The following is a 246,678-nucleotide window of genomic DNA, read 5'->3' as shown; positions in this document are numbered from 1 at the left end:
TCCAAGGTTAAAAGTCAGAAAAGGACATATCATCACCCTGACTGCAGCAATGCAAGTGAATAATGAAAAGGGGTCACAGAATGATCAATGTTCATGAGAATAACGGGCAGCAGAAAGACCGGAGGAACTCAAACGGTTTCGAGATGCAGCGTCTTACCGGCAACGCCCACAGCAGCAAGTAGAGGATAATAAATTCTCGCAATGTTGTCGATAGTTAGATATGGCATTTCCCTTGTGAATCTGTGAGCAGTGGTGCAGAACCTTTCAACTTCCCTCTGAACCGGCAATGCGATGAAGATTCTTTTATACAGGAAAGAGATGACCCATTGGGAACACTCACAGTGTAAGGAATTTCACAACTGGACTGATATTGCAACTATGTTTCTGCAACTTGTCAGAGTGACATTGCACGTTTGACCTTTTGGTGGCTTGAACCACTGCTTCTTGCCCTCAGTAACATTTTGAACACAGGCACTCTCCTCCAAGCGAATGCCAATATTTACTACAGGCATGAACTCGTACAATAAGGGAACGGCTTTCATTTGTAAAGTTGTGCACAGGCTGCGTTTTCCCAGTTGCGGGCAGGTTTCCCCGCCACTAGCTTCCACTCGACTGCTGGAAATAATGAGATGTACATTAGAGATGACTGCATTCATCTCCAGTCATTTTGGTGTATCTGAGCAATCATTTGAAGGGTTTGTGATGGTAGGGACTGTTTGTTGATAGGAAACGCGTCGGGGTTCGTACAATATGGACCACAATATGTGAACTCCCGGTTGAGGCGGGTGGTGATGGACAGGAGTTATAGAGAGAAAATTTTGGATTTTAAATTTGAGATTTTAATTGTTGATAGTGGGAAAAAAAGGTTTATTTCAGAAATGTACGCTTTGTTGCAAGAGAAGATAATTAAATTAGACATAAAGCGAAGAATAAGTGGGAGGAGGATTTATCTATTTTACTATCTCAGGAGGAATGGATGACTATGTGTGCAGATGTGTAAACTAAATTAATTAATGTGAGATATAGTTTAGTCAATTATAACTTTTTGCATCAGCTATACTTAACTCCGGAGAAGTTAAAAAGATATGGTTTTAGTTCTTCAGATTTGTGCTTTCATTGTGGAATACAGACAGGTACTTTTTTAAATTCAGTATAGATTTGTGAAAAAGATGAACCCTTTTGGGAAAGAATTATGAAGTTTTTGGAAGATTTATTCAAGATCAAATTAACACTTGATCCTTTACTTTTTTTAATGGGTTATGCAACAATATTAACAACCGGTTTAAGATTGGATAAATTTCAAATTGCATTTATTCGTCTAGAGTTAGCTGTAGCTAAGAAATGTATTGCTATTACATGGAAGAATGACATGGAATTGAACATATATGGCATAATGAATTGAGATCATGTATTTACTTAGAGAAGATAATATATAATTTACGGAATATTATTCCTTTTTTGTTAAAATGTGGACTCCATATTCGAAATGTATGGGCTCAGATATATTGGAAATGTCTTTTTATTAAGATGTTAAGGGTTGGCACAATCCACAGCAACAGATAATTAACTGATATGTTTTTGGCTCTTGTATAGGGATAGTTTGGGGAAGGATGTAGGGAGAAGGGTGGGAATGGGGAGTCGGGGTATTCATAATTAGTAAAGAATTAGTATTATTTTTTGAATGTACTTTAAATTCTATAAATAAAGTTTTCAAAAAAAGGTGTTATAGAGAGGCAGTCACGCTGAGGAGGCAAGAGGAAGGTAGCTGGATGGCAGCCAGGAAAAGGAAAGGGAACAGGCAGTCAGTGCAGGGTACTACACCTGCGGCTGTTCCCCTCAGTAACGCATACACTGTTCGGATAGAGTTGTACGGGAATAACGGCAAAGGGACAAGCCACTCCAGTCAGGGCTCGAGCATGAAATCTGGCCCTATGTCTCAGAAGGGAAGGGAGGAGATGTGATGGCAGAGGATTTGATAGTTCGGGGAAAAAGAGCAGAGGCTTTATTGACGAGATCTGTTATTGGGGAATTGGACAGGACAGGTGACTGAAACGTGTGTAGGGGAACATTTTGGGGCCAGTGATCATAATACCATTAGTTTCAAGATGGTATGGAGAAGAATCGTTCTGGTTTTGAGATTCTAAATTGGAGAAAGGGCAATTTTGTGGAAATGAGAATGGATCTAGGAAGTGTGGATTGGGACAGGTTGTTTTCTGGCAAGGGGCAAATGGGAGACCTTCGAAGGTGAAATTTTGAGAGTATAGAGTTTATACATTCCTGTTGGTATTAAAGGCAGAATCAGCAGGCGTTCCTTAGGAGATCGAGGATCTGTTTAAGCAGGTGCAGACAAGAAGGAGCAAATGAGGCAACTTGAGGAGCATTAGCAGGGCTCGAAAAAAGACATGAGATGGCTTTGGTGAAGGGAAGGCTAAGGGCTTCTGCAGATGCAGGTTGTCCCCGACTTACGACCGTCATGGGGACCGGGGGATAGGTCGCAACTCAGATTGGGCGCAAGTCAGATTCACCCATCGCGCATGGCTTAACGAGGTCTTAAGCAATTTTTTAAAAAGATTTTCAGCAAATGAACCTTTCATGAAGAATCTCAACCTATGTACAAACACCTTTAACACAGTGATTCTCAACCTTTTTCTTTCCACTCACATCCCACTTTCAGTAATCCCTGTGCCATCGGTGCTCTGTGATTAGTAAGGGATTGGGAAAGTTGAGAACCACTACTCTAGACCCAATTGTTACTGAAATATTTTCCTTGAGAAAAATTATTATTGGGTCATTTCCTTTGGAGTTATGAAACCATGCACATAACGAGTAAATTAGGGACAATTAAAACAGAGGTTTTCAAACTTTTTCTTTCCACCCACATTGGGTAGGACAAATAATATAATCTTCCTTTGGTTCAAAGGCAAGAGGCGTGATGATTCTAATTAATAAAAATACACCATTGTTGATAGAAGATATCTCGATTGATCAGGCTGGAAGGTATGTAATGGCACATTGAAAAATTTATAGAAAAGCATGGACATTTATGAATATTTATGCCCAGAATTATGAAAATGAAGCCTTTATGAAGAACATCTTCTTAAAAACAGCACAGGGAAGACAAAATATATTATTTGGAGGAGACTAATTTCTTCTTGGACCCACTAAATTGGCAAGAACAATAACGAGGTCAAAAGCAGCAAAAACCACAATTTCATATATGAAAGATCTAAATCTTATCAAAGTATGGAGGCAATTAATTCCCACAAAGAGATTACTCTTTTTTATTTAAGGGCACACATTCAAGGATTGACTTATTTTTAGTGCCTACCCAGTTAAAAAGTAGAATGAAAATATTACGAGCCCAGAGGACCCCAATACCCAGCAGCAATAGATATTCACCAAGACATATGGTTACTTAAACAGAAGTTGCTTTTAATTATCTTTAAGCATAAAAACAGTATCACACTTTAAATTATCACTATTGACTTAACTAACCTAACAACCCTCTTCTAATTCTAAGTGCACGTGTATGTAATGTGTGTGTAAGTTTAGAAATGTTCTTTGATTCACAGTCCAATCTCACTTCTCATTCCTCCAAGTTTACTGGTTGCAGTCAATTCTTATACTGTGCACAGAATTTAACATTTATAAAGTTCACCAGCTTTGGTGTTTGAAAGGTAAATGGTTACCGCTCAGGAAGGTTCTTGTCAGTTTTCAGAGAGAAATTTGTTGTTCGCTGGACACCCACAAATGATTCCTTTTTAATCAGCCACTTCAGTGCCTTGTCAAAGAAACTTGCCCCCTCAGGGTTCTCCAAATGATAACCTCTTTCTTTCCGGTCACTACAGATTTCCTTCTTGTTTCTCTTATTCCAAGTAAAACATTAGCCAGCCAGTCCTCTCCTCTTGCATGAACCACCAGGACTGACCAGTTGAACTAAGCACTCACGACCCATCTTCCAAATGGGGTTTTCCACAAGCTTGTCATGTTCCAGTTCCAGCTGCTATTGCTGACTGTAACATTGTAGAAATGATCTCTCTCTCTCTATCTCTCTCTCACTCTCTCTGAGAGAAAGCCTGTTTGACTCTCTCTTCTTGCAAAACCACATGACCCTCCTAGAACAGCAAGTTCCCCTCCAATCTGCGGCTCCGACAAGCTCTTTCATCTGTTGCCTTTTTGTAAACAACAATCCATTAGTGAAGTCTCTTGTGGACTCTCCAAAGTTTTTGCCAAAGCCCTGGGACCGACACGTCTAGCATTAGCAGAGCTCCAGTATTTTAAATAAGATCTGTTTTAAAGTGTTTGTATGTGACCTACTCTTACAAACCTTTCCCAATTTATCTCCCAAAAACATATCTATATACTCTATCACAATAAAAACAGAATATCTAGTGAGGCTTCTATTAGACCATTCTCCATTAATATTAACTATAGCAAAAATGGAAAAGCAAGAGAACATATTCAGATGGAACCTCAGTACTACATTGATTAAAAGAACAGATGTGGGCAAATTTATGAAGAGACAAGAAATATTTTGTGAAACAAACCTGCTGTCCACTAATAATAGTTTTCTGATATGGGACACGCTTAAAGCATATTTAAGGGGACAAATTATATACTATATGAAGAATCTTAAGAGGGAACATATGACAGAAGTAAACAACTTGGAGAAGGATATTAAAGAATTAGAAAAAAAAAATCAAAGAACAGAACTACAAGAAGAATACAGATTACTGGAGAATAAAAAGCTAAGATATAATACAATACAAATATATAGGACAGAAACAATACTATGAGTTGGGTGATTGGCAGATTAAAACAAAGAAGTCATCAAGAATGATAAATGCTATAAAAACAGAAACACTTTGGTATATAAACAAAAAGAAATTAACAACACTTTTAGACAATATTACACAAAACTATACAAATCAGAAATGACGAGGAGATGAGAACGAAAAGTTCGTATAGAGGTGCTATTCGCTGCCCGTGGGGGGAACAACACTTATTTCAGCATCTGTCCATGAGGAACCACCTTCCCAATGTGGAGGAGGCTGTCATGTGAGCCAACCGCCACAGCTATTAATGACGGTTGGGCATGGCATTTCCCAGAAATGCGCAGGGTGGGCGGCATCAACAGGCACCCCATCGTTGAAGATAATAGCCATATGGCTGGGTAGGGGGGTCCATTTGCCTCTCTGTCTGCTGCAGCCTTGTTGTCAGCTGGAGTCGGGCCTTGGCGATCTGTTCCACCGAGGCAAAGCTTTCTTTCTTCACTCTCCAGAACATGTCCACCTGGGTCTCGACTTTCGTTGGGTCATTGAAGTCCTCATCGGTGAATAAGAGTTGGATATCCTCAGGCAACTGCTCCAGGAAAAACTGCTCAACGACTGGGCAAGGCCTATGCCCTTCAACGAGTGCGAGGATCTCGCTCATGAGGGGTGATAGGGTCCTGTCCCCCAAATAGTCCATGTGCTTGCACTGTGATAGCCTGAAAGTGCGGGTTAATAGCTCTTTGAGGGCATTGTATTTGTCTTGCTCCAGAAGCTGCCATAGGAAATCAACAGCCCTCACTGCCATGTCCCTGTTGAGTGAGCTCACTATGTAGTAGTGGTGAGTATTGTTACCGGCAATCTGTCGAAGGTGGATCTGGGTCTCAGCCTGATTGAACCACACGTGTAGCTGCGACACCCAGAACGTTGGCCGCTTTAGCGAGACCACATGGAGAGCTGCTTGGTTTGTCATCTTGTCTTTTATTTTTATCCCTTTTATTTTATTTTCTGTTCTTATCAATTCTGCTAGTTGTTCTATAGCTAACGCGAACAATAAGGGCGATAGTGGGCACCCCTGCCTTGTTGATCTGCTTAAGTTAAATTGCTTTGATATATATCCATTTACTGTCACTTTCGCCAATGGCCCCTTATATAATGCTTTAACCCAATTAATATATTTCTCTGGCAAACTGAATTTTTGTAGTACTTTGAATAAATAATCCCATTCTACTCTGTCAAAGGCCTTCTCTGCGTCTGTTGGAGCTTTATTTCCTTCTACTGCATGAATTAAGTTAATAAATTTACAAATATTGTCTGTTGTTCGTCTTTTTTTAATAAATCCAGTTTGGTCTAGATTTACTATTTTTGGTACATAGTCGGCTAATCTGTGTTAAGTAAAGATATTGGTCTATATGACACTGGTGCGAATGGATCTTTCCCTGTCTTTGGTATTACTGTAATTATTGCTGTTTTGCATGAATCTGGTAAGCTTTGTGTTTTATCAATCTGGTTGATTACTTCCAGGAAGGGAGGAGTTAATAAATATTTAAATGTTTTATAAAATTCTATTGGGAATCCATCCTCTCTTGGTGTTTTATTATTCGGTAGTTTTTTTATTATCTCTTGTATTTCTACTATTTCAAATGGTTCTGTTAATTTATTTTGTTCCTCTATTTATAATTTTGGTAGTTCAATTTTAGTTAAAAATTCATCTATTTTGTCTTCTTTCCCTTCATTTTCAGTTTGGTATAATTGTTCGTAGAATTCTCTGAAGTTTTCATTGATCTCTGTTGGATTATATGTGATTTGTTCGTATTTTTTCCTTGATGCCAATACCATTCTCTTAGTTTGTTCTGTCTTAAGCTGCCATGCTAGAATTTTGTGCGTTTTTCCCCTAGTTCATAATATTTCTGTTTTGTCTTCATTATGTTCTTCTCCACCTTATATGTTTGTAGTGTTTCATATTTTATTTTTTTATCTGCCAGTTCTCTTCTTTTAGTTGTGTCTTCCTTCATTGCTAATTCTTTTTCTATATTTGCTATTTCCTTTTCCAACTGCTCTATTTCCTGATTGTAGTCCTTCTTCATCTTGGTTACATAACTTATTATTTGCCCTCTGATGAACGCTTTCATTGCGTCCCATAGTATAAACTTATCTTTCACTGATTCCGTATTTATTTCAAAGTACATTTTAATTTGTCTTTCAATTAATTCTCTAAAATCCTCCTTCTAAGTAGCATGGCATTTAATCTCCATCTATACATTCTTGGAGGGATGTCCTCTAACTCTATTGTCAATATCAGGGGTGAGTGGTCCGATAATATTCTAGCTTTATATTCTGTTTTTCTTAATCTGTCTTGCATACGAGCTGATAACAGGAATAGGTCTATTCTTGAGTATGTTTTATGTTTACCCGAATAATATGAATATTCCTTTTCCTTTGGGTGTTGTTTCCTCCATATATCCAAAAGTTGCATTTCTTGCATCGATTTAATTATAAATTTGGTTGCTTTGTTCTTTCTGTTAATTTTTTTCCCAGTTTTATCCATGTTTGAATCCAAATTAAGGTTGAAATCCCCTCCTATTAGTATGTTCCCTTGTGTGTCTGCTATCTTCAAAAAAATATCTTGCATAAATTTTCGATCTTCTTTGTTAGGTGAATATACATTGAGTAAATTCCAAAACTCCGAATATATCTGACATTTTATCATTACATATCTCCCTGCTGGATCTATTATTTCCTCTTCTATTTTAATTGGTACATTTTTACTGATTAATATAGCTACTCCTCTAGCTTTTGAATTATATGACGCTGCTGTTACATGTCCTACCCAATCTCTCTTTAATTTCTTGTGCTCCATTTCAGTAAAATGTGTTTCTTGCACGAATGCTATATCAAATTTTTCTTTTTTCAGTAAATTTAGCAGTTTCTTCCTTTTGATTTGGTTATGTATTCCATTAATATTTAAAGTTATATAGTTCAACGTAGCCATTTCATACTTTGTTTATCTTTCCTTTCCGTTTCCTCATCATCACCTTTCTTTCTTATCCATTTCTGCTTTCTTGTTTTGAACACTTTATAAGACAACATTTCTAAAACATAAAACATTTCCCTTATTCTCCTATCTAAAATTTCTTTAACCCCGTTCTCCCCTCCCCCTCCTGAGTTGCCCTTTATCCCTTGTCGGGCAACCACATCTCCCCTCTCCATTTGGATTTGCGAATTCACTCGCAAGCGTCAACTGATTTTGCAGTGACCGTAACTCCTCCCCACCCAGCCACCCCGGAAAGATAGGTAAACTGGTTGACCGTTTTGAGTTTTGTGTGCCCGATGGAGATGTGGGGGGGCTGGTAGTCATGGTGGGGAGTTGGCTGATGGAGGACCTCAGTTTTCTTCGGGCTGACTTCCAGGCCAAACATTTTGGCAGTTTCCGCAAAGCAGGACGTCAAGCGCTGAAGAGCTGGCTCTGAATGGGCAACTAAAGCGGCATCATCTGCAAAGAGTAGTTCACGGACAAGTTTCTCTTGTGTCTTGGTGTGAGCTTGCAGGCGCCTCAGATTGAAGAGACTGCCATCCGTGCGGTACCAGATGTAAACAGCGTCTTCATTGTTGGGGTCTTTCATGGCTTGGTTCAGCATCATGCTGAAGAAGATTGAAAAGAGGGTTGGTGCGAGAACACAGCCTTGCTTCACACCATTGTTAATGGAGAAGGGTTCAGAGAGCTCATTGCTGTATCTGACCCGACCTTGTTGGTTTTCGTGCAGTTGGATAATCATGTTGAGGAACTTTGGGGGACATCCGATGCGGAAACTGCCAAAATGTTTGGCCTGGAAGTCAGCCTGAAGAAAACTGAGGTCCTCCATCAGCCAGCTCCCCACCATGACTACCAGCCCCCCCACATCTCCATCGGGCACACAAAACTCAAAACGGTCAACCAGTTTACCTATCTCGGCTGCACCATTTCATCAGATGCAAGGATCGACAATGAGATAGACAACAGACTCGCCAAGGCAAATAGCGCCTTTGGAAGACTACACAAAAGAGACTGGAAAAACAACCAACTGAAAAACCTCACAAAGATAAGCGTATACAGAGCCGTTGTCATACCCACACTCCTGTTCGGCTCCGAATCATGGGTCCTCTACCGGCACTACCTACGGCTCCTAGAACGCTTCCACCAGCATTGTCTCCGCTCCATCCTCAACATCCATTGGAGCGCTTACACCCCTAACGTCAAAGTACTCGAGATGGCAGAGGTCGACAGCATCGAGTCCACGCAGCTGAAGATCCAGCTGCGCTGGATGGGTCACGTCTCCAGAATGGAGGACCATCGCCTTCCCAAGATCGTGTTATATGGCGAGCTCTCCACTGGCCACCGTGACAGAGGTGCACCAAAGAAAAGGTACAAGGACTGCCTAAAGAAATCTCTTGGTGCCTGCCACATTGACCACCGCCAGTGGGCTGAAAACGCCTCAAACCGTGCATCTTGGCGCCTCACAGTTTGGCGGGCAGCAACCTCCTTTGAAGAAGACCGCAGAGCCCACCTCACTGACAAAAGGCAAAGGAGGAAAAACCCAACACCCAACCCCAACCAACCAATTTTCCCTTGCAACCGCTGCAATCGTGTCTGCCTGTCCCGCATCGGACTTGTCAGCCACAAACGAGCCTGCAGCTGACGTGGACTTTTTACCCCCTCCATAAATCTTCGTCCGCGAATATATATATATACCCATATACACACATACATATAGTTCATGGTTATTTTTACTCTTGTTACATGTCTTCATCTCTCTGTCTGTTTTGTAGTTGTTCTGCAAATTTTTGTGCTTCCTCCGGATCCGAGAATAGTCTGTTTTGTTGCCCTGGAATAACAATTTTAAGTACCGCTGTGTACTTTTACATAAATTTATATCCTTTTTTCCATAGGATCGCTTTTGCTGTATTAAACTCCTTTCTCTTCTTCAGGAGTTCAAAACTTATGTCTGGATAGAAAAATATTTTTTGACCTTTGTATTCCAGTGGCTTTTTGTCTTCTCTTATTTTCTTCATTGCTTTCTCCAATATATTTTCTCTTGTTGTATATCTTAGGAATTTTACTAAAATGGATCTTGGTTTTTGTTGTGGCTGTGGTTTCGGGGCTAATGTTCTATGTGGCCTTTCTATTTCCATTTCTTCCTGTAATTCTGGTCTTCCTAGGACCCTGGGGATCCAATCTTTTATAAATTCTCTCATATTCTTGCCTTCTTCATCTTCCTTAAGGCCCACTATCTTTATATTATTTCTTTTATTATAATTTTCCATTATATCTATCTTCTGAGCTAACAGCTCTTGTGTCTCTTTAAATTTTTTATTAGATTCTTCTACTTTCTTTTTTAAGTCCTCTACTTCCATTTCTACGGCTGCTTCTCGTTCTTCCACCTTGTCCACTCTTTTTCCTATATCTGACATGACCATCTCTAATCTATTCATTTTTTCTTCTGTACTTTTAATTCTTCTTTTTATTTCACTAAATTCTTGTGATTGCCATTCTTTTACTGATTCCATATATTCTTTAAAAAATATATATCCATTGTCTTGCCTTTCCCTTCTTCTTCCATTTCTCTATGTTCTTCTTCTTCTTCTTCCTCTGGGTTGGTCATCTGTTGTTTCCTTGTTTTTTTTTACTCTCTTCTTTCTTGTTCTCGTTGTTTTCTATGTTCTCTTCCTGTTGTTGTGTTGTAGCTGTCATTCTCAGCTGTGGAGATCGACTCCTCAGCTGGTCCCTCCTCCCGTCAGTGTTTTTTTTTGTCATGCGCATGCGCGGTTGCGCACTTTTGCTTGGCTCCGCGAGCCATTTTTGTAGTCCCGAGCTCGGGACTTCGACTGACCTTAGGGAGCGGGCTTCTCTCTCCGCGGCTGGCCTCCTCGGACAGGTAAGGCCTTCACCTTCTTCTTCCGACGTCCTTTCTTCTTCTCTTCTTCCCATTTCTTTCGACTTTTCTTTCTTCACTGCCATTTTCTTTCCACCTTTACTTTCACTTTATTTTAATTTTTGTGTTTGTGACTTTGTTTTCTGTGTTTTTTTTTAAACTTTTCCGGAGAGGGCTGGAGTTCCCCGACCGGCCACTACTCCATCACGTGACTCCTCCCCCTTTATTCGTCATCTTCAAGTCCAACTGCCAGGGTCACCAATGTAGCATGCAAGCTACGAAGTGTGGAGCAAGAACGAGACACACACAGTCAAGTCGCAGTCGAAGACTGATTTATTGCACTGCCAGCTCTGTTTATATTCACTCCTTGCCTCTGACAACAGGAGTGATGTCATCACAGTGCCGGCCTCCGACAGGCCAGTGTTCCCGCCATTGCCTGTGGTTTCCTGACTTGCGAGAGGTCACGCGGGATGACAGCCATTGGTCCTTGCAGGGCCCTGCCGATCGCAGCGTTCACTGCCCATTTTGTGAGCTGGATTGCGACTCAGTTCGCGGGCTGTTACCAAGTAATGTTTGAAAAGATTTAACATCAGAAAGTAGGGGGATTCAGGAGAGCCATGGGGGAGGTATTTTGAAGGGTGAAAGAGAGGGTTAATAGAATGGAGGACGGTGTAGAACAATTAGAGAATGATAGAGACAGGGGAGTAAAGGACAGGGAAAAGATTTGGGATGAACTAAATAGGTTAGAAAACCTGAATAGGAGAAATAATATAAAAATTGTCAGACAAAGAGGGGAAGGAGGAGAAAAAAAACCCAACTGTATTTTTTAAAAGGTGAGATATTGGGAATGGAAAGGGGAGGAGGAACCTCAGGTGGAAGGGGGCTATCGAACCTCTTCCCCAAACCAGGACCAAGACAGAGACCCCGTTCGGTCCTCATAAGACTCCAGGGATACCAAGACAGAGAACAAATCCAGTGCACCGCCGCGGCAGTGGGCCAACATCAAAGAGGTGGCCCATTAGATGTTGAGGGGGGAAAGGTTCTATTTTCTCCCCGGATGTAAGTGCAGAATTGGTAAAGAGATGGAAGGAATTCAATACAGCAAAAAAAAATTTACAAAATAAAGGTACTGGGGGCCAGATACAGTAATAAAAAGGAACAAGAAAGGGTATATGAGTTAACTAATAATATATCTAGTTTCCCCAACTGTACTCTATAAACTTAAAACATATGTTAACTGTGACGGTGAACGGATCTGTATGTATGGAAGGGGAAGGGAGGAGGAAGGGACTGTTTTGTTTTTGTGAGAAAAAGTTTAATATATGTATATTTAAAATGTTACTATGTATATGTTTTGGGAGAAAAAAAAGATTCAAAAAACCTAAAGGTATTGGGTTTGCATTATATCCAGTGATTTGAACAGTATTCCTGCGCAGGTGGGTTTTCCCAGAAGCTAAAGAGGTGGCAAGGTTCACTATGGGCCTATTCGCAGCCCAGCAGGATCCCCGAGGATGATAAAGAGATGGTGGGTCAATGACAGGAAGGGAATCTGGCTGTACATAATGTACATATAATTATACTGTTTTAAAAATGAGAGGAAATGGCTGTAATTTTAAAGAGGAAAGGTACGTGGGGAGCTTTGAGGTGGTGGGGAGGTTTGATGGGCATGCTCCAGATTGGAGGGGAGTTGGCACCTCTGTTGGGGACTGGGCCAAATGTTTATTAATTGGGTGTGGACATTGTATTATAAACCCCGAGGATAAAATCATCACACACAGGTGGATGTCTCCAGTGTTCCTGCTGAGTAGATCTAGTAGGCAGGGCTGTCCCCCAGCTCTCTTCATACTGCCTATTGAATCACTGGCGGAAACCATTCGATGGGATCGAGACATAAAAGGATTTAAGAGGCGACAGGTGGAACACAAAATCAACCCATTTGCTGATGATGTGTTAGTGTTTTTGACGGAACCTGGGTTGGAGGGGGGGTGCGGTTTGTTGGCCAGACTGAGGACTATTCTGGATGATTATGGGAAGGTCTCCTGGTATAAGGTTAATCTAGATAAAAGTTAAATCATGCCTTTGTCGAAAGGCGATTATAGACCCTATCAATAGGAAACCAATTCACCTGGCCGCAGGAAGACATCAAATACAGAGGGAAAAGAGCTGATAAAGGCCTATGCAATATTTATATATAGATTAAATTATTTCTCTTTGCCCTGGAAGATTGAGGAGGACAGGGCTAGATGGAAAACTCTGCCCATAACATAGGGGCAGAGTTAACTGTGTAACAATGAAGGCAATGCCAAGACTACAATGTCGTTTTCAAACGTTGTCATTTCGCTGTCCCAGTGATTTTTTTAAAAAGCCTAATGGATGTGTCAGAAAGGTAAGTTGTCTAAAGTCTCCATAGCATATGTAATATTCATTGATTATTTTTGTAGCTTCGAATTGAAAGGGGCGGGTAAAGTGGATGGAATTTTATTCATAAAATCCATTTATGGTTTCCAAATGTTATAAAAGTTGTCAACTCGATTCCTTAAACTATATGTAATTTTTTCTAAAGGTATTCAATTTTGCATTTCAATATACCATCTGCCTATTTTTACCACATTTTCAGTTTTCCAAGTTACTGCTATACATTTCTTTCCAGTCGCTACTGCAATATTTTTTTTAAAATTTGATATATTTCCATTTTCAGTTTTATATCTTTTTCATATATATTCCCAAGTAAAAATATTCTTGGATCTTTCTGTATATTTATCTTCATAATTTGTCTTAGTAATACACTCAAATCATTCCAAAATCTTTCCATTTTTTCAGAGGACCTTACCAAATGTGAAAAAGTCCCTGTTTCCTTGGTATATCGAAAACACATTCAAATAATTAGAATTAAGTCCATTTAATTTATGTGGAGTATAGTATAATTGATGAAGGAAATTATACTGAACCATTTAATGTCTAGCATTATCTCTATTTGTAACACTCTCTTGACCATATTTTGACCATATTGCCTCCTGAATATTTATATTTAAATATTTCTCCCATCGTAATTTTGATTTGTATTAATCTTTTTTCCTTGTAATTTTATATACATATTAGTAATAAACTTGTTAATAATAAATGCATGTTATTATACCTTCAAATTGATTTTGGTCTGGGAGTCTCAAATCTTTTCCCAATTTCTTTTTAAGTACAATTTTAATTGGTGATATGCAAAAATTGTATTATTTTGTATATTAAATTTATCTTCTAATTGCTCAAAAGTTTTTAAAAATCCCCCCCAAAAAATATTTTATCCTCTATATACCTTTACTGTACCAATTATCAAATAAAGAATTATTCAAAGTGAAAGGAATAAGTTGATTTTGTTTTAAAAATATTTTAGGTATTGATAATTTTTAATTCCTCTCTCCAGATGAATTCTATTCCATATTTTCAATATATGTTTTAAAATTGGTAATGTGACGCTCTGAGGAGCTGAAGTAAATCACTGCCACCAGATTGATGGATGTTAATGACTGCTTTTATTCAAATTCAGCACCCCCCTATAAGGGCAGCATGAGCTCAGTCACCTGGTGCATTGTGACATCATAATCGCTGCCCAGGCTGCGTGCTGGAAGGGATGCTGGAGTCAGAGAGAAACCTCTGATGATGCCATTTCCCCATGGCTGACCGGTTGAGATAAGTCTAGGTGGGCGGCTTTCAAGCGGTCCATGGAAAACAATTCCTCCCTGCCCCCCACATCCAAAGTAAAAGTTCCACCCAACCGCTGGAGCACCTTGTATGGCCCCTCGTAAGGCCACTGCAGCGGTGCTCTCTGTGATCCCCTTCTGACAAAGATGAATTGCGCCACATCGAGTTCTTTGGGCCGATGAGATGGTCGGGTGCCATGGTGCAATGGGGATGGTGGGGTCAGGTTGCCTCACCAGCTGCAACCATAGGGCGGAGGTAAATTGAGCACCCCTATAGCTCATAACATGCGCGGACACACCAAAACGAGCAATCCATTGGCTGACCAGGGCTCTAGCGCACATCTCTGCCGATGCTTCACAGACCAGGATGGCTTCCAGCCACCTGGTAGCTCTGTCCACTATGGTGAATAGGTACCATGACTCCCTGGACACCGACAAGGTGCCCGCGACGTCTACGTGGATATGTTGGAACCTTCGCGGTGCTGGGTCAAAATGTTGGACAGGGGCCTGCGTGTGCCTGTGGACTTTGGAGGTCTAGCATCGGATGCAGTTGTGAACTAATGCTGCAACCTGCTTCTTGAGGCCGGGCCAGACGAATCGCTGAGCCACCTTGTGGACGGTAGTCTTTACTGAAGGGTGGGCAAAATCATGGATGGAACTGATGACCCTAGCCCTCCAGTCCTGTGGAACTACCAGGCACGGTGAGCCAGTGGAGATATCGCAGAGCAGCAGCTGGGTGGAATCAGGGAAGCGGATATCCTCAAGTTGGAGCCCTAGGAGTCATGTGATGGAGTAGTGGCTGGTCGGGAAAACCAGCCGTCTCCAGGAAAATAGGAAAAAAGTTAGGAAAAAGCAAAGCGTAACAAAAATAAAATATAAGAAATTAAAGATAAAGATACAGAGAAGAGAAAGAAGATGGCTTCCAAGAAGGAGAAAGTAAAAACAACTGGAAAAAAAGAAGTAGAAAAGTCACTGGAGAAGAAAGAAGAAGGCCTTACCTGCATGAAAGAACAGGACACTGTGGTGGCAAGGACCGGCTGACCCTCAAGGTCAGTACCTGCCCTGCGGAGTCGCGACCCACCAGCCAGTGAACTACAAAAATGGCTTTCGGAGCCAAACAAAAGTGCGCTATCAAAGGAGAAAGAGGACACTGGCAGGAGGGGGGCTCAGCAGAGGAGCGGGCTGCCACAGAGCAAACATCTGAGGGATGCCCGACACCAGGGCGCTCAGCTGGAGGACGAGGAAGGCAGCAGAAGAGGGAGCGATGAAACAGACGAGGGAGATAGACGGAGGGATGACCGACAAGAAGATCAACGTCAGTAAGCACAACAGATGAGCAGCCCAGGAGGGGAGGACCAGTAATAAGAGGCCCACCAAGAAGAGGCCTGACAAAGAGATACAAGCAGCTCATCAGGAAAAACAGAAGAGACACAGACACAAAGAGAAGAAGAAGACACAAACAGGTACAGACACAGAAGAAGAGCAAGATCTTCACAGAGAAATAGAAGGTAAAACAGATGGACAAAGAGAAATAAAAGGTAAAACTGAAGAAGTCTTTTTTGAAGAACAAATGAGATCACTCAAAGAATGTTTATCATTCGAGTTTAATGCAATTAAAAGGAAAATGAAAAGAACAGAAGATAAAATGCAAAGGTTAGAACTGGTAATGACTGAAATAGGGAAAAGAGTAGAGAATTTGGAAGAGAGGGAAGCGGCTGTAGAAATGGAAGTGACTGACTTAAGAGAAAAATTGGAAGAAAGTGACAAAAAAATTAAAGAGACACAAGAGTTGTTATTTCAGAAAATTGATATGTTGGAAAATTATAGTAGGCGAAACAACATAAAAATAGTGGGCCTGAAGGAGGGTGAAGAAGGCATAGACATGAAGGAATTTATAAAAGGATGGATCCCGAAGGTCCTGGGAATGACAGAAATGCAGGAAGAAATGGAAATAGAAAGGGCACACAGAGCATTAGCATAGGTACATCAAAAACCAAGATCCATCTTAGTAAAATTTTTGAGATACACAACAAGAGAAAATATACTGGAGCGGGCAAGGAACAAAATTAGAGAAGATAATAAACCATTGGAATACAAGGGACAAAAAATATTTTTTTACCCAGACATAAGTTTTGAACTCTTAAAGAGGAGGAAGGAGTTTAATACAGCAAAACTGATTTTATGGAAAAAAGGTTACAAATTCATGTTAAGACATCCAGCCGTGCTTAAAATATTTATATCCAGGGAGCAAAACAAACTTTTCTTGGATCCAGAGAAAGCGCAAGAATTCGCAGAGCGTTTGCAGGATAGGAGAAGAGATGAAGAGATGTAACAAGAATGAAGAACGGTGATAAAGTATATATAAAGTATATATAAAGGTGTAAAAACAATGTATATGTAAAGAACTAAAGAGGGAAAAGAGAAGGGAAGGAAGGGAGTAAGGGGGAAAAAAGAAGAGAGAGAGCTTTGTTATATGTGTGAAAAAAATGTTTTCTGGAGAGGGCTGGGTAGAGGGGGAATAACCGTCACTGCAAAATTAGTTGACACTGCAAACAAGATTGCAATCCAAATGAAAAGGGGAGTTGTGGTTGCCCAGCAAGGGATATGGGGCAACTCAGAGAGTGGGGGGGGATCTTTTGGGGTTAAGGTATTAGTGGATGTGGGAACTGCGGGGGTACTTTATGTCTTAAATGTGTTGTCGTACATTAAGTGAAATAAGAGAAAACTAAGTGATGAAAATGGGGAAAAGGGGGATGGTGGTGGCAAAGAGGTGCAAAATATAAGATGGCCATGTTGAACTATATGAGTATAAACATTAATGGAATACATAACCAAATTAAAAGGAAGAGGCTACTAAATTTATTGAAGAAGGAAAAAATAGATATAGCATTTGTGCAGGAAACGCATCTAACTGAAGTGGAACATAACAAACTAAAGAGAGACTGGGTAGGACATGTAACGGCAGCATCCTATAATTCAAGGATAGTAACAAAAATGTACCATTCAAAATAGAGGAGGAAATAATAGATCTGGAAGGGAGGTATGCAATGATAAAGTGTCAGATATACTCAGAATTTTGGAATTTGCTCAGTATATCTGCGCCTAACAAGGAGGATCAAACGTTTATGCAGGATATTTTTTTGAAGATTGCAGACACACAAGGAAATATATTGATAGGAAGGGATTTTAACCTTAATTTGGACCCAATGTTGGATAAAACTGGACAAAAGATAAGTAAAAAGAATAAAGTAGCCAAATGTATGGTTAAGTCAATGCAGGAAATGAAACTTATGTGGAGGAGGCAACACTCAAGAGAGAAGAAATTTTCATATTATTCGAGTAGGCACAAAACTTATTCAAGGATTGATTTGTTTTTGTTGTCAGCCCATATTCAAGGGAGAGTTAGGAAAACTGAATATAAAGCTAGATTGCTATCTGTTCATTTACCCCTGTTATTAGCAATAGAAGTGGAGGATATCCCACCAAGAACATATAGATGGAGTTTAAACTTCATGCTACTTAAAAGACAGGAATTTAGGGAGTTTATTGAACACTAAATTAAAACATAGTTTGGAATAAATACAGGATCAGTGAAAGACAAATTTATATTATGGGACGCAATGAAAGCCTTCATTAGAGGGCAGATAATAAGTTATGTGACTAAGATGAAAAAGGATTACAATCGGGAAATAGAGCAGTTGGAAAGGGAGATAGTAAGTAGAGAAAAGGGACTAGTAAAAAGGGATGATATATCGAAAAGGAGAGAATTGGTGGACAAAAAAATTAAATATGAAACATTACAAACGTACAAGGTGGAGAAAAACAATGAAAACAAAGAAAAAGTATTATGTACTAGGAAAAAAAACAAATAAAATATTAGCCTGGCAACTTAAAACAGAACAAGCTAAAAGAACGATACTGGCATCAAGGAAAAAGGACAAACAAAATACATATAATCCAACAGAGATTAATGAAATTTTTAAGGAATTTTATGAACAATTGTATTAAACTGAGAATGAGGGGAAAGATGATAAAATAGAGCAATTTTTAGCTAAAATTGAACTGCTGAAATTGCAAGAAGAGGAACAAAACAAACTAATAAAACCATTTGAAATAGAGGAAGTACAGGATATATTTTTAAAAACTGCCGAACAATAAAACACCAGGAGACGATGGATTTCCAATAGAATTCTATAAAACATTTAAAGAGTTATTAATTCCTACTCTCCTGGAAGTAATGAATCAGATAGAAGAAACACAAAACTTGCCAGATTCATGTAAGACAGCAATAATTACAGTAATACCAAAGATGGGGAAGGATCCATTAACACCAGCATCATATAGACCAATATCTCTACTTAACTCAGACTATAAGATAATAGCAAAATTATTAGCAAACAGATTGGCCGATTGTGTACCAAAAATAGTAAAAGATTGTTAGAAATTAAAGTAACTTTAAAGAAATTGCTCGAGACAAAAATTGAGAACAAAGAACATTTATTACTACAACAATGCAAAGTTGGGTGCTTCCCCTTACCCTGGGAATACACACATACACTGGGGCTCACCCAACTTTTATACAGTAGATTTCAGTATCAGAATACCCTCCCCCTTACATTCTTCTGCCCCCTGAATGGGTTTGGCATAGGTAATCCTTCCTGCCTACGTGCAGTTTCAGTACACTTGGAGGACCAGGGGGTATCCTGTGGGTGTCCCATCATGTCATTGTCCTTATTCACACCTTCCTGATTCTCGGGGCTACAATCTCTTGGTATGTAGAGTTGGCTCATCCTGTCTAGGGTTGACTAATTTAATATGTATAAATCTGTGTGAGGTTAGCTAATTAGATATGTAGGACTTGGTACTTCTGTCCAGGGCTAGGAGACCCTTATCTGATCCAGACTACCTCAACTTCCTACATTCAATTGTTCCTTACCACTCCTTATCTTATGGTGTTGGCTCTTGTCACAAAGACTAGAAGATTCTTATGTTAATCGTGCTGACTCTGCTTTCCTGCATCCTAACCCCCAAGCTTATCCTGTTTGTACTGGTTACAGCCATTAACTGATGAATTTTAGTTTCTTCCATGTTCATAATTTTAGATCAATTTTCCCATCTCTCACAATCCTCACTTTTCTTTTAGATCAGTAATACTGATCTTTCACCATGATCAGTGTTACTGATCTTTGGTTACTAGTGTCAGTGTGACTGATCCCCCCCCACCCCCCTTCCTCACTTTTCTTTTAGATCAGTAATACTGATCTTTCAAGTGTAAGGTGTTGTTTTACCCAGCTGGTCAATAACCGAATTGTAATACCTGCGTAAAGTCTTTAGGTAGGGGAGCACCATGAAGGTCAGAGTAGCGAGTCCAGCTGCTTATTAGGGTTGCGAGTATCAGGCTCCAGTTCTCAGTAAAGAGTCTAGTCCATCCCACATCAGTCCGAAGTTGCCATGTCTGAATATGGGCATGGGCAGATTCACGTTGAAACATTGAAGCAGTGTCTTTTAACCACCCGACTTTTGTAAGCATTGTCCTGACGAAGTCTGTGAGAGACGCTGCCTTCAGCAGCGAATAAGTAGCAGTCTGTGAGAAACGAACGAGTAGCAGTCTGTGAGAAACGCTGCCTTCAGCAGCGAACGAGTAGCAGTCTGTGAGAAACGCTGCCTTCAGCAGCGAACGAGTAGCGAGAGTCAGGCAGTTCTGTTGAATTGTGGCTAGTATCTGATGTCCTCTTCAGCCCCGAACCCTAGGGCCACCGATCTCCGAAGGCTGTCTGGAGCCTGATATTAAAGTGTCAAGCAGCTCACGTTGTTGGTAACTGGTGCTCCCCTTCACGGGGTGATGAAAAGAGACCAAGCTGGAGGGGGATTGTTTCTCGTGAATTTCAGCTTGCCTGTGAGTCTCTCCCTGTGTGTGGAATGTACATTGATTAATCACTATGTAGGCTGTTAACTGACTATCGCTACTGTGTTCCCCTGGTCCGTATTAAAATTGTCCTAAATCTATGCCCTGTCTACACTGTAAAGTATCACAATTGTAACCTCTGCTGCCCCTATTCCAGGAGGACTTAAAACATAACATAACATAACAATTACAGCACGGAAACAGGCCATTAGGCCCTTCTAGTCCGCACCGAACCAAACACCCCTTTCTAATCCCACCTCCCTGCACAATGCCCATAACCCTCCATCTTCCTCTCATCCATATACCTGTCCAACCTTTTCTTAAATAATACAATTGACTCCGCCGCCACTATTTCTCCCGGAAGATCATTCCACACAGCTACCACTCTCTGAGTAAAGAAGTTCCCCCTCATGTTACCTCTAAACCTCTGCCCCTTAATTCTTAACTCATGTCCTCTTGTTTTAAACTTTCCTCCTCTTAACGGAAATAGTCTATCCACATCCATTCTGTCTATCCCTTTCATAATCTTAAATACTTCTATCAAATCCCCTCTCAACCTTCTACGCTCCAAAGAATAAAGACCCAATCTGTCCAATCTCTCCCCATACTCCAGATGCTTAAACCCAGGCAACATTCTGGTAAACCTTCTCTGCACTCTCTCCACTCTGTTTATATCCTTCCTATAATTAGGCGACCAGAACTGCACACAGAACTCCAAATTAGGCCGCACCAACGTCTTATACAATCTCAACATCACCTCCCAACTCCTATATTCCATGCAATGATTGATAAAGGCCAGCATACTAAAAGCCTTCTTCACCACCCTATTCACGTGAGTTTCTACCTTCAGGGAACGATGTACCGTCACTCCTAAATCTTTCTGCTCTTCTGTATTCCTCAATGCTCTCCCATTTACCACATATGTCCTATTCTGATTCTTCTTACCAAAATGAAGCACCTCACACTTATCAGCATTAAATTCCATCTGCCATTTTTCAGCCCACTTTTCTAAGCAGCCCAAATCCCTCTGCACTCCTTGAAAACCTTCTTCATTATCCACTATTCCACCTATCTTAGTATCGTCTGCATATTTACTAATCCAATTCACCACCCCATCATCTAGATCATTAATGTATATAACGAACAACAATGGGCCCAATACAGATCCTTGAGGCACACCACTGGTCACCGGCCTCCAACCTGACAGACAATTATCCACTACCACTCTCTGGCCTCTCCCCTTCAGCCAATGTTCAATCCATTTGACTATCTCAAAATTTATACCCAAAGACTGCACCTTCCTAACCAACCTTCCATGTGGTACCTTATCGAAGGCCTTACTGAAGTCCATATAGACAACATCCACTGCGCTACCCTCATCCACATTCCTAGTCACCTCTTCAAAAAATTCAATCAGATTGGTCAAACATGACCTTCCTCCCACAAATCCATGTTGAGTGCTCCTGATCAGACCCTGTCTATCCAGATGTTTATAAGTACTATCTCTAAGAATTTTCTCCATTAATTTACCTACCACAGACGTCAAACTTACAGGCCGATAGTTGCCAGGCTTCCTCCTTGAACCCTTTTTAAATAACGGAACCACATGCGCAATGCGCCAATCCTCCGGCACTATCCCCATATCTAATGACATTTGAAAAATTACCGCCAGAGCCTCTGCTATTTCCTCCTTCACTTCTCTCAATGTCCTGGGGAAGATCCCGTCTGGTCCCGGAGACTTATCCACCTTTATATTCTTCAAAAGCCTTAAAACTACACCTTTTGTAATCTCTATATTCCCCATATTTACCCAATTTGCTTTTTTTATCCCACATCTCCCAATATCCTTCTCCTTAGTGAATACCGAAGAAAAGAAACTGTTCAATATCTCCCCCATTTCTCTAGGTTCCACACACAGTTTTCCACTCTGATTTTCTAAGGGACCAATTTTGTCTCTAGCTTTCCTCTTACCATTAACATATTTGTAGAACTCTTTTGGATTAGTTTTCACCCTGCTTGCCATAGTTTTCTCGTACCTTCTTTTAGCTTTCCTAATTCCTCTCTTAAGATTCCTCTTACATTCAATGTATCTTTCAAACATCTCCTTAACTCCATGCTTCTTATATCTAATGTACGCCTCCCTTTTTCTTCGAACCAAGTTTCCAATATTCCTTGAAAACCACGGCTCTCTCAAACCTTTTGCCCCTCCTTTTAACCTAACAGGAACATAAAGCTTTTGCACTCTCAAAATCTGATCTTTAAAATACTTCCATCTCTCTACTACATCCTGCCCATAAAACAAATTGTCCCAATGCACACCCTGCAAGTCCTTTCGCATCTCCTCAAATCTAGCTTTTCCCCAATCAAAAACCTCAATCCTTGGCCCTGATTTCTCTCTTTCCATAATGACATTGAAGCTGATGGCATTATGATCACTGGACCCGAAGTGCTTGCCAACACTAACCTCCGTCACTTGACCCATCCCATTTGCCAACAGTAGATCTAACACTGCTCCTTCTCTGGTCGGCACCTCTACATATTGTTGTAGCGAGTACTGAAGTGACATATCCATTTAACGAACAATACTCCAATAAATGAATAAACAGTTAAAATACAACAATAAATGTATAAACCATTAAAATACGACAATAAAAAATACAACAATAAATGTATAAACCGTTAAAATACGACAATAAAAAATACAACAATAAATGTATAAACCGTTAAAATACGACAATAAATGTATAAACCGTTAAAATACGACAATAAAAAATACAACAATAAATGTATAAACTGTTAAAATACGACAATAAATGTATAAACCGTTAAAATACGACAATAAAAAATACAACAATAAATGTAACATTACGGCACTCTATCACGGCGCAGTGTAAGTTTCAGGTCTGAAGGATGAGGAACTGCATGCCAGGTTGAGGGTTGAATCTGTGTGTCATGATGTTGTGGTTCAGAGCTGGTTTAATTCTTTGAATGTGGGTCCAGCCTTTCTCTCTTGTTCTTACTGCGGTGTCTGTAATTAAAAGTACACAGAAGGGACCATCCCAGGCAGGTTTTAGTTGATCCTCTTGCCATGCTTTTACATAAACCCAATCACCAGGTTTAATAGAATGTATAGGAAAGTCTAAGGGTGGTGTTTGGGCTAATAGTCCCTTTTGTTTCAAATCTTGAATGGAAGTAGAAAGCCCTCGTAAAAATTTGGAAATGTATTGGTCATTAGCCTCAGGAATGGGAGAATCAGTGTGGAACCCCATAAATGGGAGCCCAAACATCATCTCGTACGGTGAGACTGCAAGATCTTTACGAGGGGCTGTCCGAATTCTAATCAGGGCTAATGGTAACGATTTAATCCAGGAAAGACCAGTCTCTTCATTAAGTCGGGTGAGTTGGAGTTTCAATGTTTGATTCATACGTTCGACTCGACCCGAACTTTGGGGATGCCATGGGGTATGTAGTTGCCAGTCTATTCCTAGGTTCTTGCAGACACCCTGGAGAATCTGAGAGGTGAAATGCGTACCTCTATCTGAATCAATGGTCTGCATCATACCGTATCGTGGAATGACACATTCAATGAGTATTCTGATGACAGTGTTGGCACGATCATTCGGGGTAGGAAAAGCTTCAACCCATCTTGTAAAATGATCGACCATGACAAGGAGAAATTTGTAAATACCAATCTTAGGAAGTTCAGTAAAGTCTATTTGTATGCGCTGGAACGGGCGAACAGCAATGTCGCGACCGCCAGGTATTACTTGGCGCATCGATTTCTTATTAACTCTCTGACAAATGGGACAAGATCTAGTAGCAAGTTTAGTAATATTGTATATGCCAGGGCAGTGAAGGAAATGTCCAAAGGTATCAACAAGGGACTGGGTTCCCCAATGCGTTTGTTGATGTAACTGATCTATGACTTGGCGGGCTATGGCTTTGTTAAGGACTTGCCGACCGTCTACTGTCCACCACAACCCGTCGGCAGTCTGGCAAAATCCCTTATCTCTCATTGAGACCTCCTCTTCCCGTGAAAAGATGGGGGTCTTTTTAATCTCTATCGGCGTGGGCAGTAGCTGGTACATGTGAATCTTTTCTGCTAATGCTGCCTGTTTGGCAGCTGCATCAGCCTGCCTGTTTCCTCTAGCTTCAGGACTGTTACCAATCTGGTGTCCCCGCACATGTACAATGGCAATTTCGGACGGGAGTGTTAAAGCCTCTAGGGATTGGGTAATTAACTGTTCATGGGCTAACTTTTGTCCTTTGCCAGTTATCATCCCTCTTTCTTTCCATATCTTACCGAAGGTATGGACTACACCAAAAGCATATTCAGAATCAGTGTAGATCGTTCCTACCTTGTTCTCTAGTTTGTGGAGTGCTCTACAGAGGGCATATAGCTCACAGGATTGTGCTGACCAATGACCAGGGAGGCGACCAGCTTCGATCACCAGTTCCTGTTTACCGTCCACTATACTATACCCACTATAGTGGGTTCCTGCAATACAACGTGAAGAACCGTCAATAAACAATCTTTCTCCTTCAGTTAAAGGGACATCGGTTAGGTCTTCCCTAATTTTTGTTTGTAAGTCGATAACCTCTAAGCACACATGTTCTAAATCGTTTGAGGGCTGGTCATTAGTTGGAGAGATGAGGAAGGCTGCTGGGTTGAGAGTTTTGGTCGTGAGTAAGGTCAAATCATTGCTGTCCATTAGTATCGTTTCATATTTTAAGATTCTCGAATCCGTGAGCCACCTTCCAGCCCGCTGCAATAGAATATTGCGGACTGTATGAGGGGTATGAACTATCATAGGGGCGCCGAAAGTAATCTTTCGTCCTTCTTCAACCAAAATTGCAGTGGCTGCTATGGCTTGTATACACTCTGGCCAGCCGCGACAAACGGGGTCTAAAAGCTTTGACAGGAAAGCCACTGGTTGTCTATAGCCAGCCCTGCTTTGGGTGAGCACTCCGGTGGCTGCCCCAGCTTTGGTATTAGTGCATAAATCAAAAGGTTTGTTTAGGTCGGGTAGCGCTAAAACTGGGGCACGCGTAAGGCACTGTTTAACAAAGTTAAAATTTTCAATCTCTTCATCCGTCCAGTCAAGGGTTTCGGTTCCTATACTGGGAATCTTATCATAAAGGAATTTGACCAGGTTCGAATAATTTTCTATCCATATTCTACAGAATCCCACTAACCCAAGGAATTTCCTGAGTTCCTGGGCATTTTTGGGAGGGGGGATCTGTATAATACCAGTTATTCTCTCTGGGCTAATTTTCCTGGTTCCTTGACTAACTAGATGTCCTAAGTATTTGACCTCGGATTGCACAAATTGTAGTTTGGACTCGCTGACTCTCAGACCTTTCTTCTCCAAAAAATTTAAAAGTGCTACCGTAAAATCTTTAGCTAATTCATAAGTTCTTGCTGTAATTAGCAAGTCATCCACGTACTGCATGAGTTGGCAATTTTCTCTCCGAGGAGCTTCATCTAATACCCGCTCTAGGACTTGACCAAATAAATTGGGCGATTCTGGCAGTCCACCGGTATTGGTTTTTACGGCCAGTAAAGGGGTTCTCCCATTCAAAGGCGAACATGTCTCTGCTCTCTGTGGCTAATGGACAAGTCCAAAATGCATCCTTGAGATCAATGACACTAAACCATTGATTATGGGGATCAATTTTACTCATGATGGTATAGGGGTTGGGTACAACCGGGTGACGGGCAAGAATGAATTTGTTAAGCTCCCTCAAGTCCTGTACTAGGCGGTAGGTGCCGTCTGGTTTTTGAACAGGTAAAATCGGGGTATTAAAGGGAGACATACAGGGTTCGAGTATACCGTCCTGAATCAACTGGTCAATTACGGGCTGTAAACCTTTTCGGCCAGCCATCGGAATCGGGTACTGTTTCTGTTTAACAATTCATTGAGTATCTTTTAAAGTGACTTGTAGCGGAGAAATATCGAGGATTCCTCTATTTCCCTTTCCTGCCCATACTCTTGGATTTATTAGTTTGCGATCTTCCTCGTTTAAAACATAGAATTGTACTCCAATGCCTGATTGTAGAGGTCGAGTACCGATAGCCAATTGGTCCTGTAAATCCCTTCCTAGCAAGCATACTCCGGCTTGGGGAAGTAATAGAAGATCCTCAATTATGATCTTATCTCCCATTTGAATTCTGACTTCTCGCAATACCGGGACTGGAAAGTCTCGTCCTCCTACCCCAGAAACTGTAACTGTCCCTTCTATTTTCACCCCCTGGGGTTGGTGTAGAACGCTAGATCGGGCGGCTCCAGAATCGACCAAAAATGTCATCTTATCACTGTGGGGTCCTATGCATAAATTAACTAACGGTTCTCCTTGCAGCCCCACGGTGTGTATTAATTGAGAACCGTGACCCCCCCATTCGTGATCAGCTTCCATCAGGGCATAGGAACGTGTGTCCATTGCTCGCAGTGGGCATTCCTTTTTAAAGTGCCCTTCCTTTTTACAATGAAAACAAATAAGGGGTCCTGTTTCCCAATCTTTCCCAAAATTTCTAGGGGGCATACGTCGTCCCCGGAATTCTCCTCTACTCCTCCACCTGCTGGGGTCTCCATCTCCCCACCCGTGGCTCCCCTCACCTCGTATAGAAGTTGGCCAGTAATCCTTATCTTTTTCGTGATGGTCAGCTACTATTCCTTTGACTGTTTGTAATAAAATTTTAGCTTTCCCTTTTTGTTTATCCTCTGCCCTCTGGACAAATGCTCTCTGAGCAATCTGCAGTAGCTGGGTAATTCCTTGCTCGTGCCAATTTTCTGTCTTTTGTAGCTTTCTTCTGATGTCTGGGGCTGAGTTGGTAACAAAACCCGTTAGAACCAATTGTTCCCCTGCTGGGGATTCTATGTCGAGACCCCCATATTGTTGAATTGCCGTGCGCAATCTATTGAGAAATGCAGAGGGGGTCTCCTCGGGACCTTGGGGAACCTCAAAGGCTTTTTTGAAATTCTGTCCTTTGGGGACAGATTCCCTGATTCCTTTGATCAAATTAATCCTGTATTCCTCCATCAGTGTGCGGCCACCACTGGTATTTTTGTCCCAATTAGGTTTTGTGAGAGGGAATTTGACTTCTCCAGGGGTCGCCTCGTGTCCCCCTTGGTGTTCCTTATCCCATACTCTAATGCCTGCCTGTCAGATCATTCCCCGCTCATCTAAGGTAAACAGAGTCTTAAAGATGGATGTTAATTCCTCCCAAGTATACAGATTTGGTCCCAAAAATTGGTCTAACTGTTCGGCACATCCCTGGGGATCTTCTATCAGGGAGATTAATTCTTTCTTAAAATTACGTACTTCAGTACTGGTCAGGGGCACATTTACGAACCCAAGACCTTCTCCCACAGGAACCTCCTGCAGGGGTCGCATCCAGCTGATTTCTGGTTTCTTAGATTTGTGTTCCTGTTCCCTGAGAAGTGAATCGCAGGGTTCTGCCACTTCTTCCTGAGGGATCTCACGCTGTTCTGAATTACAATGTTCTACCTCTACTGTCAACGGAGGTGGTAATCGAGCGCTTTGTGAGCGAGTCACCATACCACTCCGGTTCTCCTCTTTCTTCTCTAGTGGTGGGGGAGGAGGGGGAGGTTTAGAAGGGTAGATAGGAGCCGGCATAGGAGGAACATAAGGTGGAGGGAGGGAATGTAACACATCCCACCCCTGTGATTCAGGGACAAAAGGTTCCTCCTCTCTCTTATCCCTGAATTCTTTCTCATTCAAAACCAGTTGTTCAATGGGTCCCTTGACCCAGCAGGCTGCATATTCCCTGCTCTCAACATTGTCTCTCTGGTTTTGATAGAGCCAGATGTTCAAAGCTTGACACATCCATTCATCCTCGGATCCGAACTTTGGTCAGTACACGGAGCTCCCTTTAACCAGGTATTTAACCCATTCAATACAACAATACCTGACCATTGTCAGTTTGTCTTTCCCACGGGTCTTTCCCGTGCCCCACTCAGATAACATCAACCCAAGCGGGCTGTACATAGCTATCTGGTGTTCACATCCTGAACCAGGACTCTCTTCCTTGCTACTCATTATTCCCATACTTATAAACAAGTAAAATTACTCTTACCGAGTTCCAGTAGCAATGCTCTAGCGCGCTTCCTTCCATCATTTGTTCTCAATGCCTCTTCTCGGATATCACTCGCTTCTTCCACTGACCAGCCACCCATCGCCCGTGAGTCCAGCTGAATCAGCCGGGGTGCACCTACTCTCGTCGTCGGGGCACTCTGTCAGTGGAGGGAGTGTGATCCCGGACGAGCCCCCATTTGTTAGAAATTAAAGTACCTTTAAAGAAATTGCTCGAGACAAAAATTGAGAACAAAGAACATTTATTACTACAACAATGCAAAGTTGGGTGCTTCCCCTTACCCTGGGAATACACACATACACTGGGGCTCACCCAACTTTTATACAGTAGATTTCAGTATCAGAATACCCTCCCCCTTACATTCTTCTGCCCCCTGGATGGGTTTGGCATAGGTAATCCTTCCTGCCTACGTGCAGTTTCAGTACACTTGGAGGACCAGGGGGTATCCTGTGGGTGTCCCATCATGTCATTGTCCTTATTCACACCTTCCTGATTCTCGGGGCTACAATCTCTTGGTATGTAGAGTTGGCTCATTCTGTCTAGGGTTGACTAATTTAATATGTATAAATCTGTGTAAGGTTAGCTAATTAGATATGTAGGACTTGGTACTTCTGTCCAGGGCTAGGAGACCCTTATCTGATCCAGACTACCTCAACTTCCTACATTCAATTGTTCCTTACCACTCCTTATCTTATGGTGCTGGCTCTTGTCACAAAGACTAGAAGATTCTTATGTTAATCGTGCTGACTCTGCTTTCCTGCATCCTAACCCCCAAGCTTATCCTGTTTGTACTGGTTACAGCCATTAACTGATGAATTTTAGTTTCTTCCATGTTCATAATTTTAGATCAATTTTCCCATCTCTCACAAGATCAAACTGGATTTAGTAAGAAAAGACGAACAGCGGACAATGTCTGCAAACTTATTAATCTAATCCACGCAGTTCAAGGAAATAGAAAACCAACAGTGGCTGTTGCTCTAGACGCAGAAAAAGTCTTTGACAGAGTAGAGTGGAATTACTTATTTAAAGTATTACAGAAGTTCAATCTACCAGAAAAATATATAAATTGGATTAAAGCATTGTATAATGGACCATTGGCGAAGGTAACAGTAAATGGATATGTATCGAGTCACTTTAAATAAAGTAGGTCAACTAGACAGGGATGTCCACTATCCCCCTCATTGTTCACCTTAGCAATAGAACCTTTGGCAGAACTGTTAAGAATAGAAAATAAAATAAAAGGTATAAAAATAAAGGAGGAGTATAAAATCAGCTTATTTGCAGATGACATCATAGTATACCTAACAGAATCGTAAAAGAACTACATAAGAAATTGAAGGAACATGGAGAAATATCAGGGTACAAGATCAACGTAAATAAAAGTGAAGTGATGCCAATGAGTAATGTGGATTATACAGAATTTAAAAAAGAATCACCATTTAAATGGCAAGCACAAGCAATCCGATACCTAGGGATCAGGTTAGATCATAACTTAAGCCACTTGTACAAACTAAATTATCAGCCACTAATAAAGAAATTGCAGGAAGACTTAGAACAATGGAAAGAATTACCGCTAATGTTGATAGGGAGGGTAAACTGCATTAAAATGAATGTGTTCCCAAGGATACAATACTTATTTCAAACATTACCAATTCCTTTAACAGAAAAAGTCTTTAAGGAACTAAAGAGAATAATAAGGAAATTCTTGTGGAAAGGGAGGAAACCGTTAGATAAATTAGCAGAGAGCTCTCCACTGGCCACCGTAACAGAGGTGCACCAAAGAAAAGGTACAAGGACTGCCTAAAGAAATCTCTTTGTGCCTGCCACATTGACCACCGCCAGTGAGCTGATATCGCCTCAAACCGTGCATCTTGGCGCCTCACAGTTCGGCGGGCAGCAACCTCCTTTGAAGAAGACCGCAGAGCCCACCTCACTGACAAAAGGCAAAGGAGGAAAAACCCAACACCCAACCCCAACCAACCAATTTTCCCCTGCAACCGCTGCAACCGTGTCTGCCTGTCCCGCATCGGACTTGTCAGCCACAAACGAGCCTGCAGCTGACATGGACATTTACCCCCTCCATAAATCTTCGTCCGCGAAGCCAAGCCAAAGAATAATCAAGATGGTTTGCAGTTACCAAATTTTAGAAATTATTATAGAGCTGCACAATTAAGATATTTATCAGATTTTTTACCAGACAAGGGAAAAATCAGACTGGACTAAGATAGAACTAGATAAAATAGGGGAAAAGGTACTGGAACATATACTTTATAAGTGGGATGAAAAGCTGGTGCAATATAAAAACTCACCAGTATTGCATGATTTACTTAATATATGGAAGAAGATCCACTTAGAAAGGAAAAAAATGAATGATCCAATACCAAAATGACTATTGACGCAAAATAGACAATAGACAACCTTTCCTTTAGAGAATAGGAGAGAAAATGAATCAAAAGAATAGAAAATTGTTTTTTGGGAAATAATTTATTAACATTTGAACAGCTGAAGTACAAATATGGAATAACTCATGGTACAATGTTTGCATATCATCAATTGAAAGCTTATTTAAAGGATAAATTGGGAAACAGCTTGAGATTAGTTGAATGAAGCAGCTTTGAATACGTGATTACAGACACAATGATAATTAAAAGATTTATAACCAACATATATATTAAGCCTCAAGATAAGGAAAATGAAATAAACTATAAACCTAAGCAGAAGTGGGAAAAGGATCTAAACATAAAGATAAAAAATGAAGTATGGGAAAAGTTATGTTCTGGAACTATGAAGAATACAGTATAATTGGTTACACAGGTTATGTATCACTCCTCAAAAATTTAAAAAATGGGATTCAACATTATCAGATAAATGTTTTCACTGTAAGAAGGAAATGGGAACAACATTACGTGCAACTTGGGCATGTACGAAAGTAAATACGTTTTGGGAAGAATTAAATCAGATTGTAAATAAAATTACAAAAAAATAACACCACAAAATCTAGAGATATTTCTTTTAAGTAACATAAGAAGTATAGAATTAGGCCTCAAATTGGATAAAGTGCAAGAAAAATTCATTATGATAGCCTTAGTGATAGCAAAAAAAATGTATAATGTCATTTTGGAAAATGGAAGAGAGCATGAGTATACAGCAATGGTACATGGAAATGAATAAATGTATTCCATTGGAAAAAATAACATATAATTTAAAAAATAAAGTCACAATGTTTGAACAAATTTGGGAACCATATATGGAACATAACAGAGAGAGTTTGCCTACGACCTCCATCCCCTAAAATGAGAATGAAAATGATAAGAAGACAAAACGACTAGATTCAGTGTGTAATAAATAGATGACGCATTTTCCTTTGTGTGAAGATTCTGTTTTATGGTTTTATTGTATTGTACATGTTGAATATTTATGGGTTTTGGAGGGGCGTGGGTTGAGGGGAGAGAGAGAAAGGGGTAAAAAAGGGGGAGAAAAGACTAGTGTGTAAATTTAATGAGAAATGTTTGTACATATTTTGGTTGATATGGTGTGAAAAATAAAAAATAATTTAAAAAAAGCTGGAGCCCTGATACTGCGGTGCGGAAAGCCTGGGTTTTGGTGTTGTGCTGTTGGGCCTGTGCGAGTTGTGCGTAGTCGAGTTAGGGAGCTAGTGTGCTGATGGCCGGGCGGGAGAGTGTGTCAGCGACTACATTGTCCTTACCTGCCCTGTACCGGATGTCCATTGTGAATTCCGAGACGTAGGACAGGTGGCACTGTTGCCTGGCTGACCATGGGTCCTTGGCCATCGATAGTGCTTGGGTGAGGGGCTTGTGGTCAGTAAAGATGGTAAAAGTCCTGCCCTCTAGGAAGTACCAAAAATGGCAGATGGCCAGGTACACCGCCAAGAACTCCTGGTCAAATGCACTATATTTGGGTTCGGGAGGCCGCAACTGCCTGCTGAAAAGGGCTAGCGGGTGCCACTGTCCGTCCAGCCACTGCTTGAGCACCCCTCCAATTGCTGTTGCGGAAGCATCGACTGATAGCACTGTGTGTGCATCCGGGCATGGGTGCACTAACAAAGTTGCCTCAGCGAGGGCCCACTTTGTTGCTGCAAAAGCCTCGTCTGCCTCCCCCGACCAGGTCAAGATCTTCTCCTTTGTCGCTATCAGCGCAAACAGAGGGCGCATGATGCAGGCAGCATTGGGGATGAATTGATGGTAAAAGTTCACCATCCCCACAAATTACTGTAGCCCTTTGAGGGAGGAGGGCTTGGGGAAACGTTGGACGGCTACCACCTTCTCCAGTTTGTTTCCCGAACTGGCCTCGGGGAGCACGGCGCTGTTGGGGGCTGACTTATTAATGGCTCATGGCCTGCTGGTGGACATGAGGGGCAGGAGGCTGTTCAACGCCCCTTTCAAGGCAGACAACGCCAGGTCGGAGATCGCCACAGTCTAATGAAGACTAATTTGCTGGGATCCCGAACTGGCATTTGGCCTTGTTGACCATGAGGCCGAATTCTGCCAGCCGGGCGAACAGGGTACGGAGATGGGCCTCGTGCTCTTCATGAGTGTGACTAGCTACCAGGATGTCGTCTAGGTAGATAAAGACAAAGTCCAAATCCCTACCCACTGCATCCATGAGGCACTGGAATGTCTGGGTGGCGTTCTTCAGTCCAAGTGGCATGCAGAGAAACTTGAACAGGCTGAAGGGGGTTATAATGGCAGTCTTTCCAACATCATCGGGGTGGACCAGGATCTGGTGGTATCCACGCACCAGATCAACCTTTGAAAAGAACTGCACGCCGTGGAGGTTGGCCATGAAGTCTTGGATATAGGGGACCGGGTACCTGCCTGGAGTCATGGCATCATTCAGCCATCTGTAGTCTCCACAGGGCCTCCAACCTCCCGATGACTTTGGGTCCATGTGTAGCGGCGCCGACCAAGCGCTGTTCAATCGCCGAACGATGCCCAACTCCTGGAGTATGGAGAATTCCTCCTTGGCTTACTTCAGTTTCTCTGGCGGAAGCCGTCTAGCCCTGGTGTAGATCGGGGGGCCTTGTGTGGAGACATGATGGAATACTCTGTGTCGGGAGGAGGCGATGTCAAAGCGAGGCTCCAAGATGGCAGGGAACTCATTGAGGATCCCAGCGAATTCGTCTTCAGTGGAGGTGACTGTGACGATCTCCGACCTGGCATCGTCTGCCATGCCCAGGTGCACCGAATGAAAGATGTGGGCGTTGAGCAGCCTCCTGCCCCTCACATCAACCAGCAGGCCATAAGCCATTAAGAAATCAGCCCCCAACAGCGCCGTGCTCAGCAAGGCCAGGACAAATCTCCAAGTGAACTTCTCTTCCCTAATCTGTATCTGTGCCCTACGAGTGCCAAAGGTTTTGAATGTAGAGCCATTGGCAGCCCGCAGGGTTGGACTAGGGGTTCGAGTCCATGTTTCCAGCACTGTAAGGGGAAGGATGCTTAGCTCAGCCCCTGTGTCAACTAGGAACTGGTGGCCTGTGGATCTGTCTTGGATGTAGAGGAGGATGTTCACGTGGCCAACTGTCGCAGCTATCAATGGCGGTTGGCCTGGCTGTTTCCCTAGTAATAGCAGGGCTGGTGGCACTTGCGGGCTTTAGTCCCCCCCAGCGCTGATGGTAGAAGCATCACAATGACTGGGCTTCTTTGGGCTTGCCCTTGGGGGAAATCTTGCTGACTATGGGGCGCTGGCTTGGAGACCTGGCTGAGTGCTAGCTCGTTCTCCTGCTGAGCTCGCCAGAGGGCATCAGCCCGAGTTGCTGCCTTGCAGGGGTTAGAGAAGTCCTCTTCAGACAGATGGAGCCAAATGTCCTCTGCCATCTGTTCTAGAAAGATCTGTCTGAAGAGGAAGTATGGCTCATGATCCTCTATCAGGGCCTGCATCTCGTCCATGAGGGCTGCGGTCCCCCAACCTTTCTAGATGTAAGAGTCTGGACGCATGCTGCTGGGGTGAGAGGCAAAACTTCCCCAGGAGTAGATTCTTGAGGGCTGTGTACTTTTCGGTCGCTGGTAGCCAATGGACGATATCGTCTACCCTCGCCGCCGTGTCAAACTCCCTTTGACCCCTGATCTTATTTAGTTGGGACGAAACCTCATCCACCTACCACTTCCCTATAGATGCCTGCCAGACTTGATGTTCAATGCCCTTCTATCACCTCCAGAGCAGCTGTTTTCAGTGAGGGTGATCAAAGCTATTTTCTTTTCTCTCAGAATCAGAGTTTATTGCCATGATCAAGTCACAAAATTTGTTGTTTTTGGCAACATCACAGAGCAAACATTCATATAAACCACCTTACAACAATAAATTAAAATAGTACATGAAAATCAAAGTGAGGCAGTGCCTGTGGTTCATTGACTATTCAGGAATCTAATGGCTGTGGGGAAGAAGCTGTCCTTGTGCTGCTGAGGGCTCGTCTTTAGGCTCCTGTACCTTTTCCCTGATGGTAGCAGAGTGAAGAGGGCATGGCCTGGGTGCTGGGGGTCTTTGAGGACAGAGGCTGCAGACACCGTGGTTGAAGTAAAAACATGATGCTGGAGAAACTCAGCAGGTCAAACAGTGTCCTTTATAGAGCAAAGGTAAAGGTGTTTCAGGCGAGCCCTTCATCAAGTTGTGGAAAAATGTCAGCGAATGCTCAAGCCCAAAACATCTATAGAGGTTTGGATGGGGCCATGGTCTAACCACATCTGGAGGAGCCCCGTGTTACTGCCCAGTCTGGGCTTTTAGGCTCCAGTCACGGAGAGGCTGGAACCCACAGCCTCAAGGCCTATGCGGAGCCACAGGAAGCACCGCCTGCTCCAAGGAATGCATCGGACTGATGTGGATCCAACAGCAATCTCTTCGACAGGCAGCTGGAGAATGGAGAATGGGAGGAGTCGGCCTTGGTCGAGTTGCCCTCCCTTCCTTTCCCAGCCTTGAGCCAGCACAGGACGGGCAACCCGCTCTGAGCTGGGACCAGCAAAGGAAGCGGGATCCAAAATCTGACAGAGGACTGCGATGTCCTCTCAAAACTGTTTGCTCTGTTCTTAACTGCAATGACTGAAAGGGAACAAGTGATGTATTCCCCCCACCCCCACCTTCCATTAGAATAATGAATGTCTGCGTCTACTCGAGGGCAGCGAACACACCTAATAAAAGTCCCCTTGGCTGGCGAATGCAATTAGATTGAAAATTCATGTTTTTGTTTCTGCAAAGCTCAATCACAGCACTGGACGCCATTGTCAAATCGGAGACAGTTAATTTAAACTTTTTTTTGGATTCATCTGTGGAAACGGGACGTTTCACTGTGCGGATTGAACCTGATCAGGATGGAGCAGCACAACTTCATGGCTGTAAATTGTGTTTCTCATTACTTGGTTCCCTGTGCCAAACAAAGCCTTTCTGGGAACATTCCCTTTTTAATTAAAGGGAGAGAAAAGCTGGCAAAGCTGAAATGATCCCTTTCTGAAGAAACGCATTGGAAGAATGCTTGCATTAATGAAAACACCGGACATTGGCATTAATTTCAAATAGGATATAAGTGATGTGGAGGCTCTGTAAGGCACTGGAGAGGCCTCATTTGGAATATGGGCTATAGTTCTGGGCTCTTTATTCAAGAAAGAATGTGCTGGCACTGGAGACAGTCAGAGAAGATTCTCAAGAATGAAACATATAACATAGAAAACTTACAGCACAATGTTGTTGTTGCTCGTCCTTCGTTGTCGAACGTGACCATAGCTTCAAAGTCATGCATTGGGTTTGAAGTCATGAGTTGGATTAAAGTGAGGGAGAGTTGCGCAGGCCGTCAGCATCACTCTCTCGCCCTGGCCTATCTGGACCCAGTGGCAAGACATAGTCGAGACGGCTGGAGACAGGTCAGGATGGCCAACAGCGTTCTGTATGTGTGTCTCGCCGTGCCCTCTTAGCGTTCCATGGTGCGCTGCTGAGAATTGTCTTTCTGCCCGTCAAACCAGTGATGGTTTCTTCTGCGCAGTCCACCGAATCCAGGCTTCAAATGCTGGGTAGACAGGCCCTGGGTGTTGTGGGTCCACGGCGGATCTTGCCGCGTGCTCGCAAGCCTCCCCACCCATTGTTGGGCATCCTTGTCTGCCTTTGCAGCCGTTGAGAGATGTCTCCTCTCTGCCTGCTCCACCTTTGGGATGATCACCTAGTGGTATATTACTACTACAGCACAATACAGGCCCTTCGGCCCACAAAGTTGTGCCGTACATGTTCCTCCCTTTAGAAATGACCAGGCTTACCCATAGCCCTCTATTTTTCTAAGTTCCATGCACCCATCCAAAAGTCTCTTAAAGGACCCTAATGTATCCACCTCCGCTACCATTGCTGGTGGCCCATTCCGCGCACCCACCACTCCCTGCGCAGAAAACGTATTCCTGGTCTCTCCTCCAATTCCTGGAATGAGGAGATTAGCATCTGAGGAAGGTTTGACAGCTCTTGGACTGTTCTCCTTGGTGTTCGGAAGAATAAGGAAGCAGCTCATAGAAGCATTTGGAATGTTGAAAGGGCTGGGTGGATGCAGCAACGTTGTTTCCCATGGGAGGAGAGTCTTGGATAAAAGGGCATAGCTTCTGGATTGGAGGGCACCTGTTTTAAACAGAGATGCAGAGGAATTTCTTCACCCAGAAAGCTGTGAACCCCTGGAATTTGCTCCCATGGGCGGCTGGTGGAGGCCAAATCATTGGGTGCATTCAAGGCAGGGATTGATAAGTATCTGAATAGTCAGGGTGTCTCCAAGGCAGGGGTGTGGGGCTGAGTGGGAGAATGGATCAGCTCATGGCGGAATGGTGAAGCAGACTCGATGGGCTGAATGGCCTATTTCTTCTCCTATGTCTTACGGGTTTTGAGGTCACAGTCTTCAGAAGGATTGTGGCAGGCTTCCACTTCCAAGTGAAATTTTATTGCAGATGTAAAAGAATCTTTAAACCCTGTCTGGAATTTACACCTGCTCCAAGTTCGATGATTTGTATGGGACTGGTGTGGTCTATCAAGTGGGGAATGAAGGGTAGATGCCAGATGTCTCCCCCCCCCCCCCATCCCACCCACCCCCACCCACACGGGACATGGTTTCCCTGCCACATATAAAAAGCAAAACATTTCAGACATTGGAAATCCAACAGAAAATGGCAGAAACCCTCAGCAGGTCAGGCAGCATCTGTGGAGAGAGAAGCCAAGTTAACATTTTTGGTTAAAGGTGCTGCTCCTCTCTCCATGCCTGAGATCCGCCTGACCTGCTGGATGTTTCCAGTATCCTCTGCTCTGCTGGGCCTTGCTGAGAGACAGTGATTATCTGATGACGTGGAAGGAGGGGTGGGGGGGGTTGAAGGGAAGGGCTGGGCTGGACTGGAAGACCTCATCTTGGAGCACAGAGGCTGGTAGAGGCAACTAGACAAGAATTTGATGTGGAGGAATCTAGGGTCCAGATTCATTTGAAAGTGGCCACGCAAGTAGATCAGGTGGGAGAGAAGGTGCGTGTGGTTATACTTGGCTTCATTGTGTGGGAAATGCCGGAGGAACTCAGCTGGTTTCTCAGGGCCCACAGGAGGTAAAGATAAATTACCAACGTTTCAGTGCTGCCCTCTCAAGGTGGCACGGTTAACATAGCAAAGACACAATGCTGGAGAAACTCAGCAAGTCAAACAGTGTCCTTTATGTAGCAAAGGTAAAGATACATCACCGACGTTTCGGGCTTGAGACCTTCATCAAGGTGTGAGAAAATGTCAGCAGGCGTCCGAACAAAGGAGTAGAGGGGAGGGAGGAATGGTCACAAAGGCAGGAGGTGGCAGGTGGAGAAGGGAGAGAGGGGACAGCAGCAAGCGAGGGGGAGGAGGTATGGCTGGGTCAATGGGGGAGGAGAACTGGAAAGGGGGAGGGGAAGAGGAGAACAGGTTAGCAGACACTGGAGAAGTCGATGTTACTGCCATCAGGCTGGAGAGAGCCCAGATGGAAAATCAGGTGTTGTTCCTCCAATTTGCGGGTGGTCTTGGCGGGACAGTACACAAGAGTGTACACAGCTCAGCGATGCAATCTCCCCATCTGCGCCCAGTCTCTCTGATGTCTGTCAGGAATTTGTACCTTCTCCCCCGGGGTAAAACACAGGATTCTGTTGACACCAGCTGTTAAGTGAAAAAAAACAAATGCTGGAGAAACTCAGCAGGTCAAACAATGCCTTTATGTAGCAAAGGTACAGATAATTACCAGCGTTTCAGGCTGGAGACCTTCATCAAGATGTGGGGGAACATGAGAGATGCCTGAACAAAAGGGGGAAGAGGGGGAGATGATAGGTGGAGAGGGGGGGACCGCAGGAAGGGGGGGTAAGGAGTTGAGGCTAGGTGGAGAGAGAAAGGAAGTAGGAACTGGAATAACCTGTTAAAGTGGGGGGAGGGGGGGAGGGGAAAGGGAAAAAAAGCAAGCTGATTAGTGGAGTGCAGTAAATGTTCTCCCCATGTCGGCATGGGCTTCCTCCAGGTGCTCGTGTTTCCTCCCACCATTCAAAAAAATGTACCGGGATTGTAGGTCCATTGGGTGTAATTGGGTGGCACGGACTTGTGGGCCGAAAGGGCTGTATGTCTAAATTTAAACATTTTAAATAAATCTAAATTTTTTAAAAATTGAACTTAATTTGGCATTGTGGCCAGCACAGACAGGTGGGCTGAAGGGCCTGTCCCTGCACTTCTGACTTATTGAAGTCTGCTCCAAAAAAATTCTCATTGCCTCAGGCAGCATCTGTGGAGGAAGAATTCAGAGAATGAGAGGAGATCTTACAGAAACATAAGATTATGAAAGGGAGTGATAAGATAGAGGCAGGAAAATTGTTTTCACCGGTGGGTGAGACCAGAATTAAGGGTCACCACCTCAAGTTTCAGGGGAGTAAATTTTAGTCGGAGATGAGGGAAAACTGTTTTTCCAGAGAGTCGAGAATCTGTGGAATTCTCTGCCCAGGGAAGCAGTTGAGGCAACTTCATTAAAATTATTTAAGATTAATTTAGATAGATTTTTACTAAAAAAGGAATGAAGGGATATGGGGAAAAGGCAGGTAGGTGGAATTGGATCAGCCATGATCATATTGAATGGCAGAGCAGGCTCGACAGGCCGGATGGCCAACTCCTGCTCCTATTTCTTACGTTATGTGCCAGTCAACGTTTCAGTTGAGATCCGGCTTCAGGACCAAGATTTGCCTTCCTCACCCCTGCGTGGTCCCACTTTGGTGGAAGTGCCTGACGCAAACACCAGGGCAGTCCCACCTTGAAGTGTGGCCCGATGAATAACACCATCGTGCTCATCAATCTGAAAGAGTACGTACCACCCTAATCACACTGCAGGATGCAAAACAGGCCCTGCAGTCTTATTATCCTTTCAGATAGACCATTACTGGAGCACAGTGTTCCAACTCGCCACAGCTCTGCAAAGAATCTCCTCTTCAAATACACTGGACAATGAGGATTTTGCCTCCTGAACACTTTTGGGTGTATTTTATGGATTTTGGGCTGCTGATCATGAAAATCACTTTAAAAATTTCCTATCACATAGATACTTTTTTTGTGATTTCCTGTCATATCTTAAGTCTACTAGTAGATTGCCCACAAAGCAAGCTGTTTTGGTCAGTCCAACCATGCGTCGCCATGCACTCAGTGCAGGTCCTATGCAAATATTTTAGGCCTGGGTATGCTGAGACAGGATAGAGGCAGACCGGGTATAAAAGCAGCTCACATCTACAGATGCTGTGCATTACATTGTTGTCGATTGATGCACATGTTCTTCAGGCAATCGCAGAGTGAGTGTACTTAACAATAGTGTTTATTGTCTCCAGGAGGATTCAATACAGCAGAAATGTCTCATCAATGTCACAGTAGGATGAAAATGTTTCACCAGGACATTGCGACCATGGCAACGCAGTATCAGGGCAACAGGAGTCCATCAGTGCTGGCCGACTATTGTTGGACACTGACATGAGAGGCATCAGATGCTGAGTACAAACAAAATTCAGCAGCAAAACATTTTTAGGTTACTTGAAACAAACCTTTTGAAAGAATTTGCCCTGTGGTAACAGTGTAAGTGTTGTAAATCTCAATTTATGCTCACTGTCAAGTTCATTGAGAAGGTTACCCAAACAAGGTAATCAGCAAACAATCAATGACACAGGGCTTTGAACAATGTCTGAGTCTCAGTTTGCAACACTAGCATGGGAAAAAAAAAGCATATTAAGCGTCAAATTTGCAATTAAGCCTTCCCTTTGACAAATTGACTGCACAGTCAATGTAAATAATGTCCACTTACAACTAATGAACTGATTTCAAGAGATTTGCTTTTGCAAGGTAACACGAATGTAGAAGAATGACTGGAATTACTGTCAAATGCACAATAAATAAACAGGTCCTTCAGCTGTAATGATAGTGATCATGGTTGCAATGCAACTAGCAATACCTTACTGTTTGATTAGACTTGGCTACCAGCAGGGGGCTGAGACACAGTATGCAGGATCTGTAATGGAGGCTGCAGCCTCATGGCCTGCTTCATGGTGGTGCTTACAACAACTTTGAAGTAAAGAACCTTTTCCTTCATTCGTATGTTATCTAAGAACTCACACATATGAATACAAGATGAAACATGGTATCAGAAGTGGGATGAAAGAAATTAGAAGGGAATACTTTAAAAAGTAAAATCTAAAGTCTTCAACTGTTCAGTGAAGAAAAGTAAACACAGTGAAAAATGGAAGGATTACATCCACCAATGAAACTTCAGCTGACAGGTAATGTGGCTGAAAATTAGAACAGATTTAAACTGCATTTTGGATTGTACTTAGTGGCAGTCGGAGCTGACGAGAAAAGCGATGAAGTGAAAGTGTCAGTTTTCTTACATGTCATGGGTGATAAAGCACTGGAGGTATATAATAACTTCACATTTGCTGCTGAAGAAGACAAAATGAAATTGGAAAAAATAATAGAACAGCTTGAGATCATATGGCATTCCTAAATGTAATGTGATGTTTGAGAGGTACAGATTATTCATGCGTGTACAGAAAATGGAAGAAAATATTGATCAGTATGTGACTGAATTGAGAAACAGAAGCAAAACGTGTGAAATGGGTGGACTGACCAACTTTCTAATAAAATACAGACTTATATGTGGTATTCCAGATAACAGACAAAGGGAAAAACTACTAAGACCTGGAAAAAGCCATAGTACTCTGTTGGGCTACAGAAATTGTAAAAACACAGGCAATAGAGCTGTTCAGTGAAACTAGCTGAAACATGGATGCAGGGAGCAAGAACAGACATAAACTGTTTAACAAAAGGCACACTAAAGTGGAAAGAGACGTGGCCAGCGAACAAAAATGAAAAGGACAATTGAAAGCTATGTCGTCGATGCGGTACACAACACCTATCAAAAAAGTGTCCAGCATATGGTAAAACATGCTCGATGTGCAACAAAAGCAACCATTATGCCTGTTGCTGTAGGAACCAAGTACAACAAAGCAAGATTCATGCAGTAAATGAAAAGGAGACAAAGGAATTCTATGTACATGTAGTGACTGAAAACAAGAAAGAAAACAGAGATTGGATGTTGAGATTAAAAGTAAATGACATATACATTTCAATTAAATTGGATACTGGAGCACAAATTAATGTAATATCAGAGACTCATTTTAAGAAGATTAGACCCAGACCAAAGGTGTATGGAACTAAACTGAAGGTGACAGAATATTCAGGTATTGATGTACAGAGCAAGGAGAATGCACGGTCAAAGTGAAACACAAGGACAGAGAGCATATGCTTATATTCATTATGGTACAAAGGATGTACAGGCCATACTAGATTTAACAGCTTGTGAGAAACTAAACCTGGTAAAAAGAGTCCTCGCTGTAGAAAGTGAAGGAGAGATAGTCTATGATGAATTAATGAAAGAGTACAATGACCTATTTCAGGGTCTAGGCTGCCTTCCAGGAGAACACACGATTAGAGTGGATAAACGTGTGCCACCAATGCATAAAAGTTCCATTTACACTTCAAAAGGAACTAAAGGCAGAGTTGGACAGGATGGAAAGGCTGAATATGATTCAGAAGATAGATGAGCCAATGGAGTGGGTTCGTCCACTCGTTGTTGTGGACAAAAGGAATGGAAAGCTTAGAATTTGCCTAGATCCAAGAGATCTAAACAGAGCAATAAAAAGAGAACACTTTAAGCTTCCAATGCATGAAGAAATTATGTCACAGTTTGCAAATGCAAAGTTTTTCAGGAAGTTAGATGTATCATTAGGATTTTGGCAGTTAAAATTAGATGAAGCAAGTTCAAGACTGTGCACATTCACTAGTCCATTTGGCAGATACAGATTCCTAAAGTTACCATTCGGAATCGCCTCGGCTCCTGAAGTGGATCACAAAACTATCCATATGATCTATGAGCACCTGGACGGAGTTGATACCTCAATGGATGACATCATCATCTGGGGAACCACGAGAATGGAGCATGATGAGAGACTAAGGAAAGTGATGGAAGCAACAAGGAAGGTAAACCTGCAGCTGAATGGAGAGGAATGCTAGCTTGGGGTAAGAGAACTAACATTTGTAGGAGATATTATTGGCAGTGAGGGCATCAGACCAGATCCCAGAAAGGTGTCCTCCACTGGGAACATGCCAAGGCTACAATGCAAAAAGGATGTACAGAGGTTTAATGGAATGATCAACTCTATGGGTAAATTCATATCCAACCACTCAGAAAAGATGGTTCCATTGAGACGAACAGAAAATAAATTGAATGGGAGTAGAATCATGAGCATGAAAAGTCCCGGAGGGAACTAAAGAAACTGCTCACAGAGGAACCAGTTCTGAGGTTTTACAACCCAGCGAGACCTGTCAAGATATCATCAGACGCATCACTTAGTGGGCTTGGTGCAGTTCCCCTGCAAAAATATGATGACTGGCATCCCATTGGCATCACGCTCAATGACAGACGTGGAGACGCGATACACTCAAATTGAAAAGGAGCTGCTTAAAAGTCACTGTATATGTGTGAAAAAGAAAAAGTGTATATCATGGCTAACGTGATTTATGGTGTGAAAAATAAAAAATTTAAAAAAAAAAGAAAAGGAGCTGCTCACCATCACATAAGCCTGTTGTTAGGAATTAAAGTACCTTTAAAGAAATTGCTCGAGACAAAAATTGAGAACAAAGAACATTTATTACTACAACAATGCAAAGTTGGGTGCTTCCCCTTACCCTGGGAATACACACACATACTGGGGCTCACCCAACTTTTATACAGTCAATTTCAGTATCAGAGTGCCCTCCCCCTTACATTCTTCTGCCCCCTGGATGGGTTTGGCATAGGTAATTCTTCCTGCCTACGTGCAGTTTCAGTACACTTGGAGGACCAGGGGGTATCCTGTGGGTGCCCCATCATGTCATTGTCCTTATTCACACCTTCCTGATTCTCTGGGCTACAGTCTCTTGATATGCAGAGTTGACTCATTCTATCTAGGGTTGGCTAATTTCATATGTATAAATCTGTGTATGGTTAGCTAATTAGAAATGTATGACTTGGTACTTCTGTCCAGGGCTAGGAGACCCTTATCTGATCCAGACTACCTCAACTTCCTACATTCTATTGTACCTTACCATTCCTTACCTTAGTCCTATGGTCTTGTCACAAAGGATAGAAGATTCTTATGTTAATCGTGCTGACTCTGCTTTCCTGCATCCTAAGCCCCAAACTTATCCTGTTTGAACTGGTTTCAGCCATTTTACTGATGAACTTTAGTTTCTTCCATGTTCATAATTTTAGGTCAATTTTCCCATCTCTCACAATCCTCACTTTTCTTTTAGATCAGTAATACTGATCTTTCACCATGATCAGTGTTACTGATCTTTGGTTACTAGTGTCAGTGTGACTGATCCCCCCCCCCCCCCTTTCCTCACTTTTCTTTTAGATCAGTAACACTGATCTTTCAAGTGTAAGGTGTAGTTTTACCCAGCTGGTCAATAACCGAATTGTAATGTCTGTGTAAAGTCTTTAGGTAGGGGAGCACCATGAAGGTCAGGGGAGTGAGTCCAGCTGCTTATTAGGGTTTGGAGTATCAGGCTCCAGTTCTCAGTAAAGAGTCTAGTCCATCCCATACGTTGAAATATTGAAGCAGTGTCTTTGAAGCACACGACCTTTGTAAGTGTTGTCCCGACGAAGTCTGTGAGAGACGCTGCCTTCAGCAGCGAACAAGTAGCAGTCTATGAGAAGCGCTGCCTTCAGCAGCGAACGAGTAGCAGTCTATGAGAAGCGCTGCCTTCAGCAGCGAACGAGTAGCAGTAGTCAGGCGGTTCCGTTTGATTGTGGCTCGTATCTGATGTCCTCTTCAGCCCCGAACCCTAGGGCCACCGATCTCCGAAGGCTGTTTGGAGCCTGATATTAAAGTGTCAAGCAGCTCACGTTGTTGGAAACTGGTGCTCCCTTTCATGGGGTGATGAAAAGTGACCAAGCTGGGGGGGGTTGTTTCTTGTGATTTAACTGTGTGTTGCAGCTTGTCTGCTAACATTAGCATATGTATCATTGAACTTGTGAGTTGCAGCCTGTCTGTGTACATTAGCATATGTATTAACTCTCTCTCTCTCTGTTACATGTACAATCCTGACTACCATTCTGTCTGTCTTTGTCCCACCATGTCCTTTGTGCTATCGCCTCAAAACTCTTGTCTCTAATACCTGTGTAGGCTTGTCTCTAATACCTGTGTAGGCTATGATACAAATTAGATGTACTCCACTAAAGCTGTTTAATTCCCCTGGTCCGTATTGGGATCCTTTATATCCCATTATGACTATACATGAAATCTATGCCCTGTCTACATTCTAAAGGAGCTGAATTGTAACCTCTGCTGCCCCTATTCCAGGTGTGAGAGATGGGAAAATTGACCTAAAAATTATGAACATGGAAGAAACTAAAGTTCATCAGTAAAATGGCTGAAACCAGTTCAAACAGGATAAGTTTGGGGCTTAGGATGCAGGAAAGCAGAGTCAGCACGATTAACATAAGAATCTTCTATCCTTTGTGACAAGACCATAGGACTAAGATAAGGAATGGTAAGGTACAATAGAATGTAGGAAGTTGAGGTAGTCTGGATCAGATAAGGGTCTCCTAGCCCTGGACAGAAGTACCAAGTCATACATTTCTAATTAGCTAACCATACACAGATTTATACATATGAAATTAGCCAACCCTAGATAGAATGAGTCAACTCTGCATATTAAGAGACTGTAGCCCAGAGAATCAGGAAGGTGTGAATAAGGACAATGACATGATGGGGCACCCACAGGATACCCCCTGGTCCTCCAAGTGTACTGAAACTGCACGTAGGCAGGAAGGATTACCTATGCCAAACCCATCCAGGGGGCAGAAGAATGTAAGGGGGAGGGCATTCTGATACTGAAATTGACTGTATAAAAGTTGGGTGAGCCCCAGTATGTGTGTGTATTCCCAGGGTAAGGGGAAGCACCCAACTTTGCATTGTTGTAGTAATAAATGTTCTTTGTTCTCAATTTTTGTCTCGAGCAATTTCTTTAAAGGTACTTTAATTTCTAACAAATGGGGGCTCGTCCGGGATCACACTCCCTCCACTGACAGAGTACCCCGACGACGAGAGTAGGTGCACCCCGGCTGATTCAGCTGGACTCACGGGCGACGGGTGGCTGGTCAGTGGAAGAAGCGAGTGATATCCGAGAAGAGGCATTGAGAACAAACGGCGGAAGGACGCGCGCTAGAGCAGTACTGCCAGAACTCGGTAAGAGTATTTTACTTGTTCCTAAGTATGGGAATAGCGGGCAGTAGAGATGAGAGTCTTGACACAGGACGTGACCACCAGATAGCTACGTACAGCCCGCTTGGGATGATGTTATCTGAGTGGGGCACAGGAAAGACCCGCGGTAAAGACAAACTGACGACGGTCAGGTATTGTTGTAATGAATGGGTGAGATACCCGGTTAAAGGGAGCTCCGTGTACTGGCCAAAATTCGGATCCGAGGATGAATGGATGTGTGAAGCTTTGAACTTATGGCTCTATCAAAACCAGCCAGACAATGTTGAGAGCGGGGAATATGCAGCCTGCTGGCTCAAGGGATCCATTGAACAGCTGGTTTTGAATGAGAAAGAATCCAGGGATAAGAGAGAGGAGGAACCTCTTGTCCCTGAATCACAGGGTTGGGATGTGTTACATTCCCTCCCTCCACCCTATGTTCCTCCTATGCCGGCTCCTATCTTTCCTTCCCCTCCTATGACCTACCCTTCTGCACCTTCCCCACCTCCCCCACCACTAGAGAAGAGAGCAGGAGTGGTATGATAACTTGCTCACAAAGCGCTCGATTACCACCCCCGTTAACAGTAGAGGTAGAGCATTGTTACTCCGAACAGCGTGAGACCCCTCAGGAAGAAGTGGCAGAACCTTGCGATGTATTCCTCAGGGAACAGGAAAACAAATCAAAGAAACCAGAAATTAGCTGGATGCGACCCCTACGGGAGGTTCCCGTAGGAGAAGGTCTTGGGTTCGTAAATGTGCCCCTGACCAGTACTGAAGTGTGTAACTTTAAGAAAGAACTGACCTCCCTGATAGAAGATCCCCAGGGATGTGCCGAACAGTTAGACCAATTTTTGGGCCCAAATATATATACAATATGGGGGTCTCGACATAGAATCCCCAGCAGGGGAACAATTGGTACTAACAGGTTTTGTTACCAACTCAGCCCCAGACATTAAGAGAAAATTACAAAAGACAGAAAATTGGCATGAGCAGGGAATAACCCAGCTTCTACAGATCACACAAAAAGCATTTGTCCAGACATCTGAGGATAAGCAGAAAGCAAAGGCTAACATTTTGATGCAAGCAGTTAAAGTAATAGTAGATGAGTAACATGGAAAAGGCAGGGACTGTGTGCCAGCTCCTGAATGTTGGGAGAAGCGTCGGGAGTGGGAGAGTAGAGACCAGAGATAATTTCATAAATCACGACTTCCCACTTCAGTCACTGACCAATATTGATTAAAATTCATGCTAAAATTTAAATATCATAAAGGATTGTTTATCAATACTGTAGAATGAGCGAATTGAACTACCAGTTAATTCCAATTTATGAAATAAATTGTATTCAAATGTGATTTTGCACAGGGAGTACCTGAGAGTTGTGATGTTATAACATTTGCAGGGAGAAATGTTTGCGCAAATAGGGTGAGTTCTACACGTCTTATTTTAAGTGTATGTAAGATAAAGAAAGGATCTGATGTGTAAAGTGGCTGGTTCAGCCAGTTGAAGCAGGAGTGTGCATGTCCCTTTAAGTGCACTGTGGCACTTGAAATTGAGGCTTCAGGCTCTTGTCTTGCAGTTAGAGGTATGGAGCCCTATCAACACATTTAATACATTTCTTCTACACATTCAGCAGTCAAGGTCCGTGAGTTTAAAGATCACCCACCTCTGGAGAATAAAGATACCTCTGGGGATTCCTATGGGGATTCCTATAAGTTTAATCATTCATTTCTCTGGTGCATTTTCCTCCGGAGTGAAATTAATGCCTCAGCACAATTTCTCTGTATTGCCGCTGTTATTTAATTCATGATAACTTTCCCCCATTCATCAGGTTTATATTTAAATCCGGTAGTGCGGAAGTTACATTGTAAATAATCACGGAGGTAAATCCTGCGCAACTGGATTCAGCTTAATGGAGAAATAAACCTGCGAACTGGTCTATGGTGGTGTGTGAGTACTGCAATAGGTGGAATATGATTTAAATTGGTGGCATTGTTCAGAACAATTGGGTGCATAAGAATAATAATATCATTAAGAACTCACAGATCTTGTACCAGATGCTATTCAGTACATCTTGACTTAAGGACTGGAGAAATTGGCATGTTAGAATGAGATTGGCATGGTACCAATATTTCTTGATTCAATAATGACTCCACAAGCTCCAGGATTCATGCAGCAGAACTTTTAAGTGGAATATAATAGAAACTAGCCTGTACTTAAATTATTGTGTGTGCAATCTTCATAAGAACATCTTTTAACTTTTTTTGGTGCCTGTTTTACAGACTGTTTTAAATAAGGCCAGCTCCTGTGAGCTGTGGCACAAGGCATTTTACTTAAGGCAGAACTAAAGGTTGAATATGTTTCAAGTTCTCTTGCAGGGGCTCTTGTGCTGCAATGTCTGTTATGTACTCACTCTAACAAATTGGAGGGTTGTGCCCCATACAGACAAGCAGCTCCAACTGCATTTTAATAAGGTCTAACATATTCAAAACCCATGCAAATATGGTTTGTGTTTCATTTTACAATTTTTACACTAACACAAAGGAAAGTCAGATTGTTATTCATTTTATTAAAATCTAGTGATTGGTTATATGTAAAAGCATGGCAAGAGGATCAACTAAAACCTGCCTGGGATGGTCCCTTCTGTGTACTTTTAATTACAGACACCGCAGTAAGAACAAGAGAGAAAGGCTGGACCCACATTCAAAGAATTAATGACAAAGTGCCATAATGTTACAATTTTATTCGTTTTTTTAATGGTTTATTCAGTTTTGTGTATTTTATTGCTGTTTTCAATGAGCTTTACATTTATTGTTGTTTATTCAGTTATTGTTATATTTTATTGCTGCTTTCAATGGGTTTTACTTTCATTGTTGTTTTACTCATTTTTTGGAATATTGTTCGTTAATGTTTTAAGTCCCCCTGGAATAGGGGCAGCAGAGGTTACAATTGTGCTCCTTTAGAATGTAGACAGGGCATAGATTTAATGTATAGTCATAGTGGGATATGGGTTAACAAGGGATTCCAATACGGACCAGGGGAACTGAACAGCTTTAGTGGAGTACATCTAATTTGTATCTTAGCCTACACAGGTATTAAAGACAGGAGTTTTGAAGCGATAGCACAAAGGACATGGTGGGACAAAGACAGACAGAATGGTAGTCAGGATTGTACATGTAACAGAGAGAGAGAGTTAATACATATGCTAATGTACACAGACAGGCTGCAACTCACAAGTTCAATGATACATATGCTAATGTTAGCAGACAAGCTGCAACACACAGTTAAATCACAAGAAACAATCCCCCCCCAGCTTGGTCTCTTTTCATCACCCCATGAAAGGGAGCACCAGTTTCCAACAACGTGAGCTGCTTGACACTTTAATATCAGGCTCCAAACAGCCTTCGGAGATCGGTGGCCCTAGGGTTCGGGGCTGAAGAGGACATCAGATACGAGCCACAATCAAACGGAACCGCCTGACTACTGCTACTCATTCGCTGCTGAAGGCAGCGTTTCTCACAGACTGCTACTCGTTCGCTGCTGAAGGCAGCGCTTCTCATAGACTGCTACTCGTTCGCTGCTGAAGGCAGCGCTTCTCATAGACTGCTACTCGTTCGCTGCTGAAGGCAGCGCTTCTCATAGACTGCTACTCGTTCGCTGCTGAAGGCAGCGCTTCTCAGAGACTTCGTCGGGACAACACTTACAAAGGTCGTGTGCTTCAAAGACACTGCTTCAATATTTCAACGTATGGGATGGACTAGACTCTTTACTGAGAACTGGAGCCTGATACTCCAAACCCTAATAAGCAGCTGGACTCACTCCCCTGACCTTCATGGTGCTCCCCTACCTAAAGACTTTACACAGGTGTTACAATTCGGTTATTGACCAGCTGGGTAAAACTACACCTTACACTTGAAAGATCAGTGTTACTGATCTAAAAGAAAAGTGAGGAAAGGGGGGGGGGGGGGGATCAGTCACACTGACACTAGTAACCAAAGATCAGTAACACTGATCATGGTGAAAGATCAGTATTACTGATCTAAAAGAAAAGTGAGGATTGTGAGAGATGGGAAAATTGACCTAAAAATTATGAACATGGAAGAAACTAAAGTTCATCAGTAAAATGGCTGAAACCAGTTCAAACAGGATAAGTTTGGGGCTTAGGATGCAGGAAAGCAGAGTCAGCACGATTAACATAAGAATCTTCTATCCTTTGTGACAAGACCATAGGACTAAGATAAGGAATGGTAAGGTACAATAGAATGTAGGAAGTTGAGGTAGTCTGGATCAGATAAGGGTCTCCTAGCCCTGGACAGAAGTACCAAGTCATACATTTCTAATTAGCTAACCATACACAGATTTATACATATGAAATTAGCCAACCCTAGATAGAATGAGTCAACTCTGCATATTAAGAGACTGTAGCCCAGAGAATCAGGAAGGTGTGAATAAGGACAATGACATGATGGGGCACCCACAGGATACCCCCTGGTCCTCCAAGTGTACTGAAACTGCACGTAGGCAGGAAGGATTACCTATGCCAAACCCATCCAGGGGGCAGAAGAATGTAAGGGGGAGGGCATTCTGATACTGAAATTGACTGTATAAAAGTTGGGTGAGCCCCAGTATGTGTGTGTATTCCCAGGGTAAGGGGAAGCACCCAACTTTGCATTGTTGTAGTAATAAATGTTCTTTGTTCTCAATTTTTGTCTCGAGCAATTTCTTTAAAGGTACTTTAATTTCTAACACAGGGGGGCTTAAAACATTAACGAACAATATTCCAAAGAAATTAGTAAACAACAATGAACAATACATGTAAAGCTCATTAAAAAAAACAGCAATAAAAGACAACAAGAACTGAATTAACCACAATAAATGTAAAGCTCATTGAAAACTGCAATAAAATACAATAAGAACTGAATAAAACCACAATAAATGTCAAGCTCATTGAAAACTGCAATAAAATACAACAATAACTGAATAATCAAAAGACAAGTAAAATACAACAATAACTGAATAATCATAAAAAAACAAGTAACATTACGGCACTTTGTCACGGCGCAGTGTAAGTTTCAGGTCTGATGGATGAGGAACTGCACGCCAGGTTGGGGTTTGAATCTGTGTGTCGTGGTGTTGTGGTTCAGAAGCTAGTTTAACCCTTTGAATGTGGGTCCAGCCTTTTTCTCTTGTTCTTACTGCGGTGTCTGTAATTAAAAGTACACAGAAGGGACCATCCCAGGCAGGTTTTAGTTGATCTTCTTGCCGTGCTTTTACATAAACCCAATCACCAGGTTTAATAGAATGTATAGGAAAGTCTAAGGGTGGTGTTTGGGCTAAGAGTCCTTTTTGCTTTAAATCTTGGATGGAAGTAGAAAGTCCTCGTAAAAATTTAGAAATGTATTGGTCATTAGCTTCAGGAATGGGAGAATCAGTGTGATATCCCATAAATGGGAGTCCAAACATCATCTCATACGGTGAGACTGCGAGGTCTTTACGAGGTGCTGTCCTAATTCTGATCAGCGCTAACGGCAATGATTTAATCCAGGACAGACCAGTTTCTTCATGAAGTCGAGTGAGTTGGAGTTTCAATGTTTGATTCATACGCTCGACTCGCCCCGAGCTTTGGGGATGCCATGGGGTATGTAGTTGCCATTCTATTCCTAAGCTCTTGCAGACAACCTGTAGAATCTTAGAGGTGAAATGCGTACCTCTATCTGAATCAATGGTCTGCATCATACCGTATCGTGGAATGATACCTTCAATAAGTATTCGGATGACAGTGTTGGCACGATCATTCGGGGTAGGAAAAGCTTCAACCCATCTTGTGAAATGATCAACCATGACAAGGAGGAATTTGTAAATGCCAATCTTAGGAAGTTCAGTAAAGTCTATTTGTATGCGCTGGAACGGGCGAACGGCAATGTCGCGACCGCCAGGTATTACTTGGCGCATCGATTTCTTATTAACCCTTTGACAAATGGGACAAGATCGAGTAGCAGATTTAGTAATATTGTATATGCCAAGGCAGTGAAGGGAACGTGTAAAAGCATCTATAAGGGACTGGGTTCCCCAATGTGTTTGTTGATGTAACTGATCTATGATTTGGCGGGCTATGGCTTTGTTAATAACTTGCCGTCCGTCTACTGTCCACCACAACCCGTCGGCAGTCTGGCAAAATCCCTGATCTCTCATTGCAACCTCTTCTTCCCGTGTAAAGATGGGATTCTTTTTAATCTCTATTGGCGTGGGTAGTAGCTGGTATAAATGAATCTTTTCTGCTAATGCCGCCTGTTTGGCAGCTGCATCAGCCTGCCTGTATCCTCTAGCTTCAGGACTGTTACCAGTCTGATGTCCACGCACATGTACAATGGCAATATCGGACGGGAGTGCTAAAGCCTCCAGGGATTGGGTGATTAACTGTTCGTGAGCTAACTTTTGTCCTTTGCCAGTTATCATCCCTCTTTCCTTCCATATCTTACCGAAGGTGTGGACTACCCCAAAAGCATATTTAGAATCAGTGTAGATCGTTCCTACCTTGTTTTCTAGTTCGTGGAGTGCTCTACAGAGGGCATATAACTCACAGGATTGTGCTGACCAATGGCCGGGGAGGCGACCAGCTTCGATCACAAGTTCCTGTTTACCGTCCACTACGCTATACCCGCTATAGCGGGTACCTGCAATACAACGTGAAGAACCATCAATAAACAGTTTTTCCCCTTCAGTTAAAGGGACATCGGTTAGGTCTTCCCTAATTTTTGTTTGTAAGTCGATAACCTCTGAGCACGAATGTTCTAAACTGTCCAAAGGCTGGTCACTAGCTGGGGAGATGAGGAAGGTTGCTGGGTTGAGAGTTTTGGTTGTAATTAAGGTCAAATCATTGCTGTCCATTAATATCGTTTCGTATTTTAGGATTCTCGAATCCGTGAGCCACCTTCCAGCCCGCTGTAATAGAATATTGCGGACTGTATGAGGGGTATGCACTGTCATAGGGGCACCGAAAGTAATCTTTCGTCCTTCCTCTACCAAAATTGCAGTGGCTGCGACGGCTTGTATACATTCTGGCCAGCCGCGACAAACGGGGTCTAAAAGCTTTGACAGGAAAGCCACTGGTTGTCTATAGCCAGCCTTGCTCTGTGTGAGCACGCCGGTGGCTGTTCCAGCTTTGGTATTAGTGTACAAATCAAAGGTTTTGTTTAGATCTGGCAACGCTAAAACTGGGGCACTCGTTAGGCATCGTTTAACAAAGTTGAATTTTTCAATCTCTTCATCCGTCCAGTCAAGGGTTTGGGATGTTATACTGGAAATCTTATCATAAAGAAATTTGACCAGAATCGAATAATTCTCTATCCATATTCTACAGAATCCCACTAACCCAAGGAATTTCCTGAGTTCTTGAGTATTTTTGGGAGGGGGGATCTGTATAATACCAGTTATTCTTTCTGGGCTAATTTTCCTGGTTCCTTGACTAACTAGATGACCTAAGTATTTGACCTCAGTTTGCACAAATTGTAATTTAGACTCACTGACTCTCAGACCTTTCTTCTCCAGAAAGTTTAAAAGTGCCACTGTAAAATCTTTAGCTAATTCCTGTGTTCTTGCAGTAATTAGCAAGTCATCCACATACTGTATGAGTTGGCAATTTTCTATCTTAGGAGCTTCATCTAATACCCGCTCTAAGACTTGACCAAATAAATTGGGTGATTCGGTAAAGCCTTGGGGAAGGACTGTCCACCGGTATTGGTTTTTACGGCCAGTAAAGGGGTTCTCCCATTCAAAGGCGAACATGTCTCTGCTTTCTGTGGCCAATGGACAAGTCCAGAATGCATCCTTTAAATCAATGACACTAAACCATTGATTATGGGGGTCAATTTTACTCATGATGGTATACGGGTTGGGTACAACCGGGTGACGGGCAAGAATGAATTTGTTAAGCTCCCTCATGTCCTGTACTAGGCGGTAAGTGCCGTCTGGCTTTTGAACAGGTAAAATCGGGGTATTAAAGGGAGACATACAGGGTTCGAGTATACCGTCTTGAATCAACTGGTCAATTACGGGCTGTAAGCTTTTCCGGCCAGCCATCGGAATTGGGTACTGTTTCTGTCTAACAATTCGTTGAGGATCTTTTAGCGTGACTTGTAGCGGAGGAATATCAAGGATTCCTCTATTTCCCTTCCCTGCCCATACTCTTGGATTTATTAGTTTGCGATCTTCTTCGTTTAAAACATAGAATTGAACTCCAATGCCTGATTGTAGAGGTCGAGTACCGATAGCCAATTGGTCCTGTAGATCCCTCCCTAGCAAGCATACTCCGGCTTGGGGAAGTAATAGAAGATCCTCAGTTATGATCTTATCTCCCATTTGAATACTGACTTCTCGCAATACTGGGACTGGAAAGTCTCTACCTCCTACCCCAGAAACTGTGACTGTCCCTTCTATTTTCACCCCCTTCGGTTGGTATAGAACGCTAGATCGGGCAGCTCCAGAATCGACCAGAAATGTCATCTTATCCCCGTGAGGTCCTATGCATAAATTAACTAACGGTTCTCCTTGCAGCCCCACGGTATGTATTAATTGAGAACCGTGACCCCCCTATTCGTGATCAGCTTCCATCAAGGCATAGGAACGTGTGTCCATTGCTCGCAGTGGGCATTCCTTTTTAAAGTGCCCTTCCTTTTTACAATGAAAACAAATGAGGGGTCCCGTTTCCCAATCTTTCCCAAAATTTCTAGGGGGTATACGTCGTCCCCGGAATCCTCCTCTACTCCTCCATCTGCTGGGGTCTCCACCTCCCCACCCTTGGCTCCCCTCTTTTTGGTGGTGGTCAGCTACTATTCCTTTAACTGTCTGTAATAGAATTTTAGCTTTCCCTTTTTGTTTATCCTCTGCCCTCTGTACAAATGCTCTCTGAGCAATCTGTAGTAACTGAGTAATTCCTTGCTCATGCCAATTTTCTGTCTTTTGTAACTTTCTTCGGATGTCTGGGGCTGAGTTGGTAACGAAACCAGTTAGAACCAATTGTTCCCCTGCTGGGGATTCTATGTCGAGACCCCCGTATTGTTGAATTGCCGTGCGCAGTCGATTGAGAAATGCAGAGGGGGTCTCCTCAGGACCTTGGGGAACCTCAAAGGCTTTTTTAAAGTTTTGTCCTTTGGGGACAGAATCCTTGATTCCTCTGATCAAATTTATCCTATACTCCTCCATCAGTGTGCGGCCAGCACTGGTATTTTTGTCCCAATTAGGTTTTGTGAGAGGGAATTTGGCTTCTCCAGGGATCGCCTCGTGTCCCCCTTGGTGTTCCTTATCCCATGCTTTAATGCCTGCCTGTCGGATCATTCCCCGCTCATCTAAGGTAAACAAGGTTTTAAAAATGGCTGTTAATTCCTCCCAAGTATACAAATTTGGTCCCAAAAATTGGTCTAACTGTTCGGCACATCCCTGGGGATCTTCTATCAGGGAGATTAATTCTTTCTTAAAATTACGTACTTCAGTGCTGGTCAGGGGCACATTTACGAACCCAAGACCTTCTCCTACGGGAACCACCCGTAGGGGTCGCATCCAGCTAATTTCTGGTTTCTTTGATTTGTTTTCCTGTTCCCTGAGGAATACATCGCAAGGTTCTGCCACTTCTTCCTGAGGGGTCTCACGCTGTTCGGAGTAACAATGCTCTACCTCTACTGTTAACGGGGGTGGTAATCGAGCGCTTTGTGAGCGAGTCACCATACCACTCCGGTTCTCCTCTCTCTTCTCTAGTGGTATGGGAGGAGGAGGGGGAGGTGCAGAAGGGTAGGCAATAGGAGGGGAAGGAAAGATAGGAGCCGGCATAGGAGGAACATAAGGTGGAGGGAGGGAATGTAACACATCCCAACCCTGTGGTTCAGGGACAAGAGGTTCCTCCTCTCTCTTATTCCTGAATTCTTTCTCATTCAAAACCAGCTGTTCAATGGATCCCTTGAGCCAGCAGGCTGCATATTCCCTGCTCTCAACATTGTCTGGCTGGTTTTGATAGAGCCATAAGTTCAAAGCTTCACACATCCATTCATCCTCGGATCCGAATTTTGGCCAGTACACGGAGCTCCCTTTAACCGGGTATCTCACCCATTCATTACAACAATACCTGACCATCGTCAGTTTGTCTTTACCGCGGGTCTTTCCTGTGCCCCACTCAGATAACATCAACCCAAGCGGGCTGTACGTAGCTATCTGGTGGTCACGTCCTGTGTCAGGACTCTCATCTCTACTGCCCGCTATTCCCATACTTAGGAACAATTAAAATACTCTTACCGAGTTCTGGCAGTACTGCTCTAGCGCGCGTCCTTCCGCCGTTTGTTCTCAATGCCTCTTCTCGGATATCACTCGCTTCTTCCACTGACCAGCCTCCCGTCGCCCGTGAGTCCAGCTGAATCAGCCGGGGTGCACCTACTCTCGTCGTCGGGGCACTCTGTCAGTGGAGGGAGTGTGATCCCGGACGAGCCCCCATTTGTTAGGAATTAAAATACCTTTAAAGAAATTGCTCGAGACAAAAATTGAGAACAAAGAACATTTATTACTACAACAATGCAAAGTTGGGTGCTTCCCCTTACCCTGGGAATACACACACATACTGGGGCTCACCCAACTTTTATACAGTCAATTTCAGTATCAGAGTGCCCTCCCCCTTACATTCTTCTGCCCCCTGGATGGGTTTGGCATAGGTAATTCTTCCTGCCTACGTGCAGTTTCAGTACACTTGGAGGACCAGGGGGTATCCTGTGGGTGCCCCATCATGTCATTGTCCTTATTCACACCTTCCTGATTCTCTGGGCTACAGTCTCTTGATATGCAGAGTTGACTCATTCTATCTAGGGTTGGCTAATTTCATATGTATAAATCTGTGTATGGTTAGCTAATTAGAAATGTATGACTTGGTACTTCTGTCCAGGGCTAGGAGACCCTTATCTGATCCAGACTACCTCAACTTCCTACATTCTATTGTACCTTACCATTCCTTATCTTAGTCCTATGGTCTTGTCACAAAGGATAGAAGATTCTTATGTTAATCGTGCTGACTCTGCTTTCCTGCATCCTAAGCCCCAAACTTATCCTGTTTGAACTGGTTTCAGCCATTTTACTGATGAACTTTAGTTTCTTCCATGTTCATAATTTTAGGTCAATTTTCCCATCTCTCACACTGTGAAAGATTTCATCAGTTTGTGTCAGGACAAGCAATCAGTGTAGAGACTGACCATAAGCCCTTGATTGCATTGTTCCAAAAGCCATTAAATGAATGTTCACTGAGAATACAAAGAATGATGATTGGGGGTGGCGAGGTGTGATGGCATAGGGTCAAGACGTGGGAAGACACCTCCCCCTGACAGAACTATTCACAACCCTTTAAAAAAATTTTTAATTATTTTTAATGTTTTAAATATACTGTTGAAGTAACCTAGAAAGAGCTACGAAGGAAACAAAATCTCAACCAGCAAAAAAAATGACTACTAAACAGTTAACAAATGCTGAAGAATTTGGGCCTACCTTACAAATGGAGCCTCCTCACCCTCGTCCACAGCACCAGTCCTCTGGTAGGATCCAGTCTACACCAGCGGCGACTTCATGCAGTGCTGCGGAAGATGGCACCAGCACCTGATGTCATCCCCCTCTGGATCAAGAACAATTGCGCATGCACGTTATGTTGTGGGGACCCAACCTCACTCGGTCCAGCGATCTTGGGCTGACGGGAGGGGGGGGTCCCACACCCATAGTACGCTGAAGCCACTTCAGTATAAATGGAGGAGGAGGAAGCAGACACAGGAGGACTGGAAGAAGAAGATGGCCAAGGTATGGAGGAGGAGGAAATTGCTATGGTTAAGCAGGCTCTAAGTTTAAGTCTGATTCTCATCATTCAGATCCAACTTTAAATATTGACTTATCTAAGCAGATGGAGAATTTGGGAATACAGATGGGTCAAGGGTTTTCATCTGTGAAGGAACAGCTTGCTGACATGAAGGGGGAAATAACTTCGATTAAGTTGGACATGGAAAAGTGACTGAAAGTGATGGATAAGGTCCAGGATAAATTTAAGAAGATTGAAGAAGAATTTATTGATTGTAAAGGTGATGCGGAACAATGTAAAGAAAACATGGGACAGATGGAAGTTTTATTTACTGGCTGGGAAATTCAGAAAAGTGACTTAATGAAGGAGATTGATGTCTTGGAGAATCAAAGTCAAAGAAACAATGTTAAAATAGTTGGTCTTCCGGAAGAATTTGAAGGTCCGGACCTGGTTCAGTTTTTCCGGGTGGATTATCGAGGTTTTGGGAACAGAATATTTTCTGAATGGTCTGGAACTGGACAGAGCTCAACAAGCAATTGTCATGATAATGAATATGCATGAGATGTATGCAGATAGAGGTTGAGCTATTAACCTGACTGGAGGTCAGAGGGCATGCGCGCGAAGTATGCAGGAGCGGAATGGTGGAATAATGGAAGCAGAGAAATAAATACACGCCGATGTTCAACGGGTAAATCATGTGTTGATGGTGCTATCAATTTCACATTTCGGGCCACAAATGTGACATTGGCGATGAGGAGAAACATTTTGGATTTTGAATCCGTGCCTTTGAGCTGAAACGCTTCATCATGGCAGTCATTGGAGCTGAATTTCTAGCATTTCGAGGTGTTCCTCATTTTGACCCGACGGGGGATGCAAACACTGTGAGCGTGAAGTGGAAGGCATGGCTTGAAGAGTTCGAAGCTTACGCCGACAGTCGTGGCCTATTTCTCGATGGGAGCACAGCGGAGCAGAAAGTGCAGCAGAGGGCGTTACTTCTCTTCACCGCAGGACCTGCAGTTCGGGAAACTTTTAAGACGCTTTCGAATACTGGAAGGAAGGAGGAATACCAGAAAGCTGTAGATGCATTGAATGCACACTATGTGGTGACACCTAATGCCACATTTCAACGCCATTTGTTTCGCAAAACAAAACAGGAAGGTGGGGAAACGGTCGCCCAGTACGTGACGAGATTGCGACAATTGGCTGTTGGATGCAATTACGTGGCAGCTGATTTGGACAACCAGTTATTGGATCAAGTCGTGCAGCACTGCAGATCAGACAAACTCAGAAGGCGACTGCTGGAAAAAGGGGGTGAGTTGAAACTTACCGATGCTTTAGCAATTGCTGCTGCATTAGAGGCTGTTGAGGGGCAATTTCATACCATGAATCTGAAAGACAACTCAAGCCAGCCCAGTAAAGACAAAGTTGGTCAACAAGTAAATAGGCTCTCGCATAGCCATAGCCAGCCAAGAAATATGCCGACACGTGACTTGGAGTGTTACAGATGTGGAGACAGAGGTCATTTTGGAAAAGACCCATGCTGCCCAGCAAAAGGCAAAGTTTGTAGAAAGTATGGAGGTAAAGACCACTTTGCAAAGAAGTGCAAAAGCAAGTCAAATGCAAACCAGAATGGGAAGAGTACAGCTTCTAAGGGCAAAGCTTGGGGGAAAGGAAAGTCTCCTGGAAAGAAAGGCAATTATGGACAGAGAAAGGAAGGCACTATTCGCCATATAGAAGCTGACCCAGAAAGTGATGATGATGACGACAACCAGGATGGGCAGAAATACTATCGGTTTACATTGAATGATGACCATCATGAGAAAGTCCCAGTGATAATTGGTGGTGTGACAGTTCCAGTCATTGTAGACTCAGGCAGTGACAGTAATGTAATTGACCGACACTTATGGGAGAAATTGAAAAAAAAAGATAATTTGTACATCAAAGTGTTCAAAGAAACTGTATCCATACACAGCGATCAAGCCATTGCAGACCATTGGATGTTTCACTGCGACTGTTGAAGTTGGTGACAAGCACACCGAAGATGTTGTCATAGATGAGAGGGGAGAACCATTGCTGAGTAGACGCACGGCGCAAGATCTGGCAATACTTCATGTTGGAGCTCGTGTCAATTCAGTTCAGTCATATGAGGATATGAAGCAAGAATTCCTTGCAGTTTTCCAGGGAGTAGGAAAGTAGGAAAGCTGAAAGGTCGACAACTAAAGCTAGCAGTGGACAAAACGGTCAAACCCAAGGCGCAACCAGTGCGCAGAACCCCATTTGGACTTCGTGGGAAAGTTGAGGCCAAAATCAAAGAGTTGATTGAGCAAGACATTATTGAACCTGTAGAACATTCAATGCAATGGGTCAGCCCAGTAGTGATCATGCCCAAACCAAATGGTGACATGAGACTGTGTGTTGATATGAGGATGGCCAATGAAGCTATAATTCAAGAACGACACCCCATACCAACAGTAGAAGAAGTACTCCAGGAGTTAACAACCAGTCAGGTGTTCTCAAAAATCGATTTAAAATGGGGCTATCATCAACTAGAGCTGGACCCAGAATTCAGGGACGTGACAACATTTGTGACTCACTGTGGATTGTATCGGTACAAGAGGCTATCGTTCGGCATCAATATAGCTCCTGAGATCTACCAGTATGAAATCCATCGAGTGATTCAAGGCATTCCTGGAGTCGCCAACATTTCTGATGACATTATAGTCCATGCGGCTACACAGGAAGAGCATGACAGATGGTTGAGGCTTGTGCTATCCAGACTACAGGGGGCAGGCCTTACTGTGAATGGAGACAAGTGCCAGTTCAGTGTCTCAGAGATGGACTACATGGGACACAGGCTTACACGGGAAGGACTGAACCCAGCTAACGCCAAGGTGAAAGCTGTTGCAGATGCACGTGAACCCCAGAATGCAACGGAGATGAAGCTTTTCTTGGGATTGGTCAATTCTTGCTAAACGTTCATCCCTAACTTTGCTACACTGGCAGAAACACTGAGGAAACTAACCAGGAAAGGTGTACCATTCCATTTTGGCCCTGAGTAGAAGGAAGCATTCACAGCTCTGAAACAAAGTCTGACGAATGCCGATACCCTTGGGTATTATGATCCGGATGCACTAATCAAAGTCATAGCGGATGCTAGCCCTGTTGGTTTAGGAGCCGTGTTGGTCCAGATGCATGATGAGGGACCAAGAATCATTGCCTATGCCAGCAGATCTTTGACAGATGTTGAAAGGAGATATTCTCAGACAGAGAAAGAAGCATTTGGACTTGTATGGGTCTACGAGAGATTCCATGCATATTTGTAATGGCATTGAAACGCTGCTAAAGATCCAACTGCGCTGGGTAGGTCACGTCTCCAGAATGGAGGACCATCGCCTTCCCAAGATCGTGTTATATGGCGAGCTCTCCACTGGCCACCGTGACAGAGGTGCACCAAAGAAGAGGTACAAGGACTGCCTAAAGAAATCTCTTGGTGCCTGCCACATTGACCACCACCAGTGGGCTGATATCGCCTCAAACCATGCATCTTGGCGCCTCACAGTTCGGCGGGGAGCAATCTCCTTTGAAGAAGACCGCAGAGCCCACCTCACTGACAAAAGGCAAAGGAGGAAAAACCCAACACCCAACCCCAACCAACCAATTTTCCCCTGCAACTGCTGCAACCGTGTCTGCCTGTCCCGCATCGGACTTGTCAGCCACAAACAAGTCTGCAGCTGACGTGGACATTTTCCCCCTCCATAAATCTTCGTCCGCGAAGCCAAGCCAAAGAAAAGGAAGAATTTGAACTCATCACAGACCATAAACCATTAGAGGTGATCTACGCCGCCAGGTCCAAACCGTGTGCCAGGATAGAACGATGGGTGCTCAGACTCCAACCGTACAAGTACAGAGTAGTCCACATTGCTGGGAAAGCAAACATTGCTGATCCGCTGTCCAGATTGTTGAAAGATGGATGCCCACAATCCAAGTCAGAACTGGGGACAGAAGCAGAGAGCTTTGTATGCTTCGTAGCTATCCAGTCGACACCGGGAACTGTGACAACGAGGGAAGTCGAGAGAGAGTCTGAACATGACCCAGAACTCATGGAAGTTAGAAAATGTATCCAAAGTGGACAATGGGACAAGTGCACTCACAAGGCATATGTTCCCATTAGAGACGAACTTTGTTGCATCGGGCAGTGTGTGTTGAGGGGTTGTAGATTGGTGATACCACAGAGGTTGAGACCGAAGATCGTATCATTAGCTCATGAAGGACACCTAGGTATTGTTGGTACCAAGCAAAACCTCAGGAGTAAAGTATGGTGGCCAGGTTGTGATAAAGACGCGGAGAAATTCGTCAAAACCTGCCATGGGTGTCAACTCACAAGTAGGAGTAATCCCCCAGAGTCGATCCGGAGTACGCAACTCCCGACAGGACCATGGATCGATGTAGCTGTTGACTTTCTCAGACTGGCAAGTCAATCATGGTAGTGGTGGACTACTGCAGCAGATACTATGAGTACTCTGTGACGAGGTCAACGACCACTGAAAAAACGATACAAGCATTAGCAGAGATCTTCGCGAGACATGGATTGCCTGTTACACTATACTCTGACAATGGTCCACAGTTCATCTCAGAGACATTTGCTGAATATATGAGGACCACAGGCATCCACCATCACAAAGTAACTCCTAAATGGCCGCAAGCCAACGGAGAAGTAGAGAGACAAAAACAGTCCATCGAAAAACAACTACGGTTCGCTCATGCAGAAGGACAGAACTGGAAAGAAGCATTGCTATCCTATATAGCTGTCTATCGGGCAACCGCTCATGCAACCACAGGAAAAAGTCCAGCAGACGTACTCTTCGGGAGGAAAATCCACACAAAAATGCCCGAACTGCAGGAAATCAGGGACGACCAGGAGATGAGGGACCACGATGCTGAAAAGAAGGGGGCAGCAAAGCTGGATGCTGACTCGAAATGTGGGGCCAGGAACTCAGACATCATGCCTGGAGATAATGTTCTTGTGAGGCAAGAGAGTGGTGGTAAGCTAGACACACCTTATTACCATCAACCCTACACTGTTGTATCCAGAAGCGGCAGTATGGTGACAGTCAGGTCTCCAGCTGGAGTCCTCTACAAAAGAAACATGTCTGGTGTCAAAAAGTACCAATCCAGAGCTGCACCGAGTGAAGTGGTTGGAAATCCAGTACGAGTTGCCCAACCTGAGGGACCAGACGACGTTCCAGAGGTAGTTACCAGTTTTCCCGATGAAGTGGCCAGAATACCAGAAATACCAGAGGCTGTAGCGAGCAGTGTTTCCGGTGCTGAGGGTGAGCAACAAAGTTGCGACAATAGCATTGCAGGAAGGCTGAGACGGGACAGGAAACCACCTAAGCGATATGAAGATTTTGTGCCATATTTCTAATCGTGCCTGCATTATCATGAAAGTGAAAGTTTGTGATAGTTGGAATGAGTTTCAATGAAGAAAAAAAAAGTGCATTGATTCAGTGGAAGCACAGTAATGATACACACCAAGGAAAAGTGGAAATGTGAGGTGATTGTGAAAAAAAATAAGAGAAATAATGTAAAGGGAGTACGCCGAACGCTGCCCTTGTGAAACACACAGTGAATGCGTATATGTAGATGTCAGGAAGGAAACCATCACGAACTCCGAGAAAGAGACCTTTGCGAAGTTGTGCTATGATTACCTGGATCATCGCTGTTTTGTTGTGTTTAGCGTTATTAGAAAAAGAAAACTGTGCGCCGAACATTTATTTTATACTTGATGTGGTTTGACTTTGGAACATCAGTAGCAGTAACCAACAATCAGAAGTAGTTTGATGCAGGAAGAGGAATGATAATAGGAACATTTGGACAGTGATTTTGATAAATACATCATAAAGTACATGTATGAGTGCTGTAAGAATTGCATTTTTGTTTTGGTCAACTATTTGATATTAAATGAAAAAAAAAGCGTATAATTTTAAAGGTTTACATTTTGCATATGAGGTGACCATTGTATTAGTATCACTACAGAAGAAATGTTGAGCCATTATATTACATTTGGTTATAACATGGTTACGTTACATTTTGTGAAGAGGGAATTTGATGTTGCTTTAGTTGGTTTGGAAGGCAGAAAAATGCTATTGATAGTATTAAAGTGTTTGCATTTCAACAGAAAGAAACACAGCAATGTATTATGTTCAGTGATATTCATACAAGATATACACTTAGATTGAAAGGTTAAGACACATAAAGATATAAAGTTTATTTCCAGTGAAAGGAGGGATGTCATGATAATGAATATGCATGAGATGTATGCAGATAGAGGTTGAGCTATTAACCTGACCGGAGGTCAGAGGGCATGCGCGCGAGGTATGCAGGAGCGGAATGGTGGAATAATGGAAGCAGAGAAATAAATACATGCCGATGTTCAATGGGTAAATCATGTGTTGATGATGCTATCAATTTCACATTTCAGGCCACAAATGTGACAGCAATAAGAAGGAAACCTGGTCAAGCTCCACATTCTATTTCGATTAAATGTCTGCGTTATCAAGAATGCAAGAAGTAATCAGGGCCCTTTAGTAGTTAAAAATTATAGTCTTTTTTATGCTGATTTGAGTCAAGCTGTTATTATTAAATGCCGTAAAGAATTTAATTCAGCTAAAGCTGTTTTGTGGAAGAAAGGATACAAATTTGCTTTTCGGTATCCAGCTGTACTTAAAGTTTTTTATGTGTTTATCAATCTCAGTTTTTTAGTGATGACGCTGAAGCTCTTACATTTGCTAATTTTTTAAGCAGGTGAAAAGTCAAGAAAGGTTTCCTCAGCAGCCTGTTCTGGTTCCAAAGAGGAAGAATGGAAGGCGAGAGATGGAATCTCAACAGTTGATTGATTATTGACTTGATCATCATTAATATCAATGAGATTTAGAGGAAGCATTTCATAATTGAAATGATTTTTTATATTTTTTTGTTGTTTTGTTCAGGGGAGGTGGTCCAACTACTGATCCTTCCGAAGTCAATGGCCACTTTGTGGCATTAGTCACTCCCGTATATTTGAGGGGGGTAATACTGCTTACAGTATTTTTTTTTGTTTGGGCTTTCTTTTCTTTCTTTCTTCTTTAAGGAGATCTTCTGGCCCTGATTGTGTTGTTGCCATGGGGATCTGCTTCACCATGTTTGGTGAGGTGACTATTGTTATGTTTTTTAATGATGGCTGATTTAAAATTTGATACTTTTAATGTTAACGGGCTTAATAATCCGATTAAGAGAAAAAGGGTATTGGCATATATTAAAAAATTGAAGGTTGATGTTGACTTTTTGCAAGAGACACATTTGACTGAAAAGAAACATCAGAAATTAAAAAGAGATTGGGTTGGACAAGCTTTAGCGTCTTCTTTTAATTCAAAGGCAAGAGGTGTGGCTATTTTAATTAATAAAAAGCTTTTAAATTTGAATCAGTTTTTGAGTCAGCTGGTAGGCTTTTGATTGTTAATTGTAAAAAAATTTCTGAGTGTTGGACTTTAGTGAATACGCTCCTAACATAGATGATGAGGAATTTATGTTGGATTCTTTTCTTAATTTAAATCAGGCATGTGATAAAAATTATGGTAGGAGGTGATTTTAATTGTTGTTTAGATCCATTATTAGATAAATCTCCAAAATCAGTAATTAGGACCAAAATGGCTAAACAGCTAATGGCGTTAATGAAAGATATGAATTTGGTAGATATATGGAGAAAGTTAAATCCTAAGGAGAAATATTTTTCATTTTATTCATTCCCTCATGACTCTTATTCTAGAATAGATTTATTTTTAGTATCAGCACAATTACAAGGTCGAGTTTTGAAGGCTGAATATTAGAATAGGGTTTTGTCTGATCATTCTTTGTTATTAATAATGTGTTCTCATTCAGAGAGAATTGATAATGTTTATCGTTGGAGACTTAATTCTTTATTGTTGAAAAATGCTGAATTTTGTAAATTTATAAGAGATCAAATACAGATTTTTCAGAAAATAAATATAGGTTCAGTTGAAAGTAAATTTATTTTATGAGATGTTTTAAAAGGTTATTTAAGGGGACAAAACATTAGTTACACTGTTAAAATTAAGAAACAACATATGGCTGAGGTTAGTAGATTGGAGGAGGAGATAGAGATTTTGGAAAAGGATTTACAACAAAATTCTACGGAAGTTAAGAAAGCATGTTTAGTTAATATGAAATTACAGTATAATTCGTTACAAACATAAATTTGAGAAATTATTACAAACAGCGATATTATGAGTTGGGTTAGAGAGCTCATAAAGTCTTAGCTTAGCAGTTAAAAAGGGAACAAGCTTCTGGACCAATAAATGCTATTAGACATGATTCAATGATTACATATAAACCTCAGGAAATTAAAGATGAGTTTGTAAATTTAATGAAAAATTGTATACTTCTGAAGTGTTGGAAGATGAAGACAAAATTAATAATTTTGAATCTGATTTAGGTTTACCTTTTTTGAATGATAAGGATATCAAGGATTTAGATGCTTCCTTTACTGTTAAAGAAGTGATGGATACACTTCGATCTATGCCTAGTGGGAAGTCTCCAGGAGATGATGGTTTCACCTGAATTTTATAAAGAATTTCAGGACTTATTAATTCCTTTATTGATAGATGTTTTGAAACAGGCGACAGAGGTTCATTCTTTTCCAGATTCTTTTTCTAAAGCAATTATTACATTTATTCTTAAGAAAGATAGGGATCCATTGAAACCAGGTGTTTATTAAATATTGATTATAAAATTGTGGCAAAGGTTCTAGCTAACAGGTTAGTTCAATATTTACCAGATTTAATTCATGTAGATCAAGCAGGTTTTATTAAAAATCAATATTCAGCAGATAATATTGTAAAGTTGATTTCTTTAATTAATGTTTCCTGGGAGAAATCTAACCAACCAATGGTTATTTCTCTCGATGCAGAAAAGGCCTTTAATAGAATAAAATGGAGTTTTTGTTTAAAGTTTTGGAGAAATTTAATTTTGGGCTTTTTTTTTACTGGTTGGATTAAGGCCCACAAGGATAGGTAAAATGGGAAGGGTCTCATTACAGAAATCAACTTGGAAGGATGCATTAAGAGGGTTACAACTTTCTCATTTTCAGATTATTGTGAATCAGCACAGTTGAAATTTATAACAGGATGTTTGAGGTGGATAAACCTCCGATATGGGCTGATATTGAATTCTCTCAGATTGGTGAGAAGAAGATGGATCAGTTTATTTATCGATGGAACTCTCAGTTAAGTAATTATAATTTACCTATGTTGAAACATCTAATGGATTTATGGAGTAAAAAAAATAAAGTTATAGGGATTCAAGGTAAGATTTCGGGTAAAACACCTTTTTCCTTTCACACTTAATAATCAACTTTTGAAGTTGTGGGATCAGAGGGTATTACATTTGTAGATTGTTATGAAGCAGGATATTTTTCATTTCAAAGAATGAAAGAGAAATATGAAATATCTTCAAATACTCTTTTTTCTTATTATCAAATTAAAGCGTTATTGTTGGATAATTTTGGGCATAAGCTACGGTTACCTAGACAGTCTAAATTTGAAATTTTACTTACTGATGGTGGTAAGAAGGGATTTATATCTGAGATGTCTGCTTCATTGCAGAATAAAATGCTGAAGACAGATGTTCATAAATCTAGGGTAACAGTGTAAATCTCAATTTATGCTCACTGTCAAGTTCACTGACCTTAATCTGCTTTTTTTCCACGTTAATGTTGCAAACTGAGACTCAGACCTTGTTCAAAGCCCCGTGTCATTGATTGTTTTCTGATCTCCTTGGAGATTAAAGAAAACATGGCAGAGCTGCCGCCAATACAGCCACGGAAGAGTGGAAAGTGAAGACAATGCATTGCTCTGCTCATTCCTGCCACCTGGTCCTAATGTTTACTGCTTCGTACAGGCATTAAACTCCAGTGACCGTGGGATCTGAGACTGAGAATGTGTGGTGGTACACCACCAACCTATTGCAGGGGGGCAACCTCTATACCTGCAGGAGTGTACTGCCGGCCTACTGCAGGGGGGAACCTCTGTACCTGCAGGAGTGTAAGGGGACAGGACAACATCTGGCCAGCTGTCAATCAGTCGGCCTGAATAGATCAAGCCCCACCCGGTCAGGTGTCAATCACCCTCCGGGATATAAGCCTGCGCCGGCCTCCCAAAGTCTCACTCAGAGTTACTGCAGCTACAGCCAGCCTGGCTCTGTGGAAGTCTTTGTGGATTAAAGCCTGTTGTACAGTCTTTGCCTTGTGTGTGTCTGATTCTGGCTAACAGTGCACCACAGAATGCAACATCAGAGCCGAAGCATACCATAAGGGGTTTCAGATTCCGGGGGAGCAACGGACTGGTGCAGGGCAACGGACTGGTGCAGGGCACCAGAAATGGGGAGAAATACCAAACCAACCCCCCCCCCCCACCACCAGTTGAGAAGAAGCAGGGAATACAACCCAATGGGAAGGTGACCAGGGCGAGGGGCTCAGCGGCTGAGGACCCCGCACAGACTACAGGCTCCTGGAGATGGGCTCCTAGGAACCAGGATTCAAGAGGGCACCAGGGGGCAGGAAGGTTTTCTGGAGGCCCTTGGGCGCCGAAGGCTTCCTGATCGTGTCGGAGGTTCGGATCTGGGTCTCGGGCGGCTGATGGCTTGAATCATGGTCTGTGTGGCTGAAGAGGCTGCGGGAGAGCTGGAGGCGAATCCACGGACACTCAGTGTCTATGAAGGGACTTGCTTTTGCCTCTCTTTCCTATTGGCGATACTTTGTTTGCCTTACAGCAGACAAACATTGAAGTATATCATGTATAATACATTTTTAATGTACTATTATGTGACAATAAAAGGAACTTTGGATCCTTTGACATTTGTTTATCTCCTCCTATCATTATTTCTGGCCAAGCATAGAGTAAACATCTTTGTAAATGAGTAATTAGAGCGATCGGAGAGTTCCTCTAAGTCAGGGGTCCCCAAACATTTTAGACCATCGACCCCTTCAGGGACTGTGTCCCTTCATAGACACCTGGACATGGAATTCTAGTGTGGATGGCTGGACAGTGGGAGAACTGGACAGATGGCTGGGTAGGGTGGACAGATGTCCAGTTTTAGGCCAGACTGTCTGGCTTTTGAGCCCTATGCCCTCCGACTGGTGCCACCTTGAGTCGGACTTTAATTTGTCCTCCATTTGGGGGTTTAGGCTCTGCACCCCCAAATAGAGGACAAATTAAGGGGCAGAAATGACCCTTCCCCATCAAATGGAGTGCCCCGGGGTTGGCTGGCGCAGGCACGACAAGAGAGGAAGGGTGATGGCGACGCTCGAAATGCCAGCTGGAGCACACGTGATGAGGGGGAAGGGTGTTGACAGCGCAGGAAGATTCATGGCAGGTAAGCCTCCCTCCCAACCATGCTGGACGGGGGTGGGTGGTGGGGCTATTTTAAATCGACCTCCCTCCTTTTGACTTCCTGGCACTTATTGAACCCCTGGGTGCTGATATCGACCACATGGGAGACACCTACTCTAAATAATAGAGAACTGACAAGCAGGTTGATGAAATGAGGAAGGCAAAGGTCTTGCAGTCTTTTCCCAAGAGAGTGAGTAATTGAGTCATTGCCTGGGATAATTGTCAAATCACTCATGCTCAGAGGTTATCAGGGGAAAAAAAAAAGATGAACAAAAGACTCTGAAACATTCAGACTTGGAAAAAAACTCGTGGTTGGCAAGCTAGCATTTTCCATCCTCACCCTGAAAAGTAACAGAGCGGCTCAAGGACATTTCGTGGGATTGCCACACAGGAGAGGTTAAGCGACCAGGCCTGCACTCAGGAGGAATGGGAGGGTTCTCCTGGGGAGGGTGGAGAAATGCAGGTTCTTTGCCAGCAAACCAAGAGACCAGAGTTTCCTAACCAGAGGTGCTAGCATCACTTGGGGGAGCAAGATAGCATTCCAGGGGATGTGAGATAACATTTCAGTTTTTTTTGTTTATATTAAGGGTACTGTCCTATATATTCAAGATAAAAATATCAATTTTTTTAAAGTCCAAATTTAAGATGGGGATGTCCTCTTTTTTCTCTATTCAATAGAATGAGATTCTCTATGAATGTTAGCGCGTTTCGATGCACTGTTTCCTTTTAAAAGGCATCGCCCTATAACTTTTTTTAAAATCAGGGCATTTAAAATAGGGGCCAAACTTATTGTTTCGTGTTTTGTAGTGAATTACATTCGATTTTTATTTCTTATTATTTATTTGTGTTATGTAAATTATTAATGAACCCTTTATATGTCAAAGAAAAGGAAATGGGATGATGATGATGTGCAGTTTGGTTTCACTTGCACCAGAACAACTGAGGATCTGCAAAAACCCCAGTGCATGCTTTGTGATGCTGTCTTTTCAAACGCAAATTTGAAGCCATCTAAACTGCAAGAACACTTCAACAACCGGCATGGTGGACCAGATGTTGCAGGCCATGATGTTGAATAATTGCTAAAAGGGCCCGCTTTGATTCTCGAGCAACCCTTCCAAAATTAGGTTTTATATCTGCTGACAAACCACTGCTGATGGCATCATACCACGTGGCGTATAAAGTAGCCAAATCCAAGAAGCCCCATACAATTGTAGAAGAGGTGATAAAACATTGTGCATTAGAAATGGCAACAATTGTTCTGGAAAAAGAAGCTTCAAACAAGCTTAAATTAGTGCCGTTATCAAATCATGTTATTCAGAGCCAAATTGGTGATTTGAGTTTGGACATTTTGGACGAAATTATCGCAGATATCAGGGCTAGTCCCTTGCAAATCTCTCTCCAGTTGGACAAAACAACTGATGTGCAAATTGCAGTCAACTCATCGCATTAGTGAGGTATGTCTATGATGGTGTCATAATGGAAGATTTCCTGTTTTGTGAAGATCTGAAAACAACCACAAAAGGAAAAGATATCTTCCAGTGCGTGAAGGACTTCCTTGCAAAATATGACTTAGATATCCAAATTATTGGTTCTGTGTGTACCGACGGTGCCCCTGCTATGCTAGGAAATAAATCAAGATTTTTTGCACTGATGAAACAAGAGATTCTGCACTTGCAAGGTACCCAATGTTTTCTTCATCGACATGCTTTGGCATCAAAAACATTGCCTCCAAAGTTGAAAAAGGTCCTTGACACTTCTGTGAAGACCATCAACTGGATTAGGGATCATGCTCTGAACCACCGCCTCTTCAAGCCGCTTTGTCAAGATTTTGGAAGTGAGCATTCAGTTTTGGTTTTCCACACGGAAGTCCGCTGGCTGTCACATGGGAGAGCTTTAACGCGCTTCTTCGAACTGCGAAAAGAAGTCAAAGCTTTTCTGAAGGAACCTGACTATGATCTGCCCGGAGAAATGGAATCACAAGAATTCAACCAAATGCTAGCCTATTTGAGTGATATTTTCACTCGTATGAATGACCTGAGTGTATCTATTCAAGGGAAAAACATAAACATATTGAAATGCTGCAAAAAAAATGCTTTCAAAGAAAAGTTGCATCTTTGGTGTCGACAAGTTAAAAGAGGGAATCTTTCAAATTTTCCATCACTCAAAGAAATGGTTGATGACGATGAGTCACTCATTCCAAGTGTGTGTGAAGAAATTGTGGATCATTTGGAAATACTATTAAAGTCATTTGATGGATACTTTGGAGGAGAACTGGAAACTTCTGAAGAATGGATTATAAATCCATACTCCCTCAATTTGGATAATATGTCGGATGATTAAGAGCTGAAGGAAGATCTTATTGAATTGCGCACAAATCGTGTTCTTGAAATGCAGTTTGAAAGCAAAACTTTGGAACAATATTGGAGTTTGGCAATGGACAGGTTTCCAAGACTTTGTGAAAAAGCACTAACTGCGCTCATCCCATTCACGACGACATACTTATGTGAGTCTGGATTTAGTGCCCTTTTGTCAATCAAGACAAAATCTAGAAATCGCTTGGGTGCACAAGCAGACGTGCGGATTGGTATCAGCAACAAAGTGCCACGTTTTGAAAAACTCTTAAGCAATAAACAGGAACAAAAGAGTCATTAAATTTAAATTTAAATTTAAATTTAAATTTTTTTAAGAAATTTCATGCACGGGTGAAAATGTTATTTTTTTGTAGGGTTTATGCAACTTTTAATTAGTTGTAATATTTTTTTCTTTCCATATTTTCATTTTTGTTTATATATTAAAAATTGATTATACATATTTTTTTTGGTCACCTTCACCTTTATTCTTAAATAAATTATTACTTTAAGGGGTGCGAGAACAGACTAAATTTTTTTAGGTGTGCAGGCCATAAAAAAGGTTGGGAACCATTGCAATAGACCTTCTCATGCACAGTGCAAGAAGACTCGGGAGAGTTGCAGAGTTGCAGAGAGATCAGAGTCCAAAGTCCACATCACTTTAATATTCTGACGTCCATCGAAGAGTCTGATAATGGCAGGAAAGAAAATGTCCTTGAATCTAATGGCGTAAAATGCTGAAGTCTGCAGACACCGTGGTTGACGTCAAAACCACAATGCTGGAGAAACTCAGCAGGTCAAACTGAGAACTTCATCCAGCAAAGATACATCACCGATGTGTCGGGCTTGAGCCCTTCAACCATCAAGGTGCGAGCAAAACGTCGGCAGGCACGCCGAACAGAATGGTGGTGGGGGAGGGACAGGGGGAGGAGCATGGTTGCACAGGCAGGAGGAGGATGAGGGAGGGAGGGCACAGCCACAAGCAGGGGAGGGGGGATGGCTCTACGAAAGGGTGGAGAGCTGGAGGAAAGAAGACAGAGGGATGGGGAAGAGAGGTTCCTGCTTGTCCACTCTCCATTCTCCCTCCCGCCTGCGGAACCGCACCCCTCCCCCTGCTCCCCCCACCATTTTATTCATTCATACCCTGATGAAGGCTCAAGCCCGAAATGTCAGTGATGTATTGTGATCTAAAGTGCACTGTTCAACCTGCTGAGTTTTGCTGGCATTTTACTTGAATCTAATGGCACGCGATCTTCTTCCTGACGGGAATGGCCAGAAAGTGTGTGGCCAAGGTAGGATGAACTTTAGTTGTGGATGGAGTTAAAGATGGAGTCGATGGAGGGGAGGGAGGTTTAATGACTCCTGGTAGGGATTTAGCCCAGCAGCAAGGATCGTTTTGGGTGAAGAACGAGGCCTGGTGAGAGGGAAGGACATCAACACTGGCGCATATGGTGACCAGACAGCTGCTCAGAGAGGTGGTTTGAAGGTGTGCCTGTGACCGACGGTCACCTCCGCAACTCCAGTGACCCGACCAGGACTCGCACACTGACGCAATGGCCAAGAGAGAAAGGGAAGGCTAAAATCTCCCCCTTCCCTCGACAACCTCAGCAGCCACACCATCGAGGGCAGACTTGCTGGATCCATCACTGCGTGGGGTGGGCCACGAACAGGAGCTCCATCCTCTTGGGATTGGGAGAATGCAGCATAGAGACAGGCCCTTCAGCCCTCAGAATCCATACTGGCCCACTTGCATTTATCCTATTTTATCCTATTTTATTTTATTGTCCCCACATTCTCATCAATTCAGAATCAGAATTGGGAGGAGTCACGTGATGGAGTAGTGGCCGGTCAGGGAATTCCAGCCCTCTCCGGAAAAGTTGAAAAAAAAACACACAAAACGCAAAGGTACAAGAATAAAAATTAAAACAAAGTAAAAGTAAAGGTGAGAAGAAAATGGCAGCGAAGAGAGAAAAGTCGAAAGCAACGGGAAGAAGAGAAGAAGAAAGAACGTCGGAAGAAGAAGGTGAAGGCCTTACCTGTCTGAGGAGGCCCGCCGCGGAGAGAGAAGCCCGCTCCCAAAGGTCGGTGGAAGTCCCGAGCTCGGGACTACAAAAATGGCTCGCGGAGCCGATTAAAAGTGCGCAACCGCGCATGAAAAAAAACACACTGATGGGAGGGGGGAACAGCTGAGGAGTCGATCTCCACAGCTGAGAGTGACAGCTACAACACAGCAACAGGAAGAGAACACAGAAAACAACGAGAACAAGAAAGAAGAGAGCAAAAAGAAAACAAGGAAACAACAGATGGCCAACCCAGAGGAAGAAGAAGAAGAAGAACATAGAGAAATGGAAGAAGAAGGGAAAGGCAGGACAATGGATATATATTTTTTTAAAGAATATATGGAATCAGTAAAAGAATGGCAATTACAAGAATTTAATGAAATAAAAAGAATTAAGAGTGCAGAAGAAAAAATGAATAAAATAGAGATGGTCATATCAGAGATAGGAAAAAGAGTGGACAATGTGGAAGAACGAGAAATAATCGTAGAGATGGAAGTAGAGGACTTAAAAGAGAAATTAGAAGAATCTAATAAAAAAGTTAAAGAGTCACAAGAGCTGTTAGCTCGGAAGATAGATATAATGGAAAACTATAATAGAAGAAATAATATAAAGATAGTGGGCCTTAAGGAAGATGAAGAAGGCAAGAATATGAGAGAATTTATAAAAGATTGGATCCCCAGGGTCCTAGGAAGACCAGAATTACAGGAAGAAATGGAAATAGAGAGGGCACATAGAACACTAGCCCCGAAACCACAGCCTCAGCAAAAACCAAGATCCATTTTAGTAAAATTCTTAAGATATACAACAAGAGAAAATACATTGGAGAAAGCAATGAAGAAAATAAGAGATGACAAAAAGCCACTGGAATACAAAGGTCAAAAAATTTTTTTCTATCCAGACATAAGTTTTGAACTCCTGAAGAAGAGGAAGGAGTTCAATACAGCAAAAACGATCCTATGGAAAAAAGAATACAAGTTTATGTTAAAGTATCCAGCAGTACTTAAAATAGTTATTCCAGGGCAACAAAACAGAATATTCTCGGATCCAGAGGAAGCACGAAAATTTGCAGAACAACTACAAAACAAGCAGAGAGATGAAGACATGTAATGAGTGTAAAAATGACCACGAACTATATGTATGTGTGTATATGGGTATATATATATATATATATATAGATTGTATGTATATATGTGTGTACTTGAGTCTATTTGTATTTAGAGGAAAATATAGAGTATAGATAAGAATTAATAAGGGAATGAAAGGGAACAAAGGAAATAAGGAGGGAATTAAAAGAGTGACCTTTGTTATATATGAAAATTGAAAGCTTTTCCGGGGTGGCTGGGTGGGGAGGAGTTATGGTCACTGCAAAATCAGTTGACGCTTGCGAGTGAATTCGCAAATCCAAATGGAGAGGGGAGATGTGGTTGCCCGACAAGGGATAAAGGGCAACTCAGGAGGGGGAGGGGAGAACGGGGTTAAAGAAATTTTAGATAGGAGAATAAGGGAAATGTTTGATGTTTTAGAAATGTTTGCTTATAAAGTGTTCAAAACAAGAAAGCAGAAATGGATAAGAAGGAAAGGTGACGATGAGGAAAGGGAAGATAAACAAAGTATGAAATGGCTACGTTGAACTATATGATTTTAAATATTAACGGAATACATAACCAAATCAAAAGGAAGAAACTGCTAAATTTACTGAAAAAAGAAAAAATTAATATAGCATTCGTGCAAGAAACACATGTAACTGAAATGGAGCATAGGAAATTAAAGAGAGATTGGGTAGGACATGTAACAGCAGCGTCATATAATTCAAAAGCTAGAGGAGTAGCTATAATAATCAGTAAAAATGTACCAATTAAAATAGAAGAGGAAATAATAGATCCAGCAGGGAGATATGTAATGATAAAATGTCAGATATATTCGGAGTTTTGGAATTTACTCAATGTATATTCACCTAACGAAGAAGATCAAAAATTTATGCAAGATATTTTTTTGAAGATAGCAGACACGCAAGGGAACATATTAATAGGAGGGGATTTCAACCTTAATTTGGATTCAAATATGGATAATACAGGGAAAAAAATTAACAGAAAGAACAAAGTAACCAAATTTATAATTAAATCGATGCAAGAAATGCAACTTCTGGATATATGGAGGAAACATCACCCAAAGGAAAAGGAATATTCATATTATTCGGGTAGACATAAAACATACTCAAGAATAGACCTATTCCTGTTATTAGCTCGTATGCAAGACAGATTAAGAAAAACAGAATATAAAGCTAGAATATTATCGGACCATTCACCCTTGATATTGACAATAGAGTTAGAGGGCATCCCACCAAGAATGTATAGATGGAGATTAAACTTCATGCTACTTAAAAGGCAGGATTTTAGAGAATTCATTGAAAGACAAATTAAAATGTACTTTGCAATAAATACGGAATCAGTGAAAGATAAGTTTATACTATGGGACGCAATAAAAGCGTTCATCAGAGGGCAAATAATATGTAACCAAGATGAAGAAGGACTACAATCAGGAAACAGAGCAGTTGGAAAAGGAAATAGTAAATATAGAAAAAGAATTAGCAATGAAGGAAGACACAACTAAAAGAAGAGAATTGGCAGATAAAAAAATAAAATATGAAACACTACAAACATATAAGGTGGAGAAGAATATAATGAAGACAAAACAGAAATATTATGAACTAGGGGAAAAAACGCACAAAATTCTAGCATGGCAGCTTAAGACAGAACAAACTAAGAGAATGGTATTGGCATCAAGGAAAAAAGACAAACAAATCACATATAATCCAACGAAGATTAATGAAAATTTCAGAGAATTCTATGAACAATTATACCAAACTGAAAATGAAGGGAAAGAAGACAAAATAGATGAATTTTTAACTAAAATTGAACTACCAAAATTACAAATAGAGGAACAAAATAAATTAACAGAACCATTTGAAATAGTAGAAATACAAGAGATAATAAAAAAACTACCGAATAATAAAACACCAAGAGAGGATGGATTCCCAATAGAATTCTATAAAACATTTAAAGATTTATTAATTCCTCCCCTCCTGGAAGTAATCAACCAGATTGACAAAACACAAAGCTTACCAGATTCATGCAAAACAGCAATAATTACAGTAATACTAAAGCAAGGGAAAGATTCACTAGCACCAGCATCATATAGACCAATATCATTACTTAACACAGATTATAAGATAATAGCTAAACTATTAGCAAACAGATTAGCCGATTATGTACCGAAAATGGTAAATCTAGACAATATTTGTAAATTTATTAACTTAATTCATGCAGTAGAAGGGAGTAAAGCGCCAACAGTAGCAGTTGCTTTAGACACAGAGAAGGCCTTTGACAGAGTAGAATGGAATTATTTATTCAAAGTATTGCAAAAATTCAGTTTACCAGAGAAGTATATTAATTGGATTAAAGCATTATATAAGGGGCCATTGGCGAAAGTGACAGTAAATGGATATATATCAAAGCAATTTAATTTAAACAGATCAACAAGGCAGGGATGCCCACTATCACCCTTATTGTTCGCGTTAGCTATAGAACCACTAGCAGAATTGATAAGAACAGAAAATAATATAAAAGGGATAAAAATAAAAGACAAGGAATATAAAATCAGTTTATTTGCGGATGATGTTATAGTATACTTAACAGAACCAGAACTATCAATAAAAGAATTATATAAGAAATTGAAGGAATATGGAGAAGTGTTGGGTTACAAGATTAACATAAATAAAAGTGAAGCAATGCCAATGAATAATGCGGATTTCTCAAAATTTAAGAAGGAATCACCATTCAGATGGCAAATGCAAGCAATAAGATACCTAGGTATACAAATAAATAATAACCTTGGCCATCTATATAAACTCAATTATTATCCACTAATGAAAAAATTACAGGACGATTTAGAGCATTGGAAAAATTTACCACTAACACTAATAGGAAGGATAAACTGTATTAAAATGAACATTTTCCCAACGATACAATACCTATTTCAGGCATTGCCAATACACTTGACGGAGAAATTCTTCAAGGAGTTAAAGAAAATAATAAGGAAATTTTTATGGAAAGGGGGGAAACCGAGGATAGCACTAGAATAATTAACAGAATGGTATAAACAAGGAGGCTTACAACTGCCAAACTTTAAAAATTATTATAGAGCCGCACAATTAAGATACCTATCATATTTTTATCAAACAAGGGAAAAGACAGATTGGACTATATTAGAACTAGATAAAATAGGGGAGAAGATACCTGAACATATATTATATAAATGGGATGAAAAATTGATACAACGTCGGAGTTCTCCAGTATTACATCATCTGCTCAATATTTGGAAGAAGATTCATGTAGAAAGGAATAAAACAAATTACCCATTACCAAAACTAATACTGACGCAAAATCAGTTAATCCCTTTTACAATGGATAACCTTTCCTTTAAAGAATGGGAGAAAAAAGGGATCAAAAGAATAGAAAATTGTTTTTCAGGAAATAAATTACTATCCTTTGAACAAATGAAGGATAAATATAATATAACTCAAGATACAGTGTTGGCATACTACCAACTGAGATCCTACTTGAAGGACAAATTGGGAAGCAGTCTGAGGTTACCAGAGGGAAGTAATTTTGAATATGTGATTACAGATACAATGATAATCAAAAAATTTATAACAAATATGTATATTAAACTGCAAGAAAAGGAGAATGCGGAAACAAATGGTAAAACTAAGCAAAATTGGGAACAAGATTTAAACATAAAGATAAAGAAGGAAACATGGGAGAAGTTATGCTCTGGAACTATGAGAAATACAATAAACACGAGGTTACGTATGATACAATATAACTGGATACACAGGCTATACATTACACCTCAAAAGTTAAATAAATGGGACCCAACAGTATCTGACAGATGTTTTCGTTGTAAAAAAGAAATGGGAACAATTCATGCAATCTGGACATGTGAGAAAGTGGAAAAATTTTGGGAAGATCTAAACCAGATATTAAATAAAATTACAGAAAACAATATACCAAAAAACCCAGAGATCTTCCTCCTAAGTAACATAAAAAACAAAGAATTTGGACTTGATTTGGATGGTGCACAAAAAAGATTTGTTATGATAGCTCTAGCCGTAGCAAAAAAATGTATTATGTCAACCTGGAAATTAGAAGATAATTTGATAATACAACAATGGTATATAGAAATGAATAAATGTATTCCATTAGAAAAAATAACATATAATTTAAGAAATAATATTGAAATATTTGAACAAATATGGGAGCCATACATGAAACACAATAGAGAAAACCTACCGGGGACATCTACCACCTAAAATAACGAAAGGAGAAGGAAATGAAAAGAATTGACTCAGTGGAATTTCTTGTTTATTTTTATTGAATGACAACATTGTTTGACTGGTTTAATGTATCTTAGATTCTGTACTTTAAATGAATGGGGGGGCGGTACGGAGGGTGGGATGGGAGGAGGGGGGGAGAAAATGACTGTATATATTTGAAAAGGAAAATGTATGTATCTTGGTCAATGTGGTTTATGGTGTGAAAAATTTTTTTTAAATTTTAAAAATTCAGAATCAGAATTTATTGTCACGAACAAGTCATGAAAATCATTGCTTTGGGGCAGCATCACAGAGCAAACATTCAGATAAACTGCCTTACCACAATGAATAAAAATAGTGCACGAAAAGTCAAAGTCAGGCCATGTCTGGTTCATTGATCGTTCAGCAATCTGATAGCAGCGGGGAAGAAGCTGTCCTTGTGCCGCTAGGTGCTCGTCTTCAGGCTCCTGTACCTTTGACCCGATGGTGGCAGAATGAAGAGGGTGGTGGGGGTCCTGGAGGAAAAACGCTGCTTTTTTAAGACATCGCCTCCTGTAGATGCCCTCGATGGAGTGAAGTCTGGTGCCTGTGACGTTGCAGGCCGAGTTAACAACCCTCTGGAGTTTATTCTTGTCCTGAGCATTGGAACCTCCACACCAGCCAAACTGCCCCACCCTCACCAGATTCTACCCTTCGCCCACACGCTGGGGGCTAAAGGAAGGCCACCAGGTTGATTGTGGAGATGAGGGGGAGGGTTAGCCTGTGAGGACAGATTGAGTCACTGGGACTGTACTGGCTGGAGTTTAGAAGAATGAGAGGGGAATCCGATATAAATACAGAAAATAATGAAAGGCACAGATAAAATAGAAGCCGGAAAGTTTGTTCCACTGGTCGGTGAGACCAGAACTAGGGGACAGCTTCATGATTCAGGGGAGTAGATTTGGGACGGGGATGAGAAGGAACTGCTTTTCCCAGAGGGTGGTGAACCTGTTGTGAAAAATGGGTTGAAAGTGATTAAACTTGCACTATTCTGTGAAAAGTGATGGAATGTAAAGTATGTAGATTAGAGCTTGAGAGTAGACAGTACTGGCTAGTGGGCCCCTTCTTATCTTGAGCCCTAAGGATGCAAGGATCTGGTTCAGGCTGGTACAGTGACCTAAGGTAGTCTAGAGCTAGTACTGCGCTTGCTTAATAGAGACATGAATATTAACTTAGATGCCCCTAAGGAGGAATGAACTAATTAACATAACTACTTGGTTCGGCTGGGAATCGGAGGAGGAGCTTGGAGAGAGTCGGGCTGTGAGTCGGAGGAGAAGGAGCTTGGTGAAAGTGACGAGAAGATAAGCTATTAAAGTCGGGGGCTTACCGGGGCTTGGGCCTACTTGGTTCGGCTGGGAATCGGAGGAGGAGGAGCTTTGAGAGAGTCGGGCTGTGAGTCGGAGGAGGAGGAGCTTGGTGAAAGTGACGGGGTTAATTGGTCAAGGGGACAATAAAAGGAGTGAAGGGGGAGGGAGCGGCCAGTGAGGAGTGGGGCAGTGAAGGAGTGGAGACTTGGGACTTTGGCTCAAGGGACTTCGGTAAGAGGGAGCTCCCTGTGTGGTCCTTATTGGTTAGTTTTTTAGTATTATTTGTTTATTTTCTTTTAAATAACCTATATACATTGAGAAAGGAGGTAATGGAGTCAGCTGGGGTAGTCAAATGCTCCAATTGTGAGATATGGGAAGTCGGAGACAGCACAGCTGTTCCTGAGGACTACACTTGCAAAAGGTCCATCCAATTGCAACTCATGAGCGACCGTGTTAGGGAGCTTGATTTGCAATTGGATGAACTGAGGATCATAAGGGAAGCAGAGGCAATGATAGAGAGGAGTTACAGGGAGACAGTCACCCCTAGAAGGCAGAAGTCAGGGAATTGGGTGACTGTAAGGAAAGGAGGGAGAGTGCCAGTGCAGAGTACCCCTGTGGAAATGCCCCTCAGCAACATGTATTCAGCATTGGATACTGCTGGGGGGAACAGCCTATCAATCGGGGATGAGTCGTGAGGGTCAGGTCTCTGGCACAGGGGCTGCCCCTGAGGCTCAGAAGGGAAGGAGGGATAAGAACAGGGTAATTGTGGTTGAAGACTCACTTGTCAGAGGGACAGATAGGAGGTTTGTTGGATGAGATTGGGGATCCAGGTTGGTCTGTTGCCTCCCTGGTGCTAGGGTCAGGGATGTCTCTGATCGAGTTCACAGAATTCTGCAAGGGGAAGGTGAGCAGCCGGAAGTTGTGGTCCATGTGGGGACCAAAGACTTAGTTAGAAGTGGGGATGAGGTCCTGAAACAGGAATACATAGAATTAGGCAGGAAGTAAAAAAAAACAGGACCTCTGAGGTAGTAATCTCTGGATTGCTGCCCGTGCCACACGCTAGAGAGGGTAGTAATAGGAGGATGTGGAGGATGAATGCGTGGCTAAAGAGCTGGTGCAGGGGGCAGGGGTTAAGATTTTTGGATCATTGGGATCTATTCTGGGGAAAGTTGGACCTGTACAAAAGGGACGGACTCCACTTGAACTGGAGGGGCACCAATATCCTGGCAAGCAGATTTGCAAGAGCTGTGGGGGTGGTTTTAAACTAGTTTGGCAGGGGGGTGGGGAACAGAGTTTGTGAGCAGTGTCTAAGATGCATGGCCACCTAGTTAAGAATGATAAAGATAACAAAGGAAGGATGGAGGTTAAGGTAAAAGGTAGAATAGGGAATATATGTGAGGGTCATTCTCTGAAATGTATGTACTTTAATGCAAGAAGCATAGTAAACAAGGTAGATGAGCTTAGAGCATGGATTGGCACTTGGAATCATGATGTTGTGGCAATTAGTGAAACCTGGTTACAGTAGGGTCAGGACTGGCAACTAAATATTCCAGAATACTAATGTTTTAGATGTAATAGAAGAGGGGGTAAAAAAGGGGGAGGAGTTGCTCTGCTTGTTAAGGAGGACATTACTGCCGTGAGGTGGCAGGATGGTTTGGACAGCCCATCCAGTGAGGCTGTTTGCGTGGAATTGAGGGGTGGAGGAGGCATGAGGGCACTAATAGGAGTGTATTATAGACGACCAAATGGGCCAAGAAAATTGGAAGAACAAATTTGTAAGGAGCTAGCTTAAAAAGAGATATAGGAAAGCTAGAAGAATAGCTGATGGAATTTAATACGGATAAGTGTGAAGTGTTGCATTTTGGAAAGGCAAATCTAAATAGGTCTTATACATTGAATGGTAGACAATTGAGGAGTGCAGAGCAACAAAGGGATTTAGGAGTTATGGTAAATAGTACCCTCAATGTTGATACTCAGGTAGATAGAGTGGTGAAGAAGGCATTTGGAATGTTGGCCTTCATAAATCGGAGTATTGAATTCAAGAGTTGGGATGTTATGATGAAATTGTACAAAGCACTGGTGAGGCCAAGTTTGGAATACCGTGTGCAGTTTTGGTCACCGAATTATAGGAAGGATATAAACAAAATAGAGAAAGTGCAGAGAAGGTTCACGAGAATGTTGACAGGATGTCAGGGTTTGAGTTACAGAGAAAGGTTGAGCAGCCTGGGGCTTTTTCCTCTGGAACGTAGAAGATTGAGGGGGGTTTTGATGGAGGTGTTCAAGATTTTAAAAGGGACAGAGAGAGTCAACGTGGATAGGCTTTTTCAATTAAGAGTGGGGGATATTCAAACCAGAGGCCGTGGTTTGAGATTGCAAGGGGGGAAATTATAAGGGGAATGAGAGGGGAAATTTCTTCACGCAAAGGGTGGTTGGGATGTGGAATAAGCTTCCGGCAGAGGTGGTTGAAGAAAGGATGTTATTTACATTTAAGGAAAGACTGGATAATTACATGGAGGGGAGAGGATTGGAGGGGTATGGACCAGGTGCTGGTCAGTGGGACTAAGAGAATGGGGATTTGTTCCGGCATGGACTAGTAGGGCCAAACTGGCCTGTTCTGTGCTGTATATGGTTGTATGGTTATATGCGATATATGAAGAGGGAGGAACTGAGTGATACCTGGATTGATGGAAGGGAAAAGGAGAATGTTGTAATGATTTGGGATTCTGATTGGAAGTAGGTAAATGAAGTGATGTTGAGCGCGGGACTGTACAAAGGAGTGATGATTCTGAACCTCCAGTGGGTCTTCAAACCAGGGACACCCACCTCTGCAGACTCGAAATAAGCTGAACCTGTTCTCCAAGACTTTGCCTCCAGAGTAGTGATTGTGAACACTTTATATTTCACACTGTGGAATTCCAAGGTTTCCGATTTATTGTCAGAGTACAGACAAGGCATCACATACAACCCGGAGATTCCTTTATCCCTCCGGGCGTGGCAGAATTACCACTTATTGTTCGCACAAAAAATAAACCATACACAGCGTGAACATGTAAACAGAAGAACTGTAAGCAGATAATGAATGTAAACAAACTGTGCAATAGAGAGAATAAAAAAGAAAATCAATAAAGTGAACAAGTCAGAGTCCTTAAATGAGTCCCTGATTGAGTTTGTCGTTAAGGAGTCTGATGGGGAAGGAATAGCAGCTGTTCCTGAACCTGGTGGGGCGAGTCTTGAGGCAACGATACCTCTTTCCTGATGGCAGCAGCGAGAACAGAGCGTGTGCTGGGTGGTCTGGTTCTTTGCTCTCCGACGGCAGCTTTCCCTGTAGATGTTCTTGATGGGGGGGGGGGGGGGGTGGAGGATTTTGCCTGTGATGTCCTGGGCTGTGTCCACTACCTTTTGGAGGGCTTTACACTCAGAGGTATTGATCTCTCCATACCAGACCGTGATGCAGCCGGTCAGCTCACTTTCCACCACCCCTCTGCCCAAGGAAGCAGTAGAGGCTGCCTCATGCAATGTATGAAGAAAGTAGATTTTTGAAGAATAGGGGAATCAAAGGTTAGGGGGGTAGGTGGAGCTGAGCCCACAGCCAGGCAAGCCATGGTCTCATTGAATGGCGGAGCTGGCTTGATAAGCCAGATGGCCGACTCCTGCTCCTGTCCTTAAGCTCTTGCCTTTTATTAACAGTGGCTAGTTAATATCTTTGGGATGTGGGTGTCCCCAGGGGAAACCCCCGTGGTTACAGGGAGGATGTGCAAACTCCACATTGGCAGCGCTGGAGGTCAGGGTGGAACTGTGAGGAGGGAGCATGAGCCAGTGCACCACCCGCTGCCAATATTTTGCAGTATCCGTGGCCGACGTCCCTCGAGATGGTGAGTCATCTAACACGTGGGAAAGCCGCACACAGCGTGAACGCCACTTGGTATTCCAACTTTGCGGAAAGAACGTGCTGGTCAGAGATTTCCAACGTAACTGCCATGAAGTGGTGGGATATTAGCGTGAAGGACAGAGGACCCACACCAGCGGAGTTTTCAACACTGAGAGGTTAACAAGCTGCAATATCCTGGACACCTCGAGGGGCAGAACATCATCGAGGGGATTTTCAAAGCAAGGGAAGCCCACAAGATATCATGATTCATGAGGTAGGAGGGGAGGATTGAATGAATGTGGAGAGGATGAGAGAGGGGAGGTGGAAGAGAGGGGATTGAATGGGGAGAAGGGGAGGGCAGCGGAAGGAGAGAGGATGGATGGAATGGGGAGAAGGGAGGGGTGAGAGGAGGGGAGGGATGGAATGAGAAGGGAGGGGACAGTGGAGGAGGAGAGAGGAGGAGAGGGAAGAAATGAGAAGAAAGGGAGGGGCAGCAGAGGGAAAGAGAAGAGGGGAGGGATGGAATGGAGAGAAGGGAGGAGGCAGCAGAGGGGGAGATAGGAGGGGAGGGTTGGAATGGGGAGAAAGGAGGAGGCAGCAGAGGGGGAGATAGGAGGGGAGGGGTGGAATGGGGAGAAATGAGGGGGAGAATAGAGGGATGGAATTGGGAGGAGGGAAGAGGAGAGGGATAGAATGAGAAGGGAGGGGAGAGGAGGGGAGGGATGGAATGAGAAGAGAGCAGACAGTAGAGGAGGAGAGAGGGAAGAAATGAGAAGAAAGGGTGGGGCAGCAGAGGGGAAGAGAAGAGGGGAGGGATGGAATGGGGAGAAGGGAGGAGTCAGCAGAGGGGTAGATAGGAGGGGAGGGGTGGAATGGGGAGAAATGAGGGGGAGAATAGAGGGATGGAATTGGGAGGAGGGAAGAGGAGAGGGATAGAATGAGAAGGGAGGGGAGAGGAGGGGAGGGATGGAATGGGGAGGAGGCAGCGGAGGGGGAGAGTGGAGGGGAGGGATGGAATGGGTAGAAGGGAGGGGAGAGGAGGGGAGGGATGGAATGGGTAGAAGGGAGGAGGAGAGAGGAGGGGAGGGATAGAATGGGAGATGTTGAGGGGAAGTGGAGGTGCAGAGAGGAGGGGAGATGGAATGGGGAGACGCAAATGGACGGGAGAGGAAAGGACTGTATAGGGAGAAGGCAGGGGCAGTGCAGGGGAAACAGCAGCACTGATTGAAAGGAGAGATGAAAGCTGCTGTTCCCAATGGGGCTGAAACCACCAGCATCTTGCTCTCTGGAGGAAGACGGCCACGTGGATGGCCCAGTGGGCTGTGATGGACACTGCAGCCCTGGCACAGACTGGGCAGGAGAAACCTGAACTGGTTATTACTGAAGAGTGGGAGTTTGTCATCCACGGATCCAAGGGAATGAAATGGGCCTCCCTGTTTGTGGGGCTACACATGAGCGGGGACGCCCACACTGTCACTTGGAGCATGTGTCTGGGCTCTTCTCATCCTTGCTCAGGAGCTGACAGGAATCATAAAGTATTATAAGGGAATGAGAAAGGGTTCCTTCCCCTTTACATTTCCATGTCAAAGAGAGAGAAAAGGGTACCTTCTCCAGTTCTGCCTGTGTGTATATAGGTGATAAGACCCCCAACTCTGTCTGAGTATGTACAGGCAGGGAGACCCCCTGGTCCATCTGTGTGTGCACTGGCGACAAGACCTCCAGTTTCTCTCTCTGTGTGTATAGGTGATGAGACCCTCAGTTCTGACTGTACATAGGCAAAGAGACACCCAGATCTGCCTGTGTGTGCACAGGCAATGAGATCCCCCTGCTCCTTCTGTGTATGTACAAGATTGGAGACCTCCCAGCTCCAACTGTGCATGGACAGGAGGGAAGACCTCTCAGCTCCATCTGTGTATGTACAAGAGTAGAGACCCCCAGCTCCGCCTGTGTATGTACAGGAGGGGAGACCCCCTAGCTCCGCCTATGTACAGGAGGGGAGACACCCCCCCAGCTCCGCCTGTGTATGGACAGGAGGGGAGACTCCCAGCTCTGACAGTGTATGTAGAGGAGGGGAGACCCCCCCCCCCCAGCTCCGACTGTGTATGGACAAGAGGGGAGACCTCCCAGCTCCGTCTGTGTATGTACAGGAGTAGAGACACCCCCCCAGCTCCGCCTGTGTATGGACAGGAGGGGAGACTCCCAGCTCTGACAGTGTATGTACAGGAGGGGAGACTCCCCCCCAGCTCCGACTGTATATGGACAAGAGGGGAGTCCTCCCAGCTCCACTTGTGTATGTACAGGAGGGGAGACCCCCAGCTCCCCCTGTGTATGTAAAGGAGGAGAGTCCCCCAGCTCCGCCTGTGTATGTACAGGAGGGGAGACCCCCAGTTCCCCCTGTGTATGTACAGGAGGAGAGTCCCCCAGCTCCACGTGGAAGCCATGTGAGCCCTCAGCCTCCATTGATGCTTTATCACTGCCCGCTCCACAATGGGAGCAAGTGACTGGTGAGGTCACATCATTCCAGCCTATCAGAGCTCAAGCTCAGCACGCAGTGAGCTGATTGGATGCCGCACCTGTGCGTATGAGGTCCCGGGCTGGGATTATTGTTCAAAGGAAGCACGGTAACATAGGACAAGCTTTTAATCTCAGTGAGTCTGTAACCGGAGAGAGAAACCGACAGAGAGGGGAGAGGGATGGCATAATCATCATTTAACACGCAGCGGGAGATACAGAAAATACCAACGTCAGTCTGTGACTTGTGTCCTGTTTGAGATCCATGTACAAATCCATACAGAACGTGTGTCTCACCGCACACGCATGTACAGACACGCCTGCACACTCACACCCCACACATGCACTCGCACAGTGCACAAAGATGCACACGCCACATGAACATTTTGCGCACATCATTTTGCACACACTTCACATACCAGTCACACTAACACACACTTAGGCACACATTGTGCAAACTCATAGAAACATACTGTACACACTCACCTACAGTAACCCGTGCTCATACATACTCACAGACACACTGTATACACACATACATAGACACTACTACATGCTCACACGTACAATACTCTCATATATAGCACGCACACCCTTACATGCACACATGCATATGCTGATATTACACATATATGCACACACACTCATACACAGACACCATACACACGCACTCTACACACACACATCCCCCACTTTGGCTTGGCTTCGCGGACGAAGATTTATTGGGGGGTAATGTCCACGTCAGCTGCAGGCTCGTTTGTGGCTGACAAGTCCGATCCGGGACAGGCAGACACGGTTGCAGTGGTTGCAAGGGAAAATTGGTTGGTTGGGGTTGGGTGTTGGGTTTTTCCTCCTTTGTCTTTTGTCAGTGAGGTGGGCTCTGCGGTCTTCTTCAAAGGAGGTTGCTGCCCGCCAAACTGTGAGGCGCCAAGATGCACGTTTGGAGGTGAGATCAGCCCACTGGTCAATGTGGCAGGCACCGAGAGATTTCTTTAGGCAGTCCTTGTACCTCTTCTTTGGTGCACCTCTGTCTCGGTGGCCAGTGGAGAGCTCGCCATATAACACGATCTTAGGAAGGCGATGGTCTTCCATTCTGGAGACGTGACCTACCCAGCACAGTTGGATCTTCAGCAGCGTGGATTCGATGCTGTCGGCCTCTGCCATCTCGAGTACTTCGATGTTGGTGATGAAGTCGCTCCAATGAATGTTGAGGATGGAGCGGAGACAACGCTGGTGGAAGCGTTCTAGGAGCCATAGGTGATGCCAGTAGTGGACCCATGATTCGGAGCCGAACAGGAGTGTGGGTATGACAACGGCTCTGTATACGCTAATCTTTGTGAGGTTTTTCAGTTGGTTGTTTTTCCAGACTCTTTTGTGTAGTCTTCCAAAGGCGCTATTTGCCTTGGCGAGTCTGTTGTCTATTGACCGTTTTGAGTTTTGTGTGCCCGATGGAGATGTGGGGGGGTCTGGTAGTCATGGTGGGGAGCTGGCTGATAGAGGACCTCCGTTTTCTTCAGGCTGACTTCCAGGCCAAACATTTTGGCAGTTTCCACAAAACAGGACGTCAAGCGCTGAAGAGCTGGCTCAGAATGGGCAACTAAAGCGGCATCGTCTGCAAAGAGTAGTTCACGGACGAGTTGCTCTTGTGTCTTGGTGTGAGCTTGCAGGCACCTCAGATTGAAGAGACTGCCATCCGTGCGGTACCGGATGTAAACAGCGTCTTCATTGTTGTGGTCTTTCATGGCTTGTTTCAGCATCATGCTGAAGAAGATTGAAAAGAGGGTTGGTGCAAGAACGCAGCCTTGCTTCACGCCATTGTTAATGGAGAATGGTTCGGAGAGCTCATTGCTGTATCTGACCCGACCTTGTTGGTTTTCGTGCAGTTGGATAACCATGTTGAGGAACTTTAGGGGGCATCCGAGGAGCTCTGGTATTTGCTAAAGCCCTTTCCTACTCACGGTGTCGAAGGCTTTGGTGAGGTCAACAAAGGTGATGTAGAGTCCTTTGTTTTGTTCTCTGCACTTTTCTTGGAGCTGTCTGAGGGCAAAGTGACTACACACACACATACAGTATACACAAGCATACAGACACTACTACACACATACAGACATGCACAGTCACACGCAGACACCATACTCACACACACATACTAGTACACACGCACATGCACACACATGCATAAGCAGTCACTACACACACATACAGACACTACACAATTATAGACATACATACAGACACTATTATACACACACAAATTGAAGAAACACTGAATAATCTGCCTTACAATTACCACAATGTGTGCTCGTCATAATGAAGTGAAATCTCATTAAAAGGTCCCCAACGCAGCAGGTGTGAAGGGGACTGAGTCACGTTATATACAGGCTGGGGCACAGGTCTGTCAGGAGTGGCCAGCTCCCCCACTCCCGAGCCTCAGGCGAAGCCTGACCCCAGGGTCACCTCCATCCCTTGCCCTTCAGCAGGAACTGCTGTCCTGCCCATGCTGGGATGAGGGTGCTGATGGCCGAGCTCACACCGCGGAGTGCTCCACACGATTCCCAAACTCGGTGCTCTTCTCCCAAGTGTTCAGCTTGGTCGGGCTGGTCATGGCACGGTGTCCATTCATCTGGGGGAATGGAGGGGCATGAGGTCAGTGCCTCTCCGCCACACCCTGGGCCGTCCACCCATTACCTCTCCATGGCGTTCTCGTCTTCCCCAGCAATCCATTCCGCGGATCCGTCCCAGTCGCCACCATCCCGTTCCGACACCCCACGAGCTCCTGGAGCTGGGCGACCCTCTCAGCCCTGTCCCCGACTGCCCCATCTCCTTCCACCCACACCAGGGTCACTGGGAGAGATTGGAGGAAGGCCTTCTCCGCGTCTGAATTGGGTGGTGGATCACAGGGCAGAGTCCGGGGGTGGGGGAGCAGTGGACCGGCGCAGGGCACCAGACATGAGGAGAAACACCCCCTGTTGAGTTGAGAGGCAGAGGAGACGACCCTGCAGGACAGCTGAGGGATCCACACAGGCTGCGGGTGACTTGCTGTCGGGAGAGCTGCTGGTTGCTGGAACCTGGGGACCAGGAATCGGAGGAGAGGGGGTGCGGGCAAGGAGGGCTCCCGAAGGGCCTTGGGCGCTGAAGGCTCCCTGGTGGTGTTTAGGTCGGGCGGCCGACGGGCCAAACAGGAGCCCGTGCGGCCGCGGGAGCCGAACCCACCGACTCTCAGTGACCCTGAAGGAACTCTCTCTTGCTTCTCTTCCTGAGAGACGTGCTGGGCGACACTAACGGCGACTCTTTGTCTGCCGCACGTCAGGCAGAAAGCAATTCCGTGAAATATTCCACGCCCCGTACTATTACATGACAATAAAGGGATCTTGGATCGATGCAGCAGGAGAGGGTGAGGTGTGATGGGCTCACGACGGGAGAGGGGATGTCGTGGCCCAGCAGAAGCCTCCAGCTGCCAAAGTGATGTTCCTGCTCCCGTTTCCACTTCACCTGTAAGTGCGTAGTGGGGGGGAGGGGACGGGACTTCGGGATAGTTTTCTCTCTACTCTTACTAGTCACACACACACACTCTCTCTCTCTCTCTACAAGTGACTTCGCTTCAACGCTGCGCCTGCGGCCCCAGGGAGAGAGAGAGGCCTTGCAGCCCACAACCCAAGGTGTTACAAGCCGGCAGGGCCTACCACGTCCGAGTTGAACGGCTTCACGTTGATGTTGCGCATGGAGCTACTGTTGAGGGACCAGACCTTCGTCTTGTGCTTCAGAGCCGCTCTGACCTGGAGAAATGCAAACCCCGCTGTACGTTAGGTCAGGTGTGGAATAAGGGAAGTCAAGCAAGTGCTACATAGGAATGAATTATGAATAAGGGTGGAGTAAGAATGGAGTGTGAGGAAGGGTTAAGCAAGTATAATAGAATAGGGGTCTTATAGCAAGTAGATAGATTTACCAAGTCCTGGGGGTTGAGATTTATGAATAAGAACAAAGACATGACACTTCCTGGTAAACAAGTTTACACACAGAAACTGCACGTCGGCAGAATTACCTAATACCAAACCAATCCAGGAGGCAGAAGAATGTTAAGGGGGGGGGGGAAGTACCTCTGTACTGAAATAGAATGTGTAAAAAGTTGGGTGAGCCCCAGTATGTGTGTGTATTCCCAGGGTAAGGGGAAGCACCCAACTTTGCACTGTTGTAAAATAAATGTTCTTTGTTCTCAATTTTTGTCTCGAGTGAAATCTGTGAAGGCACCTCTGCTTCTCACGGGGGTGACCCCTCACTCCCATCTAGGGGTCTTATGATCACATCAAACTACAGCGGGTGCAAGGTGACAGAATCTTCATCAGCACGGTGCGACAAAAGGAAGATTGAAGGGAGTGCCTTGAGAAGGTGGATGGGCGGAGGAACCATTCGACGTGGATACAGCTGAAGTCCTAAAATCCGGACTGCTCCGGCATTGGGTCGTCGGATTTTCCGACTTTCCGGATTCTGCAGTACTTTTAAAATTTGAATTTAAGGAGGAGTAAAGAAGAGATGAACAGGTAAATTGTGATAGTCTCTATTCATTAGCAACAGTGATTCTCAACCATTCTCTTCCCACTCACATCCCACTTTCAGTAATCCCTCTGCCATCAGTGCTCTTGGGATTCTTAAGTGGGTGGGAAGGGAAGGTTGAGAATCACTGCTCCAGACCCAATTGCCACTGAAATATTTTGCTTGAGAAAAATGGTCATCGACCCATTTCCTTTGGAGTTATGAAACCGTGCACATAACGAGTCAATTAGGGACGATTTAAACAGTGATTTTCAACCTTCCTTTTCCACCCACATCCACTTTAAGCAATCCCTTACTAATCACAGATCACCGACGGCATAGGGATTACTTAAAGTGGGATGTGAGTGGAAAGAAAAAGGTTGAGAACCACTGCTGGGGACAGCATGCTTCATTTATCAAACCGAACAGGTTTAAAGAAAGATAAAGTCAACACGTGTAATCTGTTGTTACCCTTACGGCAGACTAAATGCAGTTTTGTGAGACCTAACACCTGTATTATTGCATGACAGAAAAAAGAATCTGGAATCTCAAATCTTGAATGCTGAAGAGTTTGGCATTAATTTTCTAGCATGTGAGGTGAGTGTCTGTGTGAGGCCCGGGAGCAACAGATTGACAGGTCACTCACCTCAGAGTTCAGGACACAGTGAAAAAGGAAGATGAAGAATCCCTGAAATAAAGGGGGTTAAGGTCATTAACGTCAGCAACACATAGAGGAGGGGGTGTCATTAACGTCAGCAGAAAGGGTTGGTGTGGGCATACGGGGTCAGTGTGGATGTATGGGACCAGTGGGTGTACAAGGTGGGTGTGGGCAGATTGGGTCGGGGTGGCAGACGGGGTCAGTATGGCAGACAGGGTGGGTGTGGGCAGATTTAGTGTATGGGGTGGGTGTGGGCAGACGGGGTCGGTGCGGGCAGACGGGGTACGGGATCAGTGGATGTACAGTGTGGGTGTATGGGACCAATGGGTGTACGGGGTGGGTGTGGGAGATGAGGTCAGTGCGGGCAGGCAGGGTCGGTGCGGGCAGGCAGGGTCGAGGTGGGCAGACGGGTTTGGTGTGGGCAGATGGGGTCGGTGTGGGCATTTGAGCGGTTCATGCTGTGTGTTTGGCCTCAGGACATCAATCAGATATGGTTCTTGTATTTACCTGTAAGGAGTTGGAGAAAGCAAACATGTACTGGAAGACAATGGCATAATTGTTGACAGCCAGCACTCCGCAAGCCCAGGAGATTCCCAGGATAGGCAGAAGAACGGCCACTGCCTTGACCGTCAGCCTAATGAGCAAGTGAAACGTGGTGAGATGAGAGGTAGCCCTGCACACCCTGACCAACCATCCTGTAACTCAGCAGGCCCAGGGTGGATGGGTCACAGGAACCCCTCAGAAAACAAAGTCAACCTCCCCCCGCCACTCCTCCCACTTCCACTGCATCTCACTCCTCCGCACTCCCCCGCTCGACCCCCACCACTTCCACTCACCCCACTCCTTCCCACCTCCCTGCTCCACCCTTCTCCACCTCACTTGTCCCCCACTGCACCCACTCAACCCCATTCCTTTCCTCTCCACCCTACTCCTCTCCACCCCACTCCTCCCCCACCTGACCCCAACTCACCCCACCCCAGCCCGCTCCACCCCTCTCCACCTCACTTGTCCCCCACTGCACCCACTCAACCCCGCTCCTCCCCTCTCCACCCCATTCGTCTCCACCTCACTCCACCCCCACCTGCCCCCCACAACCCCGCTCCTCCCCTCCTCCCCACTCCAGCCTGCTCCACCCTACCCCACCTCAATCCTCCCTACCTGCCCGCACTACCCCCATTCAAACCAGCTCGACCCCACTCCTCCCCTCTCCACCCCCATTCAGCCCAGCTCGACCCTGCTCCTCTTCGGTCTGCCCCTCTCCATCCGGCTCCTCCTCAGTCCACCACTCTCCCAACCCAACCCCACTTTGCCTTACACTTCCTCCAGTGCCCCTGAGATGTTGAACTTAATGAACCCACAGGCCAGTGGCACCAGAAACCCCATTCAATCACAATTTTGGCCGCTGTCTGTGCTGAGTTTGCACGTTCCCCATTATGTCATGCGTCTCCCACACCTCCTCCAGTTTCCTCTCACCCACTCCCCTCCAGAGGTGGTCAGGCACTTGTTTGCTTCCCACTGAGTAGGAGGGAAGTGGAACAATCAGTGGGGACGAGTCTGTCCAACTTGATACTGGGCCAGCAGCAAGTGTTCCAGCAGGGGTGGACCTCCCTCACACCACCCCCGCTGGATGGAAGCTGCCCCAATCTCCTCACCCAGGCTCCAGCACACACACATGTCCAGGTACATCCACTCCCCGCATCCACACCTCCCATCTCACAGTGTGGGGCGCCTCTTCGTCCACTTCATTGATCTAGAGCCTTTGGCCCTACCTGTCCTCTCCCTTTGTCTGCACCATTAAAACAGTGACGGTCATCAACCTGCATCACAGGCCCTCTCCCCACCATCTCTTCCACTGCAGGCACCAACAGTGGGGCTCACCCAGTCAGGCAGTGTCCACGGGGAGAGATGGACAGTCAATGGAGATTTCCAAAATGGGTCCCTACCTGAAACATTGGGTATGATCCACTGATCACTGAGGGATCAGAGGTGGAGAGTTTGAGCAAATTTAAGTTCTTGGAAGGATCATTCTTGGTCCCAACACACTAATGGTGCTGTGAAGAAAGTACATCAGGAGTTTTCAGAGGTTTGGTACGACACTAGAAACCCCGGGAAATTTCTACAGAGGGATGATGGAAAGTATGCTCACGCTCTGGTATGGGGACACCAATACCCCCAAGCGTGAAGCCCTCCGAAAGGTTGTGGACACAGCCCAGGACATCACAGGCCAAAACCCTCCCCACCAGCGAGAACATCTACAGGGGACGCTGCCGTCGGAGAGCAGCAGTGGTCATCAAAAGTAAACACGCTCTGTTGCTGCTGCCATCAGTAAAGAGGTATCGGTGCCACAACTTGCCCCACCAGGTTCAGGAACAGCGGCTTCCTCTCCACCATCAGACTCCTCAACCACAAACTAAATCAGGGACTCTGACTTGTGCACGATATTGATATTTTCTCCTCTCTGCATTGCGCAGTCAGTTGTTTACATCTGTTTGTTAGCAGGTTCATTCTGGGTACGGTTTATTTTTTGCACGATCAATAAATGGTCATTCTGCCTGGCCCACAGGGATAAAGGAATCTCAGGGTTGTCTGTGATGTTGTGTCTGTACTCTGACGATAGATCCCGAGTCCTTTTACTTCCTGTGGATGTTGCATGACCTGCTGAGTGCCTCAGGCCCGTTTGTTCATCGCTCTCTGTTTGCACACTCACTCCTTTACATTTCTGGTCACTACCTTTCCCTGTTTGTGCCTGGAAGGTCTGTACCGTGTGGCACTAGCTCTCGCTCCCTCCCCACAGATGCTTGCCAATTTGCAGGATCCCCCTGCCCTGACTCCCACTCGCGGTTCCTACAGAGGATCGGGCATGATTGGCCCACTCTCAGCCAGCACTGCCGCCTCTCGTCTCATTCAGTCTCTCAGAGTCCCCGTCCCTTCTCTGAAATTCAGTGTTTTGCTGCTGGACCTTTCAACCGGTCTGCCTCTCCATGGATGGTGCCATACCTGCTGCTTGTTTCCAGACATCCCTGCCTCCTGTTAAGTCTGGATGGGCAATATGGAGGGGTAAGTGTTGGCCAGGGTACTTGCCCCTGTTGGTACATTCCTCCTGCTGAGTTTTCAAGTCAAGTTTATTGTCATCTGATTGTACAAGAACAATCTGATGGAACAGTGTTCTCTAGTCCTCAGTGCAAAACACACAGACACACAACCAGACATAACATACATAGAGACAAACATTACACATGCAGGACAAGTGTTCATATACACAGATAAATAAATATTGTTTTGTTAATATGAGAGTCTCAGATGGTGAGTGGGAGCAGTTCCTTTGGACGTTCACCATTCTCACTGTCCGTGGGAAGAAGCTGCTCCTCATCCTGGTGGTGCTGGCTCTGATCCTCCTGTATCTCTTCCCCAACGGGAGCAGCTGAAAGATGCTGTTTGTGGAGTGGAAGGGGTCCTCAATGATTTTGCACCCCTTCTACAGACAATAGTCCCTGTAGATCACGTTGATGGAAGGGACAGAGACCCCAGTGATCCCCTCTGCCGCTCTTATGGTCCTATGGATTGACCTCTGATCCATTTCTCTGCAGCAACTGTACCCACACTGTGATGCAGCCGGATGGGACGCTCTCGACGTGATGGTAGCCGGTAGCTTGGCCCGGTTCAGTCTTCTCAGAAAGTTCAGTCACTGTAACACTCTCCTGATGTTGAGTGTCCACAATAGGTCTCTAGTTAAGTGAAGTCTCCCTACTGGAGAATTATTGATCTGTAGTGGGGTGGTGGTCATTACTGCTCCTCCTGAATCCCCCAATCATTTCCTTTGTCTTGTCCACATTGAGATTTTTGTTAACTGAAGAAGAGAGAAGAAAAGCACAGCAAGATCCCACACAACAGCAAGGACGGGTCTGGGAAACCTGCTCCCGCTCTCGGGCCCAAGAGTCACCAGGCAAGACAGCGTGCAGGGGCTGGTGAGGAGCTGGGTGGGTGTGAGGGGGCTTCCTCTGGATCCCCAGCTTGTCTTTCAAACCCTCCCTCCGCTCCTGCCTGCTCTTCCACCTTCAGGCTGGTCCTGATGACCGGACTTCCCCCATTCCCGCCGCAGATGGCGGAAGGCCCATCCTTAGGCGAGACAGTGCTGCGTGAGCTGATCAATGTGCAGCCAACGCATCGGGTGGGAGCCTGCAGATGAGCGTTTTGATGAGAGCTGGTAGATAGATGGCTTGTGCTGGGTGTTTTTGTGCCTTAAGGGCTCTTCTGATTGCCAAGCACACTCTGGTTCTCTGATAGGACATTGACAGAGCCCCACAACGGTCCACCTCACCAACAGAGAACAAATCCCCAGAACCAATCTCTTCGTCCCTGTCAGAAGGTTTGATGCAGAGATTCTGTCCCAAGGGGGATTTGAATTCTTCGAACAGGCAGGCACACGGTTCAGTGCAGCACTGGACCAGGCCCTTCAGTCCTCGAGGTCTGTGCTGACTATGAGGCTAACTGCATGTCCCCCGTTCCCTATTGCAGAGGAGCAGTCACTCTCTGAACACTACCTGGGGATCATCTCCAACCAGCTAGGGGTCCCCAGTCCTCAGTGGAGTGGCCAGCATTCCTGGACCCTGCCCTCTGCTTTTCCTGGGATCTTGCTGCGTGCACGATCATGTGACCCATGTTTCAAGTGCTCATTGGCTGGGTGGACCAGTCAACATTGTTTCCCCTGAGTAAGTGCTGGAGGGTCTCAGCAGGTCCATGCGGCGTCCATGGACACAGACAACGTCTTGGGCCTTGGCCCTTTGGCCCTTCTCTGGGAGCGGCGAACAGATGAGTTTAAGGTGGGGGGGTGATGTTTAAGGGGGGTTTTATTTGCAGAGTGGTGGGTGCCTGGAACAGGCTGCCAGGAGTATTGGTGGAAGCAAGTTCAGTGTTCCAGAGCAGTCATTGGCAATGGGCCACGGCACACTTAAAAGGGGGGGGGGGGTTAACATGGGCTGAAATCCTTCATGACGGGGGCCAAAAGTGTATGGGGGGGTGCATGGAAACTGAATGGATTAAAAATATTGGGGGGGGGGATGACGGGAAAGGAAAGGGCTCTGCTGCTGGAGTTGCCAGGCAACACGGGAGCTTTTCGAGGCTGGAGACATTTGGAGGCAGCCGAGATAAACTTGAAAAAATTAACAATGTTTTTAAAGCTTCGCCATGATTGTGCTGGGGCTGGCGCGGAACCAGCCTTCGCTTGGAATTCCCTTCCGTGCGGTTTTCCTACTTTGTTGCACCACTTTCAATTCCCAGAAAACAGCGTGCTGGCCAAACGGTCTCGCTCCGTATTTTGCGTGTCAGCCAGTACCCTCACTTTCCTTCAAGCTCTCGTGATAGGTAGTGAACATATGTCTCCTTTTTTAGAAAGCATCTTAAATTTAGATCTATAACAGGCCATTTTGGGCTCTGTGCCACCCAATTTACACCCAATTGACCTCCATTGGTGACGGTGCTGCTCTATTACTCAGTTAAAGGAGGTGGGAGGTGCTCCTCCCATCCATTAGTCGACAGGTCCCCCTTGGGCAAGGTTTAGCCTCCCAGTCAGGGTCGCATGAAGCCATGGATTGCAGATGGGGGATGGTTTTTACAAGCAGATTCTACAGATTGGAATTTATGGTTGAAAAAACCGGGCAGATGAATCTGCTGATCAGTGGCCAGAGTACGGACACTGAAACTGAAGAAGGCAACAGGAATTCTTGGTCTGGGTGAATCAATTTGCCGAAAGTGGCAAATGCTCGTCTAACGTCGCTGAGTCACTTATTTTGTCGTCAGTGATATCCGACCCGGAATGATATCTGACATTATGAACGTAAATGCCAAATACACTCTTCAGGCAATCCCTCGAGTGATTCCGCTGTTTCTCGACGAATTGACGAGATGGTGAGCGACATTGAAAAGCCATTACAATCCAAGAAATTCTCTTCACATTGAGACCAATCCACAGCAAAAGAATGACGTTCTTGGGGGTCATGCCAGATGCTGCAATGGAAATGAGCTGATGGAGGAGATGCTGTTTGCCAAAAGGCTTAAAACAGATACCAAAGGGGCTGATGATTTTCCAAGAAGTTCAGAAGGACAGAAATGAGAACAGTATTCTATATAAGAGCATAATTGCCTGCGCAACTGATGGTTGCCACTTCAACGGTTGGACAACACAGAGGGTTCGTCACACGCCTGAAAAATGTTATTTCCAAATCTGAACATGAACGCAGAGGCACTTAGGGGGGCGGGGGGGTGCCATGACATCACTGTTTATGTGAAATGCCTAAAGCAAATACACAGATCTGCAGGATGGATTTAATGACCTCATTAGATCCATTTGAGGAATAACCCATCAACATTGACGCAGAAATTCAAGAGAGGCTGATTGACCTTCAGATTGCAGTTCAATTCATTTAAAAGAGAACTTTAGGTTAAGAGAGTATCTGCCGAATACATTTCCAAAACTACAGGAAAAGGACAACATACTTTTCATTGCCTTTCCCCCGACATAGTTAAATGTGGTTAAAAAAAAACACGATGCTGGAGAAACTCAGCAGGTCCAACAGTGTCCTTTATGTAGCAAAGGTAAAAATACATCACCGAAGTTTCAGGCCTGAGCCCCTCATTGAGGTGTGGGAAAATGTCGGCAGGTGTCCGAACAAGAGTAAGTGGTCACGCAGAAGGTGACAGGTGGAGAGGGACAGCTGCGATCAAGGGGAGGAGGAACTGCTGGGTGAAGGGAGGAGGCTGGAGAACTGGAAAGGGGAGGGAGGGGGAAGAGGAGAGCAGGTTAGCAGAGACTCGATGTTAATGCCATCCAGACGGAAAATCAGGTGGTGTTCCTCCAATTTGCTGGTGGTCTTGCTGGGACACTGCAGGCAAACTGGCCTTGACTACACACCGATTACAGTCTGTATATAATACAATCTGGACCGATTAGGAGAACGCAAGGAAAAGTGTAATTAGATACACACACATACAGCACAGTAATAGGCCCTTCCGGCCCATGAGCCCTTTAGTCATTATAATGATATGGTTGTATGTACTGGTTGGCCTGCCCTCCTGATGACATCCTTTCCTAGACTCCTCCCATGTGATCCAGGCCATAAAGGTCGAGTCCCCTCTTCCTCTCTTCATTTCCCTAGCCTTCACCCAGGCCAGCAGTCTTGAGTCTTTGTCTGTGTATTGGGGCAACTGGTAGTGCCCAACAATTTATTACATTAGATTTTTGAAGGTCTCCGGTAATGGAGAAATTGCTGTGCCCCGAATGGTTAGAGATAGACCCCCCAAGCCCTGGGTGCACTCTTTGAACTGTGGGTGAACTGCTTTAATAATTTCCTCGATGACACCACTGAAGTGGTCGATTCCGACAAAAAGAAGTTGAAGATCCTGCAGGCGCAAGTCAGCCAGAGGGCCTATCAGGCCATCCAGAACAGCGCGACCTATGACGAGGCGATGGCTGAACTACAGACACTGTACAAGCCACAGGTGAATGAAGTTTACTCCCGTTACCTTCTGGCGTCCAGAATGCAACAGCCTGGTGAGTCTGCTGAGGAGTTCATCCTTGGTCACACTGGGAAAAGACTGTTTGGGGAACCCTTTGGCCATGATATCGTTGACCCAGTGCTTGGAAGACCTGATCCGGGACGCCTGTGTGTCGTGGTTCAGGTTGGACTATATCCGACACCATCTCCTCGAAGAGGATCAACTCCCTCTAAAAAGGGCCATCAACCTGGTAAGGACTCTAGACTTGGCCCAGCACCACACAGTGTCGATTGCAGGCAGAAGCGGGCCTACAACGTACTTTCCGTCATGGGGGCCGCTGTCCTAGGATATAACATTGGGGGTTACTGACCCGACCACTGCTGCGGTGATGCCAGCATCACCACGATGCAGCTTCTGCGGGCAGGCTAGGCACTCGAGATGCCTCTGCCCCGCAAAAGGACCCACGTGCTTGGGCTGCGGGGAAAAAGGGCCATTACCAGAAAGTCTGCAGGTTCAGAACTCTGTCCAGGAGCAGCATGGCGTGTGTGCCCGAGGAGCTTCCGGTGCCAACCGCATGCGCGGTAAGGGGGGGGTTGCCATCTCACCCGCTCCTAACCTCTATGCTGTGGTTTACACCTACGATGACGTCACATCCGGCCGCCACAACTCCACTTCTTCCTTCTTCTCCGACGAGAGCAGCATGGTCAACATGGAGGTCGACATCTTGGGCGGGCCTCCCCACCGACGACGAGATGCCTGTATTGGCATCAATCACCCTGGATCAAGCCAGCCCCCATCCGACCTTGAACTCCATGATGCAGATCGAGGTGAATGGGTGCAAGACGAACTGCCTCTTTGAGAGCGGCAGTACAGAAAGCTTTGTCCACCCTGACGTGGTCCATCGACTCCCCCTTCCCGTCAGGCCAATGATTGGATCAGTATCGATAGCATCAAAGGACCAACAAACGTATCTGGGGGTATTGTGTAGCGTCTCCATCTGGGGGGAGGGGGGGAATGTTACAATTATTTTGTATTGTTGATTATGCCCCAACTCCGTGCGCAGGTCCTCCAGAGTCAGTTCAGGAGTGTGACAATGGCATTCGGGGGCCCCCAACTGCCGCTGACTGTCCACAACCCCCAGCTCTTGGACCCCACTCCCCAACCAAGCACCCAGCCTCCGGCACCGTCCTGCAGACTCACCACCCCACGGGTGGTCCCTCTGTCATTATTCGCAAACCTCACCCTGGACTGTAAACCGATCGCCACCAAGAGCAGGCGCTATAGAACAGAGGATATGCAGTTCATTCGGGCTGAGGTTCAGCGACTCCTGGCGGAGGGGATCATAGCCCCTAGCTCTAGTCCCTGGAGGGCGGAGGTCCTCCTGGTCAGAGGGGTAGGCAAACCCCAGATGGTGATCGACTATAGTCAAACCATCAACTGCTTCTCCCAGTTGGATGTGTACCCATTCCCCCAGATAGCTGATTTAGTCAATAAGGTCGCGCAATAAAGTTTTTTCGACCATTAACCTCAATTCGGCTTTCCATCAACTCCCTTTCCTTCCAAGTGATCAAATCTACTCGGGATTCGAGGCCGACGGAAAACTATTCCATTTCCTGCGGGTGCCTTTTGGTGTTACTAACAGTGTCTCCGCTTTTCAGAGGGTTATGGACCGGATGGTGGGGGAGCACAAGCTGACGGTAAAGTTCTCATATCTCGACAATGTCACCATCTGTGGCCACGGCGCTAACCTCGCTAAGTTCTTGCGTACGGCCAAGCTCCTCAATTTGACATACAATAAGGACAAGTGCGTGTTCAATACAGATCGCCTGGCCCTTCTTGGATGCGTCGTGGCACCTGGTGTCATTGCCCCGGACCCTGACCGCATGTGACCCCTTATGGAGCTCCCAGTCCCAAACACCCTAAAGGCGCTGAAGAGGTGCCTGGAGCTGTTTTCTTACTACGCACAATGGGTGCCCAATTACGCCGATAAAGCCCACCCCCTGATTAATTCCACAGCTTTCCCATTATCGGCGGAAGCCCAGGCTGCGTTTCACCAGATCTGAGGAGACATCGCAAAGGCCACGATGCATGATGTGGAGAGCGATGCCTCCGACTTCATACTGGCCGCCAAACTTAACCAGGAAGGCAGGCCAGTGGCATTTTTCTCCTGCACCCTGCATGGTCCTGAGGTACAGCACTCCTCCGTCAAGAAGGAGACACAAGCGATCATTGAGGCAGTGCGTCACTGGCAGCACTACCTGGTCGGTAAACGTTTTACCTTGCTGACTGACCAGAGGGCAGTGGCCTTCATGTTTAATACAAAACAGTGGGGTAAAATCAAGAATGACGAGATTCTTAGGTGGAGGATTGAGTTATCCACCTATAACTACGATATCTTGTACCGGCCAGGCAAACTCAATGATCCCCCAGATGCCTTATCCCAGGAGATGTGTGCCAGCATGCATCTTGACCTTCTCCAGGTCCTATATGATAATCTGTGCCACCCCCGAGTCATGAGGCTGTACCATTTTGTTCAGACTCGGAACCTCCCGTACTTCGTTGAGGACGTCTGATCCACAACCAGACCCTGCCAGATCTGCGCCGAGTGTAAGCCCCAGTTCTACTGGCCAGAAAAGGCACACCTCATTAAGGCCACATGCCCCTTTGAATGACTCAGTGTTGATTTCAAGGGCCCCCTCTCAACCTCCAATAGGAACGCCTACTTCCTGATGGTAGTGGATGAATTTTCCAGCTTCCCCTTTGCTATCCCCTACCCGGATATGACCCTGTCAACGGTTATCAAGGCACTGCGTAGCATCTTCACCCTGTTCGGGTACCCTGACTACATTCACAGCGACTGGGGGTCCTTGTTCATGAGTAAGGAGCTGCAACAGTACTTCCTAGCCAGAAGCATAGCCACCAGCAGGACCACCAGCTATAACCCCAGGGGTAATGGCCAAGTGGAAAGGGAGAACGCCATCATCTGGAAGGCGGTGCTCCTGGCCCTCAGGTCAAAGAACATGCCAGTGTCCTGCTTCGGAAGCAAGTCAGGGGGCATAAGATGGACCCACTGGTGGAAGCAGTGCATCTCATTCACACCAACCCCTAATACGCGTTTGTGAGGTACCCTGATAGCCACGAGGTCACTGTACCGATCTGTGACCTGGCGAGGGACGGAGACCCCGAAACGGCCCTGTCAGCCACTGACCAGACTGCGGACCTGATCGCACTGCACAGAAGCACAGTCCCAGAGTCCGAGCCGCCTGTCTCTCCGCCGGAACTCCAGGAGCCTACCATCAGTGTGGAAACGGATCACTCACTCCCTCGGAAGTCCCCTGCCAGCACCCCATCTCCTGTGGCCCCCGTCCCGGATTCTCCCATGGCGGCTCCCGCCCTCCAGAGGAGGTCGCCGTGCAACTAAACCTCTAGTCTAAAGGAGCCTTCTCACCCACCCCACACCCCTGTTTTTTTTTCCTTCCTTCTCATATTTTTTACCGATGGTTTCCATTTTAAAAGGAGGGGGTGAATGTAATGATATGATCGTATGTACCGGCTGGCCCGCCCTTCTGATGACATCCTTTCCTAGACTCCTCCCATGTGACCCAGGCCATAAAGGTTGAGTCCCCGCTTCCTCTCCTCATTTCCCTAGCCTTCACCCGGGCCAGCAGTCTCTAGTGTAATAAAGCCTATCATTCCCCTCAGTCTTTGTCTGTGTATTATTGGGGCAACTGGTAGTGCCCAACAGTCATAAAGCACGGTAACAGGCCCTTCCAGCCCACGATCCCTTTAGTCATACAGTGTGCCGGCATGCTGTTAGGCAGGCGAACCGGCCCCACTTGTAACACATGTGGCGGGGCAGGTGGCCAAAATGGCGCAGTCGAGGGTTACCCCTTCGACCTCAGCACTGGGTTCAGAAGCCCATGCTTGGGGACCCATGTGATGCCCTGGTGATGTCAGTGCCCCAGCGTGGTTCTCAGCCAGGTCCGGGCTGGGAGTATAAGGCCAGCCAGGCAGCCTGCAATAAATCAGTTCTGCTCACTGAACTCAACCCGTCTGGTTGTGTGTTATTTCAGTTAGCAGTGTAGCCACCGCTACAATTGGTGACCCCGACGGGTTCAAACGTCTTTGAACCCAACATGAGCGACCCTTCGGTCAGTGCTATAGTCATCAAGCTCCCTGACTTCTGGGTGCAGGAGCCGGAGACCTGGTTCAGCCACACAGAGGCTCAGTTTCACCTCTGCCAGATTTCATCAGACACGACCAGGTTCTACCATGTGGTCGCCGCCCTGGACCAGGCCACCGCCAAACGTGTGCTGCGCCTCCTAAACACCCACCCATGGAAGATAAATATGGGATCATCAAGCGGGTGCTCACCAGCTCCCTCGGATTATCCAGGCACCAGCGTGCCGCTCAAATGCTGCACTTCAACGCCTTGGGGGACAGGTCCCCGACTGAGCTAATGGATGAAATGCTCGCACGCATAGGCGATCACACCAACTGCCCACTTTTTGAGCGCATCTATTTCGACCATCTGCCTGAGGACATCCGGCTGCTACTGGCCCAAGAGAGCTTTGCTGACCCGAGGAAGGTCACTCAGAAGGCTCAAGAGCTATGGCTTGAGCAATTCCTGGAGGGCTCAGCGGTCCAGCAGGTCGCAAGTCACGGGCAAGATCACTCCAAGCTTTCCTCTAGCACTGCGGTAAAACACCTAGTCCCTGCAGTGGCCACAAAGAGCATAACCAGAGGCAAGGCATCTGCTCTGGGCCTCTGCTTCTATCACCAGCGCTGGGGAGCCAAGGCTCAGAAGTGTCGTCAGCCACGCTCATTCCAGGAAAATGAGCAGGCTGGCCGCTGTTAATGGCTGTGGTGGCTGGCCAAGGACACAGCCTTCTCTACTTGCGGGACTCAGCCAGCGGCTGACATTTCCTCATCAATACTGGGGCCCAGATCAGCGTCATTCCAGCCACGGCCATAGAGTCCAGGAACCGGCCTCAAGGACCTCCCCTCCGTGCGGCCAATGCAATGGAGATCCGGATATATGGAGACAAGACCGTCCACTTCCAGATTGGCTGGCAAAAGTTCTCATGGAAGTTCACCATCTTGTCCCTTCTGACCGCATCCTGGGTGCCGACTTCCTCCTCACCCACGGGCTCCTGGTTGACATTTGAGAGGTAGGCTCCTGGTGGACACCCGTACCTTCCAGGCCATTCGCCTCAATGCCTCCTGCATAGAGCAGCCGCAGATGGCTACGATCAGCACACCCAAGGATGAGTTCCAGCGTATCCTGGACGAGATTCCAGCCCTATCCAAGCCACAGTTCTCTGCTGCCTCACTGCGCCACGGGGTGTTCCATCACATCCCCACCCAAGGTCCACTGGTCCATGCCAAGGTACGCCAGCACCTGCCAGATAAGCTCCAGGTGGTGAATAGTTTTCGCATCTGCTGGAGCTGGGAATCATTCGGCGCTCTGAAAGCCCTTGGGCCTCACCGCTCCACCTGGTCCCGAAAGCCTCCGGCGGCTAGCGCCCCTGCGGAGACTATCGGCGGCTCAACGAGGTGACAGTTCCTGACCGTTACCCGATCCCTCACATCCAGGACTTTATGGCCAACCTGCATGGCGCGAGGGTATTCTCCAAGGTCAACCTGGTGCGCGGATATCACCAAATCCTGGTGCACCCCGAGGACATACCCAAGGCAACCATCATCACCCCCTTTAGATTGTTCGAATTCCTTCACATGCCATTCGGGCTCAAGAACGCTGCCCAGACCTTCCAGCGCCTTATGGACTCAGTGGGCAGGGACTTGGATGTTGTCTTCATTTACTTGGACAACATCCTTTTTGCCAGCAGGGATCAGGCGCAACACAAGGCCCACCTGCATACCCTCTTCTCCCGACTGGCCGACTTCGGCCTCACAATCAACCCAGCCAAGTGCCAGTTTGGGAAAGAGTCCATGCAGTTCCTGGGCCATACCATCATGGCCAAAGGAACCACACCCGCTGCTACGAAGGTCGCCGCAATCAAGGAGTTCCCACGACTGGACAACCTCAAGGGGGTGCAGGAGTTCACGGGTATAGTCAACTTCTATAACCTTTTCATCCCAGGTGCTGCACGCACCATGCAGCTGCTCTTCACCCTCATCGCGGCCAAACACAAAACGCTTGCCTGGACTCCAGAGGCCTACAGGGCATTCGAGGCCATGATGGATGCCCTCGCGAAGGCTACCATACTCGCCCATCCACACACCAACCTGCATATGGCACTCTCCATCGATGCCTCTGCCACATCCGTCAGTGCCGTCCTGGAGCAGCAAGTGAATGGACAGTGGAAGCCACTGCCGTTACTCAGCCGGCTTCTTCACCCACCAGAGCGCAAGTATAGTGCTTTTGACCGTGAGTTACTGGGCATGTACCTGGCGGTGAGGCACCTCCGCTATTTCTTGGAGGGAAGGACTTTTATCATCTTTACCGACCACAAACCTCTCACTCAGGCGCTCGCCATGGCAAAGGATCCCTGGTCAGCCCTCCAGCAGCGTCACCTCTCCTTCCTGTCAGAGTTTACCACCGACATTTGGTACGAGGCGGGGAAGGACAACGTGGTCGTTGATGCACTCTCATGACCGGCCATCTGCGCGCTGACATCCAGCCTTGACTTCGACCAGCTCGCCCGGGACCAGATATCCAACGAGGAGACACAAGCCTTCAGGACTGCCATCACGGGCCTGCGGTTCCAGGACCTCCTGGCTCATAGTGGTGAGGGCACCGTCCTGTGTGATGTCTCTATGGGCACCCCGTGACCAGTGGTTCCCCAGCAGTGGCACAGGCAAGTCTTCCACCATATCCATGACCTTTCACACCCTTCCATCAGGTCCATAGTCCACGGGCTGCGGAAGCAGATTGCAGACGGGCCAGAACCTGCACCCATTACCAGCTTTCCAAGGTGCACAGCCACACCAGAGCACCCATACAGGAGTTCGAGCACATCCGGGAATGGTTCAGCCACATTCACATGGACATCGTCGGGCCCTTACCCGTTTCCAGGGGGTAACCATTACCTTTTCACGGTGGTGGACTGCACCACTCGTTGGCCCAAAGCAATCCCGATGCCAGATGCCTCCACGGACTTCTGCTCCCAAGCGCTGTTGCTCGGTTGGGTCACCCGGTTCGGAATCCCGAATCACCTCACCAGCGATCGGGGTGCCCAGTTCACCTCTGCGCTCTGGGCACTGTTCACCAACAGGATCGAGCTACACTGCACCACGGCCTATCACCCGCAGGCCAATGGGCTGGTCAAGTGACTACACTGCCACCTTAAGTCGGCACTTATGGCCCGCCTCACTGGTCCCAACTGGGTGGACGAACTGCCTTGGGTGCTCCTGGGCATCTGCTCGACGCCCAAAAAAGATCTACAGGCATCATCAACCGAGCTGGTCTACGGCGCACCGCTAGCGCTACCTGGTGAGTTCGTCAACGTACCTAACAACCCCCAGTGGTCACCACACGAGCTACTCCTCCACCTCTGGGCCTAGTTGGGCTCCTTCACACCCCCACCATCGCCCAGACACGGCACAAGGGCCTCTTACGTCCCCAGCGAGCTGCACTACGCAGAGTATGATTTTATTCGGTGAGGCCCATTCACGGCACCTCTGCAGAAGCCTTATGAAGGGCCAAACAAAGTCGTCCAGCGTTCAGCATCCACGTTCACACTGGACATCGACGGTAGGAGAAAACTGTTTACGGTGGACAGGGTGAAGCCAGCACACCTCGACCTCACCGAACCAGTAGTTGTGGCCCAGCCCAAGAAGTGAGGCCACCTGGCTGGTTCTGGGGGGGGGGGGTTGTGTGGCGGCACACCGTTAGGCAGGCGATCCGGCCCTGCTTGTAACACACGTGGCGGGGCAGCCAGCCAAAATTGCGCTGTCGGGGTTTTCCCCTTCAACCTCGGCACCAGGCTCAGAAGCCTGCACTTGGGGACCCCGAGACGTCCTGGTGACATCAGCTCCCCCAGTGCAGTTCTCAACCAGGTCCGGGCTGGGATATAAGGCCAGTCAAGTAGCCTGCAATAAATCAGTTCTGCTCACTGAGCTCAACCCGTCTGGTTGTGTGTTTCTTCAGTTAGCAGTGTAGCTGCCGCTACAACAGCACGGAAACAGGCCCTTCCAGCCCAGGAGCCCTTTAGTCAAACAGCACGGAAACAGGCCCTTCTGGCCCACGAGTCCTTTCGTCATTCCGCACAGTAACAGGCCCTTCGACCCATGAACCCTTTAGTCATACTGCACAGTAACAGGCCCTTCCAGCCCACGAGCCCTTTAGTCATAGAACACGGTAACAGGCCTTTTCAGTTCATGAGCCCTTTAGGCATAGAGCATGGTAACAGGGCCTTCCGGTTCACGAGCCCTTTAGTCATACAGCACGGTAACAGGCCCTTCTGGCCCACGAGCCCTTTAGTCATATAGCACGGTAACAGGCCCTTCCGGCCCACGAGCCCTTTAGTCATAGAACACGGTAACAGGCCTTTTTGGTTCACGAGCCCTTTAGGCATAGAGCATGGTAACAGGGCCTTCCGGTTCATGAGCCCTTTAGTCATACAGCATGGTAACAGGCCCTTCCAGCCCATGAGCCCATGCTGCTCATTTACACCCAATTGACCTATAACCACCCCCCACCCGGTACATTTTGGAGGGCAGGAGGATACGGTGCACATGAAGGAAACCCACGCAGACATGGGGAGAATGTATAAATTCCTTACAGACAGCGGCAGATTCGAACCCACGTCGCTGACTCTGTTACTGCGATGGTAACAGTGCTGCCCCCTTTCTTTAAACTCCTGGTTTAAAGCTTAGATTAATTGTCTTCATTAATCCAATCTGCTCTTCATTTTGGTGAAACATGAAGCTGAAATGGTTTAATTGTGGCTGAGTGACGAAGAGGTCCAGACATAAATGGGAATGTCCCTCCTGCAATCGCTTGGCAGATCTCAGACTGACTCCTCAGATCCTCTCTCCATAGCTTCCCAACCTCTTCCTCTTCTACCCTCCCACCTATTGGGCAAAACTCCTGTGATCTGGAATTCAAGCATCCGGCAAAAAAAAAATTGCAGAAAATAAACAGGTAAAAAACACAAAAGTTTCAAATTGCTAGGTCTCGCCGTTAGGTCACCAATCACGAAACCCGCAATCTTAAGCAACCGGAAAATTCACTTATTCGGCATCGACCAATCCCCATTGGTGCCCGATATTGGGGGGGAGGGGTTACAATATCTTGCCCTGTTTCCCGCCCCCCTCCCCCAAGGAAGGGCCCAGGCCTGAAGGTTGACTGCCTTTTATTTCCTCCTGTGGATGGTGCGTGACCTGCGCCTCTGCTGCTTCTGTTGGCAGATCCACCCACTCCCTGCAAGAAGCAGCTCCTCCTCATCTCCATTCTCAATCCACAATTTAATTTTAATCTCTTTTAATATTCTTTGCATCTTTTTAACACAAATTATTTAACTATTTAAAGCAAATGCAACCGTTTATAGCCATACGATTCACAAATTCTTTGATAGGTTTGATTGACAGCAAAACTCCACCCCTAGCCTTGGGAGGGGCTATCTGGAGGTGGGGCTTCAGTCATCCAGTGCTTGGAATCCACCAGGGGGCAGTATGTCAGCTCATGGCTTAGCTGGATGTCAGAACTTTTGTAAACTCTAATAAGTGTCCCTCAATGTCAGAACCAATGAGAAACTGGGAAAAAAAAAAGGGAAATCAAATAAAAAAAAAATTTCAAATCATTGAAAAGTATTAAAACTGAACAACAACGTCATAATTCAATCTGCCATCCCATGTGACCTTGCTGGATCTGCCTCAGACCACATCACTTCTGCTGTACCTGCAATTCCCCCATCTCCAGCATCTAGCTTATTCAATCTCAAATTCCATTTTGCACTTGGATATTGAGGAACAATATTTTTAGACACAGCTTTTAATGAGTGGTATAGATTAGGTCTTAAAAGTTTTAAGGATCTTTTTATTTGAGATAAATTTGTTTCTTTTGAACAATTATCAGGAAAATGTGAACTTTTTAATGGGCATTTTTTTTATATTTACAAGTTAGACATTTTGTTCATGGGGTTAGACTTGGAATCCCTTCTCTCTCCGAAAAAGTTCAAAAAAAGTTTAAAAAAGGTTGAAATGGTTTAAAAAAAGGAAAGGTTGTCAGAAGACCTAGTGGAGCTGTCCCGAAGGTAGGAGCCTGTGGAGACAAGCCTGGAGCTGGAGAGACCTTGGACACTGCTGTGCAGAGTTTCCTCTGACAGTGGCTGCCTGCCATGGAAGAAGAAGTGACTCTGCACCTGTGCGATTCCTCGTGAATGCGTGGAGAACACAAAAAGAACAGAGGCAATTTTTTTTAAAAGTCCAAGATGCCGCCAGCTCCAGTGATCAGGATGAAGACCAAAAAGACAAATATTCTTGATTTACTTTTCGATCAGCAGTTTTACCATGATGGATTAATATCAATTATTTACAACAACTTAAAGGATTTAAGAACAGCCTCCACCACAAAAGTTACATAATATGAATTATATTTATTCAGACTAATGTTTTAGATGTGAACAAGAAGTTGGTACTTTTTTGCATTCGATTTGGCATTATTCCATAATTAAACCTTTTCGGCTTGATTTGGGTAATTTATTAGAACGAATACCTGGAGTAAGATTCCCACAGGATCCAATGTTATTTTTACTGGGAATTAAACCTAAATTAACATTGAATATGTATCAGTAAAATGTGTTCAAATTGCCTTGGCAATAGCTAGAAAATGTATTGCCATAACTTGGAATTTGGATGCTAATTTGGGAATGGATAGATGGCACCATAAGTTTGGAGTTGTATTCCACTTGAGAAAATTACTTACAATTTAAGAGATCAATATCATACATTTTTGTGAAATATGGAGCCCATATTTGCATACTGTTGGTATTAAAATTTAAATGAATCTCGAACATGCCCTTTCTCTTATAGGTCTCTATGAATATATACAGGTTTAAAAGTATTGGAAAGTGAAGTACTCCTGTTGTGGTTTTCTTGTCCCTCTTTTTTAAGTTTGTAGAGGGTTGGGGGGATTGAGAGGAGGATTTTCTTTCTTTTGTATTTTTTTATTTTCTTTTTTATAAAACACCACGTCTTTGGATTAAGTTTGAAATATTGTGATATGTTTGCTAGTGGTTTTATATTGAAAAGAAAGAACAGACTCAATGACTAGGATTAAGAATGATTGGGAGCACGATATGAATATATAATTTTCAGACCATTATTGGATTTTCACTTTTAATTAATGACTCCTTATTTTGTTCACGACATCATTACAATTAAGGTGGTACATAGGATACACATATCCAAAGTCAAATTATCTCATTTTTATGCGGAAGTAAATCCACTATGAGATAAGTGTAAAATCTTAGAAGCTTCATCTGGGAGTGCCCTAATTTAGAAAAATTTTAGAAAGATTTTTTTAAACTTTATCAATGATTCTAAAGATCAAATTAGAACCATACCCTCTCATTGATTTGTTTGGTTTTTATCAAGAAGAGGAAACCCCAGAGAGAATTTTAGCATTTACCTCATTGATAGCTGGATGAGCAATTTTAATTAAAATGGAAAGACAATGCTTCACCCATTCATGCCCAGTGGTTACCTGATGCTATGTCCTAATTAATCTAGGAGAAAAATAGATACATCATTAAGGATAGAAAGTTTCAATTTGACAGGACGTGAGGCCTATTCATAGATTACTATCACAGATTGAAGATCCATGGGTGCTCCAGTGACTCCCTGTCTGGTATCTGAAGGACCTTATTTGATTCATAGCTATAGAATTTATATGTTAACCTTGTTTATAGGAAGGGGTTGGATTAGTGGGGGAAGATCTCTGTTAGAAGAGACAATTAAATAAAAATGGGTTTCAGGGCAGATTATTATAGATCAGATCACAAAATTAGATGGAAATACCTCTTCATATATAAGGGAACTTTAATTGCATCTTATCTATTTTCTATTCAAAACAAATTATGAGGAACGGATGAACTGATAACTCAATATAGTTGTAGAAATTGATGTTTTGAAGGAGGGAGGTTAAGTAAATAATTATAGGTATGCTTCCGATTTACAATTTAGGTGTGATAATGACCAGTGTTGTTAGTAACTAGAAGACCATATAAATAGGGGTTTATCTATTAAACTCAATAAAAATAAAGGAATATTATCTTTTTTTTGCATGTATTCTTTCTTTTCAGTTCCATTAAGTACAGTAAAACCCCTGGTATCCAGTACCTCTGGGGATTGGTAGATGCTGGATAAGGGTATTTTTCCAGTTGCTTGAGATTTACTCTTACAACACCTACCTGACACACCAGCATTAAGAATAAACAATTTAAACTACAAAAAAAAAACTGTACAGGCAAACCCTGCTCTACCCTGCTTCAATCGACGTGAAATTAAGTCTCCATGATTTGGAAAACTGCGACCATTTCCTGTTTTACTGCAACTTGGAAAACGATGACCATTTCCTGTTTTACGTGCATTATTATTCAGTTATCGTGATATCTTTCTAGAAAACTCGAGTCACAAATTGATTGTGTGAGTGGCCCTAAATAAAATATGCGCAAATGACGGGTCAGACTCCATGGGTGCCCCCTATTAAATGTGGATGAAAGAAAATGTGGAAAAGAGCCTGACAGTGATATTAGAAGGAAAAAAAAAGCAATTACTTGAGAAGAAAAGTTGGAAGTTTTTAAATGACACGAAGACAGTGCCTGCAATGTGAAAATCGGACATGATCTGGGCTCCAATGAGAAAATGTCACACACGTTTTTAAGTAAGAAGCACAAAGTTGCATCAGTTTCCCTAAGCGCAAATGACTCAAAACAGAAGTCCATTAATGATTGAAATGGAATGGCCACTTCACCCTTGGATTGAAGATTGCAACCATAAATGAATACCATTTTGCACAAAAAAAACATTCAAACCAAAGCTTTAAACATCTTTTCAATGCTTAAAGAAAATAAATTTCAAGGGAATACGGAAACTTTTGCTTCAAGTTTAGGTTGGTTCAACCACTTAAACATTGAGCAGGGTGACACCACGTAAGAATTACAGGGGAAGCTGCCAGTGCTGATATTTTTTAAAACGCTGCTGCCAAATTCCCAGAAATTATTCAAAAAACGATTTGAACTGCCGAGGATTTTTATCTAAATGTCAATCCTAAAGCTTGGACGTCCACAGCAATTTAGGAAAAGCAATCGCCAGCTACAGGAAATTGTATAATGAAGGAAAAAAAACAAAATCTCTGCAGTCAACTTTGGACAAATATTTTTCTAAGAAATAGTTTAGTTCTGATGTAATTATGAAATAAATGAAAAATATCATAATTATTTTTATTAACCTTTAACAGTTTTGGCATTCTATGCAGCTACAAGTTGTTTTTAAAACATTTTTTAGAAGTCTTGCTGGACAATCTGAAAGGACGGGGATTCAGTGTAATTATTCCCACTGATTCTATTAATTGCTTCATGCAAATTCATCTCACACGAGTAAAAATTGGGACGAATTAATCACACATAGCAGGATTTACCTGTACTGTATTTACACTGAACAAACTTCACTTGCATAAATATAAAAACCTTAGAGTATTTAACTTTATTTCGAATCATATTCTTTGAAACCATTTAACTGTCGCTGCATCTGCAGGTTCCTCCCCCTCCATGGAGCCGCTCAAAACAATAACATTATAGATAATTAACACCACCCCCCCCTCCACCAAGTTTACAGGTTAAAGCCTCTGACAAGGGTGACTCTTATTAAGCAGGGATAAGGAGACACTTTAAGAGAGTCACCCCAACAGCGAGCGGCATCAACCAGCTCTTCATCCTGGGCGATACCATTGCGGTTTCACACAACCTTATTCAAACAGCTGCTAAGCCTGACCAAGGCCCTCCGCTAGCTGGATATCTGCTCCCATCTTCACCAAAGGATGATGTGTTACCTCAGAGAATTTACTTTTACAATTTTAAACTTGCATATTTTTACCTATTATTCTATTCTTATTTATTTATTTAGTTTCCTCGATTATTTTGCTTAATGCTGCCGGTTGCTTGAATTCTGGACACCAGGGGTTTTACTGTAAACCATTGTTACTGTTTTTTGTTTAGTTATTTCTGTAGATTTTGAATGACGTATCATTACCAGCAGCAAGTAGAACTTTGCTGAATCTGAACATTGCCCAATGTGCATGACGATAAGCTCATTTTCAAATACCTCCAGTGATCCAGCCTCCAACCAAAGTGGGGAACGCCAGAGGTCCACCTCCTCTTATCCTGATGGGCATAGTCCTCCACCCTGCATCCAGATGCTCCCGCTCTGGTCTCCTGTACATCGGAGAGACCGTGCGCACACTGGGAGATCGCTTCATTGAGCATTGGGTCTCCCAGTGGCCACCCATTCCCTTCCTGACATGTCTGTCCACGGTCTCATGCACTGTCTACCCAGAAACTGGAGGAACCACATCTCATCTTCTGTCTAGGCACCGTCCAACCGGATGGCATTAATACCGACTTCTCTGGCTTTCATTAAACCCTCCCTTCGCCCGTCGCCTTTCCCTATCTCTGTCCATTCACACAAACGTGATAAATTCTTCCCTCATCCCTTATCATATTTAAACCCTTTTGTTGGTCTGGATTCCTCCCCCATTGTCTGAATTCCTGCGTCTGGCTCATTCCTGCTTATTCCTTGAAGGGCTCAGGCCAGAATACACCCTTGTTTGCTAGAGACGCTGAGAAGACCGCCTGAGTTCAATGAGTTTATTACAATCACAGTGTCTGCCAACATTCTCATGGTCCCCACAGTAAATATGTCTGCTGCAGGTAAAATGGATAATGGCAGCACTGCTGATCTGAAAGGTTCAACCTCCTGGTCCTAACGCCGGAGGCTCCATGCAGACTTTAAACGGCCTGTTAAAGGAGCCAACTGAAGCCTGTACAGAGCCACCGGGGTTGCAGAATCTGGGGGAAGCAGTGGACCGGGGCAGAGCACCAGTCACAGGGATGACACCCCCCACCCCCTAGAGGACCGTGACCACGGCAGTGGGGCAGCGAGGGGCTCAGCGGCCAGAAGGGACCCACGTGGGCTGCGGGCTGCTGGAGACTGGCTCATGGGAGCCAGGTATCAGAGGCAGGATTCGAGAGGGGGCTGAAGTCGCGAAGGGGGTCCTGAAGGGCCTTGGGCACTGAAGGCTTCCTGATGGTGTCAGGGGTTTGGATCTGGAGCTGGGGTGGTCGATGGTTTGATGTGGGGACTGTGTGGCTGCAGAGGCTGCAGGAGGGCTGGAGGCGAATTGATGGACACTCAGTGACTCTGAAGGGACCCTCCTTTCTTGTCTTTCTCTCTTACTGTACGGGGCACCAAATAATACGAATGGGGACTCTTTTCTGCCTTGTGCAATGTTACATGTTCTGTGCAATTAGAGGACAATAAAGGAGCCTTGAGCCTTGAATCCTGTTCTGGGTTTAACCCTGCCCTCTTTCAGTGGTGTGCTGCCCAGCAGCTCAGCTGAGAACCATTGGCGGAGCTTAGTCAGGCAAGGAGATCTGAGCTTGAATTTGCCCAGACAGGGCTGTGTGTTACTTCACCTCAGTGGCATGGCATGGCCGAGCCTCGAGCTCTGGAACTCCCTCCCTCTTCCCCCACCAGCCCCCCCCCCCACCTCCCAGCCTGAAAGATGGCAAGGCTCTGGGTGTTTTGCTCTAATGCTTCCCAATGTGCTGAGCATCAGATACATTTTAGCGGGTGGTCAGTCTGAGTTCGAGGAGTCGGGAGCTCAGATGGGGCCTAGGCGAGTGTCCGTGGTTGAGGTGTCGGGAGCTCCGGCGACCAAAACTAGGGAGAGTGACTTTCACATGGAGGAACTCAGCCGGTCCTTTCAGTGTCCATAGGAGACAAAGGTATACCGCCAAAGTTTCGGGCCCAAGCCCTTCTTCAAGGAATAAACAGAAGAAGGGCCTTCCTTGAAGAAGGGTTCAGGCTCAAAAAGGTCAGCAATATACCTTTATCTCCTGTGGATGCTGCAAGACCCGCTGAGTTCCTCCAGCAGTTCGGTGAGTTTGTACTACAGACACAGCGTGTTTCACTTTTACACAGTATCGACTAGTACATGGGTATACATGGGACAGCACAGTAACAGGCCCTTCCAGCCCATGCCGCCCAAATACTCCCATTGACCCACAAACCCTGTACTTTTTGAATGGCAGGAGGAAACCGGAGCACTTGGAGGAAACCCACGCAGACACGGGAGAACGTACAAACTCCTCACAGACAGTGCGGGATTCGAACCCGGGTCGCTGCCACTATAACAGCACTGCACTAACCAGCTCGCTAACCATGCTGCCTCATTATGAGCACCATATAATTTCAAAATGTATTAACTATCTTGTCAACCGTGCCTTTAGAAAATGGGAAAAAAAAGGGATTAAAAGAATAGACAACCTTGCCTTTAGAAAATGGGAAAAAAAAGGGATTAAAAGAATAGAAAATTGTTTTTCAGGAAGTAGATTCTTATCCTTTGAACAAATGAGAGATAAGTACAATATAACGGGAGATACAGCGCTGGCATATTACCAACTGAGATCCTACTTGAAAGATAAATTAGGAAGCAACTTGAGTTTACCAGAGGGAAGTAACCTTGAATATGTGATTACAGATACAATGTTAATCAAAAGATTTATAAAAAATATGTATATTAAACTGCAAGAAAAGGAAAATGAGGAAACAAATGGTAAAACTAAACAAAAATGGGAACAAGATTTAAATATAAAGATAAAAAAGGAAACATGGGAGAAGTTATGCTCTGGAACGATGAGAAATACAATAAATACGAGGCTGCGTATGATACAATATAATTGGTTACACAGACTATACATTACACCGCAAAAGTTAAATAAATGGGACCCAACAGTATCTGATAGATGTTTTCGATGTAAAAAAGAAAGGGGAACAACAATTCATGCAATCTGGACATGTGAGAGAGTAGAAAAATTTTGGGATGATCTCAATCAGATATTAAATAAAATAACAGAAAACAATATACCAAAGAATCCAGAGATCTTTCTCCTAAGTAACATAAAAAATAAAGAATTTGGAATTGACTTGGAGGATGCACAAAAAAGATTTGTTAAGATAGCCCTAGCTGTAGCAAAAAAATGTATTATGTCAACCTGGAAATTGGAAGATAATTTGAAAATACAACAATGGTATATAGAAATGAATAAATGTATTCCATTAGAAAAAATAACATATAGTTTAAGAAATAATATTGAAATATTCGAACAAGTATGGGAGCCTTACATTAAATACAATAGCGAAAACCTACCGGGAACAAACATTACCTAAGTTGATGGAAGGAGAAGAGAAGAAAAGAATGGACTCAGTAGAATTTCTGGTGTATTTTTGTTGAATGACAACATTGTCTAACTGAATTAATGCAACCTAGATTGTATAACTAAAATGGATGAGAGGGGGGGGGGGATGGGGGGGTGGCTTGGGAGGAGGGAGGGGGGAGGGAGAAAAAGTCACTGTAAATGTGTGGAAAAGAAAAAGTGTATATCATGGCTATTGTGATTTATGGTGTGAAAAATAAAAAATTAAAAAAAAAAAAAAAAAAAAAAAAAAAAAAAAAAAAAAACTATCTTGTAATCCAGCTCCAATTTACAACCAATTTCAATGAATCACTGCAATCAATGAAAGCACAGGTAGCCTCTATCCTCCAGGACCCCCACCACCCAGGCCATCCCCTCTTCACTCTGCCACCATCAGGCAGGAGGTGGAGGAGCCTGAAGACGAGCACCCAGAGGGACAAGGATGGCTTCTTCCCCTCCACCATGGGATACCTGAACGGACAATGAACCCCAGATACCGCCACACTCTTTAAAAAAATTTAAACACTCAGCACGGTTACAGGCCCTCTTGACCCACAAGCCCATGCTGCCCAATTGATCAATGGTGGGAAACTGGAACTCTGGGAAAACTCAGGAGAATGTACAAACTCCTCACAGACAGTGTGGGATTCGAACCTGGGCCGCTGGTGATGTAATTATTTATGTTTAAAAGGTCTATTTAAGGAAACGTAATATATACCAATTTTTGTACCTGGAATGCACGTTACTGCTGCTGCAAGACAGCAAATTTCGAGACCATAAACTTGCTTTGGATTCTGAAATACACACACTCACCATCCCTCAAGGGTTAAGGGATCTCTGCGGCAACACCTGTGCCAAGGCACCGTGGACTTACTTGGAAGCGTTTGCATCCCCGTGTATCTTGTAATTGTCTGTGCTGATCCTGGAGATGATCCGTGTCACAGCTACGAGAATGCCAATGTTCACCTGAGGCCAACAAGGAGGTGAGAAAACCATCAGTCATGAACTCTGGTCACCCACCACCCAGCTTTGCAGTTCGCCAGCTCGGGGTCAGGAGGCTCAATCTCTCTCTCCCCGGACTCTTGTGCAGGGATCCACGTGTATCATCCCCGCTGCCCCAGAGGTGTGACATGCCAAAGTCGAGCTGAGCTCCAGAATATCAGGAGCTTGAGACAAGGAGTGCGAGGTGCCACACTTTGTTTATAGATTCAATTACCGTTACTTCCAACAAGGTCGAGACAGAGACATGGGGTGGGGGGATGGTCCTGCCTCACACACCTCCCACCTCTCCTGGATGCCACACATGACCTTGACACCCCTTTGAGGAGAACCAGGGGTTTCCTCTGCCCTGGTCACCAAAACCAGTGTGATATGTTTCCTCCATTGTATATAGTTAGTGTTGGCCACTGTATATATGAGCTGGCCTGCCCACTGACGACTCACACCCTATGACTCCTCCCCTGTGGTCTTGGGCCATAAAGGTCGAGCCAGCTCTCCCTTCCCTCCTGGATCCGGGCCAGCAAGGTTCTTCTGTACATTAAAGGCTATAGTTCCCGCGGCCTAGTCTTGGTGGTTACTGATAGTGTGCCACAACCAGGAAATCACCGGGATTCTTCTTTGTGCTGAGATTCCATCAGGGACAACAGCTTATTGTTTGAGAGAGGTGCTACACAAATGCAAGTCTTCTATTCTCTCTCTCTCGAAATAAACCTCTCACAAATATGTCAGAAACCAGGTCTTCACTTTCATTTCAGTGACAAAGAAGGGTTTTGACCCAAAACGTCGATTGTTCTCTCACTCCCACGGATGCTCTTGGCCCTCTTGAGTTCCCCCAGTAGATCATGGTAAAGGTTCCAATCTGTCCAATCGTGGTATCAAAGACACAGAGAAATATTGGAGGGACTTGGCCGGTCTCGCAGCATCTACAGGAGGTGAAAATATATTACCGACGTTTCTGGACCGAGCCCTTCTTCAAGGTAGAGTGAAAAAGCAGGCAGGCGTCCGAATAAAATTCGAAATGGAAAGGGGGAAGAAGGGGAGGGGGAGGAGTCCAGACCGATAGCCAAAAGGTGTTGATTCGATGTGATGAGAGGAGAGGTGAGAATTGATTTTCGCTCCGTGAAAGGAAACAGAGGGAAAGGGGGAAGTGAGAGAAATGGAGGAAAGGAGATGGCAAGAAGAAAGAGGTGGGGGTGAGTTGGGAGGGGGGTTCTTGACAGAAACCAGAGAAGTCGATGTTAATGCCATCCTAGGGTGCTCAAATTGGAGATGAGGTGCTGTTCCTCCAATGCATGAGACTATGGACAGACACATCGGCAAGGGAATGGGGCGGGGAACTGCAATGGGTGGCCACCGCTACTGTGGCGGACAGAGCCAAGGTGCTCAACGAAGCGATGCTCCTTCATCCCCCCAACGCCTTTCCCCCCCATCTCTCTCTCTCTCCCCCCTTTTCCCTCTGTCTCCTTTCAATTCTCACCTCTCCTCTTATCACATCCAACTAACACCTTTTGGGTGTTGGCCTGGACTTCTCCCCCTTCCCTTCTTCACCCTTTCCATCTCGTCTTTTATTCAAATACCTGCTTGCTTTTTCACTCAGTCCAGAAGGGCTCAGTCCAGAAACGTTGGTAATATATCTTCACCTCCTGTGGACATTGCAAGACTGGCCGAGTCCCTCCAGCATCACAATGAGACGCCTTCATTCCTACCATCAGACTGCAAGAACTCCCCAAATGGCCCCTCTGTGGTGCAGAAGGTTTCCATTCCCACCTTTCCCTGGTGCCATGTTGGGCGTTCCTTCTGAATCGAATTCCACTGGTCTTCCAGGCAGTACAGTCCATCTCACTGCAGTTTTCTCAGGAATTCTTGTTTACCCCCAGAAGACAAAGGGGCAGAAAACAGGCTATTCGGCCCAGTGAGTCTGTCATAACATTTAATCATGAGCTAATCCATTTTCCCACTGTCCATCCTGCTCCCCACAGCCTGGTTCTCTTTTTTAATTTAAATTTTAAAATTTAGACATACAGTGTGATAACAGACCATTCCAGCCCACGAGCCCGTGCCGGCCAATTTACAACCCATTATCTTACACCCCCAGTACGTTTTGAACAGTGGGGGGAAACCGGAGCCCCTGGAGAAAACCCACGTAGACACGGGGGGAAACGTACAAATTCCTTACAGACAGTGCAGGATTCAAACCCTGGTCCGGTCTAGACCGCTGGTGCTACACTACACCAACCATGCCATCACATCAAATGAAGGATCTCGCAATCTCTTCTTTAAATGCACTCAACGACCTGGCCTCCACAACCGCCTGTGCAACAAATTCCAGATTCACATCCCTATGGAAAAGAAATATCTCCACACCTCTGTTCAAAAGCGGACGCTCTTCAATCCTGAAGTTGTGCCCTCTTGTCTGAGACTCCCCCACCACGGGAAACTACCTTTCTATATCTACTCTGTCCATGCCTTCCAAAATTAGATCCCACCCTCATTTTCTGAAATTCCAATACCTACTAGCCAAGATCCGTCAAATGATAAACTTATCATTATCAGAACCATCCTTGTGAACCTCCTCTGAACCCTCTCTAACGTCAGCACATTCTTTTGAAATGAGGAGCCCAAAACTGCTCACAATATTCCAAGTGGAGTCCCACCAGTGCCCCATAAACCCTCAGCTTCACACCCCTATTCTTACTCTCTTGAAACGAATCCCAGCACTTCATTTGCCTTCTTCACCACCGACTCAACCTGCACGTTCCCCTTCGGGGTATCCTGCACAAGGGGTCCCAGGTCCCCTTTGCATCTGGAGATTTTCAATTTTCTCCCCATTTAGAAAATAGTCTGCCCACTTTATTTTCCAACTTTCGACCCCTTCCCTCTCCATTTACAGAAACCACCCCCCCCCCAACCGTTTGCTGGTGTGCCCTCCCTCCCTTATCTACCTATCACCTCCCAGGTGTGCAACCCTGCTCCTCCCCCTGCCACCACCTTGTTCGGGCACCTGCCCACATTTTCCTCATGCCTCAAGCCCGAAACGTGGGTTACCTATCTTTAACATTGCTACACAGAGGACACAATTTGACCTGCTGAGTTTCTCCAGTGTTGTGTTTATACTTTTTAATAATGAAAAGCAGCCCTAACCCCGACCCTGGTGGAACACCACTAGCAACTGCCAGCCAACCAGAATATTATCCGACTCCCTGCTTCCTGACAATCAGCCAGGACCTTCTGCCAATTATCTCAATTGCTGGACTATAAAAATTGGCAACTTGCCATAAAGAATTCTGGTGCTAATTAATTGCCAAAAGTAGATTGTTCATAGAGCTGTGCTCTATTTAAAGACCAAGGTGCAACACTGGTGGACACACCACACGCAAGGCCCAGCAAGATCCAATTCAGGGTGGCGGTTTATCCTGGGTTCTCTATCAACATCATTGCCATGTTAACAGCTGCAGCATCACACTGAAAGCTCAGTGTGGGGCAGCCCCGTCCTCGTTGGCAGTTCAGGACATTCACTTACCAGAATGACAAACAGAGCAGGTGCAACGAAGGCCCAGATCGCTCCTCTTTCAAGAGACAACCAGCAGCTGCGAGAGGAACAGAGAGGGTGAGCTGCAGGACAACAACACCAGCATCTCCCAGGCTGGCGGCTTGGGAGGCAGCACTGCTGCCTCTGGCCTCTCGTGCGGAAGCCGAGACTGGTTCACGCGGTTCCCCTGTTTCTTGCTCCCAGGCGATCATGACCCAAAGTCTTTCAGTGAGATTGAGCCGAGCATTCTGCTCCAGAACCCCAAACACCACATCCAGGCGGTAGCTCTTAGCAGTGTGAGAGGCCCACACAGGAGCACGACGCGGTTAGCATGGTGGGAGCAGCACAGTTAGCAGAGGAGGCAGCATGGTTAGTGTAGGAGGGGTGGCACAGTTAGCGGGGGGAGGGGGCGATGCGGTTAGCGTACCGGTTAGCACAACGCTGTAACAGTGCAAGAGATGGGATCGAATCCTGTGCTGCCTGCAAGTAGTTTGTACCTTCACCCTGTGTCTGCGTGGGTTTCCTCCGAGTGCTCTGGCTTCCTCCCACCCTCCGAAAGTGTGCCAGGGTTGACGGTTAACTGGGGCATTTGGGCAGCATGGGGTCATGAGCCAGAAGGGCCCTGATACCGAGATGTGCCCAAATTTCTTCTAAAAATTAAAAAAGCTTCTGTACGTGGACAAGTTGGGGCAGGGAGGGAGAGTGTGGGGTGGGAGTTAGATTGCAAATCTCAGTGCAGTGAACACTCAGAGAGCGTTCGGCCCCTCTGCTCAATGCTCCACCCGGTCTCCATCCGCCCCTCTTCTCCTTCCAAATCACCCTCCTCTTCCACTGGTCCCTCTCCCCTCACCCCCTCCCCCGCCCCCCACTGCCATATGGCAACTGAGAGGATCTAAGCAACAGGACAAGTGGCCAAAACTTGTGGTTGAAGAGGTGGTTGAAGGTCAGGCCAGCCCTCAACTTATTTTCAATGAAAATATAGACTTTATTCACAATTAAAAATCTACAAAAGGAGTCTGTTCCCATCTTTCCTTTCATAACTGTGCATTCCCTTCACCGTGCCATGTTACATTCAATTCCATTTCCACCAATGTCCCCTGTTGGTGGAGGGGCTTCCCCCTCGGTCTCAGCCCCTCAATGCCTGGTGATGGGAGGATTCTAGCCTGCGGTCTTTCCCCCACAGCGCCAAGCCTCAGTGCGTCCCTCAGCACGTGCTCCTGCAGCCTGGAACGTGGGGCGTTCCCTCACCAACGTCTCCGTGCACTGGAGGACCAACTGGTTTCAGGCAGTCCAAGGTTCACCAAGTTGACGGCCTTCCAGCAGTTCTGGATGGCGAACTCTGTGCGCGTCCCAGACACATCACCCACAGTGCATGTTGCCCCCGAGATGCCTGGGGTGGAGAGGAGACAGTCACCCACCTCTTTTCTGAATTCACTAAGAGTGGGTGGAGAAGGAGGTCCTGTCACCACCCCTCAACTAACAGAAAGCAGCAAGTCCAAGGGCCAAATGGCCTCCTACTGTCCTTGGTGGGCAGTGGGAAATGTGCTGTTGAGATTCTACATATTAGTCGAAGAACTGGCAAACATTACTTTAAACCAGCAGTTCTCAACCTTTTTCTTTCTATTCACATCCCACTTTAAGTAATCCTAATGCCAATGGTGCTCTGAGATTAAGGGATTGCTAAAGGTGTGGAAAAAAAAAGTTTGAAAACCCCTGTTTTAATCGTCCCTCATTGACTCGTTATGTGTACAGTTTCAGAACTCCAAAGGAAATGGGCCAATGACCATTTTTCTCCAGCAAAATATTTCAGCAACAATTGGGTCTCGAGCAGCAGTTCTCAACCTGCCCTTCCCACTCACATCCCACCTTAAGTAATCCCTTACTGATCACAGAGCAACCATGGCAGAAGGATTACTCACAGTGGGATGTGAGCGGAAAGAAAAAGGTTGAGAATCAATGGTTTAAGGTGTTCATTATCAGCGAGTTGATGCCAGGACAGATTCAATCATCAGCGTATTCTGTCCACCACTGGATCTCCGGAACATTTTAGTTTGGCCTCGGTTACAATCTGTGCTGATAAACGCAGTAAACTGGAGAAAAGCAGGCAACAGACCTGCAGATCTGGAATCCCCCACAGGCTGGTCTACGACAACCTCGTCAAAATAAGAGAAGGCGAGAAAATGGCATCACCTCAGGCAAAAGCAGCATTAAAATCTGAACCAGCTTCTGGCGAGCATCTTAACACGCCGGAGGGGTAGTGAGTGAATCCTGATCAACGCCGCCCCATAGGGATGGAGAATGATGCAGTGGGGAAGATCGCCAGCCAGGCTCACCGGGAACTGAAGCTCCACCGATTGACACCCTCACTGCACACACCCAGTGCTCCATTGGGCATGTGGCAGCGATGCAAACACCTTGGTTCGGCTGAACCTGAAATACGGAGAGCAGTTCTGGTCGCCTCCTCCCCTCCCACCCCCCCCGCCCCCCACACACATCCCCATTAGAGGAAGGGTGTGGAGGTTTTGGAAAGGTGGACCAGGCTGTTGCCTGGATTTTCTGGGAGAGGTTGCACAAACATTTCTGAACATCAGGGAACTATATCGTCTGGTACCTTACTGTTGGAAGGCGAGTCACTCACCAGATGTCAGCATAGCAGTGCCAGAGCTCCATTGACACAGATTCGATCCTGACCCCCAGTGCTACCTTTGTCAGGCAGCGTCGGTATCCCTCAAGTACTCTGGGTGGGAACGACCCAGCGTTCAGCAGCTCGGAAGCAGGCCCTTCGGCCAAACATCCATGCTGACCAAGTAGGCCACCAGTTTGCCTGTGCTCGGTCCATATCCCCACCAGTTAACTGGCCACATTGCCCCCAGTGGAGCTGGGGTGCTGGGAGACCGGGGAGCTAATGGATAATGGGGAAACCAGGGAGGGCGATGGGATGCTCCAAGAGGTAGCATCTACTCGATGGGCTGAAGGACTTAGAGGGAAAATATAGCTACCATGGGCAACAAGAAGCAGGTTGACCATGCCCCTGCTGAAGTCAGCCCAGAGACACAGGGAGATAAAGGGGCATCCGAGGGAATGCACAGGCTGTTCAGCCCACTGATCCTTCTCCACCAGCACCCCATCGTGGCTGGTCGTTCATCTCAGTGCCACAATCCTGGTATCCACTGGTTCCCTAGGCATTCAAAGGAGGGCCCACTGCCACCTCGGGGCACTCACGACTGACAGGGAGTTCCAAAGATTTTCTGTCCACCGAGAGAAGAAATTCACCTCGTTCCTGGGAACGACAGACAGAAGGAGAGGGTGAGGAGTGGTTGGGGGGCAGAGGAGGGTGATGTGCCATACAGCGAGGAGGGAAAGAGAGAGTGTGTGAGAGGTGAGAGAGAGAGTGTGAGAATATTTGTGAGAAAGAGTGTGAAAGTGTGCAAGAAGTGAGAGAGAGGGTATGAGAGAGAGTGAGTGTAAGAGTGAGAGAAAGAGTGTAAGAGAGTGTTAAGTGTGTGTGAGAGAGAATGTGACAAGTGAGGGGGTGTGAGAGAGAGGGGGTGTGAGAGAGAGAGTGAGTGTGTGTGAGAATGTGAGAGAAAGAGTGTAAAAGTGTGAAAATGTTTGAGAGAGTGTGTGTGAGAAAGTGTGAGGGAATGTGATAGAAAGAATGTGTATGAGAGAGAGAGAGAGAGAGAGAGAGAGAGAGAGAGAGAGAGAGAGAGAGAGAGAGAGAGAAGGAAGGAAAGGGGATTGGTCCACCGATCTCCATTCATTTTCTTCCAACTCCAGTCAATCACCAGCCGGGCTCCAAACACCGCCCCTCACCCTCCCCATCCTTCACATTCTCCGAGTTCACCAGTCCCCTGCTGCCCCCATCTCACCCCTCTCCACTCAGTCCAGGTGCAACCAATCATTTCTTAGTTCCCCGTAAGCTGCTCAACCCGCTGGGCCCCCCTCCAACTCCTCTGTGGCTCCAGATTCCAGCACCTGCTACCTCTGGCATCGCCCATCATTGTGGGACGGCTCTCAGCTTGGGTCTGCCTCACCTCTCTCTGCCCGATTCTATGGCTCAATAAGGGCAGAGACCCATCGCTGCTGCAACCTCCAATTATCACCAGCCAAAGCTTTGAGCAGGAGCTGGTTGAAATTTTAAATTTAGATGTACAGCACGGTAATAGGCCATTTTGCCCCATGAGTCCGTGCTGCCCAATTTACACCCAATTAACCTACACTTCAGGTATGTTTCAAATGATGGGAGGAAACCAGAGCCCCTGGGGGAAAACCCATGCAGACATGGGGAGAAGGTACAAACTCCTTACAGAGACAGTGCGGGATTCAAACCACTTTACCAACCATGTCGCCCATTCCACTGAGTTCAATAAAGCACAGGTGGGTGACCCTGCACAATGAAGCAGGGCTTGGTATCAGCCAAAATCCATCCCACACAACCACCGCACCGTACTCGGAAAGATCCTATACGAATGTTCTCTGTGTGGGGAGTTTATCTCACCTGTCAGAAACGTGCTTGTGGCAATGGCAACTTTGGGCATGATGTGGCATTGGACTGAGAGCTCTGTGCGGGACACCAGGCCTGACGACCTCCGTTAACTAGCGAAACCAGTGCTCTGATGGGCTAACTGCATCCCACCAGCATTGCCCACCCCGGTGCTCTGCAGCCACTGGCACCCCATTGAAGCCGGCTCCCACAGTCTTTCGGATGTCCCACAGTCTTTCGGATGACCCCCAGCCGACGGCGACTGTCCCATGTTCCTCTTTGATTGGATGGAATGCTGCCCATTGCCAAGAGGCAGACAGGGCTCCGGCTCAAGGCCTCAATCAGCCGGCCGCCGCACTCCTTCCACAAGCACCTTGGGGACAGTGCTGCCAAATAGGCAGCAGGTAGGGACGGTCAGAGCCCCTGCCTGAGCATGGAGTAAAAGGGGTGGCTACAGGCATGGGGAGGGGCTGTGATGACCTGTGGGGAGAGGGAGGGGAAAAGGTGGTGGGGTAGAAGCAGCCCGCTCTGGGAGCTGTTTGCAGAGGAGCTGGGAAAAATGTAAAGGTGGACCCTTCCTGGTGGTGGTGGGGAGAGTGGAGGAGGATCGGGAGGGGAGGGTAGGGTAAGGGATAGTGGGGTTGGAGGAAGAGTGGGAGGAGAGTGAAGAGAAGGGGGAGAGTGGGGGGAGAGAGGGGGTGGGGGAGAGGGGGAGGGAGAGAGAGTGGGGGAGAGAGAGTGGGGGAGAGAAAATGAGAGGGTTAGAGGACAGAGTTAGGATAGAGGGGAGAGATGGGGTGAGGGGAATGGAGGGAAGTGTGTGAGAGACTGGGAGAGAGGAAATGAGAGGGTTAGAGGACAGAGTTAGGATAGAGGGGAGAGATGGGGTGAGGGGAATGGAGAGAAGTGTGTGAGAGACTGGGGGAGATTGGGAAATGGGGAGATGGGGAAACGGAGGGAGACAGGGAAACGGGGGAGTCAGGGAGACTTGGCAGATACAGGTGATGTGGAAGATGGGCAGACTGGGGGGGAGGAAAGACTGGGGGGGGAGCAGGCTGAATCACCCAGTGAGTGTGGCCACAGGACGACCTCTGCTCTCCCCCTCAGTGCTGTCTCACCACGAGCTTTGGATCTCACTCAGCGTTCAAACCGTTCATTCACACGCGTTCACATCCCAGAGTCAGGTAACCTGCAGGAAATGACCAGCGCTTCCCAGTAGCCTCCAGTGCAGCATCTTCTCCTGCCCCGTTAACCATGCTGACACTCTCAGGTTGATTCTGAGCCATCACACTGCATGATAGTTATATTTTGGCGGATAAGACAGTACCCGAAAAGCACCCCCCGAAAAGGGGTTGTCCTCTGGGCCAGATACAAAAACAGGGACCTTAATATTCTACCGAAAACACCACTTGATTGGTTCCGTAACCCACCCAGACCCCACCCTATAACAAATTTTTAAGATATTAAATGTGGTGTTAAACCAATAAAAGGATGGTAAAATTTTTAAAAATTTAAAATCCTTGAAAATCACAAGCTTCATGGTCTGAGGCAAAGAACTGGGCTGGCACACCTGGACTGTCATACTGGCCCCAGCCTGAATCTGGTGAGTCCGCTTCATCCTCAGTGTCCCACAATAAATCATCCTGTGCACTAGAGACTTTTAACTTAACACTTGCTTCCAACTTTCTTCGTTTTGCTAGTGGCTCAGTGATAACAACTCGATTAAAACAAAAAGTTCTGGGGTCATCTTATGCCACCGGTGTGAGCTAAAACCATGGAATTCAGACTGAAATTGGGGGGGTGGTCTCGTCTTATCTGAAGGTTGCCTTTCCCATTGAAATATACGGTAACTTTCTGACGTGGTCATGACTTCTGGACATCCATGCAGGAGGCAGTGAGAGGCTGTCCCCACAGCTCAGCACTGTGGACGGGGAGTATCGTCCACACCCTGCCACACTGGTCAAAGCCTAGACGTGCAGCACGGGACCAGGCCTGACAGCCTAACCAACCACCACTGCACATAAGTTCTGCACTGCTCCTGTGGCATTCTCCCCACCTTCCCATCAACCTCTCCCCAGGTCCCACCCCTCTCCCACACACCTGTGGTCAACTCACCCGCCCACCTTTGGGAGGAAACCAGAGTGCCCAGGAGAAAGCCACGCGGTCACGGTGAGTTCATCAAGGAAGTCGGCAGAGGCTGGGGTCGAGTGCAAGGAGCGAATGTGCTGGAGAAGCCCAGCAGATCATTCAGAGAGACCTAGATCTGAGGAGGGGCCACACCGGCAACCTCCTCCATCACAATCAAGGAAGTCCCTTGGAGCCAGGGCGTGAGGACAACTGACTGAGTGCAGGCGACGGAGTCAGCCAATGGTTCCGATCGGGAGACCTTGAAGCTACAGGGGAAGGGCAGGCTGCTTTCTGATGTTTCACTGAGAAGGGGGATTAATGTTTGGTGGTGGGGGGGGGGATTTAAATTCATTGGTTTCCCTGGGAAGGTCACAGTTCACCAGCTGATTCCACTGTGAGGGGTCACAGTTCACCAGCGGATCCCCAGGATACAGTTCACCTGCCAGTTCCCCGGGAGGCTCACCGTTCACCAGCCAATTCCCCAGGAGGGGTCACAGTTCACCAGCCGGTTCCCCAGGAGGGTCACAGTTCACCAGCCAGTTCCATGGAGGGGGTCACAGTTCACCAGCCAGTTCCATGGAGGGACACAGTTCACCAGCGGATCCCCAGGTGGATACAGTTCACCAGCCAGTTCCTGGGAGGGGTTCATAGTTCACCAGCCAGTTCCCTGGGAGGGTCACAGTTCACCAGCCGGTTCCCTGGGAGGGGGGTTCACAGTTCACCAGCCAGTTTTCAGAAATGGTCATCCTTATCCTGCATGTCATGCTCCCTCTCTACGCGACATATCCCCAAAACTAACTCCATCCCTGGCCCCGATTGATCCCATGTGCCAACCTTGGGATGGCCGGTACAACAACAGCCCATCTGTGTGATGGCCGATGTTTCACAGCCCATCCCCCCACTGGGGGCAGATTGGGGGCTCAGATGCCCAGCGTGTGCCACAGCACTAGGTACTCACTTGTCCGCACTGCCGTAGCTGTCCAACGCAGAGGTGACAGATACCACACAGATCACCAGGGGCGAGCCTGGATGGAGACAGGGCTGTCAGGCTCCAACACACACATGCAGCACACAGCTTCTGCCCAAATCTGAGCCTCTCCCTCCCCAATGAGTTGGCTGGCATGCACGGGGGGCCAAGACCTGCATGTGGATTCCTCGTACAGTCAGGGACAGCGCAGGTGGGCACATCCGTTCCCAGACCCAGCCTTGCTGCTGTGTCAGGAGGGTAACGAGAGCCGAATTACCCCATTCACAAGAAGGTCAAAAACAGGAGCAGGAGTCAGCCATTCGGCCTATTGAGCCTGCTCCGCTATTCAATGAGATCCTGATCGGCTCATCTCCACCTACCCGCCTTTCCCATATCCCTTAATTCCCTACTATGTAGAAATCTATCCAACCTTCTCAAATATATTCACTGCTTCAATGGGCAATGAATTCCATAGATTCACCACCCTCTGGGAAAAGCAGTTCCTCCTCATCTCCATCCTAATCCTACTACCCTGAATCTTGAGGCTACGACCCCTAGTTCTGGTCTCCCCCCACCAATGGAAACACCTACCTCGATCTCATCGTTGCCTTTCATAATTAGATGTTTCTATAAGATCCCCTCTCATTCTTCTAAACTCCAGTGAGTACAGTTCCATCCCACCTCATAGGCTAACCCCTTCATCTCTGGAATCAACCTGGTAAACCTCCTCTGCACTGCCTCCACAGCCAGTATATCCTTTCTCAAGTAAGGAAACCAGAACTAGTACTCCAGATGTGGTCCCACCAGTACCTTGTTCAGTTACACCATAACTTCCCTGCTCCTACATTCAATCCCTCCAGCAATGAAGGCCAACATTCCATTTGCCTTCTTGATAACCTGCTGCACCTGCAAACCAACCTTCTGCGATTTATGCACAAGCTCTCTCAAGTCCTTCTTCACGTCACCATGCTGCAATCGCTTGCCATTTAAATAATAATCTGATCTTCCATTTTTCCTTCCAAAGTGGATGACCGCACATTGTACTCCATCTGCCAGACCCTTGCCTACTCACATCCTTTCTATATCTCTCCGTATCCTCTGCACAATTTGCTTTTCCACTCAGTTTAGTGCCATCAGCAAATTTAGATGCGTTACACTTCCAGATCTCTTGGTCAGGCACTTTGGCACCAGGAGTGGGGGGGGGGTTGCCAAGGAGAGGGTCCTGGCACAACAGTTTGAGCAATCAGCTCACTGAGCAGTGGCACTGTCCCACCTCTGCTGTCACCCCTGACCTCACCGATCGCCTGCCATCACTGCCACTCACCCCAGCCGATCCCATAGTAGTAGGTGTGCTTGCTTTCTTCCGAGCCAAACACTTTGACGACCATGTTGTAGAGGTGAAGGCCCTCGACTAGCATCCAGGAGAAGGCGCTCAGGAAGAAGAAGTGTAGGAGGATGGCCAGGATCTTGCACGGAAGCTGGTTGGGCAGAGAGGGTCTGTTAGTCTATTGGTCATGCCTCATACCCCCTCCACCCACACCTTCCAAAGCCCAGAGGCGGCGGCACTGGCGCTGGTGGGGACCGGGAGAACAGAGACACAGCACTGCTACGTGTGGTCCTACTGCCCGCTCATTACATCAATGGGTCCAATCCCGGGGAGCCGGGTCACAGCACTGCTCCATATAGTCCTACTGCCCAGTTGTTAAACTGAGGGACTCAGGGATCAGAGACCTAGCTCTTCTCTGCAGGGTCCTACTGCCCGGTCATTACATTCATCAGATGCTGGGGAGGAGTGATGCAGCTCAGCTCTGCAGGGTCCTACTGTCTGGTCATTACACCAACAGCCAAGGGGGAGTGGAAACACAGCATTGCTCTGCAGGGTCCTACAGCCTGACTGTTATACCAATGGCCCTGAACAGGTTTAAACTGCCTGTAGAACAGATCTGGTGGTGTTTTGTTAATAATGGCAAAGCCACGGGGAACTGTGCCTAAGCTGAAGGCACCCACATCAGCAGCGGACCATGAGGGGGTGTGGGTCTGGGGGAGCAGTGGACCTGAGAAGGAGAAGCCTGGGAGAGAGGATCCCGCATGGGAAAGAGACCACAGCAGCAGGACGAGCAAGGGGCTCACAGCCGGTAGGACCCTCACAGGCTGCAGGGCTGCTGGAGACCAGCTGGTGGGATCCAGGGATCAGGACTGAGATCAATGAGGGTGCCGATGACAAGCAGGGCAGACCGTATCAGGGGTCCGGAACCTGTGGGTGGAGGGAAAGGGATGCCTGGTGCTTGAGGTCACCATTGGAACGGACAGCAGGCTGTCCAGCTATGGAGGTTACGGGAGCTCAGGCAGCTTCAGTGGTGGTGGCAGGGGCCACGGAGTCTCAGAAGGGACTCTCCATTGCTTTTCTTTCTCATCTTGGTGAGGGCTGGGGGCGCTGGACTCGTGGTGACTCTGCACCTTTACCAGGGCCAACAAATCCACTGCATTATGTGTGTGTCGATGAAGGAATCTCAAGAAAATCAAGGTAACACATGTTGATTGTGGATGTATTCATGGAGCTGCCCATGAGATCTTGCTGTGCACCATCAGGCCATCAACCACACTACCCAAGAGAGTACATTGCAAGAAGGGCCTCACTGGGTAAAGATCAGGGCAGAAGTGTGACAAAACGCTAGTTCTTTGGGGTCGTGTCAGTGGTCACTTCGTACTTCTCAGCCTGTATTCACCAGGCACACGACATTCATTGAACATAGAGCATTGCAACATGGAACAGACCCTCCAGTCACTGATGTTGTGCCAACCAATATATTCCCACCAAAAAGAATTAAAATTTCCAACCCCATAACCCTCTATTTTCTCTTCATCCATGTGCCTGTCTAAGAGTCTCTGAAATGCCCCTCATGTTTCAGCCTCCATCACCATCCCCAGCAAGGCATTCCAGACTCCCACAACTCTCTGCATTAAAAAAATCTTACCCTTGATGTCTCCCCTAAGCTTCCCTCCCTTCATTTTGTACACATGTCCTCTGCTGATTGCTATTCCCACCCTGGCAAAAAGGCGGTGGCTGTCCACCTTATCTATGCCCCTCTTGTAGACCTCTATTAAGTCCCCTCTCATCCTTCTTCGCTCCAGAGAGAAAAGTCTCAGCTCTGCTAACCTTGCCTCATAAGACTTGTTTCCTAATCCAGGCAGCATCCTGGTAAATCTCCTCTGCACTTTCCCCCTCTCCTTCCTATAATGAGGTGTCCAGAATTGAACAAAATACGAAGTGTCGTCTCACCAGAGATTTGTAGAATTTCAATATGACCTCTCTACTTCTGAACTCAATACCCCTATTAATGAAGCCCAGCATCCTATAGACCTTCTTAACCATCCTATCAACCTGTGCAGCGACCTTGAGAGATGAATGGATTGATCCCAAGGCTGTTCTATTCCTCCACACTGATAAGTATCCAACCATTAACCATGAACTCAGCCTTTTAGTTTGTCCTTCCAAAATCCATCACCTCACAATTATCTGGATTGAACTCCATTTGCCACGTCTCTGCCCGACTCTACATCCTGTCTATATCCTCTTGTAACCATCGATAACCTTCAGCTCCACCCACAACTCCTCCAGCCTTCGTGGCATCCGTAAACTTATTGACCCATCCTTCCGCCTCTTCACCGAGGACACAAAAAGCAGATACCTGCGGAACTCCACCAGTCACCGACCTCTTGGCAGAATACTTCCCTTCCACCTCGGCTCTCTGCTTTCTACAGGCAAGCCAATTCTGAATGCACTCAGCCAAGGTTCTATGGATCCCATTCGCTGCTTCATCTGTCCATCAGATTATCCTTGTGTTTGTCACATTATGGCAGTAACGGAGAGGGTGCAGAGGAGATTCAGTTGAGAGGAGTTGTAACCTCTCTCACCAAAAGGCCTGCTAACCATCAGTCCAGCTACAAAACGTGAATGGCGCAAGGACTCAGCTAGCCAGACAGACACCGGTGGAGAGAGCAAATTTCAGGTCTGGGCCCTTCCACAGATGCAGCTGGCCTGACTGAGTTCACCCTGCAGAGGCAAGAGGGCTGAAGGGTGAGGACCACGGCAACTCTGTTCCTCTTCTGTCTTTGGTGGGGAAGCTGGGAGCGGGTCCGTGGGAAATGGAGGAGGTGCCCGGCGAGAGCCCCACCAACCAGTGGCAGTGGTGAAGCCAAGTTCCCAGGAGGAGGAGGCCACCCCGGTGCTCACGCTGAGAACAGATGCAGCAGGGGTGGAGACACTGAGGGAAAGGAATGGCGCCCTTACAGGAGGCAGGGTGGCCGGAGGTGTTTGTATAGGAGCCCAGGGATTTACAGTGGATCATCTATGGGCAGCTAGGGGTTAGCGTGACACTATTACAAAGCCAGTGAAATGGGTCCGAACCCAGCACTGTCTGTAAGGAGCATGTCCTCCCCCGTGTCTGCATAGGTTTCCACCTGCCCTTCAGAAACATACGGGGTTGTAGGTGTTTGGACAGCACGGGCTTGCAGCCACAGGGGCCTGTAGCTGCGCTGAACGTTTAAATGTAATATCGTTCCCCTGAGGTGGACAGAGCGATGAAGGGAAGGAAGGGAGGTGAATTTGAGGCAAGGCTGAAAATACAGCAATGGTGATAGCATTGGCCAGTTATCTGTAGGTGCAGAAGCAGCACCAATGGGGGAGAGGCTGTGTGGTGGGGAGAGACCAGCTTGCCTTCTCCGCTGTCTCAGTGGCCAGGGTGGGTTGCAGTCGGCAGGGACAGAAGAGGCATGCTGCTACTGGGGAAGGAGAAGGGTGCAGTGAAAACAGTGAGGTCTCAACGAGTCAGGCCAAGTCCGTGGGGAGAAGTGGTCATTCGCCGTGGCGGAGCACACAACGTTCCAGCACATTGCAGGGCCTTCAGCCCATGATGTGGTGCTGACCCATGATCCTCGGCAAACTGATCCTTCCCCACCTCACACCCAGAACCTCCATTTTTCATCCATCCATGCCCTTTGAATTGTACCACCCTCTTCCACCAGCCCCGGCAATGCATTCCAGGCGCTTACCACTAGGTGGTGTCACTAGGATTGGTGTCACCCAGTGCGGTAACTCATGGTGTTACCACCACCCCCCTTCATGGACTCCCTCCCTTACCAGACCGTACAGAATCCTTAATAATGTGTTTTGTACTAACGTTACTCGTAGATCGGAATTCCCGTAGATCACTGAGTGTAACGACAATTACACCTTTAAATTACAATATTGTCTACAGCCTAAATGTATTTACACTTAATTCCTACTTCATTCTCAAAAAAGGATATGGATTGAGGTTCACAAATATTAATCACCAAAATATTGTGGCTGAAGCACTGCACAAAAGTTTTATAGACAGTCATTTTGACATTACCCCCTCTGACAGTGTAACCTGGTGTGGTCCACACCCCCCATAGTGATGCCAGAGCCTACCACCCTCTGAATAAAATCCTTGCCCCTGACGACTCCTCTCACCTTAAACAGACGCCCTCTGCTATTCACTACCGTGGCCCCAGCGAGAAGGTGCTGGCCATCTGCCCCACCTGTCCTCCATAATCTTATGTACGAGTCAGCGGGTTAATGATATCTTGTGGGGGGTGGGGGTACCTTGACACTTCCTGTTCGATGCGGCTCAGTACGCGGGGGATATTGAAGGTGCAAAAGCCAATCGCCCAATGTGCCGTTCCCTTGGATAAATTCGGCAGAAATCGCTGCACTCCAGATAATGGTTCTTAGTTTAGACTTAAGGCACGGTTACAGACCCTTCCGCCCCGCGAGGCCGTACTGCCCCAATGATCTACAAACCCTTTTTTTTTTAAAAAGGGTGGGAGGAACCCAGAGGAAACCCATGCAGTCACGGGGAGAACATACAAACTCCTTATAGACAGCGTCGGGTTCAATCCCGCTTCGCTGGTGCTGTAACAGCATTGCAGTAACCGCCACGCTAACCGTGCCGTCTCCAAATTTAGACACGCAGTGCGGTCACAGGCCCTTCCAGCCCACGACCCCATTTGCCCAAATATCTTAATTAGCCCACAACGCTCGTACGTTTTGAATGGTGGAAGAATACCGGAGCGCATGGGGAAAATCCACGCAGTCACGGGGAGAGCATACAAACTCCTCACAGACAGCACTGGATTCGAACCCGGGTCACTGGTGATGTAATAGCAGCTATTCAGATGTCATTTCTTTACTCCAAGCCAGTGGCCCATTAAATGAGCATGTCTTTGCTGTGCAGAGAACAGGACACCTTCTTGTAAAGTGGCTGGATTCTCTCACCATCTTTTCCCCATTGGAGGGGCTCCAACACAACGCTGTGGCTAGGAACATCTTTCTTCTTCTTTGACTTGGCTTCACTGACGAAGATTTATGGAGGGGTAATGTCCACGTCAGCTGCAGGCTCGTTTGTGGCTGACAAGTCCAATCCGGGACAGGCAGACACGGTTGCAGCTGTTGCAAGGGAAAATTGGTTGGGTGGGGTTGGGTGTTGGGTTTTTCCTCCTTTGTCTTTTGTCAGTGAGGTGGGCTCTGCGGTCTTCTTCAAAGGAGGTTGCTGCCCACCAAACTGTGAGGCGCCAAGATGCACGGTTTGAGGCGATATCAGCCCAATGGCGGTGGTCAATGTGGCAGGCACCAAGAGATTTCTTTAGGCAGTCCTTGTACCTCTTCTTTGGTGCACCTCTGTCTCGGTGGCCAGTGGAGAGCTCGCCATGTAACACGATCTTGGGAAGGCGATGGTCCTCCATTCTGGAGACGTGACCTACCCAGCGCAGTTGGATCTTCAGCAGCGTGGATTCGATGCTGTCGGCCTCTGCCATCTCGAGTACTTCGATGTTGGTGATGAAGTCGCTCCAATGAATATTGAGGATAGAGCGGAGACAACGCTGGTGGAAGCGTTCTAGGAGTCGTAGGTGATGCCGGTAGAGGACCCATGATTCGGAGCCGAATAGGAGTGTGGGTCTGACAACAGCTCTGTAAACGCTAATCTTTGTGAGGTTTTTCAGTTGGTTGTTTTTCCAGACTCTTTGCAGACGATGCCGCTTTAGTTACCCATTCAGAGCCAGCTCTTCAGTGCTTGACGTCCTGTTTTGCGGAAACTGCCAAAATGTTTGGCCTGGAAGTCAGCCTGAAGAAAACTGAGGTCCTCCATCAGCCAGCTCCCCACCATGACTACCAGCCCCCCCACATCTCCATCAGGCACACAAAACTCAAAACAGTCAACCAGTTTACCTATCTCGGCTGCACCATTTCATCAGATGCAAGAATCGATAACGAGATAGACAAAAGACTCGCCAAGGCAAATAGCGCCTTTGGAAGACTACACAAAAGAGTCTGGCTAGGAACATAGGAAGTAGGAACAGGAGTAGGCCAAAAATGGCTCATCGAGCCTACTCCGCCAGCGCAGGAGACATCCTCACTAGAGTGGCCTAGTGGCTCTCAGTCCAGGAATCAGTGCTCTGGCACTGAGGGACCTGCTGCCTCGCTGAGAGCACCGTCTTCCTAACAGGACATTAAACGGACAAGTATCAGCTCATCAGCACTTAATGTTCCCGTGAAGATGACTTACAAACCTTATAAATTACCCTCCTTTCAGAAAAATAACCAGAAGGCTGAGTCCAGGGTTAATGGCCAGTTGCTTAAGAGTGTGGATGAACAGAGAGACCTTGTGATTGAAATCCATATATCGCTCAAGGTCGCCGAACTGGTTGATAGGATAGTTAAGAAAGCCTATGGGATGCTGGGATTCATTAATTCAAGAGTAGAGAGGTCATGTTGCAACTCTACAAATCTCTGGTGAGACCACATTTAGAATATTGCGTCCAGTTCTGGTCACCTCATTACAGAAAGGATGTGGAAGCTGTGGAGAAGGTGCAGAGGAGATTTACCTGGATTGGGAAACAAATTTTATGATGCAAGGTTAGCAGAGCTGGGACTTTTCTCTTTGGAGCCCAGAAAGATGAGAGGTGACTTGATAAAGGTCTACAAGATTATGGGAGCCATTGATAAGGTGGATGGCCAGAACCTGTTTCCCAGGGCAGGAATAACAAACACCAGAGGACATCTGTACAAAGTTAAGGAGAGAAGTTTAGGGGAGACATCAGGGGTAAGTTTTTTTTTTTTTTTTTTTACACAGAATTGTAGCTGCCTGGAATGCTTTGCTGGGGATGGTGATGAAAGGCTGAAACATTGGGGGCATTTAGGAGACTCTTAGACAGGCACGTGTGTGTGTGTGTGTGTGTGTGTGTGTGTGTGTGTGTGTGTGTGTGTGTGTGTGTGTGTGTGTGTGTGTCTGTCTGTCTGTCTGTCTGAGTGTGTGTGTCCCCGTGTGTGTGTGAGAGTGTGAGAGTGTGTGAGTGTGTGTGTTTGAGAGAGTGTGTTTGAGAGAGTGTGTGTGTGTGTGTGTGAGTGTGTGTGTCCGTGTGTCCCTGTGTGTGTGTGTGTGTGTATATGTGTGTGAGAGAGAGTGTGTGTGTGTGTGTGTGTGTGTGTGTGTGTGTGTGTGTGTGTGTGTGTGTGTGTGTGTGTGTGTGCTAACAGTCAGTATGAAGCAGTCAGGGTGAGAGGATGACAGGATATTGAAGATTGGATTCGATAGAGAACCAAAAGGAAGTGAACGACAGGTTCCAGCAGCTGGAATTAAGCGAGTCCCTTGAAAAAAGTAGAGGGTGCAAAAGACAACAGGTCAGGAGGTAACGAGGCCCCGTGAAATACACTAGGCAAGAAGGGCCAAGAAGAATCCAAGACATCCCAGGTCTATTGGGACCTGGAAAGGGCGAGGCCCTTCAGGGTCCAGCAGATGCAGGTCAGCTCCTACACGAGGGTTAACGGGAGACAGCAGACACCGGAATGTACCGCAAAAGCCCAGATGCTGCAGAGATTCAGTGGGTTGAGCAACAGCCAAGGTTTCTGGATCCCCTTCATCGGTCCAGACCACTTGGAGCACTGGAGAGATTCTCCGGGACGCTCATGGATCAGAGCTCATCAGTGATGGAGAGAGATAAGACGTCTTCCTGGGGCAAAGGAAGCTGAGGGGTGACGCAATGGAACTATGTACGATGATAAGAAGCAGGGATGGGGGGGGTGGTATTCCAACCCTTTTCCTCATAGTGGGGACTACGGTGAGAGAAAGGGGAACTGAGGGGTTGATCCGTGGAATTCACTGTGTGAAAGACACTTGAACCAGCAAGAGTGATGACCATGGACCTAATGGGGGTGAATGGGATTGGAGGAGATGGCCGGAGGTGGGCCGGAGGGCCTGCTCCTGTCCTGTATCACTCAGCCACCCTGTGATGCCCATCACTCACCGTGCCTGGGAGGAAGCGGAAGCTGATGAGAAGCAGGACCTGGGCAGAGAGGATGGCGAAGGACAGGTTGGCGTGGATGTGGTAGCGCTGATTCCGGATCGTGCTCACGGACCTGGTCAAGCAGAGGAAGGCGGTGAATGCGCGGGGAGAGAGGATGGAGTACACCCTCTCCACACAGCCCAACCCTTAAACCCCCCTTACCCCACCCACTCACACCCACATCCCCACCTCCACATACCCACCCCTCAACCCCCACACTCCCCACTCCCATCCCATCACACCTACACCTTCACACCCACCCCCTCACCCCACACCCACACCCCAACCCCCTCACACCCACCCCCACCTCCCCACCCCATACCCCCTAACCCCACCCCTTCACACCAACCCCCACCCACCCACACCCCCACCACATAACCACCCCCTCACACCCAACACCATCCACACCCCCACCTCTACATACCCACCCCCTCACACCCACCCTCACCTCCACATACCCACCCCTCAACCCCCACAGACCCCACTCCCATCCCCTCACCCCCACCTCCACATAACCACCCCATATCCCCCTTAACCCACCCCCTCACACCCACCCTTACCCCCTCACACCCACCCCTCACACCCACTCTCACACGACTCTCACCCCACCTCCTCATACCTATCCCCACACACAGATCCCCTCACACCCCGATCCCCTCAAACCCACCACCCACAACCCCACTCCCACATCCACCCTCCTCACCCCTAATCCCCTCACACTCACCACCCACAACCCGACTCCCACACCCCCACCTAGACCCTCACACCCCGACTCCCTCAAACCCACCCCACACACCACCACCCCCACCCCCACCCCCCTCACGCACTGCCCACACCTACTCACACACATGGCTGGGAGAGATGGGGATGGGGTGGAGGGAGGAGAGGGGTTGGTTGGGGAGTTGGGGGTAGTAAGGTAGGGTGGCAATATGAGTGGGGAGGGGTTTGGGAGAGTGGTACAGTGGGGTTGGAGGGGAGAAGGACTGGGGGTGGGGAGGAGGGCAGGATTGGGTGTGAGAGCAGAGGCTTGGGGCTGGATGGGAATGATACTCACGAGAGGAGGGCGAAGGTGATGAGGGTGACAGTCAGACAGACGACAGATATTGAGCAACCCACGTACGTGATGGCCGATAGCACCAGCCGATGGCCCCGTCCCAGCTGCCGGAGACATACAGTCATCGCCCATTACATCCCCTCACATTGCTTACCCTCCTCACCTGCTCCACACAGCCCCTTCACTATCACACCCCACTTACATCCCCTCCTCACACCTCCCTCCTCACACACACCCCCACAAACACTCCCACTCCCCCTCACCCCCAATCTCAACCTTTACTCACACCCCCTCCTCACACACACCCCAACACCCCCTCAAAACCCCTACTCACACCCCTCCCATACCCCTACTCACACCCCCTCACATACCCACCCACACCCCTCCTCACACCCCCTCCTCACACACACACCCTCACACAACTCCTAGTCACACCCCCCTTACTCTCCCTCCTCACACCTCCCACACAACCCCTCCTCACACCCCTTCCTCACACACACACCCCCACATCCCCTTCCTCACACACTCCCCTCCCCACCATCCTGGGGCCTGGAGGGACCCCATATAACCATATACAGCACAGAACAGGCCAGTTTGGCCCTACTAGTCCATGCCAGAACAAATCCCCACCCTCCTAGTCCCATTGACCAACACCTGGTCCATACCCCTCAAATCCACTCCCCTCCATGTAATTATCCAGTCTTTCCTTAAATGTAAATAACGTCCTTGCTTCAACCACCTCTGCCAGAAGTTTATTCCACATCCCAACCACCCTTTGCGTGAAGAAATTTCCCCTCATGTTCCCCTTATAAATTTCCCCCTGCAATCTCAAACCATGGCCTCTGGTTTGAATATCACCCACTCTTAATTGAAAAAGCCTATCCACATTGACTCTCTCTGTCCCTTTTAAAATCTTGAACATCTCCATCAAATCCCCCTCAATCTTCTATGTTCCAGAGAAAAAAGCCCCAGGCTGCTCAACCTTTCTCTGTAACTCAAACCCTGACATCCTGTCAACATTCTCGTGAACCTTCTCTGCACTCTCTCTATTTTGTTTATATCCTTCCTATAATACGGTGACCAAAACTGCACACAGTATTCCAAACTTGGCTTCACCAATGCTTTGTACAATTTCATCATAACATCCCAACTCTTAAACTCAATACTCCGATTTATGAAGCCCAACACCCAGCCAGTCTCCCTGAGGCACCAACTGCAAACGTGGGAGCTGTGGTCCTGCTGACGGGCAGCATGCATTCAGTGGACCAAACGGCCTCCTGTATCTCAGAACAGGAGATCAGACCGGGTCATAAAGACAAGGTGGGGGGGGGTTTGTGGGTTGATTGCCTGGCAGAAGGCGAACTATGCCCTCTGCCACAGTTGTCCCCGTTGCTATTGTGTAAACCCAAAATCGTAGCTGACTGCATCGCTTGGAGTTTGCAGATTCCTCACTTCCTGCAGGCCCAAGGCTGATCTATCTGAGAAATGACTGGAATGTGCCGACACAGCCAATCATGGATTAATCAAGAATGACCTATGTTGCAATTTAAGGATGTTCAAGGCCATTCATCGATTCTGGAATTTCCCAGCCTAATATATCCATTTTTCCACATGTAGTTCCAACAAAGTCAACACGTTGAGACCAATGCAAACCACCAAAGACCTTTGTAACTTTCTACAGGTGGACCGTGGAGAGCATTCAAACTGGTTGCATCATTGTTTGGTGTCGAGGGGCCAATGCACAGGACAGGAAAAGGCTACAGAGAGTTGTGCACTCGGCCAGAGCCATCATGGGCTTCAGTCTCCACTCCATCGAGGACATCCACACGAGGTGGGGTCTTGAGTGAGCAGCTTCTATCCTCAAGGACCCCTACCACCCAGTCCATTGGGGGGAAAGGTACAGGAGCCAGAAGTCGAGCACTCGGCAGCATAAGGATGGCTTCTTCCCCTCCGCTATCAGATTTTAAATTTATTAAATATAGACCTACAGCGCGATAACAGGCAATTTCGGCCCACGAGTCCACGCCACCCAATTTACACCCCATTAACCTACACCCCGGTACACTTTGAACGGTGGGAGGAAACCGGAGCCCCTGGGAAAAGTCTACACAGACATGAGGACAGCATGCAATCTCCTTACAGACAACGTGGGATTCGAACCCCGGTCCCAGTCACTGGTGCTGTAAAGGCATTGCACTAACCGCTACACGAACCGTGCCACCCAAAATCTTTTTTCCACAACTGAATGGACAATGAACCACAGACACCTCCTCGCTTATTATCTTCTTTTGCACTGATTGATTTTTTTAAATAATGTGATGCTTCTGCAAAACAACAAATTTTGTGACACAGTGCGGTGATACAACCACTGGACTGTCGGTGACTGTCTGCGCCTATCCACACTCCTGCCCTGCCTACAGCAGGGGGTGATCCACTGTACCTACAGGGAGGTCAACTGGGGGACTGGCTCTGCCTACTCCCCGTCAATCACCAGCCCTCGGGCAGGAGCAGAGCACACGGAACCCGACAGGATACAAAACCTGGGGTGCAGGTTTTAAGCTCATTAAAGCCTGTAGTTCAGCCTTCGCAGCTTGTGCTCATTTTTGTTTGCACTGTGGCGCACCACACACACGCCCACGGCAATAAATTCTGAATCTAAAATTAGGTGGCCCTGTAGGGACTCGGGAGGGGGGGAAGGGGTCAGTGGGCATCCATGGGGAGAAATGGTCAGAGAACACTCATCGAGACAAGAATGTCTGACACTAACCCCTGCACTCCCCCACTGACTTGGTAAGTTCAGGATCATTGCCTGGAACTCTTCCCCACCCCCCTTTAGGTGAATACTGAGGCTGAATTAGAACCTTTGACTGCAATGAAGGGTTATGGTGTCAGGAAGAATGGAAAAAAGGCAAATTTAGCGCGCAAAATCATCGAGTATTTTAGAAGCCATAACCTTGAAACTGCCAGCTGGATTGATCCACTCTTTGTAAGTAGCCTTCAGTCCACCTCATCCAAGTTGGCATTTGTTCCATAGCACGGTTAGCATAATGCCGTGCTGTCTGTCTTCCTCGTGTCTGCGTAGGATTTCCTTGGGGGGGCTCCGGTTTGCTCCCACCATTCAAAACATAACGGGGTAGGTTAATGGGGTGTAAATTGGGCAACACAGACTGGTGGGATTAAAAGGCCCAGCTGTACATCTAAAGAAATAAGAACTGGGCAGTAAAGAGCAGTCAATGGAACTCAGATCCAAATGGCAGAAAGGGCAAGAGACCGGAGGAGCAAGGAAACAAACAACATCTGTGGAGGGAGAGGGATTGGTTGACTCAGGACTCACTTTGTAGAAGGGGTGAGGGCACCTCCAGCAGGTGGGGATGTGCCATGGCATTTCTGACAGGAAGGGGCTCCCACTGCTGTTGGGAGGGAACTCCAGGGTTAGACCGCTGAGGTAATTCCAAGCGGGACTGGGAAGGGAACCTGCAGGCGGTTGTGTTTTCCTGCTCCCTTCTCCGTCTTGGTGGGGCATGGGGGGGAAGAGCAGCTTGGACCAGTGACAGTGGTAGTGCTCTGCAACAGGAAGCCAGTAAATGGCTAGGATGCAGTGGTGGGGTCAGTGAAGTGGCTGGGTTCTGCCTGAGGGTGCTGAATGCACCCCGGTTTGTAGCCTATCACGCTCCTTAATTTGTGCCTGGTGGACAGTTTGGAGGCTCGCGAAGTCAGGAATAATGAACTCCCCCCCACCCCCCACCCCCCCCCGCTCCTGGGGCTCATACCCGAGTCATCAGGTTGTAATCTGTACTGTGAAAGAATACGTTTTACTAACATACTTAATAAAGGGTTAATGCATTAGGTAAGGATGCAGCAGCTGCCTTTCCAATAGTGGGAATATAATTGCCTTCTTCACATCAGTGCTGTTGTGACCTGACTTCACAAAAATGTCAATAAACCTTGGGTTCAAGACACTCTGACTTTCCCCGAACATTGGTAGACATTACAGGGAAATGTGATATCAATAAATAAATATAAATAAAGAAGCTGTTGTACGTTTAATTGGTTCAGCTGTGTTTTCTGCTGTTTGTTATCTTACAGCGTGGGCACATGTCATGGTTGATGGAACCATGCACTAACTCACAACCCCTCGTCCAATGCAGTGTGTAACATTCTGGGAGCCATGCATACCTTGTCCCACACAACGACTCCAGAAGGGAACTATTTCAGTGTCCAGGTCAAATGAACTCCTTGGAGATTTTATATCATTTACAACTTGATTCTCAATGAGGACAAGATGAAGGAGATGATCGTGGACTCCAGGAGGACAAGGAATGATCACACTCCCTCCACTATATTCTGTAGTGGAGAGAATGGAGAGCACCAAGTTCCTTGGAGTTCACTTAACTACCAAGTTCCTTGGAGTTCACTTAACTAATGACCTATCGTGGACACATAACATCTCCTCACTTGTCAGGAAGGCGCAACAGTGACTGCATTTCCTGAGAAAACCAAAGCGGGCAAGGCTACAGTGTGGGTACGGTTGCTGCAGAGAAATGGATCAGAGGTCAATCCACAGGACCATAAAAGTGGCAGAGAGGATCCCTGGAGTCTCCCCCTTACCACCATTGACATGATCTACAGGGACTGTTGTCTGTAGAGGGGGTTTAAAATCATTGAGGACCCCTTCCACCCCACACACAGCATCTTTCAGCTGCTCCCGTTGAGGAAGAGATACAGGAGGATCAGAGCCAGCACCACCAGGATGAGGAGCAGCTTCTTCCCATGGGCAACGGGAATGGTGAACGACCAAAGGAACTGCTCACACTGACGATCCAGGACTCTCATATTCACGAAACAATATTTATTTATCTGTGTATATGAACACTTGTTCTGCATCTGTATTGTGTGTCTGTACATGTGTTATATCTGGTTGTGTGTCTGCATGTTTTACACCGAGAGCTGGAGAACTCTGTTTCGTCGGGTTGTACTTGTACAGTCAGATGGGAATAAGCTTGACTTGATCATTGGTTCCTCAGGCTGTGGGGAACACTGAATTTTAACGCTGGTGAACGCTGCTCCCATTGCTTTTGAAACCAATCTCTCTCCAGCTTTAGTAAGCAGTAACTCCAGCGCCTGCACAGACAGAACTAATCATGTTCCAACCAGAGCCCTCCCGGCATTGCCTCATGGAGGATATTCCTTGATGGGAAATGCACAGGATTCATTCTCAGTGAGAGTCGACCCTCGCTCCAAGGGCAACATGGCGAACGGAAACAGGTGGCCCTCAGCCCCGATGTCAGCTCTGCCATTCACCTTTTAACTCGCCACGTGTCCCTCCGCCCCCTTCAAATCCAAACTCCCGCTACCCGAATTGGACCGTCTGCTCCATGCCAACTCCGCCATCGAGGACATCCGTGAAAGCCCTCACCAGCGACTCGCCCGGCCATGCACCATCTGTGCTTACTAACAGTTGATGGTGTGCCTCACACTCACAGAATGGAGTGTGATTGCCAGCTCCCCTTTATCCAGAGTGCAATGTCTCAGCAAGAGGGTGGAGGGCAGCAGCTGATGGCACAGTTGTGTTGGCCAACTGAGAGGTACTGACAATGCATTCTCACAGGCTGGCCCCCCTCCCAACCTCACCTACTGTGTCCAGTCAAAACCGAGCAACTCACACACTCACTACACCTGCAACCCCTCTGGACCCTACACCCCTCCCTGTCTCTGTAACCCCCTCCAGTACCCTACACCCCTCCCTGTCTCTGTATCCCCCTCTGGTCCCTACATCTCTCCATGGAGATCCCTGCACTCCCCAACAGCCTGCTGTTAATCCCTGACATCAACCTCCACAGGGGTATCACCTCTCAGGTCCCGTACCACCTTCACCAGGCTGCCTCTGCACCGTTTGCAGCATTCCTCACTTCATTTCACGAAACCAAGGCCTGTTTGTTGTCATATAACCATCTGAAGCTTGACCCATCCCTACTCCTAAATCACAAGATCAAGAGGAGTAAGCAAATTGGCCCATTGTGTCCACTCTCCCATTTAATCATGAGCTGATCCATCCTCACACTCAGCCCCACTCCCCAGCCTTTTCCCCTTGATGTCCTGACTAATCAAATACCTGTCAATCTCTGCCTTAAATACATCGAACGACCTCGCTTCCACAGCCTCCTGTGGCAACAAGTTCCACAGACTCACGACCCCCAGCTAAAGAAATATTTCTGCATTTCTGTTTTAAGTTGATGACCTTTTATCCTGGAATCTTGACCTAGACTCCTCCACCATGGGAAACATCTTTATCACATCTACTATGTCCGGCCCTTACCCCATTCAAAATGTCTCTATGAGGCCCCCCTCTTCGAAGGAGTTCAATCCAAGAGCAGACAAACGTTCCTCATATGCTAAACCTTTCATTCCTGGTATTGTTCTAGTAAATCTCTGAACCCTCTCCAACACCAGCACATCCTTTCTCAAATACTTGCCCAAAACCGTACACAGTCCTGCAAGTGAGGTCTCACCAGAGCTGTTTTTTTTTTTTATACATGATTTTCAATCAACATGGAGTTACAAAACGAATCAAATCGAAAAAATTACAGATATTTACAATAAAACAACCCAAAACCAAACTACATGTTCATACACAAAGAAGGATCAACACATGATCAATAATCAAATTCTGCACATTTGTTTAGAAATTCAAAATTGCACACCGAGCCGATCCTTCAAAGAAAAGGATGAAGCAGAAAAAAAGAGCAAGACCCCCCTCCCCCAAAAGGAAGAAAAAGGGGTAATTCTCCCATATGATGTGGCAAAATCATCTGTTTTCCAAAAGCATTAATTACATACAGATGAAACATTATGTGATCCATCCAGAGCTTCCTTCCTTCCTTAAGGGATAAATGTCTTGACATAGACATCGCTAGGGATACTGGAGATCGTGGTATGGAGATTAACCCCTTAAATATGGGTTCCATATTCTTAAAAATATGTTGTAACAATTCCTGAGGTTGTAAGTAATCTTCCCCAGGGGCTTCTGGCTTCCATCAGGAAAGACTCAGTTGGGAATCAGATCTCCAAGTATTGGCTATGCATTTCCTGGCCACCACTAAAGCAAGTTTAACAAATTTCAACAGCCTCATTTTGGGTCTCAATTCTGCTAATTTCCCCAACGTCAACAATTCTAGCACCTGAGGGTATCAAATTCCAGTGTTTTGTTCCAGGAGATTCCCCAAATCTTCCCAGAAGTATCTCACCAGGCCGAATGCAAAAAGGTCCCTATGTCTTGACCGCATCGAAAGCATAAATTGGATCATTCAGATTTCAATTTATTTAATTTTATAAGGTCCAGCAGATGCAAAAAAATATATTGCACCAGCCTATATCTTACATTAATCCCGCCCCAGGTCAGATCAGCAAAATGGATCAATTTTTATTCCCAAATCTGATTCCCAGTTCTCTCTCTTGAATTATCCAGCCCTTGGCTTCTGCTTGAAGTAAGAAATACATTTTGGAAATAAATTTCTTTGTGATCCCCTTTCTCAATTTCAGTACATTGTCCACCAGTGCTTTATAGTGGCTTACATCACACCCCAGCTCTTGTATGTTATTCCTCTCGATAGGAATGCCAACATTTCACTCGCCTTCTTCACCACCGACTCAACTGAAGATCAACCTTTAGCGTATCCTACATGAGGACTCCCAAGCCCCTTTGTATCTCTGAATTCTGAATTTTCTCCCCATACAAACAATAGCCTGCTCTTTTACTCCTTCCACCAAAGTGCACGACCGCACACGTTCCAACGTTGTATTTCACCTGCTACCTCTTTGCCCATTCCTCTCATTTGTCCCAGTCTCTCTGCAACCTCTCCGTGCCCTCAGCACCATCTATTTTGGTATCATCTGCAAATTTAGCTACAAAGCCGTCTATTCCATTATCCAAATAGTTATGCATAACGAAAAAGGAAATGGTTCCAACGTGATCCCTCATTGCCCGTCTCTGCCCCACCTCCATCTCTCATGTCCGCTCAGTAGGTGGTGAAGACTGGAGAGAATAGGGCGCTGAAAGTTGCTGGACACAACAGACAGCAGGTTTCAGGGAGATACCTACCACCCCTCCAGTCTATGGAACCTACCAAAATATTCCCACTCGAACTTCGTCATTGCCTCTTCACCGTGACAAGCCCAGCAGCCACCCTGGTTCCTCATCCATCCGAGGGAGAACTGGCCAATTATCCTACTGTAACCGGGAGAGCATGCGAACTCCACACAGACAGTGCCAGAGGTCAGCATTGAACTTGGTTCACTGGTGCTGTAAGGAAGAAGCTTGGACTCTGAGAGCCGGAACAAACTTCATGGGACAAATGGCCTCCTTTTTATGCTGTAAAGGAAGCCGGAGTTCGCTTATTAATCAGCCTGTAGCACCCCATCTCCATGGTGAAGGAGTGGGCTCCAAGGGCAGACGGGCTGCCACAAAATGCAATCTTTGCCTCCCTCGTTCACCAGCTGACGCCACTCACCTCCAGGGGCACCACTTGCATGAGGATGGCGAAGTTGGTGAGGTGATTGCAGAGGCAGACGGAGTGAGAACCGTTCCCACGGATCCGAATGCAGCCTTTGTTGGACCAGACGCCTTTCCCAGAGCTGTAACAAGGTTGGGAAGGAACATCGCTGTCACTCTGCAGTGAACCCCTCAAAGTTTTACGCAGGGAAAATGCAGCCCAGCAGTTCCGTGGAAACATGATGCTGGAGAAACTCAGCAGGTCAAACAGTGAACTTTATGTAGCAAAGATAAAGATACATCACCGACGTTTTGGGCTTGAGCCCTTCATCAGGGTAAGGAAAAATGTCGGCAGGCACCCAAAACAAAAAGGGGAACGGGGTGGAGGGGGAGGAGCAGTCCTAAGGGCAGGAGGTAATAGGTGGAGAAGGGAGGGAGAGCACAGCCGCAAGCAGGGAGAGGGGGGATGGCTGTGATTGGAGAGGGAAGGGGGTGGAGAGCTGGAGGAAAGAAGACAGAGGGATGGGGAGAGAGGGATGGGGAGAAAGGGAGAATGGGGAGTGGTCCAGCAGAAACCAGAGATGCCTCCTGACTGTGGGACTGTACTCCTCCCCCTGCCTCTCCCCACACCCATAATTCTGTTCATGCGCCTGCCCACATTTCACCCACCCCTGATGATGGGCTGAAGCACGAAACTTTGGTTATGCATCTTTATCTTTGCTACATAAAGGACACCGTTTAACCTGCTGAGTTTCTCCACCGCGGTGTCTACAGATTTCCGTGTTTTCCCCCCACCCCACAACCCCCCCTCAACAGTTGGGTGTTGGGAGCAATCTGTCCAGATATCTCAGTCAGAGGAAAATCTCACTGACAGTTCAAAGTTCAGGAACGATCTGAAGGATGTTAAATGGAGGGGAGATCTGACGGATGGTTTGTGCTGACTGAGGGGTTCATTACAGTGTGTCACACTGAACCAAACTCCTCAACAGGAAAGGCCGGGCATGTTTCCCCAGACAGAACCTTATGGTTCAGGGATCTCAGGGGGAGCGGTGGAGGGGGGGGTTCCGGAAAAGAGGGGACGGTGGTGGCTTCAGAACAGAGGTGGTAGGGCACTCTGGAACTGAGGGTGGGGCTGTTCTGAATCAGAGGGGGTGGGCACTGGAACAGAATGGGGGGGGGGGGCTGTGGAACAGGGTGTGGGTGTCCTGAAACAGAGTGAGTGGGTACTAGAATGGAGGGGGCGGGGGCTCCGGAACAGAGGGGGAGGGGAGCTCTGTAACAGAGGGGGCAGGGGAGCTCTGGAACAGAGGATGGGGCTGTTCTGATTCAGAGGGGGTGGGCACTGGAACAGAGCAGGTGGGGGCTTTGGAACAGAGGTGGGGGGGGGTTCTGAAACAGAGGGGATGGGGACTAAAACAGAGCAGGTGTGGGGGCTGTAGAACAGAGGGTGTGGGTATTCTGAAACAGAGGGAGTGAGGGGGCTCCAGAACAGAGGGGGGCAGGGGGGGCTCCAGAACAGAGGGGGGCAGGGGGGGGCTCCAGAACAGGGGCAGGTGGCCTCTGGAACAGAGGGGGCGAGAGTGGCTCCAGAACAGAGAGGGGGGGGGGCGGCTCTGGCACTGTTCCAGAGCCTGGGGGAATGGACACAGAATCCCCCTGATGTGCAAGGTCAGGAGGCAGCATCAAATTACAGTTAGCATTACGCTGTTACAGCTCCAGTGACCGGGACCGGGGTTCGAATCCTGTGCAGTCTCTAAGGAGTCTGTATGTTCTCCCTGTGTCTGCGTGGGTTTTCCCCGGATGCTCTGGTTTCTTCCCACCGTTCAAAATGTACCGGGGGTGTAGGTTAATGGGGTGTAAATTGGGCAGCACGGACTCGTGGGTTGAAATAGCCTGTTACCGTGCTGTTTGTCTGAAGGAAACCTCTTCCTTGTGGCCCTGGTGTGTGTGGGATCCTCTTTTGACTGTTTTAAATATTTCATTTTTTAGAAACTATTTTATAATTGTTTTACAAACAATTGATTTCATCTATTCTTCAAGACTCCTGATTACTGGAGCCTTTGAGACCATGAGATTGGGAGGTGCTGGGGACAGGGTCTAAATGCCAGGCTCATTGAGACCTGGACAGCCTTGAGGGGTGGGAGGGCTCCCAGCCAGCTCACGGCCCTCAATTCAGGTATAGGGTCAATGGTGCACAGCCTTCACCAAGCCCTCTCCCAGAGCCACAGAGCCCCAGCAGGCATGACACTCACCTGAAGTCGAGGAAGGCACACCACAGGAAGGTCAGGCTTGACTCGTTCAGGGCTGGGGTCTGGAAAAAGTGAGAGAGAGAGGTTTGGCTGCAGTCCAGCAGAGAATGTGCAGCAAAGAGAGCATTCAGCCCATCATCCTTGCACTGGCCCACAAAGCCTACATCCCTGCACCCAGCCTAATCCCCGCCAGAATTATCAATGGTGCCCTGGTTCTTCGAATCTCAGACCCAGCAAGATGATTGAGATCGTCCCAGGAACAAGGTGCAGCAGGAGGGAATGCTGTTGCCGGAGTCACAGAGATATAACCAATACACAGGCCCTTTGACCCATCAGGTTTGCACCTACCTTCAACCATGGGCCCAAATTTTGTCTCCAAGTAACAAGACCAGAAAGGTGAGGAATTATTTTGCCCCTGAATAGGGATGGCCTTGCATAAGTTTACAACATTGACAAGGTGGATGGTGACAGGGCAGGGCAGGGAAATCTAAAACCAGGTGAGAGTGGACAGGTATCAAGGGAACCTCTGGGGAACCTTTTCCACACAAGGGAAGGGTGTCTGAAACAAGCTGCCAGAGGAGGTTGGAGAGGTTGACCAGATAGAATTAAAAGCCTGTAAGACAGGTACATGGATTGCAGAGGGTGGGAGAAATATGGGCCAAACAGAGGCAAATGGGATGATCTCAGGGGCATACCCTGGGGGGTGGGGGGGCATGTACGAGATGGCCGAGAGGCTGTGGTGTAAACCTCATTCACCCCAGAAATACCCCACAAAGGGGCAATTTACAGTAATTACCCCCCACAAACGGGACAATTTACAGGAATGACCCCCCCACCCCCACAAATGGGACAATCTACAGTTAGTACCCCGCACAGATAGGAGCATAATACCCCTGAGTGGAAAGCCCTCCAAAAGGTAGTGGACACAGCCCAGGACATCGTAGGCAAAACCCTCCCCACCATCGACAACATCTACAGGGAAAGCTGCTGTCGGAGAGCAAAGAACCAGACCACCCAGCACACGCTCTTTTCTCGCTGCTACCATCAGGAAAGACGTGTCGGTGCCACAAGACTCATCCCACCAGGTTCAGGAACAGCTGCTGCCCCTCCACCATCAGACTCCTCAACAACAAGCTCAAATACTCTTATTATCAAATTAAAGCTTTATTATTGGATAATTTTGGACATTCTTTACGGTTACCTAGGCAATCTAAGTTTGAAATGTTACTTACAGAGGGTGGTAAGGATTTATACCTGAGATGCATTCTTTATTGCAGAATAAAATGCCTAAGTTTGATTTACATAAATCTAGGTTAAAATGGGAAAAGGATTTCAGAATACTTATTCATCAAGATGATTGGATCAATTTAGTATGACTAAAATTATAAATGTTAGGTATCAGTTAGTTCATTATCATTTTATTCATCAATTATATTTAACTCTGGAAAAATTAAGGAGATATCATTTAATTTCTTCAGATTTATGTTTTAGATGCCACAAGGAATTAGGGTCTCTTTTTTACATTCTACTTGGCTATGTGATACAGTAAAAACCTTTTTGGAATAGACTTAAGGAACTTTAAGAAGTTATTTTAAAGCAAAACTTTAATTTGATCCTTTATTGTTTTTGTGGGGTAACATTAAGAGGTTAAATTTAAAATTAAAATTAAATAGATTTCAAATTGGAGACCAGCATTAGCTGTGGCTAGAAAATGTTTGGCAATTACTTGGAAAACGAGACTGATTTGAGTATACGGAGATGGCATTTGGAAATGAGGTTTTTATCCCATTGGAGAAAATAACATAGATTTTACATGATGATTTTTTTTTAATATTGTAAAACTTGGAGCCCTTATTTGGATCACTCGGGTTTGAGTTTCTGAATCCCCTGGCCGCACAGAGGTGGAGTTTCTCTAATCCATGGTAATTATTTAATGAAACTTGTGATTTTGGGGGATAGGTTAGTGGGGGCTGGGGTTGGGGGGGCGGGGTTAGTTTGTATAATATACCACGTATGGTTTTTTTCTAAGCTTTATCTATTATTGTATATGATTTTTGAATGTTATGTATCATAGATTCAATAAATAAAATGTTCAAAAAAACCAAACAAACTCAATCAGGGCTCTGACTTGTGCATTTGATTGATTTTTTTCTCTCTCTGTATTGTAATAGTTTGCTTACCTGTGTAGGTTGAGTACAGTTCCCCCCACTCCTGTCTGGCCCACAGAATCTCAGGTTTGTACGTGATGTTGTTGTGCCTTGCACTGACAATAGATCCGATATCGGAGTCGTTTCCCCTCCTCTCTCCCCCCCCCTCCTCTCCCCCTCCTCTCTCCCACCCCCTCTCTCTCCCACCCCCTCTCTCTCCCACCCCCTCTCTCTCCCACCCCCTCTCTCTCCCACCCCCTCTCTCTCCCACCCCCTCTCTCTCCCACCCCCTCTCTCTCCCACCCCCTCTCTCTCCCACCCCCTCTCTCTCCCACCCCCTCTCTCTCCCACCCCCTCTCTCTCCCACCCCCTCTCTCTCCCACCCCCTCTCTCTCCCACCCCCTCTCTCTCCCACCCCCTCTCTCTCCCACCCCCTCTCAATCCCACCCCCTCTCAATCCCACCCCCTCTCAATCCCACCCCCTCTCAATCCCACCCCCTCTCAATCCCCCCCTCTCCCCCCCCCCTCTCTCCCCCCCCCAAGCGGTCTGAAGGAGGATGTTTTGTATCGAGCAGCCAGGTTTGGATGGGCCTGAAGTGATTCACTGCGGTTATTTATAGAGGACGTGTGACCACATTGATGGCAGCAGCTCGGGCCGAGAAGAGTCGAATTCTGTCAAGAGCCTGAGGGAAGATGGTTCCCAGATGAAGTTACTGGCGGCGGGAACAGCAGGGAAGAGACGGAGCGGGTGGGAATGGATGGGAGATGCCAGCCGTCCCCACCAAAGGAGAAGCAGGTCCAGCTGTGGACGGGGGATGGGGGGGGGGGGATGGCTCAAGAGCCAGCTAGTCCTTTATCTCCTCCAGCTAGGACGATGGCTTCCCGCTACGTTAATAAGGGCGGTGATGGGCGACGCGCCTGCCTTTTACTGCAGTTCGCTGTCCTGGATGCCTTTTTTTTTCAGGTGCTTCTCCGAAAGTCTTCACCGCAGCAGCTGATCTCCCGTTGAGAGGGTGGGGGCAGGCTGCCTTTCGGAAGCACATGGAGACAGGCAACTCCCCCCCCCCGACGACCCCCCCCCCGACCCTTCGAGCTGAAACTCTGCAGCTTCCACCTGATCGATATCCCTCCACCCCCGTCGTGTATCCGTCTCAAAAGCCCCTCTCACACTTGCCAGTGATCCCAGCAAATACAACGCCAATCGGGCTTTAAAGTGGCAAGTGTGAAAGCAAAATCTGTTCAACGCCGGCCTCAGAAGACGTCATCTCATGCTGGGGGTTGCCGGCCTCGACCCCCCAGAACAATCCCCGGCATCTGCAGCTCAGGCAAGTGTGAAACAGGCAGCAACGTTGCAGGCACTTCCGATGAAAGGTAGAACAGACCAAACGCCGGGATAAACCCTTGCAAGTGTGAAAGGCCAAACCCCCATTCCTCCCCCTGGGATACTGCATGACCGATTTACTGGGATGCAAGTGTGAAAGGGACTAATGTCTCTTAAACACCACTAATGTATCTGTTTCCACAACCAGCCAAGGCTGCCCATTCCGGGCACCCACCACTCCCTTCCCCACGCAACTCCCTTAAACTTCCTCCCCCTCAGAACCTGATTTTTTAAAAAAACGACGACACTGCAGACCTCCTGTGTGGACCCACGGGGAGCAGGGAGCAGAAACACCGCACTCCCCCTCAGGGTCCAATCGCCTGACTCGACAAACCTCGGCTCCGGATGGGTTGAAATGGCTCATCAAAGGAGCCGGCAGCGGTTCCCGCGACCACGGGATCTGGGCCCCGGGTGGCGGCGCCTATGATGAGCAGCGACCAGGAGGCGTGGCGGACTCGAGAGACGCAGGGGACTGGTGCAGGGCACCGGCAAACCACCTATTTAAGAAGGAGAAGAAGGAAAGGAAACGATCCACGGCGGCCGGCCAGCTGAGGAACACGCTGGCGGCCCGGGGCGAGGATCCCACGCAAACTCTGGTCTGCTGGAGACCGGCTGAAGGGGAGCAGGGATCGGAACCGGGATGCGAGAGGCGCTCTGATTTGGACTGAGGAGGCTGCGGGAGCGCTGGAGGCGAAACCACGGGCACGCAGTCATTCGTGGGGGGGGGGGGGTGAGGTGTCTTTTTCTCTGACTGTAAAGGGGTGCCGGGCAATTTCTGCTGATGGAGGTGGGGGGTAATAGACAGGGGGCCACAATCGGGGGGAGAAGTGAGGTTGATGTCTCAGGGAGTGGGGTAGGTGCCAAGATCAACAGGAGATGGGGCGGCTGCCCCGGGGGTGAGAGAGGGGGTAGACTGACAGCTGATAGGGGAAAACCAGGGAGACGAGTTTGCGTGACGCGCCACATACCACATCATTGTGGGGCGGGATCCCCTTTAAATCACCGGGTTGGTGATTTATTGGGTCAATCCCCCCTCAGCTTAAAAGGTGCTGGAGGCATCTTTACCCCACTAATTGCAACTGGGTCCCAGGAGGGCTACCCAGGTGCTGCAGTTTAAAAGCACCTAGTGAGTCACAGAGTGCAGGGTGGGGTGTTACAGGGAATCACAGAGAGCAAGGTGGGATGTTACAATGAGTCACAGAGTGCAGGGTGGGGTGTTACAGTGAGTCCAATATCAGGGTGGGCTGTTGCAGTGTCCAATATCAGGGTGGGGTGTTACAGTGTCCAATATCAGGGTGGGCTGTTACAGTGAGTCCAATATCAGGGTGGGCTGTTACAGTGAGTCCAATATCAGGGTGGGGTGTTACAGTGAGTCCAATATCAGGATGGGGTGTTACAGTGAGTCCAATATCAGGGTGGGGTCTTACAGTGAGTCCAATATCAGGGTGGGGTCTTACAGTGAGTCCAATATCAGGGTGGGGTGTTACAGTGAGTCCAATATCAGGGTGGGGTGTTACAGTGAGTCCAATATCAGGGTGGGGTGTTACAGTGAGTCCAATATCAGGGTGGGGTGTTACAGTGAGTCCAATATCAGGGTGGGGTGTTACAGTGAGACCAATTTCAGGGTGGGGTGTTACAGTAAGTCACAGGGTGTAGGTACAGTGTTACAGTGAGTGACAATGTAGGATGTAGTGTTACAGTGCGTCCAATATCAGGGTACAGTGTTACAGTGAGTGACAGTGTAGGATGTAGTGTTACAGTGAGTCCAATCTCATGGTGGGGTGTTACAGTGTTCTCTCCCCTTTCACAGCCAGCAGTAAACCCCAGATGAGAACTGGGCTGGAAAAGTACATTGGGAATGCCTCAGCACATGGTGGGAATGTGTGAGCAGCTAAAGAACCCCCACCAACCACCCACTTGATATTACACAGCACACCCCCTCCTTCTGCTTTCTCAGAGAAATGACTGGCCTGTGGGCTATCATTACTGGTCTTGTTTTGTCGCTGAACGAAATGCTATTTGCCCAGGCCCACCACACACAGCCCTGCGAATGAACAGAACTCTCAGCACTTCAGCAACGCCCCAGCAATGTTCTGTAGTCACCGCCACGATTTCACATTCTAACGACCAACACACTGAAGTAATTTTAGAAACACAACCCATACAAAAGAAGAACTTAATAAACTCTGCAGTCTCCTGTGCATTCCCCAGCTGAATGGTAACCCCTTCCTGACTACATCTGTGCACCCCTCCCTCCAGACTGGGCAGTGCTGATGTGACCACCTGTGACATGCCTGAACTGCTTGAGCAATGTTGCCATACACTCCCGGCAGAGCAGGACTGGCCTTGCTGTACGATCTGCTCCCAACACCCAAAGTTGTGCAGTATTAATGGCCAGTGACCCCACAACAGTTCAAGCCTCTCACCGATCTCACAGCCAAATGGGACATCCACCTCGCTCCTGAACTCTGTCACTCCCTCTCGTCCTTCACACCCTTCCCTGTCTCTGTAACTCCTCCACTCACTGGCACCCCTCCCTGTCTCTGTAACTCCCTCCAGTCCCCTTCACCTCTCCCTTTCTCTGTAACGCCCTCCAGTCCCCTACACCCCTCCCTGTCTCTCTCACCCCCTCCGGTCCCCTACACCCCTTCCTGTCTAACCCTCTCCAGTCCCCTTGCACCCCTCTCTTTGTCATCCCCCTCCAGTCCCCTGCACCCCTCCCTGTCTCTGAACCTCATCCGGTCCTCTACACCAATCCCTGTCTCTGTAACCTCTTCCACTCTTGACACCCCTCCATGTTACTGTAAACACCTCTGGCCCCCTACCTCCTCCCTGTATTACTCCATGTGGGCCCCATTGAACATTCTGGAACCTCGTGGCTACCTGGACCTGACCTCTTGAAATCACCTCCCCCTCTCCCACCGCCCTGGGCCTTTGGTGCAGACTCACCTCTCAGACTCCCTGTCGAGCTGTACCAATGTTCACTGCGACACATTGGCAGACCGCGACTCACCATGGCAGGGTGGGAGCAGACCTGGCCCTAGCCCTTCTGATAATGATACTGCCCGGAGTCTCAAGCCCTGCAGACTGTGCTCACTTCCAGCCTTGGAAAGTTAGCCATGGGCTGACAACTTTGCTTCACCCAGACCCCAAAGCTGCCTGTGGATTACTCGCAATGTGATCAACTTGCTGCCAATTGTTCAGAGTTTCATGAGATCATCAGAGAGATGTCAAGCCTGCACTCTCCCTGTAAATGAGCCCCTCGTTAGCCACAAGCTGCACCATATTAAAATGCACCAACACTTCCAGCCCAGCTCACAGATGCATACCCTCACAGCCTCGTGTCTGCTCTGGTTACATTTATAAATTTCTCACCAAGGCAAAAAAATCCTTCACGCAAGCAGCTGTAATATTTCCTCGAGCTGTGCTTGACAGCACAGGTTAATTAAATCAGAACCTCTTGGCTTTGAAAGTGTTCAATCCCTGCTTCATGCTAACAGTGAATTCTCCAAGGGTTGAGCGGGGGAGGACTCAGAGGCTTCACTCTGCAGCGCTCCTCGAAGGTGTCAGTGCCCAGGCTGGGCACTTTGTATAAGAAGGAGCAGCACCACTTCCCTGCCCTCGTCAGTTCTGGAAACGCCGTGGCGGTCCGTTTCACCACACGGTGATGAGGGGGGGGGGGTGCCTCCCCCCAGCGGTATTTTCTGTATGCAAGAGTTCCCCCCCCCCCCTTTCCATTGGGGACCTGCGGTGGAGAGTGCTGCACCGAGTGGTGCCTGAGTCGGTCCTCTGACACCCCAGCCGCCTGTCCCTTCTGCAGCCGGGAGGAGACGTGCGCGAGGTTGCAACCCCTCTTTGCCAACCTGAAGGGGCTGCTCCTCAAGTTCTGGCTGCACTTCAGCCCTCCCCCACTGTGTTCCTGATCTACGGCCATCCGGTGTGGTGGGGTCAGGCATTCGGAGGATCACCTTGTGGGGTTGCTGTTGGTCCTGGCCAAGCTGGATGTTCACAGGTTGGGACGACGGGCAGTCAAGTCGAGGCTGTGGGGCAACTGCCTGCCCGTCTTTTGGGGGTTATGCCTGAGCGCTGTTGGACCGGAGCATGGGGTATCTGAGGGGGTCAGTGGGGAAACTCCAGGAATGGTCACCCTACCCCCCCCCCCCCAGGGGATGGCGGGTATGGTCGACGGTATTTTAATTTGATGAGAGTTGCTATGTAACGGCGAGGTGGTTGGAATTACTGCTTCTCACGACCTTTGGCCACGTTAATGGTGGATTTTAGTTGTAGCTCTGTGGTTTTGTGTCTTGTTGTTTTAATTAAAGTTTATATGTTCAGTCAAAGAAGGGACAGCACATTTCAGTTTGGTGCAAAGCCCAGCATGCGAAGCAGGCAGCTTGGTGGGCGCAAGGGTTTCTGTCAACAGCCCCTGGGGTGTAGGTGCAGGGTGGAATTAACAGGAATAGGGGGAGAAACAGTTGGCAGTAAAGGCCGGAGAGGATTAGGACAGGACATCATTGGATTGGAGGATGAATTGGGTGGCCGACCCAGGCTCGAATCTGCCATTGTCAGTAAGGAGTTTGCAATTTCACCCAGTGACTGCGTGGGTTTCCACCGGGTGCTCCAATTTCCTCCCACATTCCAAGGACGGAATGACAGATGGGATTAGCTGTTTAATTGGGCAGCATGGATTTAATGGGCTGAAGGGCCTTCAACCGTGCTGTATCGTTAAATTAAAACTAAGAAAGTGCAAAATGACAAGCTGAAGGCTCTGGCTGGTCTGTGTCCAAACACAGGACTGAGGTCTGCGTCCGGTGGGACCGATGCAGGTCCGTCTGAGACCAGCACTGGGGAGTGAAATCCCACACATCACGGGTAATATCAGGAGGGAAGCTTCAAAGCTTTGGCACATGCAGTACTCTCTCTCACGAAAGGGAAGGATGATGGTTTGTCACATCCACATTGAACAGATCCCGTACCCCGTGGTGGAACCGTACAGAACCCACACCCCACGGTGGTACCATACAGAACCTATACCCCGTGGAGGAACCGTACAGATCCCGTACCCCGTGGTGGAACCATACAGATCCCATACCCCGCAGTGGAACCGTACAGATCTCACACCCCGCGGTGGTACCTTACAGATCTCACACCCCGTGGTGGTACCGTACAGAAGTTGAGAACACACTTGGCACGTAATCCAGGTTCCTCTGCTGTCCCAGTTATCGAGCTGAGAAAGGATAGCTGCCTCTTCCATTTCTAGCACTGATCATCGGCCCCAACAATGTGTGTTCTCCCCATCCATCCCCCCCCCCCCACGACCCCTCCCCTGAATTACTCCTCCTTCATTATCCTCAAGGATTTGCTTTCATCCCCTATGTAATTTCTCAGGTTAATTCCCCAGATCCACACAGCTGGCAGGGATGCTGTTTTGGGACATCCAGAGGTGAAGAGTGAGGACTGGTAATCTCGTCCTACAGGGAGTCAGTCAAGCGTGTCCCCCCCCAACCCGTACTTGCTGACCTCCCCTCCCTCAAAGTTACAGCCATCAGGAGGGGCTCAGCTACATGCGCTGGCATGTCACCCAATCTCACCACTGCAAGAACACAAACGTTTCCATGACCATGCTGCACAATGCGCTGCCTGAGGACGATAACGAAGTACGCTCCCGGAGAGGAGACAGCTCCCCTTGAACCCCCACCCACCACCACCTCCCTCCGCAGCCCAGGCCCTTACCAGGATGTGTGTCAGGCTGATGGTGGTGACTGGAGATCCCGACAGGTTGTGGGACAGCGACGGCGGGGGCTCGATCTTCAACGAGATGATGGGGCTGGCCACCACGATCTGCTGGTCTTGGTGGAGGGCTGCTTCGCTGATTCTGACAGGGAGAAGGTACATTGAGAGGACATTATCCAAATGCACAAAGAAGAACTGATCCCTGATGGGACCAGGACATTGCAGGCGAAGGGCCAGGTTTTACTGTCCTCACAGCAGGGGGGTGCAGGGCTGTTACTACTGTGATCTGAGCCAGATGATCTGTCAAACTTGCCTCCTCCATACGCTCCTGCAGACACCTGATGGAGGTATTGATCAGATCAGGGAGAGGGCAGCAGCTCTAAAGCCATCTCAGCCTTTCCGATTTTCTCTCCACAGGTGCTATCTGACCCCATCACACCCTGAGGGCATCTGTGACAAGGTGGCCAGACCGGTTCCATTCACATTTCCTGCCCTCCAATCCCAGGTTTCATGGCTCTGTTACTGAGACGACGTTCATTTCCAGATGTACTCAACTTTAATTCCCCAGCTGGGAGCGGATCATGATTCCCAGTCTGGAGTTCTGAGACAGCGTCTCTCACTGCCAAGTCTGCCGTTTTGAACGATGTGTACAAACTGCTCGCACTAACTTTCCAAGATTCTCATATTTACCAAACAATATTTATTTATCTCTATTATATATTTTTAAATAAAACATATTATATATATATTTACACACACAGACAAATATTTGTGTATATATGCAAAAGAGCAGACTATTTTCTAAGTGGGGAGAAAACTGAAAATACCCAGCTGCAAAAGGGACCTGGGAGTCCTTGTACCAATCTGAAGCTAAGCTTGCAGGTTGAGTCGGTGGTGAAGAAGGCAAATGCAGCAGTGGGATTCGTTTTGAGAGGAATAGAATGTAAGAGTAGGTGTGTGATGTTGAGGGTTTATGGGGCACTGATGAGACCTCACTTGGAGCATTGTGAGCAATTTTGGCCTCCTCGTTTAAGAAAGGATGAGCTGATGTCAGAGAGGGTTCAAAGGAGGTTCACAAGGATGATTGTGGGAATGAAAGGGTTGTCATATGAGGAGTGTTTGACGGCTCTTGGTCTGAATTCATTAGAATTTAAGCGAATGAGGTGGGGGGGAGTCTCATTGAAACATTTTGGATGTTGATATGTGTGGACAGAGTAGATGTAGAAAGGTTGTTTCCCATGGTGGGGAAGTCTCAGACAAGAGGGCACAACTTCAGGATTGAAGGGCGTCCACTTTAGAACAGAGATAAGGAGGAAGTTCTTCAGCCAGAGGGGGGGTGAATCAATGGAATTTGTTGCCATGGTTGGTTGTGGAGGCCAAGTCATTGGGTGTATTTAAGTCCTTGTTTAGCCAGGGCATCCAAGGTTATGGGGAGACAGCTGGGCAGTGGGGCTGTGGAAAATACCTTATATTTCACTTTTTCAGCTTCATTTTAAGGGTTTTATGGTATATCCAGCATACAAGTCCACCCCAATTTTCTGGCTGCCTGGGATGCCCCATTCACCACAATATAAGTTGACCCTCAAAGCTCACGATGCCTGAGATGGACCATTGACTGGCGTATACGTTGACTCCCATAGACCGCGCTGATTGATCTGCTGGGTGTTGGCTGGAGGTGATTGCTCTCATGGAGGGTCCAGTGACACATCGCAGCAAATGACAAAAATATGAAGCGAATTTTAAGTTAAAAGTGATAGAAATTATCAAAAAAACCAACAACTGCACTGCTGCAAGAAAATCGGATGTGCTTGAGAAGTTGGTATGAGATTGGAGGAAAAGGCAATCTTGTTTGAGAAAAGGAATCACTCATTGGCCAGAGTTGAAAAATCATGTTGCAGAATGGGTACGTGAACAGAGGCAAGACTCCTACATAGTCAACCTGAAATAAAATAACATTTGCACTGCAATGGGCCAAGTTGCACCCAGATCTCAGTGATGATTTTGAGGCTACAATAGGCTGGTGCAATTGTTTCATGAACAGGAAAAATCTGGTATTACACTAAAAAATTGCACAGAAACTACCAAAAGATCTTGATCATAAAGCTGTAAGTTTTTACCAGTTTATTATACAGAACCGGCAGAAACACCAGTGTGCATGGCCAAAGGTCAGAAACCTGGACAAAACCCTCATGAATTTTGACATGATAGGCAACAAAACAGGGGAATGGAAAAGGGTTAAAACTGTGCAAACCAGAAGCTCAGGCCATGAAAGGACCAGGTTTACTGTGGTGTTATCGTTCATGGCCAACGGGACAAAGTTAAGAACCATGGTAATCTTCAAATACAAAGTTAAACCAAAAATTATATTCCCTGCAAGTATTTTTGTATTTTTTCATGAAAAAGGATAGATGGATGAGAATAGTGTAAAACTATGGATAGACAATGTGGAACAGGCAGTTAATGCAAAGAATGGAGTTTGCTGGTCTGGGATATGCTACATAGCCACTTAACCAAGAACACTAAAAGTAGGTTTGCACTACATAATACTCACATGCTGGTTATCCTGGGTGGTTTGAGGTCTAAACTTGAAACAGCCATTCAAAGACCATGTGCATGAGGAATGGAATACATGGATGTCGAGTGCAGAAAAGTCATTTACAAAAGGTGGGGCAATGCATGCTGTATCACTTGATATGCTGCGTAACTTCATGCTGAAGGCATGGGACAAAATTAAAGTAGAGACGGTGATTCAAATGATTTAAAAATTGTGGTCTCTCTTGTGCAATTGATGGCATGGAAGATGATTTATATTGGGACACTGACGATGAAGCTGAAACCACCTCATCAGATATAGACTAGGACTCATATGATGACTGCTTCAGACAATGATAGCAAGAGTGATTTTGAAGGGTTCTAAATGTGTTGTTGTTTTCAGATAATGATAGCGTTTTTGAAGGGTGGTAATTGTGTTGTTTTCAATAAAAATCTGAATGAAAATCTGTCACAGTCAGGTTTTTTTTGGTTTCTCAAGGGTCAACCAGATTGGATTGAATTTTGAGCTGAATTTAAGGTCTCAAAAGTATATCCGGCATATAAGTCAACCCTCATTTTTTGAGAGATTTTTTTGGGGGGTTTCACGATTCGGTTTATATGGTAGATCAATCTCGATGGGCTGAATAGCCTATTTCTGCTCCTCTATCTGATGGTCTAATACCAGTCCATAATATATATTGTCCGTCTGTATGTGTGTTGTGTCTGCGTGTTGTACACCGAGGACCAGGGAACGCTGTTTCGTCAGGTTGTAGTTGTACAATCAGATGACAATAAACTTGACTTGAATGCTCTGGGGGGGGGTCTCAATCCCTCTCCAAATGTATGCCACTGCCCTCCAGATGTCTACCTGAAATATAAATTTCTGCTCCAAGTTTCCTCCAAGTGCTGCTTGATTCCCTCTCCCTGAAATGAAAACTGCCCCATCCCCACTCCCCACTGTTTCGGTTTTAAGGAGAGAGGAAACAGAACACAATCCCACAGGAGAGCTGGTTTCGGGAGTAATTCCAGGAACGGAACCTCCACGGAAGTCTATCTATTAAACAGAGCAATGCAATTGTCCATTTATCAAAGTCAATGAACATCCCCCAGGGTTGCCACTTCAATCACACAGAATTCCAGAGGGAAACAATTCTACAGATATGGGAAACATTCCACAGAAACCGCAAGGGCAGCTAATTATATAAAGCTCTACCCATTAGAAACAGCCAGTCCCCTCCCCGGGGACACAGCTCTGGGAACGCATGCTTAACACACATAAAACAAACCAAACCCTGGGTTCACTGCTGAAGAACAGATTTTTTAAAAATCATCAGGCTGTCGCAAACAAAGGGCCCGGTGACAGAAACCCTGACCGAGGCAGTCAGCACTCTCGGAGACAGAGGCAATGGGCCAAAATTTATCATCGTGGGCTACTGCCACCCGAAGCCATCCCATTCGCAACCATTGGGGTTGGCATGACCTGCTTGAAACGTCTCGCAGCCACCACTTAGCCAACAGTCAAAGCCATCAATGTTTATGGAAATCTCTGAAGCTAAAATTCTTTCACTTTTTTTAAAAATGAAGTGCAATAAAACCTGTTAGAAAGTGATTAAGAGGAATTGAAACAATTACAAAAACTGAAGTAACCTCTATTCAGAATGGAAATATAACAGAATCACTAGGGGCACAGCCGTCCAGTTCCGTTCCCCTCACCCAGACTGACCATCAGATCTGTCCAGAGTACCAACAGTCCCTCAAAGAGGTGGGGGTCAGTGGTGAGCATGGTGGGGGGCCTGGACCCCACAGGACCCCAGGAGAGTAGACCCCAGGGTTAAGTGCAATCACCTGGGAGCAGAGACACCAGGACTGTTCACCCCTCATCCTCTGGGCCCTCCCACATCAGGACCCACTCTCCCACTGGATCCTCCCCTCCCTCGAACATATTCTTCTCTTTCCCCCCTTCTGGGACCACCTCCTACCCAGGGTCCTCTCCCAACTGGACTCTACTGCTCCCTCCTCTTCCTGGACCCATCACTCCTGTGACCACTCCCATCCACGGATCCATTGTCCCCAGATGCATTGTCCATAGGACCCACTCCCTCACCCTCAGGACACATTCCTACCCACAGGACCCACTCCCACTCGGGTCTCCTCCAAACCAGACTCTCTCCTCCAAACCAGACCCACTCCCCCCAGTCTGGGAACTCCAGTCCCTGGCACCGACTCTCTCAAGGGACACCCCTCCTCCTGAACGGACCCACTTAAAATCCAGAACCTTTACCCCATTCCAGTCCCTCAGAGAACCTTCTATCTCCTGGACCTACTGCTACTGCAATCCCTCCCCAAGACCCTCAGACGCTCATCCCCCTAAGACCCTGATTCCCTAGGATCCTGACACAACCATCTCCCACAGACCAGATCTTGGACTAGGTGGGTGAGGGAACCCGGACTGGGGATGTTGAGGGAACCTGGACTGTGGAGGGGTTGAGGGAGCTCTGACTGGGGAAGGGTGGGTGAGGGAGCTCCAAATGGGGAAGGGGGGGGTGAGGGAGCTCTGACTGGGGGAGGGTGAGGGAGCTCTGACTGGGGGAGGGTGAGGGAGCTCTGACTGGGGGAGGGTGAGGGAGCTCTGACTGGGGGAGGGTGAGGGAGCTCTGACTGGGGGAGGGTGAGGGAGCTCCAACTGGGGGAGGGTGAGGGAGCTCCGACTGAGGGAGGGTAAGGGAGCTCCAACTGGGGGAGGGTGAGGGAGCTGCGACTGGGTGAGGGTGAGGGAGCTGAAACTGGGTGAGGGTGAGGGAGCTCTGACTGGGGGAGGGTGAGGGAGCTCTGTGGGGCAGGGTGAGGGAGCTCTGACTGGGGGAGGGTGAGGGAGCTCCGACTGGGGGAGGGTGAGGGAGCTCCGACTGGGGGAGGGTGAGGGAGCTCCGACTGGGGGTGAGGGAGCTCTGACTGGGGGAGGGTGAGGGAGCTCCGACTGGGGGAGGGTGAGGGAGCTCCGACTGGGGGAGGGTGAGGGAGCTCCGACTGGGAGAGAGTGAGGGAGCTCCGACTGGGGGAGGGTGAGGGAGCTCTGACAGGGGGAGGGTGAGGGAGCTCCAACTGGGGGGCGAGGGAGCTCTGACTGGGGAGTCAAGGGAGCTTCGACGAGGGAGCTCTGACTGGGGGGTGAGGGAGCTCTGCGAGGGAGCTCTGACTGGGAGGCGAGGGAGCTCTGATGGGGGTGAGGGAGCTCTGATGGGGGGTGAGGGAGCTCTGACTTGGTGGGGGTTGAGGGAGCGGTGGTTATGGGATGTGTCGAGTCCTGATCTCTGCTGGGGTCAGAGACATGAAATCTCTCCCTGTTCACATCCAACTTTAGTCCGACAAGGAGAGTGATCAACAGAGCAGGCAAGGTCCGCACGGGGTGGGAGGGGGGTGCAGGGAGGGAGGGTCCGCATAGAGGGCCAGTGCCAGCAGACAAAAAAAAAGTGACAGAAGAGCAAAAGCTAAACTTTTTCTCCCGGAGCAGTTAACTGTTTCCCACTGAAGCACCGTGACTGCTCATCGAGTTTGGGTGGCACAGGGAAGCACATGGTTCTGGCAGAGGAGGCAGACCGGATGGGGGAGGGCACCTGGCCCCTGGAGAAAGCAGGTGACCCTGGGGGAGAGCGGGTGGCTCCTTGGGTGGTGTACCTGGCACTGGAGGACCACACTAATGATGAGTGAGGGGGGCTCTCGTGTGGTCCCCCAGCACCAAGTACTCGGAACTAGGAGTCGCTGGGAACATTGGTTCTTCAAATCCAACCTCAAGATAAAGGATTCCTGAAGGGTTGTTCACAGTGTCAGGCCTGCTGGAAGCAATGCTTCGCATCTGGCTAGAATATGTGTGAGCCTTCACAATAGGCTCTGTCCAACCCCCATCAGGCAGAATCCTGGCTCACTCACGGTTACAAACATAGACTTACACCCAACCAGATGTTTGCTGCAGATGCACACAGCAAAGGCTAACTAATCTTCTTGGAGAAGGGGGGGGGAGAAGAGAGGGGGAGAGAGAAGAGAGAGGGAGGGAGAAGAGAGGTGGAGGGAGAAGGGGAGAAGAAGAGGGGGAGGGAGAAGAGAGGGTGGGAGAAGAGGGGGAGGGAGAAGAGAGGGTGGGAGAAGAGGGGGAGGGAGGAAGGCAGGAGGGGAGGGGGAAGAGGGGAGGGGAAGAGGGGAGGGGGAAGGCCCACCGATTCTCCCAGCTCCCTCGACTACACCTCCTCCCACCCTGTCCCCTGTAAGGATCCATTCCATTCTCTCAGTTCCTCTGTTTCTGTCACATCTGCTCCCAAGACTACCATTCCAGAGCATCTGACATGTCCTTTTTCAAACCACATGGCTACACCTCCACCACTACCCTTCCTGGCATCTCCTCCATTTCCCAGCACATCTGCCCTGCTCCCCTCTGCCCCTGGTCATAACAAGGCCAGGATTTCCCTTGTCCTCACCTATCAACCTACTTGCCTCCTTATCCCTCATTTCCATCACCTACAATACAATCCAACCACCAGGCACATCTTCCCCTCTCCAGTTTCCCTTGGGCTTCTTGCCTGTCTCTCTCGCTTTCCCCATCCTTCTGTCCCCCCCTCCACTTCCCTCTCCATTTAGAGAGCTACGCCCCACCCACCTCACTTCTCAGCTTCTTTCTCTCTGCCCTCTTAGGACCTCTTGCCCGTGGGCCTGTGCACCTCTCTCTGCCCCTTCTTGCCTCCTTGCCCACATTAAGCAGACAGGGGCTTGAATAAAAAGGCCACACCCCCCAATCCTTGATGAAGGGCTCTGGGCCGACACGTTCGCAACATCCCGTTGACCATGGTAGATGCTATGCGACCTGCTGAGGATCTCCAGGGCTTTTCTGCATTGCAACGTCCTGCAAACTTCTCCTGTCCCCTTTTTTTATATATAAACATACAAACTTTATTCAACTACCACATTACAAACACACAGAGAGATACAGCTCAAAATAAAACCCACCATACATGTGGCAACAAAACCGTGAGAAGCGGTAATCACGACCCCCCCCCCCCCCCCTCTCCATTACACATCCAATTAAACCACAATTTTTGTCATCCCCTGAACCTCCCCCTTGGACACCACATTTTCCCACTCTAACACCTCACAGGCCCGGACGTAATCCTGAAAGACGGGCAGGCAGTCAGCTTGCCCAAACTCTCGACCACCCGTCGATGGCCATTTCCAGCAACCCCATGAGGAGATCCACCAGATGCCCAGTCCTCCTCTCCACACCGGGCAACTGTAGATCAGGAGGGCAGGGGGAGGGGGTGCTGAAGAGCAGCCAGAACTTGAGGAGCAGCCCCTTCAGGCGGGCGAAGAGGGGCTGAAATCTCTCGTGCTCAACATAGGTGTGGTACCCCGTCTCCTCCCGCTCTCCTGATGTTTCAGGTGCTGCCTTCCTGTTCAGCCCTAGCACGGAACATTACTCAAGTGTTCAACCGATGGGTCAAAGGCCGAGGCACAGAACCTCTTTTTTCAGTCGAGCAGTGTTGACGATGCACATCCCTAGGGTGGGGCCTGCAACCGCACTGCTCTCACTCAGTGTTCACACCCAGCACAGAGTGAGATCACAACCCGCATCTGCCCTTCCATCAGCGGACCCTGGACTGAGAGGTGCTCAGAGACCTGGGTGCTGTCCAGCAGGTTTATGGCTTTATTGTGTGGTACAGAGGGCCCTGCACAGAGCGAGGCTCCTTTACTCAACTTGTCCCACAGCGGCTGGATGCCCTTCGGCCCATCGAGCTCTCAACAGCTCGATGAATGTGCTCCTTCTTTGGCTCCCCTCCCCATTGTCAGGCTGCTGCCGAATTGTCCTCTCACACCACCTGCCCCAGACCACCACCCCTCCTCAGTCCTGCCGGTCTCTTTGAAACCTCTCCACTGCCAGACACACTCTTCCGGAGGAACTCACTGGCCAAGCAGTATCAATTGGAGAGAGAACAGGTAATGTTTCAAGCCAAAACTCTTCATCTGAGCTCTTAGCCCTTGTCCTTCCAAGTCCTTCCGGTCCATAAATCTGTCCAAAGAACTGCTGGATGTTGTGATTCTCCCGGCTTCTACATATCTTTCTGGCAGCTTGTTCCAGATACACATAACCCTCTGAGTGCACACGTTGCCCCTAAGGTCCCATAGAACAGAAATCAGGCCCTTTGGCCCTTCTAGTCTATGCCAAATTATTTTTCTGCCTCGTCCCACTGGCCTGCACCCAGTCCAGAGCCCTTCCCAATCACGTACCTGTCCAAATCCTTCTGAAATTTTAACTATGAGCCCGCATTCACCACTTCAGCTGGCAGAACAATCCTTACTCCCACCACTCTCTGTACATAAAAAATCCCTCCCTCTCTCTCACCTTAAACCCTTGCCCTTGAGCTCTAGAATTATCTACCTTGGGGAATAGACTGTTAGCATTCACTTTATCCATGCCCCTCATGATTTTATAAACATCTAAGAGAGTTAAACACTGTTGCGTTGAGCACTAGTGGACCACAGAGCTACATTCACACCACTGACCCACGACTGCATCGCCAGATCCAGCCAGATGACACAATGGCCATCGGCCTCATCAGCAACAATGATGAGTCGCTCTACAGGGAAGAGGGAGAAAATCTCGTGATGTGGTGTGAGAGTAACATCCCGAGTGTCCACGTGGACAAAATGAAAGAGATGATCGTGGACTTCAGGAGGACCAGGAACGACCACCCTGCACTACACATCAACAACTCTATCGTGGAGAGAGTGGAGAGCACCAAGTTCCTCAGACTCCACTTAACCAGTGACCTATTGTGGACACTCAACATCTCCTCACTTGTCAGGAAGTTGCAACAGTGACTGAACTTCCTGAGAAGACAGAAGTGGGCAAGGCTACCAGCCACCATCACGTCAACCTTCTACAGGAGCTCTATCGAGAGCGTCCTGGCCGACTGCATTACAGTGTGGGTACTGTTGCTGCAGAGAAATGGAACAGAAGTCAATCCACAGGACCATAGGAGTGGCAGAGGGGATCACAGGAGTCTCCCTTCCCCACATCGATGTGATCTACCGGAATCATTGTCTGAAGAGGGCACACAAAATCACTGAGAACCCCTTCCACCCCACACACAGCATCCTTCAGCTGGACCCATCGGGGAAGAAATGCAGGGATATCAGAGCCACCAGGCTGAGGAGCAGCTTCTTTCCTCGGGTAGTGAGAATGGTGAACGACCAAAGGAACTGCTGACACTAACCATCTGGGACTCTCCTATTCATGAAACAATATTTATTTATTTGTATTTATGAACACTTGTCCTGCATGTGTTTTGTTTGTCTGTATGTGGTTATGTCTGGTTGTGTGTCTGTGTTTTGCACTGAGACCTGGAGAACGCTGTTTCATTGGGTTGTATTTGTACAATAAGTTATGAATAATCTTGCCAACTTGAGTTGAGATCATGCCTCAGCCTCCATCCCTCCCACCTGTCCAACCTCTCTGATAACTCAAGCCCTCCAGTCCCAGCACCATCCCTTCCATTCCCTGGGAACCAGGAGAGCAGAGGGAGTCTTGGTTAGATTTCCCAATGGAAGCATAGCTCCTTAGACAGAACAGCCCTCACTCAGCACACCGCAGAAGTCCATACCTGACCTGAAATGTGTGAGATAACCAAGGACCCTCAGTGCAACCTGGACACCCAGAGAAAGAGACAAAGGCCAAAGCCTTCCCCCTCCTTGTTCAGGAATTGCTCCAGGTTCTTCCAGCTGACACGACACATCCCTGGGGATCTCTTCCTCCCTCCACCAGCTTCACCACCCCCCCGCCCCCCAGATCGGACAGCACAGGGCTGGGACCCAGACCCACGCTGGATGCCGGTCACAATATGTGCAATCCATCTGGACTGCAGCTCGCTAGCTGAGTCAGACCGATGACAGCAGATTCAGAGTTCCGGCCATCAGCCAATTCATCCAATCAACTATCGTCAGCTTTCCCAGGAAACAGGAACCATGGGCTCTGCATCTACGGAGATCCCACGTCTGATATCGAGATCCTTGACCAGAACTCTCAGGGGCTGACACAGCATGACCAGCAGATCCAAGGTAATAAAGAGCTTTTCAAAGAGAATCACTCCCAAATCCAGGAAGGCCGAAGAGTCACTTACGTGGTATCCAAAGGTCGAATCCGCTGGTAGAACTGATGCATGCTGTGATACAGAAGACCCACCATGATGACTTGCTCTGTGGGAGGGACAACAGAGGACAGTGCTAGAGATGAGACTGTCTGTCACCCAAACTGCACACATACTGTGACCCAACCTTCACACCCAGTCACCCCCCCGTCACCCCCCCCAGTGGCCCCCCATGCCGTCACCCCCTCACCACTCACACCCAATCACCTCCACTCGCCCAGTCACCCCCTCTCCCCCCAGTCACCCCTCACACCCAGTCACCCCCTCACACCCAATCACCCCCTCACACCCAGTCACCCCCTCACACCCAGTCACTCCCCTCCCGCCCAGTCACCCAAACTGCACACATACTGTGACCCAACCTTCACACCCAGTCACCCCCCCCGTCACCCCCCCCAGTGGCCCCCCATGCCCAGTCACCCCCTCACCACTCACACCCAATCACCTCCACTCGCCCAGTCACCCCCTCTCCCCCAGTCACCCCTCACACCCAGTCACCCCCTCACACCCAATCACCCCCTCACACCCAGTCACCCCCTCACACCCAGTCACTCCCCTCCTGCCCAGTCACTCCCCTCCCGCCCAGTCACTCCCTTCCCGCCCAGTCACCCCTCACACCCAGTCACTCCCTTCCCGTCCAGTCATCCCTATTCACCCAGTCACCCCCTATGCCCAGTCACCCCCTCACCACTCACGCCCAGTCACCCCCCCAACTCACACCGTCACTCCCACTCGCCCAGTCATCCCCCTCCCACCCAGTCATCCCTACTCACCCAGTCACCCCCTCCATCCCAGTCACCCCCCTCACCCAGTCATGCCCCCTATGCCCAGTCACCCCCTCACCACTCACACCCAGTCACCCTCCATCCTGTCCAGTCTCCCCAACACCCAGAGTCTCCCTGCTCAGTCTTGACTCCACACTCCCCAGATGTTGTCTCCATCCAATGCATCGGTCACACAAGTCCGGTGACCCATCGCCCTCAGGGGCCGGGACACACAGGACGCTGCGGACTACTTGTCAGTCACCATCTGCAGCACACGGCTCTCTAACAGCAACTCACAGAATGAGCCCAGTGTACAGAACTGTGCTGATGTGGTGTGATTGTCAGAATCCCTGCAATGCCAGACCATTCAACTCTAAATGCTCAGATAATTCCCTGCCTGCCCTCCCTGGTCATGTTCAAGCTAATAAACCCATTAGCTGCAACTTATTAACTCCCTCCTTCAGGAACACAATAAAACCATTCTGTAAATTCGACCGCTCTATCGAGAAATTCTTACTTTCCTGGTTTTATTATTGCAGCTAAGGAATGCCAGGTTCTCGGAGGTTAAGAAACATTTTGTTCTCTTGGCCATCCCTCTGTCGCAGACACAGGTCCCAGCTTGTGCCAGCTCTGCACTGCATGTACTCCCAGGGAACCGTTCCACACTGATACTCAGCCAACAAGTGGCAACCATGCCCAGCAAACTGGGGGGGGCAGCTCTCCAGTCATATCTTGCAGCAGCGGGAACTGTAACAGGCCTGCTGCCTGCAGTCGGGCGGGGGGGTGGGGGGGGGGGGAGGGATGACCACGAGGAGTCCCTGGGACCGAGGATTCACTGCCTGCAGGAGCTGGAGACAGGGACCGCGTGTCAATGAGGGGCAGGTAGTGGGGAGGAAATGGAGGGGCCACAGAGAGACTGGGACAGATGAGGAGAATGGGCAAACAAGCAGCAAATGACAGCTGTGGGAACGTGTACGGCCTTGCACTTTGGTGGAAGGAATAAAAGGACAGACTATCATTTGGCTGGGGAGAAAATTCAAGATTCAGAGCTGCAAAGGGACCTGGGAGGCCTCGTGCAGGATACCCTAAAGGTTAATCTGCAGGTTGGGTTCATATCAAGAGGAAAAAGGATAGAGCAGGGATGTGATTGGAGGGTTTATAGGGCACTGGTGGGGTCTCATGGAGGACGGGGTACAGGTCTGGCCTCCTTATTGAAGGAAGGATGTGCTGGCGTTGGAGAGTGTTCAGAGCAGATTCACGAAAATGATTCCATGAGTGAAGCGATTAGCACATGAGGGAATGTCTTGAGACTTTTGGACTGTACTCCTTGGAGCTCAGAAGAATGGGGGGCGGGGAGGATCTCATGGAAGCATTTCGAACGTCGAAAGGCCTGGACAGGGCAGACGTGGCAAAGTTGCTTCCCATGGCAGGGGAGCCTTTTTCTGCTGGCCTCCCAGTTCATTGGCTGTGGTGTCCCAGGATAGGAAGCTGTTTGTGCTGCTTTAACCAGGACGCCAACTGCTTTTTCCACTGAACACAACTCATCCCCGGGGATCGGAGAGTCTACCTTCCAACCGGAAACAGGTGACTTTCTCCTGTCCTTTTTCCACTGGTTTAAATCGGCAGACCAGTGTCTGGGCACGCCAGGGATAGGAGTAGGGGTTGAGGTCGTCAATCCCTGGCGTGAAATGATATCATTTGACACCGGCGTGCTGACTGCTTTTTTTTTAACCACTAGACCCTGTCCCAGTTAATTTCCCGTTAATTCCTGGGGACAAGGTGCCAGTGGAAAAGGGGCTCAAGGACAAGAGGGCAAACTTCAGTATTTAAGGGCACTCATTTCAAAGAGAGGTGCAGAGGAACTTCAGCCAAAAAGTGGTGAACCTTTGGAATTTGCTATTACAGGGACTGTAGAGGACTGGATGTATCTAAGGCAGTGCTTGACAAGAATCTGAATAATCAGGGTATCCAAGGTTATGGGGATACGGTAAAGGAGGGGCGGCCAACCCCGCTTAACCTAAGAGCCACATATCAGGTTTAACCTCAGATGCTTGAGAGCCATAAAACATGAAAATATATTACATGCATGTTTGAAATAAAAAATGTTCATGCACGTAGTTTTTAAATTGCTAATTAGTATTTGCTTAAATAAACCAAAAAAGTGTACATGACGTATATAAAGCCCACAACTCCCCATTACCTCTCAGGTGGGGGTGGGTGTGGGTGGGTGTGCGCACGTCTTGCAACCAGTGCACAAAGCAAATTAATGCGCGCACAAATGGAGAGGTTGGACAGGTGGGAGGGATGGGTGACTGGGCGGGAGGGGAGTGACTGGGTGTGAGGGGGTGACTGGGTGTGAGGGGTGACTGGGGGGAGAGGGGGGTGACTGGGCGAGTGGAGGTGATTGGGTGTGAGTGGTGAGGGGGTGACTGGGCATGGGGAACCAATTGAACAAAGCAGTTCAATGAAAGGAATAAAATCTTAACTAAATACATTACTTTGTAGAATGCAATCATACTTGTGTGACATTAAAACATGCCAATACAGTTTTATTAGCCATGAGAGATCAGCTGTGATCTTGGGATAATCTCAAGTTTACAAGCCTTCAGTGTGTATAGTACAGACTCTGGTCACAGGAAAATCATTTGCACAACAGAAAATGTTTGCGTGCACTGACTACAGGTAGTTCCTGACTTACGACCGTAAGGTGTCCAAGTGATTCGGGTTGGTCGGATTTGCCCCACCATGCATGCCCGAGGTCCATATAACCATATACAGCACAGAACAGGCCAGTTTGGCCCTACGAGTCCATACCGGAACAAATCCCCACCCTCCTCGTCCCACTGACCAGCACGTGGTCCATACCCCTCCAATCCTCTCCCCTCCATGTAATTATCCAGTCTTTCCTTAAATGTAAATAACATACTTGCTTCAACCACCTCTGCCGGAAGCTTATTCCACATCCCAACCACCCTTTGCGTGTAGAAATTTCCCCTCATAATTTTCCCCCTGCAATCTCAAACCATGGCCTCTGGTTTGAATATCCCCCACTCTTAATTTAAAAAGCCTATCCACGTTGACTCTCTCTGTCCCTTTTAAAATCTTGAACACTTCCATCAAGTCCCCCCTCAATCTTCTACGCTCCAGAGAAAAAAGCCCCAGGCTGCTCAACCTTTCTCTGTCACTCAAACCCTGACATCCAGTCAACATTCTCGTGAACCTTCTCTGGACTCTCTCTATTTTGTTTATCACCTTCCTCTAATTTGGTGACCCAAACTGCACACAGAAATTGTTTCCAGAAGGACAAAGCTGGCCAACTTTGGGAGGCTGTCTGGTCCAAGGAGAAGACTGGCAATCTGACAGGTGACCTGAAAGAAAGAGGATCATCTGGAGAACTCAGAAGGGGCAAGTTTTGTCAGCAAGACTGATTGAGAAGGAATCAGTTGTGAATGTCCTGGAAAAGGAATCTCTCTGAAACCAGCAAAAACCCTCCTGAGTGGTCACCTGTTAAGCACCAAAGACGAGTGAACTTTGTTCATGCTAACTTCTCTGCCCATTCATGCAATATTCCACAAATAAAGCTTTAACGAGGATCTCCAGCTGTCGCAGGGAGCAGGGATCTTGGGCTGCCATGGGGAACTGGGAGCGGGGGCTGCCACGGGGAGCAGGGACCTTGGGCTGCTGCCAGGAGTGGAAAATATGAACGTACAGAAGTTTTTAAAGAATTAGTTTTCTACAATCTTGGTTGTATGTGGAGGTGGACGTAACTCCTGAAGGTTAGAAGATGACGACTACATGTACTAAAAAATTAGAGGGAACATTGCCCACATCCCCCTCATTATCACCACCACTGACTCCCACACCCCCCAGTTATCACCCCCATTGACCCCTCTCATTATCACCCCCACTGACCCCCGCATTCATCCATGTTTGTCATCTACCCTGGGAAATAAACTGTGATCACTGTCTTTATCTATGCCCCTCGTGATTTTATAAACCATTAACGATCAGCCTCTTAGACAAGAAAATAAGGACCGAGCCTGTCCAACCTCTCCCTATAACTCATCCCCTCCAGTCCCTGCAACTACCTGGTGGATCTCAGCAGCTCTCACTGTGGCCATAGGAGGTGAAGGTTTTTACCCAACATTTCGGGTGTGGACCCCTTCTTCAAGGTCGGAGTCAAAATCAGCTAGGTGCCTGAATTAACAGGCTGGGGAGAAGGGAGGAATGGCCAGAGGGAGGAGTCCAGACCAACAGGCAGAGAGTGATCATTGGATATGGAGCAGAGACAGGATCGGTGAGAATTAACAGGGGGGAGAGGGGGTGTACAGGGTTCTGGAAGCAGTGCTGGGAAAGAGGGAAAGCAAAGAGAGAAGAGCTAAAGGAAAGGAGAAATAAGGAAAAATGGGCGGGGGGGTGCTCAGGGAAACAGGAAAAGTCTGTGTTAATGCTGTCTGGTTGGAGGGTGTCAAGATCAGAAGATGAGGTGTTGTTCCTCCAATCAATCTGGCAGTACACGAGACTGTGGGCAGACGCATCAGCAAGAGAATGGGACAGGGAATTGAAGTGGGTGGCCACTGGGAGATCCACACTACTGTGGCAGACAGGGCCGAGGTGGTCAACGAAGCAATCTCCCAGGCTGCACCCAGTGTCACCACAGCGGGAGCACCCAAATCAACAGACCGCCCTTACAGATTCACAAGAGAAATGAACTTCACTGTTGGATGTTGTAGGAATGTTGTCTGGTAAAGAGTTGAAAATAAGAAAACAGAAATGGAAAAGGAGGAAAGGTAATGATGGAAAAACGGAAAGAGAAGATAAACAAAATATAAAATGGCTACGCTGAACTATATGACTCTAAATATTAATGGAATACATAACCAAATTAAAAGGAAGAAACTACTAAATTTACTGAAAAAGGAAAAAATAGATATAGCATTTGTCCAAGAAACACATTTAACTGAATTGGAGCACAAGAAATTAAAGAGAGATTGGGTAGGACATGTAACAGCAGCATCGTATAATTCAAAAGCAAGAGGAGTGGCTATATTAATTAGCAAAAATGTGCCATTTAAAATAGAAGAGGAAATAATAGATCCAGCAGGGAGATATGTTATGATAAAATGTCAGATATATTCAGAGCTTTGGAATCTACTTAATATATATTCACCTAACGAAGAAGATCAAAAGTTTATGCAAGATACTTTTTGAAGGTAGCTAATACGCAAGGGAACATACTAATAGGAGGGGATTTCAATCTGAATTTGGATCCAAATATGGATAAAACGGGGAAAAAAATTAACAGGAAGAACAAAGTAACCAAATTTATAATTAAATCAATGCAAGAAATGAAACTTGTGGACATATGGAGGAAACAAAACCCAAAAGAAAAGGAATACTCATACTACTCGACTAGACATAAAACATACTCAAGGATAGACCTATTCCTGTTATCAGCCCACATACAAGGGAGAGTTAGGAAAACGGAATATAAAGCTAGACTATTATCGGACCACTCACCCCTGTTATTGGCAATAGAGCTAGAAGACATCCCTCCAAGAATGTATAGATGGAGATTAAACCCCATGCTACTTAAAAGACAGGATTTTAGAGAATTTATTGAAAAACAATTAAAAATGTACTTTGAAGTAAATACGGAATCAGTGGAAGATAAGTTTATACTATGGGACGCAATGAAAGCATTCATTAGAGGGCAAATAATAAGTTATGCAACCAAGATGAAGAAGGACTATAATCAGGAAACAGAGCAGTTGGAAAGGGAAATAATAAACATAGAAAAAAAATTAGCAATAAAGGAAGATACAACCAAAAGAAGAGAATTGGCGGATAAAAAAATAAAATACGAAACATTACAAACATATAAGGTGGAGAAGAATATAATGAAGACAAAACAGAAATATTATGAACTAGGGGAAAAAACACACAAAATCCTAGCATGGCAGCTTAAGACAGAGCAAACTAAGAAAATGGTATTGGCAACAAGGAAAAAAGACAAACAAATTACATATAATCCAAAAGAAATTAAGGAAAACTTCAGAGAATTCTATGAACAATTATACCGAACCGAAAACGAAGGGAAAGAAGGGAAAATAGATGAATTTTTGACTAAAATTGAACTACCAAAACTACAAATAGAGGAACAAAATAAATTAACAGAACCATTTGGAACAGTAGAAATACAAGAGATAATAAAAAATTTACCAAATAATAAGACACCAGGAGAGGATGGACTCCCAATAGAATTCTACAAAACATTTAAAGACCTAATAATACCGCCCCTCCTGGATGTAATCAACCAGATTGATGAGACACAAAACTTACCAGATTCATGTAAAACAGCAATAATTACAGTGATACTAAAACAAGGGAAAGATCCACTCTCACCAGCGTCATATAGACCAATATCTCTGCTAAACACAGATTATAAGATAATAGCTAAACTATTAGCAAACAGATTAGCAGAACAGGTACCGAAAATGGTAAATTTAGACCAAACTGGATTTATCAAAAAAAGACGCACAACAGACAATATTTGTAAATTTATTAACTTAATTCATGCAGTAGAAGGAAATAAAGCACCGGCAGTAGCAGTTGCTTTAGACGCAGAGAAGGCCTTCGACAGAGTAGAATGGAATTACTTGTTCAAAGTATTGCAAAAATTCAGTTTACCGGAGAAGTATATTAATTGGATTAAAGCATTATATAAGGGACCGTTAGCGAAAGTGACAGTAAATGGACATGTATCAAAGCAATTTAACTTAAGCAGGTCAACGCGGCAGGGATGCCCACTATCACCATTATTGTTTGCGCTAGCTATAGAACCACTAGCAGAATCGATAAGAAGAGATAATAATATAAAAGGAATAAAAATAAAAGACAGGGAATATAAAATCAGTCTGTTTGCGGATGATGTGATAGTGTACTTAACAGAACCAGAACTATCAATAAAAGAACTATATAAGAAATTGAAGGAGTATGGAGAAGTGTCGGGATACAAGATAAACGTAAATAAAAGTGAAGCAATGCCTATGAATAACGCGGATTTCTCAAAATTTAAGGAGGAATCCCCATTCAGATGGCAAACGCAGGCAATAAGATACCTAGGTGTGCAAATAAACAAAAATCTAGGCCAATTATATAAACTCAATTACAATCCACTAATGAAAAAATTACAGGACGATTTAGAGCATTGGAAAGAGCTACCACTAACACTGATAGGAAGGATAAACTGTATTAAAATGAACATTTTTCCAAGGATACTATACTTATTTCAGGCATTGCCAATACAACTGACAGAAAAATTCTTCAAAGAGTTAAAGAAAATAATAAGGAGATTTTTATGGAGAGGGGGGAAACCGAGGATAGCACTAGACAAATTAACAGAATGGTATAAACAAGGAGGCTTACAATTGCCAAACTTCAAAAATTATTATAGAGCCGCACAATTAAGGTACCTATCAGATTTTTATCAAACAAGGGAAAAACCAGACTGGACGAGACTAGAATTAGATAAAATAGGGGAAAAGATACCTGAACACATATTATATAAATGGGACGAAAAATTGGTACAACATAGAACTTCTCCAGTATTACACCATCTCCTCAATATATGGAAGAAGATTCATGTAGAAAGAAATAAAATAAATTACCAAATACCAAAACTAATATTGACGCAGAATAAGCTACTCCCTTTTACAATAGACAACCTTGCCTTTAGAAAATGGGAAAAAAAAGGGATTAAAAGAATAGAAAATTGTTTTTCAGGAAGTAGATTCTTATCCTTTGAACAAATGAGAGATAAGTACAATATAACGGGAGATACAGCGCTGGCATATTACCAACTGAGATCCTACTTGAAAGATAAATTAGGAAGCAACTTGAGTTTACCAGAGGGAAGTAACCTTGAATATGTGATTACAGATACAATGTTAATCAAAAGATTTATAAAAAATATGTATATTAAACTGCAAGAAAAGGAAAATGAGGAAACAAATGGTAAAACTAAACAAAAATGGGAACAAGATTTAAATATAAAGATAAAAAAGGAAACATGGGAGAAGTTATGCTCTGGAACGATGAGAAATACAATAAATACGAGGCTGCGTATGATACAATATAATTGGTTACACAGACTATACATTACACCGCAAAAGTTAAATAAATGGGACCCAACAGTATCTGATAGATGTTTTCGATGTAAAAAAGAAAGGGGAACAACAATTCATGCAATCTGGACATGTGAGAGAGTAGAAAAATTTTGGGATGATCTCAATCAGATATTAAATAAAATAACAGAAAACAATATACCAAAGAATCCAGAGATCTTTCTCCTAAGTAACATAAAAAATAAAGAATTTGGAATTGACTTGGAGGATGCACAAAAAAGATTTGTTAAGATAGCCCTAGCTGTAGCAAAAAAATGTATTATGTCAACCTGGAAATTGGAAGATAATTTGAAAATACAACAATGGTATATAGAAATGAATAAATGTATTCCATTAGAAAAAATAACATATAGTTTAAGAAATAATATTGAAATATTCGAACAAGTATGGGAGCCTTACATTAAATACAATAGCGAAAACCTACCGGGAACAAACATTACCTAAGTTGATGGAAGGAGAAGAGAAGAAAAAAATGGACTCAGTAGAATTTCTGGTGTATTTTTGTTGAATGACAACATTGTCTAACTGAATTAATGCAACCTAGATTGTATAACTAAAATGGATGAGAGGGGGGAGGGATGGGGGGGTGGCTTGGGAGGAGGGAGGGGGGAGGGAGAAAAAGTCACTGTAAATGTGTGGAAAAGAAAAAGTGTATATCATGGCTATTGTGATTTATGGTGTGAAAAATAAAAAATTTAAAAAAAAAAAAAAAAAAAAAATGAACTTCACCTGGATGGACTGTTTGGCGCCCTGAATGGCGGTGAGGGAGGGTGGGTGGGCGCAGGTGGAGCATCTCTTGCAGACACAGGGGTAGGTCCCAAGGGAACGACTAGTGGGGAGGGAGGGGTGGGCAAGGGGGTTACGGAGGAGCGGTCCGTGCGGAGAGGGGAGGAGAGGGGAATATGTGTCCAGTGGTGGGATCACATAGTAGGCGGCTGAAAAGGATGTGTTGGATGCAGAGGCTAGTGGGTGAGGATGAGGGAAATCCTGACCTTGTTGCACGTAGTGGGGGAAGGGGAAGAGGGCCGGGGCAGATGTGCGGGTAGTGGAGGGGATGTGGGTGAGGGACAAGCTGATAGTGATAAGGGGGAAGCCACGTTGTTTGAGAAGGGAAGGCCTCCTCTGCACCCCTTCCAAATGATTGACGTCCTTCCGACAGGCAGGCGACCAAAACTGTACAAGGCATGGTCTCACCAAGGAGAGAAACTCAGCAGGTCACACAACATCCAGAGAAAGGGGCTCAGGCCCAAAACGGTGGGCAATGATCCAGATTATTTGTTAAGATTCATTTTATTGACGTAACAAAACAGGAAATGTGATTATCTTTAGTCTGCCATAAGGCAAAGATTCACTATCAGCAAAAACTCCCCCATCGCCCCCCCAGTGAGTCCCCAAGTGCCTGTACTTCACCTCTAGTGCTCCCGCAGCTGCCAGCCTTCAGTCACAGCATCTGTAACCCAAGCTACAAGTGCACACTTCTGGCACAATGAGGAAGCCTCCAGCCACCCTCTTTCACCTCAGTCCTAATATCGGGGATCCCTTCAGCCAGTCTCCAGCAGCCCGAAGCCTGGTGCGAGTCCCTTGACCGCGGTCGCCAGCAGCCTGCATGGGACCCTCACCTTGAGTCAGCCCGCCACCGGTGTGTTTTTCAGCCTCAGAGCCCCTCGTGGGTCACCCTCTCAGACAGGGAGTACTCTCCCAGTTTTCTGGTGCCCTGCAACCCCTCATGGCCACTGCCGATCTCAGGCCCTGTCATCTTGGGCCCAGGCCTCGTGAGGTTTTAAAATAAGCCGTTTATAGCCTGTCCAGAGCCGATGGCAGTCAGGCCCTCCGGGGGAGTGCCGAAACTCTGCTCCCCCACTCCTTGGGTCCACATGGGTGGCCGTGCTGCTGCAGTAGTGTTACTTGGGAGTGCAGGTCTTTTCCTCCCTGTGGACGCTGTGGGACCTGCTGAGTTTCTCCAGCACATCTGTGCACTGCGCTCAACCCCGGCGTTTGCGGACTTTCCTGTCTAAGGGCCTAAGCTCCTGCCCGACGAAGGTGATAATTGATTTCACACCAAACACCTCCAGTCCTGCTCACGTCAGAGGTCAACCAGAGGTGGGAACATGCAGTGTCCCCAATACTTTAATACCACCACTTACTTTTGCTGTGAAAAGCCTCCCTTGGGATGAAGATGTAGCTGAATCCTCGCGACGGGAAACGAAAGTTGGACAGAGTGGAACCATCCGGAACCTTAACCAACGAGTAGTCTGCAAAGATAAGGAGCCCAATTATTTTAACGTTCCATTTTGACCTGGGGGGGGAGGGGAATCCCATTTCACTCATTCCTACACATTCTGAGGGAGATTGGCAATAACCGAGAAAGCGAAGGGTATGAGATGCGACTGTGTGGGAGGGTGTTTCGGGTGGAGAAAGGGAGCCATTATCTGTTTCCCCCCACCGCAGGGTGAGGTAGAAGCTTCAGACCAGCCATGGTTGGCAGTAGCGGTTAGTGCAGTGCTGTTACAGCACCAGCAATTGGGACCAGAGTTAAAATCCCGTGCTGTCTGTCTGCGTGGGATTTCCTTGGAGGCTCCAGTTTCCAGCCACCTTTCAAAACATACAGGGGGTGGAGTCGTAGGTTAATTGTGTGATTGGGCGACACAGGCTCGTGGCCAGAAGGGCCTGTTACCGTGCTGTAGGTCTAAAATGTATTGGGAAAGGATCTACTGGTTTTGCAGGCAGGGGAGAGGAGGGTCACTAGGCTGATTCCAGAGATGGGGTGTGGGGGGAGGGGGTGGAATGATCAGTCAAGGGGAAATTGAGTCACCTGGGACTGTATTCCTCTGCTGAGAGAGGATCTTATTAAAAAAATAGGCAAGAAAGTTGTTTCCACTAGCAGGTGAGACCAGTACCAGGGGACACAGCCTTGAGATTCAGGTATAGATTTAAGATGTAGATGAGGAGGAACTGCTTCTCCCAGAGAGGGGAAATCTGTGGAACTCTCTGTCCAAGACATTTAAGACATATTTTTGCGCAACCAGGGAATTTAGGCTTATGGGGAACATGTCGATGGGCGTGGGAAATGAGGGTAAACCTCTCACCAGCCACAGCTGAGCTTCCTTCCACAGTGACGATGGCGGACGGCCGGCCCTCCAGGTGGGTGGCCACGTGGACCATCACCCTGTCAATGGTCCCGATCAACCCGCTCACCACGCTGGCGGTCTGTGGGCAAAACAACGGGCAAAGTGAGGGCAGCTGGGCATGGAGCCAGGGAGCGGCAGGAGGGCAGCCAACAGGGGAACCCACCTCAGTAACAGGAGGAAGCAACAGGCTATCTACCCACAGAGAGGGTAAACACAGGTGGCTAAACAACGAAGGACCCACGTCAAAGGGGATGGTAACAGGAAAGCCTCCCTTGACAGCAGGGTGACAACAGGCAAACTACCCATACTAATGGGGTAGCAACAAGGGAAACACCCTCAGCAAAAGGGGATAGCAACAGGCAAACCAGCCACAGCAATGAGAATAGCAACAGGTGAACCACCCACGACTACTGGGGTTTCAAGAGGCCTACCACCAATGGCAATAGCGGTAGCACCAGGGAAACACCCTCAGCAACAGGGGATAGAAGCAGGAAAAACACCCACAGCAAGGAGGGTAGCAACAGGCAAACTGTCCTCAGCAATGAGTGTAGCAACATGCAGACTACCCACACCAATGAGGGAAGCAATGGGGAACCACCCATGGCAACTGGGAGATCAATAGGTGAACAATCCATTGTAACAGGGGTAACAACAAGTGAACCACCCATGCTAATGGGAGTGTCTAAGTGATGAATGACAATGGAAGGCAGCAACAGGTGAACTACCCACAGAAACGGGGTGGGAAAATGAAGAATGATCACAGCAAAGGGGATGGTAATAGGAAAACCCAACAGACAAACTACCCATAGTTACAGGGTAGCAACAGGGGAAACACCCTGAACCACAGGAGGTAGCAACAAGCAAAACACCATGGCAACAAGGGTAGCAACAGGAGAACCATCCACAACAACAGGGGTAGCAACAGGTAAATCACCCACAGCAATAGGGGTAGCAACATGCGAAACACCCACAGCAACAAGGGTAGCAACAGGAAGCTACTCACAGAAACTGAAGTAGCAATAGGTGAACCACCCATGGCAATGGGGGTGGCCAAGCGATGAATGATAATGGGAGGCAGCAACAGGCAAACTATCCATGACAACAGGGCTGGAACAGGCGAAGTACTCGAGGAAATGGGGGAAGCAACAGGTGAACTACTCACAGAAACGGGATGGAAAAATGAAGAATGATCACACCAAAGGGGACAGTAACAGGAAAACCTATCACAACAGTGTGACAGGGTAGCAACAGGGGAAACACCCTGAGTCACAGAGGGTAGAAACAGGCAAACCACCCATGGCAACAAGGGTAGTAACAATAAAATCACCCAGGTAACTGGCGTAGCAATAAATGAACTACCCACAACAATGGGGGAAGCAAAGAGGTAACAACAGGTGAACCACCATGGCAACAGGGGACACACCCTCAGCCACAAGGGATACCAACAGGAAAATCACTCACAGTGATTGGGAAATAGCAAAAGAAACTACCCTTGGCAATGGGGGTGGCAATAGCTAAACTACCCATAGTGACTAGGATATGAACAGGCGAACCACCCACTGCAAGGATGGTAGCAACAGTCAAACCACCCCTGGCAAAAGGGGTAGTAAAGGCTGAACAACTCACAGCAACAGGATAGCAACAGGTGAATCGTTGACTGTGACAGGGGTGTCAACAGCCAAACCACCCACAGCAACGAAGGTGACAACAGCGGAACCAACCCCGGCAATGAGAGCAACAGGTGAAGCCCCCCCAAGGGAAACAAGGGTGACAATGGGAGAACCACCCACTACATTGGGGTTAGCAATAAGAACATTCACGCACAGTGCTTGCAAGGTGCAGATCTCTGTCTCTCTACAAAGTTACTCATTGACCCACTGAGTATTTGCAGCAATCCGAATCTCAGATCCCTCCCTGCCCCTGTAACCCCCTTCTGTCCCCTACAGTCTTCCCTGTCTCTGTACCCCATCCAGTCCCCTACACCCCTCCCTATCTCTGTAACCTACCCCCCTTATCCAGTCCTCTACACTCCTCCCTGACTCTGTAACCCCCTCCGGTCCCCTACACTCTCCCAGTCTCTGTAACCCCCTCCAGTCCCCAACACCCCTCTCTGTGTCTCAGAGAGAAGAAACCACATGAACATCCAGAGCCCACATTAGCGGGACAGGTGTTACCTCAGCCACTTCAGTCCAGCTGGACACAGACAGAAGTTCTCCCACCGTCTGCAGGAAGTCCTGGAAAACACAGGAAGTACAGGATGGGATGTCAGTGCCGGTGTCCCACAACCGTTCTAACTCATCTGCCAATGGACCCGTGTGACTGAGGGCCAGAGGCTCTGCACCTCTCTGTAGCCAAGGGGGTCTTGATCAGCAGAATACCTCTCACTGACCCTTCATCCCTGATGCCCCAGCAATCTTTGCTCCAATTGACCCTTCACGTCTGACTGGCCCAGCCGACCCTTCAACTCCAACTGCCCCAGCCAACCCTTCGCTCCTGCCTGCAGCCCACTGCCCACCCTTCAAAACACGCAAAACCTTTCATCCACGATAAACCAGACTGCTGGAAGAACTCAGCAGGTCAGGCAGCCCCTGTGGAGGGGAAGTGAGGAGACAACGCTCTGGTTCGGATTCTTCACCGATTGGGCCAACCGTCCAGTTCTACCACCCCCCCCACCAACCCACCAAGAGCCTGCAGCTCCTCGGACAGTGCTCCAGATGCCCTCCTTCACCATCCTCACTGCACTTTCCCCAAAGCCACGCTTGCTTGGATACATCCACCAGGCTGAGCCTTTCTCCTGGACCTCCTGTGGCTGGCTTGCTGGGGGTCAAAGGAAGAGTCCCCAGGACCAGGAGTAAAACACAATGCTGGAGACCCTCAGCCAGTCAGACCATGTAGAGCAGAGATAAAGATACAGAACCAACGTTACCTCGGTCATGTTGGAAGCGGTTTGGAGCTGCAGCGTTTTGTTGGGAAGGACAAAGGAGGTGCTGAGAGAGTCCCCGGCCGCCGCGGGGTACCAGAACCTCCTGTGGTTCTCTCCTGCCAGGGCTGTGCCCGAGATGTCAGTGCCCTCAGCAGCCTGCAAGGAAAGCAAGGACACTTTGACGGCCCTGGCTGAGAGCACGACCGGGGTACATGCACGCATGGTGCAGAGCCGGCGACTTACCGGAGCTGCTGCTGCGGAAGACTTTGGAGCTGGGTCTTGCGGGGACGCCGAGCCCCCCCTCGCTGGGTCACAAACCGGAAGACCTGGGGAGAGAGAGCAGCGCACAGACTCAGAGGTGGTTTCCGCACAGCTTGTGAGCTGGGCACGTCAAACATCAGCGACCGGTGCCGAAGGGATCCCAGATCATTACCGCAGACAGGAGCACAGCACCTTCCAGCCTCTGCTCCCTGGTGAGTGGCCTGTGCCAGGTGCTGTACGAATGCAGGGACTGCCTTTACCTGTCGTGGCATTGTAGTACAGCTGAACCTCCAGTGGCGAGAGGGCCCGCTCCCAGATCACAAATTCGTCGAAGGAGCCAGTCACATAGTGGCTAGAACTCTGCATCCTCGGAGCACCCATCACCACGTTGGCGTACTCATTGGTGTCGCCTACTGCCTCCTTCCCGGACGTGTCATTGGTGTGAAATGTCCCGTTGATGTACACCTTCAAACCACCCACCGGGGTCCAGGTGAAGAGAACGTGTGTCCATTCAGGGCCTGGAGGAAGAGAGTGTGGACTCTGTGAATCGGCATCCTGCGGTGATTTGGGGGGGCAGAGGTGAGACGGGAGCCCGTGATGTCAGGGGGGGAAGAGAGGGAGGGGGAGAGAGGGAGGGGGAGAGAGGGAGGGGAGAGAGGGAGGGGGAGAAAGGGAGGGGAAGAGGAAGGGGGGAGAGGGAGAGGGTACCAGCTCATTCCAGAACATTGAGAGAAAGATCAAAAGAAAAGGAGGCAGCTTTGCCCTGTGATAATATTCGGACAACACAGGAAATTGTTTTTCAGTCATTACAACGTTTTAAAAAAATCATTCCAGCACACTTCAGGCCCTTCAGCCCTCTATAAATCTATACAACAAACTAACTCTTTCCTCCCTCACAGCCCGAACCCTCTATTTTACCTGTTCCCTGTGCCCGACGAAGAGAATTTTAAATATCCCTGCTGAACCAGCCTCCATCACCCACAATGCGTTCCAGGCATCCACCGCTCTGTCTAACAAACTTAGCCCTTCCCTCTCCCCTAATCTCTCCCCCCCCACCCCCACCCTCACTTTGTCCCAACGTTCTCTGGGAATTCCTTCTCTCCCCCACATGAAAAATTTGCTCCAAAAAGAGAAAATCTTGTTTCATAAGACACATCGAGTCACACAGTTGGTGCGGCAGTTAGCACAACACCTTTCAGGACCGGGGTTCGAATCCCACACCGTCTGTAAGGAGTTTGTATGTTCTCCCCATGTCTGCGTGGGTTTTCCTCGGGGGCTCCGGTTTCCTCCCATCGTTCAAAACGTACCGGGAGTGTAGGTTAACTGGGTGAAATGGCCTGTTATCATGCTGTATGTCTAAATTTAAATTCTCCAATCCAGCAGCATCCTGGTAAGTCCTCTCTCCACTCTCTCCATAGATTCCACATCCTTCCTATAATGAGGTGACCAGAATTGAACACAATATTACCTCACCACAAGACACAACCAGCACAGAACCACCACCCCCCCCCCCCTTATCCTCACCTACCACCCCACCAGCCTTATGTACTGTTCCATCCTGACCACCAGCAGATTGGAGGAACAACACCTTATTTCCCACTTGGACACCCTCCAGCCAGACGGCTTGAACATTGACTTCTCTGCTTTCCACTAAACCTTTTTCTTCCCCTCCCCCATTTCCTGCCTTTCCAGTTCCTTCACCCACACAGCCCTGCCTTCTCCCCCCACCCTGCCCCCCCCCTCCAGTGCTGATGTCCCCTCTCTCCCTTCTCCACCTATCATCTCCTGCCCTGCCCTCCCCCCACTTATTCGGACACTCACTGGCACTTTCTCCCTTTGATGAAGGACTCGAGCCCGACACATCAGTTCTGTATCTCTGACTTTGCTACGTCTTTTTCAATATGACCTCACGGTTCCGGAAAGTTCCCCAACTCATGAATGCCATAAGCCTTCTTAACTACCCTCTTGACAGATCCCCGCAGAACTCCAGTGGTCACTGACATCTGGGCAGAGTACATTCCATCCATTGCTACCCTCTGATATCTGCAGGCAAGCCAATTCCAAATCCACGCAGCTACGGTTCCATGGATTCCGTCCCTCGTGAATTTCTGAATCACGCAAGGGCCTTGTCAAATGCCTGACTAAAATCCATATACACCACATCTACCACCCTATCATCGTTCTTTTATCACTTCCACAAAAAACTCAATTTGACTCATGAGGCATAACCTACCCCACACAAAGCCACGCTGACCATTTCTGAGAAGACGGTGCTCAATAAATCCTTTCTGTGTCAATACCCTCCCATAGTTTGCCTAACACTGGTGTTAGACACTTGCCTATAATTCACAGGATTCTCCTTAGTACCTCTATTCAAACAAGGGGACTACATCTGCCATTACTCAATCCTCCAGTACCTCCTCTCTGTAGCCAGGGAGGATGTAAAGATCAGTGCCAGTGCCCCAGTGATCTCTTCCTTGTAATAACCTGGGACACATCTGTGGTAAACCACTGTAACGTATGACAATCTGGCCAAGTACACACCTCTTGGCCAGCTCTATCTGTGCCCCCTCCCCACAGGCTCCTGTGCGGAATGGCTGAACAGTAGGGACATGCTCTGTTCTCAAGTGAATTAAAGCCTATTGGTTTCTCTACAATAGTCTCCTGAGAGGTGCTTCAACATCTCATCCAGGCCCAAGGATATATCAATCCAAATGTTTTTAAGGTCGGAATTCCCTCCACTACAGCACCTAATAGCTTGAATACACCTGGGATTGCCTGATCTCGGATGGAGACACAGGCCTGGTCAGTACTTGGAGGGGTGACGGCCTATGTTTCTGTGAGGGGCACTGGACAAAAAGGGGACTCTCTGTCTGCCTTACGGTAGAGAAAAGTTAAAGAATTTCATGTATGTCACATTCTAAATGTAGTATTACGTGACAATAATGGAACCTTTACCTTTTTTAACGTCAACATGCTCCAACACACAAGTCTGTTCTATATTGACCTCACATTCATCACCCTTCTCTGGTGAACAGTGAAGCAAAGTTTTCATTTAGGACCTCCTCAACCTCCTCTGCCTTCAGGCACATTGCCTCCTTTATCTTTTTTTTTAAAACTTTATTTAGTATTTTTTCAATAAAAATAAATAGATTTTTACAGAATAAGTAGTCTAATAACAAAACAGTAAAACAAACCCATCCCCTCCTCCCTCCCACAAAAGATCCCTAAAGGGAAGCATTAAAAATAAACAAAAAAATTCAGTAATTTACAATATTACTAAATTCATATTCTTCATATACAGTGTCCACATCTTAATGAAAAAAATCATAATAATTATGTAAATTATATGTTATTTTCTCCATAGCGATACATGACTTCAACTCATTATGCCATCGAACTACATTTAACTCCGCTTTATCTTTCCAGGACATAGCGTTACATTTTCGAGCAACTGTCAATGTTAGACGAATAAACGCTGTCTGAAACTTATCCAACCCCAAGTCCACGAACAGAGTAAAATAACCTAACAAAAAAAATTTGGATCTAAAGGAAATTGAATTTTAAACAAATTTTGAAGGAAATTCCTAATTGTAAACCAGAAAGGATGAACTTTATCACAAAACTGCCTCCTTTATCTTTAAGCGGTCCTACTTTCACTCTAGTCATCCTTCAGCTCCACAAATACACAGAACACCTTAGGGTTTTCCTTAATCCTACCTGCCAAGGCCTTCTCGTGCCCTCTTCTAACTCTCCTAAATTATTTTTTAAGTTCCTTCCTGACTAACATATAGTTCTCATGACCCCTTCCTCTCTTTTGCTTCCTAAACTCTCTGTCTGGTTCCTTCTTCCTCTTAACGAGCTGTCTCATCTCTTTAGTCAACCACGGTTCCCTTTTCCTCTGATCTCTGCCCTGTCTCAGTGGGACAAACCTACCCTTGGACCCACGCCAGTGGTCCCTGAACATCCTCCACATTACTTCTGTGCTTTTCCCTGAGAACATTTGTTCCGAATTGACTCTCCCCAGTTCCTGCCTCATCCCATCACAATTAGCCCTTCCCCAATTAAACACTTGACCATTTTGTCTCTTCCCATCCTTGTCAGGGAGTTGTGATCACTGTCATCGAAATGCTCCCCCACCGAGAGGTCTGTCACCTGACCAGGTTCATGGCCCACTACTAGATCTAGTGTGGCCTCTCCTCCAGTTGGCTGGTCAACAAACTGTGACTGGAATCCTTCTTGGATACACCTGACAAATTCTGTCCCTCTTGCAGTTAGGAGGTGCTGGTCTACATTTGGGAAGTTGGCGTCTCCATAACAACAACCCTGTTACTTCTGCACCATTCCAAAATCTGCCTACTTACCCGCTCCTCATGTCCTGAGGGCTATTTAGGGGTCCATAGACCACTCCCAGTACAGTGATGGCCCCGTTCCGGTTTCTGACTTCCACCCACACTGACTCTGTAGACCAGGGGTGTCAAACTCAAATTCACAGAGGGCCAAAATTAAAAACTTGGACTAAGTCGTGGGCCAAACTAAATATTTATTGAAAATTTTCAACAACATCTGCATGTTTTCTCTTCTTTCAACATATGTAATGTTAAACTTTTTCTTATTAAAATAAATGTTTAATAATAGTTTTGGTTAAACTCTTTCCAGAAGAAGCATTAACAAATTAGAAATAAAATATTCAATAAATAATATTTCTCTATAGCCTTTAAGCTCCTTTTAAATGTATTTTTTTTTACAAGCCAACAAGTCAAAAAAATAACTACTTGCTTCAATGACAGACAGGTTTGTCTTTTAAAATGATGAACATATAGTCTGCCTCCCACCTGTCTTGAAAGGTCCTGTTTTCTGTCTTTCGTTTGGCCATTTTTCGTAAGGGGTTTATTACATGTGAGTTGGGCGACAGGTCGCAGATGCTAATGAATATAAACAGAGGAGGTTGGGGCGATTAGCGGGCTGACGGGCCAGCGCTAATGCATTTGCAAAGCATTCTGGGATTTGTAGTATTAGCTGTGCATGCGCTATACTGGCGCGGCGGCCAGCGGGCCAGCTCTAATACATATTTGATATGATCTTGCGGACCAAATATAATTTTATCATGGGCCAAATTTGGCCCGCGGGCCTGAGTTTGACATGTGTGCTGTAGACAATCCCTCCACAACACCCTCCCTTTCTGGAGCTGTGATATCATTCATTCATTCAGGTGCCCTGCCGTTTGGCGTGGGCGACCATGTCTCTCCATCCGTCACAGTCTCTCACCCTCTAAATTGTAGTTGTTGCCTCCCCTGTTTGTCTTCGGTGAAGGCTCCGTCTTTGAACTGAGACCGTAGTCAATGTCGAGATCATGATTATACAAGGGGAAAAATAGTGACGTGCTTTCCTGTTGCCGTCTTTAGTTGCAATGTCCGCACTGGTTGGGTAACCTTGATAAGCAGATTCATCTGCCCAGTGTTTTTAGTTTTACAACTGTAAATTCCAATTTGTAGAACCTGCTTGTAAAACACCATCTGCAATCCACAGCTTCACGTGACCCTGATTGGGAGGCTAAACAGGGACCACACCTTGCCCAAGGATGACTTGTCGGCTATTGGAAGGAGCGCCTTACACCCCCATTTGCTGAGCGGTTACACAGCACCAACGCCAGGTTACTATACCTCACTGGTAATGCTGTATCCTTCTCCCCTTTCACCTCCCATCCTATCCCTTTTAAAACATCTAAACCTGTCCTTGCATCAGTCAAGTCTCTGTAGTAGCCACAACATCGTAATACCATGGACTGATCCATGCTGTAAAGTTCATAATACTTCTTGCACTGAAGTAAACATTGACTACATTTATGCTTCCTCCACTGCCTGCCCTTCCCCACAATCTCACTACACTGTGCATCAACCATCTACTCTGCTTTCCGCCCAATCGTTCTGTTTCCCATCCCCTTGCCAAACTAGTTTAAACTTTCCTCAAAAGCTCGAGCAAACCTCTCCTCCAGGATATTGGTCCCCTTCCAGTTCGGGTGCAGCCCATCCTTTTTGTACAGATCGTAACTTCCCCAGAAGAAATCCCAATGATCCAGACATCTGAACCTGTCCCCTGCACCAATTATACAGGCACACATTCATCTGCCCTATCACCTCATTCTTACCCCTACTGGTACGTGGCACAGCCCCAATCCAGACATTACTACCCTTGAGGTCCTGTCTTTCAGCTTCCTACCTACTGTAGCTCCCTGTATTCCTGAATCCCTGAGAGAGAGAGAGAGAGAGAGAGAGAGAGAGAGAGAGAGAGAGAGAGAGAGAGAGAGAGAGAGAGAGAGTGAGTGAGTGAGTGAGAGAGAGAGAGAGAGAGAAAGAAAGAGAGAGAGAGAGAGAGAGAGAGAGAATTCAGTTCTACAGGACAGGACAAGCTGGGAAGCTTGTGGAAAATGCTACATTTGGAAGATGGGTTGTGAGTGCTTAGTTCAGACTGGTCAAAGCCCTTTGGTTCATACAAGAGGAGAGGACTGGCTGCCTCATGTTTCACTTGGAATAACCAAAACAAAAAGGAACTCTGTGGTGACCTGAAAGAAAGAGGTTATCATCTGGAGAACCCTGAAGGGGCAAGTTTTGTCAGCAAGACATTGACATGGCTGATTAAAAGGGATCGGTTTGTGTCCAGGAACAACAAATCTCTCTCTGAAAACTGACAAGAACCTTCCTGAGCAGTAACCATTTACTTTTCAAGCACCAAAGCCTGATGATGTTCATGAATGTTAAATTCTGTGCAGAGTATAAGAATTGCCTGCAACCAGTGAACTTGGAGAAGTGAGTTTAGACTGTGAATCAAATAACTTTTCTAAACTTACACACACATTACATACATGTGCACTTAAAAGTAGAAGGGGGTTAAGTTAATAGTAATAAGTTAGAGTTTGATCCTGTTTTCATGTTTAAAGTTAATTAAAAGCATCTTTTGTTTAAGTAACCATTTGGTTACTTGGTGAATATCTATTGCTGCTGGGGTTTGGGGTCCTCTGGGCCCATAACACAACAAACCATTCGGGTGTCTTTTTCATGTCCCTAGAATCCCCTTTCTGCCCCTCGAGCTATTGCATTCCCCATCACTACTGCTCTCCTTCCCTCCTAAGTTGTCCGGTCTTCTCCCACTCCATCTGAACAGAACACCTCATCCTCACGTCACTGCTTCCCCTGACCTGTAGCTCTGTGTTTTATGGTAATTCTACATTCCCTGCGTGACTCATTGAACACAAAGGACCAGGCAGATTTCTGGAAGGAGAACTGGGCACACATGTTTGGCATTTAGCGAGGGATTTCTCTGCTAGAGGTAGCGTGCTGTCACGTCACGGGAGAGGGGCTGGGAGAGAGTGAAATCAAACCCTCCGAGCTTTCTCCCCCCACCCCACCCCACCCCCCACAGTGTAGAGTGCTGGAGATGAACAACACACAAACAGCTGGCTCTAATTTGAAAACAGAATTCTCAGCCATTTTGTGCCCCCTCTCAAATGACTGCCTTGTGGCCCCTCTCACGTACGGAGCTCGGCATTGGCTGGCTGCAAGATTTCTGAGATAATGAGCTACAACTGTAGCCTTTCTCTCTCCACCCCCCACCCCCTCCTCCAAGTACAGGCAAAACATCCTGGTCTTAAATTTTAGCTTAGAAGGCTATGAGCCTGTGTTGCCCCAAATACACCCATTTACCTACAAATCTCACGTTTTTAAAGGTGAAAATGTCAACGTTCCTTTTACTGTCAAGTTATAACACATTACATATATTATACTCCTGATATATTTTAACTTCTGCCGTAAGGCAGGCAAGGAGAGAGAGAGAAGGGAAAAAAAAGTCCCTTCAGAGTCACTGAGTGTACGTGGATTCACCTCCAGTGTTCCCGCAGCCTCTGCAACCACACAGACTCATGTTCGATCCACCGGCAACACAAGCTCCAGCTCCAAACCCCCGACACGATTAGGAAGCCCTCGTCCCACCCGCATCTCGGTTCCGATATCTGGCTCCTGTGAGCCAGTGTCCAGCAGCCCTCAGCCCGGCGTGGGCCCCCGCAGCCACTGAGCCCCTCGCTGGTCCCCCTATAGGGTCGTCTCCTCTGCCTCTCCTTCTGAACGGAGGTTTGTTTTATTTATAGAAGCCGATTCCGTGCTGTCCAATTCAAAATGTACTGGGGTTGGAGGTTGTAATTGGGGTTGTGGGATGAAAGGGCCTGTTACTTTGCTGCATCTAAATTTACACCCCAATTAACCTCCAGCCCCCAGTACATTTTGAAGGGTGGGAGGAAAACAGCTCCCAGACACAGTGAGAATGTAAAAACTCCTCACAGACAGCACCAGATTCAAACCGGGGTCGCTGGAGCTGCAGTGGTGTTGCACTAACTCCTACACAAACCATGTTCTCCCCACCTCTGGTGCCCTGCCCTGGTCCGCTGCTCCCCAGAGTCTGCAAGGTCTTCGTGGTTGCTGCCAGCACAGGCACTGCCATCTTGGGCATGCTCCAGGCGACAGAGATGTGAACATAGGAATTTACAGCAGCCATTCTCAATGGGGGCCTCCCCAGAAGCCTGGTTTTCACCTCACATAACACGTTTTTTTAAAGTGTTTTTTATGTCGACGGTAGAAGTACGCAAGAAACCAGAGCTTGACGGCTTCACAGGGAAGGAGGCCCATAAACTGGTGGGGGGGGGGGGGCGAAGGGACGAAAAGAAGTTGTGAATAGCTGTTCTACAGCACAGTACAAGCCCTTCACCCCACAGCATTGTGCTGACCTAATAACCTACTCTAACAGCTACCTAGTATTTCCCTACTGCATTGCAAGGGCTGCTGTGTGGATGATTCTGACGCTAAGTCCACAGGCTTTAATCAGCTTAAACTTGTACACACCGGTTTCTGTACCTTCCTGGCTCCACGTGTCCGACTGTCACCCTAAAGGGCCGGCTCAAGTCTTAATATGGGCCAGTGATTGACAGCTTGCAGGCGGGGCCAGCCTCCCAGGTTGCCTACCTGCAGGTACAGCGGTCGCCCCCTGCAGTAGGAGGGCAGCCAGTGCACAGTACAGCACATCCCTCCATTTTCTCTCAGGTCCATGGACCTATCTAATGGACTCCTAAAGATCCTATTGTACCTGCCTCCACCACCGTCATCGGCAGCGCATTCCGTGCGCCCACCACTCTCTGTATGATAAACCTACTTCTTGCAACCCCCCCCCCCCCCCCCATACTTTCTCCCAGGCACCATAAATTCATGCTCCCTCGCGTTAGCCATTTCAGCCTGGGAGAAAGCCTCTGGCCATCCACAAGTTCAATGCGTCTGACCCCTGTCAGGTCACCGCTCATCCGCCATTGCTGAAAGGTGATAATACTGCTGTAAACACACTATGTGAACAATGAATAGGATGGATTCAACGGTCTTCGGCACAAAACCAGTATCAACATTTCCTTCTTCAGCAACCACATTCTTCTTCCCAGGTTTCTCTAGCCACCACAAACCCCCCCACCCCCCCGCCTTTCCGATCCACAGGTGACCACTACACAACTTTTCTCTCCTCCTTCTGAGCCCTGCGCGTGAGCTACTGCGCTCTCCTTGCTCCCCATTCCAGCCCACGCATACTGCACGTAACATTTCCCGAACGTCACCATGGGGGCATCACCAGCAGCGACCGGCCCTACTCAAGGCCAACATATGTATTCAGCCGTCACGAGACCAAGTGTGTCCAGCCTCTCCTCGTGAGGCGTGCTCGCCAATCCAGGCAGCATCCTTGTAAATCTCCTCTCTACAAACATCCACATCCTTCCAGCAGTGAGATGTCCAGAAGTCCCAAGTGGGATCTAACCAAGTTCTCACATCACTGTAACAATACCACATGTTTCTTGAACTCGATCCCATGGTTAATGAAGGCCAACACACCATATGCCTTCTTAACAACACTATCAATCTGTGCCACAGCTCTGAGTGTCCTGTGGACACGGACCCCAAGATCTCTCAGTTCGTCCACACTGCTCAGAGTCTTCCATTAACATTGTGTTCTACCGTCAAATTTGACCCATGGAAATGAACCACAGCACACTTTTCTGGGTTAAACTCCATCTGCCACTTCTCAGCCCAGCTCTGCATCCTGTCAATGCCCCCACTGTAACCTCTGGCAACCTTCCAGACTATCCACAATACCATCAATTTTGAACACCACTGGTCACCGACCTCCATGCAGAATACAGAACATCTACAACCACCTTCTGCCGTCTTTGGGCAAGCCAATTATGGATCTACAAACCAATGCCTCCTTGGATCACATACGTCCTTATGGTTTCGACAGAGGGAGAGAGAGCAGGTCTGCTTCGTGTCACAAGCTCCGGACAGGCACAGTCTGAGCAGGCCCACAGGCTCACCTCCCTTTCGTGCTGCCACCGCACGGTTTGTCTGTTGATGATTTATATTCTAAGTTTGTTTGGCAGGATCCATAAGCTGCAGACAACAAAGTCCATCCATTTCTCTCTCTCTCTCTCTGGTGTTTTAAAGATCAAATTTAGACATACATGACCGTTCGGTCTACGAGCCCATGCCGCCCAATTACACCCAAGTGGCCTACAACCCCCATATATTTTGGAGGGTGAGAGGAAACCCGAACCCCTAGAGGAATCCCCCACAGACACGGGGAGAATGTACAAACTCCTTACAGGACAGCGCGGGATTCGAACCCGAGTTGCTGGCACTGTTGCGCTAACCACTATGCCAACTGTTCAAACACCACCCCACCCCCCCAACTACACACTTGAACAGGAGAGTGGGGTGGGCCTGGAGGATGGGAGGAAGGGGAGAAATGGAGCTTATTATCTGGTTCGGCTTCAACTAACAGCAGCATCCAACATGAGCTGTTCTGAGCTGCAAGCCCCACCCCCATGGGTACCATGCCCCACTGTGCAATGCAACACCCCTTTCACAACCAAACTTTCTCAGCTGAACTTGTGGTTCAAGTTTGGTTTCACAGGACGTTCCTGTGGTGCCCCTCTGGGTGCGACAGCAGGTCACTCTCCAGGAACCTGAAGCAGAGGAACCTGAAGCAGAGGAACCTGAAGCAGGAGACCCCAACGTTGGGAAGGGGGAACCCTTGAACAATGCCTTTTTTTCCCAAAAGGTTTGCTTCCTGACAACTTCAAGCCAAACTCAAAGATAACTTCAGACATGCTGCATCATGTCAGAAGTTGGAGAAACATTAAATTAACTTTTGTTGAATTTAGCCTTAAGCGTATACTCGCCATAACTGTAACAGAATGTATCGCACCTGTTGTGACATTGAGGAGACATTTCCGCTGTATTGAATCTTCCTGGAGACAATAAATGCTATTGTTAAGGGCACTCACTCTGCTATTGCCTGAACAACATGTGCATCAACATGCGTTCAATCTACATTAATGGAATGCACAGCATCTGCTTTTATAGCCTGACTGCATCTATCCTGACAAAGCAGGCTCAGCCCAAGACAACATTTACACAGCACCTGCACTGAGTCCATGCCCAGGCCTGCTTAGACTGACCAAAACAGTGAGCTTTGTGGGAAATGTACTAGTATACTTAAAATATGACAGGAAATCACAAAAATAGGTTACATCTTAAAAAAAACAGTTCATGACAGAAAATTTTTAAACACGATGTTTGTGATCAACAGCCCAAGATCCGTAAATACACCCAAAAATGTTCTGGAAGCAAAATCTTTGTTGTCTGGCAACATCAGCCCGAAGCCTGGCTCACCTGGTGGCTTATTGTGGCTTTCCACGAGTGCAAGGTCTTGTGGGCATGAAACTCCACGAAGCCTTTGTTGACACTAGCATAGATGGAGAAGCGATTGGACAGCAGCTTGCCCCCCGATGCCATGGAAACTGTGGACTGTTTGTCCCGATTCTTCCAGAAGAAGGAAAAGGTAACACCTGAAGGGGGGGAGAGAGAGAGACACTGATTGCACCTGGGATTTCCAGCCATGCAGGGGTTGGGAGATCGAGTCGTCTGGGACTATGCTCGCTGGAGTTTAGAAGAATGAGAGGGGATCTTACAAAAACGTATAAAATTATGAAAGGCATAGATAAGAAAGAGGTAGGTAAGTTCTTCCCTTTGGTGGGGGAGACCAGAACTAGGGGATGTAGCCTCAAGATGCAGGGTAGTGGATTTAGGATGGAGATGAGGAGGAAATGCTTTTTGCCAGAAGGTGGTGAATCTGTGGAATTCACTGCCCATTGAAGCAGTGGAGGCGACGTCAGTAAATATATTTAAGACAAGGTTGGATAGCTCTTTACAAAGAAGAGGAATTAAGGGATATGGAAAAAGGCAGGTAGGAGGAGATGAGCAGATCATCAGATCAGCTATGATCTCATTGAGTGGTGCAGCAGGCTTGATGGGCCAAACTGCCTTCTCCTGCTCTTGTTCCTGATGTTCACCTGCTCAGACTTCACAGCGCACCCAACTCCCAGATTAATCCACAAAACACCCCCCCCAACTCCCCCAAGCTAACAGAGTGACATCTGTTACATTGTGGGATCTTGCTGCTCCATGGCCTGGGGAGGGCCCCCCCACCTTCCTGAAAGTGGGAGGGAAACTAACCTGCCTCACTGCACAACTCCGGGTCACTGATGCACGAGTTCTTGGAGCTTCCGAAGTGGAGCAAGGTGGCACCTGCATGGCCGTTGAGGAGGATGTCCTTGTTTACCACTCCCTCGACAATGTCTGCAGGACAGAGGGAGCGTCAGCCCATGGCAATGTCAGTTCCATGGACCCGTACCCAGGCTATCACCTGCCCCACCCACAGCCTCCCAGGGAGGCCAACGTTTGAGTTTAATAAGCAAAGGGTTACGGAGGTGGGAGGGGGTTACCTGACAAATCAGCCAATCAAGTCAGAGTTGCACAGAAATAGCCCTTTGGCCCACCGCGTCCTCACTGACCCATCTGCCCACAATGGCCTCAGATGGGAAGGTGGACCAACAGTGGGGGCAGGGCATCAAGGGGGGGGGGGTACGAGGTTATCGCTCGCCGTCAGAAACACCCCCCCACCCCTCCACGTGTAAAGCGTCAGTAGCATCTGATGATGCTTGATGACATAAAAGCAGCACTGACGGCACCTACATCGGAGGGGCGAATGATATTAACACTCACCCCCCCCCCACCACCACCAGCTGACCGAGTTTATGGACAGTGTACTGTGCCCCGGCCCCCAACATGCTAATGCCCCCTCTAACATTCATTCCTCAGCTAACCCTGAGCGGACAGCCATGTCGGGAACACCACATGGAAGTCATGTGACAAGCACCCCCAATCCTTTACCCAGTCAGAACCAGGAGGTCAGGCCATGCAGCAAGACCCCAGATGGGAGTGACAGCTGGGCTGCTTGTGGAGTAACCCCACGCCCACCTCCACCTCTGGGCCCTGGAGGTCTTCCTTTTCCAAAACCCGCTTCCACCTCCCCTTTGATCATACATCCTAGATCACTGAGTCTTACTTGGTTAGAGAGGAGCTCACACCTTCTGTCTGCTTACATTGTTCACCTACTCCATCTGAGCACCAATATAACTGGCCCGCAAAAGGGCTGCATGCATTTGTACCCCAATAAAGGACTCCATCTCCACCCCCCACCCTCCCCACTGGTCGCTACCTCTTCTTACAGCCATCTTCAGGCAGAAGGGTCTGAAGCCTGAAGAACAGTATCTCCAAGTTCAAGAACAATTTTTTTTAAATCAACAACTATCAGCCTCTTGTTACACTGATCAGGGACTGTTCCAACTCCAGGTTAGACTGGAAAAAATATGGCTACTGTGGAGAGGGGAGTGGAGTCTCCATGCTTTCCCGCAGGGTCCAACCGCCCAGCCTGTCTGCCTTTGGGTCCATACAGGATTTAAATTCCCAAGACCGCAGGTCTGGGCCCAAGATGGCGGCGCCTGTGTACAGCAGCAGCGGTTGCAGAATTTGAGCAAGCGGAGGGAGTGGCGCGGGGCACCAGAAAATGGGGACATCCCTTCCTCCCCCCCGTTTGAGAAGGAGCCAACCCATGACATGATGACAGACCAGTGAGGGGCTGCTGCTGGTGACTCGAGGTGAGGGCGTACAGGGGGGCTCACAGCAGGCAAAGGACTGCTGGAGACCGGCTGCAGGGGGTCGGAATCGGGACATGAGAGGGTGCCGGGTGTTTCCTGATTGCATCAGGTGTTCGGATCTGGAGCTCAGTTCGGCGATGGATCGAACAGGAGTCTGTGCGGCGGCGGGAGGCAAATCCACGGGCACTCAGTAACTCGGGGGGGGGGGGTGGACACTCTCTTGCTTCTCTTTCTCCGACTGTAAGGGACAGCGGGCAATGTGTGCTGATGGTGAATCCTTCTCAATAGTAGCTGTTCGATGCCACCCAAATTTCAGTGTGGCAATAATCCCACTACCCTGTATTATTGTAGTCATAAACCTGTATCCCAAAACACAAACCCAAATAACAAAATAAAACTGAGGGCGAGGAGGTGTTTATTTGTTGATTTGCTATACCCAATTAAACAGAGCCCCTGCTGTTAGTTCAGGCTGCCTTGGAATCATTCACAGGTAACAACCTTTCACCCTCAAATGGTCACCAGGGAAAGGTGGAACATCTCACCCACGACTGTCGACAGGTTAGAGTCAGTGGTGTAAAGAGAGGTGGAGTCATGGGGAGGAAGTACAGTGAAACGGTGGGTTCGAAGAGCTGTCGGAGAGAAAAGGATAAACACAAGTGAGACAGCAAATGAGCGGCAAGGCACAGAATTACCACCAGTCAGGCCAGACCACACAGAACACGTGACAGGAATGGTAGTGTCAGGAGCAAGAGGGAAGGAAAGCAGGCCCTGGGTGTACAGCGCAGCACAGAATTGGCCGTCCAGCCCCTCTGTCCCACCTTCTCTTCTTTCTCCCTCTCCCCTCATCAACCACTCCTCCCGAGCTCCTCTCCTCTATGGCTCGCTGTGGGTCCTCTCTGGAAAGAAACCCCCCCCCCCACAAACCCTTATCAGGTTCAGAGTGATGTCCACCCGTGGTGGGCTTCGTTCTGGGTCCCCCTCACGAGTGGGCATTTCTCCAATCTGATGGATCTTTCCACAATTTTCGGAGCTCCCGTGGACCACCCCGCCCCTCCCCCAACCTTTCCAGCTCAACACCTTTGAAACACGACAAGACGACGAGTGCAGTGGACGAGGTTTGGCAAACCCAGGTTGTATCCAATGCCACTGATGCCCTTTCCTGCGGTTGGGGAGAGCGGATCCACCCACCAACCCTCCCCTTCCTCTCCCCACCCCTCTGTGGTGCATTGACTGTTTGAACTTCACAAGTGGGGTAGGCTTGGCCATCATCGCGATGGACATGCGCATCTCAGTAACCTGTCTCGCTTCCGTCCACGTCGCACAGCTCATTCAGCCCCTCCACGCGCTCCAAGGGCCAGTAATGGGAGGCAGACTTCAGTACCCGAAACCCTGTAAAACACCATACCAGTTGGCCATCAGAGACCCAGCAGAACGTGGCACCAGTGATCACCCACCCACCCAACCCAGTCACTGAGCTGCCTCCGCTCGGCCCCTCAGCTTCAGCGGCGAGATTAAACCTGTGACACTTGAGTCACACCAGACATGCCAGATCCCACCAGCCCACACAGGGAGTTGGAACTGGGTTTCCAGGACCACCAGTGAACTGTGATTCCAGATTGAGAGTTATTGTCAGGGTACATACACGACATCACATCTAACCCCAAGATTCTTTTTCCTGCGGGCCAAGCAGAATTACCATTTACTGGTTGAGCAAAAAAAAATCTGTACTCAACGTAAACAAATAAAGAACATAAACATACTGACTGTGAAATCAAAGAGGAAAGAAATCTATAAAGTGCACAGGTCCTTAAATGAGTCCCTGATTGAGTTTGTGGTTGAGAAGTCTGATGGGGGAGGGGTAGCAGCTGTTCCTGAACCTGGTGTGAGTCTTGTGGCATCTACACCTCTTTCCTGATGGCAGCAGTGAGAACAGAGCAGGCGTTGGATGGTGTGGATCCTTGATGATTCCTGCTGCTTTCCGACGGCAGTGTTCCCTGTAGATGTCCTTGATGGTGGGGAGGGTTTCCTTGATGGTGGGGAGGGTTTTGCCTGTGATGTCCTGGGCTGCGTCCACTACCTTTTGAAGGGTTTTTACGCTCAGGGGTATTGGTGACCCCATACCAGATGGTGGTGCAGCTGGTCAGCACACTTTCCACCACACCTCTGTAGAAATTTGCCAGGGGTTTCTGGTGTCATACCAAACCTCTGCAAACTCCTGAGGAAGTAGAGGCACTGACGTGCTTTCTTCACGATACCATTGGTGTGTTAGGTCCAGGAAAAATCCTCCGGGATAGTGACTCCCTATAACCTAAATTTGCTCACCCTCTCCATCACTGAGATGTCACAGAGTCCAGCCCAAAGAAGAGGCGGGCAGCAGACCCACCTCTGCCTGAACTGGTATTGCGCATGTGGATTTCACGAAGTCATCCAGGAGCCGGCAGTGAAGCGGAAGGTCAGTGGAGATCGCCGAAGCTGCACCACATAAAACAAACTGTGGGGGGCAGGGGGGTGGGGGGTGGTGGGCTTGTCAACACTTCAATTGGAGTGGGGTAAGGGTTACAGGATATCCAAGCTCAACCGCTCCCTCAACAGCACAGCAACATGGGGAGACTGGGAACGGGTCACATTTGTTCAGGCTGAGTCTCAAGGGGAGAGTGGAAAAGAGGCCCTTTTGTACAGAAACAAAACTATGATTCGAGCCAGGGAACCAAAGCAAAAATATTTTTTAAACAAGACGATAGAGATTGGGTGGCTGGGCATCTAACCCTGGAAATGAACTGCTCAGAGGAGAGAAGAAACAATCAGTATGCAGAAAAGAGAAAATAAAGGATGGAACTCCGATGTGTCGGCAAAGAAATTTGGCGCCCGCCCCCCCCCTACACAGGGGGGCCGGCAGTGAATTCCGTGGACACAACTGTGGATGCTGAAGGCTGCCAGAGAGATGACTGCATTGAACTAGAGAGAAGAGACTTCCTTCTTCCAGCAAGGTTTGAATCTGCAGCAACAAGGCCACGGTGACCCCCTCTCTGTCTCGACAAGAGGAGGCAGGAACAAGGCCACCGTGATCCCCTCTCCACCATCTCGACAAGAGGAGACAGGAACAAGGCCACTGTGACCCCCTCTCCACCGGCTCGTCAAGAGGAGGCAGTAATAAGGCCACTGTGAACCCCTCTCCACCGGCTCGACAAGAGGAGGAACCAACAAGGCCACGGTGACCCCCTCTCTACATTCTCAACAAGAGGAGGCAAGTAATAAGGCCATGGTGACCCCCCCTCCACCGTATAGACGAGCCCATCTCCACCGGCTTGACGAGGAGGCAGTAATAAGGCCACAGTGACCCACTCTCCATCACCTCAACAAGAGGAAGCAGTAAAAAGGCCACAGAGACCCTCTCTTCACCAGTTCGACAAGAGGAGGCACCAACAAGGCCATGGTGACCCCCCTCTCCATCTTCTCAACAAGAGGAGGCAGTAATAAGGCCATGGAGACCCCCTCTCCACCATATAGACAAGAGGAGGCAGGAACAAGGTCACTGTGAACCCCTCTCTACATTCTCGACAAGAGGAGGCAATAATAAGGCCACGGAGAACCCCTCTCCACCAGCTCGAAAAGAGGAGACCGCAACAAAGCCTCAGTGACCCCCTTTCCACCGGATCAATAGGTGGGGACAGCAACAAGGCCACGGTGAACCCATCTCCACCGGCTTGACAAGAGGAGGCACCAATAAGGCCACGGTTACCCCCTCTCCACTGTATAGAGAAGAGGAGGCAGGAACAAGGCCACAGTGAGCCCATCTCCACTGGCACGACAAAAGGAGGCAGTAATAATGCCACAGTGACCCCCTCTCCACCTTCTCAACAAGAGGAGGCAGTAATAAGGCCTCGGTGACCCCCTCTCCACCGTCTCAACAAGAGGAGGCAGTAATAAGGCCATGGAGACCCCCTCTCCACTGGCTCGACACGAGGAGGCAACAACAAAGCCACGGTGACCCCCTCTCCACCAGATCAATAAGAGGGGGCAGCAAAAAAGCCACAGTGACCCCCTCTCCACCTGCTCAACATGAGGAGGCACCAACAAGGCAACAGTGACCCCTTCTCCACCAGATCAATAAGAGGGGGCAGGAACAAGGCCACGGTGAGGCCCTCTCCACCAGCTTGACAAGAGGAGGCACCAACAAGGCCACGGTGACCCCGTCTCCACTGTCTCGACAAGAGGAGAAAGTAATAAGGACACAGTGACCCCCGCTGCACCATCTCAACAAGAGGGGGCAGTAATAAGGCCACAGAGACCCGCTCTTCACCAGCTTGACAAGAGGAGGCACCAACAAGGCCATGGTGACCCCCTCTCCACCTTCTCAACAAGAGGAGGCAGTAATAAGGCCATGGTGACCCCTCCTCTCCACTGTATAGACAAGAGGAGGCAGGAACAAGGCTGCGGTGACCCCCTCTCCCCTTTCTCAACAAGAGGAGGCAAGTAATAAGGCCACTTTGACCCCCTCTCCACTGTATAGAGAAGAGGAGGCAGGAACAAGGCCACGGTGAGCCCATTTCCACTGGCACGACAAAAGGAGGAATCAACAAGGCCACGGTAACCCCCTCTCCACTGTCTCGACAAGAGGAGGCAGTAATAAAGCCACAGTGACCCCCTCTCCACCTTCTCAACAAGAGGAGGCAGTAATAAGGCCATGGAGACCCCCTCTCCACCGTATAGACAAGAGGAGGCAGGAACAAGGCCTCGGTGACCCCCTCTCCACCGTCTCAACAAGAGGAGGCAGTAATAAGGCCTCGGTGACCCCCTCTCCACCGTCTCAACAAGAGGAGGCAGTAATAAGGCCATGGAGACCCCCTCTCCACTGGCTCGACACGAGGAGGCAACAACAAAGCCACGGTGACCCCCTCTCCACCAGATCAATAAGAGGGGGCAGCAAAAAAGCCACAGTGACCCCCTCTCCACCTGCTCAACATGAGGAGGCACCAACAGGGCAACGGTGACCCCTTCTCCACCAGATCAATAAGAGGGGGCAGGAACAAGGCCACGGTGAGGCCCTCTCCACCAGCTTGACAAGAGGAGGCACCAACAAGGCCACGGTGACCCCGTCTCCACTGTCTCGACAAGAGGAGAAAGTAATAAGGACACAGTGACCCCCGCTGCACCATCTCAACAAGAGGGGGCAGTAATAAGGCCACAGAGACCCGCTCTTCACCAGCTCAGTAATAAGGCCATGGTGACCCCTCCTCTCCACTGTATAGACAAGAGGAGGCAGGAACAAGGCTGCGGTGACCCCCTCTCCACCGTCTCGACAAAAGGAGGCAGTAATATGGCCACGATGACCTCCTTTCCACCGTCTCGACAAGAGGAGGCAATAATAAGACCACGGAGACCCCCTCTCCACCAGCTCGACAAGAGGAGACTGCAACAAAGCCTCGGTGACCCCCCTAAACCGAATCAATAGGAGGGGACAGCAACAAGGCCACAGTGAGCCCATCTCCACCGGCTTGACAAGAGGAGGCACCAACAGAGCCACGGTGACCCCCCTCTCCACTGTCTCGACAAGAGGAGGCAGTAATAAGGCCACAGTGACCCACTCTACACCATCTCAACAAGAAGGGGCAGTAATAAGGCCACAGAGACCCCCTCTTCACTAGCTCAACAAGAGGAGGCACCAACAAGGCCACGGTGACCCCCTCTCCACCATCTCGACAAGAGGCGGCAGTAATATGGCCACGGTGACCCCCTCTCCACCATCTCGACAAGAAGGGGCAGCAACAAGGCCATGGAGATCCCCTCTCCACTGTCTCGACAAGAGGAAGCACCAACAAGGCCACCGTGACCCCCTCTCCACCTTCTCAACAAGAGGAGGCAGTAATAACGCCATGGTTAGCCCCCTCTCCACTGTCTCGACAAGAGGAGGCAGTAATAAGGCCACAGTGACCCCCTCTCCACCATCTCAACAAGAAGGGGCAGTAATAAGGCCACAGAGAACCCTCTTCACCAGTTCAACAAGAGGAAGCACCAACAAGGCCACCGTGACCCCCTCTCCACCTTCTCAACAAGAGGAGGCAGTAATAACGCCATGGTTAGCCCCCTCTCCACAGTGTAGACAAGAGGAGGCAGGAGTAAGGCCACAGTGACCCACTCTACATCATCTCAACAAAAGGGGGCAGTAATAAGGCCACAGAGACCCCCTCTTCACTAGCTCAACAAGAAGAGGCACCAACAAGGCCACGGTGACCCCCTCTCCACCATCTCGACAAGAGGCGGCAATAATAAGGCCATGGAGACCCCCTCTCCACTGTCTCATCAAGAGGAGGCAGTAATAAGGCCACAGTGACCCCCTCTCCACCTTCTCAACAAGAGGAGGCAGTAATAACGCCATGGTTAGCCCCCTCTCCACAGTGTAGACAAGAGGAGGCAGGAATAAGGCCACGGAGACCCCCACTTCACCAGCTCGTCAAGAGGAGGCCGCAACAAGGCCACTGTGACCCCTCTCCACCAGATCAATAAGAGGGGGCTGCAACAAGGCCACGGTGACCCCCTCTCCACCGGCTCGACAAGAGAAGGCACCAACAAGGCCACGGTGATTCACTCTCCACCATCTCAACAAGATGGGGCAGTAATAAGGCCACAGAGACCCCCTCTTCACTGGCTCAACAAGAGGAGGCACCAACAAGACCACAGTGAACCCCTCTCTACCTTCTCAACAAGAGGAGGCAGTAATAAGGCCACGGTAAGTCCCCTTTCCACGGTATAGACAAGAGGAAGCAGCAACAAGGCCACTGTGACCCATCTCCACCAGATCAATAAGAGGGGGCTGCAACAAGGCCACGGTGACCCCCTCTCCACCGGCTCGACAAGAGAAGGCAGCAACAAGGCCACGGTGACCCCATCTCCACTGGATCAATAAGAGGAGGCAGCAACAAAGCCTCAGTGACCCCCTCTCCACCGGATCAATAAGAGGGGGCAGCAACAAGGCCAGGTTGGATGGATCAGTTTCGCCGAATGGATCTCCCGGCTGGGCAGATCAGATGGATTGGTTCCGCCAAGTGGGTCTCCGGGCAGGGCAGATGGATCAGTTCCACTAAGTAGATCACTATCCCTGCTCTCTGAGGGACCTCCTCCAACTGGTGCAGATTTCTGAGAACTGCTGCATGTCTCCAATGTACAACCACCCACAGAGTGCGGGTCAGTGAAGGTAGATGGGAGATGGGACGGGTCATGGGGCAGGGCGGGTCATGGGGCAGGGAAGGAGGATGGGGGTTGGGATGGGTCATGGGGCAGGGAAGGAAGAGAGGGGACGGGACAGACAGGGCAGAGAAGGAAGATGGGATGTGACGGACGGGGCAGGGAAGGAGGATGGGGGATGGGACGGGTCATGGGGCAGGGAAGGAGGATGGGGGATGGGACAGATGGGGCTGGGAAGGAAGAGAGGGGATGGGACAGACAGGGCAGAGAAGGAAGATGGGATGTGACGGACGGGGCAGGGAAGGAGAATGGGGGTGAGATGGGTCATGGAGCAAGGAAGGAGGATGGGGGATGGGATGGAAGGGGCAGGGAAGGAAGAATGGGGATGGGACAGACAGGGCAGGGAATGAAGATGGAGGACGGGACAGGGAAGGAAGTTGGGGTACGGGACAGACGGGGCAGGGAAGGAAGATGGGGGATGGGACGGACGGGGTAGGGAAGGAAGATGGGGGACAGGACGGACGGGGCAGGGAATGAAAATGGAGGATGGGATGGACGAGGCAGGGAAGGAAGATGGGGGATGGGACGGACAGGGAAGGGAAGGAAGATGGGGGACAGAACGGATGGGCAGGGAAGGAAGATGGAGGATGGGATGGACGGGACAGGGAAGAAAGATGAGGGTGGGACTGATGGGGCATGGAAAGAGGATGGCGGCGGGACTGATGCGGCAGGGAAGGAGGATGGGAGATTGGACAGAAGGGGCAGGGAAGGAAGATGGGGAACGGGACTGACGGGGTGGGGAAGGAGGATGGGGGATGGGACGGACAGGGCAGGGAAGGAGGATGGGGGATGGGATGGTCAGGACAGGGAAGGAGGAGGGGGGATGGGACAGTCAGGGCGGGGAAGGAGGATGGGGGATGGGACCAGGATCCTCAGTGGGGCACTGAGCCATAGCAGGAAGACAAATTCCAACCTATGTTTTTTCTCCAACCAGTCCAGCCCACCTTCTCCTCTGTGAGGCTGTCATGTTTGAGGATGGCCATCCCTCGGTGCAGTGGGTTCCGAGGTGAATGACGAGGCCAATTTGTAGCTCTCCAGTTCTCCCACTGACAGCAATGAAGGTGCATGGTTGGCCATGATGTAATGGGGCACTCCCTCTGCAGACACAGTGCTCCAATTAATGGGCCTTTGCAAATGTTCTTTCTTCACTTGAACCTTTGGGCATATCTCTGGATCCTTCCTGCCTTCTCTTGGAATCAGTCGCTACCACAGAGCCCAGAGAACATTGCCAATTTTGGGAGTCTAATGCAGGGATTTTTTGGCTGACGGATTATTGCTGATCCGTCCCGTGGTGTGAAGGATCTCTCAGGGCCTTGTGATGAAGTCTTCACCTGTAAACATGACTAACACTGACGGTGAAGTCATCAATGTCGGCCTCCATCAGGAACGGACTCCCAGGCCATTGGACGTGCTCCATGATTTCCAGGGGTGGGGGGCTCAGCCTGGATCTTAATTGTCAGAGAACCTTGGGAACAGGCGAGTAGCACTTGGCTTGGCGGACATTGAATGAGGCTCGTCTCTTGCAAACATCTGCCAATGGACTGACGTTGATTTGGAGGCCGGCCTCTGAATGTGGTCAAAAGCAAATGATGCTTGGTTCAGGAGTGTAGATACCACAGGAGGAGCAGCTTCCTCCAGTTCTGAAGATGAACCCCCCTCAGCAAGTAAAGTTTACTGTCATCTGATTGTACCAGTACAGCGGACAAAACAGTGTTCTCCGGTCCTCAGTGCAAAACACACAGGCACATAACCTGACATAACACACACAAACAATATATATGCAGGACAAGTATTCATATATACTTTTGTGAATGTGAGAGTCTCGAATGGTTATTGTGATCCCACTGCCCATTTCTCACCACATGGTTTTATCAGTCACCCTAATCCAACTGCCCCGCTCCCATCCCACAGCCCTGTATCAGTCCCCACACTGATCCCACTGCCCCACTCTCTCCCCACTGCCCTGTATCAGTCCCCAGGCTGATCCCACTGCCCCGCTCTCACCCCACAGCCCTATATTAGTCCCCAGGCTGATCCCACTGCCCCGCTCTCACCCCACAGCCCTATATCAGTCCCCACGCTGATCTCACTGCCCCGCTCTCTCCCCACAGTCCTGGATCAGTCCCCACGCTGATCCCACTGCCCCGCTCCTACTCCATAGTCGAGTATCTCCATTCAGATGCCAAATGCCTCAACAGTGCACTTTCTGCAATTATCATGTAAATAAATTCCTGTCGCCCTGTGAACGGATAAACAGTCCGTCTGTTTATCCCCAGACGCTGGCTGTTACGCGGTCTCCCTTCTCTTAATCTCCCCATCTTGCCCGTAACCTTTTCTTAACCACACATTCCCCTCGCTCCCTCCCTCCTTCCTCTCTCCATCCCCTCTCACCTGTCATCTCCGACTCCTGGCTGCCGACCCGTGGAGAGATCGCACGGCTGTCAGCAGCGATGCCGCTCGTCGCGGCGGCGGCCCCGCACCAAGTGACCTGCAATGCGGCGAGCAGCAGGACCCGGACTGGCCAGGGAGCGCTCATGGCCCGCAGGCGCCCCGTATCCCCGAGCGCTCACTCCTCGCGGCCACACCGCAGAAAGCAGGAGGCTGCGGGCTGGGACGTCCCGACTGCGGATCGCTCGCCCCAGCTGTTCGAGCGCAGTCACTCCCCGCTCCAGCTGCGTTCTCACTCTTCCCCAAGTCTCCGCCCCCCCCCGCATGTTCCACCTCCCCCTTTCCCCTCTCCGCCTGCCTCTCCCCTTCCTCTTACCTTCTCCCCCTTACCTTCTCCCCCTTACCCTCTCCCTTACCCTCCCTCCCCTTCTCACTCCCTCCCCCTTACCCTCTCCCCTCTCCCTCCCCTTCCCCCCTCTTCCCTCCCTCCCTCCCTCCTCTCTCCCCTCCCTCCCTCCCTCTCCTTCCCCCTCTCTCCCTCTCCCCCTCCCCCACCCCCATTCCCAACCCACTATCCATGCATCCTCCCCCTCCTTCCCCCCCCCCACTGGCACCCTCACTCTATTCAACCCTTCCCTCCCCAACTTCCTTCCACTCCCTCACCTCGCCTCCCTCCCATCCTCCCCTCCCTCCTTCATCCTCCCCCATCCCTTCCCCTTCATCCTCCCCCACCCCTTCTCCATTCTCCTCTCCCTCCCTCATCTTCCCCTCCCTCCTCCCCATCTTCCCTCCCTACACCTATTCTCCCCCTCCCTCCCCATCTTCCCTCCCTACACCCATTCTCCCCTACCCTCCCCATCTCTTCCCATCCTCCCCTTCCTCCCCTTTCCCCTTCCATCTGACCTCCATCTCTCCCAATCTCTCCTCCCTCCCCTCCCTCTCTCCTTCTCTCAATTCTCCCCACTCTCCTTTTCCCTCTCCCCTGTCTCCCTCTTGTCTTTTCCCTGCCCCTTCTCCCTCCCCTCACTCACGCCTCTCTCCCCTCCCCTTTCCTCTTTCCCCTGCTACCCTCTCTTCCCCCACACCCCCCCCCCCGCATCAAACATCTGACTGAAAGTAATCAGACTGAAAATCTGTCTCAGCGCTCAGATATTTTCACGTTGAGTTGCAAACATCCTTATTGAATGCTCTGGAAAAACTGGACCATGAGACTTGTTGGAGATTATTTTTCCTGCAGGGCCAGCACCACCTCAATGGGCTGAATAGCTTCTGTTACAAAAGCAGACATGCTGGAAGATTCAGCCAGCCAGACAGCATCAGTGGAGAGAGAGAGAAATCCTCAGAGCCCGAGCATTAACCCAGTTTCTCTCTCTGCAAATGCTGCCTGGCGAGGTGAGGTCTTCCCGCCTTTGCAAAGTTGCATGTTCGATGGCCACCTCTTTCATTTGTTTGGACTCCTTTTGTGATGTGCAGTTGCCTGTTTTAATCCACAAATCTTGAGCCTGTGATCTGAGCCACGAGATGGAGGCTTGAGGACCTGTTTTGGAAGGCTTGCCTTTGGTGGGAGGACTAGCTGTGCAGTGCTGCCAACAGCACCTCTCCTGGCTGGCAGTGAAGAATGTTAAACCGTGCCATTCCTAAATGAGTGCCAGCATTCAGGCATTTATTCTGAAAAACTCTTAACTCAACAGCTTTGTCCTCGTGAAATAACACGGGCAGCGTAATTCGAGGAACAGGTTCAATGAAGAGGCCTGGCCAAATTGTGCTTCACTTCACAGAGATGTCATCAGCATTAGTTAGGCTTGAGGATCTCACTGAGGTCCCACTACTTCATTCATTTCCGTAGACCACCACTGTACCCTGGTCCAATCCATCAGCAGTCACAGCCATTGCGATTTGATCAAACACCCCTGGGTCACTGAGCCAAAGGTGATATGGTCTTAGACACAGTACACTTTGGGTTTCCATTGCAGTCGAATGCTGGTAAGCCAATTCACAAGTGGCAATGGGATCTCAACACTCATCCATTCATGTTTCCCCAAGACCCAATCCCACAGTTTGGATGAGCAGCGACATTTGTGGGGATAATCCTCTTGGGCATGTGTACATCCTCTCAAAGTCTGAAGTGCTGGTGAAGGGGAGCCTGGAGCCTTTGGACCCCAGCCTTACAGAAGGATTCTGGTGTCCTCAGCCTGACCTGCCTTCTCCTTCTGAGACAAAGCCTCATGATTAGGGATGACTGAGGGTTCCGGGATGGGGAGCTTAGGCTCCCCTCTAAATGGGTCAGGATGGGGAGGACATGAGCTCCTTCCATGGCATCCGCTTTCACGGCTTCTGAGATCTTCTCCGTGGCATACTGAACATTCCTTCTCCACCTTGAGAAGCAACAGCCCAGAAACTGCCACAGATTAATGGTGATGTTGTACTTCAAGGAGGCTTCGACACATCTTTGAATCTTTCCTCTCCATCCACCTGAAGATCTCCTTCCATCATGGAGCTCGGAATAGACCAAGGCCAGCTGTGTGTAACCAGGACCTCGGTGCCAAGAGCACTGTCCTGAAGAGGAAAGCTGGCTCATTCACCTTCCAGTGGGCTTGACGGGTCTCGCAGTCCCTGCCCTGGTCCAAATCTCAAGTTCAAGTTCAGTTCAAGTTTATAATTACAAGTACAACCTGACGAAACATCGTTCTCTGGCCCTCGGTGCAAAACATGCAGACACACAAACAGACATAACACACATTCAGACACACAATACAGATGCAGGACAATATTTTTTCATGACTATGAGAGTCTCGGATGGTTAGTGCAAGCAGCTCCTTGGGTCATTCATCATTTTCACTGCCTGTGGGAAGAAGCTGTTCCTCAGCCTGGTTGTGCTGGCTCTGATCCTCCTGGATCTCTTCCCCGACAGGAGCAGCTGGAAGATGCTGTGTGCAGGACAGATTTTGCGCACCCTCTTCAAACAATGATCCTGTTAGATCCTGAGGTGGGGGACGGAGACTCCAGGGATCCTCTCTAGAATGATCTCTGATCCATTTCTCTGCAGCAACCGTACCCCACGGTGATAAAGCCAGCCAGGACACTCTCGATAGAGCTCCTGTAGAATGTTTGACATGATGGTGGCCAGTAGCCTTTCCCGCTTCATCTTCCAGCTGTTCCCGTCGGGGAAGAGATGCAGGAGGATCAGAGCCAGCGCCACCAGGCCCTGGGTCCGTGCAGGAGATCCCTGGGATGGTTATCCCGGCCCTGGGACCAAGCAGGAAATCCTTGGGATGATTATCCTGGTCTTGGGACCGAGCAGGAAATCCCTGGAATCATTAACTGGGCCCTTGGACCGAGCAGGAAATCCCTGGAATCATTAACCGGGCCCTGGGACTGAGCAGAAAATCCCTGGGATGATTATCCCAGCCCTGGGACCAAGCAGGAAATCCCTGGGATGGTTATCCCGGCCTTGGGACCGAGCAGGAGATCCCTGGGATGGTTATCCCAGCCCTGGGACTAAGCAGGAAATCCCTGGAATCATGAACTGGGCCCTGGGACCGAGCAGGAAATCCCTGGAATCATTAACTGGGCCCTGGAACCGAGCAGGAAATCCCTGGAATCATTAACCGGGCCCTGGGACTGAGCAGAAAATCCCTGGGATGGTTATCCCGGCCCTGGGACCGTGCAGGAGATCCCTGGGATGGTTATCCCGGCCCTTGGACCAAGCAGGAAATCCCTGAGATGGTTATCCTGGCCTTGGGACCGAGCAGGAAATCCCTGGAATCATTAACTGGGCCCTGGGACCGAGCAGGAAATCCCTGGAATCATTAACCGGGCCCTGGGACCGAGCAGAAAATCCCTGAGATGGTTATCCCGGCCCTGGGATCGTGCAGGAGATCCCTGGGATGGTTATCCCGGTCCTGGGACTGTGCAGTAAATCCCTGGGATAATTAATCCGGCCCTGGGACCAAGCAGGAAGTCCCTGGGTCATTAACCCGGCCCTGCGGCCGAGTAGGAGATCTCTGGGATCAATATCCTGGCCGTTGGACCGTGCAGGAAATCCTTGGGATCATTAACCCGGCCCTGGGACCGTGCAGGAAATCCCTGCGATCATTAACCTAGCAATGGCAGGAAATCCCTGGAATGATTATCACGGGCCTGGGACCGAGCAGGAAATCCCTGGGATGGTTATCCCGGCCCTGGGACCGTGCAGGAAATCCCTGGGATGGTTATCCCGGCCCTGGGACCGAGCAGGAAATCACTGGGATGGTTATCCTGGCCCTGGGACCAAGCAGGAAATCCCTGGGATGGTTATGCAGGCAGAACAAACTCTGAGGCTGGAAGCCACCGATAATTCTGCAAACAAGTGCATATTTTGAATATGAAATCAAGAACATTTTGACAAGCCCCAGAGCTGCTGATAATGGAAAGTCTGAGTAAGCGTGATGGAAAACTGACCACATGTGAGAGTGTTCAGTTCTGGAGAGCTCTGCTGGGGAGAGTTGGACAGCAACATCTCCCCAAACCTGACTAATTTGGGGAGATTAAAGGTCAGCACCCCATCACACCCTCGCTCTCTTCTCCCTCACTCCCTCCTGCCCTCACCCCACCCTTGCTCCCTCCTCCCTACTACCCTCCTCCCCACGCCCCACCCTCCTCACTCCCTCACCCCCCCACCTTACCCCCCCCACCTTACCTCCCCTTGCCCCCTCACCCCCTCCTCCTCACACCCCACACTTGCTCCCTCCTCCCTCAACACTTCCTCCCCTACCCCCTCTTCCTCACCTCCTCCTCCCCACACCCCACCCTCAGTCCATCATCCCTCACACCACCTCACCCCCTCCCCGTCACTCCCCTCCCTCGCACCCTCTCCCCCCTCCGGCCATGTCACTGCCCTCTCTCACACCCTAGCGACAGTGGTTGAATGGCCTCCTACTGTTCCCCTTGTCCTGTGACGGTGTGGGGCAGATGTGGGCAGACAGTTCATGGAGACCTCTGCACACAATGTGATCATTAAATGGGATTTCCATGTCCAACTGGATCATTTATTTATCATGACGAGATAGCATTTCTCCAGGACCACAGAGAGGATTTACATAGATATAAGTTAGGAAAGCAGTTAACACATTAAGATATTAAAACATTTACAGTAAAGGTTCATGGTGTGCTATCCATATCTGTTCTGGGAGTTCAGGCTTGGGGTAAGAAAATATTGCCCAATTTAGACGTGAGGGCCCTAGGGGTACGGTATCTTCTACCAGACGGCAGAAGGGAGAACAGTTTACGCGAGGGGTGTGTTGGCCCCTTCACAGTGTTTATTGCCTTTCGCCTACATTGAGTGTTGTCGATGCCCTTCATGGTAGGAAAGGAGCCCCAATGATCTTTTCCTCTGCCTTTACTATCCTCTGCGGGGTCTTGCGGTCTGAGGAGGAGTAGCTTCTGAACCAGACGGTGATGCAGTTGCACAGGATGCTCTCGATACATTCTTTGTAGAATGTAGTGAGGGTGGAGGGTGGGAGATGGACTTAACTCAGCCTTTGCAGGAAGTAGGGGCGCTGCTGGAGTTGGTGTTAAGGGACCAGGTGAGATTCTCCGCCAGGCGCACTTCCGAGGAAGTTGATACAACTTCAACAGTGGAGCCATCAGTGGTCGGGGGTGTGTGGTCCCCCTGGGCCCTCCTGAAGTCGACAACCATCTCTTTTGCCTTTTTAACATTCAGATACAGGCTGTTTGATCTGCATCAGTCCGTTAGTGTCTGCTCTTCATCTCTGTATGCTGCCTCCTCATTCTTACTGATCAGGCCCACCACGGTCGTGTCATCAGAGAACTTGATGATGTGGTTTGAGCTGTGTTTGGCTGCACAGTCGTGGTCAGCAGAGTGAACAGCAGTGGACTCAGCACACAGCCCTGGGGAGGGGGCGCCATGCGCAGTGTGATAGTCTTGGAGGTGCTCTGCCGGAGGTCTCCCCCTCAGGATGTCAAGAATCCACTTGCAGAGGGAAGTGTTTAGACCCAGCAGGTCCAACTTCCTTATCAGGTACTGAGGTATAATGGTGCTGAATGTTGAACTGAAGTCAATAAACAGCATTCAGACGTACTCCAGGTGGGTGAGAGCAAGATGGAGAGCGGTGGCAATGGCATCGTCCGTGGAGCGGTTCGATCTGTATGCAAACTGCAGGGGGTCCAGTGACAGGGGGAGCAGCAGGAGCTTGATGTGCCCCTTGACAAGCCTCTCGAAGCCCTTCATGACGGTATATGTGAGTGTGACAGGGCAGTAATCATTGAGGCAGGACACAGAAAACTTCCTTGGCACGGGGACGAGGGTGGTGGCTTTGAAACATGTTGGGACCATGGCGCTGCTCAGGGAGATGTTAAAGATGTCAGTGAGAACATCCCCTGAGCACTCTGCTGGTAATGTTATCCGGTCCAGCAGGTTTCCGTGGGCTGACCCTACCTAACCCTCTCCTCACAGTGGCCACAGCATGACACACCCCACTACCTTACTTTCTCACCATTTGGAACGATCGGCACAGCACAGAGTGTTGTCTGCACCAAACTATAATTCTGCACACTGCTCCAAACAATAGACCAGCTGGCAGCTTGACCTCTGCATGGGAGAGCTGACCTCCTGTTCCGTGGGGCGGGGGTGTTCCACTACACAAGTGAATGTTAGCCCCAACTGCTGGCAGTCCCCATCTCCCACCCACACTCATCTCCCCACTGTCCTGTTGCTGATGGCACCCTTCGACAGCCTAATTTCTCAATGAACCTCTCACATTTAGTATCTCACAGTCTAACACCACATCCCCACCCCGTCTACCCCACCCTGTAAACCCCCATCCCATCTACCCCACCCAACCCATCTACACCCACCTTGTAACCCCCCACACCCTGTATACACCCACCCTGTAACCTCCCACCCCGTCTACCCCACACTGTAATCCCCCACCCCGTCTACCCCTACCCTGTAACCCCCAAACCCATCTATCCCACCCTGTTATCCCCCACACCCCATCTACACCCACCCTGTAACCTCCCACCCCATCTACCCCCACCCTGTAAGCCCCCACACCCTGTCTACACCACCCTGTAACCTCCCACCCCATCTACCCCACCCTGTAACCCCCCCACCCCATCTACCCAACCCTATAACCCTCATCGACCCCATCCTGTAAACCCCACCTCCCCACCCCACCCTAACTACTTTCACCTACAATTATGACATTGCCTATTGGCCAGGAGCTCTTAATGACCCTCCAGATGCCTTACCCAGAGGAAGCGGTGCCTCTGCACACACCGGCCAACCACAGTCTCTACATAATGAGCTCTGCCATCCAGGGGTTACCCACATGGTTCATTTTGTCAAGGCGCGCAATCTGCCCTACTCCATGGAAAACATCAGGAAATGAGCAGGTCTTGCCATGTCCGTGTGCAGTGCAATCCGCACTTCCACCGCCCCACAAAGGCACATCTGATCAAGTCATCCAGGCCCTTCAAACAGCTCAGTGTCGATTTTAAGGGATCTCCCCCCTCCACAAACAGTCTCCCCCCTCCACAAACCTTCTTCCTCTATCATTGACGAGTACTCCCGCTTCCCATTCACCAGTCCATGTCCAGACACGTCTACTTCATCAGTCATAAAGGCCCTAGATTCCATTTTCTCTGTTTGGGTATCCCAGCTATATTCATATCGTCTGGGGATCATCCTTTTTGAGTAATGAGCTACGTCAGTACCTGCCGGCGAGGGGCATTTCCTCCAGCAGGACTACTAGCTACAACCCCCGGGGGAACGGGCAGATCGAAAGGGAGAATGCCACGGTCTGGAAGCCTGTCAAACTGACCCTGAAGTCTAAAGGTCTTCCAGGAAGTCCTCCCTATGGTGCTCCATTCCATCCAGTCACTATTATGTACTGCAACCAACGCTACTCCTCACAAGCTCTTATTCATTTTCAAAAGAAGGTCGACATTGGGAACTACACTCCCAATCTGGCTCACCACTCCTGGTCCAGTCCTTCTCGGGAAGCACATGAGAAGTCCAATCCCTGGTGAAAAGAGTGAAACTGCTCCACGCCAATCCCACGTACGCCCATATGGAGTACCCAGATAGCTGAGAGAACACTGTCTCCATCAGGGACTTGGCACCCACCAGAACAGAGGGTCCATTGCCTCAGGTGGCCTGCGAGCCATGGAGCTCAATCTCAACGCCTCCAGTCAGGGCCTCAGGGGATCCGGTTCAGGAGGAAAATGCATCCCCTCCACCGTTGAGCAGCCCGCCTCTCCTCCCTCAAAGGGGGACCAGGAGATCCAAGGAGTTCAAGGCCTCACGGTGCTAAGGGACTCCACCAGGATCTCCAGACCATTGGACTGCTTAAATTTGTAAATAACTGTATATTGTTTTACCACTTGTTTTTGTCTTCATTCAGACCCTAAATTCTACAGGAAGGGGTGAATGCAGTGAACTGAGATTCACTGATAGTGTGTTGTGCTGATGGCTGGCCCCACCTCCCAACTCCACCCACATCTGCCCACATATAACTCGTTTCCCGCCTAAACTCAGAACCCTTCTGAAGACCACTGTAAGACCCTACCCTCAGTTATAAGCTAATAAAAGAGTACGTTCTCCCTCCAGTCGTGAGTGCTTTTATTCACACAATAAACCTGTTTATGTGTTGCATTGTCCAATGCTGCCATCTACCATTCAAACACAAACATTTCCAATCAATGCAGTCCAAGCCAGCTCTCGCATCAGCGGCCAACTTCCCTACTGTGTCTAGTTTTGAAATCCACCGTCTCAGGGCATGCACCAGGTCCGACGATGACTTGCGGTACTTGGCAAGCATATGAGTGGTGTCGGAAAAGCTGCCGTCAGCACTTAGCCGCAGTGGCTACCCATTGTAGAGACTCAACTCTCTCTTTCGAGCAGGGGTGGCCAAACTATGCCCCCCACCTCCCCCCCCACCCCCGGGCCAACCTCAGCCTGTCGCCCATTTTTAAGGACAAATTTTAAAAATAAAATGTTGGAGCAGTTTCTAATAATAAATTGCAGTATGTCCACTGCAATTCTTGCTTTCAACACTAGACATCACTGCCATTTTGAACAACTACTAGACCGACTGTTAAAAAGTTACTTGTCAATGAAAATGTTAAAACAAGATGTTTGCTTCAATTGATTAAATGTGGCGGAACCGAAAATACAGAAAATAGCAAGGGAGCACCGAAAATCTCAGGCACAGTAGGAAAATGAACATTTTTTCGCAAAAGTCAAGGGGAAGTGTGTCAATTACTCCAAAGCCATGGAGTGAGGAATGAGGGGCTTTAATCACACTTCTGACGTAGCTGGCCCGATTCCAAGTGCTCGACTGAGGGCAGGGAGAAGGAGGTTGACCTTTATTTCAGGGTCACAAGGGGAGGTGTTACCAGGGAGCGAGTCACCAGTGGGGGACGGGCTAGCTCCCCATCGGCAGTCACATATACACATCTTTGCGTCGCCACAGTGTGTTTGTTTGATTGGCAAGGAATCTATTAACTTTAATAGTCTATCTACAGATTAACACATTGCATCATAACCATCAAGGTGGACACTAAGAAAAACTGCATATCGAAAGGAACCCTCAGACCCAAGAGAGGTGGCGATCAGCAATCACAACCGGTCCTGGTAAAACTTTTGAGCTTCTGGGAATGGGAGACAATTCTGGGAGAAGCATATGCAAATTCTAAGCAAAATAATGGCCTGCCCAAGAATGACCATGAAAAAGTGCCATTTTTTGGGGGGGCGTGGCAAGATGGTGTAAGGAATAGACGTGCCTTCCAGTCCTCTCCTGACTCTTTGTTATTGTTTTGTCTATAAGTGCCCGTTAAAACTTTTTAAAAAGTTTATAAATAGTTAGAGGTTTTGAATTAGCTCCTAATGGTACAATTGTTAAAAAAAAGTTTAAAAAAATGGCAACAGATCGTTAAGAAACTGTATTTCCCGAAGTTATCTGAGCCTACCTGTTTACAAGAAGCCAGGACTCAGCATGGAATGGATCCAGGAGAAGAAGTGCAAGACTTGGCAACGGAGCTCCGCTCTTTACCGGTAGGGCTCTTTAAAGATGGCACCCGGCAGCCTTTGGAACAAGGGCTAGCCAGGCGCGTGTACTTCAATCAATGCCCGCTATGAGCGCTGTCACTGAACCTTTGATAGTTGGAACAGCTGGGACGCCGCCAGCTGAAGACCCGACTTTAAAGAAACGTCCACCGATTGATGTAGCGGTGGCGCTGCGAAATGCATCACCAGTTATGAAGGCTTCAATAGATTTTGATGTAATGAAGGCTCTTGATATAATATGGGTTAAGCTATTGTACCTGAATCTATTCCAGTTGATATGCTTATTAAGAATCTTGAATTTAAGTTATCTTCTTCAATAAAAGAGATAGGTAAATCTTTAGTTCAAGTTAACACTAAGCTTAACACCTTGGTGGATATTAATACTCAACAGATGGTTGATTATGGAGCTTTTAAGCTTGAAACGAATGAAAGACTTGATGTTTGTGACCAAGGTATAGTCGAGGTACAAGATCAATTACAAGACGTAAATAAAACAATTGAAGCTTTACAAATCCAGAATAAAAATTTAGCGAAAAAGGTTGACTATTTGGAGAATCAGTCTAGGCGGAACGTAAAAATTGTTGGTTTGCCAGAAGATATAGAAGGACCAGATCTAAGAAAATTTTTTACCGAATGGATTCCACAAGTTTTAGGACAAGATAAGTTCCCGAAGGGCTTAATATTGGAACGTGTTCATAGAGCTTTGAGAAGAAAGCCTTTTCCAGGACAGAATCCAAGACCTGTTCTGGTTCGTTGTTTAAACTATTATGATAGAGAGACAATTTTGCGTGTGGCTATTAGAAATTCGCAACAAAATAGATCTCCTTTGATGGTTCAGAATAATCGTGTTTTTTTTATCCGGACTTAAGTCAAGAAGTTATGTCTCAACGATGTGAATTTAATCCTGTGAAAGAAGTGCTATGGAAAAAAGGATATAAAGCAACATTTAGATACCCTGCAGTATTGAAGATTTTTCAAGATGGATATCAACCAAAATTTTTTGATAACCCTAAGGAAGCTATGGACTTTGCTCAATCATTACCAATTAGGCAATTTCAGGAACGACGTAGTCCCCCATGGTCTCCAAAGAGAGTGGAGATGCAAGATGGGAGTCGAAATTCAAGAAGAAATGGAAGCAATGGTGGTCGGAGTGACAAAGCTGATTTTTAAAAAAAATTCTGAGAAGATTTTAGATAATGATGATGGTTTAATGTGAAATGGGAGTTGGGAGGGGGAGCTGGGTGGGCATTATTTTCCAGAAGTCGTCAGCTACGTGTGAGTTATCTCACACCCAATATTTTGTGGGAGTTACTGCATTGTGCGGTTAAGACAGGAGGAGGTAGTTGTAACCTCTTACCTGTTTTTTTTAACTAATTTTTGGATTTGGGAGTGAAGTTATTTTTATTATTTCTTTTTAAAGAAAAATTAATTTATTTTTTTTCTTGTAGTTTTAAGAGGGGATAAGGGGAGGGTTTTTTTCCCTCTTTTCTTGTTTTTTTTTCTTTTTCTTTTCTTTTTTTTTGTTTGTTTGCGTTGTAAGAAATGTCTAAGTTAAAGTTCGCTTCTCTTAATGTTCAGGGTTTAAATAATCCTATTAAGCATAAGAAAGTACTTGCTTACTTAAAAAAATTAAAAGTTGATGTGGCTTTTTTACAGGAAACTCATTTAACAGATAAGGAACATTTGAAACTTAAATGTGAATGGGTTGGACAAGTTTTTTATTCTTCATTTAATTCAAAGGCGAAAGGAGTGGCAATTTTGGTGCACAAGAACCTACCATTTCAGTTACAGAATTAAGAAAAAAATGGTGGAAGATTATTAAAATTGAATTGTACAATTTTTAATGAGGCTTGGACTTTGCTTGATGTTTATGCTCCAAATGTTGAGGATACAGCTTTTGTTGTGGATATGTCTTTAAAACTTGGACAAGCAAATTCTAATGTGATGATTGGGGGAGATTTAAATGTGGTATTGGAGCCTTTATTGGACAAGTATCCAAGAACAATTAATAAATCTAAAATGGCAGTGCAAGTGACTAATATGATGACAGATTTGAATTTAGTTGATATTTGGCGGAGATTTAATCCTACAGAGAAAGATATTTCTTTTTATTCCTCACGCCATAATTATTTTTCAAGAATTGATTATTTTTTAATTTCAACACATTTGCAGGATAAGGTTATATCCGTGGATTATAAGGCTAGGTTGGTTTCAGATCATTCATTACTATTATTAGAATACCAGAGTTCACAAGATATTCAGAGAACTCCAAGATGGAGATTTAATACTATACTATTACAAAAAACAGAGTTTATTAGTTATTTAAAAAAACAAATTGAGGTTTTTATTAGTAATAATACTAATTCTGTTTCTAGTCAATTTGTTTTATGGGATGCAATGAAAGCTTTTTTACGAGGTCAAATTATTAGTTATGCTTCTAAAGTAAAGAAAGAGAGAATCAGAGAGATTGAAGATTTAGAGAAAAAGATAACTGTTATTGAAAAAGAATTTCAAAAAAATGCTATCAAAATGCAAAAGAATCAGTTAACTAATTTAAAATTTAAATACAATGAATTACAAACATATCAGTTTGAATGTTTAATGAATCAAACTAAACATAAGTTTTATGAATGAGTTGAGAAAGCTCATAAAGTTTTATCATGGCAGTTAAAAAAGGAACAATTATCTAGGATTATACCAGCAATTAGAAAGAAATCGGGTATTACTTTTAGACAAAATGAAATTAATGAGGAATTTTGTAATTTTTATAAAAAATTATATACTTCTGAATGTAAAGATGTAACTGAAGATGCAATAGATTCTTTTTCGAAAAATATTAACTTGCCACAACTGAATCAAGAAGATAGACAAGAGTTGGATAAATCTTTCACAGAAAATGAAATTGAAATGGCGATAAGAGATATGCCAAATGGAAAGGCACCTGGTGAAGATGGGTTTTCTATAGAATTTTATAAAACTTTTTATGTTGATATATCTTTTATTTATAAGGATGTAATACAGCAAATCTATAAAACTTTTCAACTCCCTGAATCTTGTTCTAATGCAATAATTACAGTTATACCAAAAAAAGATAAAGATCTTTTACAGGTTTCTTCTTATCGACCAATATCGTTGCTAAATGTAGATTATAAAATTGTAGCTAAAGTTATGGCTAATAGATTAGCTCAATATTTACCTAAAATAATACATAAAGACCAAACAGGATTTATAAAAAATAGATATGCGTCTGATAATATTTTGCATTTAATTACTTTGATAAACAAATCTAAATCTCAAATGAATTATCCAATAGTGGTTTAATTAGATGCAGAAAAGGCTTTTGATAGAGTGGAATGGAAGTTTCTATTTAAAGTACTTGAGAAGTTTTGCTTTGGTTCCTCGTTTATTGGATTGATAAAGGCTTTATATAATAGTCTGAAGGCTAGAGTTGCTACCAATGGGCAGATTTCAGAATCTTTTGATTTAACAAGGTCTACTAGACAAGGATGTCCATTGTCACCTGCTTTATTTGCTATAGTTATTGAACCTTTGGCACAATTAATATGTCAAAATGAAAATGTTAAGGGTATGAGAGTTTTGAATGAGGAATATAAGATTAATTTATTTGCTGATGATGTCTTATTATACTTGGTGGATCCTAATATTTCTTTACCAGCAATTCAAGAATCTTTAGAAAATTATGGTCAATTATCGGGTTATAAGGTAAATTGGGCCAAAAGTGAAATTTTGTCAATTTGTAAAGATGATTACTCAAGATATAAAAATATTACAAATTTGAAGTGGACTAAACAAATTAAATATTTAGGAATTAATGTTAATACAGAATATCAAGATTTATATTCAATTAATTATCTTCCCTTAATAAAAAAATTAAATTAGATTTTATTAGGTGGAAGAATTTACCTTTAGGTTTATTACGGAGGATTAATACTATAAAAATGAATATTTTTCCTCGGATACAATATTTATTTCAATCAATTCCTTATTTTTTTTAAAAGTTTTTTTAAGGATTTATATAAAGCAGTTAGAGAATTCTTATGGAAGGGAAAATTTCTGAGGGTAGCAATGAGAAAGTTGATGTGGGATTTTCAATTTGGAGGTTTAAGATTACCAAATTTTCAATATTATTATGAGGCAGCTCAATTTAAATTTCTTAGTGCTCTAATGAATATGGAGGATCCGCCTAGTTGGGCAAAGATAGAAATGGAGTTATTTTAGAAAAATTTCCACATGAATTTTTGTTTCGATGGAATAAAAATTTATTACGAACTTATGATGTACCAATATTGAAACATTTAATGAATTTATGGACAAGTAAACTTAATAAATTGGGGCTTAAAAATAAGTGGTCTGGGCGATTGCCATTATATAATAATCAACTTGTTCCTTTTACAGTCTCCAATATCATTTTAAAACAATGGGAAAGGAAAGGAATAAAAAAATTATCAGATTGTTTTTTCAAAGGATGTTTTTGTTCTTTTGAGGAACTACAAAGGAAATTTGGTATTTGTGGAAACTCTGTATTTGTGTATTATCAGTTAAGATCATTTGTAAAACAGATATGTGGCCGGCATATGATTCTATTGCCTGAAACTAGTTTTGAGGAATATGTGCTTTCAATACCTAAAAAGGGGTATATATCTGATTTATATTATATTTTACAAGAAAATGAAAGTAAGAAAGATTGGGATAAAGATAAGTTGAAATGGGGAAAAGATTTAGGTTCTACAATAGCTGAAGAAGCCTGGATGGAAATTTGTCAAAATAGTATTCGGAAATTGATTAATGCTAGATTAGCGATGATTAATTATAATTTTATACATCAATTATATTTAACACCAGAGAAATTTTAAAAATTTGCTCTTAGTAAGTTAGATTGTTGTTTTTGCTGTGATCAGACGGCTAATACTTTTTTACATACTGTTTGGTTTTGTGATCGATTGCAACAGTTTTGGAAAGGTATTCAATCTATATTTAATAGTTTATATAATATCTATGTTGTATTAGATCCTGATATATTTTTATTAGGGAATATGCAATCATTAATTGACTTAGGATTAAATGATTATCAGATTTCTTTTATCTATTTAGCCTTAGCGGTGGCCAAGAAATGTATAGCGCTTACTTGGAAAGATAGAAATATATTAACTTTGGATAGGTGGTGTTTAGAGATGAAATCCTGTTTAATTATGGAAAAGATATCTTTCTCAATTCAAGATGTCTTTTTATAAGCTGAAGTGACTCCATTTGTTGTAAATGCAATTAAGTTTGACTTAAATATGTTTTTAAGTATGATATTTTAGATTTGATTATTCTTTTTTTTCATTATTATTTTTCTTGTAGGTGAGTGTTTTTTTTAATATATATAATTTTATTAATTTTACTAACTCTTCACTCTTTATTTGGGGGGAAGGGTGGGTCTTTTTTTATATAGATTTTATTTTTTCTTAGTGGCCGTATTGGGGGGGGGGGGGGTTAGTCAGATTTAAGTTAGGTTACTAATGTTGTATTCTAATTTTATTATTTTATTTTTTATCTTTTCTTTAAATGTAATTTTTCTCTTTATTCTTGTGATAAAATCTTTAAATAAAGTTTTAAAAAAAAAGAAAAAGTGCTATTTTTTCAAGATTTTAGTTTTACTTTGATTAATCAAAGGAGTTTGACGATGTAAAGACAATTACATTCCAGAAACTTGAAATATTCAATGATATAGCCCACGACTCTGAGGATCGAAATAGCAGAAGGTAATTGACAATTTTTCAAGGCTAAGAACAAGGTAGAAGACTTCCTGCAGTTTATGAAAATGCTAAAGCTGCCAAAGAGGATGTCTGTGAAGAATGTTTACAATGGGACCAAGTAAAAGTTGTTTTTTAAAAAAAGTCTTGTATTTATTTAGATTTTATTTATATTTTCAAATCGACATGAAAACCTGAAATTAATCAGTTACATAAAAGAAACAATTTTATCAGTTGATGTTGATTTGTGTAAGAACAGAAACAGCAAGAAAAAAAGTAACAAGCCCTAACCCTTCTGGGGGAAAAAAGGAGAGGAATAGTCAATAGAATTGAAGAAAGAAAAGAAAGAGATGAAAAAAGAAAAACGTTTCATTGGATTCATCGATCTCCTGCCAAGGGATACATATCCTGACCTGGACATATCCCAAGTGGTTCCTGGATGCAGGGGCTGAGGGCAGTGGGGGAGTGGTGGGGGGGGGGGGTCGTTAAGAATCTACACCTAGGTGTGGAAGATGTGGACTCCAAATTTTTAGAAAAACACTATTTTTTCCTAAGGTTATAAGTAATTTTCTCCAGGGGAATGCAAGCACATATTTCTGCTTTCCAACGAGTCACATCTAGATGGGAATCAAATTTACAGCTCACCGCTGTACATTTCCTGGCCACCGCCAATGTGATCTTTACAAATTTTAATTGGTGTTTCGACAGCCTCATTTTAGGTCTTGCGTCTGCTTGATCTCCCAATATCTTCCGGGATCTGTATAAATCGAATCTTAGTGATTTGTTCCAGAAGATTTCCTTGAAAGGCCTCACCTTGGAACATGGTTGAGTGCAAAAAGGTTCCTGTTCCTTCGCGCATCTAAAACATTGATCTGATATTTCTAATTTGTGTACTTTTTGCGGAATTAGTGCAAAAAATTCATATTGAATGTTAATAGTTTTGGTCATGCTGTCCTGACATAAGTCAGCCCAGCTTTTTTCATCAATCAGTATACCCAAATCTGTCTCCCATCTTTGTCTAGATTTATGTAAATCCTGTTTTGGGGTACCCAATTGAAGTGGGAAATACACTTTGGAAATAAATTTCTTTGTAGTCCTCTTTTAAACCAGTCCCTGCTTCACTGCACTGCGGCAAGGTCATCATTGGGCCCGATTTGTCCCTTAAAGATCTGAATTGAAAATACCAGAAGATAGTATTATTAGTTATGCCATAATTGATCAAATTGGCGGCAAATCTCTGCATACCAAACTGCATGAGTTTTTCATGCTCTGCTGGGACCAAGGAAAGCTGCCTCAGGACCTTCGTGATGTTATCATCATCACCCTGTACAAAAACAAAGGCGAGAAATCAGACTGCTCAAACTACAGGGGAATCACACTGCTCTCCATTTCAGGCAAAATCTTTGCAAGGATTCTCCTTAACAGACTAATATGTAGTGTCGCTGAAAATGTCCTCCCAGAATCACAGTGTGGCTTTCGCGCAAACAGAGGAACTACTGACATGGTCTTTGCCCTCAGACAGCTCCAAGAAAAGTGCAGAGAACAAAACAAAGGACTCTACATCACCTTTGTTGACCTCACCAAAGCCTTCGACACCGTGAGCAGGAAAGGGCTTTGGCAAATACTAGAGCGCCTCAGATGCCCCACCAAGTTCCTCAACATGGTAATCCAACTGCACGAAAACCAACAAGGTCGGGTCAGATACAGCAATGAGCTCTCTGAACCCTTCTCCATTGACAACGGCGTGAAGCAAGGCTGCGTCCTCGCACCAACCCTCTTTTCTATCTTCTTCAACATGAAACAAGCCACGAAAGACCTCAACAATGAAGACGCTGTTTACATTCGATACCACACGGATGGCTCTCTCTTCAATCTGAGGCGCCTGAAAGCTCACATCAAGACACAAGAGCAACTTGTCCATGAACTACTCTTTGCAGACGATGCCGCTTTAGTTGCCCATTCAGAGCCTGCTCTTCAGCGCATGACGTCCTGTTTTGCGGAAACTGCCAAAATGTTTGGCCTGGAAGTCAGCCTGAAGAAAACGGAGGTCCTCCATCAGCCAGCTCCCCACCATGACTACCAGCCCCCCCACATCTCCATCGGGCACACAGAACTCAAAACGGTCAACCAGTTTACCTACCTCGGCTGCACCATTTCATCGGATGCAAGGATCGACAACGAGATAGACAACAGACTAGCCAAGGAAAATAGAGCCTTTGGAAGACGACACAAGAGTCTGGAAAAACAACCACCTGAAGAAACACACAGATCAGCGTGTACAGAGCCGCTGTCATACCCACGTTCCTGTTCAGCTCCGAATCATGGGTCCTCTACCTGCATCACCTACGGCTCCTAGAACGCTTCCATCAGGGCTGTTTCCACTCCATCCTCAACATTCATTGGAGCGACTTCATCACCAACATCGAAGTACTCAAGCTGGCAGAGTCCCCAAGCATCGAATCCACGCTGCTGAAGACCCAACTGCGCTGGGTGGGTCACGTCTCCAGAATGGAGGACCATCACCTTCCCAAGATCGTGTTATATGGCGAGCTCTCCACTGGCCACCGAGACAGAGGTGCACCAAAGAGGTACAAGGACTGCTTAAAGAAATCTCTTGGTGCCTGCCACATTGACCACTGCCACTCGACCCCCTTTAGTCCCGATTATTCCAAATATTGATTGTTTTAAATGCAAGGCTTCTTTTGCACCCCAAATACATTTATATACAAAATCTTCAGCTATCCACTCTCCAACCTTCTGCAGCTGTTTTATTCCCCCAAGGCAGCTCATCTCATCTCCTCTGCTTCTTGAAATCTGGGAGCTTCAAACCTCCCACCTCATTATCCCATGATAGTTTATCATGGTAAACTATGATAGGCTTACCCTTCCAGAGGAATTTACTGATGCTTTTGTTCAAGTCTTTAAGAAACTTCTGAGGTAATGGAATCAGTAACATCTGAAAGAGATATTGGGGTCTTGGCAACATTCGTTTTTAATACAATTGATCCTGCCAACAAGTTATTGGGAGAGTCTTCCTTAATTCTCTTAAGCAAGGGAAGATAGTAACTTACAGAATTTATACGTTGAAATATCTACCTTTATCCCCAAATATTTGATACCATTTACTGGCCACTTAAATTGTGAATTTCTCAAGTACACATGTCATTGCAGGAGCAGGATCGTCCAGCACCTTTTCCACAGTAATCGCACCGGGGTCCCAAGAGGGCTGCAGTTTAAAAGGGGCTACTGCTACATTGAAGCAGAAGGTACAAAAGCCCAAAGTGCAGCTCCTCTAGGTTCAAGTTATTAGACCCTTGAACTGCCCCTCATTATACTAATCATGGACTCCTCCAACCCGAGAGGACTGTCTGCCATCTTTCTTCTTGAACTATGGTAACCACCTATTTGTTTCACATTGATTTTTTTTTAAAGTACTTGCTCAGCTTCAAGAATTTCAGTATGTTGTCCAATGTACAGTAAAAGTCCAAGCTTCCAGACACCAGAATTCCAGGCCACCTGATATTGGACCTTGAAAACTCTCAGCTATTGCACAATATCCCACAGATGTACAGCAGCAACGAGCAACCACACCAAAATCAGAGAAATGCAAGTAAAAATTATTGCACTTTTTTTGTACTTTGTATTTTATATGAAGAGGTTTTGGTAATTATCAAAATTTATTCTCCTAAAATTTTAATTTTAAAAGTACTGCCTGAGAATCCAGACCAACCCAACCCCCAGTCAGATTTTAAGGACTTTTAATGTAATGACAAAAAATAAAAAATGAAAAAGCTGAAATATTAAAAAATTAAATAAAAGTTTAGAAGTAAATGTTCTGAAGTAACAAGTCTTTGGTGAAGATGGGAGTCAATAGTCAGCCAGCAGGGAGCCTTGATCTAGCTTTGCTTGTAGCAGCTGTTTGAATAGTGGTGTGAAACAGCAATGGGGTGTCCAGGATGAAGAGCTGGTTTAAGCCCTTGGAGGTGACTCTCTTAAAATGTCCTTATCCCTACTTAGTAAGTCTTTTAGTATATTATGTTGTTAAGGCTTTACCTGTAAACTTGGCAAAGGAGTAATTATCTACATTATTGTTAGTCTCTCAGGCAGCTCTGTGGAGGGGGAAGGAACCCACAGTGACAGTTAAAGGTTTTCAGAATGCGCTGAAAAAGAAAAATGCTTTCAGGTTTATAGATTCTTGCAAGTGAAGTTTGTTCAGTGCAGTATTTTTGTCTTTTAAACTGGTTATTCTTAATGCAGCCATATTAGGCATTGTGAATCTCAAGTAACTGGAAAGCTTGCTTGTCTAGCATCTACTAATCCTTGTAGGTCCCAGATACTGGGTTTCACTGTACATCTGCATGTTTCATACAATTCTTAAGTATTTGATATTTGTATTTTAATATTGGCTATGCACCCAATTACAATCCGCAGTGTCTTTAGTTTCTGGATCTTAGATTTTTCACTGTTTAACGTGCAGCAAGCCCCTTGCTTTTAATCACTTCTTCACTAAAATGTTAGCGAACATTCTATTGTCATGCAGGAAGGTATGGTCCTCCCATCAGATGTTCTATATTGATCACACAGTAAAAACCAAGGTACCGCTAGAGAGCTGAAAGTTCAGCTTTGGCTCCTGTTCCTTTCTGACCATCCCCAAAAGTTGCATGCATATGTGAATGGCAATTGTTCTGAGGAGTTCAGTATTTGCAAACTAAATATATCATAGTTTATACAGTATTTGTTGCTGTTTAAAAATAAAAATGATTCAAAACGGCAAGCTTCTTTAATCAGCCAAATAGCCTGCAACAGCACTGTTGTGCCCAATCTGCAGTTTTTTTGGTCATTCATGCACATCTTTAATGGAAAAATCTCAAATAGTTCCAAAAATCCTTTGGTTTGATATCAAGCAACCTGAATTGTTCTTCTAGTTCATTCCAACCAATCCACCTGCCGTCTGCCTGGAAGTCCATCCCTCTAATTACAAGGCTCCAATCCCTCCAATTGCTACATTGATTGATTGTGCATTTTCAGTATCAACCTTTTTAAAAGTGCAGTAAGATTAGAACATTTTGGAATAATAGCTGATCAATTTTTCTTGGTCTTAAAACCAACTCTGGCAGAGTCCAAGCCAGCTATGTGATGTATTTGTTCCTTTTATAAAGATCATGCTTCCCCCCACCCCCCCACCCCAAATTTCCTTAATGGAAAGGTCAGTTCTTCTGTGAGCATCACTAGAATTAAACACAGATTTAAAACAATGACTTGAAAGCAATGCTGCGTACTTTAATGCCACAATTCATCGAGTCATTTGGAATACAACTTTATTAAGATCACAACTTTATGATCTAAACAAAAAGTTAAGAAAAGTAGGAATGACATTAACATACAACTTGAAACAATGTATTGAGATTTTACCAGTATCATAAATTAAATTATGCATACACTCAAATGTTGGTTCATCAACAGTTTTAGTATCAAGTACATAGAATATGGTCATACCGCACAGCATTCACTCCCAATTTCAACTCCTTTAGCTTCCTAAAGATTATAAGCACTTGAGCTCTGTTCAGCTAATTAACTGGCAAACACTGCATCACAGGACAGCTGCCTATAAAACTAGGCTGCTGTGTTCAACTTGAACCACTAATTCACAGGTCATCATCTTCATCTGGCAATGCAGTTTGTTGAGCATTCTGGAATATTGAAAACAAAAAGCAGACATGTCACTAGATACCACAATCCTGCAAGAACAAAAGGCCCTGAAAAAAGTACATGCTACAAGCCAGCATTAACCACCCCAAAATTCACACCATTTATGCAAGAAGTGACTGCTTCAATATAACCTATTTGAGGATATTTTCCTGACAGTTTGGAAAAACACTAGGTCTAACAGAATTTGGAACAATGTGGAGTTTACTACATTGGTGAAAGTATTACTTTCCCAGTATATTTTAAGCAGGAGTGACCAATGCTTCCTCTAATCAGTAAAGACTACTACAGACACCAAGAAGCACTGATAGATTGTATCAAATTGGTGTAGATACAGATTGAACCTCTATTATCCAATGCTGTGGTTCAGCAGCTCCCATGTTCCCGCACATTTGAATCTGCCACCATTAGTGCAAACTCCTTACAAACATCGCAGGACTCGAACCCTGCTCCAGATTGCTGCCATTGTAGAGGTCTGCTACAATAGTGATGAGGGTTCAGGTCCCGCACTGTGTTTAAGGAGTTTGTACTAACATCCTGATCACCAGCACTGTAAAGTCGTTACACTAACTGTTTCCTGCTTTAAACATTGTTCTACCTTTGATATGTTTACATGGGGGGTGGGAGGGGGGGAAAGAGAAGGTTCTTTAGGGGTCCATTTCTGTTTTTTGGCATTTTCTATGGCAATGGCCAGGTCAAAATGTCACCAGATTAAAGAGGTTCCAACCTGTGCTTCAGAATGTCACCACCCAAAATTAGACATTTGGAGATTGACACAGCCAAGTGTTCAACCATCTTGCTGGCAATTGCACAAATTTAAAAGACCAGTATTTTCAAAACAGCAAATCTGCGATTGACATTTGCACCAATTTAAATTCTGCACTGCCAAAAGGTGTCTTTATGGCAATTTGATATAAGCACCAAAAATATTTGGCATCCTTAACTCAATTCACCCACTAATATACCAGAAAGTGCTATTTAACAGACAAGCCACACTCAAATGCTTCATTCTTGAAAATTCAAATTATTCAAGGTCCAGTTCATGACAGATGAACCTATTAATACAAATACTGTACCTTGAGCTCCTGCTCATATTTTGCTGCTAAATCAGGATCCATCTGAACCTCTGGTGGTGCCAAAGCTGGCATAGCAACAAACTCCAAATTGGGATCACCAATGAGTTTCCTGGCAAGCCACAGAAAAGGCTTCTCAAAGTTGTAGTTGCTTTTAGCAGAAATATCATAGTACTGCAAGAAACGAAGCACGAGTCACCATACAGGCAAACACTTTCTGAATAAAGTCCCAATTACAGGCATGTAAGCAAGGTCAGAGGAAAAGAGCCAAGCGCTTGCATGAGGTGTACAGCAGGGGTCAAGGGGGTGGGATGTTTGGAGCAGTGCCCCCATTTGGAAAATTTTAGAAAATATACACAAAATTACCATTCAAGCCATTTAAAAAAAAAAATCAATTTTTAAATTTAAAAAAAAAATTTTTTTAACAGTGAGCTCAGTACATCAGATACTCCTATCTGTACCCAGACTCCAAGCCCCTTTCAGATCATCAGGCAGTACTTGCTTGACTCATGCTCAAACCAGTGCCCTTGCCCAACATGCAATTGGAAACAGAAAATTCACATGCTTTGAGATAAATTATTCATGCAATGCAGAGCTAGTTTTCATGGGACATCATTTTTGTTATTTCATTATTTGGAACAGAATTGTAAAATTATTTTAGTACATGCAGTGGCTAAGCAAAGCTATTTTCACAAAATATTATTCTCCCCAGAAAGTTACTTCTATATTCGTAGCCATTTCTTTAGGTAACCTTAAAAGCAATTAGTCTTTCCCAATCATTTCTCCACATGGTTTTCACGATGTGGTTAGAACACAAGGGAGTGCCACTGGCATAAACAGCATGGCAACGCCGGAGACACTTTGCAACTGAGGGGAGTGCATTGGGATGCACCACCGCTACTATACTGCAATAAACATAGCAGCCAAAGTCGGCAGAAAGGGAGGCCACTGATAAGACATAGAGGTGGATTTAAAAAACGTCGAGGCTGGTGAAATGTTGACTGAACTTGCCAAACCAACATCTGCCAATGTTGGCAGGTGCAAAAAATATTTACAAATGCCATACCTGAAGATTTTTCTTCCTGTGGAAGACAATAGCTTTTGCCTTCACCTTTCTGTCTTTAATGTCAACTTTGTTGCCACACAACACAATGGGTATGTTTTCACACACTCGCACCAAGTCTCTATGCCAGTTAGGCACATTCTTGTATGTCACCCGTGAAGTTACATCAAACATGATAATGGCACATTGAGCTGTTAAAGAAATAGGAAGTAAGAATCTAAGACTGTCAAAAATATCAATGCAGTGACTTGCAGCATTTCAACTCTTACCTTGAATATAATAACCATCACGGAGTCCACCAAATTTCTCTTGACCAGCAGTATCCCACACATTAAATTTGATGGCACCTCTGTTAGTATGGAATATTAATGGGTGAACCTCAACACCCAAGGTTGCTGCAAAGGGAGAAAATAAAAATCAAATTACCCCAGCATTCACAAAGAATTCAAAATTCAACTCAAAGGACCCCAGTCCTTGACAAAGGGTGGCTGAAATGTACACCTGGGCTTTCACACATTTCCTAACTGTCACACAAAGAACCATTGGGGGAACCCTGTGGTCTCCAAGTATGTTTTATGCTCCAGATTCCAGCATCTGCAGTCTGAGACCCCACTTCCCAGTTGGCAGATGAGAAAATTAAATGCAGTAAAGAGCAAGAATAATAGCCATCTCCTTGATGGTGTCAGCTGGTATGGTGACAATGCACATGAAATCTGCAATCCAGAAAGTGATTTATTTTGCACAAAAGGCAAAACAACAAAAGATTATCAATATACTTGTATGTCTTTGAAGGGCCACAAACTGAAAAAGCTGCTAAAATGGCTTTCTGGGTGCACAATTCTCCAGCAATTGGGATAATTTAACCCTAGTAAAGCAGGGCAAGTGATTAGCAGCTGATTTTGGGCACACTATTGATGAAAGCTTTAAACCTATTATAATGGAGTCAAGCACAGACCAGTTAAAAAGAGTTAAACTGGAGCTGTTCTATTGTTATCAATTTATTATTGAAGAACATTGGCAAGACTGAATGAGCAACTTCCCATTTCTACCATGGCCAGCCAAAAAGGACAGGATTTGTGAGGCAGTTGAAGGAATGTTGGGGTGGACATGTTAAGAATACTTATAGAAGAACGCTTTTCACTGTACCAGATATTGTCAAACATTAGAAATTGCAGCAAGCAGATACAAAATGCTCTCAAGCAAAGCAGTAACAGGGGCAGGGTTAGATTGAACATTACAGGAAAAACACTCAAAATGGTGAGGCTAAAATTTATATGCTTAAGTTTGCCAGAGTTCTAATTTATTGTCAAGAGTACATATATGACATCACATACACAACCCTAAGATTTTTTTCCCGTAATCAAAGTAGAATCATCACTTATTGGCAGTGCAAAAAATGACAATGTACACAAACACTGTGCAATAGAGAAAAATCAATAAAGTACAAGAATCCTCATCAAGTTTGTTGTGGAGTCTGATGGTGATTAAAAGCTTGGCAGGCTTTGTCAAGAATTGATGCCCGTGCTGTAACTCAACATACCTACATACTTCTTCTCAAATTCACCAGTCAAATGGCGCTTCACAAAAGTTGTTTTGCCAGTGCCACCATCTCCAACGAGAACAAGCTAGAAAAAAGATCCAATCATCATTTTTAGTGACAGATTTAATAGTAAGAATTTCCATCGAGAAAAGCTTCCACCATCTTGATTAACATAATTGGCACACCCCAAAAGTAAATTGGGCCTCAACATTACTTTTATCTGGAGTCAAGTACATTCATATTCAAAGGAAATGCAACAAGATCAATACAAAACATTCATTCAACTTCATTACTTCTCATTTTGCCTCCATTTCACTGAATTCACATCAAACACTGATTTATTCCATTTGGGCAGTTAATCGACACACAATCTTGCAATTTTAGATGGATGGGAGCAAGTCAGACTTGAGAAGACAATAATGACAATCACTAAACACACCATTGGCCAACTATGAATGCAGCTGGTTCTATTACTACACCAGCAACCCAGGCTCAAACACTAGCTCTGCAAGGAGTTTGTACACTGTCCCACGACCCAAGTGGTCCAGCCTCCTCATTCTCAAAAATGTTAATTGGGCTGCATGAGCCAGCAGGGCCTGTTACTATACTGCAATGTCTAAATTTAAGCTTAAAAGTCCATGGTGGGAAGCAGTCCCTCAACTCGCACTCCCTGGGTAACTTCTTCCAAAACATTCATCAACACAAGACAAAAGTGAAACGCAAAAGAACTGCTAATTCCTCACAATATGAAGATTAAAGAAAAGCATGCAAACATCAATCAACCCGGCTTTAAAGAGTGGGCATGCACCTTTAAAAATACCTAAAGCTTCAGTCCAACAGCATCCCAGGATACAAGTATCTACTTGTATCCTTTACATTTTCTGAGTTTGTGCAAAGGCGGACGTTTGACTTGCGGAGAACAGGGGTTCAGGATAAACCCGGATTCCATCCAGATTAGCAACGAGGGGTGCGGGAGAGAGCCCGCTGTCTGGGCCCGGGACATCCCCCCCCCCCCCCCCCCCCCCCACTTCTTACCTTGAACTGAACTTCGGGTTCTCCTTGGTCTCCCATCGCTCACACCTGCCGGAGAGAGGGTACAGTCAGCGGCGGCCCCACGCTCCCCTCCCCTTAACCGGCCCCGCGGGCTAACAAAGAGACGGCGGGGCCTGCACCCCGGGCCGAAGAGCTAGGCTTTTCCCAACCCCCCCCCACCTCCCTTCCTCTCCATGGAGCCCACCCGGCAGGGCCTATACCCCGGGCCGATGAGCCAGGCCGCCCCACCCGGCTGGGCCGGGCCTTCTCTCCCCGCTCAGTGAGCGCACATGGCGGGCCTGACCCACGCCGCTTCCTCCCTTTGTTCGGACGCAGCCTCAGGAAAGGGCTACCCGTCTGTTTCTCTCTCTCTCTCCCCCCCCCGCCCCGCCCCAGAATGCACAACCGGGGGGAGTACCCCAGCGGGGAGGAGGGGGCCTAGCCCGGGGCCGGGAGGAGCCCATCCACCGGAAGGCGCCAGGCTCGGCGCCCAAACGCCGGGTGGGGCGGCCCGAGGCGGCGGGAAAACACGCCGCCACCCACGGCCACGGCACGTGGCCGCTCCTACTACAGCTCCGCCCGGGCGGCCCAAGGGGAGCTGCTGCATGTGGAGGAGGGAGGTGGGGTGTGCCCGGGCCGACCACCGAGGCGCCCGCCGCGCTCTCCTTGCCTACCTTCCAGAAGAGTCTCTCACTCAAAATGGATGCTCGACCCTCTAATAGCCTGTTCCCCGCACCACGTGATGCCTAGCCTGGTGGGGGAGTGAGGGATATGAGCATGCGCGCCAGTCAGAGCAGGCGCACGAAGGCGGAACGGGCTGCGAGATGAGGTCGGTGGGGAGGGGGAAGGGCGCAGAGAAAGGAAGCCTTGGCGCAGTCGATCGGAGCATGCGCGCATTGAGCGAGGCTTTGGAAGGTGGGGGACTGGAGCGGGGACGGAGACTGAGCATGCGTTTGGCGGTGGGCGCATGCGCGTGTTGCTGGCGGGCACGCCGCCGGACTTTGGGGATTGAAGGTTGCGCTGATTCCCAGCGTGTCACACGCAGTAAACAATGCAGACGTCCACAGAACTTCCCACCCCACAGCATTTACTACAAATAAGGACATCATGAGCAAAGAGCTGGTCCGAAACTGCCCACTGAGCCTGCACATTCCCCTCTGGTCACTGTTCACACCAGTGACTGGGCTATTAACACCCTTGTGTTTTCCACTCACTCCGGATCCGCACCTGCCCCCCTAATGAAACTGAGAGAGATTGTCCTACACATCCTACAATGTGCATGCACCAATCCGACCTTCCTTCCCATAACCTAGACGGTTTCAGGTGGAATAGCCGGGAGAATGCGGTTCCGGAGCTGGCTGCAGGTGTGTGGCAGCGGTGAAGCCACCTTGAAAGGACCGCAATGGGGAGAAGCGTCAAGGAGCAAACGCCGGCTCCTGTCGACTGTGGGTGTAGTCCCACCCGCTGTCAGGTGCCCAGGTGTAGCGCCCGGAAGCGGAAGATACACTGGCCTAAGGAGGGTTGGGTAAGTACTCCACGGGTCAGGGTTCTCCGCTCTCAGGTGGCCTCCCAACAGCCACATTCGAGTATTTTAGGCGGCTTTACGTTGGGGTATTCTGGCCACCGGAACGCGGCTCCCATCGACTTAGCCCCAACCCGCATCTCTTCCCCTGCACAGGGCCAGGAAGGATTTGCCTTGTCCTCACCTGTCGCCCCACCAGCCTCCGCATTTGTGCTGGCACCCAGTGTGGTAACTCATGGTCTCACCCACCACCTCCCGCACCAGACTGGACAGAATCCTTAGTAATGTTTTTTTTTTGTACTAACATTACGTGATTCCCAAATATCACTGAATGTAATGGCAATAGTAGTGAAATAAATAAATAGCAAAATTAAAATTTACAATATCATACACACAGCTTAAATGTATTTACAATTACATAGTTTCACGGGGTTAAAGTGAAAATTTGGTATGAAATCAATAGAAATTGAAATTAAGTCGTTTAATTACTACTTCATTCTCAAAAAAGATATTGATAGAGGTTCACAAATACCAATCACCACAATATTGTAGCTAAAACACACGGAAATTTGACAAAAGCAGCAACTATAAAAATACCAGCAGCATCAAAAACACCATTGCGTGGTTGTAGTGCGTGCAGACAAAACCACGTGATTTGAAGCGTCATCGTGTTAGCCCAGAGGACTCCAAAACTCAACAGCAATAGAAATTCACCAAGACCATGATTACTTAAACAAAAGTTACTCTTAATTTCTTTAAACATAATAACAGGATCACTCTTTAACTTCTTACTATTAACTTAACCCCCTTCTAATTCTAAGCGCATGTGCATGTTCAGGAAATTTCTCTGTTTCACTGTCCAATCATTCACTTGTCACTTCTCCAAGTTCACCGTTATCAGGCAATTCTCATACTGTGCACAAAATTCAATATTTATAACTTCCACCAGGCTCTGGTGCTTAAAGCTAAATGGTTACTGCTCAGGAAGGTTCTTGTTGGTTTCAAAGAGATATTTGTTGCTCGTTGGACACACACACACACACACACACATACACACACACACACACACACACACATACACACACACACACTGATTTCTTGCAATCAGTCACTTCAGTGTCTTGCCGAAGAAACTTGCCCCATCATGGGTTTTCCAAATGATAACCTCCTCTTCCAGGTCACCACAAAGGTCCTCTTGTTTCCCTTATTTCAGGAGAAACACCCTAGCCAGCCATTTCCTCTTGTTAGGACTACAAGGGTTTTCAACAGGCTGAACTCAGAACTCACAACCTGTCTTCAAAATGGGGTTTTCAACAAGTGTGCCAGCTTGCCATTTTGCAGCCTCAACTGCTGCTGTAGAACTCATCTCTCTCTCTCTCTCTCTCTCTCCAAAAGAGAAATCACCTGTTTATTCTCTCTCTATTTGTAAAACCCACATGACCTCTTCCAGGGCTCCAAACCCAATCTTTGAAAGATTTAATCAGTATCTCAGAGCCTGGACTTTATTGCCCATGCACAATAGATCAGCATTCTTCATTGCTTCTGCAAAGTCAATTGGAGCCTCAACATCCAGCTTCAGCAAAGCTCTTGCATTTTAAATGAGATGTCTTTTGTGAAGTGCCACTCTGTTTGTGATGGGTAACCTACACTAAACCCTCACAATCTATCTCTTTCAAAGTCATATTTTACCCATTACCATTCTAACAAATCCCATAAAACTCTCCCCTGCAAATTACTTTGCAATCACTAACAGTGATAACAATATATATTATTACAATGTATCCCAATCCTGAGAGTTTATATTTTAAATGTTCATTTTTAACACCTAGACAAACAAGCTAGGTGGGTACCTCTGATATGATTAATTTGCAGATTATATTCTTGTAATATTAAATTCCAGTTTAACAATCTTCTGTTTTTATTTTTCATTTTATTCAAAAACACCAGAGGATTGTGGTCAGTAAATATCAGAACTGGTTCATGAGTGGTACCCAGATAGAGATCAAAATTCTGCAGAGCCAGTATTATAGACAACAGTTCCTTCTCAATAGTGGAATAGGTCCTTTGACGAACATTAATTTTTTTTCAAAATGTAGGCAACTGGATGGTCAATTTCATCATGTTTTTGTAACAAAACTGCACCTGCTGCCCCCTCATTGGCATCCACTGCTAAAGAAAATGGTCTGTCAAAATCAGGAGATTTTAACACAGGGTAATGGCATAGCATCTCCTTTAAATTTTCTAAAGCTCTCTGACAAAATTATGTGCACACAAATTTCTCCCCTTTCTTCAAATGATTGGTTAAAGGAAGAGCAACTTCAGCAAAATTTCTTATAATATCCTGCCATTCCTAAAAACCTCACTGCTTTCTTGCCATTGGGAATAGGAAACTCAGAAATTGCATGCACTCTCACCCAAATAGGTGCAACTTTGTCATGACTAACTACATGTCCTAAGTATGTCACAGTAGCCTGGCCAAACTCACTTGTGGCTAAATTGACAGTTAAAATCTTGCAAACAATTTGTCCAGTTCCCTTAGATGTTCTTTCCACGTCTCACTTTTTGTGACCAAGTCATCAATATAAACATCTGTATTTGTCAACCCTTGGATAACCGAATTAATCATCCTTTGGAATGTTGCAGGGGTATTTTTCATGCCAAAAGTTAGTATAGATAATGCTTTCCAGGCTTTAGTATTTCCCAATTTCAAAACGTGTCATCTTCAAAGAAATGTGGGGACGATATTCCAAATTACTATCTTCTTAATCCAATAAATCAAATTTTGTAGATGTAGCTTTAAGTAGGGTGGCGGCGCACATCGTGATGCAGGCGAACTGGCTCCATGTGTGACGGCTGCAGCAGCAGAGCAGCCACGTCAAGATGGTGCTGCCATGTTCGGGCTCTCTCATAGCCAGGGGGATTGCGCATGCACCCTCGGCTGTGTCATCGCGTCACAGCCGATGGGGGGGGTGGGACTTGATGGCTGCCTCTTAAGGCACAGTGCAGGATTTTGAATTAAATCAGTTGGAAAGTAAACTGACTCCAGCTCGTGGTTTGTGTTTGCATTTCCCCTTTGTAGCTACCACTACAATTGGTGACCCCGACGAGCCCAGACGATTCTGGACTCTCCACCATGGACACTGCAGCAGATAATGCAGTGGCCACAAGACTGCCGCCTTTCTGAACGCTTCGCCCACGCTCATGGTTCGGGCAAGCAGAAGCACAGTTTTACCTCTGGCAGATCACCTCCAACTCGATGATGTTCTACCACATCATCAGCGCCCTCGACCAGGAGACTGACGCCACCAGAGTGGACGACCTGATTCACAATCCCCCCGAAGAAAGGTAAATACCCAGAGCTCCTCCTCAGCACCTTCGGCCTGTCCAGACGCCAGTGCGCCACAAAGCTCATGCACCTGGATGGCCTGGGAGACAGGACGCTATCCGCCCTCACGGATGAAATGCTCGCGCTGGCAGAGGGCCACAGGCTGTGCCTCATGTTCGAGCAGGCCTTCCTGGAACAGATGCCACTAGCAGACGAGGACTTCTCAGATGCACGCAAGGGCGCAGCCCAAGTGGATGACCTGTAGCGCATGAAGTGTGAGAATGAATCAGCCATGAGTCAGGCAGCGCGCCCCAACCCCAGCTGGACACAGCTGCACCCCAGCAAGCCAGCAGAGGCACCGAACACCACCTGGTGCTTCTATCACCAGCGTTGGGGGGGTGGGGGGCACAGGCACGGAAATGCAGGCAATCCTGCTCGTTCCCGGAAAACAGCTAGGCCAGCCGCCGTTAATGGTTGCAATGACTGGCCATATCAACAGCACATCCGCGTCATGGACAGAAGAAGTGGCTGATGGTTCCTGGTTGACACGGGCGGCGAAATTAGTTTCATCCCACCAATAGCATTGGATACACGAACGCAGCCGCAAGGCCCCATGCTCTGAGCGGTGAATAACTCCATCATCAGAATGTTTACATGCGTAACGTGCAGATTCAGCTCGGCAGTGAGAAGTTTGGATGGAAGTTCACGCTAGCTGCGGTGGGCACAGCGATCCTCAGCACCGACTTCCTCCAGGCGCATAGCTTGTTGGTAAACATCAAAGCCAGACGCCTGGTGCATGTCCGAACCGTCCGACTCAAGGATAAGGCCGCCCGCGGCCTGAGCATGGCCACAGTGAGCATCCCTAAAGATAGGTATGGGCGCATCCTGAACGAATACCCAGCAATCTTTTGACCGCAGTTCACTTCCACCATGCCACAACACGGCGTGCTACACCACATACCGACCCAGAGACCCCCACTCCATGCCAAAACCAGGAGGCTGTCCCCAAATCAAAGAGGAATTTTCCCGATTGCAGGAGTTGGGTATAGTCCACAGGTCCAACAGCCTGTGGGCATCCCCACGACACACGGTCCCCAAATCCTCGAGCAGTTGGCAGCCTTGTGGGGCCTACTGCCACCCTAATGACGCCACCACACCCAACCGCTACCCAATTCCCCACATACAGGACTTCGCAGCCAACCTTCACGGTACGAAGATGTTCTCCAAGGCCGACTTGGTACGCGGCTATCACCAAATCCCAGTCCACCTAGACGACATTGGCAAGACGGCCATTCTCACCCCTTTCAGACTTTGAATTCCTCCACATGCCTTTTGGTCTCAAAAACGCGGCGTATACCTTCCAGCGCTTGATGGATGCAGTGGGCAGGGACTTGGACTTTGTGTTCATCTACTAGACGGCATACTCTTTGCCAGCAAGGACCACGAGGAACACAAGGCCCACTTTTCGCTCGCTTGTCAGAATTCAGGCTCACAGTAAACATAGCGAAATGCCAGTTTAGGAACTACCTCATGCAGTTCTTGGGCCACACCTTCACCGCGAATGGCACAGAACCATCAGCAGACAAGTTCGCCCACCCCAACACCCTCAAAGGCCTCCAGAAATTCACTGAGATGGTCAATTTCTACAACCGCTTCATCCCGGGGATGGCTTGCATCATGAGACCGTTGCTCGCCATGATAACGGCCAGGGACAAGATCCTAGTGTGGACGGAAGAGGCCGATGCTGCTTTCACTGCGACCAAGAACGCCCTGGCCAATGTCACCTTGCTGGTCCATCCCAGATTTGACGTACCCACAGCACTCTCCAGTGGCATCCTGGAGTAATTGGTCAAAGGTCAGTGGAGGCCGCTGGCCTTTTCCAGCCGTCACCTGCACCCCCATCCAAATTCAAATACAGCGCGTTCGACAGGGAGCTCCTGGCATTCTACCTGGCGATCAGGCACTTCCGGTATATCCTGGAAGGCAGGCCATTCACTGTGTTCACAGACCACAAACCCCTAACCCACGCCCTCGCTATGGCCAAGGACATCTGGTCGGTGCGCCAACAATGCCACCTATCCTATATATCCGAGTTCACCACCGCCATCCGGAACCTTGCCCTATCTCCAAGGCCAAATTTAAGGAATGTGTCGTATTTCCCCCTTAAGTTGTCGGTAATTTTCTCCAAGGGAACACAGCTCTGCATTTTGGCATTCTAGCGCACAATGCCTGGATGAGAGTCCAACTTCCAGGTAATCGCTATGCACTTCCTGGCCACTGCCAAAGCCATCAACACAAATTGGATTTGAAATTTGGTTGGCTTCATCGTTTGTTTCCCGTGATGTTTCCCAGCGCCACCAAGGGCATCGGTCTTCACTCCACTGAGGCCATCTACTAGAGGCAGTGTCTCAGGAAAGCAACCTCTATCCTCCACAGTAATAGCATCAGAACAAGTCTTAGCGAGGGGGGGGAGATTAGCGTAACTGTGGGGGAGGCACAATCTGACATTCGAAAACTCATGCAGGGGGTGCTGCTGCTGTCTGCCTATCATGAACCTCCTCAGTGTGCTGCCGACATCACATTTCCCCCCTCCCTCCGACGAGGCACACAAATGCGCTGCTTATATTGCATGGAGACTAGTGCTGCGAGTGGGGGGGGGGGTGTCAATGCCTGCGAATGCCCCCCCGGCACCAACCATGATCCCTCGGGAGCCCTTCCCACCCAGGCCACGCCCTCTTCACTCTGCTACTATCGGGAAGGAGCCTGAAGATGAGCACCCAGCGACACAAGAACAGCTTCTTCCCATCGCATTTCTGAACGGACAATGAACCCCAGACACCACCTCACTTTTCTTTTGCACGAATGTATTTGTTTTTACATGTAATTTACAGAGATTCAGCACCTGAAATGCTGCAGCCAAACGATGAATTTTGTGGCACATGAACATGGCCAAAAAAATTCTAATTCGGGTCACAAATGACAGAAGTGATGTAGACTGTCAGCACACTTTCCAAGGCTGCTGATAACACAAAGCTAGGTGGCAGTGTGGGCTGTGGGAAGGATTCAGATGTATAGAGAAGGTGGAATCTAGTGTGATATTGGTCGGTAGGACAAGAAATGGACGGGCAGTTTATTATTTAGACAGGGATAAAATTCAAAATTCCAAGGTGCAAAGGGACTTGCAATTCCTTGTGCAAGATACCCAGAAAGTTCACCTCCAGGCTGAGTCAGCAGTGAAGAAGGTGAATGCAATGTCAGCGTTGATATCTAGAGGGATAGCAAACAAGTCCAGGGATGTGATGTGGAGACTCTATAGGGTGCTGCTAAGACTTCACGGAGGATTGTGTATGGTTTTGGGTGGCGTATTTGAGAAAGGATGTGCTGGAGTTGGAGAGGGTTCAGAGAAGATTTACTAGAATGATACCAGGAATGAAAGGGTTGGCATATGAGAAACATTTGTTGGCTCTTGGACTGTAATCGTTCGACTACAGAAGGATGAGGGGGGTACCTCATGGAGGCATTTTGAATGGGGAAAGGCCTGGACACAGTAGATGTGTGCAGTGAACTGAGACTGATGGGTTGTGCTGATGGCTGGCTCCTTCCCAGGTTCCGCCCCCATCTACTCGTATATAAGACACTACCCTTAGTTATCAGCTAATAAAAGCATGTGTTCTCCCTCTAGTCGTGAGAGCTACAATTTTATTAGCTTATTAACAAGCAGATGGAGTGCTGCTCAAGCCAAGTCTGCACCTGATCGACCCTCTGTCCCCAAATGTACTGAGGAGTTTGTTTACTGGCTGGACTGCTTCCAGGCCTCCCTGAATGCGACCATGAACGTGTTAAACACTGATGAACTCAAGAGGTCAGCCCTCATTTCCAGGGTAAGGACTAAGGGGTATGCACTCATTTGGGACTGTGCAATCTTAGAGGCTGCCATTGAGGCTTCGAAGGCTCAGTACCTGGTCTCAAAATGAGGTCCTAGTGAACCATCAACTTGCTCTGCACCGGCAACAGCCTGGGGAGACCATCGGTGACTATCTGTTTGACCTGTGGACTCTTGCTAAGAAATTCCAGTATGAAATGGCTACTGGCCATGTTGATAAGGAAGAGCAGATCCGGGACACCCTAGTCGCAGGGGTCCACATGAGATACGTGAGGCAGTGACTATTGAGTCGGGTAAGAAAGAATTGGCCAGCCATGTTGAACTGGCCAAGTCCCTTGAACAGGCCCAGCTCGAGACCGACGACCTCGAAGCCAACGACAAAGCTCTTCCCCAGCAACCCTTCCCAGGCCCCCCTGCCCCTGCCCTGACAGCAGCTGCCTGCTATGCTAGGGAGCGCACCCACGCTAGGGAATCCATCTTCTGTGATAGAAGCCAGCATCTTTGCTCTCGGTGCCCAACTAAGGACTCTGTCTGCTCTAGCTGTGTTGAGGGGACACTGGGTGCGGGTCTGCCATGAGAAGGGATTCCCTGGGAAATTCACAGACTGCACCGATCCTGGCTCCAACTCCAGCTCCAAACAATCTCTCTCGACCCCGAGCTCGCCAGAGCCGACCTGCTGTGCTACTCAGTGAAGGAAGGTGGCAGTTATAAAATGGCGTGAAATGTCTCGGTGGCTATCTTGCCGCGATTCGAATTTAGCACCATCATCGTGAGAGGAAGAAAGGCGACCATCTTTCCGTACCACGAGGTTGACATCACTGCCTGCCATCGCATCAGGATGGAGGGGGCCACTCGAGAGAGGAGGAGTACGGAATCTCCAGGGTCCTAACATCAATGGTTCTGGACCAAGTCAGACCACATCAACTCAGCAAATCTATAGTGACTGCCAAGGTAAACGGACACTCAACTCAATGCTTAATTGGCACTGGCTCTACAGAAAGTTTCAAAGACACTCAGACTGTTCGGGAATACAAACTTAAACGGTATCCTTCCAATTACCATACATTTCTAGCATCTCATTCACACTCACCTCGTATCCAAGAACATTGTACTGCACATTTGTCTTTTGAAGGAGGGGAATTTTGTAAACTTCGGTTGTATGTGCTTGATGAATTGTGTGCTCTGGTGTTGTTGGGTCTGGACTTCTTGTGTCACCTTAAAAGCGTGACCTTGGTGTATTCTGGTCCCCTCCCTCCCATAATGGCTCGGAATGGAGGGCCATTAAAATCAGAACCCACATGCAGCCTCTCCACACCCAATATTGACCCCCCCTACCTCTCTTCCCAATCTGTCCCTGGATTCAAGCCAATTGCCACAAGGAGCAGGCGGAACAGCACTGCAGACCAGGAGTTTATAAAGGTTGAGACTCAACGAGAAAATCATCGAACCTAGCACCAGCCCATGGAGAGTGCAAGTGGTGGTGGTAAAAGGGGAAAGCAAGTCCAGGCTAGTAATTGACTATTAACCAAATTTTTAATCTGTACACACTCTTGGATGCATACCCCCTCCCTTGAATTTTGGACATGGTGAATTTTATTGTGCAGTATCAGGTCTATTTGACCATCGACCTGAAAGCTGCTTATCACCAGCTGCCAATCCATTCTGAGAACCATACATATACGGCATTTGAGGCTAACGGTCGGCTCTATCAGTTCTAGAGGGTCCCTTTCTATATCACTAACAGGGTTTCTACCTTCCAGAGGCAGATGAACAGAATGGTGGATGTGTATGGGTTAAAGGCTACCTTCCCCTACCTCGATAATGTCACCATCTGTGGCCACATCTTGGAAGACCATGACGCCAACTTCGAGTTTTATCCACGCGGCGAAAGCCCTGAACTTCACTTATAACTCTGACAAGTGTGAGTTCAGGATTAAATATCTGGCTATCCTTGGCTATGTGACGGAGAATGGCTTCATTGGCCCCGATCTCGATAGGATGTGCCCCCTGTTAGAGCTCCCCGGTCCCAGGCTTTGAGGAGATGCCTGAAGTTTTTCCTCATATTACATCCAGTGAATCCCTCAATATGCTGATAAAGTTCACCCTCTCTTAAAAGACATTAATTTCCCCCTCTCGGCTGAAGCCCAAATTGCTTTTAACTACCTCCAGAACCACATTACGAAAGCCACCAAGAATGTACCTTTCTTTTTTTTTAACAAGTTTTTTTTTTAAATTTTTTATTTTTCACACCATAAATCACGTTAGCCATGATATACACTTTTTCTTTTTCACACATATACAGTGACTTTTTCTCCCCCACCCCCTCCTCCCAAGCCACCCTCCACCCCCCCCCCCACCTCATCCATTTTAGGTATACAATCTAGGTTGCATTAAGCCAGTCAGACAATGTTGTCATTCAACAAAAATACACCAGAAATTCTAC

The 246,678-nt window shown here is 46.8% G+C and overlaps 3 protein-coding genes and 1 long non-coding RNA gene across 5 annotated transcripts; all 4 read right to left on the bottom strand.

Moving 5' to 3' along the window:
* Positions 1–38,032: 38,032 nt before the first annotated feature.
* Positions 38,033–80,624, bottom strand: LOC138760019 (uncharacterized). Of its 2 annotated transcripts, XR_011355331.1 has the most exons (3): positions 80,575–80,624; positions 79,549–79,723; positions 38,033–38,518 (listed from the first exon to the last, which is right to left on the bottom strand). It is a non-coding gene; the product is annotated as an uncharacterized lncRNA (long non-coding RNA). The 2 variants fall into 2 exon arrangements; XR_011355330.1 differs by lacking the exon at positions 80,575–80,624 and having other exon boundaries at positions 79,549–80,566.
* A 6,420-nt stretch (positions 80,625–87,044) lies between these two features.
* Positions 87,045–186,020, bottom strand: LOC138761434 (adhesion G-protein coupled receptor D1-like). The gene is made up of 20 exons (XM_069933568.1): positions 185,820–186,020; positions 185,542–185,624; positions 185,302–185,454; positions 184,550–184,609; positions 182,334–182,454; positions 181,392–181,499; positions 170,271–170,346; positions 159,577–159,718; positions 150,319–150,377; positions 148,086–148,209; positions 139,579–139,682; positions 138,486–138,597; positions 130,486–130,639; positions 129,153–129,219; positions 121,573–121,639; positions 117,928–118,019; positions 92,629–92,755; positions 92,110–92,151; positions 90,617–90,709; positions 87,045–89,556 (listed from the first exon to the last, which is right to left on the bottom strand). Exons 1-20 carry the CDS (start codon positions 185,938–185,940, stop codon positions 89,461–89,463), a joined length of 2,001 nt encoding a protein of 666 aa, XP_069789669.1. The 5' UTR covers positions 185,941–186,020; the 3' UTR covers positions 87,045–89,460.
* An 11,268-nt stretch (positions 186,021–197,288) lies between these two features.
* Positions 197,289–209,536, bottom strand: LOC138762413 (adhesion G-protein coupled receptor D1-like). Its single transcript, XM_069936173.1, has 4 exons — positions 209,270–209,536; positions 200,933–201,025; positions 198,153–198,275; positions 197,289–197,485 (listed from the first exon to the last, which is right to left on the bottom strand). The coding sequence occupies exons 1-4, from the start codon at positions 209,412–209,414 to the stop codon at positions 197,289–197,291; spliced, it is 558 nt and encodes a 185-aa protein (XP_069792274.1). The 5' UTR covers positions 209,415–209,536.
* A 20,814-nt stretch (positions 209,537–230,350) lies between these two features.
* Positions 230,351–236,270, bottom strand: ran (RAN, member RAS oncogene family). The gene is made up of 7 exons (XM_069933566.1): positions 236,180–236,270; positions 235,509–235,553; positions 234,474–234,558; positions 233,203–233,328; positions 232,937–233,124; positions 231,874–232,044; positions 230,351–230,781 (listed from the first exon to the last, which is right to left on the bottom strand). The coding sequence occupies exons 2-7, from the start codon at positions 235,542–235,544 to the stop codon at positions 230,737–230,739; spliced, it is 651 nt and encodes a 216-aa protein (XP_069789667.1). The 5' UTR covers positions 235,545–235,553; positions 236,180–236,270; the 3' UTR covers positions 230,351–230,736.
* Between the last annotated feature and the right edge of the window lie 10,408 nt (positions 236,271–246,678).

This window comes from Narcine bancroftii, chromosome 4, assembly GCF_036971445.1.
Source record: "Narcine bancroftii isolate sNarBan1 chromosome 4, sNarBan1.hap1, whole genome shotgun sequence".
Taxonomy (NCBI): domain Eukaryota; kingdom Metazoa; phylum Chordata; class Chondrichthyes; order Torpediniformes; family Narcinidae; genus Narcine; species Narcine bancroftii.
Note: the sequence above shows the minus strand (reverse complement) of the source record. Positions and strands in the feature narration are given on the sequence as shown.

What these genes read in the sequence shown, in the direction of transcription:
- ran (XM_069933566.1), bottom strand. Translation starts at nt 235,544, where the DNA reads ATGGGAGACCAAGGAGAACCCGAAGTTCAGTTCAAG. An exon ending in AACCCGAAGTTCAGTTCAAG is followed by an intron (nt 234,559 to 235,508) that starts GTAAGAAGTGGG and finishes TCTTTTTTCTAG; the next exon opens with CTTGTTCTCGTTGGAGATGG. An exon ending in ATTTGAGAAGAAGTATGTAG is followed by an intron (nt 233,329 to 234,473) that starts GTATGTTGAGTT and finishes CTCCCTTTGCAG; the next exon opens with CAACCTTGGGTGTTGAGGTT.
- LOC138761434 (XM_069933568.1), bottom strand. Translation starts at nt 185,940, where the DNA reads ATGGGTGCTCCGAGGATGCAGAGTTCTAGCCACTATGTGACTGGCTCC. An exon ending in GTACTACAATGCCACGACAG is followed by an intron (nt 185,625 to 185,819) that starts GTAAAGGCAGTC and finishes CTCTCTCCCCAG; the next exon opens with GTCTTCCGGTTTGTGACCCA. An exon ending in CTTCCGCAGCAGCAGCTCCG is followed by an intron (nt 185,455 to 185,541) that starts GTAAGTCGCCGG and finishes CTTTCCTTGCAG; the next exon opens with GCTGCTGAGGGCACTGACAT.
- LOC138762413 (XM_069936173.1), bottom strand. Translation starts at nt 209,414, where the DNA reads ATGAGCGCTCCCTGGCCAGTCCGGGTCCTGCTGCTCGCCGCATTGCAG. An exon ending in CCAGGAGTCGGAGATGACAG is followed by an intron (nt 201,026 to 209,269) that starts GTGAGAGGGGAT and finishes GGTGTTTTACAG; the next exon opens with GGTTTCGGGTACTGAAGTCT. An exon ending in CGTGGACGGAAGCGAGACAG is followed by an intron (nt 198,276 to 200,932) that starts GTTACTGAGATG and finishes TCTGTCCTGCAG; the next exon opens with ACATTGTCGAGGGAGTGGTA.